At 38.6% G+C, this 288,358-nt stretch overlaps 4 protein-coding genes and 1 long non-coding RNA gene across 5 annotated transcripts; 2 read left to right on the top strand and 3 right to left on the bottom strand.

The window, feature by feature from the left end:
* Nucleotides 1-11,968: 11,968 nt before the first annotated feature.
* Nucleotides 11,969-23,502, bottom strand: LOC140236207 (uncharacterized). The gene is made up of 3 exons (XM_072316175.1): nucleotides 22,318-23,502; nucleotides 21,211-21,283; nucleotides 11,969-12,028 (listed from the first exon to the last, which is right to left on the bottom strand). Exons 1-2 carry the CDS (start codon nucleotides 23,500-23,502, stop codon nucleotides 21,275-21,277), a joined length of 1,194 nt encoding a protein of 397 aa, XP_072172276.1. The 3' UTR covers nucleotides 11,969-12,028; nucleotides 21,211-21,274.
* Nucleotides 23,503-62,239: 38,737 nt separating this feature from the next.
* LOC140235600 (uncharacterized) lies at nucleotides 62,240-265,970 on the top strand. The gene is made up of 10 exons (XM_072315606.1): nucleotides 62,240-62,312; nucleotides 65,928-66,239; nucleotides 99,908-100,255; nucleotides 100,708-100,833; nucleotides 107,310-107,394; nucleotides 107,669-109,358; nucleotides 111,352-111,513; nucleotides 156,538-156,720; nucleotides 264,599-264,781; nucleotides 265,749-265,970. The coding sequence occupies exons 1-10, from the start codon at nucleotides 62,240-62,242 to the stop codon at nucleotides 265,968-265,970; spliced, it is 3,384 nt and encodes a 1,127-aa protein (XP_072171707.1).
* Nucleotides 90,825-91,817, top strand: LOC140236214 (uncharacterized). Its single transcript, XM_072316180.1, has one exon. The coding sequence runs from the start codon at nucleotides 90,825-90,827 to the stop codon at nucleotides 91,815-91,817; it is 993 nt and encodes a 330-aa protein (XP_072172281.1).
* On the bottom strand, nucleotides 145,014-147,341 carry LOC140235604 (uncharacterized). The gene is made up of 3 exons (XR_011901700.1): nucleotides 147,229-147,341; nucleotides 145,929-146,057; nucleotides 145,014-145,090 (listed from the first exon to the last, which is right to left on the bottom strand). It is a non-coding gene; the product is annotated as an uncharacterized lncRNA (long non-coding RNA).
* LOC140235601 (uncharacterized) lies at nucleotides 205,135-205,701 on the bottom strand. Its single transcript, XM_072315607.1, has one exon. It carries the CDS (start codon nucleotides 205,699-205,701, stop codon nucleotides 205,135-205,137), a length of 567 nt encoding a protein of 188 aa, XP_072171708.1.
* Nucleotides 265,971-288,358: the final 22,388 nt, after the last annotated feature.

The raw sequence follows: 288,358 nt of genomic DNA, 5'->3' as shown, positions 1-288,358 counted from the left end.
GCCCGTTAAAGTTGAAATTCCGCGCGCGCGTCAATGGCGATATACAGTGCAACAATGCAAAAAAACCGCCAATTTTGAATCCGATTTTACTCGTCAGGATGGACGGTGACCCCCCATTTTCTTTACATATTCTGAAAGCTGATGAGTTGTACATGTCATTTCATGGGTTGGCGATGCTGAAAAAATGATAAAAAGATATCAAATTTCTTAATGAATTTTAAAAAGTAAATTTTCAAAATGACGTCATCAAATTTCAAGTTCATTCAAGCATATTTCACTTATTCTTTAGTTGATTTTCGTCCAAATTTCAATATGTTGTAGCTTATTAAATGGTCTTTCAGATATATATAACAACAATTTGATTGGATGACGGCATCACCTCGTAAAAAGGGATGAAAAGTAACATTGTTAAATTTGACCAGTTTACGTGTTATCTCTATGGGAGTGCAGGTTTTCTGGAAATGAAAACTGACATGACTATCTTTATCGAGCACTAGCTCACTTATGCTTCGGTGAATTTCTTTCATATTTTAGTATGTTGTAGCTGAGACTTTGGGCTATCGTGAATGTGCCCTTCGTTTTTTCATACGGAGTCGGCATCATGCCCAAAAACTTGGTTGAAATTAAAGCTTATCTTCCATGTATTTTCATATTCCTTTCTTTCTGCAACTTTCTTTGCAATAACTCAAGAAAAACAAGCTCTATCAGCCCAATATTTTGCACATGTTTAGTTTATGTCACGTACATTATTTTATAAAATAACAACTACTTGATCGGGCACCTTCTTGGGTATGTAAATTAGGGTCAAAGGTCAAAAATGTTTCATCCTGTATCTTGGTGAATACATGTCTTATCTTTCCCATATTTTGCATACGTAAAGACCATGTTACAAGAATCATTTCACAAAATAACCACTTTTTGCTCAGACGCCATCTTGTCTGTTCAAAGTAGGGTCAAAGGTCATATGTACTTCTTTCTTTATCTTCATTATGACGTGTTATCTCTATGGGAGGGAATTTTTCTAGATGTGAAAATTGACATGATTGTCTTTATCGACGACTAGCTCAATTACCCTTCGGTGAATTTCTTCCAGATTTTAGTATGTTGTAGCCAATGTGATACTCTTTAAGTTTTCTTCAATCAAAGTTTTAATCGGATGATGTCTTCACCTCGTGAAAATAGATATAATGTAACCTTGTCAAATTTAACCAGTTTACGTGTTATCTCTATGGGAGGGAATTTTTCTGGAAATGAAAATTGACATGACGGTCTTTATCGAACACTAGCTCACTTACTCTTCTGTGAATTTCTCCCAGATTTTAATATGTTGTAGCTGAGACTTTGCGCTATCGTTTCTTTGCCCACTCTTTTTCATGCGACATCGAAATCACGTCGAAAAACTTCGCAAAAATTAAAGCTTAGCTTCGATGTATTTTCATGTTACTTTCTTTCTGCAACTTTCTTTGCAATAACTCAAGAAAAACAGCCCCTATCACGCCCATATTTTGCACATGTTTAGTTCATGTCACGTACATTATTTCATAAAATAACAACTACTTGATCAGACACCATCTTGGGTAAGTAAATTAGGGTCAAAGGTCATAAATTTTTCAACCTGTATCTTGGTGAATACATGTCCTATCTTTCCCATATTTTGCACACGAAAGACCATGTTACAAGGATCATTTCACAAGATAACCACTTTTTGGTCAGATGCCATCTTGTCTGTGCAAAGTGAGGTCAAAGGTCATGTGTACTTTTTTCTCTATCTTCGTTATGACGTGTTAACTCTATGGGAGGAAATTTGTCTAGATGTGAAAATTGACATGATTGTCTTTATCGAGCACTATCTCACTTACCTTTCGGTGAATTTCTCCCAGATTTTAATATGTTGTAGCTGAGACTTTAGGCTATCGTAGTGTGCCCTTCGTTGTTTCATACGATGTCGGGATCATGTTAAAAAACTTGGTTGAAATTAAAGCTGCGCTATCGTTTCTTTGCCCACTCTTTTTCATACGACATCGAAATCACGTCGAAAAACTTCGCTAAAATTAAAGCTTAGCTTCGATGTATTTTCATGTTTCTTTCTTTCTGCAACTTTCTTTGCAATAACTCAAGAAAGATATTCCCTATTACCCCCATATTTTGCACATGTTTAGTTCATGTCACGTACATTATTATAAGATAACAACTACTTGATCGAACACCATCTTGGGTAGGTAAATTAGGGTCAAAGGTCATAAATGTTTCATTCTGTATCTTCGTTGTAGTGTATACCGAATTTGGTACCAAAGATGGCAGACCTGACTCTCTTTTCTAAATGAGAATTAAAACATCACACGGTCAATGTCATTAAACACAGATGAAGCCTGTATGGTCATGCCTATTGCGATCAGCACTCGAATCATCGATTAAAAAAAAATCGGATCACCTAATTTGTCAGTGTTGACAAATTCCAAGTCTAGTTAGGTGATCCGAGTATCCTCTCGGATCACCTTCTGTATCTGTACGGATTCTTTGTTCTTCTTCTTCTTCTTCTTTCTTTATTTCTGGACAAAAGTTGTGTATCTACGTACTCAGAAAGTACCCAGAGTATCAACTTCAAACTCATACCATATATGTATCATGTCCCAAAGACGACAAATCTATTGTATCATTGTGTTTGGTCGATAGTGACGTCACTATGACGTCATTATATGAAAACACATTTTCATTCATATCTCATTAATGGAATAGAATTTTGCAATGAAATTTACGTCACATACATTTCAAGTTATGCGCATTTTACTCATATTCTCAAAATTCATATTTTCTCTTAAAACGTGCGCGTACGCGCGCGTTGAAATATTTGTATGCTCAAATCGAGCTCAAATTTTTTTTGCACACGTTTCAGACCATTTGAAGCATTTTTTGAAAAATTGAAAAAATTGGACGGACGCGTACGCGCGCGCACATATTCGCACACACAGCTCATATGGAATAGAAATTTCCCGTTTTTTTACACTTATCGGATGCCTAAAATGTCAAGGAATATTTCTACCAAGTTTCAAGTCAATCCGACTCTAAATGACGTCATACGGGCCCATCAAAGTTGAAATTCCGCGCGCGCGTCAATGGCGATAGACAGTACAACGATGCCAAAAAAACGCCAATTTTAAATCCGATTTTACTCGTCAGGATGGACGGTAACCCCCTAGTTTCTTTACATATTCTGAAAGCTGATGAGTTGGACATGTTATTTTATAGGTTGGCGATGCTGGAAAAATGATTAAAAGATATCAAATTTCTTAATAAAGTAAAAAAAGTAAATTTTCAAAATGACGTCATCAAATTTTAAGTTCACTCGAGCGTATCTAACTTATCCTTTGCCAATTTACACCCAGATTTCAGTATGTTGTAGCTTTTTAAAAGGTCTTTCATTACTATATTTACAACATTTTGATTGGATGACGGCATCACCTCGTAAAAATGGATTGAAAGTAATGTTGACAAATTTGACCAGTTTACGTGTTATCTCTATGGGAGAGCAGTTTTTCTGGCAGTGAAAATTGACATGACTCTCTTTTTCGAGCACTAGCTCACTTATGCTTCGGTGAATTTCTCCCAGATTTTAATATGTTGTAGCTGAGACTTTGGGCTATCGTAAGTGTGCCCTCCATTTTTTCATACGATGTCGGCATCACGTCGAAAAACTTGGTTGAAAATGGCACGAGGCTTCGATGCAGCGTCATTTTGCTTAATACACAGGGCCTATGGAGAATGAAATAGGTCATTGGGTAGCGCATCCGACTCGTAATCCTAAGGTCCCGGGTTCGAGGCTCACCCCTGCCAATATCTTTTTTTAATTTTTGTAAACACTTTTTTTCTTCTTTTCCTGTAGTTAATCTTAATCTCCCTTTCCTTACTTTATCTTTTTCTGATTTTTTTATGCTTCTCCTTCAAATTTCTATACAATAACATAATTTTTTCTTTATTTTTCTCTCTTTCTACTACTTTTTGTGCAATAGATGAACAACAACAATGGCTATCAATCCCATATTTTGCACATGTTTAGTACATGTCACGTACATTATTTCATAGAATAACAACTATTTGATCGGACACCATCTTGGGTATGTAAATTAGGGTCAAAGGTCATAAATGTTTCATCCTGTATCTTGGTGAATACATGTCCTATCTTTCCCATATTTTGCACACGCAAAGACCATGTTACAAGAATAATTTCATAAAATAATCACTTTTTGCTTAGACGCCATTTTGTCTGTGCAAAGTGGGGTCAAAGGTCATATATACTTCTTTCTTTATCTTCGTTATGACGTGTTATCTCTATGGGAGGAAATTTTTCTAGATGTGAAATTAACATGACTATCTTTATCGTGTATTAGCTAACTTATGCTTCGGTGAATTTCTCCCAGATTTAAATATGTTGTAGCTGAGTCTTTGGGCTATCGTGATATGCCCTTCGTTACATACGATGTCGGAATTACGTAAAAAAAAACTTGGTTGAAATTAAAGCTTATCTGCGATGTACTGAAATATTTCTTTCTTTCTGCAATTTTCTTTGCAAAAACTCAAGAAAAACATACCCTGTCACCACCATATTTTGCACATGTTTAGTTCATGTTACGTACATTATTTCATAAAATAACAACTACTTGATCGGACACCATCTTGGGTATGTAAATTAGGGTCAAAGGTCATAAATGTTTTATCCTGTATCTTGGTGAATACATGTCCTATCTTTCCCATATTTTGTACACGCCAAGACCATGTTACAAGAATCATTTAACAAAATAACCACTTTTTGCTCAGATGCCATCTTGTCTGTGCAAAGTGGGGTCAAAGGTCACCTGTGCTTCTTTCTGTATCTTCGCTATGACGTGTATATCTCTGTGGGAGGGAATTTTTCTAGATGTGAAAATTGACATGATTATCTTTATCGAGTAGTAGCTCACTTACCCTTTTGTGAATTTTCGCCAGATTTCAATATGTTGTAGCCGAGACTTTGCGCTATCGCTTACGTGCCGCCGTTTTTTCATACGACGTCAAATTCATGTCGAAAAACTTGGCTAAAATTAAAGCTTACCTTTGACTCCCTTTTCTAAATGAGAATCCAAACATGAAAAGCCCAATGTCCCCTCAACTGAACCCTTTAACATTACTAACATCTTAATTCGTAGATTCTTTACCCAGTATATTTCATTCTATGCAAGTCTACTTTTTTTTTTTGGTCTTAAAGGACAAGTTCACCTTCATAAACATAAGGATTGAGAGAATGTAGCAATATTAGTAGAACACATCATTGAAAGTTTGAGGAAAATCAGACAATCCGTTCAAAAGTTATGAATTTTTGAAGTTTTTGTGCAGTACCCGCTGGATGAGAAGACTACTGCAGTGTATGAATAACTTAGATGTCACATGCGTACAACAATATAAGGAAAATATAAAGAGAATTTCATAAAATTCCGTCTTTTGAAAAAAGTACACATTCCCCTGACTCGTTACCGATAAATGTTATGGGTAATATTATTCCCCCTACCTTTAGAAAGAGGCAAGTCAATTGCTCTTTTATTATGCGAAAAAAGTGAAAATATGTTGAATTTTCTTTTATATTTCCTTTACACTGTTGTACGCATATGACTCACAAGCTGTAGTAGTCTCCTCATCCAGCGGTTCCAACACAAAAATTTAAAAAATTCATAACTTTTGCATCGATTGTCCAATTTTCCTCAAACTTTCACTGATGTGTTCTACTAATATTGTTGCATTCTCTATCCTTATGTTTATGAAGGTGAACTTGTCCTTTAATTAAAATCATGTTTAGCTGTGGATGGTGCATGCAACACACACACACACACACACATACACACACACTGTTTGAAAAACATAACAGCTTTATCCACAAGTATTTAAAACCCTTCATACTGGTGGGGTTTTTTTTTCATTGTTCTTCATCTCATCCAGTGTTGACATAGGTAAAGTGAGAGCTGACGTGTGCAGCATATCGATGTCAGAAGGTAATCTATTCACTGCACACAGAACTACAATTATGATCAGAGACTGCTTCTTACTCCTACTCATTTGGTGTCACCAGACAAAGCAAAATGCATGTACATGTATAGCAATGTGTTCCATTTGCGTGTTGTTTTGAGTATATTTTGTTAATAAAGGTTCACCTCTTTGTGTAGCCAACATTTGATAATCATTAGGTATTGTACTTGCTGTCACAAAAATGAGGCAAAAGCAGTCATTTCTTTTAGAGCTATGACTCCACTCGATTTTACTAATAATAGTCGTTGACAACTGAATATTATGTTCAATTATGAAAATTCACATTTTATTGTCGTGTACATTATCTATCACACGCAGGTGATAATTATAGGGTGCTTTCAGCAGAATTATTGATTAATCAGTGAGATGATTATATAACTTTCAATGAGAATATAACAGCATCACCTGTATCTGCTCAAACAAAGGTTTAAGCTTGAGGGGACATAATAGTGAAGGTGCGGCAATTACAAATAGGTGTACAAGGTACGAGCCATTACAGTCCGAATGGAATCCCAGGTCGCTTTGGTGAAATACATTGGCCAGGTCACTCTCCAAAGAGGCCTCGATCATGATCGTGAACTGCGGTTAATGATGGGAAAAGGGGACTACGTAGCAACTATTATGGGATAAGCGTACGTGTACCTTTTTAGATAACCTTTGTCAAAGAACTGGTCGACAAAAATTATCTTTTTTGTTTCTTTTTGCCATCGGGGGAGCATCCAGAGAGAGTAATACCAATTGAAATAGCTCCCTCTCTCAGCCGGGTCTTATTGTCAGACTAACAGGGTACGTGCAGCTACAAGGCATCCTCCTTCCCCCCCCCCCCCCCATGTAAGTCCTGACTAGCACTGATGTACGACAAAAGAAGGAAAAATAACTGTATGTACACCCTCTTACTACCTGCCAAAAAACAATATCACGGCATGAACATAATTGAGTATGCAGGTCGTAAAAAGCAAATAAAACTGATTGTAAAATACACTTTAGGTTGATCTGACTGAACTTTGTGTTGGTTCAATGGCTTCAAGCAAAAACCATGCATTATAGCATAGACTTGATATAACACAGACAAATAAACATCTGTAATGAAAGGTACAAACAAAGCATATCTGCAAAGTATGACACAAAAATTGCATGTCCTGTTGCTTATGTGGTTCTGCAATGGCAGCCTTTAAGTGTTATACTACATTTAGAGTAAGCTGTATTGCATAAAGCATATAAAGTCATATTCAATAGAAATATGAAAACTTAACTTATCTGGTTGCTGTGAATACCCCGTGGTAAGTTTTCTTCTACAGAGGTAACGTCATGACAATGCAGAAGAAATTAAGATTATAACAAATTATCACACACACACACACACACACAAAAAAAATGTACAAACTGCATACAGCCAAGGCACATACATAATAACAATACATTCTGAATACCTATGACAATCATATACTACATACATTAATTAACTTGTCGTTGTGTTGAAATCTACATCAAAGCCTTAACATTGTCAAGAGAAAAAGGAGACGCCTTGTAACTTAATGAAATAATGTTTTCTTAAATAACGATACCATGTAATGCGCTGGCCATCTGAAGTGGCACCACAATCTAGATTGTCGGACCGGTGGATCCAACTTTGCAGCGAGCGGATTAGTATGTGCTCCTACACTCCCCCTACGCCCCCCCCCCCCCCCCCCTTCCTTCTGGACCTGTCACTGTACAGGTGTCTGACATAATCTATGGCATTTGCACAAGCACACCTGTCATTTTTTTACAATATAAGTCACTGCTAAAAATAATACCCCTGCATTTTTTTTCATCAAAGCACAAAGAATTACAGGCCTCACTTGCCGCACTGAACCAACTGACTTAACTATCTCTGAGGTTCAATGAGGGTGGTCAATATCTACCATACTCTTGGTATCCTTCATACATTTTACATGACATAGTTAAGTTAGTAACAACTCCTTATTTTATATAAAACATGTATACACATGTGAGTATCTCTTAAGGCTATCAAACCTTTCTTTGCTTGATTCAGTTCTCAGTATACAATGCACCTCTATTATAAATACATATGTATATCAAACTACAAATGAGTACCACTCTTAGAGCAAACTGACTCTTTCCTGTTATTCAACTACTCTGATAAAATCAGCAAACTACCATGTATTATGCTCTTATATGTATGCTTTTATGATCCTTAGAACTGTGCATACACTTACTGTAAAAGTGGAAATTTTCGCGGTGTTGAGATTTTCGCGCATTCGCGCAATCAGAAACTAGCGCGAAAATAAAAGCACGCTAATATCTTTGCTTGCCATATGTTCTCGTAATTTCTATCTTGATTTTGCGGAATTAAAAACATGTGAAACTCTTCTTACTGGGCCAGGCGCGAAAAACTAGTCGCGCAAAAATATCCACTTTTACACTAGTGCACATTCTCAGAATTTCCATTATATATCCAAAAAGGTACGTCATGCTCAGGCAAAACAAAAAACAAAACAAAAAACAAAAAAAAATACAGACTCCATACACATGATAATCTTACCGCAATACCTATGACATTCATATAGTACATACATTAATTAACTTGTCGTTGTGTTGAAATCTACATCAAAGCCTTGACATTGTCAAGAGTAATAGGAGACGTCTTGTAACTTAATGAAATAATGTTTTCTTCAATAACGATACCACGTAACACGCTGGCCATCTGAAGTGGCACCACAATCTAGATTGTCGGACCGGTGGATCCAACTTTGCAGCGGGCTGATTAGTCGCTATTTCAAACTAACAAAGTATGTGCTCCTACACTCCCCCCCCCCCCCCCCCCTTCCTTCTGGACCTGTCACTGTACAGGTGTCTGACATAATCTATGGCATTTGCACAAGCACACCTGTCATTTTTTACAATATAAGTCACTCCTAAAAATAATACCCCTGCATTTTTTTTTCATCAAAGCACAAAGAATTACAGGCCTCACTTGTCGCACTGAACCAACTGACTTAACTATCTCTGAGGTTCAATGAGGGTGGTCAATATCTACCATACTCTTGGTATCCTTCATACATTTTACATGACATAGTTAAGTCAGTAACAACTCGTTAATATAAAACATGTATACTCATGTGAGTATCTCTTATGGCTATCAAACCTTTCTTTGCTTGATTCAGTTCTCAGTATACAATGCACCTCTATTATAAATACATATGTATATCAAACTACAGATGAGTACCACTCTTAGAGCAATCTAACTCTTTCCTGTTATTCAACTACTCTGATAAAATCAGCAAACTACCATGTATTATGCTCTTATATGTATGCTTTTATGATCATGAAATACTTCTTAGAACTGTGCATACATTTACTGTAAAAGTGGAAATTTTCGCGATGTTGAGATTTTTGCGCATTTCGCCAAATCAGAAACTAGCGCGAAAATAAAAGCACGCTAATATTTTTGCTTACCATATGTTCCCGTAATTACTATCTTGATTCCGCAGGATTAAAAACACGTGAAACTCTTCTTACCGGGCCAGGCGCAAAAAAATTAGTCGCGCAAAAATATCCACTTTTACACTAGTGCGCATTCTCAGAATTTCCATATATCCAAAAAGGTACGTCATGCGCAGGCAAAACAAAAAACAAAACAAAAAAACAATACAGACTCCATACACATGATAATGTTACTGCAATACCTATGACATTCATAGAGTACATACATTAATTAACTTGTCGTTGTGTTGCAATCTACATCAAAGCCTTGACATTGTCAAGAGTAATAGGAGACGCCTTGTAACTTAATGAAATAATGTTTTCTTCAATAACGATACCACGTAACGCGCTGGCCATCTGAAGTGGCACCACAATCTAGATTGTCGAACCGGTGGATCCAACTTTGCAGCGAGCGGATTAGTATGTGCTCCTACACTCCCCCTACGCCCCCCCCCCCCCTTCCTTCTGAACCTGCCACTGAACAGGTGTCTGACATAATCTATGGCATTTGCACAAGCACACCTGTCAATTTTTTACAATATAAGTCACTGCTAAAAATAATACCCCTGCATTTTTTTTTTTTCATCAAAGCACAAAGAATTACAGGCCTTTTACACTAGTGCACATTCTCAGAATTTCCATATATCCAAAAAGGTACGTCATGCCCAGGCAAAACACAAAACAAAACAAAAGACAAAAAACAATACAGACTCCATACACATGATAATTTCACTGCATGTTGCATGTAAACCTAGCAAATATTTGCATGTATATATACGGGTGATAGTATGTGTAATTTAGCAAAATGAGAATCTTCGCTAAAATCCTCCATATAGACAAACTATTTTATTCTCTACAAATTCACTAATGTCACAAACAGTGTCAGTCATTATCCCTTTGAAAAATAATTCTTTGTTCTGCAATACTTCTCAGATCACCACATGGCTGTTGGCAGTAACATCTACATCACCAGTTTTTGTACCAGAATTCAATTTACCAGTCCAAGTTCTGATCAATAAGTTATACACCAAATATCCAGGTCAATAGTATTGTTTTCAGGGAAACATGTTTCTGTTGTCAACCATTTCAAGTTTGAAAATGGAATATCATTGAGTGAGTGTTTTGTGTTTACGACATACAATGTGTTGATGAAATTATGAGCTAATAAAAGGTTCCTTGCTTTTTAAGACTCTGTCTAAGGAAGACAGCATGCATCTTGCTATGGAAGGGGTGGTATTCTTCGTGGCAGCCTTCAGTGCTCTCTGTCTTCTAGCATCTTCTCTTCTATGGTGATAAGGTGGAATGCCTACTAGCACAGGGAGCTGTTGGGTAGGGGTTAATTTCAGGCAGCCTGTGATGGTGGAGAGAGCAGAGTTGAGTTGGGCGTCCACTTTCTTAGTATGGCACCTATGCCCCCAGGCAGAGACACAGTATTCAGCTGAAGCGTACACAACGGCAAGAGTGGTGGAGCGGAAAGTGGTAAAATCGGCTCCCCAGTCATGGCCGAATAGTCTGCTTAGAAGGCACACTCTGGCAGATGCTTTCCCAGCTACATTCAGGGCATGGTGACGGAGAGTGAGTGAGAGTGTCTTGCATGCCATGCAGTTTGATGTAGGGTTGACAGTCATCTACACAGTAGAAAAAGATGTGATCCACAGATGGTCCGATCATTTGGGCTTTCAATAGTAGACTCCTAGTCTCGGTATCACATCAAGAGAATACTGCAAAGCTAGCATGTTCTCTCTATTGAGCAAGGCCTGGCAAAGGACATGAAAAACTTACTGTTACCCATGCAAGAAATTCCTCTTTCAATATCGTTGAAATATTAGCATAAATATGATATCTGCTATGTACTGGGAGAAAAGTTAACTGTGATAACTGTTAATGATATGGACCTTAACTTCAAAAGGCTTTCTTGTGTTGTCAGACATATTGGCTCGAATTCACAAAGGTGGTGCAATTGAAATCATGCTTTAAACTATGGAGAATTTGTATGGAGCGCCAAGTGTCACATGGTCTACTGTAAAATGAGGAATGTTCACGTGCATCTTACTTTCACAAACATTAATTTTTTATATGAATTAAACGCCACTGGCAATTAGCGAAAATTTCATGCCACAAAAAACGCTATCAGTTCCAATTTGTGAAAACATTGTGCTGTGAATATGTCATGTTTTACAGTATTTTGTTACAAATTAAGCTATATGACACTCGATGCTCCATATAAATTGTCTATGGTTTAAAGCATGGTTTGAGCCAAGTTCGGTGAAAATTATTCATGGTATTTTCAAGAAGATGAAAATGTAAAAAGTTTATGCATGACATACGATGGACAATATAATGCATGACAAGTGTCAGATGAAGCGTGATTGCAATAGCTCACTTGAGCCTTTGGCTCGAGTGTGATGAAAAGGAGAGGATACTAAACTTACCTCTGCAACACTTGGATGAAAGGATGGAGATGTCAGGCACAAACACAGGCCACTTCAACCTTCAACAGGCAAAAGAAAAGCCATTGGATATTGATCATATGGATATACCCGGTAATCCAAGACTGATGTGTTATTCCGCCAGTTCTTTGCTTGCTCAGTGTCTGCAAAACACTAATAGATGATAGCAATCAATCAATACGAACTGTCGAGGAAACAGGGGTTTGAGCACTAGTTAAAATGATTTGGGTGAAAGGATTCAAAACTTGTGGTATATACCACATACATGACCGAGTCGAATCTAGTGTTAACAACATGATGAGTCATAGTCGTCACTCTGTGTTTTATTATGAAGTATTGATTGATATGAATTACAACACATGAATGTAAATTAGAATCTTGAATACATACAACTCTTACTTGGTTCAGCGTCATTTAAACATTTTTATTACCTGCTTTCCCTTGTTCCATAAAGGGGCGAGAGCCTTGTGCCCCCCTGTCTGGCTTTGCTACTGCTCTTGACACTTATCACACGATCAAAGAAACATTTCCTTAGCATTCAAATATACACTACATTTCCTCAAATGATCAGTTTGCAAAATCTAGTTCCTATAGTAAACACAATAATTTTCTAGGCTATGTTATATTGCTGTTCTATGTCTGTCTCATGTCTGTATTTTGTTTTACTTCATTTCTATACAATAATTCTGTTCTATTTCATTTCAATTCTGTTCTACATTGTATTGATTGTATGCTGTAATGATCACATTTCTGAGCTTTAATGGATCTGTCATTAACAATTACTTTGAAACAAAACTGTTAAATCTCATCTCATATCTACACCAACTGCCACATAATATCTTATTGATAGCACTATTGCCAAAATACACTTTTAGCCAGGATTAGTCTTTCACTAAGTAATTTCTGAATGATACAGTACTCATCTTTTCATTTCACATTGTCATGGATCACAATATTTCTTTCAACGAACAAAGATCATTACTTTTGTCATATGTTTTTGTCTATTCCGATGTCTTAATATTAGTCGTGTTGTCACTTTTTGTCTTGTAATGTCAGTTTTTTCTGTAGTAATCTTACTTTTGTTGAAGTTTTGTTTAATATTCACAAGCATGATCTTTTCAGTGGATCCCTCCATGCTTTGCATGTTTTGCTCATTGCATATTTTTTTTTCTTTTAACTTCAATCACTTCAGTATTAAATATAATGTATCACTACTACTGAGTCTTTTTTTTTTATTGTTGTATACTCCCTCCTACATTTGTAATGATATATTCTGTTTACCTAATTCTGCATTACAAAAGGAAATATGACAAATGAAAATAAATCTTTATTGATTTGAGAATATACCACATTACTTTGCATAAACTCACGATACCACACATCAAAACTGTATTCTAATAGCTTCATGGTAACTGTAATAAACAGGAATAACGTCAGCATGAACTGTATCGATACCTGTGCTATATACATGATCAATCAATGTATCACCTTCTGTTGTAGCATCACGTACATGCTGTTGATATCCATAAGAACACATCAATCTATGCACCCATGAATCACTTGAATTTTGTCTGAGATTTTCATTAAAGTCACCGATAACTATGCATTTTGTACTTCTTTGCTGTAATTCTATAAGTAGCCTCTTTAGTTTCTTACAGAATTGTTTCTTGTCATATTTAGGAGGTCTATATATCACTGAGATGAGACATGAAGAACAAGTTACTGCAAATGTAATATACTCTAGATTATTGACATGTAAATCCAGCCTACTAATAGATTTGACTTTACTATACACTGCAACTCCACCATGTGCTTGACTTTTCAGTGCAGAAAATAAGGGACTTTCATCAGAATAAGACTTTGACCGCGGCTGATTGTACATTTTAAACTGATCTAAATTCACATCAAAGATGTCATCATTAAGCCAAGTTTCAGTTAAACAAATAATATCAGAATTTTTTAATAGGAAACTTGATTGGATATCTTTGAAATGTGCTTTAAGACCTTGAATATTATGTAACATTATACTCATAGTTGCAATGGAGACATCATTACCAATGTTTGTGTCATCAATAAATGTTGGCATGTTCTCTAAACTTTCTTGAACAGCTGGATTGCAATAAATAACATTTGGATCAAAATCTTCAATCGTTAGTCCACCTAATGATCTAACACGGCTCAAAGCTACATATGCTTGCCCAGGCAAAAATATATTTTTCAGAGAAACAACAGCTTTTTCCACTGTCATGCCTTGTACTTTATGTATTGTGCATGCGTATGCTAATTTCAAGGGAAATTGTTTCCTAGTATATTTTTTTCCAATTGATTCCTGTTGCATTTCTATTGACTGAATTCCTACCTTTTCATTGTCAAATTTTACCACCACATTTGTAGGTCTTGCATTTTCATTTACTCTTACTATGTCAGTTACAGTGCCAATGCAGCCATTTGATAAGCCTTTGGTCACATTCACATTTTTGATAAGCATCACTCTAGAGTTTTCAGCAATCCAAAGATACGCTAGCAAGGAAGCTTTTGTACATCTCCGTGGCTTGTCACATCTTTTGTTTTTACCCTCATTATCAACTTCATAATCTTCTGCATCAATACATATGATATTTGTGCATTTCTTGTGAAGCATTATTTTATTCCAGTCATTTACTTGTCTGTTTGAAGAATATATATGCAATCCATCCTCACATTGTTCTCCAGTTTCGCATGATTGAAGAACTGCTATATCATCACTAGATAATTCATCTTTCTTTCCTTTTATCCTTAATTTGTTCAAAAGAACAGCAAATTTTGCATCATCCTTTTGTCTCATTATTTCATCCAAGTTAATTATAGAGAAGTTGTCTGTCCATAAAGAACTTTGCAGTGTATCTTTATACAAAGGAGTACCTTTTACTGGAGGTAACTGATAGAAATCTCCAACTGCAATAACTGAAACCTTTCCAAATGGAGCATCATCACGTGTCTGCTTTATTTGCCTTAAACGTCCATGTATATACCACAACAGCTTCTGATCAACCATTGATATTTCATCGATTATTAGTATCTGTAGTTGACCCAGCTGATTACGTAAATGACTTATCTTTTCTTCTCCAAGGGGTTGGTAAGGTAGTGTAGCAGAAATGGGTATGGACAGAGCATTATGAATAGTACTACCACCAATGTTGTAAGCTGCAATTCCAGTTGGAGCTACTTTCATAATTGAAATATCATCTGGATTATGCATCATTTTGCTAAGAATTCTTGTCCCTTCATTACATATGCATTTCACTAGATGACTTTTTCCTGTTCCAGCACCACCTGTCACAAATATCTGAAATGTTGTTGGTTCTTTTCCGTTAACTTTGTCAAGACACCATTGACGTATTTTGTAGAACACCTTTTGCTGCTTGCTATTTAAAGTTCTTAATAAGACATTACTGTCTTCTCTAGAAATGCTACATGATCGAAATTCTATGCCATATGACTCTTTCTCCTGAGATTTGGACTCAAGATCTGGGATTCTAAATTCATTGTCAGCATCTTCAACTTCTTCATGGATTTTAACTGTTTCATCTCTTTCAATTTCTGTTTCTGGGCAGAGTAATCCCCATGCATCTTCTTGTGGACCAAATTTCTCAAGATATTCTTGTGCTTGATCAATTATATCAGCATTTTTTTCAAACTGCCTGAGATTTTCATTGACAATACTTTTGACACTTTCCAGGTTCTTATTACACATTCGTACAGATCCGGTTCGGTAAAATTCTTGATATGTCAGAAATTGTTTAGGTTTTAAGTGTTTATCAATGCGGAATGGCAAATACAGTTGCAGTATACTCTGATAATATTTTTCTGGGGTTACGGTCGGTGAAAAACGAGGATATCTTACTACAGCATCATTGGTTCTTGATCGTTTTTGTACATAGCCCAGCTGATCTCTCAGTTTGAACACTTTCTGTTTCGGTTTCCTACCCTTTATATCAGATTCACTGAGTAGTCTATACTTTGAACAAAATGTGGCTAAACACATATTTTCAAATTCAAAACCATCAGGTCGGGCTTTATATTTATCAATTCTGCTTGGCATCCATGGACTCCTATCATCATCGTCTCGTCTGCTTTGAATAACACTCAATGGTAAACTCATTCTCACAGGGTTTGGTCCAACAGGTATAAACTCTACTTTTCTTGAGCACTCTTTCAGTCTCAGGCTACAAACACGATACACACTTTCTTGCGCTGAAACTTCACGGTTTTGCATATACACATGTCCTATTTCTTTCATACTTTTCCGAGCATCTTCATTGCCCTCTTTCATTTCACTTTCTGCATTTTTCAAGAGCAGACCCATCTCTCTTTCTGCTTTTGACATGTATGACACAACATAAACAATGCAGGCATACTCATTTGTTATATACTGCAAATCCATATTGGCATTCCAAGCTCTGAGTAAGAATGGATTGTATTGATTCACCCATATATCTTTAGGATCTCTTCTCATGACTATATCTTCTTTTGTAGCTACAGCATTAAAGGCATCTTCAAATTCCTTTTGACACATCCCAAGAACTTCAAAGAGCTGTCTAGCATTATCATATATCCGTTCCATACATGATGAATTCTTTACTGTAGACAGAATATCTTGAGCTTCATCTGTAACTTCTGGATTATCATTAGGCTTCACAACAAATGTTTTCTCAGAAGGTGGTCTGGGAAAATTAAATCTACAGGTTGTTCCCTTTTTCTTGCATGATTTTGAATGTTTCTTTGAATGAAGTTGAACATTCTTCACTATTTCATATAGTTCTTCATCTTCATCCTCACATGGAATGTTGCATGAAATGTACTTATCAACAAAATCTGTGACAATTTCATCTTTGTCAATACCCAACTTAGGTGCGTTTTCAACCCAGAATAAACAGTGCGTGTGCGGAGATCCCCTCTGTTGAAATTCAATTCTGTAGAAGTAGTCAATTATTTTGCCAATAGGTTCTGCCGGAGAAAGAATCACTTTGTTCAAAAATGCATGAAAGCGTTTGTCAAACATACGAGCTACTGTCACTGGATTTGACTTTAATAAATTACACTTATCTGTCCAATCTAGATCATTTGCTTTTCTTCTATCACCTTGTTGATTTAGCAATGTATTAATAATTTCAGGCCATCTCATCTCAGCTGAAGAAAATGATGCAAACCATGTAGGCTTTCCAAGTTGTCTAACCATTGCTAATACATCTTTCTGCGTAGATTGCCAGTATGGAGGTGTTCCCCGTATTTGTTTCAGAAATTTGTATCCTTTATTCGAATCCAGTATCTCACGAAGTTTTCTTGTATCTTTTAGATCTGAACATTGCATCGATATGGGATTCTCTATTTCCTCTGAGCTTTTTCTGAGAGCTATAGAAACATTAGAAAGTATTTGTTGCAGTTCATATATACACTGAGCATAAAATATATATTCTGTATTTTTTGCAAATCTGTTGTCTACATGCATCAGGCGATTATGTAAATAACGACCAAGTGTTACATTAGTGTACCTGGTATCATGAAATGTTGGCTGGCCAGTTGGAAATAGAGCAGGAAAACATTTTGCCTCATTACTCTTATCCATCAACAGCGATACAGGACTATTCTTTTCACAAGGTGCACAACATATAATATCATCGAAAAACTGATCAAGCACTTCCTGCCTCATATCAACCTTCTGTAAACATGTGTCCAACTGAATGCCTTGTAATCGTCCATCTTGATCATCCTCTATATCATCGTCATCGTCATCATCATTAGTTTCATTTGAATTCAATGGTTTAACACAAGCTGCTTGACTACTTCTCTCTGATAAATCAGAGCTCCATTCATTATCTATAGCAATATCAGAATACCACTTATTATTTTTACTCAAATATTTCAATGCAGCTAGCACATTCTTTTTCTTGACAAATTGATATTCATAATATCCTTTATATGACAGTTTCCTCTTCAATTTTACACGAATAAATTGATCATCAGTCTCTGGTCGAGGTAATATCTTTACAGTTTCATCTGTGCGTGAAGGTACACAAACTGTTGGGCCATGTACTCCATATTGTCCTCCTTTAGGCAGGTTCAAAATTTTCATAAATGGAATGTTTAGTGCAATCAAATGCATTTCCAACTGATTCAGATTTCCAAGTTCTGCAGGAATAGCATGTAATTCTAAATTATTTTTGCTAGCTTCAGCAGGCATATTACCGGCTAATAATTTCCTGTGGCAAGTGTAACAAATCCATAAAGAATTTCTTGGTGACTTTACTATTTGACAGTCAACATCACAGTCATCATTGCATGTATGCAAGTACTCCTCTTTTAAGCATTTCGTATCATTATATTTTGCTTTTGTGCACTTCAATACTTGATTTTTGAATAATAATTTCAAACATGCACAACATACATACTCAGGGCCATGTGAAACAATTTCCCTAAATTTTTTCAAAACATGATCACAATTTCTCATATTAATTTTCTCTTGCTTTTTTTGTTTCATGTTTCTCATTGCAACTTGTTGTCTGTACACAGATTTTGTCTTATACTTAATGTTAGCAACTTTTCTCATAATTCTCTTATATCTTTCCCTGAATATAATATTGTTTTGATAATTAGCTTTCTTAATTTTCTTTAGCCTCTCTCTGAATGAAGCATTGCTGTGATATCTACCTTTCCTCAGTTTCTTAAGCCTTTCTCTGAATGAAGCGTCGTTTTGATATCTAGCTTTCCTCAGTTTCTTAAGCCTCTCTCTGAATAAAGCATTGCTGTGATATCTACCTTTCCTCAGTTTCTTAAGCCTCTCTCTATATAAAACATTGCTTCCATAGTTAAGTTTTCTCATTTTCTTCAGCATTTCCCTGAATGAAACATTGTTTTGATATTTGGCTTTCATCTTTTTCCTCATCCTTTTCTTGATCTTTTCTCTTAAGAGAGCATTGTATTGATATCTAGCTTTCATCTTTGTGCTCATCACTTTCTTCACATTTTCTCTGTAAGTGGGATCCAAGGTGTACTTGTCTTTTTGTCTCTTCTTAACTTTGTTTTTCTTTTTTACCCTGTAAAGTTCATCTGTTTGATATTTTACTTTCTCTGCAACTGCTTTTTTAAGTTTGCGGAATGGAAAAGACTGATCACTTGAAAAAATTTCTGTTTCGAACTGCTTTTCCTCTTTTTTTTTCTTCTCTCTTTGTGCTCTCATTTGATCTCTATTTTTTCGTCTGGTAATATTAGCATTACCTTTTTTTCTTCGTTTTTTCCTTTCTGTAGTTTGCATAGTAGTATTAACTTCTTCAGATTCTTTGGGGTGCCTACTCATTTTAACTGCACGTTCCATGTCATCCTCTAATTCTTCATCATTCAATACATTGATTTGACAATCATCAACTTGTTTTGTAACCTCTCTCTTTGCTGTGAGTTTTCTCTTTCTTGTCACAGGAGTTTCCATATCAGTTATATTTTGTGATCTTGACATTTGACATGAACTTGATGTTTGGATCCTTGGACATACAGATTCTACAACATCATAGTGATTGCCATTTGTGTGTTGCAAATAAATACATCTCTGTGATGTAGCAATTCCAAACTGAAGTTTGCTTGCACCAAATAATTTCCATTTTGAACAGTTTTCTTCATATATATAAATATCAGTATCTAGTAGATTTGATAAGGCCATTATTTCCAATTCTGTAGCCCATGTGCCATTGTTGAATACTCTTTCCTTTGCAATGTACTTTACAATATCTGTGTACCCTGATCTTAAAAGGCTTACATAATCTCCCTTGTTTTGTAAAATATGCTTAACTATTGCTTTTCGAACATAACGATGTGAATCTTCCTTGCCACATGTAACATATGATATAGCTCTGTAAAAGCAATTTCCATCACCAGTAATTCTATAGATAGTCAATGGTTGTGAGAGGATAGTAAAATCATCGATTTCTGCCATATCTTTTTGCATATCATTACTGCTACATTTGTCATTAACCTTTATACCGAATTTGCAACAAAACTTCTCTCTATCAGATTTATTTACAGGTCTGTACGTGAGACTAATTTTTTTTATTTCTCCCACTTGTTTCACCTCGGATGCATCAATGTTGGCATTTACTGTCAGTTCACATGTGTTTTGTAATGGAATTTGTGTCTCTTGCAGGTTTGATACCATTATTTGTTTTGATGTCATTTTCTTCACTCTAACACTGCATTTCTTTAATGTCAGCTTTTTAGTAATCTTAGATGATTCATCATGACTTTCCCTCTTGTTTTCTACACTTGTATCTGAATTCACATGTAATACAGATAATTTCTCATCCAAAGTACTAGATGTAGTTACACTTTCCACTGCGTCAAAATGATTGCCTCCAGTGAACAGAATATATATGCCTCTCTCGGTTGTTACTTTGTTGTAGTATCCAGGTTTCTTTGCAGACAGTATTTGCCAATTTTCTGTTCGATCATCATACACATATATATCACGTTCTAGCATATGTGCCATTGAACTAATATCAGTGTGACCAGCCCATGTTCCTAAATCCATCAATTTCTCTTGAAGTACAAAGTCCCTGACACTCTGATATTTCACTGTGTCTATTACATTTTTAAATAAATCATCCGTTTCCAGTAAATGTGACACATTGAATTTCCTGAGCATGAAATGGTTTCTTTCGCTGCCAGTAACAACATGAGCAATACTTCTGTAAAAACAGTTGCCATCACCTATAACTCTCTTGATATTTACAGGTTTCCCAATACACAAACTTTCATTTCTATCCTCCATTGATTCATTGGCAGTACCACTGTAACTGAAATTCAACTTATTGCACAAAGACTGTTTGTCTACATATGTAATCGGCACAAATTTGAAATTTCGATCTCTTTTTTCTGTAATCTTCTCAACTGAAACAAATTCAACTTCATTCTCATTTCCATAGTCATCACTGTTTACATTTACTCTGTTTTTCTTTATTTCATTTTGAGTCTTACAGCTATCACTGTTAATTCCTTTAACATGATCACAATGTTTTGAAATACTGCTACTTTGATCATTTGTATTCCTACATGCAGTATTTACTGAGTTTGATCTCTTGGAGCCACTAGTTGTCAATGCATTTTTCTTAGAATTGGATTCTAATGCCAGACCGGTTAGTTCAAACTGAGTAGTATGTAAATCACATGCCATTGATTTTGCCAAATTCAAACAGTGTACCTGTATACCTTGCCATGATGAAATGCTAAGCAAGACACTGCATCCATCTTGTACCAAGTATCCATCATGACTTCTGGAATGAGAATCAAATACATAATAACCGTTGTCATGTGTAATGATTGCAAATGTACTCTCAGCAAAATTCATAAGACATGCATCATATCTGCACAGTTCTTGTTCTAAGGCTTGGCTCAATGACAAAGCACCAAAATTTGACAAATTGTTTTGATTTCCATCCAACACTCCATATTTTGATTCAGCATATGTTATTTGAAAGTTTTCATCCAGAATATGAAGTTCCTTGGGTAATTCATCTATCATTACAAGCTCTTCATTCAATGGTGAATCCCTCTTTATGTAATAATACAACTCATTCCCAAGTGTCAGAATCTGATCAAGATCACGAGGTCTCATTTCGATTCCATTCTTTGTTTGGGTGAAGAGAACAGCCACAAGGGAATTACATGCACATTGTTTGCCAGCAGTGTAACCAAATCGTTGATCACCTTGATTAAAATTTCCTTGTGCAATTGTTTTGGTCATAGGGTATAATTGCCTTTTACCACATTCAGAACTTGAGAGTGAAACAGGCTTACAGACACGTTCTTCATTCTCTAAATCACTTGCAGCTGGTTCATCATCTAATACATGTACTGTCGATTCCTGTACATCATATGAATTATGGTGGTCAGCACTTTTTGCAGAATCATCATTCATTACTATGCAGTCAGATGGATTAGTAATTTTTTCACGTTCAGGCAAGAATATTGAATCATTACAAACTTCAGCACACTGTGTAGCTGAAACAGGCCTGTGACATGGAGAGTGAACACTTCCATCTGTACAAGAATTCACAGAGAACAATTCCTCCACTGATATTTGTCTGTCACTTCCAACATCTTTTCTTCCACTGTAACATGAGTTCAGTTCATGCACATTGTGCATTCTGTCACATTTCACTTTGGATGTATCATTCGAGCTTGTGTTGTCTCTACTTGTGGAATCACTGTCCTCGTGGTCAAATGCTTCATTCTTACACAACTTTTCATTATTTGCTACATGTTCTCCTTCAGGAATGTCAGGTTTAACCTTTCCATTATCACGCACCTGTGACTCAGCATTTTGTACCGGTAGCACACTTTGTCTGTTGATCTTCGTGAAACGACCTTTCTTTCTTGGTTGCCGTGCATTTCCACCTCCATACAGCCTGTTCACATTCCAAATTTCTTTTTCAATGTCTGTGGAAGGGACAGAGGCACATGTAGTCTGATCACCATTCGGTACACAACATTCATTACTCATATTCGAAGTGCTTTTAGCCACATCAGCCCAACTTCTCTGTGTTTTTGCATAGATTTGCTCAGTGTATTTTGCCATAACATGAGGTGACTGAACACACTTCGAATATACATTCAATATAGATTCAGTATATACCTGCAGACTATCGTTTCGTTCTGTGTCCAAGTTTGCATTCACATTTCGCTTCACGAGTTTACCAGGTTCTTTTTGCCTTCTTTCTACTTTTGATTTCTTGCCCTTGCTGGTCTTGGCTCTTTTCTGTATTTCAAGATAGTAGGCTTTCATTGCTTTGCCAATGTAGGTCACACCAGGTTGGAGAGGCACACCATTTACTGATCTCACTGAGCTGTTGTTAAAGGTCTTGGTCTTGGGATTGTCAGTCATTCTTTGGGATGTTGTCACTTTTGTCTTCCTTGATTTCACAGTTGTCCAACCATCACCAATTGCAGTTTCTAATGGCTGAAATTGGCTCTTGGTCAGATTTGTCCTGAATGTCGAATCCAATTCATTTCTCTCACAATCTGCTCTTTTCTGCACACACACATTTGTCATTTCTGTAATTCCAAGTTTGTCCTTTCTTTTCACATACCTTTTTTTCAGTCTCTTGGTAGGTTTCTTTCTCTGGTTGCTCTTGCATGATGAATGTGAAGCATCAATACCAAAATCTTCATCACCAAGGTCTTCGAGAAGCTCGTATCTATTGAAATGATAGGGAATGCCAATTTTGTCAAAGATGCGATGGGCAATATTATTGCTTCCACATGCTGAGCATATCCAAATCAGCCTTGCATCACACAGTTTAGCCTCAGAAATGGTTCCTGTACACATCACATGAAACTGCTTGCCACAATCCTCACATGGTACTCTGCTTTCATTTTCATTGATCACATTACAACATGCATCACATTCACTGACCTCTAGATTTCTCAAATCACAACTATGAAGGATATCTAGGATAACACCAATAACATCCTTGAATTCACTTGCTTCCATTGTCAAACTATATGGCCTTAAATCTTTAAACATATGCTACAATATATCAATCAACTATTCAATTAATATACTTCTTGAATCCGTATACCTGTATGAATCACGTCTACTCCACTAGTATTATTTTATTTTAGCAATATTGCATTTACTGTAGTGTCTTGAAACTTGCATGTACTAATATATGTGTACTGTACTTAACTGTACAATGTGATTGTCCTTTTTTACCAACAGATGCCGTTTTTTGTCTACCAAGCAAAATGTGTGTGCTAGTGCTATGTACTCAAAATTTCTTTTGTACTTCACTGTATAAGTCAATCAATAACACTGAAGAGATTTGTTTCTACTAACATGTAACGCTCTTTGTCTGTTACGTGCTGGTAATTGTTACTGTGGCAATTGCAACAATGTGATTACTACACTCACACTTGTTTGTCTATTCTTGTGTTTACTGAGTTTGCTACAAGAATAACAGGTGTGATTTTTTTTTTTTAATGTTTATATAAAAATAGCTTCAATAACAATACACAATTTGTATCAGTCAGGTCGCTTTAATATGAAAGTGAATATGAACTACACGCAATATTTTTCTTTCCCCACAAGGTAAATCTCTTTATAAGCACATGTACATGTACAATGCCAAAATCAATCAATTCTCCTACAAAATCAAGACGTCTTTAATACTTAATCCTAAATGTTGTGTCTAATATACTTTCTCCAAACTCTTTTTTGTTTAGCTTTTGAAGTTTCTCTGTCTTTCCTTCAGGTATCTTTGTTTTTTCTCAAGAGTCTAATAGTTACACTTTGGCTGTCAACCACAACTCTGTGACTCAAAAACTTTTTGCAATAAAAATGAAGTATACAATATCTGATGAAAAATAAAGACAATTTAACTATTAAATACGAACCAATTGTATTCAGATAATAGCAAAAAATATACAGATGAGATCCAGATATGATTCAAGACAAGTTTCAGATACCACTGAAAATGATATTCAGAAACGACTGGAGGTATGATTCAGATATGATTCCAAATGAGATTCAAATAAAATTTGAGATGAGATTCAGATACAACTAAATAAGATTCAGTGCCAAAGGAAATTTGCACAATCACACTGTCCACAGACTATTTTTCTAATGATATCTATCATTTCAAATTACTTTCCCAAAGCTTGTACTGTCAAAAATGCAAGTATATGTATTGGTTTTAGTGAATGGAAATACCCTCCTACTAAATTACTTTTTATTTTGCTTCAACCAGTTGATAGCTTTCTGAATTATTTTTGACTTCAAAATTCAGTTGAGAATTTACAAAATTGCACAAGTGTTTCCCTTGCAAAGAGCTTCTTTAATGCAGTCACCCAAAAACTTCAATTATATTTCCTGATTCATGTTTTCACATGCACTTTCAAAAATCAATCAGTCAAACGAATTCCCTCCACACATAATCAATCTTCACCTGTATGTACTACAGTTTGTCCCTAAATACTCAATGTGTATTCAAAACTAAAACTCTTATAATAACTGAAGATACACAACTTCAATTTCAGAGTTTTGAAATTTGTTGCTTTTTCTCTCTGGTTTACAATTCAGTTGAATTTTCAGTTGAAGTTTATTTCTCGGGCCTGGTAACCCGGATTCTGATTTTATATCTCGGGCCTGGTAACCTGGATTTTGAGTTTAGTTCTCAGGCCTTGTAACCTGGATTTTGAGTTTCCTTCTCAGGCCTGGTAACCTGGATTTTGAGTTTATTACTTGGGACTGGTAATCTGGATTTTGAGTTTATTTCTTAGGCCTGGTAACCTGGATTTTGAGTTTATTTCTCAGGCCTGGTAACTTGGATTTTGAGTTTATTTCTCAGGCCTGGTAACCTGGATTTTGAGTTTATTTCTCGGGCCTGGTAACTTGGATTTTGAGTATTATCTCAGGCCTGGTAACTTGGATTTTGAGTTTATTTCTCAGGCCTGGTAACCTGGATTCTGAGTTTATTTCTCAGGCCTGGTAACTTGGATTTTGAGTATAAATCTCTGGCCTGGTAACCTGGATTTTGAGTTTATTTCTCAGGCTTGGTAACCTGGATTTTGAGTTTATATCTCAGGCCTGGTAACCTGGATTTTGAGTTTATTTCTCAGACCTGGTAACCTGGATTTTGAGTTTATTTCTCAGGCCTGGTAACCTGGATTTTTAGTTTATTTCTCAGGCCTGGTAACCTGGATTTTGAGTTTATTTCTCAGGCCTGGTAACCTGGATTTTGAGTTTATTTCTCAGGCCTGGTAACCTGGATTTTGAATTTATATCTCAGGCCTGGTAACCTGGATTTTGAGTTTATTTCTCAGGCCTGGTAACCTGGATTTTGAGTTTATATCTCAGGCCTGGTAACCTGGATTTTGAATTTATATCTCAGGTATGGTAACCTGGAATGAAGGGCTTGGATGATTTTTCAGATGAAGTTTCAATGGAATTCACTGGATGAAGATGTAATGGTATGAGATAAAAGTGTGGGTGAATAAAGTTTCAAATGAAAGCTTTTCTCAAAGACTCGAGATCTTGAGTTTTGAGGGTGATGGTGAAATGGTATGAGATGGTATGGAAAATGAAAATGATTGAACAGATGACACGTACTGAAAACGACAAACACGTGTACAAACACACCTTAACAATAACAAACACAAACAGGAATCTCCTTCCACAGCAACCGGTACCTGAGAAAATAAATCACAAAAGAAAATGGTATTCGCAAACAAAATTTTACAAAATGTTCCCAAAAAAAAATGGAAATTTGTAAAGCATTTGCTTTCTTACAAGACCACTAACTATATCTTTCTAAACTTGCATGTTTAAAGGAGATGCTAGTAACTGATCAGTGGAATTCTGAAACAAAAAAAGTATCATTTCTAAAATTTGAAATATGCAATATGCATATATAATGTGCAAACACTATTGTTTCAAAAATATAAGAATAATCAATACATACATGGAACATTGCAGTATGTTTGGTTCTGACACAGACTATCTGTAACAACTAACTTGACCAGCAAGGTTTCATAACACAAGACTTATGGATTAGAAATTAAGAGCCATTATACAAACACGCTGTAGTAACATAACATTGGGCCCTAAAAATTTGCTGACCCACGTCTGTAACTTTTAACCTTGTATAATGAGCTTTAACTCTGCAAAAGGACACATACCAGTAAGGTAATCCGGGAGCGCTCCTCGTTGTAAACACTGTCTACAGCGACTACAGTTTATACTGCGGCGTGAGTGTTGTTCACAGTTGCCACTCACAAGTAGGAAGAACTGAAAATATAAGAGAGATGAACAATACAATCCGAAAATTTAATGAATATTAATAGAACATGTAACATGCTAGACTGTTCTACAATGTAAATACCCAACAGTCCTACAACTCCTAGATGTGCAAGGGACTGCATATTGCATTGCCATTAGAAAATAAATTACATATCTTCAATTGCATTTCATGGTTAAACAGGAATGACACTTCTGACACTCTGTAGGTATCTATGACAAAATAAGTCCCAAAACAAGTACATCGCCTTCCCTGTATGCCCCCTAGAAAAGAGAAAAATGAAATAAAAGAAAAACAGAAATCACTGCTATTTCAATACTACTACTAACATTATTTAGCAATAAAACCATACTAGTAATACTATAGCATAACTATTAACTGATTCTGTGACGCGCTATGTGTATTTTTGGCATGGGTGCAGCCATAGTGGGTGTATCAGCCGACCCCCCCCCCCCCCCCCCGCACTCCCCCACCCCTCTCCCTACATTAGCACGCGCGCAGAATGAAAAACTGCTTTAGCCAATGGGCGTCTTGTACTGAGTGCGCGAATGCTTGCTTAGTGCACGAACATTTGTTACAAGTGCGTGATAAACATGTTGCCCCGGGGTGGGGGAGAGCAGGGGGGTCAGGTGATACCACAGATATAAATAGGTAGATTGATCAAGCCCATTCACAACCCATGCGTAGCTTTATAGCCAGTTGCGCGCACATTACATGCCGCCATTTTGTTAGTCTTCTGTTACGTCACGGCTTGCGCGATGAACATGGGGAGGTAAAAAAGAAGAAAAAAAAAGTCAGCGTAGGCCTGCGCTATGCTGTAACTCTGCAAACCCTGTTCTGCGCACGCAAGCCGTGACGTAACAAAAGACTAACCAAAATGGCGGAGATCGCGTGCGCTGGCTATGCTTTCAGACCCCACTTGATCATTCTACCTATATAGTTCTGTGGGTGATACACACACTATGGCTGCACCCTGTGACGTAAAATGTCTGCTACCCTCAACGAACCCAAATCGGTCAATACACAGCCCAGTCACTGTACACAGGCACGTATTTGCACAGCGTACTTACAGTGTCTGTTCGATCGAGTTGTTCCATAGTGATGATCACGTAATATACGCCCTCTATCGGTCTCTTAGTTACCTAAGATGGCTTCCATATCTATTTTACTGGTAGCCCGACCAGACGCTGTTAATACGCTACGCGAATACAGCGTCTGACCAACGAGCGGGCACCTACAAAGTGGGGAACCACAACACAACTACAAAACTTATGAATATTTATACGTTCTTTATAAACAATGTACACGTTACCAAACGTTACTCACCTTAAGTGCATGCTTGTATTACAGAAGGTTCGTAAGTCCATTGAGAGCCCTCGTGATAAGTCCGTGGAACCAAAAAATGATACTTTCTGGCGGATTCCCTAACACCGTCAGGGTTCATCGTTGCAGAATTCAAAATGGCGCCTTGATCTCTGCGGAAATCTTTTGCGTGCGTGCGATGCGCTGCTTGAGTGTTGGTGTAGCAGCACGGTCGACAGCGCGACCTTTTGAAAGGGCATTCAGATCATGTGACCTCCCGGATATTGGAAATGGCCTGGCGTGAAAGACGATGTACCGTTCGTGAACCGTTCACACATGCTGCATATAACCATCATTTTAGGTAAGTTATTAAATCTAAATTTCAATATTCATAGCATAGATATGAAGTCTCATTATCATTTTGTTCGTCAGATGAGTTTGAAGTGACAAAAAAATGATCTAAAGTATCAAAATTCAATCCGATCGCATGCGATCGTTGGACCCTCTTCGTGTTTGGAGCTTCGTTGGTACAGCCCTGTCGCGCTACGTATGTACAGCGGCGACTGGGCTGTGTATAGTTATTTTACTGGGAGCCTACCGAGTACTGTAACATTAGATCTACACGCAATCGCGAGAGTACAAAGCCCTCTTTAGTCTTAGATTACCCTAATGTCAACTCTTACCGTAGCTTATTAGAACTTAAGCTTCCTAATAATTCTGTAACAAATCATGATATGGCTCTCACCTTGCACATTCAGGTAACACGGTCTCACGTTACATGCTACGAAGCCTGGCCGCGTATTTTTTATTTACACGCAAGCCTGTGGCTTTTCGCAATTTAATTCAATGAAACCGCTTGTGATGCGTCTATGCTTACTCCGCTCAGGTTGCGAAGAGTTCTGTGGGTTACTTATGTCTTGTACAGTGCCTCCGCTCGCGCCGATTCGATTCGTACACGTGCATCAGTGAGTGTGTGAAAGTTTTGCTTGCCGTGGTAGACCTGCATCCAACAAGTCCATGTACGTACATTGTACTATGTAAACGAGTGAGAGTGCGAAAAACAAGACAATACAAAACAAAAAATTTGAAAGTTATGGAATAGGCTGGTACATGTGCATGTACATGTATCAGAGAGTTCTGAAATAACATGATCGCATAATCTAATGACACCTGAATGGAATGAAATACATTGGAAAATCATGCTTGCCATTTTTCTCATTTTAAAATCAATACATTGTATCAAAAGTAATGTATTTGTCTTTCAGACCCCCCCCCCTCACTCTCTTATTTCCAAAACGTCTCTCATCTCCCGTCTCTCCATACATCATAGTATTTGTTCCAAATACAAGCTCTCTCCTATATCTCTCTTGACTCCCTCTCATATCACATGATTTCTGTTTCTAAGACCCCTTCTATATATAAATATACATTGTATGTACATGTATTAATGTTATTTCTCAGACCCCAACCCCCCCCCCCCTCTGTTATATCTGTTGCTATAATAAAGGCTCTACATCTATCTTCATACTGATGGTATATTATTTTGTTTCTCAAACCTGCCCCGCTCTTTTCTTCATACTAGTTTCAAAGACTCACTCTGCATATTCATTTTTCCGACCTCTCTCGACCCCTTCCTTTTTCAAATTCATGACTCGTGTATTCCTTCCTCGATCACTGCTTGAATTAGCCTATATATATCATACAATTTATTTGTTTCTCATACTCCCTCTGTCCCTCCCCCTTCTCTCTTTCTGATTCTTAAACTTTACAATGTTTGTTTACAAGACCACTTTCTACTCTTGTCTAGAAACATGTACAGTCACATGTATGAAGGAAAATTACACCACTATTGCATGAAGTCATTATGCACTTTATTCACTTCTTTATATTCAAGCACTTTTTTTTTTCATGAAGGTACAGATGTAATCTGATCCTCCAATATCCAAGAAGTACTGTAATACAAACTAGAAGTATCACCTAATGTGATTGATATATACCCCCAACTAGACACTGAGGCAGTTAGCTCAACTAGCAATGATTACTTTGTATGCTTTTCCTGGAAAAAAAATACCATGACAATGTATTATTGAATAAAATTAACAGTAGAGTAATGTGTTATTTTGCTCACTCACAATAATGTGCCATATCTCAAGTCATGTGCTCAAAACCTGAGTGAGTAAAGTAAATAAATCAGCAATTTCTATGATTTTCATGAAAATAATGTTACCATGGCAACACAATGTTTGACATTAAGAAAAAATGAAGTTTGCAAAACTATAGCTGTCATATGTGCCGAATTTCAAGTCAGATGCTCATAAGCTGAGGGAGTTAGGTGAATTCACAATATCATTATATGATTTTCTTTCAAAATATGCTGTCACCATGTTAGAGCTCACTAATGTCAACAATAATCGACCGCTAATGTCATAACAACCACTAATGTGGTTGTCGCATCTTCAAGCTATATGCTTATTTGACGACAGTCTTCTGAATTTACACTCCCAATACATGTGCCATATATTCAGTCAGACCATTTGATTTTCTTTATTCCGAGTGGTTCCCAATCGATGTGTTCTCTTAGTCTTTTCTTTGATCTGTACACGTATATCTCAGTTTAATATTCGGATGTACACACTGCATGTTCCATTGTCTCGTAAACAAAAAGAAATGACTGTATTTCATTTTTATAATATCATGATCGATGCAGAACATTCTTCATAAATTCATTTGAATTTGGATCGTGCAATATCATAACAACCTCTAATGTCATAACACGTCGACGACAAAATGTCGTAATGACCACTAATGTCATAACATGTCGACGACAAATGTCAAAATCGGATTAACAACAAAAATGTCATAACACGTCGACGACTAATGTCAAAATTCCCATTTTTGCTGCAAATGTCACAACACGTCGACCACAAATGCCAACATTTCAAAAATTTTTCTTTTAAACAAAAGAAATAAAACGAAAAAAAAAATAAGGGGGACGGGGTTGCGCCAGCCTTTTATTTTGAAAGGTGTCTCCCCTTTACGGAATTCCTGGATCCGCCCCTGAAATGCAAGCAATATGAGTTTTGACAATTGTGGATGATGCAATCGCGAATCGAGAGGGAGCGCATCCCCCTCTGGTGCCCCTTTCTATTCTTGTTAAAACAACAGAAGTAAAAACAAAAACAAAAAATGGGGGCGGGGGAGGGGGGGGGGGGTGCGCCAGCTTGTACTTTTGTAGAGGGGCGGCGCGGCGCCCCCTCCGTCTCCTATATTTTTGTTATAACAAAAAGAAATAAAATGAAATAAAATGAAATAAAATGAAATAAAATGAAATAAAATGAAATAAAATGAAGCTGGTTGCGCCAGCTTTTGATTTTGTATAAGGCGCCTCCCCTTTATGGAATTCCTGGATCTTCCCCTGTGACACGTTTTGACATATGCAGTAAATTTGGAAATTTTGATATTTCTGGTCGAGGTGTTATGACATTTGTGGTTAACCCGATTTTGACATTTGTGGTTAACGCAATCGCGGATCGAGAGGGGGAGCTTCCCTCTCTTGTGCCCCCTCTCTATATTTGTTAAAACAACAGAAATAAAAAGAAGAAAAGGGGGGGGGGTTCACGCCAGTCTTTGATTTTGTAAAGGCGGTACGCCGCCTTTACGGAATTCCTGGATCCTCCCCTATGACGCGTTATGACATTTGCAGTAAATTTGAAAAATTTGACATTTGTGGTTGACGAGTTATGACATTTTGTGATTAATTCGATTTTAAATTTTGTCGTCGACGTGTTATGACATTAGTGTTATGGCCATTATGACATTTGTCGTCGACGTGTTATGATGATATTATAGTGGTTGTTATGACATTACACGATCCAGATTCAAATGAATTTATTAAGAATTTTTTGCATCGATCATGATATTACAAAAATGAAATACAGTCATTTCTTTTTGTTTACAAGAGAATGAAACATGCAGTGTGTACATCCGAATCTAGTCTTGAAGTTATTAAATATGGCGTCCCTCAGGGTAGTATATTAGGACCTTTACTTTTCATCATATTACATAAATGATTTTTGTAGATCATCCGACATACTTTCTTTTATACGTTTTGCCGATGATTCAAATATTTTCTTCTCCCACCAAAATCCAATCACTCTACTGTTAATTCCGAATTAAAGAAAGTGACTCAATGGATAAGAGCCAACAAATTATTACTGAATCTTCAGAAAACTAACTGTATGTTATTCAGTAAGTCTATAGAAGTTTTACCCAGAGATATCATCTTTGATGACGTTCACTTAGAGCGTGTATCTCATATAAAGTTTCTCGGTATTATACAGTGGACGATAAACTTTCGTTGAAGCCTCATATTACTAATATTAGTAAAATAATTTCGCGTAATATTGGTATTATTAATAGACTTAAATCTCATATCCCGTTACGTCTTCTTTGCTGACGTTGTATTTTTCATTAATATTACCTTATTTAAATTATGGAATCTTAGCATGGGGTATAGTGCCATCAAACTTTATTAGATAGATTATTGTTATTACAAAAAAAAAAGGCACTTCGTATTATTTGTGGCGTTTCTCCACGTTCCCATGCAGATCCATTATTTGTTAGATATAAGATTTAAAAAATCAAAGATTTGTTTTTCTTACAGCTGGGTCAGTTTACGTTTAATTATAACACAAATGCACTTTCCAGCATTTTTGATTCAATGTTTCCCCGAAATCAATATTTTCATAATTATCCCACCAGGCGATCAATGAGTTTCATTTACCCCTTCTGAGAACATTATTGGCTCAAAATACATTTATATACACTGGCCCTAGATTTTGGAATTCTTTAAGTTGTGATATAAAAAATTCTTTATCTTTGAATTCGTTTCAGCGTAAGTTAAACTATTTTTTGTTGAACTCATATTAAGATATATACGATTCATTACTTAGCTGGTCTTTACAGCCTAAGGGTTCATCGTCAATCATTGATTTCATCATTGTGTATTTTTTACATTATCTTATTTGTATACACTTGTGTTTCTATTGTCTCGGTTGACTGAGCTGAAACACCTCAATTCCCTCTTACGATCCCGATGTTCAGGGTGTTGGCTTTTCCTTTCATTTCCTTTTTCTTTCTCTCCTTCCTTTCCATTATTCTTTTGTGTTTTATTACTGTCATGGTATACCCTACTGTAAAGTCATGTAATGTCGTTGTGTTTCTATTGTCTTGTCTATTGTCCTGTCTTGTTCTCTCCTGTCTTTGTAAAAAAAAAAAAAAAAAAAAAAAAAGTTTAATGTATTCACAAGAATCCTTTGAGTGGTTCATAATTTACAAGCATGCTTTTCAGTGAACCTCTCAGTTCTTTCTTTTTTTTCCCCTCCAAACATAACTTTGTATTCTGCCGGTGTGCATGTATTTTGTTAACCATTATCTACCATGTAAAGTCGAATACATGCCTATGTTATATCTTCTGATTCATTTCGTGTTATGTTTGACGAAAAAGAAAGAAGGAATGAAATAAATGAAATGAAATGAAAATGAAATGAAATGAATATAAAATTGAGATATACGTGTATCGACAGATTAAAGAAAAGAGTATGAGAGAACGCGTCGATAGGGAACCACTCGGAATAAAGAAAATCACTGACTGAATTAACGGAGCGTATAAATGCAGAAGACTGTCGTCAAGTAAGCATATAGCTTGAAGATACGGCAGTCACATTAGTGGTTGCTATGACTCTACTGGTCGATTATTGTTGACATTAGTGGGCTCTACACATGGTGACAGCATATTTTGGATGAAAATCTTATGCAATGATATTGTGAATTCACCTAACTCCCTCGGATTTTGAGCATTTGACGTGAAATTTGGCACATGTGACAGCTATGACATAATAGTTGTGCAAACTTCATTTTTTTCTTAATGTCAGACATTGTGTTGACATGGTAACGGTATTCTTAATGAAAATCATAGAAATTGCTGATTTACTGACTTTACTCACTCAAGTTTTGAGCACTTGACTTGAGATATGGAACATGTGACTTTCAGTGAGCATAGTAACACATTATTGTTAATTTTATTCAATGTTGAATAATATATTGTCATAGTATTTTTTTTAAAAGAAAAGCATATATACAAAGTGATCATTGCCTGTTGAGCTAACTGCCTCAGTGTTTAGTTTTGGGGATATTAATCACATTGAGTGATAGTTCTAGTTTGTATCACAACACTTCTTGGATATTGGAGGATCTGATTACATCTGTACCTTCATGAAAAAAAGTGCTTGAACATAAAGAAGTGAATAAAGTGCATAATGACTTCATGCAACAGTGGTGTAATTTTCCTAGATAACATGTGACTGTACATGTTTCTAGACAAACTGATCAATGTAGAGAGTAATAAGTGGTCTTGTAAACAAACATTGTAAAGTTTAAGAATCAGAAAGAGAGAATGGGAGAGACAGAGAGAGTATGAAAAACAAATAAATTGTATGATATATATAGGCTAATTCAAGCAGTGATCGAGGAAGGAATACACGAGTCATGCATTTGAAAAAGGAGGGGGTCCGAGAGAGGTCGGAAAATGAATATGCAGAGTGAGTCTTTGAAACTAGTATGAAGAAAAGAGGGACAGGTTTGAGAAACAAAATAATATACCATCAGTATGAAGATAGATTTGGGGGCCTTTAATAGCAACAGATATAACAGGGGGTTGGGGTCTGAGAAATAAAGTTAATACATGTACATACAATGTATAGAGGGGGTCTTAGAAACAGAAATCATGTGATATGAGAGGGAGTCAAGAGAGATGGAGAGAGCTTGTATTTGGAACAAATACTATGATGTATGGAGAGACGGGAGATGAGAGACGTTTTGGAAAGAAGAGAGTGAGGGGGGTCTGAAAGACAAATACAGTACTTTTGATACAATGTATTTATTTTAAAATGAGAAAAAAGGCAAACATTTTCCAATGTATATATGATGTTTGTTCCATTCAGGTGTCATTAGATTTAAGCGATCATGTTATTTCACAACTCTCTGATACATGTACATGCATATGTACCAGCTGTAGCCTATTCCATAACTTTCAACTACTCAAGTCTCCCTTCAAGCTTTCCATCCATGCTCTTCTTCTCCACTCCTTTTCCCTTCAATCTTTCCTGTCAATATCTAAATTATCAATCAACGGAGATGGAAAAGTGTTGCATTATATACTTACATTCTGTTAGATTACTCGTCATGTGTAGGCCTATTGTGTCGTTATACGTTTCAATATCGGGGGGGGGGGGGGTAGGATTGGCTTCACCTTCAAGTCCCCCCCCCCCCCACATATCTGTAAACGCAAACGTGTATGCCTACAATTTACAAAGGCGAATAATGACCATCTAAATGTAATTCTTTGGGAGTATGCTCAGCGCCCCTACCATCCCTTTAAAAATCACTCCAACCTGTTTATATATATATAAATATAAATGAATATATATATATATATATATATATATATATATATATAATATTCGGTCAGTGTAGCCCATTATATACACCCCCATCATACACCAATAATTGGTCTTCCATGGAATGTACCCTCATTTGATGAGATATCACAGAATATTCATTGCTTTTTTTTTTTCTCTTTCCTTATGATTCTCTCTCTCTCCCCCTCTCCTCCTGGTCTGATTTTTTGTTTTGTATTGTTTTCTTTTTCGCACTCTCACTCGTTTACATACGTACATGTACTACTTGGATGCAGGTCTACCACGGCGAGCAAAACTTTCACAGCGCGTACACACACTCACTGATGAACGTGTACGAATCGCGAGCGGAGGGTTCAGTGCTCACAGAGCTCTTCGCAACCAACAACCCCAGTGGAGTAAGCATAGACGCATCACGAGCGGTTTCATTGAATTAGATTGCGAAAAGCCACAGGCTTGCGTGTAAATAAAAAATACGCAGCCTGGCCTTGCTCATGCTCTACTAAAGGTGAGGTTAGATACTACATCACGACTATACACATGAAATGTAATTCTACAGGTCATCGCCATGTCTTTGTTTAGGCATGCCTGTGTCTACATACCTACCTGGTATTGTTGAACCAAATTGTCAGTGTCAGGGAAAGGTCGTGAACAGACCACCCTTCAATTAGGAAATCAGACGTAGTGTGGTCATGTAGAGCTTGAATATCAGAGACGTCGAGAAAGACAGATCGAACAGTACTAGTGACATGTGTATACAAGCGCACCACGCAACGTGCGCTTCTATACTCTGCTGCTATGCGTCATCGGTAGGCCAGAGAGGTTAAGTAGGCATGCATGCACTAGGTAGGCGGTTCGCGCGCTGCTAACGACCTAGTACCTTGCCATGGAATGCCCGAGAATTCATTGCCTCGCTTGTTCATAAAATTGTTCGTAAAGTTACGCACAACTTTACGAACGCCCATACTATGGCAAGCCGAGTGTATTTCCTAACCATTGTTAGTTTCAATTACGTTCAAATTTACACTTGCTAATATTACATGTAGGCCTACAAAGTGGTACAGTACCGGTAATCATTCTTTTGAACATGTATGTTAATACACGTTTTCACCTAAGGTATATTTCTGCATCTACGATGATAAGATATTGAAATACCAGTCTAACTTTGTTAAAACGTTCACACACACACGCACACACACACACACACACAAAATACATTAGCACTAATTTATGTTCTTGGCGATCATAAAGATATACGAAATGTTGCCCGAAATGTCATGTTGTTTTGCTTTTAGTGGTGTCGCAGTCACGGTCACAGTAAGACAATTGTTCAACAAAGATCGATCCCTAATTATGCGCAGGCAGCTACTAGAGCAAAGGATCGAAACATAACATTTTGTCAAGGCCAGTGGCACGTTGCATAAAACATACCAATGAATTTCAATGGTAACTACCGTCAAAATTAGGCGTCACAGCCAATCTCACAGTATGATTAATGTTCGTGACTAACACTGCACTACCCCTATTTTCCTACGTACAGCACCGTCATATCTTACACATGTTTAGTTCATGTCACGTACACTAGTATTTCATAAATAACAACTACTTGATTTCGGCACACCATCTTGGGTATGAAAATTAGGGTCAAAGGTCATAAACGTTTCATCCCGTATCTTGATGAAAACATATCCTATCTCTCCATATTTTGCACAAGCAAAGACCATGTTACAAGAATCATTAAACAAAACAACCACTTTTTGCTCAGATGCCATCTTGGGTGTAGGCCTACAAATTACCCAGTGGGATCAAAGGTCAAATATACTTCATTCTGTATCTTCGTTATAGTGTATACGGAATTTGGCACGAAATATGCTGGTCTGACTCGCTTTTCTAAATCAGATTCCAAACATCACACGGCGAATGTCCCTAAACACAGATGAAACCTGTATGGTCATGCGTTTACCGTATTTGTTGCTGTATCTTCGTTATTTAGTGTACACAGAATTTGGTACCGGTACTAAAGATGGCAGATATGACTCCCTTTTCTAAATGAGAATCCAAACATCACACGGCCAATGTCCCTATTAACACTGATGAAACCTGTTTGGTCATGCCTATTAGGATCAGGACAAATACTAGGTGTTTCAAAAAACATTTCCCACTTTTGATCATAAATATTTCAAAAACTATTCATTCGATAAAACTGTCATTGACATGAGTAATAGCTGGATAGTGTACAATTTGGTTGGAGGTAATTTGCACGTGAAAGCATAAATCAGTTTCATTAAATCTAAGATTGATTTTGAAATAAGTTTTCAGATTTTGGTCAAATTTTAACCCTCTGTACAAAAATTGAACTTCGCACAGGAACCAATGATGTGTATGTGAGTGTGTGCTGACAATGGCCCTGAACAATGGACATGCCTGAACCACCTGTTGACTAGGCGTCAGTCTGGCGCTCCCTGGCACATGAATGCTTATTACAATAATTCATGTGGATTGCCCTGGGCACTGCTAGTCTGAATTCATGCACGGTAAAGTGCTTGCAAACACCATATTTCATTCCAGCTGGCAATCCTTTTCAAATTTTGCTTCTGGCATGTCACTAAATTTGGGATATAAATAAGCATAAATGATCTAAAGTTCCTCATTTCAATACAACTGTCTACTAATTAAATAGTCTGACAAATTTTTCGCTTTTTCAATAGACAGGTGTTTGACTTTACACAGATACTGCCAGAGGCTAAATAAAGACTAGCTGTGATAGTGGAATTTCTCATGAATGAATAATGAAGCATTCAAACCCTGGCCATTGTTCAGGACCATTGTCAGGGTGTTAACCACACGTACACTCCCATACACACCCATTGACCCCTGTGCAAAGCGAAATTTTGTACAGAGGGTTGAAAATAGAGCAAAGTCTGGAACCTAACTGTGAAATTAATCATGGATTTCATGAAACTTATTTATGCTTTCATATTTAAACCACCTTTAACCAAATTGTACACTATTCAGCTCTCACTCATATCAATGACAGTGTTATCTGATATATAGTTTTTGAATTATTAAGAATCAAAAGTGGGAAATGTTTTTTGAAACACCTAGTATCATTGATTTCCAAAGAGATCGGATCACCTAATTTGTCAGTGTTGACAAATTCCGGTTCTAGTTAGGTGATCCGAGTATCCTCTCGGATCACCTTCTGTATCTGTACGGATTCTTTCTTTTTTTTCTTTATTTCTCCCCAAAAGTTGTGTAGAGGTTAGCTCAGAAAGTGCATTGCCTATGAATGTCAAACTTATACCATATATGTATCGTGTCTTAAAGACGGCAATCGAACTAAAATCAAAGTGATCAGTCGACCGTGACGTCACCATGACGTCATTATATGAAAACACATTTTCATTCATATCTCATTATTGGAATGGATTTTTTCAATGAAATTTACGTCACATAAAGTTCAATTAAAGGGAATTCTACTCATGTTTTCGAAATTCATCCCATCGTTAAAAACGTGCGCGTACGCGCGCGTTGAAACATTTGTATGCTCCAATCGAGCTCAAAATTTTTTTGCACACGTTTCAGACCATTTGGAGCATTTTTTGAAAAATTGAAAAAATCGGACGGACGCGTACGCGCGCGCGCATATACGCACGCACAGCTCATATGCAATTGAAATTTCCAGTTTTTTCACTTTGATCGGATGTCTGAAATGTCAAGAAATATTTATACCAAGTTTCAAGTCAATCCGACTCAATATAACGTCATACGGGCCCGTCAAAGTTGAAATTCCGCGCGCGCGTCAATGGCGATATACAGTGCAACAATGCCAAAAAACTGCCAATTTTAAATCCGATTTTACTCGTCAGGATGGACGGTGACCCCCCATTTTCTTTACATATTCTGAAAGCTGATGAGTTGTACATGTCATTTCATGGGTTGGCAATGCTGGAAAAATGATTAAAATATATGAAATTTCTTAATAAAGTTAAAAAAGTAAATTTTCAAAATGACGTCATCAAATTTCAAGTTCATTCAAGCATATCTCACTTATTTTTTAGTTGATTTTCGTCCAAATTTCAATATGTTGTAGCTTATTAAATGGGCTTTCAGATATATAATAACAACAATTTGATTGGATGACGGCATCACCTCGTAACAAGGGATTAAAAGTAACATTGTTAAATTTGACCAGTTTACGTGTTATCTCTATGGGAGTGCAGTTTTTCTGGAAATGAAAACTGACATGACTATCTTTATCGAGCACTAGCTCACTTATGCTTCGGTGAATTTCTCCCATATTTTAGTATGTTGTAGCTGAGACTTTGGGCTATCCTGAATGTGACCTTCGTTTTTTCATACGGAGTCGGCATCATGCCCAAAAACTTGGTTGAAATTAAAGCTTATCTTCCATGTATTTTCATATTCCTTTCTTTCTGCAACTTTCTTTGCAATAACTCAAGAAAAACAAGCTCTATCAGCCCAATATTTTGCACATGTTTAGTTTATGTCACGTACATTATTTCATAAAATAACAACTACTTGATCGGGCACCTTCTTGGGTATGTAAATTAGGGTCAAAGGTCAAAAATGTTTCATCCTGTATCTTGGTGAATACATGTCTTATCTTTCCCGTATTTTGCATACGTAAAGACCATGTTACAAGAATCATTTCACAAAATAACCACTTTTTGCTCAGACGCCATCTTGTCTGTGCAAAGTAGGGTCAAAGGTCATATGTACTTCTTTCTTTATCTTCATTATGACGTGTTATCTCTATGGGAGGGAATTTTTCTAGATGTGAAAATTGACATGATTGTCTTTATCTACGACTAGCTCACTTACCCTTCGGTGAATTTCTTCCAGATTTTAGTATGTTGTAGCCAATTTAATACTCTTTAAGTTCCATTTATCAAAAATTTAATCGGATGATGTCTTCACCTCGTGAAAATGGATATAATGTAACCTTGTCAAATTTAACCAGTTTACTTGTTATCTCTATGGGAGGGAATTTTTCTGGAAATGAAAATTGACATGACGGTCTTTATCGAGCACTAGCTCACTTACTCTTCGGTGAATTTCTCCCAGATTTTAGTATGTTGTAGCTGAGACTTTGAGCTGTCGTCAAGGTTCGCTCTATTTTTTCATACGACGCCGAGATCACGTCAAAAAACTTGGTTGAAATCAAACTTATCTTCGATGTATTGAGATATTTCTTTCTTTCTGCAACTTTCTCTGCAATAACTCAAGAAAAACACCCCCTATCATCCCCACATTTTGCACATGTTTAGTTCATGTCACGTACATTATTTCATAAAATAACAACTACTTGATCAGACGTCATCTTGGGTATGTAAATTAGGGTCAAAAGTCATAAATGTATCATCTTGTATCTTGGTGAATACATGTCTTATCTTTTCCATATTTTGCACACGTAAAGACCATGTTACAAGGATCATTTCACAAAATAACCACTTTTTGCTCAGATGCCATCTTGGCTGTGCAAAGTGGGGTCAAAGGTCATATGTACTTCTTTCTTTATCTTCGTTATGACGTGTTATCTCTATGGGAGGGAATTTTTGTAGATGTGAAAATTGACATGATTGTCTTTATGGAGCACTAGCTCACTTATGCTTCGGTGAATTTCTCCCAGATTTTAATATGTTGTAGCTGAGACTTTGGGCTATCGAAAATGTGCCCTTCATTTTTCATACGATGTCGGGATCACGTCAAAAAACGTGGTTGAAATTAAAGCTTATCTTCGATGTATTGAGATACTTCTTTCTTTCTGCAACTTTCTTTGCAATAACTGAAGAAAAACAGACCTTCTCACCCCCATATTTTGCACATGTTTAGTTCATGTCACGTACATTATTTCATAAAATAACAACTACTTGCTCAGACGTCATCTTGGGTATGTAAATTAGGGTCAAAGGTCATAAATGTATCATCCTGTATCTTGGTGAATACATGTCCTACCTTTCCCATATTTTGCACACGTAAAGACCATGTTACAAGGATCATTTCAAAAAATAACCACTTTTTGCTCAGATGCCATCTTGTCTGTGCAAATTGGGTTCAAAGGTCAAATATACTTCATTCTGTATTTTCGTTAGTGTATACGGAATTGTGTACCATAGATGTCAGGTCTGACTACCTTTTCTAAATGAGAATCCAAACATCACACGGCCAATGTCCACTAAACACAGATGAAACTGGTATGGTCATGCCTATTGGGATCAGGAAACTCAAATCGTTGATTTACGAACAGATCGGATCACCTAATTTGTCAGTGTTGACAAATTCCAAGTCTAGTTCTTCTTCTTCTTCTTCTTCTTCTTCTTTCTTTATTTCTGGACAAAAGTTGTGTATCTACTTACTCAGAAAGTTTTCAGAGTATCAATTTCAAACTCATACCATATATGTATCATGTCCCAAAGACGACAAATCTAATGTATCATAGTGATCAGTCGACCGTGACGTCACTATGACGTCATTATATGAAAACACATTCTCAATCATATCTCATTAATGGAATAGAATTTTTCAATGAAATTTACGTCACATGTATTTCAAGTTATGCGCATTCTACTCATATTCTCAAATTTCATATTTTCTCTTAATACGTGCGCGTACGCGCGCGTTGAAAAATTTGTATGCTCAAATCGAGCTCAAATTTTTTTTGCACACGTTTCAGACCATTTGGAGCATTTTTTGAAAAATTGAAAAAATTGGACGGACGCGTACGCGCGCGCACATATACGCACGCACAGCTCATATGCAATAGAAATTTCCCATTTTTTCACACTTATCGGATGACTGAAATGTCAAGGAATATTTATACCAAGTTTCAAGTCAATCCGACTCAATATGACGTCATACGGACCCGTCAAAGTTGAAATTCCGCGCGCGCGTCAATGGCGATATACAGTCTAACAATGCCAAAAAAACGCCAATTTTGAATCCGATTTTTTTCGTCAGGATGGACGGTGACCCCCCATTTTCTTTACATATTCTGAAAGCTGATGAGTTGTACATGTCAGTTCATGGGTTGGCGATTCTGGAAAAATGATTAAAAGATATCAAATTTCTTAATGAAATTAAAAAAGTAAATTTTCAAAATGACGTCATCAAATTTCAAGTTCACTCGAGCCTATCTCACTTATCCTTTGCCAATTTTCACCCAGATTTCAGTATGTTGTAGCTTATTAAATGCTCTTTCATAAATGTAATAACAACATCTTGATTGGATGACGGCATCACCTCGTTAAAATGGATTGAATGTAATCTTGTCAAACTTGACCAGTTTACGTGTTATCTCTATGGGAGTGCAGTTTTTCTGGAAATGAAAATTGACATGACTGTCTTTTTCGAACACTAGCTCACTTATGCTTCGGTGAATTTCTCCCAGATTTTGATATGTTGTAGCTGAGACTTTGCGCTATCGTAAGTGTGCCCTTCGTTTTTTTATACGGTGTCGGGATCACGTCCAAAAACTTGGTTGAAATTAAAGCTTATCTTCGATGTATTGAGATATTCCTTTCTGTTTGCAACTTTCTTTACAATAACTCAAGAAAAACAAGCCCTATCAGCCCAATATTTTGCACATGTTTAGTTCATGTCACGTACATTATTTCATAAAATAACAACTACTTGATCAGACGTCATCTCGGGTATGTAAATTAGGGTCAAAGGTCATTAATGTATCATCTTGTATCTTGGTGAATACATGTCCTATCTTTCCCATATTTTGCACACGCAAAGACAATGTTACAAGAATCATTTCACAAAATAACCACTTTTTGCTCAGATGCCATCTTGGCTGTGCAAAGTTGGGTCAATGGTCAAATATACTTCATTCTGTATCTTCGTTATAGTGTATACCGAATTTGGTACCAAAGATGGCAGATCTGACTCTCTTTTCTAAATGAGAATCCAAATATCACACGGCCAATGTCTCTAGACACAGATGAAACCTATATGGTCATGCCTATTGCGATCAGGACTCGAATCATTGATTAAAAAAAAAATCGGATCACCTAATTTGTCAGTCTTGACAAATTCCAAGTCTAGTTCATTATTGACTCTATATTCTTTGTTGTGATGTTGTTGTTGGTTTTGTACAGTATTGTGACTTCAACTGAAAAGAGATATTCGAATTATTGTTGAAGATAGGAATTTTGTGTTAAAATTGAAAGAAAAAAGAGAGTAATACTTGCTGGCGACGTTGAATAACGAGGGTAGAACATAACGATTATATACTAGTATCACACTGCACATAGGATCTTCGGAACAGCATTTGTTTGGCACATAGGACCGGGAATATTTTCATAACTGACTAAAGTCCTCGAATGACACCCGGACAAATATTCGTATAAAAGTAATAAAAATAAATCTGGAACAAATAATTGTTTTAAGTGTGGTATGATTCATTTCGTTGCAAGATAGAGCCGTATATGCATGAAACAAAAATATGATAACATTATTGCTGCTTCAGATTGTCTTTCGACATGAATGGCTGCCGTGTGTTCAGAAAATGAACATTGTTGTGGTGAGGCAAATATGCTTTAAAATGTGCCAGTTTTAACTCACAGTTATAGATACCGCATTGACACGGTCTTATTGTCGCCTACAGTGTATTATACTTCATATTGTAATGATATTTGAACATCTTATCTATGCCGTCTTATCTATTAGCATGCACTAATGAGCCAGGAGAGTGGACACTCTTTCTGTTTCTTGAAGGTCACATGGATGCCTTCCATTTTGATAGTTTCGGATCCAGCTTCGGGGATGGGCTCACTCCTTTGAAAGTGGAATAACATCCCTATAGAACACTATAGCACTTCTATAAGAAACAGTATAACTGTACAAAGTTGTACAATGATTGTGGGAGATTCTTGATGCATTTAAGTAAAAAGAGCTTGGCTATGAAACAAAAAGACGAACCAGTGATTTATGATACTTGTGAGGACTGTAGGAAATTGATATAAATTTTATTTGACAATCACGTTATTTTTACTACTGTGTCAAGTGATATGTTTCTAGTATATTGATTGTACACTTTTACATGCATAGTCTTTGAAATTTGAGTGAATATTTCATATAATCAAAATAAAAACAAAATATATCTATGTCAAAATCTAGGTCATGCTGATTCGATTTTCTATGTATGTTGCTGAAATATGAAAAAGTAGTGCAGCAGACATGTATGGTATGTATGATGTGTCTTTATGTGTGCATGTGTGTGTGCGTGTATGCCTTTGTAAATGCCATTTATGACTGATGCTTTTTTTAGGTCTTATACAATGTATAGACTAGTGATTTTTGATGCCTGAATACTCTGTATCGTATACACACATATCTTTACACAGCACACACAAACATGAAGATATACATGTACAAAGTACTTCAACATTTTTTTTTAATGTCAGGAAACAATGTAACATGCAACTCCAAGGCTGTCCCCTGGAATAAGGAGACACAAATTACAGACAAAATATGTAACAGACTTGTGTCACACTATCATGAAATTATGTCACAAAATAAATGATCTAAACATACTGTTTGTGTACAAAATATAATACTCATAAATTAATGACATAACCGTGGAATATAAATATTGGGTTTTGAAGTTTCGTCACCCAGGGTCCTCTGTCTTTTAAAGGAATTTATTGCTTTCAAAATTGAAATTGTATAATTGTACATGAACAGGTTTACTAGTAATCACTAAAATGTCTTTATTCCAAAGCATATAATTCCTATTGAAAGGGACTTTACAGTACTGGCTGAGATAGGGATTCATGTTTGGAACATTCCTAAGTGAGATAATTAGAAACATCTAATGAAATATGAAAGAGCATGTGATCTTAAAAAAGGATTTATTCGATGAAAATTGCTTTTTTAATCGCTGATATATCAAAAGAAATTAATAATAATAAAAGACGACAGGAAATGCTTATATTAGGATTTCTTTTATACCCCTTGTTTTGGGATATCTCAGCCAATGGAAATCCGACTTTCATCAAATAAATTTACCTCTTTGACGATAATTTCATAGCTTAGTTTCTGAATATCTCGCAAAACGTGAAAGGCTAAATCCTCACCTCAACCAGAAGTGTACACACCCTTTAGTTTGTGCAAATTTCTCTCATTCTTCTGTTCTCTTCTTTTCTCTCCTTCTAATAATACTCTTTTATTCTTTAATTATCCCTCCATTCAATTCCGATTTTCGTCTGTTTCCTTCTTCTTGGCTGTCTGCCACAGAGCCTCCCATTCTGTCTCTGTTTCTTATCTCTTTCTTCTCCTCTCTTCTATACTCCCTTCCTCTTTATCCCACCTCATTTTGCTCTTTCCCTGTCTTTCTATTCTCTGTCTTCCTTTTACAAATATATTTCATTCAAACATTGTTCATAGCTTTTATAAACTACATTTCATCTTTCTTTTCATGATTTCTTTGTTATAGCTATGACCTCAAACCGTAACACCTTTAATGCAATATATCCTTACTGGAGCCTGCAAACCAGAAAAGAAGCTTATCATTTTTTCACTCTTTCCAAGGAAAAAAAAAGTTGGGAAATCTATGTGCATGCATATTGTTGGATATCGAAACAATGCCAATCTCGCGCATTGTTTTCTAAGTTCATGGTGTAGCAGGTTGCAGCTTCTGATCGGACACTTTACCGGTATGAAGCGATAGATGGCGCTATCCAGTTCCTGCAGTGAATTTCCCGTCAGGGCATGTAGCACGTCGTCGAAATTGTCTAATTGTTGACTTGTGTCAATCCCTTCTGAAAGTGTTGCAGGAAAAACAACAGCAACAGCAGCAACAACAACCACAACAAAAGAACACAGAATAAGTAATCCAAGTAAACTCCTAGTAAGTTAGTAAACAAACAAAGAAACCAAGAAGTGAGAAGAGACACTATTATTTCTTTGTTTGGGTTTATTTTGTTTGCTAGTTACTAATGATTTAAATGACTTGACAGATGGTCACGATTATGATTTGGAAAAAATAGAATAAACAAATAATGTGGAAATCCGCTACAAACAACCCGATTGACATCCCGGTGGGGCATGCCATGTGCAGAGAGGGCTAACCCTGAATTGTTGATGGAGGTGTCATCAAATTCAACAATTATTTCCCAGTCAAACTTTGAGAAGCTTCGTTAAGGACCTTGCATCATAATTGTCGTCAGAGGACGGTCGTTGCTAATGGCTGTACTGCTATAAAGTTTCCGTAAACATGACACTGGGTTGGATGGCTTGGGGTTGTCAACATCCTGACTTTATGCAAATGGAAATGGATATAACTTGTAACTATACTCGAAATTAATGACAACTTTTCCCGATCATTTTCTTCTTCCTCCAGTAGACCTCCTCATGACAATCATTATCGACAACCTTCTCATTATCATCCCCGTTCCCCCCCCCCCCTCTCTCTCTCTTTCTGTGACCTTACTTGAAGCAAAATGCTTAGTTTTCTATCCTTCTTTTTAAAGCCGTCGATTTTTTCCACATCCCAATTGATAATAATATTATCAATTGGGATGTGGAAAAAATCGACGGCTTTGTAATTGTAATGAGTTTGCAATCTTAATGACTTTTTTTTTTTTTGCCAATGTGTTTGTGTATGCATATGCGTATATACAAGCTATTTTCCCTTTGTTATTCGTAGTTGTTATACTTAATCTCTTGTACAGATATAAGTCATGGGAGTGGAATTCATAATCATACCCCTAATCACCTGTGTCATATCTGACATGTGCATTACCCTCCAGTGTAGAAAAAACGCCTGGTGTAATACCGACTCTAAATGTAACAACTCTAAACCGTACAAAATGTAAGAATTGTAACCCTAAAGGCCCGAATTCACGAAGGTGGTACAAATGAAACCATGGTTTAAAACCATGGACAAAAATCATGAAGCGCCAAGTGTGGCACGGAATATTTCGTTACGAAATTGGTCTTTTCGTCGACAAAATTACCGTTTCGTTAACGAAATTATCATTTTGTGGCCGAAATCTTCATTTAGTTACAAAATGTTGTCATTTCGTTACAAAATAATCATTTCATCGACGAAATGACTGATTTTGTAACGAAATATGCCATGCGACACTTGGTGCTCCATGGTTTTTGTCCATAATTTAAACCATGGTTTCATTTGTACCACCTCAGTGAATTCGGGCGATAATGTGATAAACGAAGCAAATACAATAACTAAAGTCAACGCTGCAGTAGGTTTAATAGCTTTGAACCATAGATATGATATCGATCATAGATATACTTACGGTAAACGCGTAATGTAACATCGACCCTGAAAGAAACTATTGACCCAAATTGTTTATCTGATTCTGATTCTGATATGTCAACCCTAAGTGTACTAGCGTCAACAACCCTAATAGCATTAACAACCCTAAGTGTAATAGCGTAACCCGTGAATGAAGGCCATATAACTTTTAACTCTAGTGGTTATGCTAAATGTGACATCCATACTGAACGTGACAGTTCTTAAACCCAAAATGTAGATTTGAACCAAAATGATACTTTTAATTGCACATAATGTCGCCCCTGCATGCGGGATGAAAGGTTATTACATTTGGGGTAAATATTACATTTAATCTTCAAATTCATGAAATTCTTCCGTCGAGAGGTTTTCTTATGCGACTGATTGACAAATATTGCCCTACGTCGAGGTAAATAAGCTCAGTTGTCTAGTGGAGAATGACGCATGTCCGGGGAGATCAGGAGGTCGTAGGTTCGAATCCTGCTCGAGTACGTACGTCCATGATTTTTTTTTTTTCATGGCTACTTCTAAAACACTGATCAATCCAGTGCTTATCTTACGTGAATGTAGGGCAATTTGCACATTTAGTCTTGTTTTTACATTTAGAGGTGATAAAGCTTATCCTGTGGAGTCAAATTGACATGTCCTCTTATGGACAAAGTTTTCCGTATGTATCTAAAATACACTATGTTATATATTTCGTTTATATACCTGTTCCTGTTTTCCAAACACCACAATTGAGACTGTTGTAATGTTTCATGAACACTTTTTAGTCTAATTCATTTTAGATTTTTGTCATGTTGTATTTCTTTATCACATAAGATCTCCCTCTGTCTGTCTGTTCTCTCAGTTAGGCATCAATATTTTTTTTTCTAAATACGTCATATTGAACGAAAATGGAATGAAGAAATAAACCCATTAATAACTTCGTGCTTGTTGTGTGATCACATGACCACAGACAGGCGCTATTCCATAAAGGTCAGTTGTAAGCAAAGGTTATATGTGACCGTGCACCTCAAAACGAACATAAAGTCGCACACACTGATTTTGTGTGAGGACTGAAAATAAGTGAAATGGGTCAACCTAGCCGAACTTGACTTTTTCATATTTTCTGAATGAACGGGTCTTGTTTTACTTTATGCTAAAATTTGGTATCATAAAACGGGCAGGAAAGTGTGTGTGTTTTTTTTTTAGCAGTTTATCTCGAACATTTTTTTGGTAGAATAGTGTGATTAGGTGCTTCTCTAGAATCCCTTTTTCATTTCTGAAAATCCTTGCCCACACTCTTCACTTTCAACTCTAATAACTTTTGAAAGGATAATGCTACTGCTTTGAAAGTTTAAATTAATTATGGTCAGATTCTGTTAATGAGGCATGCTTAATTTCAGTTTAATCTAATAATCCCTTCATTGTTGTTACTCTGGTGGTTTACTTCCTGTTTTTTGTCCCATTCATCGCACAGCCAGCACGGTTTGGTAAGATTAAGCGCTTGAATAGACACTGTACTTCAGAGCCTCTTTTCTCAGTTCACACTTTTCCTGAGTTTGTGCTTTCTTTCCAATATTTAGATAGGTTAGGAGAGTCCATTTGATTTGAATTTTACTTCATTTTAAAGCTTAAAGTCTGCTCTTTCAGAATATGGTCTTAACTAAAAATTCATGTCTGGCGACTTTTTGTTTGTTTTGAGGTGCAGGGTCACATATTGTGATTGATGCTGACTGGTTAGGATGTATGATTGATTAAGTCTCTTCAAAGTCTGCATGTAAACACAGTCCACATTATGTAAAATATCATTGTGTAAAGAAAATATTATTATGTATGTTATCATCGCGCTACTTATACAAAGGCCAAGACTTTACTTTCGTGCCTTATAATTTCACACAATTTTCGCTTGGAAACTTCCACACTATAAGTATTGGACACCTATAAAGTTAGAGGGAGGGCGTATCACCTACCTATAGACATGCTCAGCTGCAAACACTTTTTTTTTTCAGGATTTTTGTTTTGATTTATGATCAATCAATGCAATCTTACTTGGGAAAGTTACAGATAATCATCCACGAAACATTTTCACACACTCTGTCTAATGAAAAAGATTTTTTTTTTATTACATAACGATTTTCAAATGTCTTGTAAAAAAAAACCCAAAAAACATAGCCACATAAACATAATCTGTCTAAGCGTTTGTAAATTGATTTCGACAACCATTTGTATTTCCCCTTCTTGACGCAAGGCTAAAGAACAATCTAAAACAATCGATGTCGTAATAAACAACTGCATCGATCATTATTATGTGGAACCTTTTTGATTTTCTGTTTTTGTAACATCGTATACTCATCGGGAGATTTCAAGTTTGATGCCAGTGCTAGTGTCAGTTACATCGACACTTGCACCAGCCATAATCCAAAACTTGAAATCAGTTGGTGCTAAATTACACACAAAAAAAAGTTTGAAATAAGGACAACGGAGATAGCTTATTATATACACACATACACCACACACACACACACACACACACACACACACACACACATAATATATATATATATATATATATATATATATATATATATATATATATGTTGTATGACGTGACAATATTTCCCGGATTATTTCAGATAACGCACATAAAAATTGCTGTGTTTCTATCGTGATGATCCGTGTAAAAAATGGTAGTTAACTATCCATGCACGTGCTGTAAAAAATCTGTGAAGAAAAATCAATCAGCTTTATGCTGTACCCTGTGCAACCAGTGGACGCACATTATATGTGCGAGAGTTACTAAGAAACTGTATAACTCTAATGAAAAGTTTACGAATTGGCAATGCCCCAACTATTTAATGCGAGAACTCCCATTCTATGACGACTCAAATATATGTGAAAATAATGCTGATACTTACCTTTCTTTGAGATCTTCTGATGTCAATAATGAAGATACATTTACTTTCCCGACTAGTAAGGGACTTAAATTGAGTCATCTTAACATCAGAAGCTTAAATAATAAAAAGGAAGCAGTAGAAGTGTTTTTAAAAATGTACCCATATGACATGCTCTCACTGTCTGAAACATGGCTCGACGATAGATCATCTGCTTCATTGTTCGAAATACCAAATTATAATCTTGAAAGAAGCGATAGAAAATCTGCTGGTGGTGGAGTGGCTTGCTACATCAAAGAGGGTATCAAATATATTAGGCGATTTGATCTGGAAAATGACCTCATAGAATGTCTATGGATGGTATTAATACAACCAAACCATTCACCATATCTTATTGGAATATTTTACAGAAGACCAAATGATAGTTCAGATGTTTTGAATGTATTAGAAGAAAGGTTAGAACAAGTGTTCTCTATATCGAATAATGTTATTGTTATGGGAGACTTCAATTGTAATATGTTAACCCACAATATACATTCAAAAAGGATCAATGAACTCTGTAGTCTGTTTCAGATGTCTCAAGTAATAACGTCTCCCACCCGTGTGACTCCGCACAGCAGTACACTTATTGATTTGATTTTAGTTTCTGATTCATGTGGCGACCTACCCTCCGGTGTACAATCAGTGGGACTCAGTGACCATTCTTTGATTTATCTTATTCTTAAAGCCATTACAGCAAAATCATGTCCGAAAGCATGCACATATAGATCATTTAAGACTTTCCAAGAGGAAAGATTTCTTGAAGACCTAAATAGCATTGAATGGAGTGTGTTGTATTCAAAAGATGTTGACCAAATGTGGAATGAATTTAAAAAGATATTCTTAGATACATCGTCGGCGTTTTCACGAACTGACGCTATTTCGATTTTGGTCAAAATTTTCAAAATCGAGATATTGGTACCAAATGAAAGTGCTTTCAAAACTCTACCAAATCCCAAAATTTTAGATCACAAAATTAATTATTCTTAATTTTATCAAAGAAAGAAAAAAACGACGGTACTCGAAATATCGAGAAATTGAGAAAAAGGAGTTTCACGAACCGACGCACGAAAGATACGCCGGTTCGTGAAACCCGAATTGCTACGGTGAAGAGCAATGCGGGTTTTACGAACCGTCGCAGTTGCATTACTTTGAGCTTTGTTCAACTTACTGGCCTAGAATTAGGTTTTGGCCCTAATCCAGATCTCAGAGTGAGAACCAAACCTTCTGAAAGATGAATGACGGCCTAAGCCAGCCCACTGTCCACGAGTGAAGTGAATGGTAAGCTATAATCCTATTAAAATCATGCTCAAAATAACAGTTTCAGTTGGACTACCATAACCATTAATTGCGGTAGTGTGTAGTCCCATGTATTCAATCGCGTGATGCTTATGAAGCCTAGTCTGTAAACGCCATCCAATTTCAAATTAGATCCCAAATCATATTATTTATTGTTTCTTTTCAACTTATGTCGTTACTTCTGAGACTACTGAGTACTGTAGTCGTAACGTCTGTGTGCAAGACATGCAGATTGCAAGATTTCAAAGTCTCGAAGACACTAAAAGCCTTGACTTTTGAGTTGAAAATGAAATCATGAGATTGACAAAGTAGGCGTACTAAACAAAAAAATAAATAAAAAGTCTAACAGTAAAACTCAAAGGAAGAGTAAAGAATAAAGTTAGACATGTTAGACTTTTACTTTCAAGTCTAACTATTAAGTCTAAGTTAAGACTTGTAATACCAGTTACTAAAACTAAGATCAGCTGAAGTCTAAGTAGGCCTAGTCTAAGACCAAGTCAAATTAACACAGTTCAGAGCCATACCGGTAGTCTAGCTCTAGATCTACATCTAGACTAGTGGTAATAGTAGGTAGAGTCCACCCATTTTTTCCCCCAATCTTTACTGGTCCATTCCTGAAAAAGTTACTGGTCAGTGTCCAACAGTGATTTTTCCTGGTCAGGGACCGTCGGACCAGTGCCAGTGTGCAGCGTTGGTGTAGATGTCATCTATGACAGTATGTGGTCTAGTGATACTACCTAAACACTACGAGTACTCTACAGGTTAGGTGGCTTTCCTGTACAGTGCAGTGTTAAAGTATACTTGTGAATTCAGCCCTAGTACCGTACTGTGTGTAGTGTATGTCTAACGTTAGTTCGAGTGGAGTACCTAAGCACAGCGGTGGGGCTTTTTTTCCCCTAAAACTTGTGAATGTGGCCCAACCAAATGGCGTTTATATATTTACGCTTGATTGATAGTGATACAGTGGCGCTGTCGATTTCCACAGCAGCCAAACATAATCTTTTGTCCTTTCTTCTTTCCTTTTTTCCCTTTGTTCTTTCACTCTTTTTATTCTTGGAATCGAAGGACTTCCTAAGAAATGTCCCTCGACTGATTTAACCAGGACTCTTGAGTCCTGGTAAACCTAACCTTACCGAGTAACCGTTAACGTTTGTTAGGCCTAACATAACAGTAACACTGACTTAGCCCTGTATTGACTTTGTCTTTGGCCGACTTACTGAGATGGCGAGTCTCACTCTTTAACGTTAGTCTAAACGTAGTCGCTAGATCTGTCAGTGTCAGTGTCACCGGTTATTGTATATGGTGCCATCTCTAACGTACTTTAACAAGTTGATGTTAGTTATCTATGTCAACTTACTGATTTAGTAATAGTGGTACTGTCATCCTGTTGGACATCGCCGAAATATCATCCGTGACGTGTTAATTTCGTGTCACAAAGACAAAAGTTGCCAAGATCTAATAGTATTAGATGTCTAGATTTAGATGTAGTCTAGATCTAAGTAATATGAAATCTGTGTAACTTAAAAGTGAAAGGTCTAGACTTCACTTAGTCTATAATTAGACCAGACATTCATGAGGCAAAGGCCTATTTAGTAGATCTATTCTTATTCTATTTTAATGTCAATTCCTGCTAACTCGCCACGTGTTATTCCTAAGGCCAAGGACTTCGGGTTAGTGATTTTTTTTTTTGATAAATACCAAATAGCAGACGTGTTTCATTTGCATTCTTGCACAGACTTCATGAAAATATGTGCAGTATCAAAGAAATATGATGCACATGACAATGCCACTGTTTTATAGGTGAATGGTTAATACCTTTAAAAGCTGAATGATAATGTAGAGTCTAGGTCTAATTAAGATGATACAGTCTCTGATAAGAAACAGGTTTGATTGTCGTAGACTGTTTCCCAAATGCAGGTAGTAATATTCAGCTACTTCAATGCAATGCCTTGTTTACAAGTACATGTAGATTTATATTCATGTGAATGATAATTCAATTTCTACATGAGACTTACTAAGTGCTAGACATAAGATCTTGCATCATTAAAATGTGTAAATGACGAGACAATTTGAATATGGATCAAAGACGAACAGCAGTATATTTTGACATTCTTTGATCCTGCATAGGCCTACCATTTTGTTTTATGTTTAATATAAATAGAGCAAAATAATTTCAACTTCAGTTTTGTTGGCTGATTTTTTTTCTTCTCAAAATTAAAGTTGTATCTTTTACCATGATGTTTGATTTTAATCAAAAGTTCTTAATTTCTTTCTTTTCTTTCAGATGACTGGTGCCATGTAGTTGCGAAGAACTGGACTGTCTCAGAAAAGAAAAGAAAAAGTACAGGGTCGTGTACATCATCAACGGATGTGAATACAATGGTAATTAGAGTCTAGGTCTAATCAAGATGTTAAAGTCTCTGATAATAAAGAAGTTTGATTGTCGTAGACTGTTTCCCAAATGCAGTTAGTAATATTCAGCTTTTTCAAAGCAATGCCTTATTTACAAGGACATGTAGATTAATTCATGTGAATGATAATTTAATTTCTACATGAGACTTACTAAGTGCTAGACATAAGATCTTGCATCATTAAAATATGTAAAAGGCGAGACAATTTGAATATGCATCAAAGACGAACAGCAGTATTTTTTGACATTCTTTGATCCTGTATACCATTTTGTTTTATGTTTAATATAAATAGAGCAAAATGATTTCAACTACAGCTTAGTTGGCTGATTTCTTTTTCTCAAAATGAAAGTTGTATCTTGTATCATGATGTTTGATTTTAATCGAAAGTTCTTAATTTCTGTCTTTTCTTTCACATGACTGATGCCATGCAGTAGCGAAGAGCTGGACTGTTTCAGAGAAGAAAAAAAGTACAGCATCGTGCTTATCATCAAGGAATGTGAATACAATGGCTTAGGAAAGAAGACAATCTACAGATAGGATAGAAGGGAGAACTTGGGATGAAGGGCGACAACATAAGGACGGTATATCTACATTAAAATGTGATTGTAAAGTGGAAACATGAAAGAAGATTCTAAGATTGAAGGTGAAAACATGCATTCCATTCTGTGATGTCGTAATTACAATTTTGCTACACCTTAATAACACTACTGAGAGACATTTATATCAAGGCAAGCTTCATGTGGATATGGAATGTTAGATTTTCTTTAAGTGTTCATTGGTATGTATTTCATGATAATAAATCTTGAAGGTTTTGTGTGGTAATCATAACCTTGTGATACATCTTGATAAATTTCTAAGTGCACATTGGCAATATTCAGATGATGCTGTAATCAGATGAAGTTAGATGGTTGAATAATCATTGCATAGTTGTAATAGTTATCGACTGAGGATTAACATGCCCTTCACTGATTTATTTTTCGTAAACGGTGATAATTGCGAGAGTCAATCTAAATTGTCGGGGGCATAACCAAATGTGTCACACTGTCAAAATGTGTATATCAGAAACTTTTCGCTCGCTGTACGAATTTTCACAGAAAACAGATTTATGAGAATCACAAATGGTAGCTTAGACCCATTAACAAAAAGTCCCAGCTTCATCTTCAACCATGTTCATGATACATGTTCATCTACATTTTGCAAACATTCTGAATGTTGATTGAGACATGTTATACATGTATGTATTTTAATGAAATTAATGCAACAAATAATCAAATATGCATCTCTGCTAGATGATAATATTAATCCAGTTAATGACATGCCAAACTCACCTCAAACTGTAATTCATTCTATTCTCCTTTATTCTTTTATTTATTATTTTGTTGTCTTCAACCCACTTTGAATGTGTTACGTATGATTCTTATAAACATGGGAAATGCACTCCATATAAATGATAGGACTTATAACAAATTGACATAATCATTCAACCATCACTAGACAGTTCTGTTATGAGATGTTCTTTATTTAACTAAAATTGTAAATTATGATACGTGTATGCTCCCATGCAAACTCACAACAAAATACAGAAATATGATTTCTTTTAATAATAATTCATTATGTCTCTAAATGTACAATTAAAGAAAGTGATTACAAAAAGGATGTCAAACATTGTATATTAAAATAATAGATTATTCATTTGTCTCCATCCGTAGTAACACATGCAACTGCAGTGTGCAGTTTGTGGGCTGCTGTGAAAAAAAAAAAAAAATCACAGGCAGCCCAAGCGGGATTCGTACCCACGACCTCCGGATTACTAGACCAGCGCCATAACCACTAGACCACCGGGATGCCCTAGCACTACCTTTAGACATGAATGATTAAATATAGAAGGGCTTGGGGGCGCTTCGAAGTTAACTGCTCTTATTAAATATGCACATGTCATTTGCAACTCGACTAAAGATGATTAAACGCACTGAAATTCTTACTTTAAATAATATTCATAATCTGTTTTTTTTTCTTTAATAGCTTGGGATGTACACTTCATACACTGTATCGGTCTACATTTCGCCTACAATATGGAATTCTTTACTTCGAGACGTTCGTTTTTTACAAAAGAAAATTAAGAGTCCTTTAAAGGTGCTGTAAAACAGTGGCGTGTTTTTTTTTTTTTTTTTTTTTTTTTTTTTTTGGGGGGGGGGGGAGGGGAGTCAAATTAGCCTTGGCCCCTCTCCACCGTCCTTTCCCCCCCCCCCCCCTTTGGCTGCATTTTTTTTTTTTTTAGTCATCACATGAAAATTCGTCTGCATCCACCCCGTAGTTTTGCCGATGACCTTTCTTTTTAATTATCTTAACCACACACAATTTTGGCCGAATTTCCCCACCCCTCTTGTGAATTTGCTAGCACATGTGTTTATAGTACTGGTGGATTAAGGATTCGGAGGGGGGGGGGGTCGGCCAAAATTTCTCTTTTCTCATATGTAACAAGCCTACGGGGCGAAAGGCTGATATTATGGGCTTTCTACACACATTTTTAGATGCTAATTATTGGTTAATATGAGCACGATCATTTATGTTGTGATTAATTTGTTTCCTTTTCATATATGTATAACTATTAGAGACTTAATCGGCTTGGCACTCCTTACATCGACCTATTTTAGACACCCATTTCCTTCTCTCTCTCTTGCTTTTTCTCTACTGTCCTGTGAATAGTGTAACTACATGTACATGCAGTACCTCTTCTCTTTTGTATGATATACATCAAGTTTCCATCTGAGCATAATGTGTGTTGCAGCACTCACAAGCTTCATGCATATGCAGCAACATCTTTTTATGTTCATATACATAATTATGCTTGATATATTAATTTGAGAATGTTATTCTTTCTTTTGTATATGTTCCGTCCGCAATCTATAGATGTAAATGTAAATTGTAAGATTTGGTGCGCATGTTCGAACTGTGTTTCTCTTTTTGTGAACACACAAGAACTGATGTCATAATGAACTTGAATTACGCATATTCTTTAATATTGATTCCATCTCCATTTGCCATTAGATATTTATTGATTTATGGAGCTCTTCCACAATTGTTATCCTTCCCATTGTCATTACTCATCTCTGAATAATTCAAATTTGATACTTTATTGAGAACCTATGTTTCTTCGATTACATAATGTACCTCTTCAATATATTGCTGCAAAAAGCATAATAAAACATGACCATTGTTATATATTTAAAATGAAGCTTGAAATTCTGATAATTTTGATATTTATGTATTTTTAGGAGTTTATCAGTTTCGAAGAGTGCATGCAGGATGAGTTTTATGTTTTTATATGATCAAGTGCAGCTATCAAAGAATCTGTTGAGCAGGAAAGAGAAAGATGGAAAATGAGGAATTATGAGTGAATTCGCATGCAAGCCAAATGACAATAATGACACCGATAAAAATTGTGACAAAGTAAAAGTCACAAATAATGTGGAATAATAAGAAATAAAGAAATTAATAGATTATTTCAGAGAAAGAAATAACAGAGTGCATGAGTATGAAAGATGAGTAAATGCAAGTAATCATTACTGACTGGCACATCTTTTTCCCTATATTTAGCGGTATCCTTCATCTTAGAACAAACATTCATAATTATTATGAAAGAAGTGAACTGAATTTGAATTAAAAATTATGTGAAAAATAAAGAAAGTAAGTTAAAAAAGTAAAAAAATAAAACAGTAAAAAGTAAAAAAAAATATGAAACACAGTATACCGAGTACATATTAATTACCAAATGATAAATGTCCACATGCAAAAGTGTTGAATAATATATCCACACAAAAAAGGAGGGGGGAGGGCAAAGAAATCTTTGGAGCGATCAACGACAGCTCTAATAACAATGCTAAATGAAGATGAAAACAAGGACAACACGCTTTTTAGAACAATTAAGAGAAACTGGCTTATATTATCATCTTAATTATCACCTAATGTATTATAATCATCACAATAATCATTACATGACAATTAATTTCAATTAATAAGGTTATTGTTGATAAGCAGGTATAGCCCTAATAGTATTTGTATGTAAACACATACGAAAATGAAATAGCGACGGTTCGTAAATACACGCGTATTGCACGTTACCTATTGTGCAGGCCCTACAGCGCGGGTCTCACGAACCGGCGTAATACAACTTACGTCGGTTCGTGAGACCCGCGCTTAAGTACATAACCTATGGTGCGCGCAAGAAACGATGGATTTACGAACCGACGCAGTGAGTTTGAAGACAGAAATATCGTAATTCTTTTGAATTCACACTAAAATTACGCTATGGATAGGAAGAACAACTTCCACTCTCATCACCCTGTCAAAATTTTCACACACAAGACAGGAAAAGTCATTGAAAACGTTGTCTAAAACTTGTGAGATCTTTAAACGCGATTTTCTCAGAATTGCATTTTCGCTCAAAAACGAAATAGCGTCGGTTCGTGGTAACACCGACGACATGTGATAACCATGCTCCTTTTGTGAAAGTCAGAAGGAAAGTTAAAGGTGCACCCTGGATTACAAAAGAATATCTACAATTGGCAAAGGAACGTGATTTCCACAAAAAACAGTTTGATAAGCTTTCAACTGCAAAGCGGAAAACCACTCAGTATTATGAGACTGATGATTCCGAGAGAAACACTGGAATTTATTTAAACATTATAGAAATCAAGCTAATAATTTGAATAAGAAATTGAAGAAAAAGCATTATAATAACGTTTTAAATGTATGTAATAATGATATGAGGAAAACTTGGAAAGTGCTGAAGGAATTATTGCCTAACAATAAAAAAGGAAATCAGTTTAGCAATCTCATTGATGGTGAGTTACTGAAAAATGAAAAAGATTTGGCAGATACATTCAATGAAATTTTCAATGAAGTGTGTAATATGAATGATGATGTAGATATTCGTACTGATGAAATGACTCACTGTTCATATATTGATGATGTAACGCATACATGTTTTGAATTTTCTGAAATAGATTCTGAATATGTTAGAAAGGAATTGAAAAATATAGATTCTAGTAAATCCATGGGAATTCTAGGTATGCATCCAAGACTACTGAAATTAGCAGCTGATCACATTTGTGAACCACTGTCTGTTCTTTTTAACAAATCTCTCGCCACAGCGATAATACCAGCTGATTTCAAAACTGCTAAAATTGTTCCTATTTATAAAAGTAAATGTAAAACTGATTTGAATAATTACAGACCAATATCGCTATTGCCTGTTGTAGCCAAGATATTCGAAAAAGCTATCCATAATCAATTGTATACATATTTCATAGATCACTCACTCTTAAATCAATTCCAATTTGGTTTCAGAAAATTCCATTCAACTTCAACAACATTATGTGACATCAACGAATACCTATTAGAAAATCGATGTACTGGTTACTGCACTGGAAGTCTATTTTTGGATTTACGAAAAGCCTTTGACCTGGTCCCACATGATTTTTTTTTTATTCATAAACTTGAAAAATATGGCGTATTTTCCAAAGAACTACAGTGGTTCACAAATTATCTAAACAATAGACAACAGTGTGTTTCTATAAATGGTGTTCTCAGTGAATGCCTAACGGTCAAATCTGGAGTACCCCAGGGTTCAACACTGGGTCCATTGTTGTTTTGTATTTATATAAATGACCTGTGTAATATAGATGTATCATTGAATGTTAAACTGTCTCTTTATGCAGATGATAACAGTGATATTTTGTAGAAATAAGAATATCCAGTTATTACAAGAGGAAATGCAACTACAGCTTGATAAAATTTCTCAGTGGATGAAAGTAAACAAGATGATGTTAAATGCAAAGAAGACCAAAGTAATGGTGTTTGGTTCAAGAAAGAAATTGCAAAATTGTAAAATTTCTGTAATGTACGATGGTCAGTATATTGAACAGGTAAATGAATTTAAGTATTTAGGAGTTATTCTGGAACCTACTTTAAACTGGTCGAAACATGTTGATGATATTTGCATAAAAATTGTGCAATTGGAAGTGTACGAAGAGTGAAATGTTTTCTATTAGGTAATACGATTATCAATTTGTATTACTCATTAGTTTTACCCCACATAGATTATTGTTCCACCAGCTGGGGTTCATGTTCCAAATCACATATTAAGAAATTACAAATAATGCAAAATAAATATATTCGTATAATTTTTAATATAAAGCAACATGAATCTGTATCACTGTATATTCCAACACTACATTGGCAAAATATTGCAGACAGGATAAAATACCAGCATTGTCTCATGGTCTTTAAAATTTTGAACAGGTTTGCACCGCCTTACTTGAATCGCCTGATCACACAGCGACCCGTTTATTATGTAACACGGTATGCTACCAACAGTCCACTGTTTGTTCCTCAGGTTAACACTGAGTACAAAAAACGTAGCTTTTCTTATTATGGTCCAATGCTCTTTAATAAGTTACCCCTTCCCGTCCAGACGCTGAGTTCATTGCCTCTTTTCAAGAAACACTGCCGACCATTGCTACATACTATATGATCTTAGGTTGTGAAGCATGGTAGAAAATAATGTTTGTTTGTCTTTTGCTCATTTGATTATACATTGAGTTGAGTTGATATATGTAACCACATGTTATTGTAATACACTGGTACCCCTCTGTACCATTTGTGAATGTACTTGTAAATACTGTATATAATTCGTTTGTTTGTTTGTTTTTGTGTAGGTCACCTACTGTTTGTTTTTACCTGAAAGTTTACGTATGCATTTGTATCATTGTATACAGGGTTTCCTTGAAAAGCAGGTCTGCTGGCTGTCAGCAGAACTGAACGGAATGTCCCTGTTAAAAGATGTTGTGAATAAATAAATAAATAAATAAATTGAAAGTTATCATGGCTGTTCCTCCCATTTTGCAGGTCTTCATACGAGAACACGCAGAAAACGCGTTGCCTCGCGCTGTAGCAGTTATCTCAACTGACAATTAAAAGCCATTTGAATTGGGGAGCAAAATTAAAAATCATGTGATATCATTATTCCCATAAAATGTATCAGTTAATTAGTGGGACTGGTGAGGATGGTGACACATTGCGTGTCGTACAGCGCGAATTAATGATTTGCATGTAGACGAGTTATTTTTATATCACTAGGTATGTGAAGCCGTACACAGTGCGAGTAGGCCAACATAGGCGAATATTCATGACAATTCCACTGTTAGTGTTTGAACCGGCATCCCTCTATTCATCATAACCAGCTTTGATAACTGAAATGGCTCTGAATGCCGTGCGCTAAATTGAAGACTGTGTGTACGGGTCTAGCACCCATGTATGTACGTTACGTCTGCCTTTGGGGGTGGGAAAAAGAATGTGCATGCATTGAATAAAGTCATTGTCATGCACGGGTAAATCTATACAAATGTACCTCGTTGAACTTGGATTGTATGTCTCCTATGAACTGTGTCAACCATAATTGCTGTATGCTAGATAATCGCCGAAAAGTACAGACTTTAACATACAATATAATATCAGCAAGGAAACGCCATGCGCCCTGTGTAGAAGCGTCAGGTGTACTTCCACGCACTCATTTCATTGCAGAATTTGGTCTTATCTGAAGCGTAGGATGTGTTCAAATATCGTTGTTTTTTTCGTAAAGTAATGGTCATTGTGATTACTTGACAGTCTCTTCGGATTTTAGGATCAAAGCAGCTTTATTCAACTTATTCTTGATGGAATATCTCAGTCTCTGACTACCTGTGATGGATAGAAGATACGACCTCGTTCTCCTATTAACATTGGCTGCTACTGTGCTCCGTGGCCACAGTGGAAAAGGTACGTGTATACCTTTATTTCTAACGCCCTGCGCTCATTTGAGCGTGGTATTGGGCCTACCAATAAAAAGTGTGTATAGAAACTGATACAGCCAACAAGAGACGTAACAAAATCAGACAATGCCTGGTATGTAACCACGGTGTATGGTCTGTCGTGACTGTGAAAAGTAATCAATAGGCGTTTTCACATCAGCCCGATGTTTCGAAATAGCGCGCTATTTTGCTGACTATTTTCTGCGAAAAATATCTCGAGCTTGGATTTTTATCGGACTGATGTGAAAACGCCTAATCACGACGTATGAATATCTGTTTATAGTCACCACTCCAACGTAAACTTCAAGGAGAAAAGGAAGAGTTCATCACAAGAGCTAGACATCCACAAGTCATATTTATAAAGCCCGCGAGCTATACTTTGAAAAAAATGTCCATAAGTCTTAAAGTTTACACTGTAACGAACCTTGCAACCCACGAGCCATAGAGTCTGCACATCAAAACGGTAAACATTATTTCCCGAAGGTTCGTTGACCCGAAAATGAAATAAGGGTCGCTACTCCGAAGGTTCCTTTAACTGAAACAAAAACAAGGTTCATTATTCCAAAGGTTTGTATATCCGAAATTGAAACAAGGCTTGCTGTTTCGAACGTGCTTTAACCCGAAAATGAAAAAAGAAAAAAGAAAAAAAAGGACTGGTTATCCGGAGGTTGATAGATCCTTTATCCGAAAACAAAATAGGGTTCGTAACGCCAACAGTTCCTGGTAGTACGCTTATTCTTTTTAGGTTATCAAAAATAGCCAACCTGATGTCACTTTTGAAACTTTTTGATAACAAACATTCCTTCATTTCTTGATTAGCTAAAATGTACAATAACGTATTTGGTTTCAGAACCTTTGGAACCTTAAGAAAACGAACAACGGTGTAAAATGTTTGGATTGACTAATTAGCCTATTTCACTTTCGACAATGTTCGAATTAATTAACGTTTAGGTAAAGGGAATTTCTGTATTTTGGAATGACGAGCATCCCGTCAGTAAAACAGACCGATATATGAGCTTGAAACTCAGAAAATAAAGCCTGTAAGCTTGACACTAGGCTTATGAGCTCGATTTTTTTTTTAGATTGAAAAAAAAGGTGCATGATCTCGACACTACGTAAATTATGCCGCATGATATCATTTTAACCTCGTGTATTTCTTCTTCTTCTTCTTCTGCTTCTGCTTCTTCTTCTTTTGTAGTGTCAAGCTTATGACCTTTATTTTGGTTTGTACTTAGCCAGTGGGCCTTATTTGCCTATGTAGCTTGTAGACCGCACAGCTGCAGGATCTTTGTTTATCTTTTGATTTCATTTTGTATTTGAAAAGTTACATGTAATTGATAAATTCACTATAAAATGAAGACCATTATAATATTACATGACACCAAATAATTGTGAAACACCCTAAAATGAGTTACATTCATATTATTAGATGGGTAAGGTTATGTGAGGGGAACCTAATGGAAGCAAAACAAAAATGCTTTTTGGGGTAGATGGATAGGGGAAAAAAACACATACAATCAGTTACACTCGCACCTCTAGCGGGGAGATGACACCTGCTCGCACAAACACACACACACACAAACACACACACTGCATACACTTTTTTGCTTCTTTATTCGAATTTCCTTCAATTTCATATCGCAAAATTTATTTTTACAGGAACAAAAACAAAACATCATGCAAAGTCAAACTGCATTATACACAACATTGTACAAAATAATGTCAATCTTACACTACAATAGTATATAAAGAAAAAATGCAGTGATATAGACATTGTGCAAAATAATTTCAAACTTACATTGTAACTGTTTTCACCAAAGAAACGAAATAAGCTTTTTGATATTTATTTTTAACAGACATATATATATCCCCGCAAAACGGGGACATGATAGATAGTTTTCTTAAAACGAACGGGGCATATTTCATTTCATCAAAAGAAAAAAAAATCGAGGCCATTTGCGGGAAACACATTCACACACACACACACAACACACACACCACAACACATCCTAATCATAATGTGGAAGTGATGTGGTAATAATAGAAGCAATAAAGAGAGAAAAAAAACCGACAATCTGCAAAATCAAGACAGAAAAAGAAAATCACATCTCATCCTCGGCATGCATCATATTCCAACTTAAACAAATGTATTCCAACTGTTCCTCTTTTAATCGCTATATATATTGTTTTCTTCTTCTTTATACATCCTAAAATACTTCACAACATCATTAAACTTTGCTACGTCCCCTACTGAGCTTGCTAAATATAAAGTATATCTAATCATATTGTATTCCATCCTTTCATTTTACCGAGTTTCCGGAGGTAGAGGTCCTGTATGAACAACATCCCAATTCATATTTTCCCGTTCTTCTAATTTCTAAATTCAATTCACACTGGGAATGATAATTTGCCACAATTCCTTCACTTTGATGCACTTCCAAAATAAATGTAAATGATATGATACCTCAGTGCTTTTACTGAAGAAAGGACACACACTGCACACACTGCATGCACACAAACACACACACACACACACACACACACACACACATACACACACTAGCCGCATGATTGTGTATGTGATTTCGCGCTCGTGAACTGTATGACTCGTGGATGTCGACCTCGTGACGTGCACCCCTGAACGTAGGCCCATGTATACCAGAGTATCGTATTTAAACTCTTTCCTATGTTTGTGCGCACAAAATCAACTTGGCCAATAAAGGTGTTCCTTGAATGCTTTACAAGGGATCATCTTTACGAGTGGGACGACAAACTTATGTACATCTACATGCTCAATACATTTTAAATATCGCAAATCCCTGAGGAATCAGATCTACATTTGTATTTTGATCTGTGAATATAGACCTGTACGAAGGGACTGAAGAGGATCATATCAATGAACTTCCATGGCAGCACTCGTTGTTGTTCTTCAAAGGAGAATAACGACGTTGATGATTTCAGTTTGAATTCACCTCCCATTACCATTTTGCTCAAGTCGGAACATTTCTGGTCGACATTCTTAATTCCCATTCAGGACATCATTGGCTTAATTCACATTATGGAAAGAGCATAAGATCATATTGTAAATGTTTTCTGAATAATCGTCGATTCGAGATAAGGAGGGAGAAACACAGTTTATCGAAAGTTTAAAGGTCAGCATATTGGTTGTTTTGATGGTATTAGAATTGCCTGTTATTGTCTCTTCTCTCACATTACTAAAAATGGCATTGTTTGTTAAAATAGCTTAATCACGGCTTTACATTACAAACACGTATGTGAAAAAGAAATCTTTCATCTGCGGATAATTTTATACTTCAGCGGAAGAACTAAAAAACTTTATCGAAAGCGTAAAACGCAGATTGAGTGAAATGATTTTTCCACGTTATGCTGAAAAGAATGGCGCATCATTAACATAAATCATACTGCGATCTCTTTGGTGGCGAAAATGGGTCATGAAGACAGGTATATTTTGTATAAGGATGCATGCGACGAGAGCACACTGGGATGTGCATTATGTGTGTATGTAGCTTCATGCAGGCATAAACTGACACGGGTTGACTTTGCTCAAATTTCCGTTGTGTAGCGTCAGTGGTAAGCACTGCCCCCAACGTTCAAGGATGGAGAGGAGACGACATCCGATTGAGGTGTGTTATCCAGGAGGAGCCTCTTGTCGTGCAGTGGGCAAAGGAGATAATCTCAGGTCAGCAGCAGAGGGCGATCAAGGCTGGATTCGCTGATGGGGAATTTCAGAGCTTGGAGGAACGGTTCGACATCGACAAGAACTTCAGCCTCGTCATCAGCGACTTGGAGGTGGCAGATGAGGGTCGTTACTATTGTCAGGTTGAGCTGAAGAATCACGAGAATTTTGACAATTCCACCTTCCTGACGATTAGTTGTAAGTAATACTATAATATTATTATAATATCTTTTATTCTCATCATGTCATGAATAAGTACGAGACAACCTTAGAGGAGAAAATGTCACCTCTATAAATTTTACGGCATGGGGGGGGGGAGGGAGATAAGGAACACAACAATTTAAATGAATGGAGAAAAAGCAACGAAAGTTTCCCTTGTCAATGAAAATCATTTGTCATAGCATCACATTAACTGGTTAGCATACAGCCCGACCTCGCCATGATTTTAACAAGTAGAACAAAAAATACCCGCAGAATCTTGATTCTGGTATTATTCCCTACTTTAGGTTGAGGGTGCCAAACACGAAACGGCTCGGTGCCGCATTCAGTACAGAAAATACATTTGTATTGTGTGTGTGTGATGTATATATATAGGTTAATTCTACGGTGCTGATTGGCGAGTGTCATATCAGGCATACTGGTATGAGTATTATGGTATTTGACGTTTCCAACATTGTCTATGAACCATGGTTAAAGTCGATATTACAATATTTCCGAAGCGGAGCGAGCAAGCGTTTGATAAAATTATTAATACACAAATCATAAAAGATAGAATACTGTTAAGCTCTCCTCAGTTCTCACAAGGAAGTTGTGGGTTTGCATGTCATGCAATATGCCGATATTAATGCAATGATATATATATATTTTTTTTTTGGTTTGTTTTCAAATGGGATAATCCCACGTCAGAAGTTAAAGGGAAGGTAAACCCAAAAAGCAATGTGGATTAAGTGAAAGCAGCAACATTAGTAGAACACATCAGTGAAAGTTTGAGGAAAATCGGGCAATCGATGCAAAAGTTATGAATTTTTAAAGTTTTGGTGTTGAAACCGCTGGATGAGGAGACTACCAGAGGATATGACGTATGAGTGGACAACAATACAAAGAAAATATAAAGGAAATTCAACAAAAATTAACTTTTTTAGAATTATGAAAGAGCAATGGACCAACCTCTTTCAGAAAGCAGGGGGAATAATTGCTACCCCTAACATATGTCAATATCAAGTTGATGGAATTTGTAATTTTCATGAAAAATGGATTTTTGTAGAATTTTCTTTATATTTTCTTGGTATTGTTGTCCACTCATACGTCATAACCTCTAGTAGTCTCCTCGTCCAGCGGTTCCAACACCAAAACTTTAAAAATTCATAACTTTTGCATCGATTGTCCGATTTTCTTCAAACTTTCACTGATGTGTTCTACTAATGTTGCTGCTTTCACTCAATCCACATTGCTCTTGGGGTTTATCTTCCCTTTAAAGTTCGGCCCACGGCACTATATTTATTAACAAATGGTCTGGCAGAAATCAATCATTGTTCAGGACGACACACCACTATAATGCAATTCAGTCCACCTGTGTGCTGCCAAACCCGGTCTTTCCCCACCAACGTTCAAAAAGAAATTTATGCCAACGGGCTACATCTTCAATTCTGCTACTCTGCGGACTTCATCTTCGCTAAAATTTAAACTATCTGACAAAGTTCTCTCCCGAACCGGCAAAAGTTCTTGCGAAGAATGCTCGCAGAAGTTCTCTCCAAATTGTGTGCAGAAATCTCTCGGAGTGTGCAAGAAATTCTCCTGAAAAATCTGTCTTCTCCCTACAATGCATGCCCTTTTAAACTAACCCTTAAATCCCTCCTACAATTCCATTATCCAATCATTTTAATTAATTTCCCCCACCTGAATTATTGACAACCCTCTTTCGACCAATCCGCTTACCTGTCCCCAACTTGACCCTCTCCTCTCACCTGCGTAACCTACCTGCGTCTCGAACCCAACCTGACACTGTCCCTTCCTCCTAATATTTATAAAACAAAACCCAGCTTCGCTACGAGCCCTTTAACTTACTCCTCCAGCAGGATTCCCGATTTAACTCACACTACCACAATATTCTCGTTAAACACCTCAACTCCTTGTCAAACATATCAAGAGTTTGTTCGCAAAAACCGATAAGTCCATTTTTGAAGATTTTGAAGTACGGTCTCTGTCATAAAGTACAAAATAATACCTTTTAAATGATATATTGGTCACTACATATTATAAAGGTACATTATTGAAGTTATGGTCAAAAGAAGCAAAAATTTTCTTATTATTCTCTTTATTTTTCTTGACCTTTAATCGCAAATATCTCCATTTGGCAAATATGGACTTATCGGTTTTTGCAAACAAACTCTTCATTTTATACTCCTAACATCCTGTCAGTCCTATCTATTTCTTTGTCCTTTAGAAAATCACCTGATGTCTATTAAATGTCCTTCCTCTTTATTCCCTTTGTCTGATTCCCTACACTGTCCTACCATGCCCTAAGCCCGCTGTCTGAACCTTATTCCTTCCCTTTTATTCCCTTTATTCATTCAGCCCGGTTTGTTTTCCCTACCCTTTAACCAGGAATGCTTGTAGTGAACCAACACTGTCATATCGCCAGCCACTGTCCGCGAAAATAGTTACAATATATATGCATAACATCAAACCCTAATCACATTACCACGTAAATTTCAAACAACACCATAACTGCTAAGCTGAATACTCATGACATTATACACTATACAAACGGAGGCACAACGTTCTGACTACGAAGCCTCCCACAAAGAGGCAACCACATGATAAACCAAAGCGTTTTCCGAATCTCTTACCGCTACGACTATTTACATGCACTGGTTGATGCTCGTGAATACAATCAAATAAGCACATATCATTCGTAATATCACTCACAATATCAAATAACGTCGACTGAAAATGATGACTTGGTGGGCTAAATTCTGACCATCCTTCCTACATAATAACATCACATTGATTTGCCGAAGCACATCTCATTAATCGTTGCTTCATTACAAAAAGAATACTATCCTCCTTCACTACACCGTCAACTCGATGACCAATCGATTATGTGATGTGGAACATCAGTGACCGCCCCTAAGGCACATATCCATGAACAAATTAACAATATTCCCTATGCGAACGTAAGGGCAGCAAAACTGGTAGGCTAAAATTGGCCAATTTCCTATTCAGAATTGTCACATTGACTTGTCAGTACAAATCTCCTTAGTCCTTGCAAAGGTACAAAAAAAAATATATGCTAATTCCAACTCCGTCAGCTTAATGACCAAGTCGATTTAAAAGAGATAGCACATCAACCGACCACTCCGTAGCACAAAACACAACACTATCCAAACATTACATTATAAAACACAAAACATAAAGCAGCAGAGCCAGCAGGCTGAATTTTGGCCATTCGCCTATCTTGGAATTACTGTATTGATTTATGGAAATCACAAATCTGCTTATTCTCTAGGGCGTCCCCTCTGTGGAGACTCCGCATCTTCCTCCAATTGGAGCATAATGAAACGTAAACACTCCACAATATAGTGCTTTGCAACTCTTCTCACATTATCATTACAAAGCAACACTAAAATTAATACAACAATACTTTCTGTTACAGACAAGAAAGCAAAAATACACTTCACTAACAAAACTATACACAAAACATGAACAATAGTGGACCTACTTAAGGTCTCCACAAATGGCTGTACAATACCTCTCTGTACTTGGGAATACGCCAACCTCTCGGTAGTCTGGCTTCCAGACCCTCTGCCCATACTATTTCGCTATCCATGATATTGACGCCCTCAACGTCGAAAAGTAGTATAGTTTAAGTTGATTTGCCTTCGGCAAAGGCGGTGACTTCGTCGCGGGGCGGCGACTTCGTCGCCGCGGAGTCCAGTTGGCAAAGGGTCTGGAAACCAGACTAACCTCTCGGGAGCGCGGGAGCACCTTTGTGATCTCCTCAAAGGAGGATCTTCCTCTAACGAGGCGGCTTCTGGCTCGTCCCGAGGGGCAGGTACGTCCCCTGGGGCTTCGACTTGTTCCTCAACTTCTTCGTTACACGGTTTGGTATCTAATACCTCTTCAAATTCAATACATTCTTCCCTATCATTACTATCTCCTTCCCTAGCCTCTGTTGTTGCATTATCCATGGATGGGTCCAATTCCCTAACATTATCCTGCGACTCATTATCAATTGTTCGATTAATTTCACCGGTTACATTCGGCTCTACACGCCAAGCGACGGCCTCACCCAGCCCTACATCCTGGGGTTCATCATCTACTACTTCAATTTCACTTGGGGGAGGGGAGCTGACATTTTGTTTTCGCTTGGGGCCGACGGCCCGGGTCACCTTAGGAATAAAATTACAAAGCATTAATAAATTTCTATGGAGCATTTGCATCCTCTTTCCCCCCGTTTCTGATCTTACTTGATACACCGGTATATCTACGTTGGGCTGCCCCACTACAACATAAACATCCCTACCCCACCTATCGGCTATCTTCTGTTTTCCCATTAACCCTACGTTACGCAAGTAGATTGGGGTGGTAGTAAGTCGAGAAAAATTGCGCAATTGATTGCACCATCAGTTGTATTACGTAACAGGGGCTATATTAGGTAAATGATGACATCATTTCTTGTGTAACAGATGACCTCATCGATTGCACCATACAGGGTGACATCATGGCCGCGTTTATATCATGAACTCATCGATTGCAACGCATGGCGCAAGAAAATATTAATGATAGATATCCGCACATGTCGCAACATGTCGTGACATAGTATGAGATCATAATGATCAATTACGTGGGTGTTTTGGGGGATGAGATAATCGATAAGTGCAACGTGGCTGGAATGACGCTGCATCACCACATGGCGCAACATAGCGTGACGGGCGTGGGCATACATAGTGACAACATGAGGACCAACAATTCGGGGTGATAGGGTAGCTCTCAGCAGCGCCGTTTGATGATATGATGAGGATATAGCAGCATCCTTATAGCCGGTGCATTGAAGAGAGTGAGCGATGTGAGTGAGAGTGAGAGAGAAAGAGGTCAAAAGCCATTAAAGATAATAAAAAGTTTTGGTACCTCAAAAGTGTCCTTGAATTTCCTTGTCTTAGTTTGTGTCTCAGGTTAAAGTACCTTTCATATAACTAACACTGTGAGACTTACTCGCCCCAAAGTGCTCTCATGTCTTAGTAATCATGCAATTAACTGCGATCAGCAGCCCCTTACGCATAGCGACCAGCACTGCCCCCCCCCCCCCCCCCCACGGAAGAAAGCAGTAACTGCATAGCTGCTGAGCTGAGATAAATGCGATTTTGTGTTTTTTGCAGATTCTTTAAAAACACAGGAACATTCAAAAATAATTTTGTGGTATGATTATGCACCATACCTAGTTGTCTAACAATACCTAGGAAAAAAATATGTTTGCGTTATTTTTTAAATGTTATTTAGGAAAATGCAGTTACTGCGGTGGCTCACCCTTGATTCTGGGTAGTTTCCCCACGGAAAAAAGCAGTAACTGCAGACGGCCAGGAGTCTGCTGTTCTCCCCATGGAAAAAAGCAGTAACTGCACATGCCACATGACCATAGGAGACCATAGGAGGAGAATTGTTACCACCACCAGATATAAAGTTCTTCTACTTTCTGGTTAGTCTAGATCTATAAGATCTAGGACCTAACGCTAGACCTAGACTAGGTCTTGTCGATTGAATGGCATTCTGTGTAAAAATAAGGTAATTGAAGTTGAACTTTGAAGTGCCCGGCCTGGCCCCTAACACATGACCTTGACTAGACAATAACCGTTAAACTCAAGTCTCTTCGTCTTAGATCCTAGTCGAACTCTGACGTTACACTTAAGCTAGACTACAGATCTATGCCCAATGTTAGTGCTAGACCTAGATCTATTACGTTAGATTAGGCCTACTGACATTTTGTCTAACACTAAGCAGTTAACAATAGATTAGACTCTAGATCTACTCTGTAACGTTAGATCTGGTAGACCTAACTTTAAGGCCTACATCTAACGTTAGACTAACGTTAGTGTATTGATACTAGTGCTCATCTCTCTTCATATTTTCAGCTCACCTAGATTTTCTGGTTCTGGCCAAAGCCATGGCTACCATGACTTTTCCTCTGCAATTCATGATAGATTTACAGGCATGCCTGGACCGCAGAAACTGTGTGACAGCATGGTTAGCACTGGCATGATCACTCAGACTGTACCAGATCTGCAATACTGTGCAAGTGATGACTGAGTGTGATGTGATGCAATGTTTAGCTAGTTACGGTATGCTGCAGAATTTATGCGCATGCAGCTAGCTGCACGCGTATTCTGCACTCTGAGCGCGCCGAGTCTGCCAGGTTTGCTAGTCTCCAGAAAGAAGCTTTTTCTACAACTTGTCATATGATTCCCTGCGGGCAGAGTCAAGTTACTGGTGAAACAATCTTTTTATATCTACTCCCCTAAATTATGGAAGAAACTGCTGTTTACATTGTTTAAAAAAAAAATTAGTAGAAAAAAATAAATGGTATTACGGAAAAAAATATACAGGAAGGACTATACAGAGTCTGAATGATGAGACTAAATTGTTAGTTACTGCTTTCTTCCGTGGGCTTTGTTAGTTACTGCTTTCTTCCGTGGGGAAACTTGCAAAGTTGAATCAACTGGATGCAGTTACTGCTTTTTGCAAAAGTGAAAAATTGCATTTTTGGTCACTTTCATTTTTGTTTTTGCAAAACTGACCTATTAACATTGGAGAGCATTGGGTAAACTATCCATTTTTGCAAAAAAGTAAACATTCATAAAAATGTCAGTTATTGCTTTTTTCCGTGGGGGGGGGGGGGGGGCAGAGCAGTCCCATACGCATAGCGTAATCGGGCTTCGCATTGTAGCATTGAGGATCATGACAGATTTAGTATCGCAGGGTAAATGTCAACTTAAAATCCCATAAATTCTTCAATTTGAAGACTTACCAATTAACTTGAAGTATTGAAAACAGGCTTCGGGCAACGTTTGGTTCTGCCTATAGTCCCTTTCTGTTCGAATTGATGACTGAATGTGACTCGGTCGACAGGACCTTAGGAGAGCTACATACAGTACACTGAATACTACAGCCAGTGCATGCGAACACATCGCATGCACACAAATTTCAAATCCATGAACGGATAAGATGTGTGTGTGCGCATGCGCTGGCCATGGTATCCAGTGTATGTAGCTCTCCCAAGGTCCTCTCGACCGAGTCACATTCAGTCATCAATTCGAACAGAAAGGGACTATTGGCAGAACCAAACGTTGTTCGAAGCCTGTTTTCAATACTTCAACTTAATTGGTAAGTCTTCAAATCAAAGAAATTTTTGGATTTTAAGTTGACATTTACCCGCGATACTACTTAGTAATTCTGTCATGATCCTGAATGCTACAATGCGAAGCCCCATTACGCTGTGCGTATGGGGCTGCTGGTCGCAGTTAGCTATGCGTACAATGGGCTGCACGCTGCTGGTCGCAGTCAGTGGTTTCGTACAATATTTATCGACGCTGGACAGCGTCGGCTCTGGTACAAAACCATTATTGCATGATTACAAGACATGAGAGCACTTTGGGGCGAGTAATTCTCACAGACAACGTACTTTAACCTGAAACACAAACCAAGACAAGGAAATTCAGGGAAGCTTTTGAGGTACCAAAACTTTTTTTTAACGAGGTTGGCTGGGTCTGCTTCGGTCTCGGTGCGAGGGGAGAGGGAGAGAGAGAAGGAGAGAGGATTGGTAACGAGGTCAGCTGTGCCTGCTACGGAACTGGGACGGTCGCGTGTCGTCTATGTCAAGAGTCAAGAGGTCAATCGTTGCACCGTCTGAACTTAGACCGTGAGTCATCGGGAGTAACTGAGGTCATGGTGGAAAATACCGGTTTGTTTACTTCTGGGAAGATTGAAGTCGCGTTGCGTACTGGTGGCGCAATGGCGAGTATCGCGAAGCGCTTAGAAATATATTTTTATTGTTTTTTATGTAAGTATAAGCGATTATCAAAAGGGAGTATAACGGTCAATACCATTGAGGTCCAATCGTCGGTCAATCGCTGCTGCGGACGCGTGTAGTAGGATCTAACCTATAACAGAATAGCGAGTACGATGATGGTGTGCGTAAGATGGCGATGGTATCAATAAATATAGGCCCTAGATAGATGTGTGAGTGTGATCATGAGCACGAACGCTTACGACAGTTCTACAACGACTACCGGGAAATTTCTGTCGGTGTATTCCCTGCTGGAATTTTATATAATTTCATACATACCATGAGAGCGTATCGACCCATTATTCGGTTTGTTTGTCTGTTTGTGTTTATGTCTAGTGGCTCTCAAAAGAGCCTTTGGCTTACCAAAGCCCGAGAGAGTTAGGCGTTGAGTTTCCGACGGTCCTCGTCGCGAAGGTAGTCCACTAGGTCCGGGAAGAAGAGTATTACCCCTTTCCCGCTGCCCGTCTCGGTGAACCACCGAGAGGTTCCCCGGTGAATTCACCGGGGAACCTCTCGGTGAAAGTTTCAGTGCCGTCATTTCACGCTGCTCTCGGTGAAACTTTCCCCTAGACGGGTTTTCTGCTCGCAACGTGGGTGATCTTATGTACTTGAGTTTGTTGTGCATCTGCGATTTGGTTTTTTTCGATTCCATGTTCAGCAAGTTATCGGAGGAGGGACTCGTACGCGGTGCCAGCGTCAGCCGACGTCCCGCTCAGTTCTTCGTTCACTGCTGCCTCGCTCACTACGTAATTGAAGTAACAATCTCTCTTCGTCTTTGGTCCACGCTCCAGCCATTTGCAAAATTCCCTCAAATTTCAACAATACAAAACGTCAACGGATTTCTCCTGCACATTGTAAACCCAGCACTTGACGAGAAAAGCAAAAAATACGAAAAAATCAAGCAAGAGGCGGACTGTATCACTATCGGACTTTACTGGAAGAGTTAAGAGCTAGACATTAGAGGAAGACGAAGAAGGAGGAAGCATCAAAGCGATCAAGTACATTGTAAACCTATATCAGCTTTGTATACACGGCTTGCTAATGAAACAATACAATGCACAGCACGATGGAAAACAATGCTGTCACACTGTAAACGCCACATTGAACACGAAACGACATACTATGTAGTGTCGTGTGTATGTTCACAAACACGAATTACTAGTACCCTAATGTACGTGTGGATTTGGGAGGTCGAGTGCGCGCTAGCTAGCTGAAAATGTGTGCATGACCAGAAACAAGACATGACCTTTGACATAATCTGCATAATCTGAACGATTCCAAGACATAACGTAGAATAAAAGGACATCATCCACACATGGCGCAACATAATGCCATCACTTAGTTTGATCGTGGATAGTGTCGTGGCTCGCAGAAACGCCCTTACATACTGCCTGATGGGAAAGTGAATTGAAGAGAGCGAGCAATAAGTGAACGAGAGAGGGGACATTTTTTTTTTTTTTTTCAATGAGGATATGAAGCTACAACGGAAGCTCCATAATACGGAAACCTCTGCCCCCAAGTCGCGTGCCGCTGAGGTCAAATGGCAACCGAGAAATGAGGGAGAGGAGGTGGGTCAACAGGTCAATCGTTACACCGGTCGCGTGCCGCTGCTATTATGAGCTTTGACCGTGAGCCAATGGGGAAACTGATGTCATGGCAATGTTTGATAGGGAAAATTACCCGTTTGTTCACTTCCTGGGGACATTTTGCAGGTGTTGCGTTGCGTACAGATGGTGCAATCACAAATATTAAGAGGCACGGAGAAATAGCTCAGAGAGAGCAAGGCTTTATTATTTCATCGATGTGACTGTGTTGTCGGCTGCATTGGCCACTTTCTAGCTATATCAGTCAATTTACTGGACAAGTAAGCGTCGTATGTACAAGTGAGATGATCGATAGGGGAGCCCACAAGCTGCCGATGATGGTATCAATAAATAGATATAGACGCATGTATATCCCAATGACGAGTTGATAGTGAACACGAGCCTACAACCTTTATACAATGACTACCGGGGAATTTCTTACAGGATTATTTAAACATAGAACTTACCATTTGTCTTGCCCTGCAATAATAGCATGCCACGATAGTTCATCGTTATTCGTTCTTTCTTGGTGGCTCTTCAAAGAATCTTTGGTTTACCAAGAGGGAAGTTTGGGCAGATGATGGTATCAATATGCAAATACAGATAAGTGTCGGGATGACTAGTTGATGAAGAGCACAAGCCCACCCCATTTTCATCCGACACATGCCACAACTTTTAAAAATGACGTCATTCATTTCAATATGTGGTGCAATGTCATAGCGATGTCAAGGTTGAGTCAAGCGCTCTGCAATATGAAGAGGATGCCATTGTTTTCCTAAACGCTGTGCAATATGCACGTACTTAGGTCTTGAGGTCGCCAAGAAATAAAGGGTATCATATCGTGGTAGACGCGTGTCGCTGACTTTAGAATAGTGAGCAAAAAGTGATCGTTGAGCCATTTTTGGCTAGGTTAACCACTGGCTAGTACGATTCGACGGGGAAACGAGAGTCACTTCGAGGGCGGATAGTTGTTTTTTCTCTGCATGTGTGTATAGTGTGTGTGACAACATCGTTACTTCTACGTATAACAGAACAAGTAATTCAAATCGTACAGTTAATATTACAAAACCTAACGTTTGGTCCGAATTAATAGCAACTCTCGCTGATGCTAAATCCAATATCCCATTGGATGAAGAAAACGCGATGAAGTCTCAGCGACCAATAATAGCTTGATATTATAGACTCAACCTTACGCACTGGTCTATCAACGTTGTCACATACCAACCATCATCACCAGTTCCTTGGGTGTCGATATAGAATAATTTCAAAAGGATGATATTCGCCCATAAGTTTGCTGTTAACACGCCTTTACAAGTCCATTTTTTTCTTGCCGGCCACAGGCACTTTTCAGAATGCTGCGATGGATGAAACAAAACGTGTATGGTACGTGTACATAGTAAAGTTACATGCCTAAATGGGCCGGGTGAAACTATTGGTACAAGAACAGGGGCGTATGATAGAAACATATTGTAAGAATCGGTCTAATGAGAATTGCCAACCGAAAACCCTGTTGTTCACGTCACAGAGGTTGTTTATAAAACTATTTGAGCGGAATATTTGAATACTGCATTGACTCACGAGGCGAATGAGTTGTAACGTATAGCCATGTATATAGTGATTACGATGGCGCCATGATTTTATGCACAAGTTATACACGAAGAAAAAGTTTATATGTATGGGATATTACGTGATTGTGTATGCCTTGTTTTCAATGGGAGGTAGATTCAATATACAGTATGCATGAGAGTCGTTTTGTGGCATGCAGAGTTTGTGATTATACGACAAGGACGCCTACTAAATCGTGTGTCCTGTGGTGACTGTATATTACATTGGAAAGAAACATAAGTGTCGAATTATAATACACGAATAGTCAGAACACCAAAACATATTACATTCAAACATACATTTTCAACTGTAGCTTCTGGTAAGAATAAAGATCTTTTCAGAGAACTTTAACCCTTCCTTTTTGTCTCACAATTCACTTTAAGACTTTGAATGAACAGAATTTTAACCCCGAGATGCGTTCATTTTCAAGCTGTCATTAAAGACTCAGAGTAGGAATCAATCATGAAGGGCTTCGTCCTCTTTCGGGGAACGTTGGGTCAGTGGGATCATCATTTTCAAAACGGCGGACTGGAACCTCAAGGAAATAGTAGTGAGTTTTCAGCACATCAGCTTGTTTACAGCCAGGCATGTCCACTGCGAAGAACAGACGCGTCATTGCAAAATACTGTTAGAGAATGGATAGGAAACTATTTTTTTTTTCTGACATGGACATACTAAGTATCAAATAATGTTCCAATAAAGGGGAAAAATGTAAATCGTTGACATGGGTGTATGATCTCAGGTCTTTGGCAGGAAGAGCAACCGTCACGAGCGATGAAGATGTTCTTGACTTGCCCGGCAAATGCATCACACTCCCCTGGCATGAATGCGGCAATTCGAAACAACAGTTCCAGTCATTTACCTGCGTTGTCACTGGTGGGCATGTTCGCAGTTAGAACGATTATACCTGTAAAAGATATATAGTAGGTTAGGACGTTTCACTCTTCAAGTTGAAGTAAAACGTTTTTGTTTTGTTTTTCATAGTACAGTTATCATTACGGATAGAGTATCGCTAAGCAATCACCTTAAACTGTAGGAGAGGCATTTCAAAAATTGTTACAGAACAATATTGCATTGCAGAAATGTAGGCGTATGAGAGGTTTCAAAGGTGAAAAGGCGATGTGGAAATCAAGGTTCTGAAAATCCTGCGTGATACACATTGCAAAACACGACTTGAAGTGGTAGGAATCTTGACCAACATAACGACGGAATAGCACAGTTATCGTTCGAGTATATGCACACGTATTATTCCGAGCTTAGTTCACGTTTGATCAATGACAATTGTGAGCGACACAATCATTTAATTTAAGAGTGTTTTCATTAACCGCAAAAAGTAGAAGTCGTAGAGATTGTGTTGAATGTCCCTTATCGAAACGCATGCACTTTACAATAACTCAGCATATTTCCAGTCATTCGTAAAGCTTGGCAAGGTTGGTTTTGCGACTGATGCGTTAAACTTTCTAAATGGCATGGTATCAGAATGAGTATAGCTTTGTGCAACTTTATTGGACATATTTCTACGCAGTCTTTGATGTGTCTATCTGTTAAAACAAAAAGAATTCATATGATTCGCCAGAGTTCTTTGCTTATCTGAAAACAAGAATGTAACCGAGCATTGTGTTTCTCTGGTTTGTTTTCTGAATGCAACAATAGTTGCGAAGTCAGCCTGACGGGGCAAAAGGTTTCATTTACGTATAAAAAAAAATCAATAGAAGGAAACAAACGTAGCCTACCTTATGATTAGACTGGCATGACCAGTTAAATAATAGTAACAGTAGAAACACGGAAGGCAAAAGTTGCATTGGGTTTTGTTTTTTTTGCGTTTATTTGATTAATATTTCTCCCGAAGTCAGGTAGCAACAGATTTAACGTCCTTGCAATTAAATGAAATGATTTATGTATTACTGTGACACGGCGTGTAAAGATTTGACTTATATCAAAGTTATTTCATGTTAGCCAACAGAAGTAGAAATCCTGTTGTAGTTGCAAACGTAATCTTGCATTTAGCCGCGGCAATAGCTGATGACAAAGATTCGATCGAAAGTATTACCTTGTACGAGATTTAGACACGCATTGCACTATATAGTATGCTCGTCGGTGGTTCATGTTTATTACGTTTGAAATGATGATTAAACCACGCATACTTTGATCTTCAGTCACCTTTTGCAAATATGCGTTTCTGCTTTTGTGCTTAAAAATACTCATAATGAAACTTGTGATAGAAAATCCAGTTTGTTATACTGCCATAAGAAGAATGCAAATACAAATTGACAGCATTCAGATTAGTAACAACACCCACTTCTTTTTTTTTTTTTTTTGCATTAGTAGTTCACAGTTTGTTTGTTTGTTTGTTTGTTTGTTTTTGGTGTTGTTGTTCTTTTGAAAGCAACTCCACACCGTCTCACATGAAATTATGTTATACACAATGAATTCGAACGTTAAAACCAGTGGTAACTTCATCGATTACTCAGTTTCATACGTTTAGCTATCATTAATTGTTCACTCCTTTTCATAGAGATGTATTGATAATCATTATGGGCTGTTTGGGTCAAATGAAAGTACATCTTTTGTTAGACATTTTGACGTATATACTCATTAGAAGAAGAGGTAGCCATGAAGATATTCCTGACAACGATCGATTTATCAGTCGAAAGGTATGATTAGTGTATAAGAAACTCTGCTTATGATGCCGCTTGCGTGCATTGCCTGATACGGTTTTGACGTCCCCTTCAAAAGTACAGATGTTTGATAATACTGGTTAACATGTGGAAAGTACGGGAGACCGGGGGTCAATCGACACATAGGCTTCGTTGGAACGTTTTTCTGCTCCAGCTATATCAGCCACTTCGATACCGTCATTATTTGCAGCTCTCCCGCGGATGAATGACCGAGTTCTTTTTAATCCTACGAAAACATTCTTTTCACAAGATGTCTGAAATCATTCTCTCGCTACCCTAACTTGTTCTGACACTGCAACGTGGCATGATTGTGGGTATCCCCTAACCTTAAATCACTCGTTACCATTACACCATTATGCTATAAGTATTTACGTTTACACACCGGCTCTTCTACTTATAAACTATAAAAAACTGAAGAACGAACTCACCTAATCATATAGATATCATGTCTTCAAATGCGTGATTATTAAATCTTTGGATGCCAACCCATCGATGTGAACACTATTTAGTCAAGTCAGACCTGGAATCTGTGTTTATAACTATGCGTGCATTGCATGTTGATAACTGAACCATAGCTATACTTGTCTTTTCTTTCAGCAGCATGCAGTAAAAATGCGCTCACTTTAATGATCTGACTCGTTGCAAAGGCGTTTCATGGTTCATTGCTGTATGGGAACAATGACAAGCGATTTGTTCATTTCTTCAAAATCTTCAATATCGAATACTTCAAGCAGAATGATGTTTGCTTTACAGAGCTAGCAGGGTGCACCGTGGTGAACGTTTATTTGACACTGACCGTTTGCATTTGTTAAAGACTAATACCAATTGTCAGGATGCATTTTTTACGTTTTCAGTAATGTTCAATGGATAATTCACTTAGAAAAATACATCCGCAATTATTATTTTCAGATTTTTCCTCTTATAATGATGTCAGTTGTGAATTACTATAGGTCTTGTGAACTGCAACAAAGTTGTACTTTAGCGCGATTTGTGATTTGGAAATCTTCAGCAACTACTATAAGTTTGACCAATGCTGTTTTTGTGTGTGTGTGTGTGTGTGTGTGTGTGTGTTGACGAATGTCTTTGCACGTGCTAAAGCTTCACTAAAATAAAATTCGATGGACGCGTATATATCTTATTCAAACGAGCGAGGAAATTGAAATACAGTTATTCCATCTGTATAATAGGAGTGAACAATTAATGATAGCTAAACGTATGAAACTGAGTAATCGATGAAGTTACCACTGGTTTTAACGTTCGAATTCATTGTGTATAACATAATTTCATGTGAGACGGTGTGGAGTTGCTTTCAAAAGAACAACAACACCAAAAACAAACAAACAAACAAACAAACAAACTGTGAACTACTAATGCAAAAAAAAAAAAAAAAAAAAGAAGTGGGTGTTGTTACTAATCTGAATGCTGTCAATTTGTATTTGCATTCTTCTTATGGCAGTATAACAAACTGGATTTTCTATCACAAGTTTCATTATCAGTATTTTTAAGCACAAAAGCAGAAACGCATATTTGCAAAAGGTGACTGAAGATCAAAGTATGCGTGGTTTAATCATCATTTCAAACGTAATAAACATGAACCACCGACGAGCATACTATATAGTGCAATGCGTGTCTAAATCTCGTACAAGGTAATACTTTCGATCGAATCTTTGTCATCAGCTATTGCCGCGGCTAAATGCAAGATTACGTTTGCAACTATAACAGGATTTCTACTTCTGTTGGCTAACATGAAATAACTTTGATATAAGTCAAATCTTTACACGCCGTGTCACAGTAATACATAAATCATTTCATTTAATTGCAAGGACGTTAAATCTGTTGCTACCTGACTTCGGGAGAAATATTAATCAAATAAACGCAAAAAAACAAAACCCAATGCAACTTTTGCCTTCCGTGTTTCTACTGTTACTATTATTTAAGTGGTCATGCCAGTCTAATCATAAGGTAGGCTACGTTTGTTTCCTTCTATTGATTTTTTTTTTTATACGTAAATGAAACCTTTTGCCCCGTCAGGCTGACTTCGCAACTATTGTTGCATTCAGAAAACAAACCAGAGAAATACAATGCTCGGTTACATTCTTGTTTTCAGATAAGCAAAGAACTCTGGCGAATTATATGAATTCTTTTTGTTTTAACAGATAGACACATCAAAGACTGCGTAGAAATATGTCCAATAAAGTTGCACAAAGCTATACTCATTCTGATACCATGCCATTTAGAAAGTTTAACGCATCAGTCGCAAAACCAACCTTGCCAAGCTTTACGAATGACTGGAAATACACATGTTATGCTGAGTTATTGTAAAGTGCATGCGTTTCGATAAGGGACATTCAACACAATCTCTGCCACTTCTACTTTTTGCGGTTAATGAAAACACTCTTAAATTAAATGATTGTGTCGCTCACAATTGTCATTAGGGACTTTTCGATTTGCATGTTGAGCCAGGCGTCACCTTGTTATGACGTAGTATTTACGTACTGCGCATGCGCGAGTGTCGACCCTCGGCTCATCGCACAAATTTCGAACGCGTTAACCCCGGTTATCACCGTCCACCCAAATCGGTTGCGCCGCGCTCAACCCACCTTGCTATGACGTCACACTCCTCTCGGGTATCGTGCGAAAGAGCACGATGACTCTCGGGAAATCCATGCTCAGTTCACCTGTTTTCCTTTTTCTTTCGAGAGAATATTTATATTCTAATTACATGATAGCTTATGATCTTGATACGTCACAGCAGCAGCGCTGACATACAAACTACAGCCTCTGGTACCTACTTTATTTGCCCGTTTTCACTGTTTCGCACTTTGCAACTGCCTACCTTAGTCCCACACATGCATTTACACGTAATGCTGTACGCAAACAGATCTTGGTGCTTTTGGCCTAGCTAGTGCAGCAGTGCATTTGCCTAGTACAGTAGTCTTACCATGGAGCTACTTTTTTGGTAGCTCCATGGTCTTACCATGCATCATGTTTTTCCCAGGATACGCATCTAGTCAAAGTCAAAATGAATATTACAAGTACAGAAACGAGTCACAAATTCCGCATACATGCACGCAAGGCACAGGTTGCCTCCTGCACACGCCACGAGACGTGACGCCGGCGCCCGAAATCGAAATGTGCTTTAGCAGCGGGTCAACGTACAGACGTGACGCCTTGACGTACGGTTGCGCTCGGCGGCACGTCCTTCTCGTTCACCCAATCGAAAACTCCCTAGTGATCAAACGTGAACTAAGCTCGGAATAATACGTGTGCATATACTCGAACGATAACTGTGCTATTCCGTCGTTATGTTGGTCAAGATTCCTACCACTTCAAGTCGTGTTTTGCAATGTGTATCACGCAGGATTTTCAGAACCTTGATTTCCACATCGCCTTTTCACCTTTGAAACCTCTCATACGCCTACATTTCTGCAATGCAATATTGTTCTGTAACAATTTTTGAAATGCCTCTCCTACAGTTTAAGGTGATTGCTTAGCGATACTCTATCCGTAATGATAACTGTACTATGAAAAACAAAACAAAAACGTTTTACTTCAACTTGAAGAGTGAAACGTCCTAACCTACTATATATCTTTTACAGGTATAATCGTTCTAACTGCGAACATGCCCACCAGTGACAACGCAGGTAAATGACTGGAACTGTTGTTTCGAATTGCCGCATTCATGCCAGGGGAGTGTGATGTATTTGCCGGGCAAGTCAAGAACATCTTCATCGCTCGTGACGGTTGCTCTTCCTGCCAAAGACCTGAGATCATACACCCATGTCAACGATTTACATTTTTCCCCTTTATTGGAACATTATTGGATACCTAGTATGTCCATGTCAGAAAAAAAAAATAGTTTCCTATCCATTCTCTAACAGTATTTTGCAATGACGCGTCTGTTCTTCGCAGTGGACATGCCTGGCTGTAAACAAGCTGATGTGCTGAAAACTCACTACTATTTCCTTGAGGTTCCAGTCCGCCGTTTTGAAAATGATGATCCCACTGACCCAACGTTCCCCGAAAGAGGACGAAGCCCTTCATGATTGATTCCTACTCTGAGTCTTTAATGACAGCTTGAAAATGAACGCATCTCGGGGTTAAAATTCTGTTCATTCAAAGTCTTAAAGTGAATTGTGAGACAAAAAGGAAGGATTAAAGTTCTCTGAAAAGATCTTTATTCTTACCAGAAGCTACAGTTGAAAATGTATGTTTGAATGTAATATGTTTTGGTGTTCTGACTATTCGTGTATTATAATTCGACACTTATGTTTCTTTCCAATGTAATATACAGTCACCACAGGACACACGATTTAGTAGGCGTCTTTGTCGTATAATCACAAACTCTGCATGCCACAAAACGACTCTCATGCATACTGTATATTGAATCTACCTCCCATTGAAAACAAGGCATACACAATCACGTAATATCCCATACATATAAACTTTTTCTTCGTGTATAACTTGTGCATAAAATCATGGCGCCATCGTAATCACTATATACATGGCTATACGTTACAACTCAATTGCCTCGTGAGTCAATGCAGTATTCAAATATTCCGCTCAAATAGTTTTACAAACAACCTCTGTGACGTGAACAACAGGGTTTTCGGTTGGCAATTCTCATTAGACCGATTCTTACAATATGTTTCTATCATACGCCCCTGTTCTTGTACCAATAGTTTCACCCGGCCCATTTAGGCATGTAACTTTACTATGTACACGTACCATACACGTTTTGTTTCATCCATCGCAGCATTCTGAAAAGTGCCTGTGGCCGGCAAGAAAAAAATGGACTTGTAAAGGCGTGTTAACAGCAAACTTATGGGCGAATATCATCCTTTTGAAATTATTCTATATCGACACCCAAGGAACTGGTGATGATGGTTGGTATGTGACAACGTTGATAGACCAGTGCGTAAGGTTGAGTCTATAATATCAAGCTATTATTGGTCGCTGAGACTTCATCGCGTTTTCTTCATCCAATGGGATATTGGATTTAGCATCAGCGAGAGTTGCTATTAATTCGGACCAAACGTTAGGTTTTGTAATATTAACTGTACGATTTGAATTACTTGTTCTGTTATACGTAGAAGTAACGATGTTGTCACACACACTATACACACATGCAGAGAAAAAACAACTATCCGCCCTCGAAGTGACTCTCGTTTCCCCGTCGAATCGTACTAGCCAGTGGTTAACCTAGCCAAAAATGGCTCAACGATCACTTTTTGCTCACTATTCTAAAGTCAGCGACACGCGTCTACCACGATATGATACCCTTTATTTCTTGGCGACCTCAAGACCTAAGTACGTGCATATTGCACAGCGTTTAGGAAAACAATGGCATCCTCTTCATATTGCAGAGCGTTTGACTTAACCTTGACATCGCTATGACATTGACCACATATTGAAATGAATGACGTCATTTTTAAAAGTTGTGGCATGTGTCGGATGAAAATGGGGTGGGCTTGTGCTCTTCATCAACTAGTCATCCCGACACTTATCTGTATTTGCATATTGATACCATCATCTGCCCAAACTTCCCTCTTGGTAAACCAAAGATTCTTTGAAGAGCCACCAAGAAAGAACGAATAACGATGAACTATCGTGGCATGCTATTATGGCAGGGCAAGACAAATGGTAAGTTCTATGTTTAAATAATCCTGTAAGAAATTCCCCGGTAGTCATTGTATGAAGGTTGTAGGCTCGTGTTCACTATCAACTCGTCATTGGGATATACATGCGTCTATATCTATTTATTGATACCATCATCGGCAGCTTGTGGGCTCCCCTATCGATCATCTCACTTGTACATACGACGCTTACTTGTCCAGTAAATTGACTGATATAGCTAGAAAGTGGCCAATGCAGCCGACAACACAGTCACATCGATGAAATAATAAAGCCTTGCTCTCTCTGAGCTATTTCTCCGTGCCTCTTAATATTTGTGATTGCACCATCTGTACGCAACGCAACACCTGCAAAATGTCCCCAGGAAGTAAACAAACGGGTAATTTTCCCTATCAAACATTGCCATGACATCAGTTTCCCCCATTGGCTCACGGTCAAAGCTCATAATAGCAGCGGCACGCGACCGGTGTAACGATTGACCTGTTGACCCACCTCCTCTCCCTCATTTCTCGGTTGCCATTTGACCTCAGCGGCACGCGACTTGGGGGCAGAGGTTTCCGTATTATGGAGCTTCCGTTGTAGCTTCATATCCTCATTGAAAAAAAAAAAAATGTCCCCTCTCTCGTTCACTTATTGCTCGCTCTCTTCAATTCACTTTCCCATCAGGCAGTATGTAAGGGCGTTTCTGCGAGCCACGACACTATCCACGATCAAACTAAGTGATGGCATTATGTTGCGCCATGTGTGGATGATGTCCTTTTATTCTACGTTATGTCTTGGAATCGTTCATCTCACGATGTGCCTCGGCATAGTCTCCCGTGTCTTGTGCGCGACGAGCAAGACTTTGTTTCCTAGGCAGGGTGGTCTCATACTCTTCTTCCCGGACCTAGTGGACTACCTTCGCGACGAGGACCGTCGGAAACTCAACGCCTAACTCTCTCGGGCTTTGGTAAGCCAAAGGCTCTTTTGAGAGCCACTAGACATAAACACAAACAAACAAACAAACAAACAAACAAACAAACAAACAAACCGAATAATGGGTCGATACGCTCTCATGGTATGTATGAAATTATATAAAATTCCAGCAGGGAATACACTGACAGAAATTTCCCGGTAGTCGTTGTAGAACTGTCGTAAACGTTCGTGCTCATGATCACACTCACACATCTATCTAGGGCCTATATTTATTGATACCATCGCCATCTTACGCACACCATCATCGTACTCGCTATTCTGTTATAGGTTAGATCCTACTACACGCGTCCGCAGCAGCGATTGACCGACGATTGGACCTCAATGGTATTGACCGTTATACTCCCTTTTGATAATCGCTTATACTTACATAAAAACAATAAAAATATATTTCTAAGCGCTTCGCGATACTCACCATTGCGCCACCAGTACGCAACGCGACTTCAATCTTCCCAGAAGTAAGCAAACTGGTATTTTCCACCATGACCTCAGTTACTCCCGATGACTCACGGTCTAAGTTCAGACGGTGCAACGATTGACCTCTTGACATAGACGACACGCGACTGTCCCAGTTCCGTAGCAGGCACAGTTGACCTCGTTACCAATCCTCTCTCCCTCTCTCTCTCCCTCTCCCCTCGCACCGAGACCGAAGCAGACCCAGCCAACCTCGTTAATGGCTTTTGACCTCTTTCTCTCTCACTCTCACTCACATCGCTCACTCTCTTCAATGCACCGGCTATAAGGATGCTGCTATATCCTCATCATATCATCAAACGGCGCTGCTGAGAGCTACCCTATCACCCCGAATTGTTGGTCCTCATGTTGTCACTATGTATGCCCACGCCCGTCACGCTATGTTGCGCCATGTGGTGATGCAGCGTCATTCCAGCCACGTTGCACTTATCGATTATCTCATCCCCCAAAACACCCACGTAATTGATCATTATGATCTCATACTATGTCACGACATGTTGCGACATGTGCGGATATCTATCATTAATATTTTCTTGCGCCATGCGTTGCAATCGATGAGTTCATGATATAAACGCGGCCATGATGTCACCCTGTATGGTGCAATCGATGAGGTCATCTGTTACACAAGAAATGATGTCATCATTTACCTAATATAGCCCCTGTTACGTAATACAACTGATGGTGCAATCAATTGCGCAATTTTTCTCGACTTACTACCACCCCAATCTACTTACGCACTAATACCCTATCCCCAACTTCAAGTTTATTCTCCCTAGTATTGGCGTCGTACCTTTTCTTATTCTTATCTTGGGCTAACTGATCGGTTTCCGCCGCGAGTTTGTAGGCGTGTTCCAGCCTTTCTCGGAGGCACGCCACGTACTCATCTGAGGAGATAAACTCCTCTCCTTCCCTAGCTCCTAACAAAACATCTACCGGTAGTCTTGGATGGCGTCCAAACATTAAAAAAAAAAAAAAAAATGGGGAGTGTCCAGTGGACCCGTGCTTGGTAGATTATATGCATGGACGAGAGTTGACACGTGCGCTTTCCAATTCCGTTTCTGCTCTTCTGGCAAGGTGCCGAGCATTCCCAACAGCGTTCTGTTCATGCGCTCGCAGGCGCCATTACCCTGGGGGTGGTAGGGGGTTGTCCTAGTTTTCTTTACTCCGACCAAATTACATTATTCATTTATTGTCTGGGATTCAAAATTTCGACCTTGGTCAGAATGTAACCGCTCGGGGAAATCGTAAGGGAGAAAAAAATGCTCATACAGTGCCTTTGCTGTAGTGATAGCTGTTTGGTTCTTAGTCGGGACGGCTACGGCATACCGTGTGAAATGATCGGTGATTACTAAAATATTTCCGCAGCCGCCCTGACCCTCTTCTACTGTGAGAAAATCTATACAAACTAATTCCATCGGGCGTGTGGTTCTAATGTTCACCAAAGGGGCTGTGTTTTGCGCTGCCGGCGCGCCCTTCCTACGCACGCACCGCTCACATGTTCCTACAAAGTGCTTCACATCCTGTCCCATGTGGATCCAATAAAATCTACTTCGGACTAAGTCTTCTCAACACCGAAATGACCATGCTTGGAATGTAATAGTTCTAAAACAAACTCCCGTCGACTTGCAGGCAACACTAGCTGATATTGGGTCCTTCCATCTACCAGTCTTCTCGTATAGAGTACTCCCTCCCGTAATTCTAATTCATCCCATTCTCTCAATAAACATTGTACCTCTGGACTTTCCCGCTTTAATTCTGTCCTTGGGGGTAACTTATCACTCGATTTCAAATCAACTACCCTACTTATGTGGGGGTCGGTCTGTTGTTCCTCGCACCAATCGAGGGGGCCACCTAACGGGTCAGCGTCATTCGTATCTGGGGAGGGGGTGGGGCGTGTACCTGTCCGTCATGTCCTACTACTTCTACTAAGGGGGTACCTGTTTCCCGGGCTTCTCCTAGCCCCTGGGCCACGGCGGTGATTACCGAGTGAACTACTGTGGGTCCTACATCACCCTCTGTTTCCTTACTCTGGGACTCTGTCTGGGGGTGGGGGTTCCTCGACAGAATGTCAGCGTCGATGTTATTCCTACCTGTCCTGTAAGTCAAGGTCAGCTGATAATTTGCCAAAGCGGCCAACCATCGGTGTCCGGTCGCGTCCAACTTCGCAGTGGTCAACACAAAGGTCAAGGGGTTGTTGTCGGTGTACACGTGGGTCTCATTACCATAGAGAAAATCGTGGAACTTCTCCGTAACGGCCCACTTAAGGGCTAAAAACTGTAGCTAACTATAGCGCGGCACCTAGGCCTGTCCTACTCGCGTCTGTGTGCAAAATAAAAGGCTGGGAAAATCCGGGTACTGTAACACTGGGGCAGAAGTTAATTTGGCCTTTAAAGGGAAGGTAAACCCAAAGAGCAATGTGGATTGAGTGAAAGCAGCAACATTAGTAGAACACATCAGTGAAAGTTTGAGAAAAATCGGACAATCGATGCAAAAGTTATGAATTTTTAAAGTTTTGGTGTTGGAACCGCTGGATGAGGAGACTACCAGAGGATATGACGTATGAGTGGACAACAATACAAAGAAAATATAAAGGATATTCAACAAAAATTCACTTTTCTAGAATTATGAAAGAGCAGTGGACCAACCGCTTTCAGAAAGCAGGGGGAATAATTGCTACCCTTAACATATGTCAATATCAAGTTGATGGAATTTGTAATTTTCATGAAAAATGGATTTTTGTAGTATTTTCTTTATATTTTCTTGATATTGTAGTCCACTCATACGTCATAACCTCTAGTAGTCTCCTCATCCAGCGGTTCCAACATCAAAACTTTAAAAATTCATAACTTTTGCATCGATTGTCCGATTTTCTTCAAACTTTCACTGATGTGTTCTACTAATGTTGCTGCTTTCACTCAATCCACATTGTTCTTGGGGTTTATCTTCCCTTTAATGTTTGAAACGCTTCCGCTTGCCGTGCTCCCCAGGTCCATGGTGGGGGTGGTTTCATGCTCTTCTTTCCCTTTCTCCCCCTGTCCCCCCCCCCCCCCTAATAACTCGTACAATGGGCGCGCTACGCGGGCAAAATTCGGCACGAACTTCCGGTAATAGCCAGCCAAACCTAAAAAAGCTCGCAGCTCGCGTTCATTTGTTGGGGTAGGCCATTGATCGATGGCGGCCGTTTTCCCAGGGTCCGTTGCTATGCCCTCCTCCGATATCACGTGGCCCAAATAGCTGACCTTTGACTGTAGTAAGTGACACTTGGAGGGCTTCAGCTTGAACTCATGGGTGGCCAATCAGTCAATGACCTTCCCCAAGCGCTCAGTGTGTTCTTCTAAGGTGCTGCCAAAAACTATGATGTCGTCTAGGTATACGATGCAGCACGTGTGATGTAATTCACCTAGACACCTCTCCATAGCCCTTTGGAAGGTGGACGGGGCATTGCAGAGTCCGAAGGGCATCCGGTTACACTCCCAATGACCAAAAGGGGGTGGCAGAACGAAGGCAGTCTTGGATTTATCCTCCTCCGCTATTTTGATCTGCCAATATCCCGCCTTCAGGTCAAGGGAGCTAAGCCACCGGGCACCCCCATCATCCGCAGCACCTCGTCCACCCGCGGCAGGGCATAGGAGTCCCTAACTGTGCGTTGGTTAAGTTTCCTAAAATCGGGGGAATCCAAGATGGCGCTGTGCGGTTAGGACGTGCCTGAGTGGTACGGAGGCATTAGGAGGAAATAAAATTGCAGCTCATTTCGCCTATTACAGTTTGAAAAGTCAAAATGACATCGAGAAAAAGGATCTTAGACCAAGGAGTCGTTACAATCTCCCATTATTTCAAGGAAAAGGAGGACTCTGACTCTAAGATGGATTTTAGCGACGCTACTACGGAGAAGGCTACGCAAGAGCACAGTGACAGTGATAATGCACACGGCTTAACTGACTCTGCAGTGCACACGGTAGTGAATCCACTTCACCGAGATCTGGAGGGAACCAGCCCGGGCGCGTCGGCGGAATCACCTCCACGCTCCTCGCTTGAGAAAAAACGACGAGTAGACGGGGAGAAGTCAACCACAGATGAACTACTCGCGACCCTTATCCACAAGATAGACGAAATGAACTCCAATCTCACATCCAGGTTGGACACAGCTCTTGGTAAGATTGAAACAAATGAGAAAGAAATCAGTAACTTGAAAGAGGAGCAAGAGTCGTGCCGTTTTGATATCAGACAGTTACAGGACCAAGTAAACAGGCAAGAAAAGGAGAATATGAAATTGAGAGAGCGTCTTGTTGACCTCACTGCGAGAGAGATGAGGAATACGGCTGTGTTTTACGGATTTCCCGAAGGTGCTGAAAACGCTGGGAAGTGTGAGCAATTGATCAAAGAATTTGCCAAGTCAAATATGCAAATGGAAGGTGAAGTGAGCATTGAAAGAGCTCATCGCACAGGCCGCATCAGGCCAAAACCCGGTCCTCCTCGCCCAGTTGTGGTAGCTTTCAGTAGATACACAACCAGACAAACAGTGATCAGCAGTGCCCGCAGATATTTGAAGGAGAGGCCTTTTCAGCACAACGGAAAGGATCACCAGATATTTGTCGATGAGATGCTGCCGGTGGAAGTGCGAGAAAGCAGGAGGAAATTGCTGCCACTGAAACGAAAGCTGAAAGAGGAGGACCCAAAGCGAAAGGTGTACTTCAAATATCCGGCGCGATTGTTTTACAGGGAGACTGAGAGCGGAAAAGAAGTGGAGTACAAGCAGCACACCACAAGATAGAATGGATATTGGCAGTTTGCTTTTGCACAGTAGACAATGGTCTAACAAAATACGACATACTTTGAAAAGCTCTTGACACGACTGCCATAGCTCAGCAGTCAGCACCCTGTCATGCCAGCAGTATATTAACAGTTGGTATCTCCGAAGACAAGATACACTATTCATGTGATTAAGTGGTAGGGAAAATTATTTGTTTTTGCCAACCTGAGGAAAAAATAACTGTGAAGATGCCCAGGGGCACTTGGATTCCTTGTGATCATGTTTTACTCGATTTCATGCAAATTGTATGTGTGTTTTTTTCATTGTCAATGTTTTGTTGTCTGTTTTGTCCTGATCATGGTGGGTCATAAGAATTTTCAAGGTTACCTACTTGTGAAATATGTATATGGATCTGAAGTTAATGACCCATAATGTTAATGGGTTAGGGGACTTTAAAGCCAGGAAAAAATACTTTTGTTTTTTATCCAAATTAAAAAAGGATATTATTTTATTACAGGAAACCCATTCAACTGATAAGGATGAAAATTTATGGAAGAACCAATTAAGAGCCGATATTGTATTCAGTCATGGAACCTCCTCTAGTAGGGGAGTGTGTATCATATTTCGGAAAACCCCACATATAAAATTGACAGAGACAGTGAAAGATTCTAACGGGAGATTTTTGCTGGTTAAAATGGAAATATATGGAAAAAAATTTATGATATGTAATGTATATGCACCAAATAATGAAAAAGACCACATGCATTTTTTTTAAAGCTGTAGACTTGACTATACAAGAATATTATGATGCGGAACAGACAATATTAATAGGGGGAGATTTTAATTTTATTCAAAATTTGGCATTGGACCGAGAGGGCGGTAATATGAAGTCCACTTGGAAGCACTCTTGTGAAATAATAGAAAATATTAAAAACGTTTATCATGTAATAGATATCTGGAGAGACAAGAACCCGTTATTAAGACGATTTACTTGGAGACGCTCCAATCCTTGTGTTCAGTCAAGACTGGATTTCTGGTTAATCCATGAGTCTGTACAAAATATGGTGACAGATTGTGATATGGTCCCCTGTGTTTTGTCAGATCATGATTTTGTGAATTTACATCTGAGAATTAAAGAGTACACTGTGGGCCCATCTTATTGGAAGTTTAATAACAGCTTACTTAATGATGTCGAGTATGTTGAAAATTTAAAGGGACATTATGAGATGTGGGTAAATGAATGGGAAGATAAAAATGATAAAGGAAAATTATGGGATTGGTTAAAATTCAAAATACGAGAATTTACAATCACATTTTCTAAAAGGATGAAAAATATAAAAGAAATTAGAAGAAAAGAATTAGAACAAGAATTGAAAATAATAAATGACATGGACCCGACAGAAATGAATGAGCAAAAATGGGAAAAGAAAGAGAAAATTGAACAGGAACTTAACTGCATGTACAACTATTTAGCAGAGGGGGCCATATTACGTTCAAGATGTACCTGGTACGAGAAAGGAGAGAAGAGTACAAAATATTTTTTATCATTGGAAAAGACACAAGCACAGAGTACAAACATAGATGTATTAGATACAGGTGAGGAACTTCTTGAACATCCCCATCATATACGAAATTTTGTGATGAAATCTTTTGGTAAACAGTTTGAAAATAGGGATACAGTGTCTGACAAAGTGAGTTATGATTACATAAAAAGTTCCTGCTTAAAACACCTCACGGAAGATGAAAAGGCCTCTTGTGAAGGTCTGATAACACATGAAGAGGCAAGGGAAGTCCTCCTTGGGATGTCAAAAAATAAAACACCTGGTAATGATGGCTTATCGGTGGAATTTTATGAGACATTTTGGTCTTTGATTTCTAAAGAACTAATAGGATCATTTAACCATGCTTTTGAAAAAGGAAGTATGTCAGTGTCACAGAGGCAAGGAATAATTAAATTGATTCCTAAATCCAATAAAGATAAGAGATTATTGGGTAATTGGCGACCAATCACCTTAATAAATGTGGATGCAAAGATACTTTCTAAATGTCTAGCGAAACGTATGTCCAAAATCATTGGTAATTTGATAAATCATCAGCAAACAGCATTTATTAAAGGCAGATATATAGGTGAAGGTATAAGACTGATTTCAGACTTAATGTTTTATGCAGATGCCAACAATGTATCTGGAATTGTGTTAGCATTAGATCTTACCAAAGCATTTGATTCACTCAGTCATAGGTATTTACTACAGTGTTTAGAATGTCTTAATTTTGGTCCGTCAATGATACAATGGGTGAGAACATTGCATGCAGGTATAAATAGCTGTGTATTGATAAATGGCTTTACCACTGGTTATTTTGAAATTGGAAGGGGTGTTCGCCAAGGCGACCCCCTTGCCCCCCTTTTATTCATATTAGGGCTCGAGATATATTTAATGAGAATGTTAAATAATCCAAAAATCATTGGAATGGAGATGCTCGGAAAACAGATTAAATATACAGCTTACGCTGATGATATAACATGTTTTTGTAAGGATACAGAATCATTATCAGTATTATTAGAAAGCTTTCAAGAATTTTCTGATATATCAGGCCTTTGCCTCAACCGAAGCAAATCAGAAGGAATGTGGATAGGAAATGATAGACTATCGAAAGAAAAGCCACAGATGATAAAGTGGTCAGACAATGGTCTTAGAATTCTTGGAATTTGGTTTTCATATGACAAAAAAGAAGCAATCCGAAGAAACTTTGAAGATCGATTGGGTGAGATTAAGAGAACATTTTCTATATGGAAAAATCGTAATTTAACGTTAATTGGTAAAATTCAAATTATGAAAACATTTATTATGTCTAAGATAATTTATTTGATGTCAAACGTTGAAATTCCTCAAGATTTTGTGAAAGAAGTAGAGAAGTTAATGTTTTCCTTTTTATGGAATGGCCCAGATAAGATTTCAAGGTCAACTATGTATGCACAATATGCTGAGGGTGGTCTCAAATTCCCCAATTTACAATGTATGATTGATACGCAGTTAATTAAGTGGGTTAAAAGATATTATGGAAATCGTAACCATCAATGAGTGCTATTGGGAGATTATTTCTTAAAAAGGCTTGGTGGAATTCTAGTGTTCCAAAGTAATTATTCCCTTGAAACTATTGATAAGAGGGGTATCCCTCCATTTTATGAGAATATTCTACGAATATGGTTAAAGACAAACATACATGAGGATTTTATTGGTGATGAAAATAGCCAAGCAGACATCCTACAACAACCAGTATGGAATAACCAGAATATTTTGATTGATAAGCACTCAATATTCTGCAGACCGTTTTTTTGAAGCAGGTTTATGTTATATATATCAAATATTTAGTATTGATGGACGGCTCATTGATTTTGAATTTTGGTTAAGGAAAGGAGTGCCAAGCAAATATAATATGATGTATATGGCAATTGTATACTCTGTTAAAAAATACTCGAAATGTTCCTTCAATACACTCCTATTGGAGATGTTTTGGAAAGAAGAAGTGGCGCAAAAACAAAAGGATCTTATTATCTCACAGTTACAAGATGTGAAATCAAAACCAATATATGAGGAATTTTTAAAAGAGATTAAATCAAGACCTGTTTGCGAAACAGTTTTTGCTGGCAAGTATGGAATTCAACCAGAAGATTGGACACAAATATATATGTTGCCATTTACATGTACAATTGAAGTAAAATTGAGAGAATTTCAGTTCAAGTTGTCGCATAATATACTTTACACAAATGAAAGATTGTTTAAGATGAAAATATCAGAATCAGAGTTGTGTACGCTTTGTAAGTCATGTGCTGAGACCCCTGTACATTTGTTTTTTGATTGTAAAGCTGCCAAAGAATTACTTCAAAAATTTGTGGATGAAATTGGTACGATCTTTCATGTCAAATTAGAGGATTGTACAAGAATTAGAGTAATGTTTGGATTCATCAAAGACTGGAAAGGACCCCACAGGAATTTATTGAATCACTTAATATTGTTATACAAAAGGTACATATATATTCAGAGATGCAAAGATACAGGTGTGAAATTTCATGGATTGACAGCATTTATTGTAAACATCCGACATATAGAATCCAACATTGCAAAACGAACAAACAAACTAAATTTTCATTATAAGAAATGGTCCCCTGTAGAACATATTTTTTAGGTCATTGTAGAAGAACATACAGTCGACTCTCGCTATAAAGAATATCCATATGGTAGAACCCCGACGTGATGGGGTAGTTTTTTTGGGGGGCCCAGGGTCTGAAAATTTTCCTATTCAGAGGTATTTGTGCCCTGGATATGGCAAGATTTCAAAAGTGACAAGATCACGATGGTTTCGCTGGGCCCAAGGAGTTTATTGTAACGAAAGCTGACTGTATCTTTAGGATATTGTTCAATTGTTGAAGAGTTTGATACCCATCTTTTGTTGTTGTTGTTGTTGTTGGTAATTTGTTAAACAAAACATGATTTGTAATATGATTTTGTATGTTATGTTGCATAATGAAGAGGAAATAAATAAATTTGTAAAAAAAAAAAAAAAAAAAAAAAAAAGTTTCCTAAAATCTATATAAAAGCGCATGGACCCGTCTCTCTTACGTACTAAGACTACTGGGCTTGCGTATAGGGAATAGGATTCGCGAATTACGCCTGCGTCCTGCATTTCTTGTAAATGCTTAATACGCACCTCCTCGTACTGACCGGGGGGGGGGGGGATTCGCCTATATCTCTCGTTTACGGGGGTGGGGTCTTCCAAAGGGATTTTGTGTTCCACGATTTTGCTATGGCCAATGTCAGTCTCTGAGGTGCTAAACGCACCACTATATTGCCCTACTAGCTGTTTAACGCGTCGATAGCTGCTTTCGGGGCGCCAGACTCCGACAAATCTAGCTGGGAGGCAACTACCTCTGCCTGGGATGGGGGAATCTCAATTAACTACTCTTGTGACTGTACAGTAGTGAGTTCTTCACACAAATATACCTCCCCCAATTTGGCGTGTCGGGGAATCCACAATGTGCCGTCTGTCGGGTTTTGAACTACAACTGGGATACTCTGCTCATTTTGCACCTCTTCACTAACTGTCACTAAGCCTGATTCGACAACTAACCCCAACGGGAGGTTGTGAAATTTTGGCTCAAATACCACGTCATACTGGACTGGGGATGGACGTAACTTAATCTTAGCTGACACGACAATGGCCTTTTGGGCCGGGACGGGGACCGCTTTCCGGCTGGCATTTCGAGCTACACCTAATTTGCCCTTAGCGTTCGGGGAGTTTGGGCCGCTGACGGCCGCGTAGACTAGCTTCCAGGCGGCAGTCACGCCCTCCATAGTCCCAGACTCTTCGAGAAAACGGGGTCTTACGGTCTCCCTCCCTAATCTAACACATTCTCGTATTACATTGACACCTACACACATGGGGACGGTTTTGTTGTACGGGGTCTCGGGTACAATTGAAATCAAACTACTTACTGGGGTTTTCCCTGCCTGGGGGAGGGCCCCGTCAAATGAAATGTCTACTTCATTATAGCCAAAATAAGGGACGGCATTCCCATTTGCCGCCTCGACCCTTATCAGATTGTCTATCTCGTGTAGTGGGAACCTCGATAAATAACGTCTGTAAAACCCCTCTGACAAAGTACTGACCTGTGAGCCCGTATCTAGTAGGCATCGACACGCCTTCCCCCTATTCTCGCAATGCCCTCATTCGCCCCTCCTACTAATCTATCAACAACCGTGGCTTCTTTGCTCCTTAGTTTACGTTGCTCATATTTTCTCGTCGAGACGTATGGCCGAGTGGTTAAAGGCGACGTTTCAGAGACGTGAGGTTGCACACGTGCGGGTTCGAACCCCACAAGATCACGAAAGAAAATACTTAGCTATTTTACCTTTTTTTTTTTTCTTCAACGGTGTATTACATATTCGTCCATGTAGAAATCACGTTCGTATATAAACGCACCTATCAACACACACACACACACACACACACACACACAATATCCCTCTTTTTTGTGTTGGAGACCACATTGCTTCTACTGCTGCAAAATTTTGCAGGCTGACTTTGTCAAACCGATCATAGTATGTAATGACGACAACGGAGGTATTGTACTTTGAAAAAATTGTCTTTCAAGACCATGTCATTGTTTCGTACTTTGATGACGTCATCACACTGAAAATTGTGATTAAAGGCAAGGTATCAAAACCAGCCGATTATAGGTTTTATGTCTACGGGACGTATTTTTCCCAAGTTGCCAGAAATGGCATAGCGACATCAGTCGTTACAAGGCCGCATTTCCGTCTAGCAATGCAATACATGTTCACGCGGCCACGTTTGTTGAGTGGGCATTGACTTTTTCCCCCTGTAATATCTATACATTTTTTTTTTGCCTTACCATTTCCGTGGATGTCCCGTGGCCGAGTGGTTAGAGAAACGGTTTTGCATGCACGCTCAATATAACTTCAAGGTGCCTATATCCCATTCTTTTCTTTGTCGATCACAGATGACAGACATCTGATGACCCCAAGCGTATCACCTAACTCGTCCTCAGTGTGACGAGTTTCATATCTCGTTTTAATATATTTCGCACACTTTCATCATGTCATAAATTACTCGGAGAAAACCTTAGAGGAGATAAGTCACCTTTTTGAGTTTGACGGAATGTGCGTGTTTGTGTGTGTGTGTGTGGGGGGGGGGGGGGAGTAAGGTAGACAGCAAGTTAAATGAATGGAAAGGAGAGATGAAAGGCCCACATGTCAATAAAAAGCATGGACATCACACTGACTTGAAATCATACGACCCAGCCTCGACATGATATCAACCGGCAGGGAAAAACTGTTATCTGTAGAATCTGACTTTTGGCGCTGTCCCTCTCTTAAGGAGGCAAAACACGAAACGGCTCAATGCCTTATTCATAAATGTGACCGTGCACCTCAAAACGAACATAAAGTCGCACACACTGATTTTGCGTGAGGACTGAAAATAAGTGAAATGGGTCAATCTAGCCGAACTTGACCTTTTCATATTTTCTGAAAAAGTGGGTCTTCTTTTACAATATGCTAAAATTTGGTATCATAAAAGGGTGTTTTTTAGCAGTTTATCTCGAACATTTTTGGTAGAATAGTGTGATTAGGTGTGTCTTTAGAATCCCTTTTTCATTTTTGAAAAACCTTGTCTGCACTCTTCACTTTCAACTCTAATAACTTTTGAAAGGATAGTGCTACTGCTTTGAAAGTTGGCATTAATTATGGACAGAATGTCTTAATGAGGCATGTTTAATTTCAGTTTAATCTGATAATCCATTCATTGTTGTTACTCTGGTGGTTTACTTCCTGTTTTTGTCCCATTCATCGCACAGCCAGCACCGTTTGGTAAAGATTAAGCGCTTGAATAGACACTGTACTTCAGAGCCTCTTTTCTCAGTTCACACTTTTCCTGAGTTTGTGCTTTCTTTCCAATATTTAGATAGGTTAGGAGAGTACATCTGATTTGAGTTATACATCATTTTAAAGCTTAAAGTCTGCTCTTTCAGAATATGGTCCTAACTAAAAATTCATGTCTGGCGACTTTTTTTTTTTTTTTTTTTTTGAGGTGCAGGGTCACAAATGGTATCTTCGGCCGTTACCTTGGTAACAATATCTTAATTTTTATTTGTACTGTGCAATCAAAATCGGTGATATTGTTTTTAGTACAGAAAAAGGTTTGATTTTTTTTTTTGTTTCTTTCGTATAGGTTAATGTGCGCGTCATAGCAGGTATGCTGGCATGGTATTTGATGATTTCATCATTAGATGAACCATGCTTAAGTCGATTATCATTATAGGTAATCCTCCTACTCCAAGAGGGAGGGGGGGGGGGAGTTACATCTCCCCCCTGGATTTATGCCCATGGATCCTGAGCATTCTTCAGGCAGTTTCTACAAATGTAGTCTCATTTGTGTTCCATAGTAGATCATTTATTTCCAAAAAACAACTGTCTTTAGATGAAAGTAGGATAAAGTCAGAAGATTATTGTAGTTATTTTCCTAAGGAAAGATTGGGATTCCAATGTAACATATGTGTCATACCAAAAATGATTCATCTTTTTTTTTTTCAGCGATGGCATCAAGACATACGATTGATGAATGCAATGATAAGAGTGGATCTTATCATAGCCGGTGTACATACCAGTCTCCCTCCAACAACCCTTCTTTTACGCTTACCTGTGTCGTGAGTGGATTCAAACTCAACGTTTCCATGCTATGGACCGAGGAGTCGGGAAAGAGACTGGATTCCGTGATTTCTCAACAGAAGACACTTTCTGATGGCACATACGAGAGGTTCGAGACAATCACAGTATCAGCCAAACATGGGAGAGAGCAAACGTTCATGTGCATGGCTACCGGTGACTCGCTGAATGGAACTTCAACCAGAGAAATCACCGTTCTGTCTGTACATGTATCAGGTTCCGTGAAACGTTCCAAATTCTTTGTTTCTAAGTCAAATCAGGTTAACACGTTCTGGTATCTTAACAAATGTTTGGATTTAACTTTGTCATGGATTAATATAATATGACCCTTTGAGTATAGTAACATTTTCAAGCACGATTATCAAGTCTACTAATGAAAAAAACAAAAACAAAGTGTTTATCAATTATTACAAGTGGACACAGAAAAAAACAAAATAGAAAAAAAAAAACCACCAACGATAAAGCAACTTTTCTCAGCGTGTCCTCTGAATTGTCACACTTTGTGTAATGTACTCTGCGTATTCCATCTATTTTTTTTTCTGGTACTGGGGTAAAGCGTAGAACATGATGTAAGTCTTTTAATATAGACCCATTTATTCATTGTCTTCTACACCCGGTGATGAATGAAAACTTGCATTTTCTTTGTTTATATTTGATTCAATTTTCAGGAAAACGTTCTTATTTGGCTCTTATCATTGGACTTGCCATTGGCCTGCCTGCTGCCCTTATCATCGTATTTTTCCTTGTTGGAAAGTATCTTCAAAACAAGCATCCGGGCTACCTACCAAGAAAAGGTGTAGATCTTCAATACTTTTTGTTTGAATGTGTTTTCATTCTTGTGTGTATGTTTGTGTGTGTGTGGGAGGGGGATGGGGACAATACACACAGAGAAATTAGGGTTCTATTAGGGTTCTTATTTTCACCCTACGAGCAAATCTAACTAAGTGGCACCTTATAGGGTTCGGGATGGATGTAGGGGTGCAAATCCGAACCCTAAAGGGAGCCAAGTCTTAAGGGTTCGAATTTGGAACCATTCCATAGTCTTTCCCGAAAGCTGACATGTGGGTGTGGAACCATTCCATAGTCTTTCCCGAAAGCTGACATGTGGGTGTTGAATGGTATTTGCTTAAAATGCCACACTATTTTTGGATATTATCGTATATTTTTATTTGAAAATATAACTACACGTTGTTAAAGAGTAACAGTGTCATCAGTAATACTGTACTAAAAAAATTACTACTTGAATTAAACATTTGTTTTTTCTTCTCGCACCGGGATCAAGAATATCATTTCAATGACGTTTCACAGAGAGAAAGCAAACGAGTACAAGTACACGTACAGCGTGTATTATGCGTGCACGCGCGGACCGTTGAGCATTTGGTCAATGGCAAAGCTAAAATCGCATGCGCACGCCACGCCGTAGGTCGCGCGGTATACGTACGTGCATACTACTGACGTTCCTCGTTTGAAATGGACAGACGACCGTGAGGTTGGGATGATGAATTAATCTTTGTGATGAGCCAAACGTTGTGAGTAGATAATTGTACTGTAATTCCGTTGAAAATATTTCACAGTATTCGATGATGATATGTGTGAATTATGCTCATAGAATGCTGAGTGGTGAAAACTGATGCGAAAGAGTTGTATCGAGGTACATGTGTACTAACGTGTCAGAAGTGCGATCATACATACAGTAAAGCATAGCGAATAAGTCAATGAAAGTGCACGGTAATACGGAAAGCCTCAACCAAGGTACTAACTACGACCAACAGCCCCATACGCATAGCGTAATTACGCTATGCGTATGGGGCTGCTGGACGCAGTTACCAAGGTACGTACGTAAATAGGTGACCGCATATAGTCGCATCATTTTCGTTAATGGGAATTATTACGTTTGAGCCGAGTTGAGGCTCAGTTGGATATTGGTTTCTGTGAAGTTGACAGAAAGAACGATGTAGGCATGTATGCTGTGCCTAATGAAGAAAAATAGTGTTCCTGGTTCATTTAGGAGAATTTAAGACATGTATGAAGATTGAAGTCAGAAAATTTAGGTTGGCCTTGAGTACGGCTTGACTCCTTGTTGTCTATCAATGAAAATAGAATGTGTGTTATAAATTAGCAATGGCATAGTCACAGAGCATAAGCAATGATACACGATATGTGAATTTAGATAATATCCACTGGAGAAGTTGCATGTGCTAGACATGACATAAAATAAGTCACACAAACAAGGTAAATCACTTCAGAAGTACAACTACTTGATCCCATACTTTAGCAGGTAGATATTCCAATATTGATTGTATGTTGAACTTTGTTTTATTCAATTACAGGTTGAACCTTGCTGATCCATGCTGATGCATGGTGTTAGCTTGGTCTCATACTGGGCCAAAGGGACCTGTGTTTGATTGATTATTTATCATCGAGTTCACTATGCATCAAGTTCAATAATGGTCTTCAGGATGAGTGATGCAGGTCAACCTCGAGAGACTGGTGAGCCATATAGGATGCCAGAGCTGGAGATGGAAGATCTTCAGGATGTCAATCCTGGTTAGTCGCTGAGTCAGTGTGGAAGCCATGTCAGTTCTTCTGAGAGTGATGGCCAGAAGGGCATACTATTTGGCAGCTGAAGCAGCTGCTATAGAAACACATCAAAAACTAGAGCTCCAGGAGTTTCGACTTATGCAGCGTAAGATGAGATTAGCTATGAAGACCAAGCTGCAGGTTGCTGAAGCAAAGGAGCAGATATACCTTGACTACGAGAACAAGAAGTTGGGAGTCGGCTTTCCTGTGAAAGCAGAGGATGAAACCTTGCTGTACCCAATTGAATGCGCCAACCAACCAGTACACACGAGTACACCGATTTCCCTGACTAGAGAAGTAGCAAAAAAGTTATTTTCAAATTTTCTTTGACTTTTAGCAGATATAGTCTAAAAGCCAATAAGATCATCAGCATCATGTAGTATCCCTGAACCAGGTTTGATGAAAGCCCATCAATTTTTCCGTAGATACATCCGTACAGACCGGGAGACAGACAGGCCACCTGAAAACATATGCCTCCGGCACCATTCAGGGCGGAGGCATAATGATGAGACTCCTATATGTCATGTATGTTTAAACCATATAAAATTTGAGACGGGTCACATTGAATCCCCCCCCCCCCATTAGAATTGCTAAACACCACGGCTCTAGAAACATCATTCCATTTAAATCCAAAAAGTAACCACCTCCCTGTTTTTAGCCGAGGGTGAGCATGAAGCCACTCCATGAAATGAAGATTGGCATTTTTTTTTTTTGCAAAATATATGTGAAAATGTCTAATTTCATAGATAACGATAACTATTCATTCTGTCTTCTAAACTGTTGTCAGGTTATTCCCTTTCTTAGAATGCACTGGCCTTGAATATTTACAAGAATACTCTAAAGAAATATATAATAGAAAAATACAAGAGAACGAACTTGCAAATTACAAATTTAAACAAAACCTAAAGAGAACTTGACTTTATTTCACTTTTATCTTCCCCCCCCCTTTTTTTGTGGGGGGGGGGGGAGGGTGGATTATTGATGAAAATATGAATCTGCTAATGGATATGAAATACTCAAAGTATGCTTTCCATTATATTTCATGCTAGATTTATGGGGTTAGTTTGTATTGTTCATATTTTAGATATTTCTTCACCATCGATAGCCTCAGTGCTTCAACAACACATGCACACTTTGAATTGATTGTTTAAGTAGGGAACAAAAAAAAAAAAAAGTCGCCTGCTGTTTTTTGTAGTAGACAGCCACACAATGTATGTCAATTTTGGGCAATCTCTGGCAATGCAATGTCATAAGTGGAGTAGCTTTGTGACACTTGGCAAAAACATGATTTTCTCACAAACCCTTTATGTATATAAGGATTGAAAAATAGAGTTTGTTCCAAAACCTAAGAAAACTCAACATATCATATCTACTTTTTTTTTTGCTTATAAAAGAACACTTGACTTCTTTCTTTAAGAAGGCGGAAACTATTATCATTGCCCTTACATACGTCAGTGACTTGTTGAGGAAATGTGCATGTTTTTCCTAAAAGAAAATGTGAAATTCTCTTTAGGTTTTCCTTGAATTGTTCTACGCATGTGACATCATAAACTCTTCTCACTCTGCTGCGACTGCACAAATGATTTAAAGATTATTAACTTCTGAACTGAATGTCTGCTTTTCAATTTTTTTTACTGATGTGTTCTAGAAGTATAAGCCAGTTCGGGGTACCAGTTTGAGCATGTGCAGAAAAAGGTTATTTGTACCGAGAGACAGGTTGGTTTTTTAATTTCACTGAGATGAGCATCTGTAATGCTAGGATTATTCATGGAATCCTTATAAATGGTGCCTGCCAGTACATCCACTTGACAGCAAGCCTGGTATTTGGCAATGTTAACACACACAAAAAAAGTTTGTTAACATATTCAAAACAGCACTTAATAAAATAGATGATTCCCTAAGTGTTGATTGACGAACCATACTGGTCACTTCATCTACACTGGTTAGGTTCATTCTTTGTTTGAATATGAGTTCCATAAATGGCTATGGTGGGCAAGCTGCTGCATTATGTCACTTTGAATTTAGTGAAGTGCCTAACCAACTGAGAAATATGAAAGGTCATTTGTACCTATGTGCACATAAGCTATCTACGGACTGGCTTATTGCTGCGCATTCACTCAATCCACATGTAGGTCTATATGATGGTGGACTTGCCCTCTAACTCTGATTATAATCTTAAGCTTTCTTTAAGTAGGTTGTATAAAGTGCTGATATATTTGTGTAAGGTTTGCTGAAAATTAAGTGTTAAAATGATTGGAAGAGTTGTGAGACTGTAACATCAACACTTATGAGGTATTTCTCATGCATGATCATAAATCTCTGTAAAATATTGATGGTAATAGTAATAATGATAATGATGATGATGATAATAATAATAATAATAATAGTAATAATAATGATGAGAATAGTAATAATGTATTTTGCTCCTGATCATTATGCTTGTGATGGTGCCAATACCAATACCTGCTTTATAGATGTGAAAAATCGACTGCTCTTTACAATATTTTGAATGTTGGGGCTAAACTGCATACATTGTGTAATAATGTTTATGGTCTACTGAGTACAATGTGCTTCTTGTTTCCATCGCTTGAAAAAAGAAAAACCAATGTATCAAAAAAATTTAAAACTTGTCTCTTAAGACATATTCATTCCTCTTTATGTCCAGTTTGTCATACCACTGATTGGTTGACCTTATTTTCCCTTTCTGAGGTAACATTTTCTGAGGAATTGTTAATGTTGATTTGATGCAATGAAAAGTGTTTTCAGATGTGCTATTCTGCCCGAGATTTATAACTGGGACATATCTTTAGCTGTGTGCATAAAAAAAGTAACCAAATTTAGATGTGCATTTTTCATTTTTTGATTCTTTTTTTTCACCTTTCTTATCATTGGTGTAATTGTATATGAAAAACAAAATGTGAAGTATACTAATTGTATAATGGGGCACATTCGCAAGCTCTCAAGCTTGGAATTGGATGGAATATGTCAGTACAAGTAGTGAGTTTCAAATATATATGACAGAACTTTGCCATACCCTTCACTGTTTTGGCAATAACTTGTGTACGAGAAATCAGAGTTGACACATCGCTGTTGAGCGTCATAAAGGTGCTTTTGATTACCGTAAGATGTACCGGTAAATTCAAGGTACATATCTATGATCCATTCTAGAAGTAGAAGGACAATGTGAAAGATATTTGTCACATAGTTTACTATTACTCTGCACAAGCTTCAGGGATTTTTCAAATAAAAAGAATTAGTGCTTTTTGTCAATGTGATAACTTCCATTAAAAGAAGAAAAAGTAATCATTTGATGGAAAGAACGAATATTTCTTTTTCTTATCCAATGTACTGACCAAATTTCATACATTTTTTTTTATTTACATTGCCCTTTTTATGACAAAATATGCATCTCGTATTAGAATTTGTAGAAATACAATGTATATTTGATGTTCACTTTAAAGTAAACCATGAAAAAGAAAATCGCTGTTAACTCGTCCCTCTTCCATGAGACATATATTAAAATGTTAATAATTTATATGTAAGTATGCACTGTATTCATCATGTTTATGTTCTATTTGTTGTTGAATTGAAGTCTCTGACTTCAGTTTTCGAAAGATTGTGGATTTAATTGACTGAGAAACTGTGTGTAAATCTATGCATGCTATTTTGCTTCATGTCTGGAGTGTTACCTTAGGTAATTGTGAAGTCAGTGAAGGCATCCAGTATATAATTATTTTGGTTTAAAAAAAAAAGGTTATAATTTTCACCATATGGGGTGCAGAAAGGTAACCCTATAATAGAGACGTGTGCAAATTGTATTGCATCCTATATTGCCGTGACTTTATCACCCCATAGGGTGCAAAATTACAACAATAATAATATGAACCATAATGGGTGCAGCTATGAGGTGCAGAAGGGGAACCCTGTGTAGAGGTCAATATTTGCACCTTATAGGGTGTTGAATATAGGGTGCTAAATAAGAACCCCCCAAAATAGAACCCTAAATGGAGCCGCTGGTGTTACAACGATATGAACCAGAAAGGGTGCAAATTTGCACCTGAATTTTTGTTCACCCTATGGGGTGCAGAAAGGGAACCCAATGGAGGTGTGCAAACATGCACCATATATGGTGTTAAATATAGGGTGCTAAATAAGCACCCCAAAAAATAGAACCCTAAATGGAGCCGCTGGTGTTACAACGATATGAACCCTATTGGGTGCAGAAAGGGAACCCAATAGAGGGGTGCAAATTTGCACCATATATGGTGTTAAATGTAGGGTGCTAAATAAGCACCCCAAAAAATAGAACCCTAAATGGAGCCGCTGGTGTTACAACGATATGCACCTTCTAGGGTGCGAATTAGAACCGTAATTTCTCTGTGTGTAGGTAGCCACTGATTACAATGTTTAGTTGAATAACAGTCAACCTTCATTAAAAACGTGAAAAGTTGTGCTTATAAACCAGTTCTTCATTATAGTTGTGTGACGTATTCAGCATAGGCTTGTAATTAAACAAAATGCTTGCAGGGGATGATGCAAAGACAGAGTTCAGGATAAACATACAGTTATAGATAAGTGCTTATCAGTCTAAAAATATCATGATTTCTGTGTATTCAGGTAGCATGTGTAAGTGTATATATTTAACAATGATATCAATGATGTTGTTACTAATGTTCATGATATATTTCAGGATGTGACTGGAATCCGTGCTGGCGAAGACCAAACAAACCAGAGCGATTTCACGATGATGAAGAATTAATGCTGAGTATGGAAATATTCATAATTGTATCCGTTCATTCATTCCTTAATTACTTGTTTTACAATCTAAGTGTTGTTAAAAAAACCCAATAAAACAGATTTCTGTGTCAAATAATGAAACGACATATCTTGGAATTCCATGAACGATAATAGAAATAAACGATATACTTGTTCATTTTACTTCTTGTCCCGCACGACTCTATTATATATATATGATACATACATTAGCGTTAAGATATTTTCATATGTAATGAATATAATTTCCCTTTATCTTTATTGATTTATCTTCTAAGGATCATCGTCGCTTACAAAGGAACAAGTACAGCAATGCAAGAAAGAGCTGAAGGCATATTACTGTTTGTCACGACGGAAGGTCACGGTGGATCCACTCAACTTTATGGAACGTGTTGAACTCGATGACATTTATACCAATTTGAGTATAATTGACCGAACAAGCAAGGGTAACACAAAGACACTAATAACGTACGGCGATCTTGTGGCGAACGATGAATATGAAAATCTTTCAAAGCGCCTCCTGATCCAGGGTGAGGGGGGTGTCGGAAAAACAACACTTTGCGCTAAAATTGCCTGGGACTGGTGCCAGGGTAGGATTCTCCAGGATTTGGACATGGTACTTCTAATTCCTCTTCGAGATGTCACTAACAAACGAAGTATTGGTGGTATTCTAAAAACATATCTCTCTGATTCCAATCCAGCAAAAACGTACCAGATCGATGACTACATATCAAGAAATCACAGTAGAATACTCATTATTTTTGATGGTTTTGACGAGTTTAACGAAAAATTAAGTGGAAAAGACAGCAGTGAGGTCATTCACATTCTAAGAATGGAGCAATATAAGTCATGTAAAGTTATTGTGACCACACGACCATGGAGAACAGACGAGTTTATGATGGAAAAGAAACTTGCTGACGCTTACACGTTTCTTAACGTAGAAGGATTTGACACGGATAATTTATCAGATTACATAAGGAGGTACTTTCGGATTAGAGAAAACATTAATCGTGCAGAAAGTTTGATTAGTTTTATGGAGGAAAATGAAGTTATCCGGTCAAACATGGCCCCATTTCCTATCTACTGTGCAATGCTTTGCCTAATGTGGAACGATTGCAGTGAAGAGAAACAAGAGAAAATGCAAGAATTGAAAACTTTTTCAAAAATCTTTGGAGAAATGATCTATTTTCTGAAAGAACACTACGCATCGAAAGTCTGTGAAAGTCTGCACAATCAGAACGCAGTCAAACATTTAAAGAAAGCTGGTAGGGCAGTTCAAGAAATAAGCAAGATAGCGATGAACGGTCTATTGGACAGGACTCTTTCTTTCCCTGAAAAACAATTCAAAAAATGTCGGAAGGCCTTGAAAATATGCTGCAGAGTGGGTGTATTGACAATAGAAAGAGATGTCATCACAAGGGAGAGTCGGCGCGATGTCAACATTTCATCCTTGGTTGCATCAACGGTTTCGTTTCCCCACAAGTTGTTCCAAGAATATATTGCAGCATTGTATATTGAAAATTTATTTGCAAATGATCGCCGCCAGTACGACAAGGTGAAAAGCGAATTTCTTAGTCGACGTCAGGAGTTCCGCTACCTACTCTACTTTACCTCAGCTTTAGGGAATGAACTCGGCCTTGATATCATCCAAGGCTTGTTAGACTCTGTCCCCCATTTCGTGATAGATTTTACACCTGAAGCTAATATTCGACTCTGTAATTTCTGCGTTGACGTTGCGTTTGAATGTCATACTGAAGAAGCCGCCAGAGCAGTGGGAAAACGATGGAAAGAGTACAGACTCTCATCAGATGTGCCAGGATATGAACATACAAACTCTATGTTGGAATATCATACCGAGGAGGGCGCTAGAGCAGTGGGAGAACAATGGAAAAAGTACGAACTGGCATCATATTCACCAGAACATAGAAATGCAGGAGTCGCTTTCATGATGCGCTTTAACCAGGTGGTAAGTGATACATACAGCTTGGCTATCGATTTGAAAAGTGCTGATAGACAACCTAAATGACAACTCATTTCTGAGGGTGAGTGTGTGTGTGCGTGTGTGTGAGCGTGTGTGTAATTCAATACAAACTTCTCAATTTATCATTTGATTTTATGGTTCTTAGATCTGAAGCCCTAAAACGCACAATTGTGAACAAAAGTTGAAAATGAAGTCATCAATGTAATTATAGGAAAATAGGTTTTAATCATAGGAAAATAGATTTCCTTTCATAATGAAGTTGCAATAAAATTCCCTACATAAATTGACATGTGTGAACATTCTACACCACGATGAGACTTTTGTTGATGGTAACCTCTGTGAATGTGTTTGACTGGCCTTTTGAAAAAAGTTTGACTTAGGCAAAAGTAGAAAATGATTTTCTATTTTTTTGTCGTACGCTGCAGCTGTTTCCTAAAAAGCAGTACGGTCCCCTAATAATTCCAGGTTCTTAACTGCTATTGGTAATTTCTTTTTTTTAAAGTGTGACCATGATTTTACTAAAGACATTTTGTATCGAAGAAATATACCATACTATACTTGTTCTGCAGATGATCAGACCGATACAACTGTTACGACCAAAATCACTCTGAGAATGATCGCACAAAAGAAACAATCAACTAATGTTCAGGCGGTTTATTTACAATGATATTGTGGGTACAGACTCGTAATCGGTTTTCACACCAGTTCAATAATGAACAATAGAAACAATTATAAAACAGTAGTGGAATTACTTACACGTATTACAGCTAACTTTTAAATCATGAGGTCCTTATAATTCCCTGGAAGTCCAGATGCGATGTTCGATGCACAAATGAATGAACCTTGACGCACCGATGAATAATTCCTCTGACGTAACTCCACAGGCGCTGGTTACAAAAGTCCGCATTTTAAATCCACGGTATGGGTCCACAGCGAAACGTGTAGAATCAAACATTGTGACGACCGCGTCCAGTTGACGCGTTGAATGATAATTCACTTGATAATATCCAGCTAGGAGTCCAGCCCTTAACAGCTTCACCGTAACAATGTCCGTTGACATTAAAAATAGAGTCTATCTCCAATGTAGGCAAATTAATTATCTGCAGGCAAAATGTCTCCCAGGCCTCATCTCCACAAACATAGCAGGTCAGCAGGTAACACAGGACTGACTACAACAAGTCTCTTCAGAGCCAGAAGTGACGTAACTCCCAGAGCAGTGGTGTTAGGTACTCTGCCTACTGCAGAATTTCTTCGGCTTTTATATCCATTCACCCCCCTTCTAGCACATTCTGTAACTCTCTCCAACCTGGGGCCACACACCTTAACATACTAGAAAGTCCAAGTTCCAGGAATCCTGGATGCCTCACTGCCTAACTATGGGCATAACATCATTGCCAAAAATAACTACCAATCACATTGGGCTATAGGGACAGTGCCTCACTCAGCCAAATATGTAAGCACTTCCTAGAACATTCTAGGTTGGGTGAGATATCATTCTAGATTGAGTGAGCCTATAATGTATTTCCTGTCACATGCATATACTGTAGCTACACTGTATACCAACTAGAAAATTCTCCACTGATCTGGTCAGCCTGTATGTACTACAGTGTATATCTATACCAAATGGAATGTTCTCCATTAATCTGGTCAACCTGTGTACATACATAAACAACCATGCATGCTGTACATCATACATGTACTTATGTACATAACTACTAGTGTGTACATTTGTGACAGTACACAGTAGAGTGTTAATGAAGTCACGTCAGCGTCACTCTTCTGTTCTTTGTCACAATACAAGTGGAACATACATTTTTTCTTCATAGGCTCTGATTAGTGAAATTAAGATATGATTGAGCGTATCAAACTTATCTTAGGTGCTCTGAGTTTCCCATCTCCGAACCAACTGCATGTAGGGGCCTACATTTTCCACCATCACCGTGCGTTATGACTTTTCACTACCTTTCCTTCCAACTAGACATTTTTGGAAATTATCAATGTGAAATGCGGAAGGACGGTGTCACGTGATTTGGCAGAGGGTATGTGTTCCAGGAGTGTACTCAGCAAAGTAAAAATAGTTGACTCACAATTTCACACGGACTTCTACAACATCCTTGGCGCAGAGGCTTCGAACTGCCAGGTAAGAACTTAGCACCATAGTTCCCCGTGTGTTATAATGTACAAACTATAGAATCTGATGGTGTGTTATTTTAGCATTTCTGAGAGTCAATGCATACATTTGATGGTACTCTCACTACTTCTCCTCATCGTTAGTATGCATAGTAAGTCCAGCTGCCAGGGCGTCGTCTGTTGAGTCTTTAATTCCCCCGAGACCACATGGACAGCAGTCTTGCACAAGATGCAGCACACTTTGGTCAGGAAACCCACTTATATACACACTAGCAAGAAACAACAAAATAAATAGACTTCGGTCGAGAATTATTGTGGATGAATAACCTAAAAAATTAAAAATGAAGAAAAAAAGAAAATGGTAAGTAATACATCGAGGATGTACTAACTCGCGTGTTGCACCTCCTTGGCTACATTTTAAAAGGAAATTTTGTATAGAGGTAATGATTATGTACACGTCTTGTGGAGCCGGGAAATGTGCAAACGTCGGGAAATGTGTGACCGTCTTACCTGGAAATGTGCAAATCTCGAAATCGTTTAACGGGAAATATGCCGGGTTCATTAAGTCCAGGCTGCCAAGCCACGCTAGGGTTTGTCGGGAAATGTGCGAACCACTCATTTCACTGATTCTGTGTATGTATGGATCGAAGATAAACTCTCTATCAAAACTACGCATGAGCCATTACCATTTTTTCTTTACAGTTTTCTTGTCTAAGCGACCTCCTGTACATAGCCGCCACTTTTCCACAATGGTATTTTTTTTTTTGGTCATTTCCCTTGATAGGCGGCTAAAGATGGGCTTGACTGTTATACAGTAAAACCTGTCTTCGCGACTACCAGTCTGTAGCGGCCACCTACCATAGCAAGCACTAAAAACAATTCCCTCCAAGAGAAAAAGCATGATAAAGAACCTGTCTATTGTATAGCGGCCACGTGTCTACAACAGCCATTTTCCGTCTCCGTGGTTGGTAGACAGGTCTCTGCTATCGGGCTACAATCAAATCTGTCTTAGCGACCATCTGTCTATAGCGGTCACCTGCCATATACGACCATCAAAAACAATTCCGTCCTAGAGAAAGGCATGTTAAACAACGTATACAGCGGCCTCCTGTTTATTACGACCACTTTTTGTTTCCCTTGGAGTAGCCGCTATAGACAGGTTTGGCTGTATATTAAAACCTTTCTTAATGCCACCACCTGTCTATAGCGCCCACCTGCCGTAAACGACCACTAAAATTAATTCCCTCCATTTTCAACACTGCAAAAAGTCCGGTGTTAAATAGTGAACACCGAGCTGGTGTTAAATTTTCGGTGCTCATTTATGGTGTTAAATTAACACCTCCGGGTGTCATTTCCAAATTTTAAACTGCTTTTTGAAGAGTTTCTTAGTAACTGCACTTCTTGTTGATTTTTAATTTAAAGACGATCAAGACGATCATGAATTTTACATTAGAATACTAGATTTTTGAGAAAAAAATGTGAAAATAAATTTACACCAAAGTAACACCAGCTGGTGTGGTCTCTTATTGAAGCTGGACGGGTGTTTAACCATTGATATTAACACCAACAAATATCAAGTCAACACCATGTGGTGTCATTTTTGAATTAACACCAGTACAGTGTCAAAATAACACCAGCTACAGTATTAAATTAACACCAAGAAGTGTCAGGTGAACACTTTTCAACACCATCACAGTGCATTTTCAACACCTGTGGGTGTGGTCCTCTATTGAAGTTTGATCGGTGTACACCGATGTTTTTGCAGTGAAGAAGTAGCTGAAACTGTGGAAATTCCGTCTTTTCTGCCCCCCCCCCCCGTCCCTGCATTCGCCATACCAAACTTGACATTCATTAATGTGCTAATCACTATAGCGTTTTATTATTCCTATCACTTTTGGTTTCATATAGAAGATTTTCCTTCTCTTTTTTTACAATCTCAAATATTGAGGCCTATAATGTCCCTCCCCTCCACCGGGCTTGTTGGCCCTTAAAACACACACACACACACACAAATACACACACAAAACCACGAAATGACATTCTATTACACTTGAGATGCTTTACCTGCCACGTTTGGTTACAGTCTGTCATAAGAATTTAGAGAGAAGTTTAATACGTTATAAAAAAAATGATCAATTACCCCATGAATCAAGATGTTAACAGAAACAAAAAGTGGCTGTTCTAGGTGAAATTTAACCCTTAAAGGGCCGGCCGGACTTTTTGGCTTTGCTCAGACCGGAGGGGGGGGGGGGGTGGATTCGCCCCCCTCCCCCCCCCCCCCCCCCCCAAAGATCTCGGCCATCAGTGGTGCAATCGCGATGAAATTTCACATGTGTGAGACCCACGTCATAATCTACAAGATTGTGTCATATGATATTTTGAAATAATCAATTTCTAATTTTAATTAATTAATTATGCAAATTAAGCTCAAGATCATATTTTGGCCTAATTAAAAGCATTGAGAGTCTAAATTTTGATCTGTAAATCTGTTTCAGCATATTTAACAATTGTACATCACAAAAACTTCCAAGGCTCATTTCAATTCTTATGTATTCTATTGTTTTCAAAATTTCTTATGTTTTTCTCTGTTTTTCAACTTTTGTCTTTTTCTTTTTTTTCGATTGGAAATTGTCACTGATGACTTTTCTACCATAATTAACACAAAACTAATCAATAAAAGTGATTAATTGTAAATACAATCAGGTTTTTATGACTATCATGACGGAGCACTGTTTTCCATAGGAAATGTACACAAAATTGTGCCCGTTTTGGGGAGACATCCGTTAAAAAAAATGGGCGTGACTTCGCAAAAGTATGCGCGGACGTTGCAAATTTGGTCTCAAAAGTTGCGCGAGACTTGAACAAACAAAGTCAAGAAGCCTCGCGACGAGGCCTTCTTGCGTTACAGAATTATAGCGCAAAACGTCACGACGCAACGAAGTCCAGCCCATGACAAATCTGGCGCAGATGTAATGGATGCTCTTATTGGGCAGTGTAACAAAGATAATCTTCTTTGCTGCTCTACAAGATTCATCTGTTCTCTTGTACTTGAGAGACTATGTTATCTACCAAGAAAAAGTCCGATATGGTGAGCTGGGCAAGACTGCCAATTTCTGGATGATCTACCTAGACCATTCTCGTCTTGTCTTCAGATGCTGATCTATGCCGTGAAGACAAACAACTTCAAGGTGTACCACAAACGCATGGGAGACATGGAAGAGCTTTTCTTCAGCTTTGGAAGCATAACTATGCAAGGTATCTGACTTGGTTTGACGTGTTCGTATCAAACATTGAGACAAATCACCCAGGGGCAATAGAACTACTTGAAAATGGAGCCATCTCTGTTGCTCGCTGTCATCTTCCTGGAAATCGACGTGCTTTGGATAAGACCATGGAAGAGACTTTCATGTAGTTTGCAAAGTCTCGTTGTGGTGCTGGGGCGAGGGACCTACGTGAATCCTGGAGAACTACTGCTTATATCAAAGATGGATTTGCACCACTTTTGAACGGCTCCTTCCGTCATCATGTCATAAGTCAGTTAAACATATCTTCAAGTGATCATAAAGTTATATCAAGTCATATCAAGGTAATCATACCACAAATGGGAGCACATGGTGGACAGTTAGTAAAAGTTAGTGCACTTTAAAGCTTTTTCCTTGAAAACATTTATAAGTGTGTACAGAGTATCCCAGTACAACTTACACAAAGCGCTCTGTATTTGTTATGTGATATTTCATCTTCATATTGCTCAGCATGTTCTCTATATGTGACCGTGCACCTCAAAATGAACATAAAGTCGCACACACTGATTTTGCGTGAGGAGTGAAAATAAGCAAAATGAGTCAACCTAGCCGAACTCGACTATTTCATATTTTCTGAAGGAGCGGGTCTTCTTTTACATTATGCTAAAATTTGGTATCATAAAACGGGCAGGAAAGTGTGTGTGTGTGTGTGTGTGTTTTGCAGTTTATCTCGAACATTTTTGGTAGAATGTTGTGATTAGGTGTGTCTTTAGAATCCCTTTTTCATTTCTGAAAAACCTTGTCTGCACTCTTCACTTTCAACTCTAATAACTTTTGAAAGGATAGTGCTACTGCTTTGAAAGTTGACATTAATTATGGACAGAATGTGTTAATAAGGCATGCTCAATTTCAGTTTAATCTGATAATCTCTTCATTGTTGTTACTCTGGTAGTTTACTTCCTGTTTTTTGTCCCATTCATCGTACAGCCAGCACGGTGTGGTATAGGTAAAGCGCTTGAAAAGAAACTGTACTTCAGAACCTCTTTATTCTCAGTTCACACTTTCCCTGAGTTTGTGCTTTCTTTCCAATAATTAGATAAGTTAGAAGAGTCCATTTGATTTGAGTTACAAATCATTTTAAAGCTTCAAGTCTGCTCTTTCAGAATATGGTCTTAGCTAAAAATTCATGTGTGGCGAATTTTTGTTTGTTTTGAGGTGCAGGGTCACATGTGTTCACAATTTGTAGTAAGGGGACTCCTACTGCACAAGTTATATAACTCATTGCCTACAGTGTGTAGTCAAGGTAGCCTGTGTTTATTACTGTAGCAAACCTGTAGGTCCTACCTGTAAGCATTACGTTTAGTTAGGTATACATTATGGAAGCACCCTGCACATGTCTATGGGGTGTTATAATCCCAAACCAGATGAATTAGACAGGGAAAAATATCCCATGCCACCCCCCTCCCCATCCCCACCCCACCCGACACCCCACTGACAGAGGCAGTTACTGCTATTTCACACAGGGTCACTATCAGAATAACAAACATCAGTAGTTCTGGGTGTGAAAAAAAAAATGTTAATTATGAATATCTTGAAAATGAGATATGTAGAGTGCCATGTATTGATCGACATAGGATTTCCCTCAACTCAGAGGGACTCTTACGAGAAATAATTACAGTCAAGTAACGAATGTATTTCATAATACATCAGCTAATATTATTACTTTTAGTGATAAGATTTTTTTCTTCAAATTTACATCCCAGCATACATCTATGAACAATTTCTTTGTGTGATATCATAATTATATAAAGCTCACAACGCCCCCTTATGACAACCTAAGAAATTGAACATTGATGTTTAAATGTCAATAGCTTTTTTTACATAATAGTATGCAAAGTGTAAGACTGTGACAAAAAATATATATATATATATATATATATATATATATATTTTCTAAATTTCGTAATGATTGGCATAGATATGACCGTAACAGTTAGAGTGATAATGTACACAATTTGGGGCTTATGAGAGCTGATAACCAGCTGAAGTTTCAATGTATATAGATTAAAATAGCCCACCCTGTTGTCGTGGAAACAGAAGAAATATATAGATATTTTTTTTCTTTTTACATTCGAGCTTATTACGGTTTATTTAGATTTTCTGTATGTTTAATGTGTTACGGTCAAGTTCACACAAATGAATGCAAGGCGGTCACAGTGAATTGAAATGAACAAATCTTCCGGAGCTTTATTAGGAATTTGCTTAACAATCAGTTTCCAACCGGAATAATGATAATTGTTCAAAACATTACAGCGAAATTAACCATAACTATTGAATGTTAGATCGGATCGTTTCAACAAAAGATAACTCAAAGACAGATTATGTGATACCTGGCCTAGTTTGCAGGCACAAACCCTTGTTGGTCGTATAGGAGTCTGCATGCTCCAAGACTAATACACGCACCACTACACTGCAGCCTCTCCCAACAAGGGTTTGTACAGACTTCTAAAAACAGTTTCTCACGGTGAAAATCAAACTCCACCCTCTACCCATGTGATTGGTTGCTTTCCAATGTCCATCACCATCTCTGGGGATTTGGCTGGCAGCACCCAATAACTGGATAATTAGGAAGACAGATTAGGCCGATGTCACCAGTCCATGGGTGAAATAAAAACAACACTGGTCAGACAACGCTTCCTCCATGGATACCAGTACACCAGATTCCAAGGGGTGTATCAGGTGTCCGTTTCTCCCTACTTTACACAGTACAGTAATCTTTTCTGGCTCTTCTGTAAACCATGGAGTAACATGCAGACCTATGCTTTGTGGATTCATGTGTAAACCATGAAATGACTAAAATGTAATGAGATATTTTTAGGAGCATCATCTGCTTTTCTGAACAAGATTTCAAGGCATGTTTTAACTTTTTGCAACAATTAACGAGAATCCACTTATATGACTATCAAAAGAGCATAGGCCCCTACATATTATTCTATTTCTAAGAGGAATTAAAATATTGTTTGACGAAAATCAAATTTGAGATGGTTGAGATATCCCAAAACAAATTGGTCCTAATGAAATGTGGGAGCTTTCTTTTATATGGACCACTTTGCTTTACTTTGTTTTTGGATATTTCCAAATCCGACTTTCATCAAATTAAATTTTAACTACTCTTTAATATGTCAAGTAGTTTCTATCATGCAAAAAGTTAAAAGCTGAATCACCATCTCAACCAAATCTACCATCCCTTAAACGCCTTCTTTTTTTCTTTTTCTGGCTGGTATACGGGTTACGCCATTTCCTGACCCACTTTATCTGACACACTCTTTCTGACACACTTTTTTTGCCATTCACTTTGTACACGGGGCAGTTTTCATAAGACGGCATCTGTTATTGGCTACTGTGCTAATGAATATGCAAGACTATGGTATGGCTTGGAAGATCACGTGCACGCGGCAGGTTAAGCAACGCTATACAGCGTAGTACTCGACTCGTAGTCTACGTTCCAAAGAGATTTTTCTCCTCACTACGGAAAATCTCTTTGGTATGTACAAAATCCGCCGCTGTACAGTATCTGCCGTAACTTATCGCGGCAGATTTTAGCCCATGTCGGAACGATAACTGCCGATTGAAACGATAACCGCCGGCGGATACTGTTTTAGAGCAAAAAACTGCCGCTACACCGGTGGCTTGTGTGTGTTTACAACATGTGTGCATATGGAGGAAGCATGGGGTTGAAAAAACAGCACACGTGCAACGTGGTGAGGTAAAAAACAAATCGGACGTAAGAAGTCGTACATTCAAGAGCTAAACAGACAAATAGCGAAATCAAAGTCCACTGAAAAGGTCTTGACACTGTAATGTACTAGTATGTTCCAAATTCATGTCTGGCTTAGTTTCGAGAGAATTTTCTACACTTGTGAAGGTTTTCTTTGCAAGAGATCAGGAGTGAGATCGGTGAAGTAGCTAAATGTGTACTCTATGTGACTTTTGCATGCATGCGTGTACGTACGTGGCTGGGAGAGTGCGGCAAGAACGCTAGGAATGCACCACCAGCAGGTACGGTGGGCTGCAAATTCTTGGAGCAAAATTAGCCTTCATTGTTCAGCCCGTCTAGTATTTATATATTCATAATAATTCTAATTCTTCATGAAATCACAATAAAATACTTCATATATTCATGATACATTTTAGAAGCGTAATATGAAATATTTTGACTTTTTTTTTGCAATCCAAAGAAAAAATATTTTGAATAAAAAATTAATAATAAATAATAGTTCTTGACTCAAGTCTAAACTTCGTGCGTCTTCTTGCAGTCACCCCGCAGTTGCCCATGGATACGACGCATAAATAATCAGCTGTTTGCTGAGTCTTTCCTACCCTACTGCCTCTGTTCAAATTGAGATCGATTGTGATTTTATCGGTGGCATAGTTTCATGACCTAATCCAATAAAACTAGACAAATTTAAACAAAAATCCCTATCAATATCACTTTTTGCCACGATAGTTTTCAGATTTCACTAGCTTCATTATCGAAGCTGTTCTGAGGCTGTTGGACATTTGAAAGAACTGCTTTGTAAGAAATCACCTTTTATTTATTATCTATTTTCACACACAAGAATTTTGATGACTTACATAATCTTTTAAAACTATTCTAATGTCATAATATTTCATGATGGTATGTATTCTGTCTTTACATGGCAAGATGGCATTTTTTTTTTCTTCCATCCAGGGTCAAAGAAGGAAGTGACAGGAAGGAAACCAAAACAATAGGGAGGAAATGAAAAGGATAGAATGAAACACCTGCTCAGCGGGCTCTTTTTCATTGATACATGTATTTACAATGGTGAATGCAGTACATCAGAATTTAAGTACAGTTCTAAATAATTTATTATTTGAAAAATGAGCAAAGAAAATGGGATATCATCGAGTTCTAAATCTAAATGAAAACTAAATTAGCATCACCATTTAGATCTAATATTTACTAAAGAATAGCCCTGATGCAACCTTTTGGTTGAGTTTCTTTAGAGAAACGAATTTTTGGAGCACTAACCCAAGTGAACAACCAAAAGGTTTAAAAAAAATGATGAAATGCAGGTCTCTAGACCACTCCTGTGCATGAGCGAGCAACAGCCCCCGTGGACAGTGTCACTCTCGTCCTTGGCCTAGGGCTAGGCTACTCGTGTCGTTCTCGCCATCATCAACGTCATGGTCACACGAAATAAATTGCATCATCAAAAGGGTTCGTATATCATCACCAGAATCATTGTGATCATCACCACTATCATCTCAACCACAGCAAAACCCTGAATATCATTCCCACCATAGTCACTCCCAGCTCACAAAAACACATCAGCAAACGTACAGACATTGCAGACTTTGTAGCTAACTACGTTAGACCAGGGAGGTGGAAGAACGTTCTTCCCCTCCCTGGTTAGACTTTAGATCAATGTTGGTTGTACACAAAATGAAACGGAGGTGGAAAACTAGTAATGAATACACGGAGATCTCAACGATGGCATTTTACCGTAGAAAAAATACAGTGAATATCTTGCACCGCAAAAAAAAATTGAGGTAAAAAACTACGTTGAGGGAAACCAGGGTGAAAACCCGCTGCTTGGAAGACGAACGATGAAGACACTGTACGGTAAAAATGCACACGGAAACAAACGAGTGGGTACCATACAAAGTTAGCTACACGCAGCCGCTGTAGGGACAGTTCGCGACAGCGGCTGCGTGTCCTACAGCGGCTGCGTGTAGTTACATACAAAGTATGAATGTTCTCTCACACACGTAGATAATCTACATCGTGTTCAATAAAAAAACTCAACAAACACTCGAACAAAAACTCACCTCTAAATTGTTGCAAACGAGATAATCACTTCAAAAAATGGGGGAAAAACACTTGTGGTAGTACGATTGTACTCTAAGAATAACAGAGATGAGATGATACGAAAGCAAAAGAGAGAAAAAGAGAGAGGTCTAAATGGACAGGAAACCTGCAGAAGTTATGCCACACTCACTGGCACCATGGACCTACAAAACGCAATTCGACACATACAGGTAATCAGATATCGTCATGGACCCCCTTCAGGAGATCTATCACGATACCACGCGTAAGTCAATAGCATCAGACCGAGTGACTCATTATGAAAAAAAAAAATCGTAAGGCTGTTGAATATTCATTAGCACAGTAGCCAATAACAGAGGCCGTCTCATGAAAACTGCCCCGTGTACAAAATGAATGGCAAAAAAAGTGTGTCAGAAAGAGTGTGTCAGATGAAGTGGGTCAGGAAATGGCGTAACCCCTGGTATACTGTGTAGCCATGGGCCCACTAATTAAACACAAACCTAGGTTCATTGTAAGTGTACCAACCTACAGCTGTATGTGATAATTTAAAATTAATACCCTTGAATTTCATTATGTATAGGTTCTGAATAAAACCTTAAAGGGAAGGTAAACCCAAAGAACAATGTGGATTGAGTGAAAGCAGCAACATTAGTAGAACACATCAGTGAAAGTTTGAGGAAAATCGGACAATCGATGCAAAAGTTATGAATTTTTAAAGTTTTGATGTTGGAACCGCTGGATGAGGAGACTACTTGAGGATATGACGTATGAGTGGACAACAATACAAAGAAAATATAAAAGGAAATTCAACAAAAATTCACTTTTCTAGAATTATGAAAAAACAATGGACCAACCGCTTTCAGAAAGCAGGGGGAATAATTGCTACCCTTAACATATATCAATATCAAGTTGATGGAATTTGTAATTTTCATGAAAAATGGATTTTTGCAGAATTTTCTTTATATTTTCTTGGTATTGTTGTCCACTCATACGTCATAACCTCTAGTAGTCTCCTCATCCAGCGGTTCCAACATCAAAACTTTAAAAATTCATAACTTTTGCATCGATTGTCCGATTTTCTTCAAACTTTCACTGATGTGTTCTACTAATGTTGCTGCTTTCACTCAATCCACATTGTTCTTGGGGCTTATCTTCCCTTTAACTTTAAGAAAATCAAGGTTGGAAAGCAAAGAACAGTTCTGGTGCCTATGCAGGAACCAGACCCAGAAAAACATTACTTCTAAAAGGTTTTCTACTTCCAAGAGTAATCTTTAATATGTAAAGTCAGAGATGGTCTTCTGTATAGTAACTTCTCTCCCTAGTTTGATCTCTCTCCTATTGCAAGTTCCGACAGTGTTTCAAATTCTCTGTGAATTCCTCTCTATGTACTATTGGTCTGATAAAACAATTCATGCATTTCCTGAGTGAATTTATACATGACCAGTTATACATCTTTTAAAACTTGTGATAGATATCAATGTACAATCTCCTGGATGCTGCAGTTGATCATAACTTGCAATTGATTATAATTCTCTATTCTATACTAGTAAAAGTCAGTTGCTGGTTGCAATCAATTGTTTTCCATCTTTATTGATTGCATATGAAACACTGAAAGAGCTAATACTTGTCATGTGTTCACTCAAAATGAGTTGAATCTGCTGTGTCGTAGCTGTAATAATCTAATGATATGCTTTTTTTTTTTTTAAATGAACCTGCAGTCTGTTGGCAACCATATTTGTCACTGTTGACCAATGTTTTGCCATGATAACAACTTTATTCATATTTTTAAAATCATTTACAATTTTGTGGATCAAGCTTTTTCAGTTTTTTTTTTAACCATTTGAGTTGCAATTTGGGAATCATGACCACTCTATAGTAATGTTATTTTGCACAACACTTAAATAATTCATATATAGAATTTTCAATATCCTCTTTCCATTGAACATTAGTATTTTTATGGATAAATATAAAGTCACATGAATTGACCTAACTCCCTCGCTTTTTGAGCATTAGACTTGAAATTTGGCACATGTGACCACCATTGTAGGCCTATACTGTATACAAATTTTAAATCTTTCGTCATTGTCGACAGTGTTTGCCATGGTAACAGCATTTTTATCAAAAACATTTGTGGAACAAACTGCCCACTTTTTGAACATTTGATTTGCAATTTTAGAGACTAATGATCACTCTTACTTACATGTAGGGCCTATGTCATTTAGCAAGACATTTTGTGTGTGTTTGCGTGGTTTTCAGTCTGTCTGTTGTCATGACATGAATATTTTCTTACAATTACAAAATTATGTGGATTGATCAACTAACTCCCTCAGTTATTGAGCATTATATAGAATTGAAATTTCACATATTTGGCTGCTAAAATGTAAAGTAAAGATATGCAAACTTCATCTCTTGTCATTGCTGACCGATGTATTTACGTGATAACATACAAATCACTAATTGATTTAGCTAACTCCAGCAGTTTGTAGGATTTGGCATGAGATTTGACACATGTGACCAATGCACATTTCAATTGCTCAAAGCGTTTCTTTCCTCAATGTTGAACAATGCATTCCCATGGCAACATTTTTTTTTTTTGATAAAAGGTGCAAACAAATATTGTGGATAATAATATAGAGCTTACTCCCTCAGTCTTCGAACATTTGACTTGATATTTGGTGACCACTATAGCATGCTGTCTCTGGAGTATGGCAAATCTGTGTTGCCATTTTATAGGCATTTTTCATTAAAAAAGATATTCACTTCTTTCATCATGGACGGACAGTATTTGCCACTAAAATTATTAACTTTTTGAATAAAAATAAATCATACAAAAACATTATGGCTTATGCTATTTTCTTCAGTTTTTAGAATGTTGTTATAGCTTTTAATAGATTTCTGGACCCCGGCCGCAGAGAACTTCGCGCGCATCAAGTTGGAGTCTCCCGTTTGCTATAGGGGTTTCAGGCGGGAGAATCTCCAGATCAGAAGGTACTTGGGGTTGAAGTCTCTGAAACTGTAACCATTTCTCTTTAAAAAATGGGCATAAATTCCTTGGTAATGTAGCCCACATTATGTGTGGGACCTTGATATTTTGACCTGGTTATAGAAACTTCAAAAATTCATAACTTTTTCTTTATCTAATTTTCCTCAAACTGTCACTGATACGTTCTAATAATGTTGCTGAACTCTCTCAATCCACATGTATGTCAACGCGAACTTGCACAGTACATACTGTATCACTTTTACGATATCATCAAAATATATATTATCTCTTTTCTTTTACTCCCCGAAAGCATTACAACATTACTTCAGTTATGCGTTCATGGCTTTATGACAATGCAACACTGTTTTATAGAAATATCAAACAATCGCAAGAAATATTTTGATGATATCGTAAAAGACAAATTATGACAATGCAACACTGTTTTATAGAAATATCAAACAATCGCAAGAAATATTTTGATGATATCGTAAAAGACAAATTCACATTGAAATACATGTGGATTGAGAGAATTCAGCGATTAGAACAATATCAGTGACAGTTTGGGGAAAGTTAGATAAAGAAAAAGTTATAACTTTGAAAATTCATAACTTTGTTCTTAAGCTCTATAATATTATCCACAATATTTGTAAGAAATAGTTTGAATACATGACAATTACAAATTTGACTTTGGTGTCAGATTTTTACTTGAATGGATTGATCCAGGTTAGCTAATTTTATATCTCAGCTCCTATGGGTCTATTGGCAAGTATTTCGTTGAGAATTTGAAAACTTGAAATCTGTATATGTTGGTACCTGTACCTCACATTCGCAATAGCACGAGCAAGAAATTACGTAGGCCTGAAGGGAAAGGTCATCAAATCATAAAGTATAGTAATCTATTACTGTAGATGAATAAGCCTTGGTACATTTATTATCAAAGTTCGAGTAGGCAAATTTGACGAAATGCATGATAAGCAGGCACTATGCATAAATAGGTGAATTAAGGTTTTATGTAGACTCGCATTAAATCAGAATGTAACATACAAAGCTACTTATTTCTTTTTTAACAGATAAAGGTTAGGCTCGTAAAGACATATAGTTTGGTATAATCTTGATTACGATTTAGGTATGTTTTTAGCTCTTCACGAAATAATAGAAATATGAAAGAAGGAGTTTAAATATGACAGATTACATAAATATGTACGCCAGAGGCCAAAAAAAAAAAAAAAAAAAAAAACTATACATGTTAGGTAGACTGATATATTAAAAAAAACCCTACAAACTTGCTCAGATATTTCATGCAAATGGGGAATGTGTTTTCAATGTACAAAAACAGAGAATGATTTATTTAGTATTTCTTTCACAAAGAGATTTATTGAGAGAAAGGTGAAAATAGAGGGAAAATCATGTTGGTCTTGACATGATTCGGTAATTATGAAGAGTAGGCAGACAAAGAAAGAGTAAGATCTAGTGAGAAAAGAAGAAACAAGCCGAAAGCAGGGAGGTGAGAAGAGATTCTCACCTCCATGCAGAAAGGGAATGGCTGGGATATGTTCCTTGGTTCCTCATGTGCAAGGAGGTGGTCACGCATTGCAGAAGGCAGCAAATTCTTGCAAGTCTTACATAACAGTTCAAACCACCATCTGGCTTTCTACTCAGGTTGACCTTTATCTCAGTGGGGGTCAGCCAGACAGCCCACCATAGGACATGTCAATCACGGTTACCATGACAATCCTCTCAGAGTGAAGCTCCGCCCAATAAACATGAAAAGGTGTTTATGGACCCAAAGGTTGTACAAACCCTTGTTGGGAGAAGCTTCAACACAGGGCCTATGGGACAGTGCCAAAAGTGGTGCATGTAGTAGTCTTGGCGCAGACTCCTTTACGACCAACAAGGGTTTGTGCCTGCAAACTATACCTGGCCAGGGTTTCACCCTAACAGAACCAACGTCGGGGCCCAACTCATCTGCGACGTGACGGGGAGGCGACGCCAGACGCTATCACGTCGAGAGCGCGTCGATGCACGGGGACGTCGTCGAATCAGCGGGCGACGCTATCTCAGGTCAGCTTGCAGCTCCGCGACTACGCCGGGTAAAAGGGCGTTGGCCGCCAGGTGCGCGTTGCCACTCACACAGTCTCGACGCCCTGGATCGACCTCGGCGTGGCTCCCACAACTTGCCGTGTAGCAATCACAGGTGGGCGTTGGCTCCAGACCGCCTGGTGGTTCGCCTGGCCAAGTCAAAGAAAGCTTATCGACGCTGTCGTCGTCGAAGGGAAACGGGCTAGAAGCAGGTTGGAACCTCCTGGATTATCCTGCTATTTAGCACTTTAACTCAGTCCGCAGGATACTTGTCTCAGGGAGAGCAATTTCTCTCAAGACCACGGACGGGACGTTGAGAAAGTTATAACGGTCCTCTCTAACCGGAGTCTGATTGTCGACTGACTCGAGCAATGAATTTTTAACATTAGCATTCTTACATACATGGAAAATTCCGTCAGGCACGCCCAGCTTAATATATTCATAACATTAAACTCAACCTGGGCGAAGTGTGTAAGGCTGCGGTTCAGAACGAATGACTCAAAAGGAGATTACGTAACTGGTGGTGTTTACAAACATTCGCGATCGTGCACGTGTGATCGCATGCACATGATCATAAAACATGAAGACCACATTGTTAAGTGATTACATGGGCAAATTCGTAACACCCCCACCCCTAAGAGAGAAAATATTGCTCTGAAGTAATATTTTCGTTGCTATGAAATAATATTTTCGTTATATCAAAACACGTTACAAATTTCAACTTCATCGTCCTGCATAATTCGTAACAAATAACAAACATCAGCTGTTTCTGAACTTCTTAGGGTATCCATTCACTATATAAGGCAACTGCTCACAGAATGGTTCAAATGCACACAAAATACACATTATTTAATCAGTTCAGATTATGATAACACGGGAACATTATCGCATGTGTTTCACAACATCATCTCTTCGCTTTGCTATAAGTTTGGCATTCTGTCTGTATCGTGGTAGACCTGTATTATAATCTTCTATTATGTTTGCACATAATGTTTTCATACAAATACCAGCAAAAATTTGGGGGAGCAATTACTGTAAACTTTTCCTGTTAAAAGAAAACATCAAAACATTTCAGAAGGGGCCATTTTATGTCTCACTTGCAAAATACTTTTGTTAATATCATAGCTTTTACAAAAACTAACGTTTGAACATTGTTTGTCCATTCTTTAGCTTAAAATTTGACACAACTACAATACATTTCACATGATTTCAATTATCTCTTCTTCTTTTTGGTCACTCACAAAAATAGAAAATGGCGGGAATGAAACTAGCCATGTGTCCAAAACTTGAGACGTTTACACAAAAAATGAACATTCCCATCCTACTTCGTGCTTTAACGAGAAACTACACTCCTGCTTGAATTTTCCTAATGCCAACGTGACCTCCCATGGGAATTTCCTGAGCAACTCTCTCTATCTCCCCACGATAGTTCACCTGCAACACTATTGGATGTACCACTGACCAACTTTCACTGGCCGACCCATCAGGGAGGCCGCCCCTTCCTCATCAACACACCGGATCTCCAGCGGAAGCATTCCGGCATACTAGCAGTTTCATTTTCGGAAACAGCAGTAAGAAGCAAACGTTTAAGCGTTGGATCGTTTGGCTGCGCTGCAATCAGGGAAGAACGACAACACTTGTCATCACTAGACTGAGCAGAAACATCATCGAAGTTAGCAGAAAACGTGTCTGCCAACCGAACAGAGTCATCTACAGACCCAAAATCATCTGCCTCGTCTTGCTTCGCCTGACCTGACTGTGACCTTGTCACCACACAAACAGGAAATACATCCGGGAATTCTTCAAGCAACTTTTCAGTTTCATGGTCAACTACCGGATCACTTGACACAGTTGGTGAGACTGAGACCTTTCTCCCAGCCAAATCGTTCCCCATCAACAAATCAACCCCATCCATGGGCAGACCGGAAACCACACCAACCATAACTACTCCAGTGACTAAATCACTCTTCAAGTGAATCCTATACAAAGGTACAGAAACGTAGGTTCCATCAATACCCTGTATCAGTGCACTAGCACAAGATGAACCATCAGCAGGCAATTTATTCACATGACCTACAAGGAGAGACTGTGCTGCTCCAGTGTCCCGCAGGATTCTCACCGACTGCACTGCACCGTCATCAGACTGCCAAGAAACCATACCCTTTGACATGAAGCCATGGTAACACTCAGACATGTTATCTACACTTCCAGGGTTAATATTTCTATACACTATTTCAAGACGGTCATGCCCAAAAACAGCAGCACTAGTTCGTTCTCCTAAAACTGCAAGTACGGGTGTAGCACCCTGCTTTTTACTATCCCGTTGTAGCTTCCAACATTGTGTCTTAACATGTCCCTTTTTGGAACAATAGTGACATGCCACCTCTTTCAATTCAGCCTTTCTCAACTGTTAAATCTTAGGCAGAGAGACATCACCGTCCACAAAATCCTGCACTGAAAATTCCCTAGACATTGTTCAGTCTACTCAACAATTAACACAGCAATGAAAGCTTGACTGTAAAGTTTGCAACAGTAGAACAACAGAAGCACAAAAACAAGCTTATTTAGACCTAATTGGACAATGTAATATACTGTATAAGGCTTGCGAAATTCGGCCTCCCGGACAAGCCCCCACTTTGTTACGGTCAAGTTCACACAAATGAATGCAAGGCGGTCACAGTGAATTGAAATGAACAAATCTTCCGGAGCTTTATTAGGAATTTGCTTAACAATCAGTTTCCAACCGGAATAATGATAATTGTTCAAAACATTACAGCGAAATTAACCATAACTATTGAATGTTAGATCGGATCGTTTCAACAAAAGATAACTCAAAGACAGATTATGTGATACCTGGCCAGGGTTTCACCCTAACAGAACCAACGTCGGGGCCCAACTAATCTGCGACGTGACGGGGAGGCGACGCCAGACGCTATCACGTCGAGAGCGCGTCGATGCACGGGGACGTCGTCGAATCAGCGGGCGACGCTATCTCAGGTCAGCTTGCAGCTCCGCGACTACGCCGGGTAAAAGGGCGTTGGCCGCCAGGTGCGCGTTGCCACTCACACAGTCTCGACGCCCTGGATCGACCTCGGCGTGGCTCCCACTACTTGCCGTGTAGCAATCACAGGTGGGCGTTGGCTCCAGACCGCCTGGTGGTTCGCCTGGCCAAGTCAAAGAAAGCTTATCGACGCTGTCGTCGTCGAAGGGAAACGGGCTAGAAGCAGGTTGGAACCTCCTGGATTATCCTGCTATTTAGCACTTTAACTCAGTCCGCAGGATACTTGTCTCAGGGAGAGCAATTTCTCTCAAGACCACGGACGGGACGTTGAGAAAGTTATAACGGTCCTCTCTAACCGGAGTCTGATTGTCGACTGACTCGAGCAATGAATTTTTAACATTAGCATTCTTACATACATGGAAAATTCCGTCAGGCACGCCCAGCTTAATATATTCATAACATTAAACTCAACCTGGGCGAAGTGTGTAAGGCTGCGGTTCAGAACGAATGACTCAAAAGGAGATTACGTAACTGGTGGTGTTTACAAACATTCGCGATCGTGCACGTGTGATCGCATGCACATGATCATAAAACATGAAGACCACATTGTTAAGTGATTACATGGGCAAATTCGTAACAAATGCGTCATGATGTTGCCAAATGTTTGTATGGGAAAGAGTTATGTTAGTACATATTGATTTTTTTTTGTCCAAAAAACAACATTTTCTTTAAAAAATTAAGATTTACAGCGAGATATTGTGCGTTGCCATGACAACATACTTTCTCCTCATAAAATGACTTTCAATATACATGTAGGGCACGGTATTTATACGAAGTTAAATTTATATGAAGTTAGTGACAAAAAGAAAGATATGGAATAAATACTTAGTAAAGCATACCATACCACCTCCTTAAAAATGAACATATGTGAAAATTGATATCTTTTTTTTAATGCAACATTAACCCTAAAAGGACCGTGAGCAGAATCCTCCCCCCCCCCCCAGCGTTTCGCGCTATAATTCTGTAACGCGACCACTAATGTCAAAACAACCACTAATGTCATAACACGTCAACGACTGTCATAACAACCACTAATGTCATAACACGTCGACGACAAATGTCATAACAACAACTAATGTCATAACACGTCGACGACAAATGTCATAACAACCACTAATGTCATAACACGTCGACGACAAATGTGACCGGCGACAACGGTTTCAGGCAAAAGTCGGGAATTTTGAAAATTCATTTTTTCACTGAATCACATTGCCCATTTCCTAAGCTTTGCATTGATATGAAATACTTGTATTCTTCGGCACCATAAGTGGGCATAGAAAGAGAAATAAAATGCACTTTTTAAGTTGTTAGCCTGACAAAATTGCGAGAAAACAGGCTTTGAAGATTCACCTCTTTCTCAAAGACAATGTCCGAGCGGCGATGCGAGGGGAGAATCACCCATCCGTACGATGGTGCCAATCGATGTTAAGCCCCGCCTCTAGCAACCACATCGCCTTCTGATTGGCTCACTGAGAGAGTTAAATTTCCCGGGCACCTTCCTCGCAGCTCAGCGTATGGAGCCGAAAAACAATGCGTTTCGCTCGGGTTTGTATACCAGTACGTCTTTCAAGATGGCGAATACGATAATTGCACGTATGGTGTACATGTACATGACGTGTATGGTGCACGTATTACGCAATAGCATCTACACGCCATGACTGTGTGCATATGTAACAGGAGCGGTGGCGAATCCACACATTTACAAATCGCGTTTTCATTGCAGTTGATTTGTCTTTATCATTGACGACCCTTTTGAAAGCAGAATAGCTAGTGCTGTCAAGGGTCATGCTTAAAAAAAAAAAAGACTCGTTAGTTTGATGCGATTTTGACGTGTAGTATTTGAATATAATTGGTCACATGTGACTGCTCCTTTCCTCTTATCTGCCTTCCATTGAGTCAGTCTGCTATCATAATCTTTACTACATGTACAAGTAGACACATTTTGAGAATATTTAGTTTTCTTTTCATACGATTATGTCATGCTACACGATTTTTGTTTCACTTCCGTTGTCGAACATTGCGGTAGAATAGTTTGGACAGAAAGCTACACGAAGAGCACGCACTACAGAGCGAGCCAGCGTATAAACCACTATAGCAAGAACAATGGAGCATGTAATCGTGCACGCGTGGACAAAGCATTCCCCACACGCTGCAACTGGTGTCTCCGAAAGCCGAATTATGTAAATGTATGCGACGCACCAGCCAATCGCATGCGAGACCGTGCGCCGTAGCAACACTGGGGATATTGGCGCGGCGTTCGAAAGAAGCTCGAAACCGACGAGTGCGATCCAACATAGGGTGCTTAAAATTCCATTTTTGATAGGAAAAACTTAGTCTTATGCTATGAAATTTAGTGTAGATGTAGAAAACATAACAAAGATTCGATTTCTGCAAAAAACCTAAATCGACAAAAATAATGGTCAAAATCTTTGTACCCCGCCTAGGAGGGAATTTGCTCTTGCGACTTTTGCCTGAAACCGTTGTCGCGGGTCACAAATGTCAAAATGACCACTAATGTCATAGCACGTCGACGACAAATGTCAAAATCGGATTAACCACTAATGTCATAACACGTCGACGAATGTCAAAATTTCCATTTTTACTGCAAATGTCATAACACGTCGACGACAAATGTCAAAATCGGATTAACCACTAATGTCATAACACGTCGACGACAAATGTCAAAATTTCCAAATTTTACTGCAAATGTCATAACGCGTCACAGAAGCATATCCAGGGATTCCCCCCTATTTTCTTATTTTTATTTCTGTTAACAAAATAATAGACAGAGGGCAACAGAGGGGGATGCGCCCCCTCTCGATCCGCGATTGCGTCAACCGCAAATATCAAAATTGAGTTAATCACAAATGTCATAACACCTCGATCACAAATGTCATAACGCGTCACAGGGGCGGATCCAGGAATTCCGTAAAGGGGAGGTGCCTTTACAAACTCAAAGGCCAGCAAAACCCCTCCCCTTTCTTTTTCTTTTTTCTTTCTTTTGTTTTAACAAAAACAGAGACGAGGAGGGGCCGCAGCGCCCCCTCTAGATCCGTCACTGCGTCAACCACAAGTCAATGTCAAAACCCATCATTTAAATTACAGAGACGGATCCAGGAATTCCGTAAAGGGAGGCGCCTTTTGCAAAGTCAAAGGCTTCCACACCCCCTCCCCATTTTTTTCTTTTTATTTATGTTGTTAAAAAAATAGAAGGGGGCACCATAAGGGGATGCGTGCCCTCTCCATCCATGATTGCGTTAACCACAAATGTCAAAACTCATTGCTTGCATTACTGGGGCGGATCCAGGAATTCCGTAAAGGGGAGGCGCCTTTACAAAATCAAAGCTGCCGTACCCCTTCCCATTTTCCCCTTTTTAGTTTTATTGTTTTAAATGAAAGAGAGAGAGAGAGAGAGAGAGAGAGAAGGGGGCACCAGAGAGGATGCGCCCCCTTCTCGATCCGCGATTGCGTCAACCGCAGATGTCAAAATTGGGTAAATCACAAATGTCATAACACGTCGACCACAAACGCGTCACAGGGGCGGATCCAGGAATTCCGTAAAGGGGAGGTGCCTTTACAAACTCAAAGGCCAGCAAACCCCCCCCCCCCTTTCTTTTTCTTTTTTCTTTCTTTTGCTTCAACAAAAACAGAGACGAGGAGGGGCCGCAGCGCTCCCTCTAGATCCGCCACTGCGTCAACCACAAGTCAATGTCAAAACCCATCATTTGCATTACAGAGACGGATCCAGGAATTCCGTAAAGGGAGGCGCCTTTACAAAGTCAAAGGCTTCCACACCCCCTCCCCATTTTTTTCTTTTTATTTATGTTGTTAAAAAAAATAGAAGGGGGCACCATAAGGGGATGCATGCCCTCTCCATCCATGATTGCGTTAACCACAAATGTCAAAACTCATTGCTTGCATTACTGGGGCGGATCCAGGAATTCCGTAAAGGGGAGGCGCCTTTACAAAATTAAAGCTGCCGTACCCCCTTCCCATTTTCCCCTTTTTAGTTTTATTGTTTTAAATGAAAGAGAGAGAGAGAGAGAGGGAAGGGGGGCACCAGAGAGGATGCGCCTCCTTCTCGATCCGCGATTGCGTCAACCACACTTTAATGTCAAAACTCATTGCTTGTAATACAGGGGCGGATCCAGGAATTGCGTAAAGGGGAGGCGCCTTTACAAAATTGAAACCTGCCGCACCCCCTATTTTTTTTTTCATTTCATTTGTGTTCATTTTACAACAACAACAACAACAACAACAAAATAGCTACCGCACCCCTATTTTTTCCTTTTATTTCTGTGTTTTAACAACAACAACAAACAAAAATATAGAAAGGGGGCACCAGAGAGGTATGAGTCCCCTCTCGATCCGCAATGAGTTTTGATATTGTGGTTGAGGCAATGGGGGATCGAGACGGGCGTATCCCCCTCTGGTGCCCCCCCCCCTTTTTTTTTTCTTCAAAACAACATAAATAATAACAAAAAGAGGGGGGGGGGTGCGCCAGCTTTTATTATGTAAAGGTGCCCCCACCCCCCCCCCCCCCTTTACGTAATTCCTGGATCCGCCCATGTTTCACAAGCAATAAGTTTTGACATTTGTGGTGGACACAATCGCGGATCGAGAAGGGGGCGCATCCTTTCTGGTGCCCCCCTTCTCTCTCTCTCTCTCTCTCTCTCTCTCTTTCAGTTAAAACAATAAAACTAAAAAGGGGAAAATGGGGAGGGGGTGCGGCAGCTTTAATTTTGTAAAGGCGCCTCCCCTATACGGAATTCCTGGATCCAGGAATTATGACATTTGTGGTTGAGGCAATCATGGATCGTGAGGGGGCGGATCCCTCTCATGTGCCCCCTTTCTTTAAAGAAACCCAACAACCCAACATAAATAAAAAGAAAGAAAAATCTTCAAAACAACATAAATAATAGCAAAAAGATGGGGGATGCGCCAGGCTTTAGTAAAGGTGCCCCCCCCCCTTTACGCAATTCCTGGATCCGCCCCTGTATTACAAGTAGTCAGTTTTGACATTTGTGGTTTGCGCAATCACGGATCGAGAAGGGCCGGGCGCATCCCCCTCTGGTGGCCCCCCCTCTTTCTCTCTCTAGTTAAAGCAATAAAACTAAAAAGTGGAAAAATGAGGGTGGGGTGCGGCAGCTTTAATTTTGTAAAGGCGCCTCCCCTTTACGGAATTCCTGGATCCGCCCCTGTAATGCAAGCAATTTATTAGTTTTGACATTTGTGGTTAACGCAATCGGGGATCGCGACGGGCGCATTCCCCTCTGGTGCCCCCTCTCTTTATTTTCTTCAAAACAACATAGATAATAACAAAAAGATGGGGGATGCGCCAGGCTTTAATTATGTAATGGTGCCCCCCCCCCCCTTTACGTAATTTCTGGATCCGCCCCCGTATTACAAGCAATGAGTTTTGACATTTGTGGTTGACGCAATCGCGGATCAAAAAGGGGGCGCATCCCCTTCTGGTACCCTCCCTCTCTCTCTCTCTCTCTATCTCTCTCTTTAGTTAAAATAATAAAACTAAAAAGGGAAAAATGGGGGGAGGGGTGCGGCAGCTTTGATTTTGTAATAGCGCTTCCCCTTTATGGAATTCCTGGATCCGGCCCTGTAATGCAAGCAATGAGTTTTGACATTTGTGGTTAACGCAATCATGGATGGAGAGGGCACGCATCCCTTTATGGTGCCCCCCTTCTATTTTTTAACCACATAAATAAAAAGAAAAAAAAATGGGGAGGGAATGTGGAAGCCTTTGACTTTGTAAAGGCTCCTCCCTTTTACGGAATTCCTGGATCCGCCTCTGTAATGCAAATGATGGGTTTTGACATTAACTTGTGGTTGACGCAGTGGCGGATCTAGAGGGGGTGCGGAGGCCCCTCCCCGTCTCTGTTTTTGTTAAAACAAAAGAAAGAAAAAAGAAAAAGAAAACGAAAGGGGAGGGGTTTCGCTGGCCTTTGAGTTTGTAAAGGCACCTCCCCTTTACGGAATTCCTGGATCCGCCCCTGTGACGCGTTTTAACATTTGTGGTCGACGTGTTATGACATTTGTGATTAACCCAATTTTGACATTTGCGGTTGACGCAATCGGGGATCGAGAGGGGCGCATCCCCCTCTGGTGCCCCCTGTCTATATTTTGTTAACGCAACATAAATATAAATAAGAAAATGGGGGGGGGGGGGTGGGGAGTCTCGCCAGCCTTTGATTATGTAAAGGCGCCTCCCCTTTACGGAATTCCTGGACATGCCCTGTGACGCGTTATGACATTTGTAGTAAAATTTGGAGATTTTGACATTTGTCGTCGACGTGTTATGACATTAGTGGTTAATCCGATTTTGACATTTGTCGTCGACGTGTTATGACATTAGTGGTCATTATGACATTTGTCGTCGACGTGTTATGACATTAGTGGTTGTTATGACATTTGTCGTCGACGTGTTATGACATTAGTGGTTGTTTTGACATTAGTGGTCGAATTTGACATTAGTGGGCTCTACAAGGCCTCATCGCGAGGCTTCTTGACTTTGTTTGTTAAAGTCTCGCGCAACTTTTGAGACCAAATTTGCAACACCGGCGCATACTTTTGCGAAGTCATGCCCATTTTTTTTTAACGGAATGTCGCCCAAAAACGGGCACAATTTTGTGATTTTGTGTACATTTTCTATGGAAAAAAGGTGCTCTGTCATGAAAGTCATGAAAAGCTGATTATTTTTACAATTAATCACTTTCATTAGTTGGTTTTGTGCTAATAATGGTAAAAGAGTGGTCAGTGACAATTTCCAATCGAAAAAAAGAGACAAAAAAAAAACAAAAGTTGAAAAACAGAAATACAAAAGAAATTTTGAAAACAATAGAATACATAAGAATTGAAATTGAATTTGTGATGTACAATTGTTAAATATGCTGAAACAGATTTACAGATCAAAATTTAGACTCTCAATGCTTTTAATTAGGCCAAAATATGATCTTGAGCTTAATTTGCATAATTAATTAATACAAAATATCTTATGACACAATCTTGTAGATTATGACGTGGGTCTCACACATGTGAAATTTCATCGCGATTGCACCACTGATGGCCGAGATCTTTGGGGGGAGGGGGGGGGGGGGCGAATGCACCCCCCCCCCCCCTCGGTCAGAGCATAGCCATAAAAGTCCGGCCGGCCCTTTAAGGGTTAAATTTCACCTAGAACAGCCACTTTTTGTTCATGTTAACATCTTGATTATGTTCTGGTATGTCATTAGGATCCTGAAAATGTTACCCTTAGGTACCCGACTACATATTCAGATAATACTGTAGAAAATTACACATACCTGTTATGATGAGCTGTATGGGCTACATAGCAATTCCGCAGCGTGTGGTTGGTTTTGGTGAGTGGGTGTTGTTTGTGTAGAGAGCGTGTGTCGATAAGGGGTGTCTGTGTTTAGATGTATGTGTCCATGTGGGGTTGGGGGGTGGGCAAAGCGTTAAGAATAATGATATCATTAGAATATTCATTAATACTTCTCAATTATTTCAGTGAACTTAAATACAGCACAGATGATAACACAAGCGATATACCTCAATGAAAATTACATTACATAAACAACTCAATTTTTCCAATGATTGTTGAGAGGGGAGGGGGCGTCAACCACAAATGTCAAAATCTGATTAACCACATATGTCATAACACGTCGACCACAAATTACAGAATTTCCCAATTTTACGTCACAGGGGAGGATCCAGAAATTTTCGCTATCGCCAATGACGTAAAAGGTACCCGGATGTTGATTTAAGCGTCATTTACGGTGCATTATGGGATAGTCCGGTAGCAAAGTCACTTCCGTTCGTACGCGCGTGATACGTAATTAATGCTATTTACACATACTTTAACAACCGACTGTGTTCTACGTGTAGGGTTGGACCTACTACTAATCGACCGCCTAATGTTTATTTGCTTGATAAGAATATTTAACACTGAAATTCACGTAAAAAACTTGACCTACGTGATTGAGAAAATCCAGCTCTATCAAATGCCGTTGTTCCCTTTTCGATTCGAAGTTTCAGTGCAAAAATATCCCCGACGAACTTGCGTTGCCTCGTTTCAGCTCCCCGCGGTAAATCGCGTTTTTAGGATCGACCGCTGATTTTGCATTGACAATGCACGTAAACCGAGTTGTATTGAACACCGTGTTGTACGAAGCTTTTTAGAAGCCTTTTAGAAACTTCCATAGACATTACATTGTGCTGTCATTACGATTCGGTGAAAATATTCATTCGAAATTTTGTCCTTGATTAAAACCATTAATGAACAGTGAATTACCGCGTTTTCCCACACCATCCTAATCTACATTCAAAGCCAATCCATTTTTATGTGCTTTGCGCGCAGAGAAGTGCGTACTAAGTGTTCAGTGCGCGAATTATACGCGGTCGGTTTCAATAAGGGTGGTCGATCATTATGTAGTAGGGCTACCATACTTCCTGTTTTCTCGACTTGAATTACAGCTTTAGTATGATTTGAAATTTCTCCATTCTTAAGAAATTGCTGTGCTTAATACGATTATTGGTTGTTGCTGCGAAGTTGCCATGTGTTGTTCGCACGACAATTAATGAAAAAAAAAAATCTGCAGAAATAGGACCCTATGCGATACGTGACGTGGCGGCGTGGGTGAAGTTTGCGGGCGACTCCACAGCGCAGTACGTGCACGCGCGACTTACTAGTAGTGGTAGTAGGCCTATTAACGCACGTTAGTGTCTACGTGTACTTACTTTAACTTGGAAGAAGTTGCTTCGGAGACAGGATAAGTTCGAGATCATGTTCGCGATTGTGTTCGCGACATTTCGACAAAGAACAAATAAAAAAAAAAAGATGGGCATTCCATGACGATATCCAGGTGGGTGAATATTTTCCAGCATTTTTTTCAGCGTATGCAGAGATGACTGATCTGTGATGTGCACATGCATCGATCGCATGATCAAGCAGTACGCTGTACCGGGGTCCGTTTCATGAAAGCCTTAAGAGAGACTTTCTCTCTCCTAAGTCATACTTAGGAGAGACTTTGCTAAAAACCGTTTCATGAAAAAGCTATCGCATAAAGCTATCACATAAACTCAGACTTAGGAGAGACTTTTTCTAGAAACCATTTCATGAACAAAGCTAGCACATAAAGTCTCTCCTAACTTGGCAAAGCTATCACATAAATCTAGGAGTGGTCAGGAGCACTCCTAAGTTTATGTGATAGCTTTTTGAGAGAGCCATTTTATCAAACTGTTTTCTCATTTTGAAGTAATTGACCCTAAATTTGGCATGTGTGACCACTGTCAAAGGTATGCAAGATATCTTTTTCGTTGATGTCGCATAATACGTTGTCATGAATGGCAATGGCAAATTTTCACAAAAACATACAAATTGTTGTGGATTGAACTACTGCCCTCAGTTTTAAAGCAATGCAGTTGAAATTCTGCATAGAATCAGATAAATGTAATATGTAGTTGTGCAAAACACTTTTTTCATGTGTGGTGTGAAAAAATCTGTTGCCATGGCAACAAGTTTTTCTATACCAATCACACAAAGAAATATGTGAATTGACCTAACTTCATTAAAATTCTTTTAACATTTGACCAAAAATTTGGCACATGACCATTACAGTATGTAGATGTGCAAAACTAATCTTTGGTTGATGTTGAACAATCTGTTGCCATGGTAACAACATTTTTTCACTTAAAAGCATACAAAAATTGTGAATTCGCTAAATTTGTCAATCTTTGTGCATATGACATGAAATTTGGCACACATGTGACCGGCATAGTGCGTAGATGTGCAAACTTCATCTTTCGCCATTGTTGAACAATGCGTTGCCATGGTAACAGCAGACTTTGAATGAAAATCATACAAAAATATTGTGGATTCTGCTATCTCTCAGCTTTTGAGCATTTTGCTTGAAATTTGGTACATGTGACCACCATGATATGTATAATTGTGCAAACTTCATCTTTCACAGATATAGAACATTGTGTTGCTATGGTAACAGCATTTTCAATGAATATAATAAAAAAGGTGTAGATTCGGTTTACTCCTTCAATATTTGAGCATTTTACTTGAAATCTGGCACATGAGACTGCTAAAGTACATAGGCTGATGTGCAAATTTCTTCTTTGTTCTTTTTCACACAATGTGTTGCCATGGTAACAGATTATTTTGAATGAAAATCATTCAAAAATATTGTGGATTCAGCTAACTTCCTAAGCTTTTGAGCATTTGACTTGAAATTTGAAACATGTGAAAGTTATACTATGTACTTGTGTATATTCATCTTCCGTTAATACTGAACAGTGTGTTGCCATGGTAACATCATTTGTGAAAATCATAGGACTTTCCAGTTTATTCATTTAATTTACTCAGTTTTTGAGCACTTGACTTGCAATACATATATGACACATGTGACAAACAGATTTTTTGAATTAACAAAACACTTTATTCAATGTTGAACAATGCATTGCCATGGTACAGATTTTTTCTTTTTTTTGATAAAACCATATAAAGTTAGCGCTGGTTGAACGAACTCCCTCAGTTGGAGGTGGGAGTAAAAATCACAATGATACTTCTAATTTCAGCAGGTATTCTTTGTTTCGTACTTGGATTTGATTTCACTCATCAATTGCCACAATTGGAAAACATTTCATTGAAAGAGGCAGTGTAGGCCGACAATGATTCAATTACACTGTATTCAATTCATTCACTACTATCAATTTCATACTCATTAATATCAATTCCTCACAATTTAACTACATGTCATGTGACAAATTATGTAACTGCACAAACTGTTTCATGTATTTCATTCTAGTTGCCTGATTCATTAGAAAATCTGATCTTGAAAACATTATTTCATTATTCAATGTCATCATAATCACAGCACAATTATCACAACCACATTGGTGATACTGGTAAGAGTCCTTGTGAAATTATTATCACTCACAGTATTTTCTGGTATTACATTCTACTTGATTTCTACATTATAAGCTATGCTTGATTTTATCTTTCTAATCAAATAATAATTGCCCGCATAGACATAATTTCTAACTGGGTTACATAACTATTGCCTTCACATGCCTGGAAATAATAACGACTAGAAATGTCGCTATGGCGACTGGTATGCCTCCGCCATGATGCGTGATTCTCCTAGTAGGTCTAGATAGTGCATGTGGACAATGTGTGATTACATTTTCACAAAAATGGCTAAATATTAAAATGACAAGTTTGTCACAAATGTGTTGAATGTTCACCTTCCTTGACCTAGGTTTAATTGGATGAATAGGAGAGCATGTATTTGGGGTTTAAGGACTTTAACTTGACTTTGACCAATTCATACGTTTATGCATTGAGTAATTTCCAAGGTATGGAGAAAAAGTTCAATTTCTGTATTGAATAGTAAATTGTTACCATTTTCATCTGGCCTTTGACCCTAAAATTCATAAGATAATCCCTGTCAGGCAGAACATGCATAAATATGTAGAAAGTTTAAAAATAACTTGAGCCATTTCCGAGACATGGAGGAAAAACTTAGTTCAGCAGTTTCACTTGATCTTTGACCTTTTGACCTTTGAGGCAAAAAAAAAAAAAAAAGATCTTTCCAGAGAAGCTCTATTAGGTTATACATGCATACACCAAGTGTAAAAAATAATCCTGCTGGCATTGCCTAAACATGAGGGAAATAGTAAAATTTTGAAGTGTTGCCCTTGACCTTTTGACTCCTGACCTTTGACCCCATGAACCCAAACTTGTCTAGACAATCACTGCCAGTCAGTACATGTATGTTCCATGAAGATACCTCAAACAATTTCCAAGGTACGGAGAAAAAAGTGAAGTTTTGATATTTTTGATTGACCTTTGACCTCATGACCACAAACTTTCACCAGAGAATCTTAATTGGGTAATACATGAATACACTAAGTTTCCAGAAAATACTGTATCTTCAGGCATTGCAGAAATATGGTGGAAATTGTTAAATTTTATGTATTTGACCTTGACCTTTTGACCTTTGACCTTGAGCATGTGCACCCAAAAGTTGATAGGCACAACTTCACCCCGTAATACACGTACATGCCAAGTTTCATTAGGATACCTCAAAATGTTTTTTAGTTACGCTTGCCACAAAATTCATTACGGACGGACAGAAGGACGGACAGACGGACAGAAGAACGGACGGACGGACAGAAGGACAGACGGACGGACAACCCGAAAACATAATGCCTCCAGCACCACTTCGTGGCGGAGGCATAAAAACAATGCACTGCAATGTTCACTGATGTATTTATGTTTGGATCACTTATACATCGACAGATCTTTCATAATCATTTGTATTATTTTCATGGTTTATTAATCAAATTATGAAAGCAGCTGAACTTCACACAATGCTATCATTGCAAATATTTTGTAAGCATAAAATAATGTGTTGCAATCCACCTTCTTTGCACTCTAAGGTTCCCTATAGCAGAATATTAATTATGATATTAATACTAATAATAATGACCTTGTCTACTGCACAATAGCTTTTAATCATCAAAGATCAGAAATCAGTCTCTTATGTGCTGACTGATACAGAATTTGCATTTATCCATTTTAAAATGCTTTCTTACACTTTACAAGGCCTATAAATATTTCGTTTTTTTCAGAGTGCTTCAATTCACCCATATGCTTTTCACTGAATCGTTTGCACGCTTAATTGTTCTGTTCTGTTTTGTATTGTAATGTTTTTGCTTTTTCTTTTGAAGGGGGATTTTTCTCATTTCTGGTTTGGTTAATACATGTACCTGGCAAAGCACTTATGCAATCACCTATGGACTCGTCTATGACAAAACTCAGTGAAGTTCAGCAGTCAGACTGCAATAGTCTGATTGCAGCTTCATATTTAACACTGCAATTGTGACTCTGTATCACAATATCAACAGAAAGTCACCAAACATGGATTTCTGGTTAAAGGGCTGGTGTTGCGACACGGATTGTCGCCCCTACACGGATTGTCGCCAGGCGACAATCCGTGTAGGGGGCTGGCGGCACAGATTGTCGCCCGCCCTTGAAGCACATTTTGCTGGGTAATATCGTTCTGGACATAATCATTGAAATACTACCACATAATTTACATGGCTACATCCATGCAAACATGCCATGTAAAAAGTCATGGTGAGGTTTCAAGGAAGTGTGTATGTGCGCGTGCACATGATAATTTAGTGTCCGTTTGTGCGTGTGTGTGTGTGTGTGTGTGTGTGTGATATGGAAGAATGTGTTTATTATGTCAGTTTTTTGCGTATGTGTTTTTTAGCTGCGCGTGGGGAGGGATAACTAGTAGGCCTAAGCTGTTGCTGGCATAAACGTTGATATTGATTTTATCAGCAGCTTTGAATTTGATGAGTTTGTTTGGCAGATTTGTATAATTATGAATTCGGAGTGGAGCTTGCGTGCGGGCAGATGCTGCTTTTCTGCATACGGTCCATTATGTCTTATTTATCAACATTGGGAAATCGTTTCATCAGGAAGGAATGTGGTATCGGTTCGGGTGCGCGTCGGTATGTGGGAAGGGGGTTACATTTCGTTATTGCAAAAGTTTGTTACTCTGAAGGCTCATTCGTCCGAAGGCTCATTATTCCGAAGGTTCGTTATTCCGAATTTCATTTTTGGATCAACGAACCTCTAGGTATAGGGAATTGAAGCCTCGGAAAAAATGAAACTTCGGAATAACGGAACCTTGTGTGTGTGTGTGTGTGTGTGTGTGCGTGTATTTGGGTTGGTGAATGTGGGTGTGGGATGATTTAGGTTTTGTTTAATCAGGGGTTGGTGGGTTGGGGATTGGATTTGAAGAAGGATAGTTATAAATGGTATGACAGATGTTGGTAGGATTTAATATTTAGGATAGATGTACACGTAGGCCCTAGATTTGTTTCGGATGGGGAGGGGAGGGGGTGGTCGGGTTTTTTATGACTGATTTCATTCTAGATTCGTGTAATGTATTTGTGTTTTTTTTTATGTATATGCCCTTATAAGTAAGAAGGTGTTACATGATCCAAACCAATGTATTCAAGGAATATAGGTTTGGTAGGGCCCTACATGTCAAAACTTTCTCGTGAAGAAATTGTTAGTAGGGTTGGTCTATAATCGAGTTATCTATGTTGAAGTGAGATTATTTGTGGTATAAATTGACAAATGGATTTGTTTCTGTTTCGAATTGCCATTTGTAACTTTTTTTTTCATGTTACACCCAGAATGAGTCGATTTATGAATGATTTGAATGAAATCAATGAATATCAAGGAAAAAGTGTTGGTTTATTTGCATTATGAGGATTTGTTTGAGTGTTTGTTAGTGTTTGTTTGTATTACGTATATATGTATTAGCGGTGTGCAATGGCAGTTCGTTTGTGCTAAAATCAACTAACGATTGACAATTTTTTTTTACGGCGTGTGGAAATTATTCGCTCATGCATAAAGCATGCCAAACCTATTCTGGGACAAAGAATAGTGGTATGGACGTTCTAGTTTATAAGACTGATGGAAGAAAATGACTGCAGTAAAAATGAACAAAGACAAATAACATTTGGGGAGGGTACCTCCCTCGTATGTATTTTTTCTCGGTCTCTCTCTCGCCTAGCCTGCCTCACCACTGATATTGGTTCACACACCCATACTATTTTTAGATCAACGCTTGTGTGAATTTTTTAAACACGTGCTCATACACTCTGAAGACGTTTGTATTGCCACAGTAGCGCCGCTATATTCCACATACACACTTAAGCATACAGGCACACGTATACACACAGACAAACAAACCACTACCACTATGACCACCACACATGCACAGTTTCTACATACCGTATTGTATTATTATACTCCAAACACACACACATACACACACTTACACACACACACACACACACACACAACAAATCATACACATCACATATCATGCAGCTCACAATACACACACACACACGCACACACACCCACCCACACACACACACACACACACACACACGCATAACTTACCAGTCATACCCATCCCACCAAAGCTTAACATCGGAGGAACCACCCCGAGCCCGGGGCGACAATCTGTGACGGGGCGACAATCCGTGTCGCAACAATTTTTTTTTGCCAACACGGACTGTCGCCTTCGAGGTCAAAAACTGGGAACTGCACAAGCGTCACGGATTGTCGCCAGGCGACAATCCGTGTAGGGGGCGACAATCCGTGCCGCCAGCGCCCGTCACGGATTGTCGCCCCGAGCAGGAGGCGACAATCCGTGTCGCAACAGCTGGTAAAGTTTTGGTTGAGACCTGGTTTCAGATTGATATCATTTCTTCTCTTTTTTTTTTTTGGGGGGGGGGAGGAGGGGTGATATAATAAGAAACCTCTTATGAAATATGAAAGACCATTAATTCAAAGAAGAATTCAATGTTTATTTGATGAAAATTGGTTTTGAAATGTTTGAGATATCCAAAATAAAGGAATCCTAATAAAAGGTGGAACCAACCTTTTACTGGAATCGCTTTGTTTTACTCTGCTTTTGGATATCTCAACCATTTCAAAACTAATTTTTGTCAAATAAACATTGAATTCTTCTTTGAATTAATGTCTGTAGCACTTCAATAGTGGTTTTTTAGTATCTTGGAAAAAAAAAAAAGGGCCAATCCTGTTTCTGAAAGAGCACACTCTCAGTTTCAAAATGATGTACAACTGAATTCAGATGGACTCTCCTATGTATTTGAATATTAGAAAGAAAGCACACACTCTGCAAAAGCATAGCTAGCAAATAGGTTCTGAAGTATGCGGTCTATCTTACCTAACTATGTTCTGTGCAATAAATGGGACAAAAACCAGGATATAAAACTCTAGAGCAACAATAATGAAGGGATTATCAGATAAAGTTGAAATTGAACATGCCAATTATGTGAACACAAAATAGAAAAGCAGACAGAAAACAACCAAGATGTTGTTAGGTTCTGTAACATTACTCATGTCATTTGCAGCACGTGCATAAAATTTGAAAATCTATCATGTGTGTAGGTCTAGCGACAATAGACCTATTCTTATTTTCTAAATGATGTCCTGACAGACATAATATTCGCACTCCATTTTAGGAATTTTTGTTGTGCAAGAAGCTTTTGTCATAAGGATCTATTACAAAATCACCATGACATTATTTTGCATTCATGACTTTCATTACAGTGCTGCAGGTACATGTCAGATCCTCACATCTAATGCAGCCACCCCCCCCCCCAAAAAAAAATGTATACAATGTATACCATTAATTTTTGAAGGATTGAATCCACAGCGGTCAAAACCAACATATGTTATATTCAACCTGTCTGCATCACCTTTGGCAAGCTCCATGCCTTGAGAATCTATATGAAAGAAAAAAGAAAGAAAGGACAAAAGAAATAGAATATGGACAAATAAACAATACTGGTTACATACTGAAAGTTTGTGACATGCAAATCACATCCCCTCTCCCTGACATTATACAGAGTGGTAACATGTGGGTGTACAGTTGAATGAATACACACACGACTACCACACATATCATTACACAGAGCTGCTTGTCAGCAATTTCATATACAGTATATTAGCAACAGTTTAACAGCATCAAGGAAAAAAAAAACAAAGAAAATCGTCTGGGTTGTCATAAACAAGAATTAGTGTATCGGATTCTTCCTGATGAACAAAAAAGGTGTGACACAGACTCAAAATGAAAATGTGATTGTGACTTAAAACACTCATCTGACATAATGTCATTCATTCATGTCAGTAGAGACTTATTTGACTTTTTTTTTTTTAGAAAGGATTGTAACTTATGTCAGGCAAGCTGGGAGTTCCAAAATAAACAGAAAGATGATTCAATGGGTTATGCAACAAGTCAGCTGCATTGCTATGTCAGTGCATTAATCAACTCTTGTGAGCAGTACTGAATTTCCAATTGTGGCTGATATAGACATAAACATTAAATCAGCTCCCAACTGGACTGTATGAATGCACTAATTTCTTCATTTCTCGTGTGGAACAGTTCACATATAGAGGTGACATTGTTTGTCCACCAAGTCTACAATAATTCCTAAAATAAGAAAGACCGAATTACCTGTAACTGATATGTCATCAACAGAGGTTGCCTTTTTTCAACTGTTATTCAAGTTGTTTATTTTGTAAAATCTTTATACTTTCAAGTTTAATTTGAGAAATACATACCTGTGTTCTGTCGTAGATAAGATGCTGCTATACAGTTCGTAGTCCAATTGCAGTCTGACTCTGACCTGGGTGAAGTTCAGCTGCAGTTGTCAGTCCCAAGGGCTTGGTGAGGTTCAGCTCTCTTCAGGCCTTTGGGTGTGCAAATATAAGAACAGTTAAATACCATACAAACAGAAACATCGGATGCACAAATGGGATAGTTGGAAAATATTTGAGATGAGTGTACATCTTTATTAAAACAAGCAATAACAACAAAATATTCATTAATGAATATCAATTTTGTAAGATATCTTATGTGAACGACAAGATGTAATTGCCAGTTTTCAAAGTTTGAATCACTATGTGATGAGCCCCTGTTAGCAAATTGTTAGAGTATGAAGTAATTTTAGTAATGAATGAGAGGGGAAATTAATAACAAGCATTCACTTTATTCAGTTGGCAGCAGAATTATTAAACCCCCTTGCATTATGGACACTATGGCAAAATAAACAACATTACAATTACTAAATCATATACAAAATGGTGAACAGATAGTTTATGACAAATGCCTACCTGATCAATAATCTTTGATTTGCATATAGTTAGAAACTTTGATCATTCATGCATGAAGAGATAAGGTCAAATGAGTACATTATGGTCATTTCAGACCTCTCTGTGATCACTGAAGCATGACGTGTTATGGTCTGATGATAATGATTAATTTCTTTTGTTTTTATGGAATTTTAAATAGTATCTTGCCATTCTATACATAACTCTTAGCATTTCATTGGGTTATATTCATTTTGACATGACTTAAACTTTGAATTATCAATATCATGGCTAAACCTCTGTACAAACTCTATGGTGGCAGCTTTCACTAGAAATTAGTTCATTTAAATATTTTTGTACAATGAAAAATGCCAATTCAAATATTAATAATCCTACATCAAATTCCATCATATTGTGTCACCTATCAAAACATTGAGTGAAACCATATTCAACGAAGCATTTCAGTGATCACTGAAAGAACTGAAAATGACCATAAATGTGCCCACTGGACCATATCTCTTTATACATGAATGATCAAAGTTTGTAACTATATATGCAAATCAAAGGCTACTGATCTGTTTTTTACTTGTAGCAAACTATCTGATCACCACTTGTATGATTTAGAAATAATCTCAGTTATAATGTAATTCATTATGCCAGAGTGTCCAACATGCAAGAGAGGGGTTGACTAATTTTGCTGCCAACTGTAGATGATCAAGATAACATGATTTCTCAACTTGCTTCAATAGCTAAAAATAATAATTTAACACACCAAATGAAGATGGTGGAATATCCATGACACTGTCACTTGACTTTTCCATTTGCATCTTGCCCCCAGTCCTTAACTCTGAAGTGGATGAAGTTCACATGTTGTCTGGTCCTTGGCTGTTTGGAGTTTATTCAATATACAAGAACAGTTATAACATCTTACAAACAAAACAAAAGTGCAGGACATGGGACATTAGAAAGTATGTTAGAGATAATGATTAGCTATGTCGAATATTCTTGCTTCAAACATTGTAAGAGCATGAGGTTGTTTTGATACTAGAAAAGGGAGAGGGTAAATAAACAATCATAGTAGGGCATACAATATTAAGATAACGTGACTGCTAAAGTTTGTTTCAGGAGCTTGATACATGTAGACATGCAGGTACCCCCCCCCCTTCCATGAATTATCTCTTTTCAATTGGATCAGTATGTAATATTCTACAGATAGTGAAATAAAAAAAAAAATGCAAAAAACAGTTGTTTCTAGAAGGGTCACTATTCACTGGATAAGAATGTTTGTTTTCAATTACCAAGATGGACATTACAGCAAACATTGTTTTCAATATTTCCTGTCTAACACTATTCAACTAAAAATCCAGAGACAATTTGATGTCCAAATGTAAATAATGTTGCGATTGTAGTATTTGAAAATATACAGATATGTTGTCTGCTAAAATAGTATTATAAGCTAAAATACTTGCATTCTGTTGAAGGTGATCATGCTGGTAGATAAGTCTCGACGAAGTTCAGTAGCAGTCTAGCTGTGGAGAAGATGGAAGTTCAGCAGTTTGGTTCTGTGTTCAGTGAAGTTCAGCAACTGACTCTGGGCTTTATGAGATGCAGAAGTCTGATTGTAGCAGTCTGACTGATGTTCCATATATCTAACATTATAATTAAAAATGTGAATACAAAATAGAAAGTGTGTTTTCAAACTGTTGTTTGATTATACAAGATTTTACACACAATATCTAGAATCTGCATGAAATTTGAAATCAGTTTGCAGTTTAAATATATAAAGGACCTTATATCATTATTTTTTGGGGATGATTAAAAGACATACTACTAGTATTTGAGTTGTCTCAATTCAACATGTGTAAGCCTATAGTTTGGGGGTATTATGACTTCTTGAGGTTCTAGATCTTGTCGATAGGCATCCACGTTGCAAGGTCTACATCTACCTAAGATCTGGTAGGACCAGCTGTACTGTGGCTTCACATTCGGGTTGATCACAGTTACAGCCTGAGATGCAGCCACAGTCTGACTCTGATCATGAACTGTTGTCATGTCATCATCATCAATTAAATTGCTAAAAGAAGTTGTGTAAGCGGTACTACATGTAGCATCGGAGTATGGACCTATAGAATCCACTAACTGCCTAGATAGATAGCACTATTTAGAAGACCTATTAACTTCCTTACTGATGAGTGATAGGCCTACTTATGATAATGATAATATGTTTAAGAATACCAAGGCTAAGGGTCTAGTCTGGTTATACTTTTGGTATACACTGGTTAAGTAGTATCTAGGTCAGTAGGTGCTACTCAGGATCACTATACCACTGGATTCTAGATCTATAGACACCTGGTAGTATAGCAGTAGAATTCTAGAGGTTCCATGCCAATAAATTTAGGTAAACATCATTCTCTATCTTATTGTGACATATGCATTGCGATTACAGTGCTGTATGCACTTTGACTTGTGGAAGTTAGCTTTCAAGTCTGAACCAAGATCTGAACCATGGTTTCCAATTCATATTCTGTGTAGACCAGGATCTACGTACTACTACTAGGCCCTACTACTGCTACTAGATCTAGTTAGTCTAACCACTGTCGGACTCTCCAGATAGTACTACCTGCCCTAACCCCAGGGCACTCCCTGTTATAATTGTACAAAGTGCTTCGCGTTCGGGCTGGTCGCTGTTATTATAACCCCTAACCCCTAGTATGTTACAAGTCTTTGTTGTAGACCTGTAGCAACGTTAGACAGTAACATTAGGACTTGTAAACTTACAGCTGGTTCTCTGTAGTGTAAATGCTAACGCTATAAGTTCACGTTAGGGCCTACCCTAAAAAACATTAGGCTTAGGCTAGGCCCATAATTCTGTTGGACAAAATAACCTAGATTTTCTAGAATGAATAAAAAAAAAAAAAAAAACAACAACAGATTTTTCCTGTCGATTTGACACAGAACGGAAAATTTGTATCACTTCTGAATAGTATCCACACAGCTAGTGACAGTGTAATTATTCAATGTTAGACACGTCTTCAAAAATATAGGCCTAACATATAATTAATATTAATAATAAAATGCAGACCAATTCTTATGAAATTTCCGGTTTCTTCTTCGATCCCTTCACTATTCAGGCCTTAAGTTACCTGCAATTCACCCATACATGAACAAATCGGGCAATTTCTCTCATGAAATATCTGCACGCTAAATATATCATAAAAATCAACCTACAAACATTTCACTATTACTTGTAACAACGTTAGAAGTTGTAGTAGACCCTACCATGCTAAGTAACAAACTACCTAAACTCAGCTGGCCATTTGGTCATTCAAACAAACGGCGATGTGCCTACGTGGGACTATTGTGATAACGCTACTACCGGTAAGATTATATCTACATCTAGCTAGCCCTTTGGAGAATTGTAGAAGATTCGAACAAAAATATATCCAAATAATATCACATTATGAAACCACATGCATTACTTTTCAATTGTAGACAGCTTTAAATATACTCACTAATAGAAATATGTACTGGTAGCGGTGTAGAATGCAACTTATAGCCTCTAGGATCCTGCCTCCGTCGTAGATCTGTTGCCTCTGCGCTGTATACACTGTGTGTATACGTGCTATGTCTATGTAGCGAGTGCTCAACGCATGTAACACAATGGGAGAAAAAGTTAATGATATGCTAATGATATGTTAATTAGTATTACCCTCGAACATGACGATTGAAAAAATTAAAGTCTCTCATAGCTTAGGAGAGACTTCGTGAAATGGTTTTTACTTCTCTGTGAAAGTCTCTCCTAGCTTAGGAGCGGCTTGGCCATTTTAAGATTTATGTGATAGCTTTTAAGTGATAGCTTCATGAAACGGACCCCCGGTTAATGTAGCTTTATTATGCGCCCTGCATGCAGTGGTGCATGCTCTGCTATTGCAAGGCCTAGGGCAATGCATGCGGGGACTACTAGTGTACGAGTATGACAGGCTTGGCCACTCGCTAGCTCGGGCGGTATACAGCCGCCCATATACTGTATTATATCCCTCATGTAAAGCTTCTTGCCATAGGATTGTACAGAGCACGAACATGGTGTTTTACTAGCTAGCTACAAGCAGCTGGATGCGGTGCAATTGGTTACTAGCCAGGGCTTGACAAGCCCGGCTTGTGCCGAAAGGGTGGGTTGGGTGGTGGCGCGTCGCGTTAATGGGAACACCACCCTTCGTCCAAAGCCCCCCCCCCCCCCGGTTTTGCCGAAAGGGTGCGTTGGGAGCGTTGGGTCGCGTCGCGTTGACTGGAACCCCACCCTTCGTCCAAAGCCCCCCCCCCGGTTTTGCCGAAAGGGTGCGTTATTGGTACTTTTTATCATGTAATATTAAAAGACGAGTTTTGTATTTATATTTAACCTTCAAACAACCATTTCAAAGAGGCTATCGTCCGGATCGGTTTACACTCTATTACCACTTGGTCTACAGTCAGTTGGTCTAATAGACTGTTTAATATCAGTTGGTCTAATAACCAGTTGGTCTAGTCATCATTTCGTCCAATTACTGTTTGGTCTAATTGTTACTTGGTTTAATTACTATTTGGTCTACAGTCAATTCGTCTAATAGTAGCCATTTGGTCTATTTTTGGTCTAACACCAATTTATATCATCAAATACCGATTTGGTCTATTATGAGTTGGTCTAATTCCATTTCGTCTAATCATCAAATGGTCTAAAATAAATTGTCCAATATAAATTTGGTGTACACATCATTAATTTTGGTCCATTGCCCAGTTGGTCTAGCCTCTGTCTATCATCATTTAGTCTACACCCATTTAGTCTAATAACCATTGATCATATTGTCATTTGGTCTAATAGCCAGCCTCCTGGTGTAATCAGGTACCATTTGGTCCAATAATCGTTTCGTCTGTATGACCAACTGGGCTTTTTTTTTCTTTTTTTTTTGGCGGGGGGCCCTTTTTATTGATGTGTACACTAAATTTATATTGGACAAATTTGGTTTTATTTTAGACCATTTGATGATTAGACGAAATGGAATTAGACCAACTCATAATAGACCAAAAATAGACCAAATGGATATTATTAGACGAATTGACTGGAGACCAAATAGTAATTAAACCAAATAACAATTAGACCAAACAGTAATTGGACGAAATGATGACTAGACCAACTGGTTATTAGACCAACTGATATTAAACAGTCTATTAGACCAACTGGCTGTAGACCAAGTGGTAATAGAGTGTAAACCGATCCGGACGATAGCCTCTTTGAAATGATTGTTTGAAGGTAAAATATAAATTCAAAACTCGTCTTTTAATATTACATGAGAAAAAGTACCAACGCACCCTTTCGGCAAAACCGGGGGGGGGGGGGGGGGGGCTTTGGACGAAGGGTGGGGTTCCAGTCAACGCGACGCGACCCAACGCTCCCAACGCACCCTTTCGGCAAAACCGGGGGGCTTTGGACGAAGGGTGGTGTTCCCATTAACGCGACGCGCCACCACCAAACCCACCCTTTCGGCACAAGCCACTAGCCAGCGGGATATAGTACTTTTGGGAATCCACGATCTGCACCCAATCGTGATCGTGTGATCGATATCGACATTTCTCACTTAAGAATGTACGCAGTGCGCGTAGTAGCGATACTTTTGAGCGACAGTCCTGTGCGTGGCTTGTACCTAGCGCTAGCAGCGCTTTGGCATTACAGAAATCTGTGGTGCGATGGCGTGTGTGTGTACACGTGTGTGTATTCGTTAGTGTGATCAATGCAGTTCAGCTCATTATTAACAAAGTGACTGCGCTTCAAGTAACGGAGGAATGATTGCAGCAGAAGGACACCATATCAGATATCAGGTACGAATTAGGAATAAACTAAAAGCGATTTTGAAGCTGATGCGGGTAACCAAGCCGCTTTAGACTTACTGGAACTTCTAACGTAGTCCTGGACCTCCTCGATCTTTCGGAGTTTTGCACCCTGTAGTGTAGCTCGTGTGTAGGAACCAACGGTGTCGTTCGCTACGCGCTGCACGCACTGCTGCTGCACTGCTACGGCCTATTAAACGTTAGATTTAATGTCAGGAAACCTGAACATTTTTCCAAAAGGGAACCATCATCACTCTAGTAAAATGCTCGAGAGGGATATAAAACAAATATCGACTGATTTCTTTCGGGCCATGGTAAAACTATTTGAGTGTGACCTCGGTGATTTCTCAACAGTGCCATGTCCCTCGACTTCGTCTCGGGACATAGCACTGTTGAGAAATCACCTCGGTGCAAATAGTTTTACCATCTCCCTCTGCAGCAGTACAGTCGATATTTGTATACTAGTATCCGTGGTCGGCGCGGCGCTATTGACCGATTCGGGTTCGTTGAGGGCAGCAGACATTTTATGGCACTGGGCGCAGCCATGAGCTCAAATTGCGGTGTCTCAGCCGACCCCCCCCCCCCCTGCTCTCCCCCACCCCCAGGGCAACATGTTTATCGCGCACTTGTAACAAAGGTTCGCGCACTAAGCAAGCATTCGCGCACTCAGTACGAGACGCCTATTGGCTAAAGCAACCATGCATCAGTTTTTCATTCTGCGCGCGTGCTAATGTAGGGAGAGGGGTGGGGAGTGGGAAGGGGGGGTCGGCTGAGACACCGCGTAATGGCGCTGCCCATGCCAAAAATACACATAGCGCGTCACAGAATCGGTCAATAGGTGAGGCACATATACGCGCACGCTAGCGCTGTGCAAATTATGCCCCGTGCCGCCGGAAGAGTGCCCTTGCTACGAAGTGCACTAAATCTTGACGAAAAAGCCACATCCGGGTACTTTTTACGTCATTGGCGATAGCGAGAATTCCGTAAAGGGGAGGCGCCTTTACAAAATTTAAGGCTGGCGCATGCCCCCCCCCCCCTCCCGCACATACACACACACACACTCACGAAGGGGAGATTTTACATTTTTAGAAGTGAAATTCAAGAAGATAACAAATATTCTGAAGTTAACAAAATATCACTGGAGGGAGGAGGAAGGGTCACTTTCTAATACATGGTGATTGTGTGAAAAAAAAAACAAAAACCCGTATTTGATTCACACGAAGCAAGAATTTGGATCGTGTAAGGCAAGCAATATAAAGAAAGTACGAAGAATTTATAATCAAAATAATCAAAATTTACATGCCAATATTGGAAACGAGTTAATGAAATCTAATGTACTCCAGTGTGAAAATATTCAACAACCTCCCCGAAAATGTAAGAACAATAAGTAATTTGAAAACTTTTGAAAGAATGTTAGAGTATGTGTTATAATGTGGATTTCATAGCTATGTTTGAGCTAATTAGTCTGAACTTGTATGTGAACTTGTTTGTGTCACCCTCTTTTGTAACGTTAGATTTAGTGTTTACGTCTATTTTCCTCTTCTTTTTTGTTCTTAGTATTTTGTTTCTATATGTTGTAATGCATTTCATTATGTTATACTTGTTGTTATTTTTTGGTTGTTATTGTTAATTTGCTTTCATTGATTAGTTAACTTTTGTTTTGTTTTGTTGTTGCTGTAACACTCTATTCACGGCCTCTCTGAAAAACAGCCTCACCTTGCTGATCGAGGGCATTTTATCCCGTGATTAAATTAAATAAAACAAACAAACAAACAAACAAACAAACAAACAAACACATGCAGCATTAATGGAAATTATGTACTCCAAAAAGAAGGCCTCATGTAGTCTGGTATGAGAAATGAGAGATAAACACACACTTTTCTTTTCTTTTTCTTTTTTTTAAGTAGAGAAGTGGATATCCATATTATGCCGACATTATATAATCTGAAGGTATTTATGTTACCATGTAGAAATTCTTAAAAAAAAAACCCACATAAGTCTCTATGGCGAAATAAATGATCACATGCCAAGTCGACTTATGTTAGATCGTCGTGGCGACATAATTCTACCTCAGGTTAAACATGAACCTTTATCGAAGCTTTCTGATGAGGAACAGGTAACATAGGTATAGTGCACTGTACAACCAGGGAGGTGGACCTCCCTGGTACAACGTTGTGCAAGAGCGTATGATTGAAGCCACGGACTCTGACGCGTAGGTAATCGGTGTGAACCGTTTGGGCGCCATTTTATGTGGAGGGATGACTCCAGGAAAGAAAAAAACTAGAACATATCTCAGCAGTAGAAGGAGAATGTGAGGTATTAATATGCTCTCTTCCTTGGACACACTTGTTTATCACTTGGAGAATTTCTGCTATGTGGATAGGAAACACGTTATTTTTTTAATGCTGACAACTTTTGATAATATCTGCCCACAAACAATGACAAACTTACAACCAGATGAAATAGTCATATAGAGGAAGATAGAAAGTTACTAACATGATCGTAATTTTGGGTTTCTCCACCAAATTTCAACAGATTAACATTCGAATGTAAATGACTTGGTGTTCTAGTTCAAACAAAATTTTCAAGGTCAATGCTACAATGTTTTATATTCATTTCTCGACGAACATTCAACTTCGTTTTAAAGCACAGCATCATATCATTATTCTATCTATTCCATTTTATTTTCCCGGGGTAACCCCTTCTGCGAAAGAAGTGATTAACAATGGGACTCCATATAGATACGAAATTACACACAATACATACAAACTGCACCAGAATAATTATTTAAGAACAAGTGGATTAAAGAGAAATATCGTTTGTAGAACTCCTCAAATATCAACTTCAACCTCTGAGATCTTGGCTCTAATGCACAGAATCATCATATCCAAATTAGAATGATTTCAAAAGCTGGACTGACTTTCTATTTTCTCCTGTAAAATGCATATTTCAATTTAATATGGAAACACTAACCTTCGCTTAAAATCCGTTCGAATTCATTTTGTTCTTCAAATAGGGACACAGCCTTTCTTGTAATGTTCAAAATCAAAGGACATCAACAATTTCTGTACTTTATTTTGCATTTCATTACGTCGAATTCCCCCTTTTTTATTGTACGATTCTCTTTAATTTTTTTTTCCCAATTCTCTTTGTTCCTTAACAGTATGGATATATCACCACTCCTACGGAATGGTCAGCAGTTATTTCATGTAATAGTTCCCTCTTTTTACGAATCCGCCACGAAGTGTCACCGGAGGCATTGTGTTTTTGGGTTGTCCGTCCGTCCGTCCGTCCTTCCGTCCGTCCGTTTGTCCTTCCGTCCGTCCGTTTGTCCTTCCGTCCGTAATCCATTTGTGATTTGTGATGTTCACATTTATTTTTATATCTTGAACATCACCCCATGGTAGCTTTTGGACAGTCCAGTGTCCACACGTACGTACGCTGCTAAAATCGAACCAGCGGTATAACGTATAGACCTGTATTTTTCCAAGAGCGTCTCGAGTTTTATAGCAACAATCGTCCTGGTAGTCAAATGCTCCAGCATACCTAGCTTTGTGCTCATTCAAAATATGTAATCTCCTCAAGTTGCCACCACAGTTGCGTATTAATAAAGGTGTGTTCATGTATATGTTCAATCGATGACGTTTGATGGTAAAGTCCCATTTCAAGGTTCATGATTTGAGCTTGCATATTTTATTCAGGAGAATAAAGAGTCATGCATACAGGCAGGCATAGGCCTACACACACACACACACACAAACACACACACACACGCTCACAGACACAAAGAATAAGAAGTAACGAAAACCAATGCCAAATTGCTGTATTTGTAAGACTATCTAAATGCTTGCTTATTAATTAGTTTGCAGAAAATTTGGTAAAATCTTGACATATTCAGGCGATAGAAAACCCCCACCAAGATAAACAGTCAGACGTACATATATTTGATTCACAAAGTTATCTAAGTAAAGTAAGTGATTAATGCACAAAGGCAAGACAATCATAAGCCATATTGCTTCACCTTAAAGTTGTCCCAAAGTACAGACGTGTGCAGTGTAGAGGACTCAGAAAACCAATGTCATAATATCTATGATAATGATTTGTCATAATTTTAGTTGAAACTCATTACGATCGTGTTTTGCAAGCAAACTCGTGCTGTATATCAACAATTATTTCTCTTCATGTCTTTTGTTTTCTGTAATATTTTGATTTTTTTTCACAGATTCAAGATTTGATGTTGTATTATGATAGCGATGATCACGATTTATGGCATCAAACCTCTACGGGAGGTGACTTGGCCCGATGTGTGTGTACTATGCCACGTCTTTTGACGTTCAGCCTCAAATGTCCCTACTTGCCTGACAGCTTCCTCTCAACAGCCGCCGCCTCAGCATCATCCTGTCAGGTATGTAAACTGTTAGTTAGGTGCTTTTAGGATCATAGTACACCTCATTTCAAAAATAGGTAATATGTTAATCACAAGTCGGGTATGACTTCTATGATATCATTTTTTTTTCTCGCAGATTGACATTTCAGTGAGGTGCTATACTTAAAATTTTGTGTAACCGTAGTCATCCCTAATGTTTAACCCTCAGTTCATTATGAAAGAAAGAACTGGTAAGGACACTTCTGTTACATTGTTGATTTATTGAAAATAAACATAATTAAGGGATATCAAGAAAACGAGATAATACAACCGATCTCCTTATCTTCCGTGGCAGAGATTTCGACAAGACAAGATCTCAATTACTCCTTTTTGGTCTTCTTGGACAATAAAAAAGTCATTTTTTTATGAAAAGAAATGATCTCTCTGTGGCATTTATTAGTTTCTGGAATGAGGGATAGCCTGTGATGCTACTGTTGCACAAAAATAAAACAAAATAAAATAAATGAACTTAATCCATCTCTCTCTTCCCCGTATAGTCATGAGTATTTAGTGCGGTGTGCGAATTTTGCATGCTTTATACAAGACCTTTTTTTACCCCCAAAGTGGATGACGTCTTATTGGTTCAACCCTCAAAGATGTTATTATATGCATATCGCTCCTTGTATCACAACACAATGGTTATCAAACGCTGACAACAACATTAAGGAAACATAATAAAGGGGAAAATGAAGTTTGAGGATATCTCAGATGGGGAATGAGAGTTGTATAACTAACGTGATTTAACGGCTCAGTCAAGTGTCAGATGGCTGGGTCTGGACACTGTTTTACCCTTTGCTTGTTTTTGAAAACCATGAAAACAGGGCTGGCCTACCTATCATAGTATTCTCGATCCAGTAACAAATAATTAGCTGATCAGAAATGTCCCCATGAGTCCACTGGCCCCGTACCATATCGATAACATGACACAATGTTGATATTCTTATATAAATCAACACGCTTTAAATGCATTAAACCATAAAGTTAGCGATACTCTCCTTGTGAATTATGCCCTTCTTCTGTTCTTTTTGCTAAAATGGTATCCTGGATTACGACAGAGGGGAGATGTTGTTTTCATCAAACCTTAGTAAAAACAAATCACTTGACATCCGTGGCTTGGAATGCAAAAGTTAAACACATGCTCCATTCTTTTCATAAGCACTGTTCTCACATATTTATGTTCCGTCATACATACATTTTTCAATCTTTTCGTCACAAAGTGTAGCCGCGGCCGGAGGCATATGTTTTCGGGTTGTCCGTCCGTCTGTAATATTGTGTTTGGACAGCATAACTTGAGAACCAGAGATATACTAATAAAATTAGGCATATGTAAGCATGACTGGACGAAGTTGTGCCTATTTACTATTTATTGAGTGCCAATGCTCAATGTCAAAGATCAAGTGTTCATGCTCAGAATGTCACTATTTCCTCATATCTGTGCAAGAGCCAAATGTGTTGTCTTCAAACATAGAGTAAACATGTATTACGCCATAAAAAATTATATCTCGGAAATGTTACCAAGTATCTTCTTGATACATATGCATGTGCAACTTGTTTTTGTACAGCGCACGCCAAACTTGTCAACTATCTCAATGCGCTCCTTTGTAAATCAACCTCATTCTGATCTACGATTTGATGTTTTTGAATTGACTGCCAATTCAGTAGACGAGGTCTCCGATAGACAAAATATGATCTCGACCCCATTTATCTACAACCCCGTATGTCAAACCGGGTCTGCACAATAAACGTTAACATTGTTTGATTTATACATTTCTGTTCTCCGTACTATACAGTATAACAAGAACCTGAGTCGAATACAAGTAAGTAGGGTGGAGATTTAGTGCAGTGCAGTGCCAAGTCACACAGCTAGGTGATAATATATTTGTGAGCATCATGACACAATAAAAGCAGAGGTACTAGTATTATGTCCTAATACATGTAGCAAGTATTGGAACAGTGACAATCTTTTGCTGGAGTACATATCCTGTTCATCAAAATAATAGCAGTAATATCAGTAATAGTAATAATAATAATAATAATGAAAATAATAATAATAGAAATAATGAACAACATAAATACATTATATATATCATATTGTGTATCAAAAAGGACGATAACCGCTAGCATGGCTATGTCGGCGATAATTTGGTCACTCCCACAAAGGCTAACCCATTATTCATTTTTTCTCTTCATATACAGGACATGGTTTGTCACTGCGAACTATGTGTTGAATATGAACAAAGAAAATGAACTATGTGGGTTGGCCTTTTTCTTCCTTTATTGCCAATATGATGAGCATCTATTTTTTTTTTTTTTGAGAATCATTCCGTAAACACTGGTTTTAAAGGGTGGGGATCGAAAAAGTCTAAGTAGGTCCTGCCCTGTTAGTATTAATGTGCCATGATATCTTTGAATGATTTTAGTATTTGATCAAAATCTGAGCGCAAATTTAGACAAGCAAGATGAATGACAAAAGTTTATTTGGATCATCGGGTCAGCTGACCTTTTTTTTTTTCGACACTTCTTAGTCTTTATTTGAAAACAGAGTACATCTTACTGTTTTCGACCCAGTAACTGATCACTTGCTTAATCAGGAGAATCCATGACTTCACTGGTTATCATATCTATAACAGATACAATGACAAGTTAAAGCAAATGTACAAATCCAGTCACGTCAAAATGCGTTGGCCTTTTATTTTTTTTTTTTCATTACGCTCCTTATGAATAACGTACAAGCATACTTTTATCTGTACTGGGCCCCGTTTTATCAAAAGATAAAATCGATTCTAAATGTCCTTACCACACAGGTTGCCATAGACTTAGAGTTGAAATCAACTTTATAATCAATTTTAACTCTTCATAAAACAGGGCCCAGGTATCCAGGAATAGGACAGGGAGTACAATTCGTTGTCATCTATCCTTAACCCATAAATAATAATTGGATCTAATGTTTGTGACTTGAAATGCATGCACGTACTGGTGTATTGAAAGGCATATTCGAGTGTTACTCGTTTTAAGTACTCTTTTTCCATCATGCATTCTCGCTAATTTAACTCTATTTTGATTGTTACTGTTTTCATGTTGTTGTTGTTTTTTTTTTTCCACAGATTCATGATCTGGACTTGTGTCTTAGCAGAAATCATGAGCATTTAAAACTTCAGTTTTCTGGAGGAGGTGACTTGGCCCGATGGGTGTGTACCATGCCAAGTCTTCAGAAGTTCGTGCTGTCATGCCTCTACTTGCCTGATGGTTTCCTCTCAACAGCCATTGCCTTAGCATCATCCTGTCAGGTATGTAATTTATGTCCTTTGCTGTTGGGGTCGTAGAAGACCATATGTGAAAACTGATAAGGCAAATCATTATTTTCTTGAAAGATAAAATGATTTATATACATTTCTATTTCTAGCAGATCAACAACATTGTAACAGAACTAAGGTTATTTGTAACTAGTAAGGGTACTTTTTTTTTTTAAAAAATGAATGTTTTACTATAAACATAATACAATAAAAAAGGACCAGATCTGACACCTGGCCTTTTGCCTTCTGGGAACCACTTTTATTGTTTCTCTCTCTCCCTCTCTCCGTCTCTCATACCTCTCTTACGGCCATGATTAACTGCTATCTCATCGTTTACGTACGACCACTCTTGACCCAAATGATATTACTTAAGTTCGTTCGTACTATTTTAACAGATCATATTATTAGTTTATGGAGATAGACTTATACGGACATGGAATAAACAGAATTAACGTACTCTCCTATACTTGAACCACTGGCTGTGCTCACAAACCGTATATTTTTCAATTGATATTTTTAAGTAAAACTTTTTTTTTTTTTTTTTTAGTACGGAAATAAATCAAACAAACAAACAAACAGAAAAACAAACAGTCACTGGCAATATTCCATTCTTAACTCACACGTTTTATGTAAAAATGTATTGAATTATTACATGTAGGAACATTGTCCAGTCACAAACTGCAAGTGGTATCGTGGAATAGGACAGAGAGCAGATTTTGGTGTAATAGACATCGTTTGACCTTCTCACCATGACTAAAATATATGTTAACCATCAGGACATTTCCCAGGCTTCTCTATTTACTAATCAATTAAAGGGACTGTACAGTACTGGTTGAGGTAAGGGATCCATGTTTTGAACATTTTTAAGTGAGATAATGAGAAACCTCTTATGAAATATGAAAGAGCATGTAATTTTAAGAAGGATTCAACGTTTATTTGATGAAAATTGGATTTTGAAATGGCTGGGATATCCAAAAAAGTGATAATAATAAAAGGCGACATGCCACAACTTTATTAGGATCTCTTTGTTTCACCTTGTTTTGGGATATATCAGCCATTTCAAAACCGATTTTCATCAAATAAACTTTTAATACCTTTTAGAATTGCATGCTCTTTGACATCTCATAGAGTGGTTTCTGAATATCTCGCAAAATATTAAAAGCTAAATCCTCACCTCGACCAGAACTGTACACACCCTTTAATGGTCTTATGCACGTACAAATGTATCCAGTCCTTCAGAAGAATTGTTGTTGTTGTTTTTTTTTTGCTCCTTCTTTTCCAACAGATTTGCAATCTGCATTTTTATTTTAGCAGAGTCTTTGGTGATTCAAAATCTCAATCTCATGACGATTATCAATATCATTCATCGCTTGGAGGAGACTTGGGGCGCTGTGTGTGTGCCTTACCAAATCTTCACAAGTTCAGTCTGTGGTGCCCCTACTTGACCGATGATTTCCTCTCAGCAGCAGCCGCCTCAGCATCATCCTGTCAGGTATGTCATCTTTAATTACTGAACCAATTGCTCATGGTGTGTAACAGTGCCCCTCTTTTGTCAAAATGACTGACAATGTATTATTTGTTTTTTCTCTGTTTTTTTCTTTTGTAGTACAATATTGCCCGGGAAATCTGCAATATGCAAGTCCTGGAATCTAATTCATCTTTTGTTGATTGTTTCTGAACAAAGTCTATTCAATCATTCTCGTCATTTCCAACTCGATTTAATAGCGATAATTTTCGTCAAATTTACTTCAATTCATGTCATATATTTCCTGTTGTGATTTCTTTAGTTATTTGATTTTTCAGTTTTTCAACATCAATGAGTTACAACACACACGTGTACTCCACCCACTCATGAAAAACAAACATAGACACACACATATACAAACACACCCTAATCATAGTACATACGGAGACAAACACAATGAACTCTTACATAAGCGAAAACGGTGACCCATGATTTCGAGGCACATAAGTATATCATATTGTAACAAATTTGCCTCTTTGTTATTACTGAGTATTTTCACCAACTCAATCGGGATACTCGCCAAAGTATATGGCTGGCAGGCACCTCAGCTTATCGCTCACTCACTCACGGTCACTTCATACCCTCGCTCATCAGAGCAACCACCAACAATGAGCTCCCACTGCATGCACTTATTATTTAGGCCAAGTCAACAGTCAGGGTACATACCGTTCCGATGTGTTTAATCAAGGAGGATCAACTCCAATACAGCTGCAGTGTATGTCGATTCAAGTACAGAGCATAGCAAGAGAGAAGTACAGTAAACAGTATTGCAGCCAAAACAGCACCGTGGCAGGATCAGGGAGGTGAGACAACTCACCTCCCTGCACCTCCCTGGCAGGATTCAGTCTTCCCCCACTGCAATCCCCGGGCAAACTCATCAACTGTCAAGACAAGTGCACATCACTAAAGTTTATACTGACCTGACACTGGGTCAGGCACACACACACTCATGTCCCGTGTACTTTAACACATGACCTATGCCTACAGTACAGTACACACTCCAGTGCACGCTCCAGTGCACAACCCTGGACTGATCCATTACAGTGAGAGGGGTGCTCTAGGCAATTTTGTGACACAACCCTCTACCAAGATTGAAACGTCCCAGTTTCAAATTATCTGAAAACGCCACAAAATTCACAGAACGTTATTTTTTTTTTTCAAAGAAGACAAAACGAAACTATTTACAAACTCTGAGGTACGACTGACCAACACACGTATGGCAATTAAGGCATCAAGTTTAACATACAAAAATATACTTTTTTCACGTAGTATACATGTATAACATGTAAAAACATTTCTTGTCACACACTAATGTTTGGCAAACAGTTGTTTTAGCACTAAAAAAAGTATCACAACTTTAGAAAACGTATGTCACTTCCATACTTTGCATTTTGAAACACCCTGTATCACTTGGCACAAATAGTAGGAATGTGAATACAAGCATAAAACTTCATAAAAGTCACGTTTACACCTGAGGAACTTGCAGCAATTAAACTCCAGTTGTTATCATACATGTAATACAAAACAAAATCATGTCTCGTTCATGGTAACATCGAATAACTGTCAATCGTTCTGGTAGAGAAAAACAACAGTTAAAGTGAGCAGAAATAGTTGAAGAGAGGGGGAAATGTGAGGCAGAACCTATACGGATAGTCAAAAAGGAAAAAGCAAAAGTGTCAGGCCATAGAGAAGGAAAGTAGAGAATGGTAAGTTAAGACATAACATGAATACTTTCAATCTTCTAATAATCACTAGAAAACAAGATGTTTACACGTTATGTAAACAAATTTTTCCGAAGTCCAAGAACAACAAACTTAAGACAAAAATCACAAAGTACCATAAAATCAAGTACTTGCCCAGGGAGCGGACAAGATTCTCCAACAGTGTTATCAACAAACAGACTTAAAACCATAATAAACATACACCTGGCATGTAAAGAGCTAAGTTTAAATCCGGTTGTGTTTGCTCATCCAAAAACATACAAGTAACATATAAAATATATCTTAAGCACCAGTCCTGTTACCTGTCAGCTACACGGCTGCCCCCCACGGAAAAAAGCAGTAATTGACATTTTTATGAATGTTTACTTTTTTGCAAAAATGAATAGTTTACCCAATGCTCTCCAATGTTAATAGGTCAGTTTTGCAAAAACAAAAATGAAAGTGACCAAAAATGCAATTTTTCACTTTTGCAAAAAGCAGTAACTGCATCCAGTTGATTCAACTTTGCAAGTTTCCCCACGGAAGAAAGCAGTAACTAACAAAGCCCACGGAAGAAAGCAGTAACTAACAATTTAGTCTAATCATTCAGACTCTGTATAGTACTTCCTGTATATTATTTTTCCCTAATACCATTTATTTTTTCTACTATTTTTTTTAAACAATGTAAACAGCAGTTTTTTCCATAATTTAGGCGAGTAGATATAAAAAGATTGTTTCACCAGTAACTTGACTCTGCCCGCAGGGAATCATATGACAAGTTGTAGAAAAAGCTTCTTTCTGGAGACTAGCAAACCTGGCAGACTCGGTGCGCTCAGAGTGCAGAATAAATTCTGCAGCATGCATACAGTAACTAGCTAAACATTGCATCACATCACAGTCATCACTTGCACAGTATTGCAGGTCTGGTACAGTCTGAGTGATCATGCCAGTGCTAACCATGCTGTCACACAGTTTCTGCGGTCCAGGCATGCCTGTAAATGTATCATAAATTGCAGAGGAAAAGTCATGGTAGCCATGGCTTTGGCCAGAACCAGAAAATCTAGGTGAGCTGAAAATTGAATTGAGCTGAAAATTGAATTGAAGGGAGATGAGCACTAGTATTAATACACTAACGTTAGTCTAACGTTAGATGTAGGGCCTAAAGTTAGGTCTACCAGATCTAAATGTTAACTGTTTAGTGTTAGACAAAATGTCAGTAGGCCTAATCTAACGTAATAGATCTAGGTCTAGCACTAACATTGGGCATAGATCTGTAGTCTAGCTTAAGTGTAACGTCAGAGTTCGTCTAGGATCTAAGACGAAGAGACTTGACTTTAACGGTTATTGTCTAGTCCGGACTCCAACAGGGTCATGTGTTAGGGGCCAGGCCGGGCACTTCAAAGTTCAACTTCAATTACCTTATTTTTACACAGAATGCCATTCAATCGACAAGACCTATTCTAGGTCTAGCGTTAGGTCCTAGATCTTATAGATCTAGACTAACCAGAAAGTAGAAGAACTTTATAACCTGGTGGTGGTAACAATTCTCCTCCTATGGTCATGTGGCATGTGCAGTTACTGCTTTTTTCCATGGGGAAAACAGCAGACTCCTGGCCGTGAGCAGTTACTGCTTTTTTCCGTGGGGAAACTACCCAGAATCAAGGGTGAGCCACCGCAGTAACTGCATTTTCCTAAATAACATTTCAAAAATAACGGAAACATATTTTTTTTTCCTAGGTATTGTTAGACAACTAGGTATGGTGCATAATTTAATCATACCACAAAATTATTTTTGAATGTTCCTGTGTTTTTAAAGAATCTGCAAAAAACACAAAATCGCATTTATCTCAGCTCAGCAGCTATGCAGTTACTGCTTTCTTCCGTGGGGGGGGGGGGGGCAGCACTTCTCCTTTGGCAAACCTGCTTTGGCATAAGCCTAATAGACAACCCAACAGCCAAAAAGTGCACCTTTATGTGTACAATAATACATGAACACATAGTTAGTAGAGAATGAAAGTCTGTATAAAAATACATGTATACTTTAGCGTGAACACAAAAATACTATTAAAGGCAGTTATCACTTCCATTCCATCTGTGTGCTTTGTAGATGTAAACACACATTTATATGATCGGTAAAATATTTCTTTGTTACTGCAAAGAGAACTCGTACAAACCGAACTTTTCGTAAAGTATTCCTTTACCATGTATCAAAACAAGGCATAACAACAGCATTACTAAACAAAACAGAAATGTTTTTGAATACTGGTGTACCATATTTACAATATTTACAACATATCAACCTTATCAATGCATATAACCTGTAACAGAAAAGATACAGAGAGGGAGAGAGGAAGAGATGGGGAGAAAGAGAGCAAGCAAGAGAGAGAGAAGAGGAGAATAGGTAAGGTTAGAAACAGGTTCAGAAAAGAAACTAGACTCGGAATTTGTCAACACTGACAAATTAGGTGATCCGATCTTTTCGAAAATCAATGATTTGAGATCCCAATATAGGCATGACCATACAGGTTTCATCTGTGTTAAGGGACATTGGCCGTGTGATGTTTGAGTAGCATACTATGTGCTCCCAGAAGGTGAATTGCGGCTTTTTGTCCCCGCCGAACGAGTTCGAGCAGGGGACTATGAAACGGGCTCCGTACGTGTGTGTGTCCGTGTGTCCGTCCGTGTGTCCGTCCGTCCGTCCGTCCGTGTGTCCGTGTGTGCGTCCGTGTGTGATCAAAATGTTCAAAATGCTACTCCTTCGCCATTTCTAACCCGATTTTGATTCTGTTTGCTTTATATGATAGCACTACATGGGAGCTTTGAAACTTCTATACAGAATTTCAGTTGTGACCTTTGACCTTGACCTTTGACCTATATTGTACATTTTGCTTCAAAATGCTACTCCTTCGCCATTTCTAACCCGATTTTGATTCCGTTTGCCTTATATGATGGCACTAGGTGAGGGCTTCAAAACTTCTACACAGAATTTTGACCTTTGACTTCTTTGACCTTTGACCTTGATTTTTGACCTAAATTATACATTGCCTACAAAATGCTACTCCTTCGCCATTTGTAACCCGATTTTGATTCCGTTTGCTTTATGTGATGGCACTAGGTGAGGGCTTCAAAACTTCTACACAGAATTTTGACCTTTGACTTCTTTGACCTTTGACCTTGATTTTTGACCTGTATTGTACATTTTCCTACCAAATGCTACTCCCTCGCCATTTCTAACCCGATTTCGATTCCGTTTGCTTTATGTGATGGCACTAGGTGAGGGCTTCAAAACTTCTACACAGAATTTTGACCTTTGACTTCTTTGACCTTTGACCTTGATTTTTTTACCTATATTGTACATTGGCTACAAAATGCTACTCCTTCGCCATTTCTAACCCGATTTCGATTCCGTTTGCTTTATGTGATGGCACTAGGTGAGGGCTTCAAAACTTCTACATAGAATTTTGACCTTTGACCTCTTTGACCTTTGACCTTCATCTTTTTACCTATATTGTACATTTTGCTACTGAATGCTACTTCCGGCGGGGACATATATTACGCACCGCGTAATTTCTACTTTTCCTTGTTTTTCCTGTGGTTATACCGCGGAAACAATAGAATAATCCCCCGAGAACAAAAGAATCGGAGGACGAGAACAATAGGTGGCTTCATTTTCAGCGGTTATGTGGAATGAAGAGAACAATAGAAATCGATGAGAGAACAATAGGTGGCTTTCCATTTGGTGGTTATGTCCAGGACCGGCATCCAACCGTATCACGACAAGTCTGGACAGGTGTGCGCGTGACTGCGGAAAAAGTGACGCGTACACAGTTTGAGGGTTGTTAAATACATAATTTTCCATTTGCAGATGACACAAAAACCCAGCTTGTGCTTCAAAATGGTTCTGAGACTTTTCTGAGGCTTTCTCCCATCATGTTCCGAAGTCGTCCTATAAAGGCTTTTTCATATTGCTAGCTACAGGTTATACGCTATGACAAAAAAAAAAATGATAAACCCGCTTGTTGTTGTTGTTTTTAGATATTTGTTGATTGATTCGTATTGCTCTTCTTGAGAAACGATAGAACGAACTCAACGAATGTTGAGTTTGAACGAACGAATGATCACTACAAATTATGATTGTTTCAGGTGTCGTATAGTAATTCTCATGTTATCGTGAAAATGTGTTCATGTTCGACGTAGTGGCCCTTCCAAAGAGTTAGCCATCAAAGCGGCTAAGAGACCTAACGAAGGAAATGAGTGTCAGTCAGTTTTGTCATTCTCGTTAAGGTGACGACAAAGCAGTTCAATCCGAGGAGCGAGGGAGGTGGGAGTTATCGAGAGAAAGTGTTCTACAGATAAATCGATCGGACAGTACCTGTTCATCCTCCATTCTCGGCCATTTTGATGGGCAGTCAAAGTGTCCGAAATAGGACAGTGCGGGTGTGACGTCACAGTAAACCTCTCCTTTTGAGTACCTTTTGTGAATGAGATACGTTGAGACGTGTTCTCGAGGTGTGTAAATAGGGTGTATACAAACCGATCGCCACGATCGCAGACGTCTGAGAAGGTAAGCCATATAGATTATGTCAGCATCTCATTTCATTACGAATATGGGATAATCCAAAATTATCCGCAGCTATCCCGCAAACAGTAGTCATGTAGTGGTGGAAGAACTAACGGGATCCTTACAAACGGTGCTTTCATCCGATGGCCATTATTTTTTAGAATAAAAAATGAGGAACCTACGATCGGTGTATGCATGGACAGTCACATGACACGCTTTAAGTTTATGACTACGAGTGAAAGTGAACTTTGTTGACAGACTGTACCACTCGATTATAGTGAACTTTGTTGACAGACTGTACCACTCGATTGTACTTCACATTATTGTGTTGATATGTTTTATCTGCAATAATCAATGCTTCGTGCACATTTTGAAAGAAGTTATCGTGTATATATTACAGGAATGTTCCGTTTAAGCAGCGATTGACAGCTGTGAGGCCACATTAACAAAATAGAACTCATAATTGTCGATGATTGTAACGCAAATGATGATATTTATAATGAATCTGCTGATAATGCCGGATACGGAGACTGTGAGCCGTTCATTTTTGCAGTACTATACACCGCGTTGTTACGATGTCAATAACATTGTACAACGGTAAATGAGTTATTAACCCGTGATACAAACTTAAATGTCGGGATAGAGGGACCATGTTATTTACTCTGCATATGCATGACTGGGCAACGATTGTACATCACACGCAGACAACAATGTCAATGGTATATACCGACGAGTAAAAGGTAATTATAGCCTTGCCACGGAAGAGGGCTAAAGAAATATACTTATTATTATCATTCATTAATTGATATTTTAGGATAAGACAAGCAATAGTGAAATGAAAACTGTAGATAAACAGTGTTCATACAACTTGAATACAGCTTACAGGACGGTGACGTGTAAAACAACACAACATTCGCGCGTTCGTTTTTGTTTGTTTTTCTTATTTCAAATATAGACCGCATCGTCCATCAAACATCTAAAGTTCAATCAGTCTGTTTCATCTGCGTGCATTCAAACACGGATCTCTATCCCTCTGAGTCAGGATTAAGTTGTAAGTCGAAAACTTTCACTCGTTAAAGTCCCTACAACTTCGTACATCTTTGAAGATTGTGTCAAAAGGAGGCCTCGCATTGGTGTTTTCCTTTGACATTATAAGTTTATATATTTCTTTGTTTCGTGATAATCTGAGAGTGTCTGGCGGCTAGTGCTGTATATTATACCCTACAAACGGCAATACTGAAAGTCTTGCGTGTTCGAACGGATGGAAAGAGTTCAGCATGACGGGTTCATGCCAGGACAGGCATTCAACACTTGTCCATACGAGTGTATTACATCTCTTTTGTTGAGAACAATACAAATTATCGATCGTAGACATTCCTTGTGCTCGTTTCACCACCATCAGCTCAGTCCCCTTGCTGGTCCCTAAACACTTGAATAACCACTGTCGCCCATAGCAACCAGGTACTCATACACTCCCCTCGCTGGTATAGGGCTAGATATGAATAGTAAGTTAAATTGTCATGTACTCGTTGAATGAACAACAGACAACGACCCATCTTTCTTGAAAAGTGAATAATTATGTTCCATTCGTTGCACGATTGGTCTTCCGTTCGAGGTATTCAAAGCTGAAATCTGATAAATATTTAAGATGCAGAGAACTAGTGACAATAATCGTACGTATAGTATGTGTTTGCAGAAGTAGAAGGCGACTACAGGATATGGGGTGGTATATGGTTCTTTTAGGTAAAAAGCCATTCGCACATTTCTTCTAACTGGGAAAGTTCGCTGTAGTTCCTTTCCACCATGACTCGTCCTGAGCTTAATGATTTTAAACCTGTAAGGCTATTCGGGAATATCTTGAGGTATAATGATTGTGTATACATTCTGCTGATGTGCGTGCCATTTAGACACAATAACCTAAACTCTGAAATTGCTCCGACAGAGATTTTTAGACTCGTGTAAACGAGTACACAACATATTTGTCGATATTTTGTATGCTTCTCCGCGTATAACACACGGTAGACTGTATTACTATGTTCGGAACGAAGAGTCGTTCCGTTTCACCTGAAAGCCGTTAGATCTATAGGCCTTCCTGCCGAAAATGATTAACACGAGATTGAAGTATATTCGATTAATACCATAAACGTTGAATTTAGAGCAGACTCATAATAAGGTATTTGTGTGTTTCAGGGCTAAGTGTATTTTGTTGACCAGCTTAGATCAAAGGTGGTATTACACCAGCATCAGGAGTGACCATGTTTGGGTAAAATCAGGAGAAACGGAAGAAGATGAACTGAGAAAGATAACATACTTTTTGACCCGCATTGAACATAAGACTCGGCCTCACCCATGTTGCGTTCTTTTCTTTTTTCGACTACATGCATTAGCGACCCATCAGTAACTGTAAGATCAGATCCATGAACCTGACGTGAAAACAAACGTAATGAAATCATGACATGCAGCTCTCTTGAGTCACCTTATGGTACATTATTTTTCTTTGAGAATTTAAGACTATCGATGTAACTTGTTTGAACTTTCATGGGCGTTACTTGTGTATACGTGATATTGGTTTTAGGTTATGGTTGTGTCGGTCAAAATGATTTTGTTAACTACAATATCGCCATGAAAACATCAAACAGTCGAAGGATGCACGACAGTCCTTTGATTTACACAAGTAGGGTTAAGTCATGTCAAGTCATTTTTTTTTAAATGAACCTGTTGGTTTTCCTTTCAGCAGTGTTTGGTCAGTCGTTTATTTACATTATAGTATCCCAATCTGTAAGATTTCATTTGCGTAACCTCGGCTCAATTCGGAGTTATTTAACTAGATCAGCATGCAGCCGAAAAACTGATGTATGCTCTTATTTCGTCTCGTCTAGATTTCTGCAATTCTCTGTTTTGCAGCCTTCCACAAAAAAGAACTAAGTAAACTGTAACGTCTTCAGAATTGTGCCGCTAGATTACTTACTTTCAAGAAGAAAACTGTGCATACTACCCCAATACTTCGGTCCCTACACTGGCTTCCTGTAAAAAAACGTATTAACTTCAAGATTCTTCTTCTTGTTTACCGTACATTGCACAAATTTGCCCCTGTCTACTTTCAAAATACTCTTCATCTTCACCAACCACCACGTAATCTCCGTTCATCAAACTCGCTAAAATTACAGGTACCTCGAATCAAGTATAATTGGGGGATCGGGCTTTTTCATATATGGGCCCAAAACTATGGAATGGCCTACCAAAATCCCTTAGAGAAACATCTTCCATTGATGGTTTCAAAAAGAATCTCAAGACATATATTTTCAATTTAAATTAACAATATTGTATACCTGTATGTATAGTATGTGTACGTATATAGGCCTTGTTGGTTGTTGGTTTATTGTCTTATTATTTTCTGTGATACTGTTGTAACGTGACACAATTACGTACTCTGTGCTATAGCGCCTTGAGTATCTTTTTTAGGTAGAAATGTGCGCTTTATAAGAGTCTCACTATTATCATTACTATTATTATAGCCATGGCAACAGCAAATACACGCAAAATTGGTCATTCTCGCATTATAAGCGTGATATTATAAATCAGGACAATCATTTTTAGCTGTATGATCGTGTTGTTCGTGACAATCGTTGATTGTGTGGTTTAATCATGTTGTCACTGTGTTAACAAGATATGAACATGTCGATTTCCCTTACTGTCTATGATCAGTCGTTTATTTGTTTACATTATCGCCATGGTAACAGCAAATACACTCAAAATTGGTCACTCTCGCATTATACGCGTGATAATATCGTGACGATTTTAGCTATGATCGTGTGTTATCGATTGTTTTAGTCATGTTGTCACTGTGTTAACAAGATATGAACATGTCGATTTCCCTTCTATGATTAGTCGTTTATTTGTTTACATTATCGCCCTGGCAACGACAAATACACGCAAAAAAAAAAAAAAAATGGTCACTTGCTATCGATACGTGATATCCTGGTGGTTCTATATCGTCGTGCTGTTCGTGACAATCGTTGATCGACACAAGCGCACAAGCATGGTTTAGTTTCACATTATAATCATTTTTAATAATGGTCAGTCGTTTATTTGTTAACATTATCGCCATGGCAACAACAAATACACACAAAAATGATCACTCCTTGTACACGTGTTATTATCGTGATGGTTTAAGACTAATATGATTGTGTTGTTTCTGACGAGCTTGACACAGACTTCATTTAGTTATACGTTGTCATCGTGATAATTATCCTGAGGAACATGGTTTCCCTTGCGGTCATATGGTCAGTTGTTGTTGTTGTTGTTTGCTTACATTATCGCTATGACGACATCATGTACACGCCAAATGGTCACTTGCGCATTGCATACGTGACATTAGTTTAAGGTTTTGGTCGTGTTGTTCATGAAAATCGTTGATCTTCACATGAGTGCTTTATTCATATTGCCGTTTAAAGAACTGAAATTTCCGGGCTTTCTTCTTTGTTTTTTTTTTTCTTATGATAGGGTCTACTGTTAGCCTTTTATTTGTTTACGTTATTGCTATGGCAACAGCAAATACACACCAGTGAATGGTCAAATGCAAAATGGTTTTACGGGATTGTGGAAAAAACACTACAGTGCTTACTTTACAAGCACGCATGCTCCAAGGAGGACGTGTAGTCATTTTTGAGCTGTCGAAGTATGATTTATTTATTTCATCATCGAAGTTAAACACGTAGTTCCTACATGAAAGCACAGTCTTAGACAATTTACTCTTTAAACCTGACTCAAACTACATATGCAACGTCCATTCATATTACGACATTGCTATCATAACTCATTGAGATCAATGCAAGATGAGATGGTTCTGTTACACAGGTAGTCCAATGGGTCATGACCGGAGAAGTTATTCCGAAGCCCTTAGAAAGTGCCAACATACTGTAAGCAAACTTGTAAGCAAACTATTGATCTGTCCTAAAGTCTATTGTTCGATTCTACTCGCTCTCTTTTGTACCTTGTATGAAGTCTTTAAACCAGTGATGATGTATCCAGACAAGTTTTGACAACTTCGATATCATCGTCTTCCAATAAGTGCTTGATGTCCCAACAAGATTCACACACGGTGACGAGACATCGTGACGCACACACAATAACCATGTCATATTGAAGCGCGCACATCAAACTCAAAGTATACGCATTTCCTATACATATATATTTTTCTTACGAGTGACATGTACCTCATGAATGTAAAATGAAATGAGATGTTTGTCGGGGACCTATAAAAAATGAAATGAAACACGTATATGAAAGTTATCTTTATCATTTTTTTCACTGTATTACAGTCAAGCTTACAGTGCGAAGGCTGCGGTTATTATTTCCTGCGCATAATCATTGCAACAATGCTTGATATTTTCGATGCAAGACATCCTCAGGCTTCATGACTTATGTTCAAAATAACTGAGCTGCCAGTTGTATTCTTTTTACAAGTCTTTATAGAATAATTGTTTGATATTGCTCTTCGGAGTCAAATACAATATTTTCATCATTTCTTGCGGTATACAGACTTATAAACGCAGTGTCTGTCCAATCTTTAAGAACGTTGTATTCATGTTTATACACCTGAAAAAAAAAAAAAAAACAACTTTGTATTTAACTCACTTCGCCATGTTCGCATGCATATTAGTGTGACTGGAATATTATATCCAACTTAGGATGTCGCGTATTCAAACAAATGCTATGGTTGTTGTTGTAGTCCTTTCCTTCGCCTCATTGGTCCAATGTTCACGTGACTTGAGTGTCTTTTGTATTGTATGTTACGATTCTTTTCTTTCCCTGACAGTGCCTTCTGAATTTGTCTGATTGTAAAGAAATGGTAAACACGCGACATTATAGTATAGATGCTTTGTTTATGATATCACTTTTTTTGTATATATGGCGATCAGTGTACTTGATGAGTTGACGACCAAGCTAACAGTTCAAACAGGTCAAGATGATTGTGTCACTTTCCAACTTTTCTGTAGGGTTGTAGATGTGAGTTGCTTTGCTTTGTCTTTCCATTGATTTTTCTGTATTAGATTTTTCTGTATACTGTTGCTTTCCAACTTTTCTATAGGGTTGTACATGTGAGTTGCTTTGCTTTTTTCTTTCCATTGATTTGTCTGTATATAGTTTTACAAGTTGTACTAGATCGAGGTGGACAATAATACACCCGCTACTCAAACACATACAAGCAACCGCACATTATTGAACACACTCAGTAAATAGCACGAATACGATTTCAGGCGCTGTATATACGAACATAGCATTTTTGTTGGAAACTCTTGTCTATTAATTTCTTTACGCTGTAGACACTAGTAATACTAATGATCATTTATGATCTATCGAAATGTGGTTTGTTATCAAGGTATCTTCATTCACTTATAGAACGTAATGATTCGAACGAGCGCTCGAATATGATTAAAGCGTTGTTTGTTGATATTTGGATAGCAATGCCAAGACTTACAAGATAACAGACCTATCATCACGCATTGACCACATAGCCGTGCATGACAAAAACTTGTCTGGAACTGTTTACACTTTCACCTGTCTCCAGCGGCCACTGAAAAATCCCCCCGAGAGAAAGGTCCCGTTAAAGACCCTGTGTATAGCAGACAAAAAAGACAGACACGAAGAGAAAGAGAGAGAGAGAGAGAGAGAGAGAGAGCGAGAGAGAGAGAGAGAGAGAGAGGGAGAGAGAGGCGAACCATTATTAAACACTATGTCCATAGAGGCTACACACTATACCAGGGACACCTCACATAGAGAATAAGGAAGTCCAATCGCACCCATTGTTATGCTAATAACGTTACATCATCGCACCCATTGTTCGTGGTCACTCAAGCATTTGGGTCTGATTGGACTTCCTTATTCTCTATGTGAGGTGTCCCTGGTATAGTGTGTAGCCTCTATGGACATAGTGTTTAATAATGGTTCGCCTCTCTCTCCCTCTCTCTCTCTCTCTTTCTCTCTCGCTCTCTCTCTCTCTCTCTCTCTCTTTCTCTTCGTGTCTGTCTTTTTTGTCTGCTATACACAGGGTCTTTAACGGGACCTTTCTCTCGGGGGGGATTTTTCAGTGGCCGCTGGAGACAGGTGAAAGTGTAAACAGTTCCAGACAAGTTTTTGTCATGCACGGCTATGTGGTCAATGCGTGATGATAGGTCTGTTATCTTGTAAGTCTTGGCATTGCTATCCAAATATCAACAAACAACGCTTTAATCATATTCGAGCGCTCGTTCGAATCATTACGTTCTATAAGTGAATGAAGATACCTTGATAACAAACCACATTTCGATAGATCATAAATGATCATTAGTATTACTAGTGTCTACAGCGTAAAGAAATTAATAGACAAGAGTTTCCAACAAAAATGCTATGTTTGTATATACAGCGCCTGAAATCGTATTCGTGCTATTTACTGAGTGTGTTCAATAATGTGCGGTTGCTTGTATGTGTTTGAGTAGCGGGTGTATTATTGTCCACCTCGATCTAGTACAACTTGTAAAACTATATACAGACAAATCAATGGAAAGAAAAAAGCAAAGCAACTCACATCTACAACCCTTCAGAAAAGTTGGAAAGTGACACAATCATCTTGACCTGTTTGAACTGTTAGCTTGGTCGTCAACTCATCAAATACACTGATCGCCATATATACAAAAAACGTGATATCATAAACAAAGCATCTATACTATAATGTCGCGTGTTTACCATTTCTTTACAATCAGACAAATTCAGAAGGCACTGTCAGGGAAAGAAAAGAATCGTAACATACAATACAAAAGACACTCAAGTCACGTGAACATTGGACCAATGAGGCGAAGGAAAGGACTACAACAACAACCATAGCATTTGTTTGAATACGCGACATCCTAAGTTGGATATAATATTCCAGTCACACTAATATGCATGCGAACATGGCGAAGTGAGTTAAATACAAAGTTTTTTTTTTTCAGGTGTATAAACTTGAATACAACGTTCGTAAAGATTGGACAGACACTGCGTTTATAAGTCTGTATACCGCAAGAAATGATGAAAATATTGTATTTGACTCCGAAGAGCAATATCAAACAATTATTCTATAAAGACTTGTAAAAAGAATACAACTGGCAGCTCAGTTATTTTGAACATAAGTCATGAAGCCTGAGGATGTCTTGCATCGAAAATATCAAGCATTGTTGCAATGATTATGCGCAGGAAATAATAACCGCAGCCTTCGCACTGTAAGCTTGACTGTAATACAGTGAAAAAAATGATAAAGATAACTTTCATATACGTGTTTCATTTCATTTTTTATAGGTCCCCGACAAACATCTCATTTCATTTTACATTCAAGAGGTACAATTGTACATGTCACTCGTAAGAAAAATATATATGTATAGAAAATGCGTATACTTTGAGTTTGATGTGCGCGCTTCAATATGACATGGTTATTGTGTGTGCGTCACGATGTCTCGTCACCGTGTGTGAATCTTGTTGGGACATCAAGCACTTATTGGAAGACGATGATATCGAAGTTGTCAAAACTTGTCTGGATACATTATCACTGGTTTAAAGACTTCATACAAGGTACAAAAGAGAGCGAGTAGAATCGAACAATAGACTTTAGGACAGATCAATAGTTTGCTTACAAGTTTGCTTACAGTATGTCGGCACTTTCTAAGGGCTTCGGAATAACTTCTCCGGTCATGACCCATTGGACTACCTGTGTAACAGAACCATCTCATCTTGCATTGATCTCAATGAGTTATGATAGCAATGTCGTAATATGAATGGACGTTGCATATGTAGTTTGAGTCAGGTTTTAAGAGTAAATTGTCTAAGACTGTGCTTTCATGTAGGAACTACGTGTTTAACTTCGATGATGAAATAAATAAATCATACTTCGACAGCTCAAAAATGACTACACGTCCTCCTTGGAGCATGCGTGCTTGTAAAGTAAGCACTGTAGTGTTTTTTCCACAATCCCGTAAAACCATTTTGCATTTGACCATTCACTGGTGTGTATTTGCTGTTGCCATAGCAATAACGTAAACAAATAAAAGACTAACAGTAGACCCTATCATAAGAAAAAAACAAAGAAGAAAGCCCGGAAATTTCAGTTCTTTAAACGGCAATATGAATAAAGCACTCATGTGAAGATCAACGATTTTCATGAACAACACGACCAAAACCTTAAACTAATGTCACGTATGCAATGCGCAAGTGACCATTTGGCGTGTACATGATGTCGTCATAGCGATAATGTAAGCAAACAACAACAACAACAACTGACCATATGACCGCAAGGGAAACCATGTTCCTCAGGATAATTATCACGATGACAACGTATAACTAAATGAAGTCTGTGTCAAGCTCGTCAGAAACAACACAATCATATTAGTCTTAAACCATCACGATAATAACACGTGTACAAGGAGTGATCATTTTTGTGTGTATTTGTTGTTGCCATGGCGATAATGTTAACAAATAAACGACTGACCATTATTAAAAATGATTATAATGTGAAACTAAACCATGCTTGTGCGCTTGTGTCGATCAACGATTGTCACGAACAGCACGACGATATAGAACCACCAGGATATCACGTATCGATAGCAAGTGACCATTTTTTTTTTTTTTGCGTGTATTTGTCGTTGCCAGGGCGATAATGTAAACAAATAAACGACTAATCATAGAAGGGAAATCGACATGTTCATATCTTGTTAACACAGTGACAACATGACTAAAACAATCGATAACACACGATCATAGCTAAAATCGTCACGATATTATCACGCGTATAATGCGAGAGTGACCAATTTTGAGTGTATTTGCTGTTACCATGGCGATAATGTAAACAAATAAACGACTGATCATAGACAGTAAGGGAAATCGACATGTTCATATGTTGTTAACACAGTGACAACATGATTAAACCACACAATCAACGATTGTCACGAACAACACGATCATACAGCTAAAAATGATTGTCCTGATTTATAATATCACGCTTATAATGCGAGAATGACCAATTTTGCGTGTATTTGCTGTTGCCATGGCTATAATAATAGTAATGATAATAGTGAGACTCTTATAAAGCGCACATTTCTACCTAAAAAAGATACTCAAGGCGCTATAGCACAGAGTACGTAATTGTGTCACGTTACAACAGTATCACAGAAAATAATAAGACAATAAACCAACAACCAACAAGGCCTATATACGTACACATACTATACATACAGGTATACAATATTGTTAATTTAAATTGAAAATATATGTCTTGAGATTCTTTTTGAAACCATCAATGGAAGATGTTTCTCTAAGGGATTTTGGTAGGCCATTCCATAGTTTTGGGCCCATATATGAAAAAGCCCGATCCCCCAATTATACTTGATTCGAGGTACCTGTAATTTTAGCGAGTTTGATGAACGGAGATTACGTGGTGGTTGGTGAAGATGAAGAGTATTTTGAAAGTAGACAGGGGCAAATTTGTGCAATGTACGGTAAACAAGAAGAAGAATCTTGAAGTTAATACGTTTTTTTACAGGAAGCCAGTGTAGGGACCGAAGTATTGGGGTAGTATGCACAGTTTTCTTCTTGAAAGTAAGTAATCTAGCGGCACAATTCTGAAGACGTTACAGTTTACTTAGTTCTTTTTTGTGGAAGGCTGCAAAACAGAGAATTGCAGAAATCTAGACGAGACGAAATAAGAGCATACATCAGTTTTTCGGCTGCATGCTGATCTAGTTAAATAACTCCGAATTGAGCCGAGGTTACGCAAATGAAATCTTACAGATTGGGATACTATAATGTAAATAAACGACTGACCAAACACTGCTGAAAGGAAAACCAACAGGTTCATTTAAAAAAAAAAAAAATGACTTGACATGACTTAACCATACTTGTGTAAATCAAAGGACTGTCGTGCATCCTTCGACTGTTTGATGTTTTCATGGCGATATTGTAGTTAACAAAATCATTTTGACCGACACAACCATAACCTAAAACCAATATCACGTATACACAAGTAACGCCCATGAAAGTTCAAACAAGTTACATCGATAGTCTTAAATTCTCAAAGAAAAATAATGTACCATAAGGTGACTCAAGAGAGCTGCATGTCATGATTTCATTACGTTTGTTTTCACGTCAGGTTCATGGATCTGATCTTACAGTTACTGATGGGTCGCTAATGCATGTAGTCGAAAAAAGAAAAGAACGCAACATGGGTGAGGCCGAGTCTTATGTTCAATGCGGGTCAAAAAGTATGTTATCTTTCTCAGTTCATCTTCTTCCGTTTCTCCTGATTTTACCCAAACATGGTCACTCCTGATGCTGGTGTAATACCACCTTTGATCTAAGCTGGTCAACAAAATACACTTAGCCCTGAAACACACAAATACCTTATTATGAGTCTGCTCTAAATTCAACGTTTATGGTATTAATCGAATATACTTCAATCTCGTGTTAATCATTTTCGGCAGGAAGGCCTATAGATCTAACGGCTTTCAGGTGAAACGGAACGACTCTTCGTTCCGAACATAGTAATACAGTCTACCGTGTGTTATACGCGGAGAAGCATACAAAATATCGACAAATATGTTGTGTACTCGTTTACACGAGTCTAAAAATCTCTGTCGGAGCAATTTCAGAGTTTAGGTTATTGTGTCTAAATGGCACGCACATCAGCAGAATGTATACACAATCATTATACCTCAAGATATTCCCGAATAGCCTTACAGGTTTAAAATCATTAAGCTCAGGACGAGTCATGGTGGAAAGGAACTACAGCGAACTTTCCCAGTTAGAAGAAATGTGCGAATGGCTTTTTACCTAAAAGAACCATATACCACCCCATATCCTGTAGTCGCCTTCTACTTCTGCAAACACATACTATACGTACGATTATTGTCACTAGTTCTCTGCATCTTAAATATTTATCAGATTTCAGCTTTGAATACCTCGAACGGAAGACCAATCGTGCAACGAATGGAACATAATTATTCACTTTTCAAGAAAGATGGGTCGTTGTCTGTTGTTCATTCAACGAGTACATGACAATTTAACTTACTATTCATATCTATAGCCCTATATCAGCGAGGGGAGTGTATGAGTACCTGGTTGCTATGGGCGACAGTGGTTATTCAAGTGTTTAGGGACCAGCAAGGGGACTGAGCTGATGGTGGTGAAACGAGCACAAGGAATGTCTACGATCGATAATTTGTATTGTTCTCAACAAAAGAGATGTAATACACTCGTATGGACAGTGTTGAATGCCTGTCCTGGCATGAACCCGTCATGCTGAATACTTTCCATCCGTTCGAACACGCAAGACTTTCAGTATTGCCGTTTGTAGGGTATAATATACAGCACTAGCCGCCAGACACTCTCAGATTATCACGAAACAAAGAAATATATAAACTTATAATGTCAAAGGAAAACACCAATGCGAGGCCTCCTTTTGACACAATCTTCAAAGATGTACGAAGTTGTAGGGACTTTAACGAGTGAAAGTTTTCGACTTACAACTTAATCCTGACTCAGAGGGATAGAGATCCGTGTTTGAATGCACGCAGATGAAACAGACTGATTGAACTTTAGATGTTTGATGGACGATGCGGTCTATATTTGAAATAAGAAAAACAAACAAAAACGAACGCGCGAATGTTGTGTTGTTTTACACGTCACCGTCCTGTAAGCTGTATTCAAGTTGTATGAACACTGTTTATCTACAGTTTTCATTTCACTATTGGTTGTCTTATCCTAAAATATCAATTAATGAATGACAATAATAAGTATATTTCTTTAGCCCTCTTCCGTGTCAAGGCTATAATTACCTTTTACTCGTCGGTATATACCATTGACATTGTTGTCTGCGTGTGATGTACAATCGTTGCCCAGTCATGCATATGCAGAGAAAATAACATGGTCCCTCTATCCCGACATTTAAGTTTGTATCACGGGTTAATAACTCATTTACCGTTGTACAATGTTATTGACATCGTAACAACGCGGTGTATAGTACTGCAAAAATGAACGGCTCACAGTCTCCGTATCCGGCATTATCAGCAGATTCATTATAAATATCATCATTTGCGTTACAATCATCGACAATTATGAGTTCTATTTTGTTAATGTGGCCTTACAGCTGTCAATCGCTGCTTAAACGGAACATTCCTGTAATATATACACGATAACTTCTTTCAAAATGTGCACGAAGCATTGATTATTGCAGATAAAACATATCAACACAATAATGTGAAGTATAATCGAGTGGTACAGTCTGTCAACAAAGTTCACTATAATCGAGTGGTACAGTCTGTCAACAAAGTTCACTTTCACTCGTAGTCATAAACTTAAAGCGTGTCACGTGACTGTCCATGCATACACCGATCGTAGGTTCCTCATTTTTTATTCTAAAAAATAATGGCCATCGGATGAAAGCACCGTTTGTAAGGATCCCGTTAGTTCTTCCACCACTGACTACTGTTTGCGGGATAGCTGCGGATAATTTTGGATTATCCCATATTCGTAATGAAATGAGATGCTGACATAATCTATATGGCTTACCTTCTCAGACGTCTGCGATCGTGGCGATCGGTTTGTATACACCCTATTTACACACCTCGAGAACACGTCTCAACGTATCTCATTCACAAAAGGTACTGAAAGGAGAGGTTTACTGTGACGTCACACCCGCACTGTCCTATTTCGGACACTTTGACTGCCCATCAAAATGGCCGAGAATGGAGGATGAACAGGTACTGTCCGATCGATTTATCTGTAGAACACTTTCTCTCGATAACTCCCACCTCCCTCGCTCCTCGGATTGAACTGCTTTGTCGTCACCTTAACGAGAATGACAAAACTGACTGACACTCATTTCCTTCGTTAGGTCTCTTAGCCGCTTTGATGGCTAACTCTTTGGAAGGGCCACTACGTCGAACATGAACACATTTTCACGATAACATGAGAATTACTATACGACACCTGAAACAATCATAATTTGTAGTGATCATTCGTTCGTTCAAACTCAACATTCGTTGAGTTCGTTCTATCGTTTCTCAAGAAGAGCAATACGAATCAATCAACAAATATCTAAAAACAACAACAACAAGCGGGTTTATCATTTTTTTTTTTGTCATAGCGTATAACCTGTAGCTAGCAATATGAAAAAGCCTTTATAGGACGACTTCGGAACATGATGGGAGAAAGCCTCAGAAAAGTCTCAGAACCATTTTGAAGCACAAGCTGGGTTTTTGTGTCATCTGCAAATGGAAAATTATGTATTTAACAACCCTCAAACTGTGTACGCGTCACTTTTTCCGCAGTCACGCGCACACCTGTCCAGACTTGTCGTGATACGGTTGGATGCCGGTCCTGGACATAACCACCAAATGGAAAGCCACCTATTGTTCTCTCATCGATTTCTATTGTTCTCTTCATTCCACATAACCGCTGAAAATGAAGCCACCTATTGTTCTCGTCCTCCGATTCTTTTGTTCTCGGGGGATTATTCTATTGTTTCCGCGGTATAACCACAGGAAAAAAAAGCCGCAATTCACCTTCTGGGAGCACATAGTATACTACTTGTATGGATTCTCATTTAGAAAAAGAGTCAGGTCTGCCATCCTTGGTACTAAATTCCGTATACACTAGATAACGAAGATGCAGCAAGAAATACATATGACCTTTGACCCACCTTTACACTCCCAAGATGGCACCTCAGGAAAAAGTGGTTATTTGTGAAATGATTTTTGCGACATCGTCTATAAGTGTGCAAAATATGGGAAAGATAGGACAGGTATTCACCAAGATACAAGATAAAACAGTTATGACCTTTGACCCTTATTTACATACCCAAGATGGCTTCTGATCAAGAAGTCGTTATTTTATGAAATGATGTAGGTGACATGATCTAAACATGTGCAAAATATGGTGGTGATAGAGCATGTTTTTCTTGAGTTTTTGCTAAGAAAATTACGCAAAGAAAGAAATATTTCAATACATCGTCGATGAGCTTTAATTTCAACCAAATATTTTGACGTGATACCGACATCGTGTGAAAAAACAAGGGCACTTATATGATAGCACAAAGTTTCAGCTACAACATATTAAAGGGGAAGACTACTAACTGATCAGTGGGAATGCTAGAGGGAAGATTGTTCCAGTCCTTTTGGGATTCATTTAAGAGTACATTATATATCCATTGTTATGTGAAAATTATTGGCTTCAGTATGGTCTCATATTCAAGTAATGTGCAGTTCAATGTTTTTAGGTGAGTGTCCCTGGTCAGCGACGGGATGATTGTTAACGGCCAAAATTTCGAACTGTAATACCTGTCTACCTCCCTCTACGACCTTTACATGCCATTGGATTACACTACCCAGCAGTTATATCAGCTAGCTAGCGAGCAGAAGAACTCATCATCACACACACACCACTACCATAGCTTACCGCACAGCGCGAGTCCACGTAAAACTATTGCGCGTCTTCTGTACCTCACATTTGCTCGACTCGTCCTCGCTCAGTGGTCGCTATTATATCCGCTTCGGCATGTGACAATGCCCGACAATGTGACAATACAGAGCTGTACTATACAGTGTCTTTAGATGGACTGTCGGGCGGCTTATAGCTATACTACTGCAATACTTGCGTGATTTTAATCACGTAGTATATAGCAGATGTCTAAAGTGCAAGTGCCTCGCGAGCGAGCAGTACGAGGGTCTCGGGCGGTCTCGTGTTCCTACGCTCGTACCTGCCGCTGTGCGATGAAAAATCATGTACAAATGCACACCATGCACACCTACCATTTCCTTCCTTAATTTGTCAATGAAAACTTCTTGTGGCTATCAGAAATGTCAAGATGGACCATATCTGACGGTTTCATGAAATTTCATTGCCAATTACAGAAGAAAAGTAGCTAATTGTGACTCAAAAGTACGCCGATCGACGGCAGCTGTGTCAGTGTAGCATGATGGTGATCGATTATGTGGAAGAGCGCTATAACGATGATAATCGATTGTTGTAGTCTGTGATACAGCCGCTTCTTCTACGTCGGCTCGACAGTAAAATGTGGAAGAAAGAAAGTGATCTTGATGCGTCTGCTTTTTATCGTTTTAGTTAATTTCTCCTGCGTGTGACTGTGTATCTGTCAACATTGTTTGCTGACTAAATGATGGACGGATAATATGTGTACAAAACAGTAAAAGATATATGAAAAAATGGGAATTATCCATCATGAATATTGCACAACAAATGGATTTTTACTACAAAACAAAAGCAAATACTGGGGTTGCAGTTTTTGTACATGTATACATACATGATTTAAAAAAATGAAATGGAAAAATAAATACTATCATGAAAACAATTACTTTCTAATATCCCTAAGATGAACTTATCAATTAAAAACATATTACCATTTTAATTTCAATATTCTGTTTCTTTTTAGGTAAAATGAGCACTAAAAAGTTCACAATGTCAATACATGATTGTATAACAATTTTTGTAATAATATTCTCTTTAATTTAGACTACTAGAAACAAATCCCCTTTGAATTCAACTTCCTTCTCATCTTCTTTTCTCTCTCTTTCTCTCTCCCTCCTACTAATAGCCTAACCTTTTTCTTCCACTTTTCCTTCAACCTCATTCTATTCCTTTCAACACTACTCAAATTACATGTATGTGATTGTATCATGACAAAGTTGATAATAATATTATATATCAACTTTGTCATGATAAAATCAATAATTGTCATAATTTTTAAAGAAAGGATCGATGTCTAAATCCTGGTATGAATAATCTGTATCAATAATTTGAAGAGTGATAATCATGATAGTGGCAATGAAGAAATATCACAATAGCTCACTTGAGCCTTCAACTCAGGTGAGCAGTGGCGTATCTAGGGAAAACGGCGCCCGGGGCAGGCGCGAAAATTGCTCCCCTAATTTCTGAAAAAGTGTTCAACCCCAACTCAATCCCGGCAGGGACTTTAAACAAAGTCCACATGATATACTTTTTCAAGCACTTAAAAGGGGTCTTTTTGAGGGTGATTTAAATGTAATGAATTTTGATGAATTGTAGCGAGCGAGCCGATTTTTTTTTTTTTTTTTTTTGTATTTCAGCTTACAAGACATGGAATTCTTGTCTTTTTTTGCCCATCAAATCTTACTTTTTTTCTGGAAAGAGAAATACAGTAACTCGTCTTCAAGCTTGTAAAATGTATTATGGATTTGCATGCATTATAATCAAGATAGTGACTGACAGATAACGATTTATACAGTACCAACAAACTGAGGACTTGAAAAAAAAAATACTCTAAATTAGTACGCGCGAGTGAGCCAAAATTTGTATATTTCCGCATCATCATCACGTTTTGTTCTTATTTTTTTTTTCTTTTTATTTTGGATAAACTTTGGCGAGCGAGCGCAGCGAGCGAGCCGAAATTGTTTGTATTTCAGCTTACAAAACATGGAATTCTTATCATTTTTTGCTTATTAAATCTTACAATTGTAATCAAGATATAGTGACGACCTTATAGATAACAATACTCTAAATTAGTACGAGCGAGTGAGCCGAAATTTGTATATTTCCGCGTCATCATCACGTTTTGTTCTTATCTTTTTTTTTTTCTTTTTTTTTGGATAAACTTTGGCGAGCGAGCCGAAATTGTTTGTATTTCAGCTTACAAGACATGGAATTCTTGTCTTTTTTTGCCCATCAAATCTTACTTTTTTTTTTCTGGAAAGAGAAATACAGTAACTCGTCTTCAAGCCTGTAAAATGTATTATGGATTTGCATGCATTATAATCAAGATAGTGACTGACTGATAGATAACGATTTATACCAACAAACTGAGGACTTGAAAAAAATACTCTAAATTAGTACGAGCGAGTGAGCCGAAATTTGTATTTCCGCGTCATCATCACGTTTTGTTCTTATCTTCTTTTCTTTCCTTTCTTTTTTTGGATAAACTTTGGCGAGCGAGCCGAAATTGTTTGTATTTCAGCTTACAAAGCATGGAATTCTTATCATTTTTTGCTTATTAAATCTTACCATTCTAATCAAGATATAGTGACGACCTTATAGATAACAATACTCTAAATTAGTACGAGAAAGTGAGCCAAAATTTGTGTATTTCCGCGTCATCATTACATTTTGTTCTTATCTTGTTTGATTTTATTTGCGCCCCCCCCCCCCCGTTCGAAGCCGTTGGCGTCCTCTTTTGATCCAATCGGCGATCGCTTCAGAACGAATGAAATTGCAGCCACTGCTCCGTGTAACATCGTGTAACATTTTTCCTGCTGAGTATAAAATAACATGTGTGAACACAAAAGACATTGTCATTTTGTCCGCGTCATCGTCACGTTTTGTTCTAATCTTTTTTCTTTCTTTTTTTTGGGATAAATTTTGGCAAGCGACCGCAGCGAGCGAGCCGAAATTGTTTGTATTTCAGCTTACAAAACATGGAATTCTTGTCATTTTTTTGCTTATTACATCTTACAATTCTAATCAAGATATACTGTAGTTACGGCCTTATCGATAACGATTTATACCAACAAACTGAGGACTTGAAAAAATACTCTAATGTAGTAAGAGCGAGTGAGCAGAAATGTGTATATTTCCGCGTCATCATTACGTTTTGTTCTTAACTTGTTTGATTTTTTTTTGTGCGCCCCCCCCCCCCATGTTCGAAACCGTTGGCGCCTTCTATTGATCCAATTGGCCATCGCTTCAGAACGAAATAAATTGCAGCCGCTGCTCTGTGAAACACTTTGCCTGCTAAATATAAAATGACATGTGTGAACACAATAGACATTGTCATTTTGTCCGCGTCATCATCATGTTTTGTGTTTGATTTGGTTTTCTACCCCGCCCCCACCATTCTCCCTCCTCCCCCCCCCCCCCTTTCCGGGCGAGTTTTTTCTTCTTCTTCTTCTTCTTCTTTTCTTTTTTCTTTTTTTTTCTTCTTCTTCTTCGTTTTTTTTCTGTTTTTTTTTTCTTCTTCTTCTTCGTTTTTTTTTTCTTTTTTTTTTCTTCTTCTTCGTTTTTTTTTTCGTTTTTTGCGCCCCCAAGGAGTGGCGCCCAGGGCACGTGCCCCCCTTGCCTCCCCCCCCCCCCCAGATACGCCACTGCAGGTGAGCTAACTAGAAAAAAAATATGAAAAAGAAAGTAGGAGCTACACGTATTGCACGAGTCAAGTTCAATATTGTAGTAAGCGGCTAATTAGAGACAACCAGAATTGACAGTAGTTGACATCGTTCTCTGCGAAATCGGTGCACTACTTTCCGACGTAACTTTCAACTCCGATTTCTCATTTTTCTTACCTTTTCGGCTTTCTAATTCCATGAAAACTCTCTGATGTGGTTCAATTTAGCATCTCCAATAGCTGCACAAAATTTGATTGACAAACGGCGAAGCGAAGCGAACGGTAGGTGTGCATTTCTACATAATTACCTAACGATTTAGCCTTACTCAGTACATCATGTACAGTGTACAATGTATTTGAATTACATTGTACAAGTAACTTTAGTTGGCTCATAAGGGGTCTCACTCTCGTGATGGACTGTCCCCCCACATGGGAATCTGGCGGTTAGAATGTTACTCTTCAATTCCCATCAATCTCACGCCTGCATGGCTTATACATTTTCATACTAAGCGACAGCTAAGGCACACATTCACCTGATCAGACCCGCCTCGAAATTGTTGGTGTGTGTATGTGTGTGTGTGTGTGTGTGTGTGTTTGTTTGTTTTAGCGGCTATGCAGAAATTAAAAAAAAAATCATGCCCTCATCTTGGGCACTTATAGTTTTCCAACCTACTCTAGTACCTTATCTCATTACTCGCCCAACGTACTTGAATGGTCAGTTGAAATGTACTGTATTGTTATCACGCCACTATAACAAAAAAAAAAAAAAAAATACAGGTTGGACGAACAAAAAAACGTAACAAAACCCTTTTGGGCTCCTCTATGATGATGATCTATTTGTGATGTTTGGTTTTATTTTCTCTCCATGTGCTTATTGTTATTATTATTATTATTATTATTATTATCATTATTATTATTATTTTGCAGAAAACATCCCTCTGAGTTTACCGATTGAATTCATCCTTTTCATACATGTACCGTGAAACGGGGTGAAAAGGGACGGCGAGGTGAATAGGGACAAAACCGAGAAAAGTTTTTTGAATGTGCATGTTTCCAATTTGCTTGATTTTTTTTTTCTTATTTTTATCACAGGATGGAAGGACCGTCCAGCAGTGTCCAGAAAGTGGTCCTCCTGCAATATGATGTGAAAAAAAAAATTTTAAGGGTACAGGAGGTCCAAATAAAAAGTCTTCAAAAAATCAGGGCGGTCAAATCTTTTCTGTTCCTGTGGCCATTGATTAATGAATTCGCTAATAAAAGGTTCATGAATCTAGCCTATTAGGTCTTTCAATACACCTTTAAATTTGAAATAATTATTTCAACAGGAATTTGTGACAGCATATTTTTTCTTTTTTTTTTGTGTGTTCACATTATCAAATAGCGCGCTATTTCGCTATCGGGAAAATTTCCCAAGTCAGAAAATAGCGCGCTATCTCGAAACATCGGGCTGATGTGAAAACGCCTATTTGAAACCCGATCATCAAAGTCACAAATGCACATGAGTATGTGGAATTCTTTTATACATCAAAAGAAAACTGACAGCGGTTTGAATGTTTATACACCAGTTGGAACTCCAACCTCATTGGGCCGACACCTTTTCTTTCCTTCCTATCTCATTATTGTTTTCTATAAATCGGATATAATTTTCTCGCGTACTTGCTTCGATAATGTTTCACATTGATTGATTAAGGGCTATACTTCATCCACAACACAAATATGAAAGATTTTTGTCTGTCCTTCTCGCCAGACACATCAATGACCTTGGATGTCTCATCAAAATATCAGTCAACTGAATATTTCTTCCTAAATTCGTCGATAATCGTAAATTGCAGTATTGCAGTATATACCTTTCCTACTACGCAACAAAATATTTCTGTCTGGTCATTTTCTCTCTAAACATAATTTTCATGACATCTTTCAATATTGTAAACTTAATGATTTGAATTACTAAAACCGCAGTCTTATCAACCGTTGAGACTCTGGCCTGTGTAGACACGCAGTTTCAGCACATTCAATTTACGTCACACTGATGTAATATATATTTTTCATATAGTACACAGAAGAAGGAAAAAATGCTAGAATACACATGCAATTACGATACATTGATCATTAATGTAGAAAGTGCGTCAGCGTATACGAGATGTTTTATATGTATTATAATATGAAAAAAACCTATCCTGAATAAGAGGTGAAAGATGTATAGGATGAACCGCAAAAGTATACATAACTTGCACATTATTATATACCGCGAAGTATACGAAAAAAAGAAAGAAAAGGACAAATAAGAAGAAGAAAAAATAAACAAAGAATGGACAAAGGAATCATTTTCAATGGATAACATGCAATTTTGAAATAAAAATAGAAGAACATGAGTTTATATTAAGTTTCTGGAGAGATCATTCAGGATAAGTTCCGATGAAGACAATAATTTTTTGAGCTAAAAGAATGTAATATAATATACGCGCCCGGACAATAAAGTGGTTTCGTCTTCTGATTATGATGGGTTCACAAGACTGGAGAGTTTTTCTTTAACTTTTATACACAAATATGTTATATAGGCAAATCGTTGGCAAATAATTGTGCATTACTCCCATGTTCATTGACCCGCTATAATATCCTTGCCAAAATATCGAAAATTCGTCATAAAATCTGTAAAATTGTGTCACTCTCAACCTTTCCTGTAAATTTCATTCAAATCCGTTCGCAACTTTATGACTTACTTTGCACACAGACAAACCAACAAACAAACCAACGAATGCCGAAGAAAACATGAATATATAACCTCCTTCCTTTGACGGAGGTATATGACAAGTCAATAACTTACATTCGAGGAAGTTTATCACGGAAGAAATTGAGTGAGAATTAAAACACACACTCTCACACACACACACACACCGCTATTGGTTGACTAAAGCAGTAACCCGGGGCTTTATTATTATTTTTATCATTTATACTTTTGTACGTGTGATTTTGCACGATTCCCCTCCCCCCGCCAAGTATATATCGAAGTCCTATTTATTTTAATATGCCTATAATTCAGAAGCGGTTAAATCAGCGTGAAAAAAAAAAACAACAAATACATCGTGGTCTACGTTTTATTTCAACTGTCAAGCAGAGCATGGTTATTTTAGCAGTGTATGTTTTGATTATTATTTTGCTACTGTTTTGTTCTTTTTAATGTTTTTTTTCGTTATCCAAATTAAGAATCACGCAACTCGATAGCTCATCCGAAATATCTTTCAATTAAGTATTGGACATAATTATCTTGCATTTGGTTTTGATATTTTCTTGTACATCACAACGCATTGACATGACATATAGACAGACTTGTCTGCGCCGTTTCTCCCCAGACATGATTTTTTATTATTCTGTTATATTGGGAAATCTGGCAACTTTCAGCACACAATGCAGTAATACGTATGGGTGGAAATCACTGATATTTCTACGGAAGAACAAGATCAGTGGTGAAAATGATTTGCATGCTTGGCGGAGGTCTGCGCTCTCAGAGTGCTTCTCTAGTTGTAATTATAATCATCATCACTATCATAGAAGCGAAGTATAATCTGAAAATAAAAAAGAAAATAATTTGTAAACTAAAAAAAAAAAATTATTCCAAACGTTTGTCATTAATTATTATATTTTTCATTTGTTAATTTTTTTTTTTAACTTTCGGATTAACTTAGGAATAACGAATTTCAGAGGAGGTAGGTCATTACATTGGCATATTACATTGTACACTACACTCTAAGAAAAAAAGGTTCTCAAATGGTTCTCGTCGGCTCCAAAATGGTTCTCATCAGATGGTTCTCGCAAAATGGTTCCGATGAGCACCTATAAATGGTTCCCAATCGAAATGGTTCCGTTCGTCACCATTTGCTAGTATGCGACCCAGTCCCCGAGTGTTATTTGTGGTACTCCTGCAGGTCAAACAATATCTTCAGGTCCACTTTCATTTTTCCCCTTGCTATATATTCGAATGCCAGATGTAAGAATCACCAAAAATGTGGTATTGGTCCAAAAATATTGCATTTGTTTCTACTGCTGTGATAATAAAAAGTACATATTGTTTTTATCGTAGACTAATGACTTCTCTTGGCTGCGTGCCAACTGATAGCTGCCACCATCCAATTTTAGCGCTCGATCAGATATGCGTACGCGTAAACGCACACATACTAGTACTGCACTGTTGCACCACCGCAAATGGGAATCTTGTGTATGTAACCGCCGCGGCACGCACCGCGGCTATGTAGCCCTGTGCTGTGGCTGCCTGCGCGCCTGCCTATGCAAACCTACCACCACAGCGGGCAGCTAGATCCGATAGAGTGCCAATGCAATACCGTGCATGCTGCAGCAGACGGCTAGTAGACGCAACTACACAGTAGGTCTATGCATCACACCCATAACGAACGGCACCCGGTAACTTTAACAATGGGCTAGACATTAATTTTGTCAAAGTGGACTGGAAACGTGTCACTGATGCCAATTCCATTTTCGCCATGGCAGTCATCACAATTTAGCAGAATAGGTAAGATTTTTAGTTTTAATGTGGTTTTATCTCATTTTTAGATGACATTCGTTGGTACAAAATCAAGTTAGATTCATCACTCAGTTTTCGTTTTCAGTCAGTACAGTGATAACCTTTAACGGTTAGATCCTAATGTAAGATCTAATTTGATCGTAGCTGCTATCTTGTGTAATGTTTACCAGGTGCAGTAAATCCAGATCTAACAATTAATAACATGTTAGGCCGAACGTTAACACTTTACAATGAGAAATTTGGCATAGCAATGGGCTAGCCCGAACAGACGCCGTGCGGAGATGGCTGTCACGTTTTTACAGCGACTGGGCCGGGCTAAGTTACTTTAGTTAGGCCTGCATGTAACGTTTATGCCTATTAAAAGTAGAGTCTACTAACTCCGAAAAACAGCCAGGACGCCGAACGCAAAGATATAACTGTGTACAAGGAGCGCCCCGGGGTAAGGCCTATACCGGTACATGCAATAAGGAAATTTGTTCTATATAAGTTATAGGCCTAACTGTTGTTAGTGTTAACGTTTGATAGAGCCAATAGAGGTCTGTCTACAGCCCAGTAGGCCTAGGTCAAAATCTCTTCAGTATGTTTTTAGGCTTATTCTAAGTAAGGAGTCACGTCATGTAATGCCGTGTTCTGTTTATCGAATTATAGCAATGACTTTGTTTTATTAACGCGGTGTAGGTCTATTGTATCTTTCAATTCATATGTCAGGGAAGTGGACGCAACATGCACAGAAACCAGGGAACAAGTAACTCCGGCCGGGACGATAACCAAGCAGTACGGACGTGTTTGGGTCGCTGGTGCGGTTAGGGAACAAGGTAGACTCTACATTGATCAGAGAGACAGCCCGTGCGAGACAGACCGTTGACAACATCGGCCAGAACCGTAAGCTTAACACAAGAATTCATCGATGAGAATAAGAGCCCTGGATAGCCCATCCACAGCATCAGCCAGAACCCTGGGCTAGTCGAGAATGAGCTGTGTTCCTAAGACAATACATCGATCAGAATGACAGCCTGTGATAGCCCGTTGACAGCATCAGACAGAACCCTGGGATAGTCAAGAATGAGCTGGGTGCCCAAAAGAATACATCGATCAGAATGACAATTTTAGCCCGGATAGCCCGTTGCCAGCATCGACCAGAAACCTACGCTAGCCAAGAATGAGCTGAGTTAAAGAGAAAACACTGATGCTGCCAGAGAAAACCTTTTAGAAATATGTAGATAGGGTAGGTAAGTCCGTTTGCATTGACTTGTAGTGTATTTTATAGCTGCTCTTTCAGAATCTGCCGTCAGCCAAAAATCCATGTCTGGCGACTTTTTGTTGGTTTGTGTGATGGAGGGTCACATATGTTTTGTTATGATCCCAATACAGTATTTGCAACTTACAATGTACCAGTGATAATGTTTCAGTATAATTTGCATTTAACAACTTTAAATCAACTGTATGGGGGGGGGACGTAATGAGATCAGACCAGATGCCAATCTGAGAAGTGGAGTCATTCATAGTTTTAAACTTTAAAAGCACAAACGGAAAATGCTCTTTATACTTCTCCAGTTATTGTGTGGTCAATTTCTGCACACTTTCTAAAGTTTGCACCTAGACTGGTAAAACTTATTGCATTTATACCCACGCAGGAATTACGTGTTGTTTACTCTAATGAATTTAAGGTTCTGCTTTTAAAAAAGTGTAAATTTTTATTGATTCCCAATGTTATTTTAGATCATGGTTGAGGAATTTTGTTCATTCATTCTTGTGAAACTGTGTGGGTGTGGTATCCTAGCTCTTTTCCCCTTGGGATTCTTATTATCCTTCACATTATAAAACAATGTGTTCTTTTGTGTGTGTGTGTGTGTGTGTGTGTGTGTGTGTGTGTGTTTTCGTAGGACATACTGTAAATTGTCAGAGGTCATGATTAACCTGAATTGATACTCTTCTTGTATTTGCAGTTGTATAGAATTGTCTATGGTGCTTTCAAATTGCAGAAGAAAAAAAAAAGTCACTCGGATACAAACAAAGATAAGTTAATTCAAGAACTCGACGTTCTAAATGTGAAGTGAAGTGAAGCGGAGGAGTGTAAAGCTTATCCTCTCCCAAGTATCATACCACAAATATAATGTATGTTTTCTGTGACAATACCAAAGGTCCTGTTTAATGGAATTGTTTTCGTGCCCTTTGTAGTTGCTTTTAGGACAAATATGCTTTAAAAGAAAAAAAAAACAACACCAAACAAACTAGCAAATATGTGGAAAAAGTTCCTCATACTATACTTACAATAACTGTAAGTAATGTATACTTGACTTCTGCCTATCTTAAGACTGACACAATTACTGTATCTCATCCATGCAGGAATTATTTCACAGAGAATTAGAAATTTTGTTATGTATTTCAAAAGCCTGATGTACCTCTTGCTATTTCATATCATTTGTACAGAGATGTATGATGGTGTTTCAAGAACTGCTCGGTACACAAATGACAAATATTGTGGAAAAAAAAAATTAGTGAACAAATGAAAATATTTTGTTAAGAATATTTGACAGATTATAACATGGCAAATACAAACCTCACCTTTAGATTGTAAAAGTTAAGGTGAATAAATACATTTCTGCGAATTTGTGAAAGAGCAAATTTCTATGGTTTTCAGTTATTGTGTGATGTTTCATGAAAAAATAATGGTGAATTTCATGTACATCTGAAAGTTTGTTTGCAAAATCCGATAAGTCCATTTTTGAAGATTTTGAAGTATGGTCTCTGTCATAGAGTACAAAATAATACATTTTAAATTACATATTGGTCACTGCATATAAAGGTACATTTTTTAAGTTATCGTCAAAAGAAGCAAAAATTTTCTTATTATTCTCTTTATTTTTCTTGACCTTTAATCGCAAATATCTCCATTTGGCAAATATGGACTTATTGGTTTTTTTGCGAACAAAATCTTCATGTACACGTTTGTATTCATGCTTGTGAAACTGTGTGTGCATGGGTGTGTTATCCTTGGTTTTTTTCCAGTGTCAACGATAATGTATGACATGCCTATGTATTGCTAATATGTATGTTTTGTACGTATGTTTGACTGATGAGATGAAATTCAGTTCAATTCATTTCATTTCAAATGAGTTTGTGATGCACATTTTCAATACAGATATGTACAAATGTACCTTTAAGAATGGTGCCAGTGAAGCAACTTACCAGCACTGCGTGTGAAACACACCAAAAATAAACAGACATCAATTCACATACTACATTCAAAGGAAAAAAAAAAAGGTTCTTTTGAGCACCATTAAATGGTTCTCAGCACTGCCACAATAGCAACACCTTTTTTTGGAGCCTGTGAGAACCTTTTTAAATGGTGCCTGTCAGCACCTTTTAACATTGGTGCCCATTAGAACCTTTTCCAATGAAATGGTTCTCATGAGCACCTTTTGAAAAGAGTCAAAAAGGTGCCCATCATTAGTAAAAAAGGTGCCCATGGGCACCTTTCAAATGGTACTCACGAGCGCCATTTCATCGGGAAAAAGGTTCTAATGGGCACCTTTTGCAAAAGGTGCCGACAAGCACCATTTAAAAAAGGTTCTCACGAGCACCAAAAAGGGTGTCGCTATTGTGGCAATGCTGAGAACCATTTAATGGTGCTCAAAAGAACCTTTTTTTCTATGAGTGTATACTCACTACGTTGAAGGTTATTACGAGTACTTTCATGGATTGATCGAGGCGACCTGTTCCTCTAATAGATTTTCGTCCAGTAGTATACACACAGTATGATTGTCACAATGAGAGAGTCAGTTTATTAGTATTTACTAGACTTGCCAGTGACTCCAACCTCAAGCACGCTTCTGATCTAGAGATTCTCCCGCCTGAAACCCCTAGCAAACGGGACACTCCAACTCGATGTGCGCGAAGCGCGATGAGTTCCTTGTGGCCGGGGTCCAGCTCTATAGGGTTCTTAGATGTTATCTCATGCTATCTAAGGCTTATTTTTCAACAGACGATGACAGTCAAGTTAGAAACTAAAATCTCAAGCAGGAGAACAGCTAGGAGATTTAGGAAAATTGTATACCTCTGTATTGCTAGGCTCCATACATGTAACAGTATTTCAAGGTAACCATTGTACATGTAGTGCAACGTAGTACAATGTACTAGGGGCTCGCAAACAACCCAAACAAACAAACAAAAGCAAAACCAAACAAAACCTGAAACCTTTAGTGCCACGGGTTACGGGCACTGTCAGCTCCAGCATGCTGCCAGAATGCTGCTACAATATGTATTACAAGGCATGACGTTTCAGTGTGGATTCTGAAAGATTATTCCCTGACGGAGCACATGTATAGTACCGGTGAACTGTCTACTAAGTCACTCACTGGTGCGATGGTACAAGTACTTTTGCGGCAATTTATCTGTGTTGTATTGATTTGCAGTCTTGAGCGAGAGGGCAGCCCTCCCGTAACTGTTCCTCGTCAGCTCAGGGGCATGTCTTACAAAGACTTGTGATAGAAATCAATCACAAGTTTTGTGTGTGCTGCAATGCAAGTTGCGATTGATTTGGGGACTTGTGATTGATTTGAAGGCTTTATAAGACGGGGCCCAGGGCGTATCGTCACAAGGCAATGAATGTTCGTGGCCTGTTCGGTAAGGACTTGGGGTGTACATAGCGCGACAATAAATACCCACAATACTATACTAGAGACAGACACGAAGCAAAATTTTGCTTGGAGCGGGGATGTGGGAAGAGACTCTCACCTCCCTTCGTGGAGTTAAAAAAAAAAAAAAAAAAGGTCTATGGCTCTGTTACTCGTGAAAATCTGTACGCGAAAATAACAGCGTATACAGTCAACTTTTGCTCTGCTAGCTAGGTCCGGGGAGGTGGAAGAAAGAAATCCACCTCCCTGCTCATACACAGGTGTAGGTCCAAGACTCCAACTTCCCGCCAATCTCGAGCTCGCTGATTGTACTACTACATGTAGCTAGTACACACTGTACAAAATAATGTATCGCATGCAGTCGGCAACGCAACCTGAGTGCAGTGCAGTATCAATCACTGAGATGAGTACCACGAAGAGATCGAGGAGAAAAATCTCTTCGGTGTATGTACCGGCCAGCTAGCTAACCAGCAGCGCTGTATGGAGTGTTGGTTGTCTATATACTAGTGTGTGTGTGTGTGTGTGTGTGTGTGTGTGTGTTGTGTGGAAACACGATAGTATATTGGAGCTGGTCCTGTGGTATCAGGTTGCATACAGTACACGGACACTCCGACCATGGAGCTACTGACCCTTCCTGCCTGCCTACTTATTGCCTAGCTGCTGATCATTGTTCGATGTCAGCCCTGCCTGGCCTTCGCGTCTGGGGCATGCCAATGCATATAACCGCATGGCATGACAGCAGTGCAAAGGAGCTTCAGACGTACAGTATGCAGCGCTGGTTGGTTGTGTGGTGGATCATTGGTTTTTCGCACGGCGGCCACCACACAGCAACGGCTCGGTATAGTATTTCGCCTCGCCACCGCACGGTGGCGCTATTACAATAACGGTCAATCGTTGCCTTAGTACAGCGGGTTGCTCTAAAAATCGAAGAATTTAGCCGAACGGAAGGCCTCACATTTTCTTCCCCAGAATTAATAATAAGCAGTTTTTCTGGTCAAAATTTTCAGGAGAGTTAGCTTACAATACCTCTAACATAATTACAGTCCTAGGCATGGTTTTCAAGATGATTTGAGACAACCTGATGCACCTTTCCACTTGGTATTTTTCCCCTTTAAAATCTAGGAGAAATTCACTGAATCATAAGTGAGAGAGTGCTTGATAAAGATAGTCATGTCAATTTTCACATCAAGAAAAACTCCCTCCCATAGAGATAACACGTAATAGCGAAGATTGAGAAAGAAGTACATATGACATTTGACCCCACTTTGCACACCCAAGATGGCATCTGAGCAATTAGTGGTTATTTTGTGAAATGATCCTTCTAACATGGTCTTTACGTGTGCAAAATATGAGAAAGATAGGACATATATTTACCAAGATACAAGATGAAACATTTATGACCTTTGACCCTAATTTACATACCCAAGACGGCGTCTGATCAAGTAGTTGTAATTTTGTGAAATAATGTTCGTGACATGAACTAAATATATGCAAAATTTGGTGGTGATATGGTATGTTTTTCTTGAGTTATTACACAGAAAGTTGCAGAAAGAAAGAAATATTTCAATACATCGAAGATAAGCTTTAATTTCAACCAAGTTTTTTCACGTGATCCCGACAACATATGAAAAAATGAATGGCACAATAAAGATAGCCCTACGTCTCAGCTACAACATACTAAAATCTTAGAGAAATTCACCGAAGCATAAGTGAGCTAGTGGTCGATAAAGATAGTCATGTCAATTTTCATTTCAAGAAAAACTACACTCCCATAGAGATAACACGTAAACTGGTTAAGTTTGACAAGATTACTTTCAATCCATTTTTACGAGGTGATACCGTCATCTAATCAAAATGTTGTTTCACATTAATGAAAGAACATTTAATATACCTGAGCTACAACATACTGAAATCTGGGTATAAATTGACAAAGGATAAGTGAGATACGCTCGAGTGAACTTGAAATTTGATGACGTAATTTTGAAAATTTACTTCTTTTATTTTAATAAGAAATTTGATATCTTTTAATCACTTTTCCAGCATCGCCAACCCATGACATGATATGTACAACTCATCAGCTTTCAGAATATGTAACGAAAATGGTGGGTAACCGTCCATCCTGACGAGTAAAATCGGATTCAAAATTGGCGGTTTTTTGGCATAGTTGCACTGTATATCGCCATTGACGCGCGCGCGGAATTTCAACTTTGACGGGCCCGTATGACGTCATATTGTGTCGGATTGACTTGAAACTTGGTAGAAATATTCCTTGACATTTCAGGCATCCGATAAGAGTAAAAAAACGGGAAATTTCCATTGCATAAGAGCTGTGCGTGCGTATATGTGCGCGCGCGTACGCGCCCGTCCAAATTTTTAAATTTTTCAAAAAATGCTCCAAATTGTCTGAAACGTATGCAAAAAAAAGTTGAGCTCGATTTGAGCATACAAATATTTCAACGCGCGCGTACGCGCACGCTGTAAGGATAAATAAGAATTTTGAGAATATGAGTAGAATGCGCTTAACTTGAAATATATATGACGTAAATTTCATTGAAAAATTCCATTCCATTGATGAGATATGATTGAGAATATGTTTTCATATAATGACGTCATAGTGACGTCACGGTCGACTGATCACTATGATTTTATTAGGCCCGTCGTCTTTGGGACATGATACATATATAGTATAAGTTTGAAATTGATAGAAAGAACACTTTCTGAGCCAACCGATACAAAACTTTTGCGGAGAAAGAAGAAGAACTAGACTCGGAATTTGTCAAGACTGACAAATTAGGTGATCCGATCTGTTCGTAAATCAACGATTTGAGTCTCCTGATCCCAATAGGCATGACCATACCAGTTTCATCTGTGTTTAGTGGACATTGGCCGTGTGATGTTTGGATTCTCATTTAGAAAAGGGAGTCAGACCTGCCATCTATGGTACACAATTCCGTATACACTAACGAAGATACAGAATGAAGTATATTTGACCTTTCACCCCACTTTGCACAGACAAGATGGCATCTGAGCAAAAAGTGGTTATTTTGTGAAATGATCCTTGTAACATGGTCTTTACGTGTGCAAAATATGGGAAAGATAGGACATGTATTCACCAAGATACAGGATGAAACATTTATGATCATTTACCCTAATTTACATGCCCAAGATGGTGTCTGATCAAGTAGTTGTAATTTTATGAAATAATGTACGTGACATGAACTAAACATGTGCAAAATATGGGGATGATAGGGGCAAAGAAAATTGGAAAAAGAAAGAAAAATGGAAATACATCGAAGATAACCTTTAATTTCAACCACGTTTTTGGACGTGATCCCGACACCATATGAAAAGCAAAGGGTCACGTACGATCGCGCAAAGTCTCAGCTACAACATATTAAAATCTGGGAGAAATTCACCGAAGGGTAAGTGAGCTAGTGCTCGATAAAGACAATCATGTCAATTTTCACATCTAGAAAAATTCCCTCCCATAGAGATAACACGTCATAACGAAGATAAAGAAAGAAGTACATATGACCTTTGACCCCGATCTGCACAGACAAGATGGCATCTGAGCAAAAAGTGATTATTTTGTGAAATGATCCTTGTAACACGGTCTTTACGTGTGCAAAATATGGGGAAGATAGAACATGTATTCACCAAGATACAGGATGAAACATTTATGACTTTTGACCCTAATTTACATACCCAAGATGGCGTCTGATGAAGTAGTTGTTATTTTATGAAATAATGTACGTGGCATGAACTAAACATGTGCAAAATATGGTGGTGATAGGGTATGTTTTTCTTGAGTTATTGCAAAGAAAGTTGGAAAAAGAAAGAAATATGAAAATACATCGAAGATAGGCTTTGATTTCAACCAAGTTTTTGGACGTGATCCCGATACCGTATGAAAAAATGAAGGGCACATTAACGATAGCCCAAAGTCTCAGCTACAACATATTAAAATCTAAGAGAAATTCACCGAAGCATAGGTGAGCTAGTGCTCGAAAAAGATAGTCATGTCAGTTTTCATTTCCAGAAAAACTGCACTCCCATTAAGATAACACGTAAACTGGTCAAATTTGACAAGATTACTCTCAATCCAATATTACGAGGTGATGCTGTCATCTAATCAAAATGTTGTTATTGTATTAATGAAAGAACATTTAGGAAGCTACAACATACTGAAATCTGGGTGAAAATGGGCAAAGGATAAGTGAGATACGCTCGAGTGAACTTGTAATTTGATGACGTCATTTTGAAAATTTACTCTTTTTATTTTATTAAGAAATTTGATATCTTTTAATCATTTTTCCAGCATCTCCAACCCATGAAATGACATGTACAACTCATCAGCTTTCAGAATATGTAAAAAAAAAATGGGGGGTCACCGTCCATCCTGACGAGTAATATCGGATTTAAAATTGGCGTTTTTTTTGGCATTGTTGCACTGTATATCGCCATTGACGCGCGCGCGGAATTTCAACTTTGACGGGCCCGTATGACGTCATATTGAGTCGGATTGACTTGAAACTTGGTAGACATATTCCCTGACATTTCAGGCAGGTGATAAGTGTGAAAAAACGGGAAATTTCTATTGCATATGAGCTGTGCGTGCGTATATGCGCGCGCGCGTACGCGTGCGTAAAATTTTTTCAATTTTTCAAAAAATGCTCCAAATGGTCTGAAACGTGTGCAAAAAAACATTTGAGCTCGATTCGAGCATACAAATATTTCAACGCACGTTTTAAAGTATAGATGAATTTTGAGAATATGAGTAGAATTCGCTTGACTTGAAATATATGTGACGTAAATTTCATTGAAAAATTCCATTCCGTTAATGAGATATGATTGAGAATGTGTTTTCATATAATGACGTCATAGTGACGTCACGGTCGACTGATAACTTTGATTTTAGTTCGATTGCCGTCTTTGGGAGACGATACATATATGGTATAAGTTTGAAATTGATAGGAAGAGGACTTTCTGAGCTAATCGATGCACAACTTTTGGGGAGAAAGAAGAAAAAGAAGAAATTTGATATCTTTTAATCATTTTTTCAGTATCGCCAACCCATGAAATGATATGTACAACTCATCAGCTTTCAAAATATGTAAAGAAAATGGGGGGTCACCGCCCATCCTGACGAGTAAAATCGGATTTAAAATTGGCGGTTTTTTGGCATTGTTGCACTGTATATCGCCATTGACGCGCGCGCGGAATTTCAACTTTGACGGGCCCGTATGACGTCATATTGAGTCGGATTGACTTGAAACTTGGTAGAAACATTCCTTGACATTTCAGGCATCCGATCCGTGTGAAAAAATGGGAAATTTCTATTGCATATGAGCTGTGCGTGCGTATATGTGCGCGCGCGTACGCGTCCGTCCAATTTTTTCAATTTTTCAAAAAATGCTCCAAATGGTCTGAAACGTGTGCAAAAAAAAATTGAGCTCGATTTGCGTATACAAATATTTCAACGCGCGCGTACGCGCACTTTTTGATAATAAATGTGAATTTTGATATGAGTAGAATGCGCTTGACTTGAAATATATGTGACGTAAATTTCATTGAAAAATTCCATTCCAATAATGAGATATGAATGAAAATGTGTTTTCATATAATGACGTCATAGTGACGTCACGGTCGACTGATCACTATTATTTTACTTGCGCTGTCGTCTTTGCGACATGATACATATATGGTATAAGTTTGACATTGAGAGGCAGTGCACTTTCTGAGCTAACCTCTGCACAAATTTTGTCCAGAAATAAAGAAGACTAGACTCGGAATTTGTCAACACTGACAAATTAGGTGATCCGATCTATTGGGAAATCAATGATTTGAGTCCTGATCCCAATAGGCATGACCATACAGGTTTCATCTGTGTTGAGGGGACATTGGCCATGTGATGTTTGAAGTCTCATTTAGAAAAGGGAGTCAGACCTGCCATCTTTGGTACCGAATTCCGTATGCACTAACGAAGATACAGAATGAAGTATATTTTGACCTTTGACCCCATTTTGCACACCAAAGATGGCATCTGAGCAAAAAGTGGTTATTTTGTGAAATGATTCTTGTAACATGGTCTTTGCGTGTGCAAAATATGGGAAAGATAGGACAATTATTCACCAAGATACAGGATGAAACATTTATGACCTTTGACCCTAATTTACATACCCAAGATGGTGTCCGATCAAGTTAGTTGTTATATTATGAAATAATGTACGTGACATGAACTAAACATGTGCAAAATATGGGGGTGATAGAGGCTGTTTTTCTTGAGTTATTGCAAAGAAAGTTGCAAAAAGAAAGAAATATCTCAATACATCGAAGATAAGCTTTAATTTCAACCAAGTTTTTTAGCATGATCCCGACATCGTATTAAAAAACAAAAGGCACACGGACGATAGCGCAAAGTCTCAGCTACAACATATTAAAATCTGGGAGAATTTCACAGAAGGGTAAGTGAGCTAGTGCTCGATAAGGACAATCATGTCAACTTTCACATCTAGAAAAATTCCCTCCCATAGAGATAACACGTCATAACGAAGATACAAAAAGAAGTACATATGACCTTTGACCCCACTTTGCACAGACAAGATGGCATCTGAGCAAAAAGTGGTTATTTTGTGAAATGATCCTTGTAACATGGTCTTTACGTGTGCAAAATATGGAAAAGATAGGACATGTATTTACTAAGATACAGGATGAAATATTTATGACCTTTGACCCTAATTTACATACCCAAGATGGTGTCCGATCAAGTAGTTGTTATTTTATGAAATAATGTACGTGACATGAACTAAACATGTGCAGAATATGGGGGTGATAGGGGTTGTCTTTCTTGAGTTATTGCAAAGAAAGTTGCAGAAAGGAAGAAATATCTCAATACATCGAAGATAAGCTTTAATTTCAACCAAATTTTTTGACGTGATGCCGACGTCGTATGAAAAAATGAAGGGCACATTCACGATAGCCCAAAGTCTCAGCTACAACATACTAAAATTTGGGAGGAATTCACCGAAGCATAAGTGAGATAGGGCTCGAGAAAGATAGTCATGTCAATTTTCATTTCCAGAAAAACTGCACTCCCATAGAGATAACACGTAAAATGGTCAAATTTGACAAGATTACTTTGAATCCATTTTTACGAGGTGATGCCGTCATCCAATCAAAATGCTGTTATTATATTAATGAGAAAGCATTTAATAAGCTACAACATACTGAAATTTGTGTAAAAATTGGCAAAGGATAAGTGAGATACGCTCGAGTGAACTTGAAATTTGATGACGTCATTTTGAAAATGTACTTTTTTTACTTTATTAAGAAATTTGATATCTTTTAATCATTTTTTCAGTATCGCCAACCCATGAAATGATATGTACAACTCATCAGCTTTCAAAATATGTAAAGAAAATGGAGGGACACCGTCCATCCTAACGAGTTAACTCGGATTTAAAATTGGCGGTTTTTTGGCATTGTTGCACTGTATATCGCCATTGACGCGCGCGCGGAATTTCAACTTTGACGGGCCCGTATGACGTCATATTGAGTCGGATTGACGTGAAACTTGGTAGAAACATTCCTTAATATGTCAGACATCCGATACGTGTAAAAAAACGGGAAATTTCTGTTGCATATGAGCTGTGCGTGCGTATATGTGCGCGCGCGTACGCGTCCGTCCAATTTTTTCAATTTTTCAAAAAATGCTCGAAATGGTCTGAAACGTGTGCAAAAAAAATTTGAGCTCGATTTGAGCATACAAATATTTCAACGCGCGCGTACGCGCACTTTTTAATAATAAATGTGAATTTTGATAATATGAGTAGAATGCGCTTGACTTGAAATATATGTGACGTAAATTTAATTGAAAAATTTCTGTCCATTAATGAGATATGCATGAAAATGTGTTTTCATATAATGACGTCATAGTGACGTCACGGGTGACTGATCACTATGATTTTATAAAATTTGTCGACTTTGGGACATGATACATATATGGTATAGTTTTGAAATTGATAGGAGGAACACTTTCTGAGCTAATCGAAACACAACTTTTGAGGAGAAATAAAGAAGAAGAAAAAGAAGAACTAGACTCGGAATTTGTCAAGACTGACAAATTAGGTGATCCGATTTTTTTTAAATCAATGAATCGAGTTTTCACCTGAGATTAGGGACATTTGTCGTGTGATGCTTGGATTCTCATTTTGAAAAGGGAGTCAGACCTACCATCTTGGGTACTGAATTCCGTATACACTATCAAAGATGCAGAATGAAGTATATTTGACCTTTGACCCCACTTTGCACCCCCAAGATGGCATCTGAGCAAAAAGTGGTTATTTTGTGAAATGATTCTTGTAACATGGTCTTTGCATGTGCAAAATATGGGAAAGATAAGACATGTATTCACCAAGATACAGGATGAAACGATTATGACCTTTGACCCTAATTTACATACCCAAGACTGTGTCTGATCAAGTAGTTGTTATTTTATGAAATAATGTATGTAACATTAAAATGTAACATACTAAAATTATCTGTTAACATTAATGAACTGTTACATCAAACTCGTTAGCCAGATAATACTTGACTACACTTGAGTGAGTTTCTTCATTTTCAACAACATTTTCATTTTGTTCACTACAGAAATTGGAAGATGTAGTTGATTCTTCCTGAAAAACAGATGTTAAGGGAGAAACCCTCACATCATCATGCACTATTAATGGAGTATCTGTATATAAAGTATCTGAGGTTCCATTGTCTTCGACCACTTGAGTAATCAAACTATTACGAGGCTCAAACATTTGGGAAAAAAAAAAGAAAAAAGAAAAGAAGTGCAAAAGTTATACAGAAAATCAGCGATATACAAGTGTGTACATATAATTCACAAAGAAAAAAAAAATATACAAAATTCAACAAGTTACCCAATATCTGAGTGCCTATTTGGGATCAATTTAGGCCCATGTCAAAGCTTTTCCAAGTCACATTTACTACGGATGGTCTTCTTTATTGTCTTTCTGTTTGTTGCTGGCAACAAAGTTTGACGGCTGGGATGTCGCGATGTCGTTGCGGGGGGCAACAAGATGCGATCTGTCAAGATCATTGAGAGTAATGGGCACATCGAGCTGGTCGGAACAGAGGTGGCGGATGAGTTGGTCTGTGTCTTCTACATGTAGTCTGCTCTCTTTGACACCATGGAACTTCAGGGAGTTGAGGCGGGAATATTGCTCTGCTTCATTCATCGTCAGTTTGAGATTGTTGACAGCTGTTGCTTGATCATCAAGAGCGGTGGTGAGACGTTTTATTTCAGCATCTTTTGCTTTGAGGGATGCTTCCAGGTCAAAGATGCAGCCATCATGTTGATCGGACTTCTCCTTGAGACTGGTGCACTTTTGCTCAATTAGGTCAAGGCGCTGGACAAACTTTGTCATTTGTTTATTCATGGCTTTCTCAACAGCTTCTTCGATGGCTTTAAGGAAATCAGGACTCTGGATATACTCTCCAAAAGCCTGAATGATTTCTTCAGTACTTGTGGCTTTCCCTTTGCGGGTCGCCATATTGGGGTATCAGGTGCGACAGACAGTGTGACAGTAGTACTGAAATCTGGAGTGATGACTATTACGGTGCTATACTCAGTGATGAACAGAAATGGCGAGGTCAGGCATACTGACTGCAGAGAAGCAGCCAGTGGACTGTAGCTGTAATCCACATTAGCACTCTGAGACTATGATCGTAGCATAAGTCAATTCATCTTCACTTTGAGGGAGGTCTAATAGTAATAGGAGTACTCTTATATACCGTCACGTGAAGAACACTTGTGATAGTCATTTGGTGATAATCACGGGAGGTTTTGAGTTCTGAGAAGATGAGGCTTTACACTTCAGATGTCACATGAGATACTCAGTAGTCTACAAGCAGTACACTGTGTAGCTAGGCGACTGAAGTACGTACAACTTGCTTGCACATAGCATTCCATTCAGCACCGCTACAGATACACGTATGCACAGTACACAGTTGACATGTATAACTAACACTCAGTATCATCAGTTTATCCAAGCACACTGTGCATTGACATTGATTAAGTTCAGGGTTTCCACAAATATAAGGCTGAGAGACACAGGTCACTGTAGCAAGAGGGCATGTAATATTGGTCCTGTGGAGTATGCAATATCAGAAAAAAAACTTACAGCAGATCGTCATTGTCACTGCAATTTCTGCATGAAGAACTGGTGGTCCATGACACGAAGATGAATGTGTGGGACTATAGCGCGAAAGACTGTTGTTTGCAGCGGTGTTTGCAGCAGGGACAGAACCACAAAATTCATGTTCAGCAGGTCCAGATGCATGAAATCACAGATAAATCAGTTGCATTATGTCTTTAGCTCTCAGAGGCGGAGGCACAGCGATGGCATGTCCATCCTTGTGATTTCTTGTGATTTTCTAGCATACATAGGCATACACAGGCATACATAGGCCCACATACCCAAGTACGGTTAATATGGTGAAATATGGTGAAATTCACCGAAGGGCACGGTGAGCTATAACTGCGTGTGGCGGCTGTCGCAGTTATACCCCGTTCCCACTGCCGATCAGATCAACTCGATCAAGCGAGATCAATCCCGATCACCTATTTTTACCAGAGCAATCCCGACCAAATGCTCGATCGTCCTTCAACACGATCCCTTTCCGACCGCTATTCGATCTTGTACGATCCACACCCGACCATTCTCGACATCTCCAGTATCTCTCCTCGACAACCACATAGATCTCTACTCGAACATCCCGATCTGCACACAATCAATACACGATCGCTACACGGTCAATACTCGATTTCTACTAGACTTCTTAGACCAGCTCGACATGACACGATCTGTGTAAGATCTTGCATCGAACGGGTCGGCAGGTTCGTACAGTGATCGAGTGAAAGAAGAATTGGTTACAGTTATTCGTTTGGTTATATGAGACAATTCAGTATTTATACTTGAATACGGCATGGCCCAAAAGAGTGCTATAAAACTGACTATTAATTGCAAAAGCATGAATGAACGAAAGAAATGATTATCTTTGGTATAGGTTTTCCCGGCCAATTTCGCACTTTTGTCAGTCCATTTGATAAAAGGTTCATTCAATTTAGCGAAATCCTCGTCACTGCACATTCTTTCATTCAAAATTGCAAGTTGTTCGTTCAATTAGCATTCCGATCCATGAGATTTGCACATGTGCCTTTCGAATTCGTAAAACGGGCATTCAAATTGGCACGTGCTCTTCAGTCATTCAAATTCGCCATGACTGGCGAAAGGGGTACTTCAGTCATCAATTTCGCGTATGGGCAGTCAAATTCCTAACATGTTCATTCAAATTAATGCCATGTTATTTCTTTTTTGAAAAGTTGATAACATTTAGACGCGTATTTGTATGTGACTTATTGTTTAATCCACGCACTGTTAAGCAGTAAAAGTATCGTATTTTTGACCATTACTCGAATCTGCTGTTCTGCAACGCCCCTTTTCTTTCTTACATGCCATTTTAGGTCTGCATGTACCAATACTATTATATAGTTTAATTTCATCTTATTCCAGTCATGACGGCACAAGTTAAAAACAGACGTATTACAATTTTCTCAAGAAAATAGAAAAAGAATTATAGGAATATTTGATGATCATAACCTTGACTTCCTAGAACTGGCTGACACATGGAATAAAGCGCTCAACGGCGAGATAAGTTGTGGCCATGCACATGTTGCATTATCTTCGGACTTGAAGAGTCACTAAGCACATTAAAGAAAAAAAAATGTTGCCAAAATGTCTAAAATGAGTACGAAAATATGAAACGTAATGACGCTTGGAGAACAGTAACTAAGTTATAAAAAAGAAAGAACCAAACCATAAACATGCATGCTAAATTGACTGCAAAAGATGTTAAATTGATTGCCAAAATGAATTTGAATGAACGAGAGCAGCATGTCCGTGATCACATGACTATAATCAAAATAATTCTAAACTGAATGAACGAATAACGAAATGGTGCTTGTTTTACGAATTTCAATTGAAAAAGTGTTAATTAGAATGAGGCTAAAGGTAATTTGAATGCTCCAAAATGAATTTGAATGAAGAGATCATAAAATTGAACTGCCGAACATGTCATCTATGCTATATTTTGCTAAATTGAATGCGGCAATTAGGAATTGGACTGACAAAAGAGCGAAATTGGCCGGGAAAACCTATAGGCCTAGTTGATAGAAGAACACTTCCTATTTTGAAACCACAATTATCAATTCTCGCGCAGGCGTTTCGATTATATAGTCATTTTTCCTGAAAAAAAAAAAACGATGATAAAGACTGATCACTCTGTTTGTGAGCCACTCAAAAAGGTACCCCCCCCCAAAAAAAAAATGCATTCACTTGTATTTATTCATTTTATCCGTTTTTAGTAGTTACTTTTTGACGCATTCGTTATCAGTTTTTACGGCTGCACTATCGCTCAGTCAAGTAGGATATCAGTGCCCAAAGTTACAGATTTTGTAAATCACAAATTTTCATGGAGATCAAAGGGCCTGCATAAAGATTGATTATCATTGTGTCAAACAGAATTTGAGGTGTTTTTTCCTATTGAACAATGTAACGATTTCATTCAGTCGCTCATATCTTTTTAAATAAGAGACAGTTTTGTACCATTCTGTCTGCCGGGACACCATGTATAATATAATAGGTTCGTTCATATTATGCATTCAATATTTGCATTGGATGTGAAGAATAGCAAATCAAAGTTTGATCTCTCGTGAAAAAAAAAAAAAAAAAATTACACCGCCACGCTTCGTACGTGCATTACATATAGGTGGGCTGAAATTAACTTGGTCTAAAATGAAACATAGGCCTATATGCCCATAAATGCACCATTATATAGAGTTAAAAAAAATGACTGTCCTACAGCCCTATTGAGTCGTGTTATCTTTGTCATTATTGTTCTCATTATTTAAGAATGAAAAAGTGAATGCAAAATATGTATGTATTCATTGATAAAGTATAAGCCCAAGAGTGTGTAAAAGGAAATACATGTATCACATTAATTTCTAAATTCATGAAGTGTGCTGATATGTGGAACAGAGTACATTATTATGAAAATTAAAACAATACTACATTTTACATTAGCAAAAATGATGAAAATCTTGGTTTTTATTTTTTTGTCAACTCATCCCATAACCAATCGATATCAAGGTGGACTTCAAGCAATGTACATACAACTCTCAATGAAAAAAAAAAAGAAATATTATTAAGCGAAGCAAAAGTGTAACATCTACGTAAATAAAAGTAAAGTAAGTCACTGAGCATTTATGAATCTAAGTTACAACTGCCGTTTTAACACGTCAGCGTAAGAAATAGATTTTATATCAACGTAATCAACTTCAACTTTGAAACAGACAAGCTAGCAATAGAATTCAAGAAACATTTCTCAGTTTATAACTAAAGTAAATAATCTAAAATATTTCCTTTCACGTTACAGTCGTATTGCCAGAATACCGAATTTTTCTCAGTTAGAGTCGTGTTTCCTTTCTTTCTTCTGAAATTTTTGTCTGGAAAGTCCAATTCTACCATGTCTGCTGTTTAGGATTTATTGTCTTTTCTCTCTTCGTGGCCCTTTTCTTTTCTTCAGTGGGCCAGGAGTGGCTGAAGATACTGACGACATTTAACTTTTTAACGTGATCAAGGACTGCATATATTTTCATGAACAATAAATGAGTGCTAAGAAAGTACGTCTGCACCTGCTGCAACCACTATCAAAAAGTGCTCGATATTTGATCGAGTGCCGGTAGAAGCATGATCGAGTTTAGTCGAGTATCAATCGACAGCAGTCCTGTAGCGGTCGTGCAGCGGTCGAGTTATTCATGAAACTGATGAATCCTCGATCGAGATGATCTGAAATCGATCGTGTCGCATTCGAGTATAACTCGAGATGATCGGGAACTGAGCTCGGGGAAAAATCCGTCCCGACCACACTAGATTTCTATACGACCGATTCCCGATAAGCTCGATCTCTTCTCGATCACTACCCGAGCTGTTGGTGTTCGGGCTTCCTACTCGAATATTTTGGACATGTCCAAAATTATCGTGAAGGAAGCAGGAGCGATGCCGATCAAGGTAGATCGACCCCGAATACCAATGCCGAGCGAGCCCGACCAGGCCAAAAAAGCTTGATCGGGATTGATCGAGTTGATCTGATCGGCAGTGGGAACGTACCATTAGGTGAGCTACTGCTCGATAAAGACAATCTGTCCTCCGTAGACAGACGGAAGGTACCAGTACCCATTGCTGTGTGGATATTCTTAACCACTGTCTCTATGGAAAATTGGGTGAGGTACCTCACCCTTCTCGATTGCGTCTAATTCACGGCCCTAGGTCGGCAAATTTAAGCTTGTACAGTTAAATCAACTATTCAAGAATAGACTTCACACACCACATTAATGAATAATCCAACATTTCGGTCGAATTTTCAACGTAAAACACACATCAACCAGCCTGTTGCGTCGTCACGTTCAAACTTGTTTGAATGTAAAAAAGCTGTCAGAAATTTGGTGTACAACGACGTTTGATCTGTGCGCGATGCTCCACACAGGAGCCGGGATCATTGGGATCCGTGAAGCCAGACGTAGTGTGCGGGGAATGCCCTGACGGACAGATACAGACCGATCTTTCGGTCAAGTATTCAGCAAGATACAGGATGAAACACTAATTTACATACCCAAGACGGTGTCCGATCAAGTAGTTGTTTTTTTATGAAATAATGTACGTGACATAAACTAAACATGTGCAAAATATGGGGGCGATAGGGGCTGTTGTTTTTTAGTTATTGCAAAGAAAGTTGCAGAAAGAAAGAAATATCTCAATACATCGAAGATAAGGTTTAATTTCAACCAAGTTTATTGACGTGATCCCGACATCGTATGAAAAATAGAGGGCACAGTTACGATAGCCCAAAGTCTCAGCTACAACATACTAAAATCTGGGAGAAATTCACCGAAGCATAAGTGAGCTAGTGCTCGAAAAAGAGAGTCATGTCAATTTTCACTGCCAGAAAAACTGCTCTCCCATAGAGATAACACGTAAACTGGTCAAATTTGACAATATTACTTTCAATCCATTTTTACGAGGTGATGCCGTCATCCAATCAAATAGTTGTAATTATATTAATGAAAGATCATTTAACAAGCTACAACATACTGAAATCTCGGTGTAAATTGGCAAAGGATAAGTGAGATACGCTCGAGTGAACTTGAAATTTGATGACGTCATTTTGAAAATTTACTTTTTTTACTTTATTAAGAAATTTGATATCTTTTAATCATTTTGCCAGCATCGCCAACCCATGAAATAACATGTCCAACTCATCAGCTTTCAGAATATGTAAAGAAAATGGGGGGTTACCGTCCATCCTGACGAGTAAATTCGGATTTAAGATTGGCGTTTTTTTGGCATCGTTGCACTGTATATCGCCATTGACGCGCGCGCGAAATTTCAACTTTGACGGGCCCGTATGACGTCATATTGAGTCGGATTGACTTGAAACTTGGTAGAAATATTCCTTGACATTTAAGGCATCCGATAAGTGTAAAAAAACGGGAAATTTCCATTGCATATGAGCTGTGTGTGCGAATATGTGCGCGCGCGTACGCGTCCGTCCGATTTTTTCAATTTTTCAAAAAATGCTCTAAATGGTCTGAAACGTGTGCAAAAAAATTTTGAGCTCGATTTGAGCATACAAATATTTCAACGCGCGCGTACGCGCACGTTTTAAGAGTATAGATGAATTTTGAAAACACAAGTAGAATCACCTTGATTTGAACTATATGTGACGTAAATTTCATTGAAAAATTATATTCCATTAATGAGATATGATTGAGAATGTGTTTTCATATAATGACGTCATAGTGACGTCACGGTCGACTGATCACTTTGATTTTATAAAATCTGTCGTCTTTGGGACATGATACATATATGGTATGATTTTGAAATTGATAGGAAGAGCACTTTCTGAGCTAATCGATGCACAACTTTTGAGGAGAAATAAAGAAGAAGAAGAAGAAGAACCAAAGAATCCGTACAGATACAGAAGGTGATCCGAGAGGATACTCGGATCACCTAACTAGAACCGGAATTTGTCAACACTGACAAATTAGGTGATCCGATCTCTTCGAAAATCAATGATTTGAGTCCTGATCCAAATATTCATGGCCATACAGGTTTCATCTGTGTTGACGGGACATTGGCCGTGTGATGTTTGGATTCTCTTTTAGAAAAGGGAGTGAGACCTGCCATCTTTGGTACCGAATTCCGTATACACTAACGGAAATACAGAATGAAGTATATTTGACCTTTGACCTAACTTTGCACACCCAAGATGGCGTCTAAGCAAAAAGTGATGATTTTATGAAATGATTCTTGTAACATGGTCTTTGCGTGTGCAAAATATGGGAAAGATAGGACATGTATTCACCAAGATACAGGATGAAACATTTATGACCTTTGACCCTAATTTACATACCCAAGATGGTGTCCGATCAAGTAGTTGTTATTTTATGAAATAATGTACGTGACATGTACTAAGCATGTGCAAAATATGGGATTGATAGCCGTTGTTGTTGTTCATCTATTGCACAGAAAGTAGTAGAAAGAAAGAAAAATAAAGAAAAACTATGTTATTTTATAGAAATTTCAAGGAGAAGCATAAAAAAATCAGGAAAAGATAAAGTAAGGAAAGGGAGATTAAGATTAAAGAAAAAGAAGGAAAAAAGTGTTTTAAAAAATTTAAAAAAAATATTGGCAGGGGTGAGCCTCGAACCAGGGACCTTAGGGTTACGAGTCGGATGCGCTACGCAATGACCTATTTCATTCTCCATAGGCCCTGTGTATTAAGCAAAATGACGCTGCATCAAAGCCTCGTGCCATTTTCAACCAAGTTTTTCGACGTGATGCCGACATCGTATGAAAAAATGGAGAGCACATTCACGATAGCCCAAAGTCTCAGCTACAACATACTAAAATCTGGGAGAAATTCACCGAAGTGTAAGTGAGCTAGTGCTCGAAAAAGAGAGTCATGTCAATTTTCACTGCCAGGAAAACTGCTCTCCCATAGAGATAACACGTAAACTGGTCAAATTTGACAATGTTACTTTCAATCCATTTTTACGAGGTGATGCCGTCATCCAATCAAAATGTTGTAATTACATTAATGAAAGATCATTTAATAAGCTACAACATACTGAAATCTGGGTGTAAATTGGCAAAGGATAAGTGAGATACGCTCGAGTGAACTTGAAATTTGATGACGTCATTTTGAAAATTTACTTTTTTTACTTTATTAAGAAATTTGATATCTTTTAATTATTTTGCCAGCATCGCCAACCCATGAAATAACATGTCCAACTCATCAGCTTTCAGAATATGTAAAGAAAATGGGGGGTCACCGTCCATCCTGACGAGTAAAATCGGATTTAAAATTGGCGTTTTTTTGGCATCGTTGCACTGTATATCGCCATTGACGCGCGCGCGGAATTTCAACTTTGATTGGCCCGTATGACGTCATATTGAGTCGGATTGACTTGAAACTTGGTAGAAATATTCATTGACATTTTAGGCATCCGATAAGTCTAAAAAAACGGGAAATTTTCATTGCTTATGAGCTGTGTGTGCGAATATGTGCGCGCGCGTACGCGTCCGTCCAATTTTTTCAATTTTTCAAAAAATGCTCCAAATGGTCTGAAACGTGTGCAAAAAAAACTTGAGCTCGATTTGAGCATACAAATATTTCAACGCGCGCGTACGCGCACGTTTTAAGAGAAAATATGAATTTTGAGAATATGAGTAGAATGCGCATAACTTGAAATATATGTGACGTAAATTTCATTTAAAAATTCCATTCCATTAATGAGATATGATTGAGAATGTGTTTTCATATAATGACGTCATAGTGACGTCACGGTCGACTGATCACTTTGATTTTAGTTCGATTGCCGTCTTTGGGAGACGATACATATATGGTATAATTTTGAAATTGATAGGAGGAGCACTTTCTGAGCTAATCGATACACAACTTTTGAGGAGAAATAAAGAAGAAGAAAAACAAAGAATCCGTACAGATACAGAAGGTGATCCGAGAGGATACTCGGATCACCTAACAAAGAATCCGTACAGATACAGAAGGTGATCCGAGAGGATACTCGGATCACCTAACTAGAGATTGTAATTTGTCATCACTGACAAATTAAGGTGATCCGATTTCTTTTTTAATCAATGATTCGAGTCGTGATAGTGCAAAGTCTCAGCTACAACATACTAAAATCTGAGAGAAATTCACCGAAGCATAAGTAAGATAGTGCTCGATAAAGAGAGTCATGTCAATTTTCACGTCTAAAAAATTCCCTCCCATAGAGATAACACGTCATAGCGAAAATAGAAAAAGAAGTACATATGACCTTTGACCCCACTTTGCACAGACAAGATGGCATCTGAGCAAAAAGTGGTTATTTCATGAAATGATCCCTGTAACATGGTCTTTACGTGTGCAAAATATGGGAAAGATAGGACATGTATTCACCAAGATACAGGATGAAACATCTATGACGTTTGACCCTAATTTACATACCCAAGATGGCGTCTGATCAAGTCGTTGTTATTTTATGAAATAATGTTCGTGACATGAACTAAACATGTGCAAAATATGGTGGTGATAGGGTATGTTTTTCTTGAGTTATTGCACATAACGTTGCAAAAAGAAAGAAATATTTCAATACATCGAAGATAAACTTTAATTTCAAGTAAGTTTTTTGACGTGATCCCGACATCACATGAAAGAACGAAGGGCACACTTACGATAGCCCAAGGTCTCAGCTACAACATATTAAAATCTGGTAAAAATTCACCGAAGCATAAGTGAGCTAGCGCTCGAAAAAGATAGTCATGTCAATTTTCACTTCCAGAAAAACTGCTCTCCCGTAGAAATAACACGTAAACTGGTCAAATTTTACAAGGATACTTTCAATCCATTTTTACGAGGTGATGACGTCATCCAATCAAAACTTTGTAATTATAAATATGAAAGAACATTAAATAAGTTACAACATACTGAAAGTTAGGTGAAAATTGGCAAAGGATAAGTGAGATACGCTCGAGTGAACTTGAATTTTGATGACGTCATTTTGAAAATTTACTTTTTTTACTTTAAGAAATTTGATATCTTTTAATCATTTTTTTAGTATCGCCAACCCATGAAATGATATGTACAGCTCATCAGCTTTCAAAATATGTAAAGAAAATGGGGGGTCACCGTCCATCCTGACGAGTAAAATCGGATTTAAATTTGGCGGTTTTTTGGCATTGTTGCACTGTATATCGCCATTGACGCGCGCGCGGAATTTCAACTTTGACGGGCCCGTATGACGTCATATTGACTCGGATTGACTTGAAACTTGGTAGAAACATTCCTTGACATTTCAGACATGCGATACGTGTGAAAAAACGGGAAATTTCTATTGCATATGAGCTGTGCGTGCGTATATGCGCGCGCGCGTACGCGTCCGTCGATTTTTTCTGAAATACTCCAAATGACCTGAAACGTGTGCAAAACAATTTTGAGCTCGATTGGAGCATTTTAAAATTTCAACGCGCGCGTACGCGCTCGTTTACTATGAATGTGACTAAATTTTATGAAATATATCAATAGAACTTGACTTGAACTATATGATATGTAAATTTCATTGAGAAAATCCATTCCATTAATGAGATACGAATGTGAACGTGTTTTCAGATAATGACGTCATAGTGACGTCATGGTTGACTGATCACAGTGATACATTAGATCTGTCGTCCTTATGACGTGATACATATATGGTATCAGTTTAGAAGTGATAGGTGAATTACTTTTTGAGTTAACCGCTGCACAACATTTGAGGAGAAAGAAATAAAGAAGAAGAAGAAGAAAGAATCCGTACAGATACAATAGGTGATCCGAGAGGATACTCGGATCACCTAACTAGACTTGGAATTTATCAACACTGACAAATTAGGTGATCCGATTTTTTTTAATCGATGATTCGAGTCCTGATCGCAATAGGCATGACCATACAGGTTTCATCTGTGTTTAATGACATTGACCGTGTGATGTTTTAATTCTCATTTAGAAAAGAGAGTCAGGTCTGCCATCTTTGGTACCAAATTCAGTATAGACTATAACGAAGATACAGAATGAAACATTTATGACCTTTGACCCTAATTTACCTACCCAAGATGGTGTTCGATCAAGTAGTTGTTATCTTATAATAATGTACGTGACATGAACTAAACATGTGCAAAATATGGGGGTAATAGGGAATGTCTTTCTTGAGTTATTGCAAAGAAAGTTGCAGAAAGAAAGAAATATCTCAATACATCGAAGATAAGTTTGATTTCAACCAAGTTTTTTGACGTGATCTCGGCGTCGTATGAAAAAATGGAGAGAAAATGACGATAGCCCATAGTCTCAGCTACAACATATTAAAATCTGGGAGAAATTCATCGAAGAGTAAGTGAACTAGTGCTCGATAAAGACCGCCATGTCAATTTTCATTTCCAGAAAAATTCCCTCCCATAGAGATAACACGTAAACTGGTTAAATTTGACATGGTTACATTATATCCATTTTCACGAGGTGAAGACATCATCCGATTAAAACTTTGATTAACAAAACTTAAAGAGTATTACATTGGCTACAACATACTAAAATCTGGAAGAAATTCACCGAAGGGTAATTGAGCTAGTCGTCGATAAAGACAATCATGTCAATTTTCACATCTAGAAAAATTCCCTCCCATAGAGATAACACGTCATAATGAAGATAAAGAAAGAAGTACATATGACCTTTGACCCTATTTTGCACAGACAAGATGGCGTCTGAGCAAAAAGTGGTTATTTTGTGAAATGATTCTTGTAACATGGTCTTTACGTATGCAAAATATGGGAAAGATAAGACATGTATTCACCAAGATACAGGATGAAACATTTTTGACCTTTGACCCTAATTTACATACCCAAGAAGGTGCCCGATCAAGCAGTTGTTATTTTATGAAATAATGTACGTGACATAAACTAAACATGTGCAAAATATTGGGCTGATAGAGCTTGTTTTTCTTGAGTTATTGCAAAGAAAGTTGCTGAAAGAAAGGAATATGAAAATACATGGAAAATAAGCTTTAATTGCAACCAAGCTTTTGGGCATGATGCCGACTCCGTATGAAAAAACGAAGGGTACACTTGCGATAGCCAAAAGTCTCAGCTACAACATACTAAAATCTGGGAGAAATTCACCGAAGCATAAGTGAGCTAGTGCTCGATAAAGATAGTCATGTCAGTTTTCATTTCCAGAAAAACTGCACTCCCATAGAGATAACACGTAAACTGGTCAAATTTAACAATGTTACTTTTAATCCCTTTTTACGAGGTGATGCCGTCATCCAATCAAATTGTTGTTATTATATATCTGAAAGACCATTTAATAAGCTACAACATATTGAAATTTGGACGAAAATCAACTGAAGAATAAGTGAGATATGTTTGAATGAACTTGAAATTTGATGACGTCATTTTGAAAATTTACTTTTTTTACTTTATTAAGAAATTTGATATATTTTAATCATTTTTTCAGCATTGCCAACCCATGAAATGGCATCTACAACTCATCAGCTTTCAGAATATGTAAAGAAAATGGGGGGTCACCGTCCATCCTTACGAGTAAAATCGGATTTAAAATTAGTAGTTTTTTGGCATTGTTGCACTGTATATCGCCATTGACGCGCGCGCGGAATTTCAACTTTGACCGGCCCGTATGACGTCATTTTGAGTCGGATTGACTTGAAACTTGGTAGAAATATTCCTTGACATTTCAGACATCCGATCAAAGTGAAAAAACGGGAAATTGTTATTGCATATGAGCTGTGCGTGCGTATATGCGCGCGCGCGTACGCGTCCGTCCGATTTTTTCAATTTTTCAAAAAATGCTCCAAATTGTCTGAAACGTGTGCAAAAAAAAATTTGAGTTCGATTGGAGCATACAAATATTTCAACGCGCGCGTACGCGCACGTTTTAAGAGAAAATATGAATTTTGAGAACATGAGTAGAATGCGCATAATTTGAAATATAGGTGACGTAAATTTCATTAAAAAATTTCATTCCATTAATGAGATATGATTGAGAATGTGTTTTCATATAATGACGTCATAGCGACGTCACGGTCGACTGATCACTATGATACATTAGATCTGTCGTCTTTGGGACATGATACATATATGGTATAATTTTGAAATTGATAGCAAGAGGACTTTCTGAGCTAACCTCTACACAACTTTTGTCCAGAAATAAAGAAGAACAACCAACAAAGAATCCGTACAGATACAGAAGATGATCCGAGAGGATACTCGGATCACCTAACTAGACTTGGAATTTGTCAAGACTGACAAATTAGGTGATCCGATTTTTTTTTTTTTAATCAATGATTCGAGTCCTGATCGCAATAGACATGACCATATACGTTTCATCTGTGTTTAGAGACATTGGCCGTGTGATGTTTGGATTCTCATTTAGAAAAGAGAGTCAGGTCTGCCATCTTTGGTACCAAATTCTGTATACACTATAACGAAGATACAGAATGAAGTATTTTGACCATTGACCCAACTTTGCACAGCCAAGATGGCATCTGAGCAAAAAGTGGTTATTTTGTGAAATGATTCTTGTAACATGGTCTTTACGTGTGCAAAATATGGGAAAGATAGGACATGTATTCACCAAGATACAGGTTGAAACATTTATGACCTTTGACCCTAATTTACATACCCAAGATGGTGTCTGATCAAGTAGTTGTTATTTTATGAAATAATGTACGTGACATGAACTAAACATGTGCAAAATATGGGGATGAAAGGGGCTGTTTTTCTCGAGTTATTGCAAAGAAAGTTGCAGAAAGAAAGAAATATCTCAATACATCGAAGATAAGTTTGATTTCAACCAAGTTTTTTGACGTGATCTCGGCGTCGTATGAAAAATTGGAGAGAAAATGACGATAGCCCATAGTCTCAGCTACAACATATTAAAATCTGGGAGAAATTCATCGAAGAGTAAGTGAACTAGTGCTCGATAAAGACCGCCATGTCAATTTTCATTTCCAGAAAAATTCCCTCCCATAGAGATAACACGTAAACTGGTTAAATTTGACATGGTTACATTATATCCATTTTCACGAGGTGAAGACATCATCCGATTAAAACTTTGATTAACAAAACTTAAAGAGTATTACATTGGCTACAACATACTAAAATCTGGAAGAAATTCACCGAAGGGTAATTGAGCTAGTCGTCGATAAAGACAATCATGTCAATTTTCACATCTAGAAAAATTCCCTCCCATAGAGATAACACGTCATAATGAAGATAAAGAAAGAAGTACATATGACCTTTGACCCTATTTTGCACAGACAAGATGGCGTCTGAGCAAAAAGTGGTTATTTTGTGAAATGATTCTTGTAACATGGTCTTTACGTATGCAAAATATGGGAAAGATAAGACATGTATTCACCAAGATACAGGATGAAACATTTTTGACCTTTGACCCTAATTTACATACCCAAGAAGGTGCCCGATCAAGCAGTTGTTATTTTATGAAATAATGTACGTGACATAAACTAAACATGTGCAAAATATTGGGCTGATAGAGCTTGTTTTTCTTGAGTTATTGCAAAGAAAGTTGCTGAAAGAAAGGAATATGAAAATACATGGAAAATAAGCTTTAATTGCAACCAAGCTTTTGGGCATGATGCCGACTCCGTATGAAAAAACGAAGGGTACATTAGCCAAAAGTCTCAGCTACAACATACTAAAATCTGGGAGAAATTCACCGAAGCATAAGTGAGCTAGTGCTCGATAAAGATAGTCATGTCAGTTTTCATTTCCAGAAAAACTGCACTCCCATAGAGATAACACGTAAACTGGTCAAATTTAACAATGTTACTTTTAATCCCTTTTTACGAGGTGATGCCGTCATCCAATCAAATTGTTGTTATTATATATCTGAAAGACCATTTAATAAGCTACAACATATTGAAATTTGGACGAAAATCAACTGAAGAATAAGTGAGATATGTTTGAATGAACTTGAAATTTGATGACGTCATTTTGAAAATTTACTTTTTTTACTTTATTAAGAAATTTGATATATTTTAATCATTTTTTCAGCATTGCCAACCCATGAAGTGGCATCTACAACTCATCAGCTTTCAGAATATGTAAAGAAAATGGGGGGTCACCGTCCATCCTTACGAGTAAAATCGGATTTAAAATTAGTAGTTTTTTGGCATTGTTGCACTGTATATCGCCATTGACGCGCGCGCGGAATTTCAACTTTGACCGGCCCGTATGACGTCATTTTGAGTCGGATTGACTTGAAACTTGGTAGAAATATTCCTTGACATTTCAGACATCCGATCAAAGTGAAAAAACGGGAAATTGTTATTGCATATGAGCTGTGCGTGCGTATATGCGCGCGCGCGTACGCGTCCGTCCGATTTTTTCAATTTTTCAAAAAATGCTCCAAATTGTCTGAAACGTGTGCAAAAAAAAATTTGAGCTCGATTGGAGCATACAAATATTTCAACGCGCGCGTACGCGCACGTTTTAAGAGAAAATATGAATTTTGAGAACATGAGTAGAATGCGCATAATTTGAAATATATGTGACGTAAATTTCATTGAAAAATTTCATTCCATTAATGAGATATGATTGAGAATGTGTTTTCATATAATGACGTCATAGCGACGTCACGGTCGACTGATCACTATGATACATTAGATCTGTCGTCTTTGGGACATGATACATATATGGTATAATTTTGAAATTGATAGCAAGAGGACTTTCTGAGCTAACCTCTACACAACTTTTGTCCAGAAACTAGAGATTGTAATTTGTCATTACTGACAAATTAAGGTGATCCGATTTTTTTTTTTTTTATCAATGATTCGAGTCCTGATCGCAATACGCATGACCATACAGGTTTCATCTGTGTTTAGAGACATTGGCCGTGTGATGTTTGGATTCTCATTTAGAAAAGAGAGTCATATCTGCCATCCTTGGTACTAAATTCTGTATACACTAGATAACGAAGACACAGCAACAAATACATACGACCTTTGACCCACCTTTACACTCCCAAGATGGCACCTGAGGAAAAAGTGGTTAATTTGTGAAATGATTCTTGCGACATCATCTATAAGTGTGCAAAATATGGGAAAGATAGGACAGGTATTCACCAAGATACAAGATGAAACAGTTATGACCTTTGACCCTTATTTACATACCCAAGATGGCGTCTGATCAAGAAGTCGTTATTTTATGAAATAATGTAGGTGACATGAACTAAACATGTGCAAAATATGGTGGTGATAGAGCATGTTTTTCTTGAGTTTTTGCAAAGAAAGTTGCGCAAAGAAAGAAATATTTCAATACATCGTTGATGAGCTTTAATTTCAACCAAGTATTTTGACGTGATATCGACATCGTGTGAAAAAAACAAAGGGCACTTATATGATAGCACGAAGTTTCAGCTACAACATATTAAAATCTCGGAGAAATTCACTGAAGCATGAGATAGTGCTTGATAAAGATAGTCATGTCAATTTTCACATCTAGAAAAACTCCCTCCCATAGAGATAACACGTAATAGCGAAGATTGAGAAAGAAGTACATATGACCTTTGACCCCATTTTGCACACCCAAGATGGCATCTGAGCAATTAGTGGTTATTTTGTGAAATGATCCTTGTAACATGTTCTTTACGTGTGCAAAATATGAGAAAGATAGGACATATATTTACCAAGATACAGGATGAAACATTTATGACCTTTGACCCTAATTTACATACCAAAGATGGCGTCTGATCAAGTAGTTGTTATTATGTGAAGTAATGTTCGTGACATGAACTAAACATATGCAAAATATGGTGGTGATAGGGTATGTTTTTCTTGAGTTAGTGCACAGAAAGTTGGAGAAAGAAAGAAATATTTCAATACATTGAAGATAAGCTTTAATTTCAACCAAGTTTTTTCACGTGATCCCGACAGCGTATGAAAAAAACGAAGGGCACATTCACGATAACCCTACGTCTCAGCTACAACATATTAAAATCTTAGAGAAATTCACCGAAGCATAAGTGAGCTAGTGCTCGATAAAGATAGTCATGTCAATTTTCATTTCCATAAAAATTGCACTCCCATAGAGATTACACGTAAACTGGTCAATTTTGACAAGGTTTCTTTCAATCCATTTTTTCGAGGTGATGTCGTCATCTAATCAAAATTGTGTAATAACAATTATGAAAGAGCAGTTCATAAGCTACAACATATTGAAATTTGGGTGAAAATTGGCAAAGGACAAGTGAGATACGCTCGAGTAAACTTGAAATATGATGACGTCATTTTGAAAATTTACTTTTTTTACTTTATTAAGAAATTTGATATCTTTTAATCATTTTGTCAGCATTGCCGCCCCATGAAATGACATGTACAACTCATCAGCTTTCAGAATATGTAAAGAAAATGGGGGGTCACCGTCCATCCTGACGAGTAAAATCGGATTTCAAATTGGCGGTTTTTTGGCATAGTTGCACTGTATATCGCCATTGACGCGCGCGCGAAATTTCAAATTTGACGGGCCCGTATGACGTCATATTGAGTCGGATTGACTTGAAATTTGGTCAAAATATTCCTTGATATTTCAGGCATCTGATCCGTGTCAAAAAACGGGAAATTTGTATTGCATATGAGCTGTGCGTGCGTATATGTGCGCGCGCGTACGCGTCCGTCCGATTTTTTCAATTTTTCAAAAAACGCTCCAAATGGTCTGAAACGTGTGCAAAAAGATTTTGAGCTCGATTGGAGCATACAAATATTTCAACGCGCGCGTACGCGCACGTTTTAATAATAAATATGAATTTTGATAATATGAGTAGAATGCGCTTGACTTGAAATATACGTGACGTAAATTTCATTGAAAATTTGCATTCCATTAATGAGATATGAATGAAAATGTGTTTTCATATAATGACGTCATCGTGACGTCACGGTCGACTGATCACTGTGATACATTAGATCTGTCATCTTTGTGACATGATACATACATGGTATGATTTTGAAATTGATAGGCAGAGGACTTTCTGAGCTAACCTCTGCACAACTTTTGAGGAGAAATAAAGAAACAAAGAAGAAAGAATCAGTACAGATACAGAAGGTGATCCGAGAGGATACTCGGATCACCTAATAAAGAAGAACAACCAACAAAGAATCCGTACAGATACAGAAGATGATCCGAGAGGATACTCGGATCACCTAACTAGACTTGGAATTTGTCAAGACTGACAAATTAGGTGATCCGATTTTTTTTTTTTTAATCAATGATTCGAGTCCTGATCGCAATAGACATGACCATATACGTTTCATCTGTGTTTAGAGACATTGGCCGTGTGATGTTTGGATTCTCATTTAGAAAAGAGAGTCAGGTCTGCCATCTTTGGTACCAAATTCTGTATACACTATAACGAAGATACAGAATGAAGTATTTTGACCATTGACCCAACTTTGCACAGCCAAGATGGCATCTGAGCAAAAAGTGGTTATTTTGTGAAATGATTCTTGTAACATGGTCTTTACGTGTGCAAAATATGGGAAAGATAGGACATGTATTCACCAAGATACAGGTTGAAACATTTATGACCTTTGACCCTAATTTACATACCCAAGATGGTGTCTGATCAAGTAGTTGTTATTTTATGAAATAATGTACGTGACATGAACTAAACATGTGCAAAATATGGGGATGAAAGGGGCTGTTTTTCTCGAGTTATTGCAAAGAAAGTTGCAGAAAGAAAGAAATATCTCAATACATCGAAGATAAGTTTGATTTCAACCAAGTTTTTTGACGTGATCTCGGCGTCGTATGAAAAAATGGAGAGAAAATGACGATAGCCCATAGTCTCAGCTACAACATATTAAAATCTGGGAGAAATTCATCGAAGAGTAAGTGAACTAGTGCTCGATAAAGACCGCCATGTCAATTTTCATTTCCAGAAAAATTCCCTCCCATAGAGATAACACGTAAACTGGTTAAATTTGACATGGTTACATTATATCCATTTTCACGAGGTGAAGACATCATCCGATTAAAACTTTGATTAACAAAACTTAAAGAGTATTACATTGGCTACAACATACTAAAATCTGGAAGAAATTCACCGAAGGGTAATTGAGCTAGTCGTCGATAAAGACAATCATGTCAATTTTCACATCTAGAAAAATTCCCTCCCATAGAGATAACACGTCATAATGAAGATAAAGAAAGAAGTACATATGACCTTTGACCCTATTTTGCACAGACAAGATGGCGTCTGAGCAAAAAGTGGTTATTTTGTGAAATGATTCTTGTAACATGGTCTTTACGTATGCAAAATATGGGAAAGATAAGACATGTATTCACCAAGATACAGGATGAAACATTTTTGACCTTTGACCCTAATTTACATACCCAAGAAGGTGCCCGATCAAGCAGTTGTTATTTTATGAAATAATGTACGTGACATAAACTAAACATGTGCAAAATATTGGGCTGATAGAGCTTGTTTTTCTTGAGTTATTGCAAAGAAAGTTGCTGAAAGAAAGGAATATGAAAATACATGGAAAATAAGCTTTAATTGCAACCAAGCTTTTGGGCATGATGCCGACTCCGTATGAAAAAACGAAGGGTACACTTGCGATAGCCAAAAAGTCTCAGCTACAACATACTAAAATCTGGGAGAAATTCACCGAAGCATAAGTGAGCTAGTGCTCGATAAAGATAGTCATGTCAGTTTTCATTTCCAGAAAAACTGCACTCCCATAGAGATAACACGTAAACTGGTCAAATTTAACAATGTTACTTTTAATCCCTTTTTACGAGGTGATGCCGTCATCCAATCAAATTGTTGTTATTATATATCTGAAAGACCATTTAATAAGCTACAACATATTGAAATTTGGGCGAAAATCAACTGAAGAATAAGTGAGATATGTTTGAATGAACTTGAAATTTGATGACGTCATTTTGAAAATTTACTTTTTTTACTTTATTAAGAAATTTGATATATTTTAATCATTTTTTCAGCATTGCCAACCCATGAAATGGCATCTACAACTCATCAGCTTTCAGAATATGTAAAGAAAATGGGGGGTCACCGTCCATCCTTACGAGTAAAATCGGATTTAAAATTAGTAGTTTTTTGGCATTGTTGCACTGTATATCGCCATTGACGCGCGCGCGGAATTTCAACTTTGACCGGCCCGTATGACGTCATTTTGAGTCGGATTGACTTGAAACTTGGTAGAAATATTCCTTGACATTTCAGACATCCGATCAAAGTGAAAAAACGGGAAATTGTTATTGCATATGAGCTGTGCGTGCGTATATGCGCGCGCGCGTACGCGTCCGTCCGATTTTTTCAATTTTTCAAAAAATGCTCCAAATTGTCTGAAACGTGTGCAAAAAAAAATTTGAGCTCGATTGGAGCATACAAATATTTCAACGCGCGCGTACGCGCACGTTTTAAGAGAAAATATGAATTTTGAGAACATGAGTAGAATGCGCATAATTTGAAATATAGGTGACGTAAATTTCATTAAAAAATTTCATTCCATTAATGAGATATGATTGAGAATGTGTTTTCATATAATGACGTCATAGCGACGTCACGGTCGACTGATCACTATGATACATTAGATCTGTCGTCTTTGGGACATGATACATATATGGTATAATTTTGAAATTGATAGCAAGAGGACTTTCTGAGCTAACCTCTACACAACTTTTGTCCAGAAATAAAGAAGAACAACCAACAAAGAATCCGTACAGATACAGAAGATGATCCGAGAGGATACTCGGATCACCTAACTAGACTTGGAATTTGTCAAGACTGACAAATTAGGTGATCCGATTTTTTTTTTTTTAATCAATGATTCGAGTCCTGATCGCAATAGACATGACCATATACGTTTCATCTGTGTTTAGAGACATTGGCCGTGTGATGTTTGGATTCTCATTTAGAAAAGAGAGTCAGGTCTGCCATCTTTGGTACCAAATTCTGTATACACTATAACGAAGATACAGAATGAAGTATTTTGACCATTGACCCAACTTTGCACAGCCAAGATGGCATCTGAGCAAAAAGTGGTTATTTTGTGAAATGATTCTTGTAACATGGTCTTTACGTGTGCAAAATATGGGAAAGATAGGACATGTATTCACCAAGATACAGGTTGAAACATTTATGACCTTTGACCCTAATTTACATACCCAAGATGGTGTCTGATCAAGTAGTTGTTATTTTATGAAATAATGTACGTGACATGAACTAAACATGTGCAAAATATGGGGATGAAAGGGGCTGTTTTTCTCGAGTTATTGCAAAGAAAGTTGCAGAAAGAAAGAAATATCTCAATACATCGAAGATAAGTTTGATTTCAACCAAGTTTTTTGACGTGATCTCGGCGTCGTATGAAAAATTGGAGAGAAAATGACGATAGCCCATAGTCTCAGCTACAACATATTAAAATCTGGGAGAAATTCATCGAAGAGTAAGTGAACTAGTGCTCGATAAAGACCGCCATGTCAATTTTCATTTCCAGAAAAATTCCCTCCCATAGAGATAACACGTAAACTGGTTAAATTTGACATGGTTACATTATATCCATTTTCACGAGGTGAAGACATCATCCGATTAAATCTTTGATAGAATAGAACTTAAAGAGTATTAAATTGGCTACAACATACTAAAATCTGGAAGAAATTCACCGAAGGGTAAGTGAGCTAGTCGTAGATAAAGACAATCATGTCAATTTTCACATCTAGAAAAATTCCCTCCCATAGAGATAACACGTCATAATGAAGATAAAGAAAGAAGTACATATGACCTTTGACCCTACTTTGCACAGACAAGATGGTGTCTGAGCAAAAAGTGGTTATTTTGTGAAATGATTCTTGTAACATCGTCTTTACGTATGCAAAATATGGGAAAGATAAGACATGTATTCACCAAGATACAGGATGAAACATTTTTGACCTTTGACCCTAATTTACATACCCAAGAAGGTGCCCGATCAAGTAGTTGTTATTTTATGAAATAATGTACGTGACATAAACTAAACATGTGCAAAATATTGGGCTGATAGAGCTTGTTTTTCTTGAGTTATTGCAAAGAAAGTTGCAGAAAGAAAGGAATACGAAAAAAAATGGAAGATAAGCTTTAATTTCAACCAGGTTTTTGGGCATGATGCCGACTCTGTATGAAAAAACGAAGGGCATCTGACGATAGCCCAAAGTCTCAGCTACAACATACTAAAATATGGGAGAACTTCACCGAAGCATAAGTGAGCTAGTGCTCGATAAAGATAGTCATGTCAATTTTCATTTCCACAAAAACTGCACTCCCATAGAGATAACACGTAAACTGGTCAAATTTAACAATGTTACATTTAATCCCTTTTTACGAGGTGATGCCGTCATCCAATCAAGTTGTTGTTATAATATATCTGAAAGACCATTAAATAAGCTACAACATATCGAAATTTGGACCAAAATCAACTAAAGAATAAGTGAGATATGCTTGAATGAACTTGAAATTTGATGACGTCATTTTGAAAATTTACTTTTTTTACTTTATTAAGAAATTTGATACCTTTTAATCATTTTTTCAGCATTGCCAACCCATGAAATGACATGTACAACTCATCAGCTTTCAGAATATGTAAAGAAAATGGGGGGTCACCGTCCATCCTGACGAGTAAAATCGGATTTAAAATTGGAAGTTTTTTGGCATTGTTGCACTGTATATCGCCATTGACGCGCGCGCGGAATTTCAACTTTGACGGACCCGTATGACGTCATTTTAGGTGGGATTGACTTGAAACTTGGTAGAAATATTCCTTGACATTTCAGACATCCGATCAAAGTGAAAAAACGGGAAATTTTCATTGCATATGAGCTGTGCGTGCGTATATGTGCGCGCGCGTACGCGTCCGTCCGATTTTTTCAATTTTTCAAAAAATGCTCCAAATGGTCTGAAACGTGTGCAAAAAGATTTTGAGCTCGATTGGAGCATACAAATATTTCAACGCGCGCGTACGCGTACGTTTTAATATCAAATATGAATTTTGATAATATGAGTAGAATGCGCTTGACTTGAAATATATGTGACGTAAATTTCATTGAAAATTTCCATTCCATTAATGAGATATGAATGAAAATGTGTTTTCATATAATGACGTCATCGTGACGTCACGGTCGACTGATCACTATGATACATTAGATCAGTCATCTTTGAGGCATGATACATACATGGTATGATTTTGAAATTGATAGGCAGAGGACTTTCTGAGCTAACCTCTGCACAACTTTTGAGGAGAAATAAAGAAACAAAGAAGAAGAAGAAGAAGACTAGAGATTGTAATTTGTCATCACTGACAAATTAAGGTGATCCGATTTTTTTCTTTTTTAATCAATGATTCAAGTCCTGATCGCAATAGGCATGGCCATGCAGGTTTCATCTGTGTTCGAGACATTGGCCGTGTGATGTTTGGATTCTCATTTAGAAAAGGGAGTCATATCTGCCATCTTTGGTACCAAATCTGTATACACTATAACGAAGATACAGCAACAAGTACATATGACCTTTGACCCCACTTTGCACAACCTAGATGGCATCTGAGCAAAAAGTGGTTATTTTGTGAAATGATTCTTGTAACATGATCTTTGCGTGTGCAAAATATGGGAAAGATATGACATGTATTCACCAAGATACAGGATGAAACATTTGTGACCTTTGACCCTAATTTACATACCCAAGATATTGTCCGATCAAGTATTTGTTATTTTATGAAATAATGTGCGTGACATGAACTAAACATGTGCAAAATATGGGGGTGATAGGGGCTGTTTTTCTTGAGTTATTGCAAAGAAAGTTGCAGAAACATAGAAATAGCTCAATACATCGAAGATAAGCTTTAATTTCAACCAAGTATTGTAACATGATCCCGACATCATATGAAAAAACAAAGGGCACGGAACGATAGCGCAAAATCTCAGTTACAACATATTAAAATCTGAGGAAAAATTCACCGAAGGGTAAGTGAGCTAGTGCTCGATAAAGACAATCATGTCAATTTTCACATCTAGAAAAATTCCCCCCCATAGAGATAACACGTCATAACGAAGAAACTGAAAGAAGTACATATGACCTTTTGACACCACTTTGCACAGACAAGATGGCATCTGAGCAAAGAGTGGTTATTTTGTGAAATGATTCTTGTAACATGATCTTTGCGTGCAAAATATGGGAAAGACAGGACATGTATTCACCAAGATACAGGATAAAACATTTATGACCTTTGACCCTAATTTACATACCCAAGATAGCGTCTGATCAAGTAGTTGTTTTTTTATGAAATAATGTTCGTGACATGAACTAAATATGTGCAAAATATGGTGGTGATAGGGTATGTTTTTCTTGAGTTATTGCACATAAAGTTGTAAAAAGAAAGAAATATTACAATACATCGAAGATAAGCTTTAATTTCAACCAAGTTTTTTTCACGTGATCCCGACAACGTATGAAAAAACAAATGGCACACTCACGATAGCCCTACGTCTCAGCTACAACATATTAAAATCTTAGAGAAATTCACCGAAGCATAAGTGAGCTAGTGCTCGATAAAGATAGTCATGTCAATTTTCATTTCCATAAAAATTGCACTCCCATAGAGATTACACGTAAACTGGTCAAATTTGACAAGGTTACCTTCAATCCATTTTTTCGAGGTGATGTCGTCATCTAATCAAATTTGTGAAAGAGCATTTCATAAGCTACAACACATTGAAATTTAGGTGAAAATTAGCAAAGGATAAGTGAGATACGCTCGAGCAAACTTGAAATTTGATGACGTCATTTTGAAAATTTACTTTTTTTAATTTATTCAGAAATTTGATATCTTTCAATCATTTTGTCAGCATAGCCAGCCCATGAAATGACATGTACAACTCATCAGCTTTCAGAATATGTCAAGAAAATGGGGGGTCACCGTCCATCCTGACGAGTAAAATCCGATTTAAAATTGGCGGTTTTTTGGCATAGTTGCACTGTGTATCCCCATTGACGCACGCGCGGAATTTTGAATTTGACGGGTCCGTATGACGTCATATTGAATCGGATCGACTTGAAACTTGGTATAAATATTCCTTGACATTTCGGACATCCGATCCGTGTGAAAAAATTGAAAATTTCTATTTCATATGAGCTGTGCGTGCGAATATGTGCGCGCGCGTACGCGTCCGTCCAATTTTTTCAATTTTTCAAAAAAATGCTCCAAATGGTCTGAAACGTGTGCAAAAAAGTTTTGAGCTCGATTTGAGCATACAAATATTTTAACGCGCGCGTACGCGCGCGTTTTGAGATAAAAACGAATTTTGAGAATATGAGTAGAATTCGCATGACTTGAAATATATGTGACGTAAATTTCATTGAAATATTCTATTCCATTAATGAGATATGCATGAAAATGTGTTTTCATATAATGACGTCATAGTGACGTCACGGTCGACTGATCACTATGTTTTTACTTGCGCTGTCGTCTTTGCGACATGATACATATATGGTATGAGTTTGACATTGAGAGGCAATGCACTTTCTGAGCTAACCTCTGCACAACTTTTTGAGGAGAAATAAAGAAAGAAACAAAGAAAGAAGAAAGATTCAGTACAGATACAGAAGGTGATCCGAGAGGATACTCTTATCACCTAATTAAAGAATCAGTACAGATACAGAAGGTGATCCGAGAGGATACTCGGATCACCTAAAAACAAAGAATCAGTACAGATACAGAAGGTGATCCGAGAGGATACTCGGATCACCTAATAAAAAAAACAAAGAATCAGTACAGATACAGAAGGTGATCCGAGAGGATACTCGGATCACCTAAGAATCAGTACAGATACAGAAGGTGATCCGAGAGGATACTCGGATCACCTAATAAAAACTAGAGATTGTAATTTGTCATTACTGACAAATTAAGGTGATCCGATTTTTTTTTTTAATCAATAATTCGAGTCCTGATCGCAATAGACATGACCATACAGGTTTCATCTGTCGGTCGTGATTTGGCAAAAAGGTGTATGTCTGAAAAATATCATGTTTTTGGTTTTTACCATTTGGGGGGTTTTCGATGCCGAAATTTTCATGTGACCAACTTTCGTAAGTCATTGATCCTTTGTTTCCGAGATACTTGGGGCTATCTCTGTATTATTTTATCAATTTTCCTGCTTTTGATTAGGCAAAAGGGTGTATCTTTACATACACCCTTGACGTACAATGACGTACCAGGATAGAGAACTACATGATTTGGCAAAAGGGTGTATCTCTAGATACACCTCTAACCGTGCACGCTGGGGAGAGCTTAAAGATTTGGCAGATAGGTGTATCTTTAGACACATCCATCTGCCGAATGAATCATGAATTATAGTTGCGAAGTATGATAAGGCAGAAAGGTGTATCTTTTATACTCTGTGTATATTATATACTCTGTTATACGTGCTGCTGGCATATATGTGTACCGTTTCACCGGTCGGTGCGGTGGCGGGCCATGCTCCTGACTCAAACTGGCAGCCCGTTGCACTGCAGAAGTTTCTCCTTGTTGCTAGTCGGTGAGTAGATAGAACCTAATATCTAGAAGTTCAGATCTAACGTTTGTCCTAGACTTCTATGGCCACTTCTATGCCATTAGATGCGCAGATTCGTAAAATCTAGCATTTCTGTTGAAATGACAGCTTTTCCGGCAAGTGTGGCTGTGGGATGAGAGTTCTCTACGCTTCAAAATGACAGTGATCCCTGCACTGTCAGTGCTGTGCAGTGCATGTAGAAGCCTGTGCATAGTGTAATGGTGTGCTGTGTGACTGTAAGATCGGCTACCCATTACGCTATGCGTATGGGGCTGTTACCTAACAGACATTTATTGGCAGTTACACACAAAGGTCTAGAGAAAGATGTGTCCCTGTCTTTGGAAATGATACTTGGATGTACTGCTCAAAGTGCTCAGTGGATGCAAACAGTTAAATGATCCTACCTGAATTTTCACATTTATTGAATTTATTGCAAAAATTGGGAGCAGCATGATAACTGCGTTTTTAAGCACAGATACATGATGTGCAAACAACTGCCTTTTTGTTTGCTAAAGCATTCAGTAGAGAAAACAAACGAACCTTTTGTCGAAAAAAGGGGCACAAAGCTAAAAATATAATGAATCATCTCATTGGAAGTAGAAGTTTTTGAAAAGAGGGAGGAGAAGGAAGAAGAAAAATTCTTCAGCTGTAATCCTTAACCATGCATATCCATGAGACCATGTTTTGTTAATATTCAGACTCTAGGGTGAGTTGTAATTTGCGCACATTTTTCTATGTTTGATGAACAAGTTGTGCATCCTGATATTTTTCTTTATTGTTTTTTTTTAATCTTTTTGTAATAATGAAGTAAAGATTGTCAAGAGTTAACATTTGATTAGAAATGGTCTCACATACACCCTTCTCCCTACAAAATCTCTGGTATATTTTGTTATCGTTTAATTTGGCAAAAAGGTGTATCTCTATACATACTCCTTTTTGCCAACTTAAATGCACGATTTCTCACGGTGCATGAGAAGATACACCTTTTTGCCAAAATAGCGTGGGTTGCAGTCCCTGTAAACGTGATTTGGCAAAAAGGTGTATCTCTATGCATACACCTTTTTGCCAAGTTAAATGCATGATTTCTTACGGTGTATGTGAAGATACACCTTTTTGCCAAAATAGCGTGGGTCGCAGTCCCTGTAAACGTGATTTGGCAAAAAGGTGTATCTCTATACATACACCTTTTTGCCAAGTTAAATGCATGATTTCTTACGGTGTATGTGAAGATACACCTTTTTGCCAAAATAGCGTGGGTCGCAGTCCCTGTAAGCGTGATTTGGCAAAAAGGTGTATGTCTCTAAACATGCTAAAAGTGCTAATTCTGAAGTATTCTTTAAAGTTAGATGCAAGAAAATTATCAGGAAATGAAATTTGAAGTGTATACTAAATCATGGAATTGAATCCCTGAGCGTTGCACAGTTTAGGTGGCTTCTACGGTCAAGGAAACTGCCAAAACTTTAAAGTCGATTTTCTCGGCTTTGTAGTCGCTGTAAAACGGCAGACATACACCTTTTTGCCAAATCACGACCGCTGTGTTTAGAGACATTGGCCGTGTGATGGTTGGATTGTCATTTAGAAAAAAGAGAGTCAGGTCTCCCATCTTTGGTGCCATATTCCGTACACACTATAACGAAGATACAGAATGAAGTGTATCGTTTGATTATTGACCCCACTTTGCACAGCCAAGATGGCATCTGAGAAAAAAGTGGTTACTTTGTGAAATGATCCTGGTAACGTGGTCTTTGTGTGTGCAAAATATTAGAAAGATAGGACATGTATTCACCAAGATACAGGATGATACATTTATGACCTTTGACCTTAATTTACCTCCCCAAGATAGTGTTCGATCAAGTAGTTGTTACCTTATGAAATAATGTGCGTCACATGAACTAAACATGTGCTAAATATGGGGGTACTAGGGAATGTCTTTCATGTGTTATTGCAAAGAAATTGGCAAAAAGAAAGAAATATGAAAATACATCGAAGCTAAGCTTTAATTTAAGCGAAGTTTTTCGACGTGATTTCGACGTCGTATGAAAAAATGGAGGCGATATTACCAATAACGCAAAGTCTCAGCTACAACATATCAAAATCTGGGAGAAATTCACCGTAGGATAAGTGAGATAGTGCTCGATAAAGACAGTCACGTTAATTTTCATTTCAAGAAAAACTGCACTCCTATAGAGATAACTCGCAAATGGGTCAAATTTGACAAGGTTACCTTCCATCTATTTTTACCAGGTGAAGACTTCATCCAGCGAAATATTTGATTGATTAAAACTGATAGAGTATTAAATTAGGTACAGCATACTGAAATCTGGGTGAAAATTGGGCAAGGATAAGTGAGATACAGTCGAGTAAACTTGAAATTTGATGACGTCATTTTGAAAATTTACTTTTTTTACTTTATTAAGAAATTCGATATCTTTTAATCATTTTGTCAGCATAGCCAACCCATGAAATGACATGTACAACTCATCAGCTTTCAGAATATGTCAAGAAAATGGAGGGTCACCGTCCATCCTGACGAGTAAAACCCGATCTAAAATTGGCGGTTTTTTGGCATAGTTGCACTGTGTATCCCCATTGACGCACGCGCGGAATTTTGAATTTGACGGGCCCGTATGACGTCATATTGAGTCGGATCGACTTGAAACTTGGTACAAATATTCCTTGACATTTTGGACATCCGATCCGTGTGAAAAAACTGAAAATTTCTATTGCATATGAGCTGTGTGTGCAAATATGTGCGCGCGCGTACGCGTCCGTCCAATTTCTTCAATTTTTCAAAAAATGCTCCAAATGGTCTGAAACGTGTGCAAAAAAATTTTGAGCTCGATTTGAGCATACAAATATTTCAACGCACGCGTACGCGCGCGTTTTGAGATAAAAATGAGTTCTGAGAATATGAGTAGGATCCACTTGACTTAAAATATATGTGACGTAAATTTCATTGAAGAATTCCATTTTATTAATGAGATATGCATGAAAATGTGTTTTCATGTAATGACGTCATAGTGACGTCACGGTCGACTGATCACTATGATTTTACTTGCGCTGTCGTCTTTGCGACATGATACATATATGGTATAAGTTTGACAATGATAGGCAATGCACTTTCTGAGCTAACCTCTGCACAACTTTTGCGGAGAAATAACAAAGAATCAGTACAGATACAGAAGGTGATCCGAAGGATACTCGGATCACCTAAAAACAAAGAATCCGTACAGATACAGAAGGTGATCCGAGAGGATACTCGGATCACCTAACTAGACTTGGAATTTGTCAAGACTGACAAATTAGGTGATCCGATTTTTTTTTTTCATCAATGATTCGAGTCCTGATCGCAATAGGTATGACCATGTATTTTTCATCTGTGTTTAGAGACATTGGCCGTGTGATATTTGGATTCTCATTTAGAAGAGTCAGGTCTGCCATCTTTGGTACCAAATTCGGCGTACTCTATAACGAAGATACAGAATGAAGTATATTTGACCATTGTCCCAACTTTGCACAGCCAAGATGGCATCTGAGCAAAAAGTGGTTATTTTGTGAAATGATTCTTGTAACATGGTCTTTGCGTGTGCAAAATATGGGAAAGATAGGACATGTATTTACCAAGATACAGGTTGAAACATTTATGACCTTTGACCCTAATTTACATACCCAAGATGGTGTCTGATCAAGTAATTGTTATTTTATGAAATAATGTACGTAACATGAACTAAACATGTGCAAAATATGGGGGTGATAGGGGCTGTTTTTCTTGAGTTATTGCAAAGAAAGTTGCAGAAAGAAAGAAATATCTCAATACATCGAAGATAAGTTTGATTTCAACCAAGATTTTTGATATGATTTCGGCATCGTTTGAAAAAAAAAATGGAGGGTACATAACGATAGCCCAAAGTCTAAGCTACAACATATTAAAATCTGGGAGAAATTCACCGAAGAGTAAGTGAGCTGGTGCTCGATAAAGACCGTCATGTCAATTTTTCATTTCCAGAAAAATTCCCTCCCATAGAGATAACACGTAAACTGGTTAAATTTGACAAGGTCACATTATATCCATTTTCACGAGGTGAAGACATCATCCGACTAAAAATTTGATTAACAAAACTTAAAGAGTATTAAATTGGCTACAACATACCAAAATCTGGAAGAAATTCACCGAAGGGTAAGTGAGCTAGTCGTCGATAAAGACAATCATGTCAATTTTCACATCTAGAAAAATTCCCTCCCATAGAGATAACACGTCATAACGAAGATACAGGAAGAAGTACATATGACATTTGACCCCACTTTGCACAAACAGGATGGCCTCTGAGCCAAAAATGGTTATCTTGTGAAATCATCCTTGTAACATGGTCTTTACATGTGCAAGATATGGGAAAGATAGGACTGGTATTCACCAAGATACAGGATAAAACATTTATGACATTTGACCCTAATTTACATACCCAAGATGGTGTCTGATCAAGTAGTTGTTATTTTGTGAAATAATGTACGTGACATGAACTAAACATGTGCAAAATATGGGGGTGATAAGGCCTGTTTTTCTTGAGTTATTGTAAAGAAAGTTGCAGAAAGAAAGAAATATCTCAATACATCGAAGATAAGCTTTAATTTCAACCACGTTTTTCGACGTGATTTCGACATCGTATGAAAAATAAAGGGCACATTTTCGATAGCCCAAAGTCTCAGCTACAACATATTAAAATCTGGGAGAAATTCACCGAAGCATAAGTGAGCTAGTGCTCGATAAAGACAATCATGTCAATTTTCACATCTACAAAAATTCCCTCCCATAGAGATAACACGTCATAACGAAGATAAAGAAAGAAGTACATATGACCTTTGACCCCACTTTGCACAGCCAAGATGGCATCTGAGCAAAAAGTGGTTATTTTGTAAAATGATTCTTGTAACATGGTCTTTACGTGTGCAAAATATGGAAAAGATAGGACATGTATTCACCAATATACAAGATGATACATTTATGACCTTTGACCCTAATTTACATACCCAAGATGACGTCTGATCAAGTAGTTGTTATTTTATGAAATAATGTACGTGACATGAACTAAACATGTGCAAAGTATTGGGCTGATAGGGCTTGTTTTTCTTGAGTTATTGTAAAGAAAGTTGCAAAAAGAAAGGAATATCTCAATACATCGAAGATAAGCTTTAATTTCAACCAAGTTTTTGGACGTGATCCCGACACCGTACGAAAAAACGAAGGGCACATTACCGATAGTGCAAAGTCTCAGCTAACACATATCAAAATCTGGGAGAAATTCACCGAAGCATAAGTGAGCTAGTGCTCGAAAAAGACAGTCATGTCAATTTTCATTTCCAGAAAAACTGCACTCCCATAGAGATAACACGTAAACTGGTCAAATTTGACAAGATTACTTTCAATCCATTTTTACGAGGTGATGCCGTCATCCAATCAAAATGTTGTTACAACATTTATGAAAGAGCATTTAATAAGCTACAAGATACTGAAATCTGGGTGAAAATTGGCAAAGGATAAGTGAGATACGCTCGAGTGAACTTGAAATTTGATGACGTCATTTTGAGAATTTACTCTTTTTACTTTATAAAGAAATTTTATATCTGTTAATCATTTTTCCAGCATTGCAAACCCATGAAATGACATGTACAACTCATCAGCTTTCAGAATATGTAAAGAAAATTGGGGGTCACCGTCCATCCTGACGAGTAAAATTGGATTTAAAATTGGCGGTTTTTTGGCATTGTTGCACTGTATATCGCCATTGACGCGCGCGCGGAATTTCAACTTTGACGGGCCCGTATGACGTCATATTGAGTCGGATTGACTTGAAACTTGGTAGAAATATTCCTTGACATTTTAGGCAGCCGATAAGTGTAAAAAAACTGGAAATTTCTATTGCATATGAGCTGTGCGAGCGTATATGCGCGCGCGCGTACGCGTCCGTCCAATTTTTTCAATTTTTCAAAAAATGCTCTAAATGGTCTGAAACGTGTGCAAAAAAAAATTTGAGCTCGATTTGAGCATACAAATATTTCAACGCGCGCGTACGCGCACGTTTTAAGAAAAAGTATGAATTTTGAAAATATGAGTAAAATGCGCATAACTTGAAATGTATGCGACGTAAATTTCATTGAAAAATTCCATTCCAGTAATGAGATATGAATGAAAATGTGTTTTCATATAATGACGTCATAGGGACGTCACGGTCGACTGATCACAATGATACATTAGATTTGTCGTCTTTGGGACATGATACATATATGGTATGAGTTTGAAATTGATACTCTGAGAACTTTTTGAGTAAGTAGATAGACAACTTTTGTCCAGAAATAAGAAGAACCCAACAAAGAATCCGTACAGATACAGAAGGTGATCCGAGGTACAGATACAGAAGGTGATCCGAGAGGATACTCGGATCACCTAAAGAACAAAGAATCCGTACAGATACAGAAGGTGATCCGAGAGGATACTCGGATCACCTAAAAAGAAGAAGAAGAAGAACAAAGAATCAGTACAGATACAGAAGGTGATCCGAGAGGATACTCGGATCACCTAATAAACGGTCATAAAACATAGATACATGCATACATACGAACAAAGCCATGCATTAACCATTACTTTTTCGACAAAGCGTGATTACACTCCACACTGTTATCCCAGTCCTTAGGGACCTTTACAGTGTAAGTTATTGTCGTATCGAACTGTCGGATGATGCCTCCGTCGTAATAGTAGCGGATAATCTTCTTCTCAACCGCACACTTTGCAAGAAGGGTGGTAGGCGCAATCGGGGTGGGGGGGGGGTGTATCTTCCTCATCTGTGTCGCTGCCGCTAGCCGACTGGTTATTCAAGCTTTGTAGTAGGAAAGCCAAAGGCTTTCCACTGGGGCGAGATGTGGGCGTAGTCGTCTGCGACATTTTCTTCATCGTCTAGTGATGAAGTTGTCAGGTCAATAGCCATCCTCATCTCTCTCCCGAGGATCATCCATCTGAAGTCTTCATCTGCTAGTTGGGCGTCTCGTATGTCTGACAGTGTCAAGGCAGGTTGTGAAGTAATACCTCTGACGTTTCCATCTATGTCATCTTTTGGAGAGGTGACTTGGGACGTAGTCAGGACTTCAGTATCTACCTCTTCTACCTTTCTTCCACACTGTTTACACTGCATGCGTGATAGCCCATCTGCATTTGCATGTTTTCGACCTGGTCATGCTGGCTCAGATCATGTTCTTTTTTTTTCTTTTTTTTTATTGATTTTCAAAAACAAATCATACATAACATTAAAACAATCAAAGCAAAAAATAAAAATAAAAATAGAAATAAAACAAAACAAAACAAAACAAAACAAAAAAAGCAGCCATACCAAGTATTTCACAAATAGCAGTTGTCACCCATTTTCACAAATCATCTTAAAGCAAAATAATGTAGGATTACGAGAGATGTCCCAAGCAAACCGCCGACAAGCCCGCGAACATGCCAGGCGGACCGCCGCTCAATCCACCAGCACCAATTCGGGCCCCTGGCAGACTCCATTCTTTATTCGAGTGTTACATTTTTAGTTAAACATGACAAATCATCCACCCACAGTTACGATACTCTTTACTCGACCAGATCATGTTCTTGATCTCCTCTGTCATGACCATGTAGCAGATGTGCCTTGCCCTCTTGCCCGGTGGAAATCTGTTTGGCTTGATGGGAAGAATGAGGCTTTGGATTAATCATCACCTTTGGCCTTCTTGCTGAAAGTAGAAGAGGCGTAATTATCTGCAGACAACTGTGACTTAAACTTGGTCCCTTGATCAGAGTGTAGCTTGTGAGATACAGTATGTATACCCCAAAGGTACCAATTCCTTCTTTGGGGGAGACTTGCTCCGCTCACATCTTCTGATGCTCGTACGCACCTCATCAGCTGCATTCCTGGCTAGTAAAACCTAGCCTAATAAATATACTCAGCTAACATCTTTTTCAGCCCATATTGTTATCCATCCCTTGGACCAGCATGCACCTCGGCTACACGTAGGCATTGTTCTGGAGTTTCAATGGCAATACAACATGCCTCCACAGAGATTTCCGTTACTCTGCCTCCCGAAGTCTACTCATGCAATACGCCCTTATGCGCTTCCAGCTGTTCCCGCCGGGACCAATATGTCTTGGCTGACATCAACACGAGCGAAATGCCTGACCACTCCGGTCACATCTGATTGTCTTCCTTGGCTTCTACAAGCCACCCCACCATGTCATCTTCTACCTGAACATCTCTTTAGCACTTGTATCCGGCAACCACAGAGAAAATTTGGCTGCTATACCCCTGACCATCTACCTCCTCACATTTACCTGGTGATATAAGACTGTCAGTATCTCTAGTATGCTTTACCATTAATACTCTTGGCCGCTCTGTCTCTGGTGTTACTTGGATAGCCCATCCAAATTGCCATGTTCTTCCCAGGTCAAAATTGCATTCTAATGTTATACTCAGCTATGTTGCATTTATTTCAGGATTCTTGTCGTTTTCTTGTAAGGTCTTTCCTCAAATCGTCCATAATAAGAAGTGATTACTCGGCAGTCTTACCAACTCACTATATGAGTCATGCTGCACACGAAGGGTGTCATATACTACATGCTGGCTCTTAGTACCCTTCCTTGAAGACTTGCTGTCAAAAATGTTGCTGCTTGGAAGTCATTCCAGCCGTTAACTTCAATACAAGCCTCAAAGTGCTGCTTGTATTCGTTCCAAGATGATTCGCCATTGTATCTATCTGGTACTAGTGTAAGAGTGCTGATTTTATGATGTTGGTAGCGTGGTGTGCACTCTCAACTATAGTATACGATGTCAAGCCACAGTCGAACATTAGTTAATGCAGGAGACAAGGTGATGGTTCCAAGATATACAGTTTAGTTTATTAGATATAATAATCAGGAATTCCAGAATGGTGCATAATACTGACGAGGGAATATTGTTGGTAGTATATATAAAGAATACTGTTCCACTCCTTCTTGGCACATGACCGAACAGAGTCGGGGCCGGAGTAAGATTGATTCCTCAACTCCAGAAGCATAAGATATATAGGGACATGAATAGAAGTTAAGAGATTAGTAGGGGAGGGTCTATGATGTGGGGATTATAGGTTCATTGAACAGTACTGTATAAGGGACTGGTGGTGGGAATTGTAAACACAGTTGGTCTGAATTTACTTAAACTTGATTGAGGACAAAGGGAAGGATTAACTATTGAGTAGAGATTAACCAAAGTAATAACAAAGATGGTTGGGTTCTGAATGGAAGTTTCATTGGAGGTTTGATGGTCTTGTTAATAAAAGGATATGAGACCATAAAGCTGGGAAGTGTTCATAGGATTTGGATTGGACTGGTCGTATATCTAGACAGTATAATTGGGGCAGGAAATGAGGATAAATTCTTAACTTGGTCAATCAAGAGACACTTATAAATTACATGAGGTTTGTTCTGTTTTAAGGTATAAACTCCCTATTTCTCCATCTTACATTCGTCCAATCTTTCAAAAAGAAACGTCCTCGTTTCATAATTATATACTGCAATATTTAAAGAGTTCAAACGATTGACAAATGAAGAAATTCTAATACATTTATGGAGAGAAAAAAAACTATAAAAAACACTGTTGACATGTAAACACAATAGAAATGATTGCTACACAAAACATAATCAAATTGAGTAGCATATTAATAACTAACAAATTAGTGAAAAAAATAAAAAGAAGATTGATGTGTACAGAAATCTTGCAGATGAGGTATTAAAAAAAAATCACCAAAAAAACCTATTTTCCAGGGGACATATCATTGTCTTGAGAGGTGTAGGAAAAACAGCATGGCCTACACATAGCATAGTGACCAATACATACCAAGGTAACAATATACATTAAATCTAGAATGGAAATAGAAGGGATAGGAAAATAAGAAATCATCATAGTAATACACAAACTGTATGTGAAACTCAAAGAACAATCAGAGATCCAAGAATTGACAAAAATTATATTACCATATGTTAAAAAACACTTAACATAAATGACAAAACTACAAACTAGAAGAATACACTGATTGCATACATCTAGTCTTGTGCACAGCAAATATGTTGAAAAATGAACAGTATAATAAAAAGAAAACACTTAAGAAGAGGAACAGACAGAGGAGAAAGGAGAATGAAGCAATTAGATTAAATGACCTAAATTATACAGAGTTGGTGTCTTTGAAATGCACCATGAAAGAAACTTGTAAATAATGATGTTGATGAACAACATGTAAAAAGATATCTGGCATCAAGAGTAATTCAAATTGTGTAGATAATAATATTATGTATAAGAAAAAGTTGGGCAAACAACAGGAAATTTATATGTGGTGAAAATGTGCATATATATCTAGACTGCAACAAGTTTACTAATGGTACAATTTTTTTCTTTTTTTTTCCATACAAAAGCAATTGATCAGAAAAACAACATTTCTCACAAAAAAATCAAAAGTTACAACCATACTTAACTAAGAAATTTATGTCAAAAAGTAAAAACACTTATTAATCATATTAAAAAGAATTCTTTCAGAAATAAAACACAATACACATGCTAACAATGAAAAATCTAAATACCAAATAATGCTACAAATTTACATCAGAAGTTAAACCGACATTATTGTTGAGCAAGAAGCAGAAATCAGGTTATAAAACGGTCAAGAAAGGGGCAATTGAATGTGACAGAGTGTGAGAAGGAAAAAAAAAGGGAAAATATGGACAATGCAGAAAAATGAATGAACAGCCATGTGGGACGGGGATGAGTGAGCAAAATATCATTGGGATGAGTGAGCAAAATATCATTGGGATGAGTGAGCAAAATATCATTGAAAGTACAGAAAGAAGGTATAAAATAGAGATGACATTAAAAACAAAGTTTCACTACTAAAAAATAGGAATTTAAGTGCCCAGGAAGGGGAAGGGATAAAGAGACTTGCCATAAATGCTCGATTATGCGTAAATAATTAATGAGAATTCTGAAATTTGAAATTTGGAAGTAAAGGAAAAAAAAAATTTCATTACATCCTGTCGCAAAAAAAAAATGAGATCATAAATTATGATGGATCATAATCATTTGGGGGATTAGGAAGCTGACTGCCGTGTGTCCGAAACACTATCGGCATGGATCACAGCGTGTGGATCGTAAAAGAGGTGTGATGAGGTAATGGACATGTGAGAGGGGACCACAAAGTCCAAATTCGTGAAGTGGCTGGGAGAGGGCCGAGGAGAGTGAGAATGGGGCAGAGATGGGGGAAGGGGCTGAAATATGTGGGTTTGCAAGGAAACAGTACAGTGAGTTCGAAGAGGGGGTTGGTAGTCGGGCAAATCAGGAGGAGAAGAGGTGGAGAAAGGGGTGGAACTGTCCGAATCAGTCCCAGTGGAAGATGATGTAGGGGCGTCGGAGTCAGAGTCAAGGGGAGGAATGTCGCAGTCAATAGAAAGAGGGGAAAGTGGGCTAGAGATGGGAAGGGTGCACTTTAGAGATCGGATTGGAGTTGGGGGAGATGGGGATGAGGGGTGGGAAATCACTGCACATGTCTGTGGTAGTGAGGGAGGCGGGAAAACTGAGGTGCGATATGAAGTACAGGCCTCACAGTGAGAGCAGAGGTCTGCAATGTCTTTGCACATCCCATGCCAGTAGCAGAGCCCTTCGATAAGCTCAATTGTCTTGTCTGTACCGAAGTGAAGAGCTGACATGGAAGTATGCATGACAGACAGGACAGTAGGGATCACAGAATAGGGAATGACAACCTGTTCTATCATTATTCCAGAGGGATGTCTCTTCCGCCGACATAACAATCCATCGCGAATTACGAAACGCTCAAACTGATGCCGGAACTTGAACAAGCATTCCTCGTAATGAGGGATGGCCGATTTTGGGGGTACATATCCAGAACGGATCCAGGCAGTGACCTGCCGGATGATTGGATTCTGGTGCTGAGCCTGATGAAGGCGTACACCATGTTTTAACAGAACACTAAAAAAGGAGGGAACGTTAGTAGGAGGAGCGGGAGGAGAGGGAGGAGATGAAATTGACGATGAATCAGCACATGTTGATGCCGATGACGGAAGTGAAGCTACTTCAATTGGTACAGCTGGTGATGGAGATGAGGGAGGGGATGGATTATGACCTCTGTCTATTGTTATGGGGAAAGATGAAGATACAGGTAAATCGTCATGGCCACCTTTGTAATGACCACCAGGAGAAGGAGGCGGGGGTGGAGAAGAAAGCTTTCTCACACCGGGGGTATCATGTGGAGGTGGGGGTGGAGAATGAAGTCTGGTGGAGGTTGGTTGGGGTGGCCGAGGAGGGGAGGAGTCATCCCGAGAATATGATTTGTCATGAAATGATGGGGTACGAGGGCGATAGGAATGCTCACGATCTCGGGGATATGCATGCGACTGAGAGTCAGTGGTTCCAGATAAAACCCCAGGAGAGAGTGTATTAGGGCCATATCGATAATGACTTGAATCATCATAACGATGATCGTGACCATACCGACTGGTTGAAGAGATGGAGTGGTTAGAGTAGTTAGAGTAATGATCAGGGGAAGGAGAACGCGAGTGATAGCGATGATGTCGGGAATAGGAAGAATTATAGTCATGAGAAGGAGAACGAGGGCGAAAATGTGAACGGGAATGGGAGTAGGATGAATGGCGCTCCGGGGAGGGAGAACGGGAGTGACAGGGGGAGCGATAGGAATGATAGGAGGGTGAATGGGGTCGAAAACTGTGAGATCGATCTCGAGAGTAATTATGATCCCGGGAAGAATACATTGTGTTGAAAAAATAAGTATGGGGAATAGAAGGAATATCAATGTACAAAATCAATATAACCAAATGTTTACAGCAACAATGAGGGGGGAAAATAGCAAAGAAGAAAGAAGCGCCATGAGATATAAGACTGAGAGAATGAAACAGGACACTGAAGGGAAATGAGGGGCACTACTACGCAGTGAAAAGTATGAGCTATAAGATAATAATGTAATTCGCTTGGTAAAGCGTCAGCCGATAGCACACAATAAAAAACAATAGCTACAAAGAGAGGTAGCAAAGAAAGCAACTATATGATATAGGCCTACTACTAAAAGCTATCACAATACCTATACCTATATATGTATAAATCATGAAATGCAGTGATAATGACAGCTAATATAAAATAGAGCATAAGGTCTTATACACACACAAAAAAATGCATTATAATTCATACAATAGAAATAATATAGAAAGAGGGGAAATAAAGTTCGAAAGTAGACTTAACAATCTGGAGAGAAGTGACAGATGAACAGGCGAGGTGTGCCGGGAAGACTGTGTTGAGGAGCCCACGAAGGCAGCTTCCTTGCAGGTGCAGCTTCAGGTAGCACAAGTCCAGAGACAGGATGAGGAAGATGACCACAGTAGAGGGAAGATGATGGGTTGACAGAAGATCGTCAGGTACAGAAGATCGTCAGGTAGAAGCCGAAGGTAGACAGGAAGAAGATGAACAGGATCCCAGAAAGTCGATGAGAAGAGATGACCAGGGGGAGTTGAACAGGAAACACAGACAGAGTAGACGGGAACACTGACTAACCTGAGTTAGTCAACAGCAGCAGAACGTTCAAAAATTATTGTACAATTGTACAATATGCAGGAAACATACCAGGCTCATATAAGTTGACATCAGGATGATCAGCACGAGACGAGACGAGTAGTCAATCACGCCAACGGGTAGCAGGTCACCGTTTTGCTGCTGCCACCAAGAGTAACGTCGAGTGGGTAGATGGCTCCGCTTTACCGCTGCCACCACTGTAAGAGTGCTGGTTTTATGGTGTTGGTAGCGTGGTGTGCACTCTCAACTATAGTATACGATGTCAAGCCACAGTCGAACATTAGTTAATGCAGGAGACAAGGTGATGGTTCCAAGATATACAGTTTAGTTTATTAGATATAATAATCAGGAATTCCAGAATGGTGCGTAATACTGACGAGGGAATATTGTTGGTAGTATATATAAAGAATACTGTTCCACTCCTTCTTGGCACATGACCGAACAGAGTCGGGGCCGGAGTAAGATTGATTCCTCAACTCCAGAAGCATAAGATATATAGGGACATGAATAGAAGTTAAGAGATTAGTAGGGGAGGGTCTATGATGTGGGGATTATAGGTTCATTGAACAGTACTGTATAAGGGACTGGTGGTGGGAATTGTAAACACAGTTGGTCTGAATTTACTTAAACTTGATTGAGGACAAAGGGAAGGATTAACTATTGAGTAGAGATTAACCAAAGTAATAACAAAGATGGTTGGGTTCTGAATGGAAGTTTCATTGGAGGTTTGATGGTCTTGTTAATAAAAGGATATGAGACCATAAAGCTGGGAAGTGTTCATAGGGTTTGGATTGGACTGGTTGTATATCTAGACAGTATAATTGGGGCAGGAAATGAGGATAAATTCTTAACTTGGTCAATCAAGAGACACTTATAAATTACATGAGGTTTGTTCTGTTTTAAGGTATAAACTCCCTATTTCTCCATCTTACACTAGTAATGGTCTCTGATGCACTCCTGGGTATGTTGTGTGGGGTAGAGGTACGCCGACATCACTGACATGGTATCTATGTGCTTGCCCATAACCCACTGGAGATGATCGGTTGCTCTGTCTCTGCATTGGGGTGTGTTCTGCTGTATTGTTAGCTGGCATGTTGCTGTTTCCTGGAATCAGGGGCCCTGCATTCACTGTGTTTGCCACTATCGGTGTTGACATGCCAAATGTCATGCTCGGCCTTGGGTGTGTCGCAAAATTTGGTCCCTGATATATTGGTGTCTGGGTTGGTGGTTCCATCGACATGTAACCTGTCTCATTCACCTGCTTACGCTGAGGCAACTTGAATCTAATTTCAGAATCGACTTCACGATATTTCTGTGGAAATTCCTTTGCTCGAGTTGGAGTTTCCTTTGTGCCGAGATTTGCCTCAGAGTTGCTAGCATCCTCCTGTTGTTCCATTTTTGGATCTTCTACTTGAGCCATTTCCCACTCGAGTAGTTCCTTGTCCATCCTAGAACGGTTAAGTGCCTCCCTCAGTTTCGCAATCTCTCTCTCTCTCTCTACCTCCAGTACCCTTTCTTCAGGACTTTCCATTTTCGTTGTCTCCAGAGTCAGTCTTTATTTCAACCCAAAACCAGCAGACCATCAGAATTTTGAAATAATTGGTCAGAAACTATTACATGCGGAAACAGCCATAAATCATGATGAAATGCATCATTGTCTGAGCTTATCACAGTTCTCTGAATTTGTTATGGTCTTATTTCCAGACTCGACACGAACAAGTTTCTCATGTGTTCATCCTCATGGAACCATTTTTTTTTAACTGTGTAGGCCTATCAGTAAACTGATCTGATATCTTTGCAGATATAACCCAATACAGGCTGCCGTTCCCTTTAAATTACTCAGTACCACCTGAAGTACTAGGGAGTTTTCGATTGGGTGAACGAGAAGGACGTGCCGCCGAGCGCAACCGTACGTCAAGGCGTCACGTCTGTACGTTGACCCGCTGTTAAAACACGTTTCGATTTCGGGCGCCGGCGTCACGTCTCGTGGCGTGTGCTGGCCCCGTGCCTTGCGTGCATATAAGCGGAATTTGTGACTCGTTCCTGTACTTGTCATATTTATTTTGTCTTTGACTAGATGCGTATCCTGGGAGGAATTATGTGGATTTTAAAACATGATGCATGGTAAGACTACTAGGCAAATGCACTGCCGCACTAGCTAGGCCAAGCACCAAAGTCTGTTTGCGTACAGCATTATGTGTAAATGCATGTGTGGGACTACGGTAGGCAGTTGCACAGTGCGAAACAGTGAAAACGGGCAAATAAAGTAGGTACCAGAGGCTGTAGTTTGTATGTCAGCGCTGCTGCTGTGACGTATCAAGATCATAAGCTTTCATGCAATTAGAATATAAATATTCTCTCGAAAGAAAAAGGAAAACAGGTGAACTGAGCACGGATTTCCCGAGAGTCATCGTGCTCTTTCGCACGATACCCGAGAGGAGTGTGACGTCATAGCAAGGGTGGGTTGAGCGCGGCGCAACCGATTTGGGTGGACGGTGATAACCGGGGTTAACGCGTTCGAAATTTGTGCGATGAGCCGAGGGTCGACACTCGCACATGCGCAGTACGTAAAAACTACGTCATAACAGGGTGACGCCTGGCTCAACGTGCAAATCGAAAAGTCCCTACTACAACATATTCAGTGCATGCTTACGACTCACATAGGCCTACGAGCATGGTGCACTCATGAGCCAACTTGCGAGCACGTCCAACTCACGAGCAGGGCATACTCACGAGCACACTATCAACTTATAACTCATGAGCAACACTAACTCATGAGCAACACTATTACTATTGTAATGAAATGAGGTTAGAGCACGGAAGTTGGTGTCTCTGGTACGTCTGGTTAAGACGTAGGGGGCGTGCGGTGACCCCATGACCGTATGAGTTTCGATGGGGGTCACGGGTCGCACGTGGTTATACTCTCGCTCGGGCAGAAGGAGCGAGGAGTGGTGAGCTGACGCTCGTCGGGGGCGGACGTGTCCGCGGAGTCCCCCCGTGGTTTTGTAGTGTATTGTACACTAAAGTCTTGTAACGCTGTGTGTATCAGCCATTCGTGCGGCGATACAGTGGTGCATCGTGTCAGGCGACTGGTCCTGACGGGTAGCCGGATTGGCGAGTACGGTAATAAAGTTCTTCTTCGCACGCACTTCGATTGTCATCTCGGTGAATTATTGATGCTTTCTCTACGTGATGATGCGATATGATGTGATCCTTGTGAGTCTGCATGAGGTGTCCGCGAACTTACCCAAAAAAGATCCCACACAATAACTGGAGAAATCCGGTTATATTACATTGGTGGCAGCGGTGGGATGGGTTTCGCGGACGAGGTGACTGCTAAATCATGTTAATGTAAAATTGTTTTTGCATTAATAAATCAGAGGAGAGAGGATTTATCCTGCAGTGCTATAGTAGTGCCCTCGTTACGAATGCCTACTATACTTTTCATTGCCTGCAGGGTGAGGCTGGATCTGTAAATACATCTTGCGTATATTTCGTCCTGCAGGGAAGGGCGCCTGCAGGGAAGGGCACCTGCAGGGAAGGGCGCCTGCAGGGAAGGGCGCCTGCAGTGAAGGGCGCCTGCAGGGAAGGGCGCCTGCAGTGAAGAGCGCCTGCAGGCGAAAGGCGCCTGCAGGCCGAAGGCGCCTGCATTATTTTAATAGACTCTGCGCCTGAAGAAAATGAAGAAATAGTATCGCCTGCCAAGAGAAGTAGTAGCGCCTTGCTAAGAGAAATAGTAGCGCCTGCAGTGCCAGCGGTGCCTTCACATTGAATGCCTGCTATGCCTGCAGTGCCATTAGAAGTGCCGTCAGATCGAATGCCTGCTATGCCTTCACAGGCATGACTAAAGTTCACGATCAGACTGAAATTCTGTTCGCTGGTGCATTTTAATGCAATTCTGCGTTGCTACACATCATGACAACGGAAATGACAAGGTCCGTTCCTGGTTGTAGGAAGGTTGTCGGACGTGACCTGCCGAACACAAGAGAAAACATCGGAAAGAAAAGCGGTGTGCACGTGGATCGAATGAAACAGTGCTTTGGCGAGCCGTTGTTGCAGTCGTGGATCGAGGCTGGTGGAGGTATTGATGCTCCTTTGCAGGAGCCGGATCGTCATGTCCTCCTGGCACCATGCACCTCGGAAGTTCCTCAACGAAGCTGCAGACGTTCGACCAGAGTCTGACCCTATCGATTCGCACACCGGCAAAGATGAATCCATTTCTCAGACGTTTTCCATACTGATCTCCGACGCAATCAACCAAGGAAGCGAAACTCTCCTCAGCGATACGATGACTCGTATCAGGGATGCTGGGTAGAGCGCCAGATGATTGTAGTGACTCGTGTACAGCCGCAACTTAATGTATATAATGTAGGAAACTGCGGGATCCCTGCAATAGGTGCACCATACCTGCAACGCCATTTGCTACCTCGACAGGTTGACACCAGCAGTGACATATTGTCATATCTGTCATGTGGTCTGCGAGATGACTTACGATAAGGATATCTGGTACACCAAGTGGGACGGCGCAAGGAGTTCTCCGGAGACGCTATGGTTGGAGTGCAGGACGGGAACCCCTAGCGGAAGGCGCAACGACTTATGACGTTACAGTGTTCTAATTGTCTTTAAAATATGGACTGCTATTAAGAGAGCTTTGTTTATTTTTTTTGTGTGTAAATACGTGTAAATACAATGTAAACTATCGGAAAAGCTATACTTTTGGAAGTTAACTTCTGCGTTCGTTGTTTAAGCTAGGCGGGAGACCATGATGCATAGGCCTAGTGATGAATACCTCGCTTGTTCAGTAATGATGCGGTTTTCACATCTTTTTTGTAAGTGTGTTTATTAAGTTATGTAAATACATGTAAATGCAAAGTTGCGAACCAGTGTTTCGCGTATGTACGTCATACACTTGGTTGTTTTAGCGTGTAAGAATAGGTAAATGTGCTTTATACGCTTAAGTAATTTGTGAAGTTTATGTAAAAATGTTGTTCTCGCGTTATTGTTTATGTTTCTGTTTGTGTGGGATACGGGATTGTAGTATCCGGTTTTGGTCATTTCATTGTTTATGTAAAGCCCGAGTTGCCCTAGTCAAGGGACTGACTAGTCTTAGGGAGGGGCTGTGTAATGAAATGAGGTTAGAGCACGGAAGTTGGTGTCTCTGGTACGTCTGGTTAAGACGTAGGGGGCGTGCGGTGACCCCATGACCGTATGAGTTTCGATGGGGGTCACGGGTCGCACGTGGTTATACTCTCGCTCGGGCAGAAGGAGCGAGGAGTGGTGAGCTGACGCTCGTCGGGGGCGGACGTGTCCGCGGAGTCCCCCCGTGGTTTTGTAGTGTATTGTACACTAAAGTCTTGTAACGCTGTGTGTATCAGCCATTCGTGCGGCGATACAGTGGTGCATCGTGTCAGGCGACTGGTCCTGACGGGTAGCCGGATTGGCGAGTACGGTAATAAAGTTCTTCTTCGCACGCACTTCGATTGTCATCTCGGTGAATTATTGATGCTTTCTCTACGTGATGATGCGATATGATGTGATCCTTGTGAGTCTGCATGAGGTGTCCGCGAACTTACCCAAAAAAGATCCCACACAATAACTGGAGAAATCCGGTTATATTACACTATTAAACTCATAAGCAACACTAACTCACCGACACGAGCATATACATGCTATGCTTTACATGTACTAGTGAGGTACATGCTTACGGGTCACACTTGCTTGTGAATTTTTGTATAGCATTCAGTGTCTGAGCTATTTCTGGGTGCATCAGTTCTGAACATCAATGCTTTTCACTGTACCGTAGTTCAACTCATTGTTATACAGATACAACCTGTATCACATCATGACATGCATTGATTGAAGGCTTTCAATTACGTTTCAACTTCACTTCTGAGCAACTAGTTCTAGTGCTTCATATCTGAGTTGAAAATTATATTTCAACATCACCTCTGAGCAACTATTGCTTCATATCTGAGTTGAAATATACCCGCTCTTATTGCAAGGATAGACTCATGAGTGAGAGCGACTCAAATGCCGGCCATATAGTCCAGATACTGGACGATTTTAATTGTCCGCATTCCCAACACTTTAATACACACACATACACCTGCATGCACCCACACAATGCGCCCAACCGCTGACTGCGACACTCCACCAATTGGTACTCCCGAAAAAAAATCAGGAGGAGAGTGTACATACAGAAACCATCAACGTACGTCCGTACGTCCGCGGGTACACTGCTTACGAATACAGTCCAGGAAGTGGACTAACCTGACACTGGGTCAGGCACACACACACTCATGACCCGTGTACTTTAACACATGACCTATGCCTACAGTACAGTACACACTCCAGTGCACACTCCAGTGCACAACCCTGGACTGATCCATTACAGTGAGAGGGGTGCTCTAGGCAATTTTGTGACAATATTAAGATAAAAGACAATTCACATGTGTAGAGTTTAAGCCACTTTGATTGATATTGAATATAGTATTGTGGCGAAAATGCGATAGAGCACCTTTAAAATATACGGCTCATGCCCTTAATTTCTGAACATGTGCAAAAATCCCATAGAATTTGCCCCTGTGCTTTTCCAATGGAGAAATTGTATAGAAGATTTTGAAACACCCTATAGTCTTATGATACACCCTGTGCAGAAACCAGGGTTAACGAGGTCCAGAGTAGGAAAAAAGGCCAGAAGCACCAGGGAAAAGGGCCGTGAAAATATTAAGCCATAGAAGTAGAGTTGTATAGAACCCCAATTCATTTTGATACATGATGGGTTAATAAGAGAGGAGTAGTCATGTGACCCTGGCTCGAGAGGGTATAAATACCGCGAGCTAACTGCACAACTTGTCAGTTGGGTTGGGGGTAAGTGCGGATCCACAGCACTCTCTCTCTCTTTAGGAATAACTATACAATTAATGGGGAACCACTAGGCCAGTGTAACAGAGCTTAGCAGAGAGAAAACCATCGGTTGTAACAGCAGGAACTACAACATAGCAATGCTGCACTGAACCGTATTTCGGACTGTCGTTTCCACACCAGCCTCCTTCTTGCAACTGGTAGTCTGTGGTACTAGACCCTGTGAATTGGTTACTGTATGGTTGATTGGGAGAATGATATGCCTGGTTTCTAATGCGCCGAGTGAGTCCTAATGCCCGTATATATACATGGGGTATGACTGTGTGCGAGCTATCTGAATAAGGTGCTGACCAAATGATGTGCTGCTACACATATAGTACACATTATACCTGTAGACACAAGAATTAAGGCTCTCGGACCGCTCCCCGGCTACGCTACAAAAATTGTTAGCAGCGGTGGGATTTTGGGAAGATTGATTTTGGGAAGATTTTGAAACAGGCAATTGTAGTATACAGGGATATACGTTGAGAACAGCGTTTTGAAGTCCCAAGATCCAGTGATACGAGCCCATACTATCACAATGGAGAATGTAGTTGCCAGTCCAGGCATAGAAAGCGATGAAATTATTTTTCAACCAGAAGGCAGGCAAGATGAGGGTAATGAAGCCAGAGACTCATCGGAAACAGATGTATCTGACAGGGAGGAAAATGAGGATTTGGCAACAATGCTTGGCAGGCGTTTTAAAGCAGAACAAAGCTCCCCAAAACAAACGCAGTAACACAGCTAAGGCTCCAAACTATGACGGATCGTCAGCTTGGGATGATTTTGCAGTCCAGTTTGATGTTATTGCAGAACTGAATGGATGGGGTTACACGACAAAATCAATGCAGCTGGCAGCCAGTTTGAGGGGAAATGCTCGAGCCGTCTTGAGCGATCTCGAACCAGATAAAAGGCACGATATCAAGTCATTGGAGGCTGCACTAAAGGCTAGATTTCAACACGAAAATCAAACCGAGATGCATCGTGTAGAATTAAGAAACAGGAGGTGGGGGAAGAATGAATCCTTACCAGAGCTAGGGCAAGCGGTGCGGCGCCTTACTAGGAGGGCGTATCCTTCAGCAAAGGCGGAGCTGCAAGATGTTCTAGCTAGAGACCATTTCATAGATGCGATTCAGGACCGTGATATCCGATTTGGAGTGCATAACGCTCATCCTACTTCACTTACGGAGGCTATCGGGGCTGCTGTAGAAGTTGAGGCTTTCCAAATAGCAGAGCGTAGGCGAAATTTCCCAGAAAGGAACGTTGGGAATAAGATGGGCAATGTAAAAGATGATGGAGCAGTCATTTCTTCAGATGCAGTGGAGAAAATTGTAGCTGCAGTTATGGCAGAGCTGTCAAAGGCAGGCCTGGCGAAAAAGACTGGCTTCCACAGAGATTCTGAGCCCATACAAATGGGCGGGCGTTCATCTGGTTCGCCGAGATGCTGGAAATGTGGAAGACTTGGGCATTTGCAGAAAGACTGTAAGAGCCAGAGCCCTGGAGGTAGAATGCATGCACAACACGGTGGAACTGCAGAAAGTAGGCAGGGAAACTCAGCCCAGCCGAGTCCAGGGGTCGGGGACCGGCAGTAGATAGCTCACGGCCCCATTCAGTGTTTACATGCTTCAGTGGAGAAACAGACGGCATCCTTATACCTGTAGAATTCAATGGGCAAGAAATTCACTCTTTGGTAGATACAGGAGCGAATGCAACAATACTAAATACAAGGGCGTTTGAGAAATTCGAACCAAACCAAAAGCCTGAATTACAGTGGACTGATGTAGACATGACCATGGCAGATGGGGAAACCAAACCTATACAAGGGAAGGGCAAAATGAGCATCAAAATTGGAAATGTCACCCTGCGTCATGACATTTGGATAGCTGACATAGAGCCACAAGCAATAATCGGGATGGATCTGTTAAAGCTTTGCAAATGTACGATTGAACCAAGTCAGAATATGGTTCGGATTGGAGATGAAATTATTGATGCAGAGCAGCATGACTACCCAACCGTCTACACAGTGCGTTTAACAGAGACAATTATGCATTAAGGCAGGAGAAGAGATCGTTGTTCCAGTGAGACTAGATGGGGTACCAACCACATTACCGAATGGTATGATTATGGAGCCGAATGAGAAATTCGTGGAGAAATACCCACTACTAGTGGCTACAGTACTAATAGGCACAGGCAGAGACACAGTCCCAATAAGGATAGCAAACGTCGCTGAAGAGACACAGAAGATATACAAGAACACTAGGGTAGCAACATGTCAGGAAGTAGATGAGGTGCTAGCCAATGACGAGACTACAGAAGAGTCTATCAGAACAAGCAAAGACAACTCAGGCGAGCATGTCCCCGAATATCTGAAGGAATTGCTGGAAGCAAGTACAGAAACACTCAATGCTAGTCAACGGGATGTAGTGGCCTCATTACTACACAATTACCAAGACATCTTCTCCACTGGCAAAAACGACATAGGCAGAACTGGAATTGTGAAACACACAATGAACACGGAAAAATCGGAACCTATCCGACAACACGCTAGGCGCCTGCCCATTCACAAAAGGGAGGATGCAAAAGAACAAGTCTCCGCAATGCTGAAAGAAGAAATAATAGAACCTTCTTCTAGCCCATGGTCGTCGCCAGTGGTGCTCGTCAAAAAGAAAGATGGATCAACTAGATTCTGTGTAGACTATCGCAAACTCAACGACATAACCAAGAAAGATAGCTACCCGCTTCCACGAATAGATGACTCGCTCGATAGGCTCGGAGGAACAAAATGGTTCTCGACTTTAGATCTGTCTAGTGGCTATTGGCAAATTGAAAAGGATGAACATGACAAGGAAAAGACCGCATTCGTAACTGAGGGAGGGCTATTCCAATTCAAAGTAATGCCTTTCGGACTCTGCAATGCACCAGCAACGTTCGAACGATTGATGGAGCAAGTACTGCATGGTCTACAGTGGCAGACATGTTTGGTGTACTTAGACGATATCATTGTGTTCGGACAGACATTTGAACAAGAGCTAGAGCGACTCACAGAGGTATTTCAACGACTGCGTGATGCTCATTTGAAACTATACCCCTCGAAATGTGTTCTCTTCAGGCACCAAGTCCCATTCCTCGGGCATATCATTTCTGAACATGGCATAGCAACGGACCCAAGCAAGATTACTGCAGTGAATGAGTGGCCGAGACCAAAAACAGTGAAGGAAGTCTGAAGTTTCCTCGGTTTTTGTTCTTACTACCGGCGCTTTGTGAAAGACTTTGCACGCATTGCAAGACCCCTGCACAAGTTAACGGAGAAAGGCGCTCCGTTCAGATGGACGCAAGACTGCGAGCAAGCTTTCGAGACACTCAGGCGCGCCCTAACATCGTCACCTATCCTCCCATTTCCACATGATGATGATCCCTTCATCATTGACACAAACGCCAGCAATGACGGAATCGGCGCAGTACTCTCATAGGTACAAGATTGCCAGGAACGTGTTGTAGCTTACTTCAGCCGTGCCTTGAATAAAGCAGAAAGGCAGTATTGTGTGACCAGGAAGGAGTTGTTGGCACTCGTTCAGGGAGTGAAACACTTTCACCCTTACATCTATGGAGCAGAATTCCTGATACGTACTGATCATGGGGCACTGCGGTGGTTGATGGGGTTTAAAAACCCGGAGGGGCAAGTAGCACGATGGCTTGAACTCCTTGGTACTTATAACTTTCGGATCCAGCATAGAGCAGGGAATTCGCATGGGAACGCTGATGAACTTTCACGTAGACCATGCGTGGACTGTAAGCATTGTGAGCAGAAAGAGGCAAAGGGCTTTGCTTCGGATGATGAGCAGGAAGCTCATAGGACTAATGTCCGGGTTCACAGTGTGGGGATACAGTCGGGTCAGCCTGAGGACGCTCAGGACAGACCGAATAATTGCTCTGGTATAGGGAGCTGGAGAGTTGGGCATGTGGCCGATGCTCAACAAGAAGACAGGTGTCTTCGGAAGGTTATGGCTTGGAAACAGACAGATTATCGACCACTGTGGGAAGAAGTGTCACTGGAAGGACCAGAACTCAAAGCATATTGGATGTAATAGGACAGGTTGCATCTGAGGAATGGTCTTCTCTACCTAGATGGGAGAGTGAAGATGGCAGTCAAATAATCTGGCAGCTCGTTGTACCTGAAAATCTAAAGGCAGAAGCATTAAAACAGCTTCACGATCACAACATGACAGGTCATACTGGAATCACACGAACAGGGCAGAGAGTAAAAGAGAGATTCTACTGGTACGGTTACCAGAGAGATGTGGAGGAGTGGTGTAACTTATGCCAAATCTGCGGAGGAGCAAGGAAGGTATCTCAACGCAGACAAGCCAAAATGAGACAGTACAATGTCGGAAAGCCAATGGAGAAAATAGCTATCGACATCGTGGGACCATTTCCTACGTCAAGAACGGGAACAAATACATTATGGTTGTAGCTGACTACTTCACAAAGTGGACAGAAGCTTTCCCAATCCCTAATCAAACAGCAGAGACAGTAGCAAAAGCGCTGGTAGAAGAGTTCGTTTGTACGTTTGGTATACCAGTGGAAATCCACACCGACCAGGGAAGAAATTTCGAATCAAACCTCTTCAAAGAAGTTTGTCAACTGCTGGATATAGACAAGACACGCATCACGCCCTTTCATCCCCAATCAGATGGGATGGTCGAGCGATTTAACAGGACCCTCCAGGCGATGCTTTCAAAAGTCGTAGCGCCTGACCAAAGAGACTGGGACGAATGGCTCCCATACGTGATGATGGCTTACCGGACATCAATTCATGACACTACTAAATTCTCACCATGTGAAATGATGCTGGGAAGAAGTGTGAAACTCCCAATTGATGTTCTACTACCCAATGCAAGCACAGACACTGAAGAAGAAACCAACTACGCATACACGCTGGAAACGAAATGAGGAAAGTACACGACCTGGCGAGAAAAAACATACGAGGGAGCAGCACTCGCCAGAAAGCAACGTATGACAGAAGGGCGGTATCCAGTCCATTGGAAAGGGGTGATGCAGTTTGGCTAATCAATACAGCAACAAAGAAGGGACTTTCCCCAAAACTGAGACAAAATTGGCTTGGCCCGTACAAACAGTACTCGATAAGTTGAGCGATGTAACCTATCGAGTGAAGAAGGAGCCAGCAGGGAAGCCAAAAATTGTACATTGGGACAGACTGCGACTTTTCAGGGAAAGAATCCCGGCAAAACCGGCCAGAAAGCAAACACACGAGAAACAAACTCCTACAAGCGAAAGTGAATATCGACTATTTCTCCGCCCGAGAAGGAAACCAAAGCGGTACGGGTCTGATGGACTAGACTAATGTGCGAGTGGCAGTGATCGTCCTCCGTCGTTAATACCAGGGAGGTGAGAGGAAATACGTAGTGGTATTATGTCCAAATTCGGATGAGGAGTGGTAGCACCTTTCACTGTGTGTGGTTTAACATACAGACACTGGTCAATACTCTTCCAACCGCAAATTGTATCCTGACTTATTTTGGCAAATTTTTGGTTTGAATAAGAATGAAGAGAAAAAAGAGGAAAAAAATAACATTTTGGACTGTTTTATAAAACGAAGCTAGCCCCACGTCCTGGCTAGCTGCTGAGAACCAACGACACAAATCTGGGAAGTGCAGCAGAGGATGATCAACGACACACACACTTGTTTTGCAGCTGAGGAAGATCGACCACACAAACCCCGGTGACTACCGTGCCCGTTTGAGAAGAAGAATCAATTAAGAAAATCTAAGACCGTTCCAGATAATGCCTTGTAGTGAGATATAGAAGAAATTGAAGTTCTCGAAGAAATTCCAAGCAGAAGAAGAAGAAAAGAAGAGAAGAAGACGAAGAAAGTATAGACATAAGTCTAACTTTTGAATTAGATTGTTTTGAACCTAAAAGCCCGAATCATGGAGCTCCCAAAATTATGCTGTTTGGAAATGTTTGATTTTGTTCCCGGTTTACATAAATGAGAAATTGGTAGAAGAAGCAAATTACAGGAAAACCCAACTATGTCCTAACATTTCGGCCTGGGAATGGGGAGAAATATCCCACCAAAATTCAAACTCCTTCATTCAGGATGTATATATGTACACTTTGTAAATACATTTCCAAGTTTGTAATTTGCAAGGTCTGTTGACACCCAAAGCTCATAGGGGAAGTACGAGATAATAGTGGGAATATAATTTTTAATACAGTTGATAATGAGGGAGAGTAATGGCAAAACATTCCACACCAACCTCCACGAGTAGGTTTCACGGGGGTAGTGTGGCGAAAAGAGCACCTCTAAAATATGCGGCTCATGCCCTTAATTTCTGAACATGTGTAAAAATCCCAAAGAGTTTGCCCCTGTGCTTTTCCAATGGAGAATAGGAATAGAAGATTTTGGAACACCCTATAGTCTTATGATACACCCTGTGCAGAAACCAGGGTTAACGAGGTCCAGAGTAGGGAAAAGGCCAGAAGCCCTAGGGAAAAGGGCCTTGAAAATATTAAGCCATAGAAGTAGAGTTGTATAGAACCCCAATTCATTTTGATACATGATGGGTTAATAAGAGAGGAGTAGTCATGTGACCCTGGCTCAAGAGGATATAAATAGGGACTTTTCGATTTGCACGTTGAGCCAGGCGTCACCCTGTTATGACGTAGTTTTTACGTACTGCGCATGCGCGAGTGTCGACCCTCGGCTCATCGCACAAATTTCGAACGCGTTAACCCCGGTTATCACCGTCCACCCAAATCGGTTGCGCCGCGCTCAACCCACCTTGTCTATGACGTCACACTCCTCTCGCGATAGACGAAAATCATACGAAAGATCACGATGACTCTCGGGAAATCCGTGCTCAGTTCGCCTGTTTTCCTTTTTCTTTCGAGAGAATATGGATATTCTAATTACATGAAAGCTTATGATCTTGATACGTCACATCAGCAAGGCTGACATACAAACTACAGCCTCTGTTACCCAATTTATTTGCCCGCTTTCACTGTTTCGCACTTTGCAACTGCATACCGTAGTCCCACACATGCATTTACACGTAATGCTGTACGCAATCACATCTCGGTGCTTATAGGCTGGTGCAGTGCATTTACCTTGTAGTCTTACCATGCATCATGTTTTAAAATCCACAAAATCCATCCCAAGATGCTTATTCGGCATCTAGTCAAAGACAAAATAAATATTACAAGTACAGAAACAAGTCACAAATTCCGCGTATATGCACCCAAGGCACAGGTTGCCTCCTGCACACGCTACGAGACGTGACGCCCGAAATCGAAATGTGTTTTAGCAGCGGGTCAACGTACAGACGTGCCGCCTTGACGTACGGTTGCGCTCGGCGGCACGTCCTTCTCGTTCACCTAATCGAAAACTCCCTACTACCGCGAGCTCACTGCACAACTTTTCAGTTGGGTTGGGGGGGGGGGGGGCGGTAAGTGCGGGTCCACAGCACTCTCTCTCTCTCTCTCTCTTTAGGAATAACTATAACATTAATGGGGAACCACTAGGCCAGTGTAACAGAGCTTAGCAGAGAGAAAACCATCGGTTGTAACAGCAGGAACTACAATATAGCAATGCTGCACTGAACCGTATTTCGGACTGTCGTTTCCACACCAGCCTCCTTCTTGCAACTGGTAGTCTCTGGTACTAGACCCTGTGAATTGGTTACTGTATGGTTGATTGGGAGAATGACATGCCTGGTTTCTAATGCGCCTAGTGAGTCCTAATGCCTGTATATATACGTGGGGTATGACTTTGTGCGAGCTTTCTGAATAAGGTGCTGACCACATGATGTGCTGCTACACATATAGTACACATTATACCTGTAGACACAAGAATTAAGGCTCTTGGACCGCTCCCCGGCTACGCTACAGTATATTGAAAAACACTGCGCTTTTCTGCTGTTTTCTATGTATAAACGAAAATAAATGTGAGATTTTGACAGTTTCCAGGAAAAGAAAAACAGTGCAACTCGTTTATCATCTAAACAACGCCCGTCTTGAATCTGTTGAATTCGTGAAGTGCTTGGATGTAACCATCACTTCTGATTTGAAGTGGACCAAACACATTAACAATACTGTCAATAAAGCCAATAACGTCCTTGTATTTCTAAGACGCAATTTTCTCTTAACATCCGCTGATGTCAAAGCCACATCTTACAAAACATTGGTTCGACCAATTGAAGAGTGTGCTTCCTCTGTTTGGGATCCATTTTCCGAAAACCTCATCCACAAAGTGGAGATGGTCCCTAGAAGAGCTGACAGATTCACTTTGAAACGCTACCAAAATACCTCAAGTGTCACTATAATGCTGCAAAGGCCTAATTGGACCACTCTGGAACAGATGTCACAAATGTACACACTAGTAGTTATGTACATATGTATGATGTACTGTATGCATGGCTGTTTTAATGTGTATGTACACAGGTTGACTAGATTCATGGAGAACATTCTTTATGGTATAGATATAGTACATACAGGCTGACCAGATCAGAGGAGAATTTTCTAGGTGGTATACAATGTAGCTATACAGTACATGCATGTAACAGGAAATATATTATAGCTCACTCAATCTAGATTGATTTCACCCATTCCAGAATGTTCTGTTAAGTGCTAACATATTTGACTGAGTGAGGCACTGTCCCTGTAGCCCAATGTGATTGGTAGTTATTCTTGCCAATGATGTTTTGTACATAGATAGGCAGTGAATCATCCAGGATTCCTGGAACTTGGACTAGCTAGAATGTGTGGCCCCAGGTACTGGAGAGAGTTACAGAATGTGCTAGAAGGGGGTGAATGGATAGTATAAAAGCCAGAGAAATTCTGCAGTAGGCAGAGTACCTAACACCTCTGCTCTGAGAGTTACGTCACATCTGGCTCTGAAGCGACTTGTTATAGTCAGTCCTGTGTTACCTGCTGACCTGGTATGTTTTTGGAGATACTTGGCCTGGGAAACATTTTGCCTGCAGATTAATTTGCCTTCATTGGAGATAGACTCCATGTTTTTATGTCAATGGACATTGCTACGGCAAAGCTGTGACGGGCTGGAGTCCTAGCTGGACAATATAAAGTGAATCATTATTCAACGCATCGACTGGACGTGGTCGTTTGATCTGCACATTTCACTGTGAACATTATACCGTGGATCTATTGTGGACATATATCCTGGATTTATAACGCGGACTATTGTAACCTGTGCCTCTGGATTTACGTCGCAGGAATCATTCATCGGTGCATCGCGGATCATTCATTTGTGCATCGAACATCGTATCTGGATACTACCAGGGAACTGTAGCGACTTTGTGATAGTTTGGATGCATGTAAGTGATTCCATTACCGATTTGTAATTGTTTCTATTGATCATTGTTGTACTGATATGACGCCGATTACCAGTCTGTACCCACAATATCACTATTAATAAACCGCCTGAACATCAGTTGATTGTTTCTTTTGTGCGATCATTCTCAGAGTGATTTTGGTCGTAACACAGACTAACAATTACGTACAAAATACACAATAAGCTTACTCATCTTCCGGCACAGGACTATATTATCACAAGGTTACCCAGTTGACAAGAGACACCCAACCACATTCCTATCATATACCACACTCGAAAGCTGAATCGCATCGCCAGAGGTCCAGAGGAGAGCTGAGAGATTCACTATGAATCGCTACCATTATATAAGTGTCACTATGTTGCTGCAAAAACTTAATTGGACTACTCTGGAACAGGTTGACCATTATTATGTACAAAATACATGATAATCTGACTCATCTTTCGGCACACGACTATAATATCAAACAGATTACTCAGTTGACGAGAGCCACCCAACCACATTCCTATCAAATACCATACTCGAGAACTGATTTCCGTCGCCATTCGTTCTTTCCGAAAGCAGTAAGGAGCTGGAATTCCCTGTCCTTAAAAATTGCTGCAGCGCCATCTGTGGGAGCATTCCGTAACCGGCTACGGTTCATCACACTGGCTAGTCTGTCTTTGTTCTCCATAATGTGTGCTTGTAAAAGTCTTTAAATAAACAGTAATATAATGTGAATAACACAGTCTGCAAGAATCTTCTTCTTATTGAAAGAGGCAGACTTAACCAAGAGAAGAAGAAGGAGAAGACATGATTAAAATTTGTCTGTAAACTGTTTTCAATGGTTTGATCTTGTGTCTTAGGATTCGGATCTATACACACGTATACATACATGTAGATGATGATGAAAACAAATATATATATATTTTTTTTTTGGACAACATCCATAGCAGCCCGCAGGCTGAATTACAAACATTTTACTTGAATAAGTGTGAGAAAATTGAAATATAATATAGAAAAAAAGCATAAAAAGAAAAAAACAAACAAAAATATCAGGGTTAAACATTTCACAATGAAATCTTTCATCATCATTAATGGTCATGTCATTTACCTCCAAACGTGTGTCTATTCCAAAGTATACTTGATTACGAACACCAAACAAATCAAATAAAACCAAATCCAGTACCTAAATCAGATGATTAACATATTTTGCTCGTTGTACATAATGCCCATGAAAGCTGCAGGACCTAATGTGAAGTTGTAAAGAAGAGAAAGAGAGAGAGAGAGGGAAAGAGGGGGAGAGAGAGAGGAGGACGTTTCACTGGACAGCGTGTTTGAGAGAGGGATAGAGAGAGGTTTAAGAAGTTGCAAAAAGGAGATTTAATCAGGATGTTCAAAATCATATTAAGAACCGAAACAAACAAGCTTTAGCTTAATTCTAATTCAAAGATTGTAACCATCAGAAAATGTCACACAGACTGGTAAGTAATTACCGAAAAATATCTTACATAATAATACCGATATTCAGTCTTCATATTGTGTTGTATTGAAAATATATTACATTGCGATATCCTATGTAAAATAATAATTAAGTAAAATCTTTTAATATTCAACCTTATCAACCTGCAACTGATCAATCTACAAACATATTCAATCTGAATTATACCTTAGGTGTGAGCTATAATGTGAACAAAGAGCAATAATAAAATTACCTGGAGTTCATATCCTGTTCATCAAAATAATGTTATTAGTAGTGTCAGCAATAATTACAATAATAATAATGATGATGATGATGATAATAATAATGATAACAATAGATATTATGAAAAACATACATACATTATATATATACATATCAAAAAGGTATGTATCAGAAAGGTCCATAGCCTCTAACATGGCCATGTCGGCGATAGGTTACTCCCACAAAGGCCAACCCATTATTCAATTCTCTCTCTTCATATTCATGGTTTGTCACTGCGAATTGTGTGTTGAATATGAACAAAGAAAATGGACTGTGTGGGTTGGCTTTTTTCTCCCTTTATAGCCAATATGATGAGCATATATATATATATATATATATGTATATATATATATGTTTTTTTGTTTTTTTTTGAGAATCCTTCCGTACACACTGGTTTTAAAAGGTGGGGATCGAAAAAGTCCAACTAGGTCCTGCCCTGTTAGTATAAATGTGCCATGATATCTTTGAATGATTTTAGAATTTGATAAAAAACCTGGCCACAAACTTAAACAAGCAGGATGAATGACAAAAGTTTATTTGGATCACCGGTTCAGCTGACTTTTCTTTTCGACACTTCTTAGTCTTCATTTAAAAACAGATTACATCTTACTGTTTTCGACCCAGTAACTGATCACTTGCTTGATCAGGAGAATCCATGATTTCACTGGTTGTCATATCGATAACAGATAACAATGACAAATTAAAGCAAATGTACAAATCCAGTCACCTCAAAATGCGTTGGCCTTTTATTTATTTATTTGTTTATCACGCTCCTTATGAATAATGTACAAACATACTTTTATCTGTACTTGTATCCAGGAATAGTACAGGGAGTACATTTCGTTTTCTTCAATCCTTAATTCGTGAATAATATTATTGGATCTAATGTTTGTCCCTTCAAATGCGTGCACGTACTTGTGTAAGGCACATTCCAGCGTTATTCGTATCATGTACTCTTTTTCGTCGTGCATTCTTGCTAATTAAGCTCTATTTTGATTGTTGTTATTTCTTTTCTTTTTTGTCCTCCACAGGTTCAAGATCTGGAGTTGTATCTCAGCAAAGAGCAAGAGAATATAAAACATCAGTCCTCAGGAGGAGGCGACTTGGCCCGATGGGTGTGTACTATGCCAAGTCTACGGGAGTTCGAGCTGTCGTGCCTCTACTTGCCCGATGGTTTCCTCTCAACAGCCAGTGCTTTAGCATCATCATGTCAGGTATGTAATCTTCGTCCTTTGCTGTTTGGATCATAGAAGACCATGCGTGAAAACTGATTAGGCAAATCATGATTTTCTTGAAAGATAAAATGATTTATATATATTTCAATTTCTAGCAGTTTGACAACATTGTGACATAACTAATTTCATTTGTAACTAGTCTTCCTCATCTGTATACGCTTGGTAAGGGTACTTCTGTTAAAATGAATGCTTTACTCTGAACTGAATACAATAAAAAAGAACGATATCTGACACCTGGCCTTTTGCCTTCTTGAAAGTCGAGACGACGATATTTCTTATCTTCCGGGTTTTTTTTTTTTTCTTTCTGGAAACCACTTTTATTTTTGTCTCTCTCTCCCTCTCTCCGTCTCTCATACCTCTCTTACCGCCATGATTAACTGCTATCTCATCGTTTACGTGCGAATATTCTTGACCCAAATAATATTAAATGGAACGTTCGTACTAATGTTTCAGATCACATTATTAGTTTGAGGAGATATACGAACATGGAATAAACAGAATAAACGTACTCTCCTATACTTGAACCACTGGCTGTGCTTACCCTCCGTATATTTTTTTAATTGATATTTTTATGTTAAACATATTTTTTTTTTAGTACGCAACTAAACCAAACAAACATTGGCAATATTCCATTCTTAAATCACACGTTTTATGTAAAAGTGTATTGAATTATTACATTTGTGGTCGATTTCTTTGTATATTACATTGTATTAGTAGGAACATTGTCTAGTCACAAACTGCAAGTGGTATCGTGAAATAGGACAGGGAGTAGATTTTGGTATAATATGCATCGTTTGACCTTCTTTCCATGACTAACATAAATGTAACCATCAGGACATTTCCCTGGCTTCTCTATTTACAAATCAATTATTGGTCTTATGCACGTACAAATGTATCCAGTCCTTCAGAAGAATTGCTTTTTTTTTTGCTCATTGTTTTTCAACAGATTCGCAATCTGGTGTTTGATTTTCGCAGAGGCTTTGGTGATTCTAAATCTCGATCTCATGTCGATTCTCAATATCAATCATCGCTTGGAGGAGACCTGGTGCGCTGTGTGTGTGCCTTGCCAAGTCTTCACAAGTTCAGTCTGTGGTGCCCCTACTTGACCGATGATTTCCTCTCAGCAGCAGCCGCTTCAGCATCATCCTGTCAGGTATGTCATCTTTAATTATTGAACCAATTCCTTATGGTGTGTAACAGTGCCCCTCTTTTGTCAAAATGACTGACAATGTATTATTTGTTATTCCTTTCGGTTTTTTTTTTTTTTTTTTTTTTTTTTAGTTCAGTATTGCCCGGGAAATCTACAATATGCCAGTAATAGATTCTACTTCATTTTTTGTTGATTGTTTGTGAACAAAGTCTATTTACTCATTGCTAATTCGAATTGTAGCGATCATTTTCGTCAAATTTCCTTCAAATTCTTATCATATCTTTCCTGTTGTGATTTCTTTGGTTATTCGATTTTTCACTTTTTCCACATCAATGAGTAACAGCACACACGTGTACTCCACCCATTCACACACAAAAAAAACCCAACAACAACACACACACACAACATAGACACACACATTATACAAACACACCCTCATCATAGTACATACGGAGACAGCATATGAACTCATACATAAGCGAAAACAGTGACCCATGATTTCGAGGCACATATGATAAAAGACAATTCACATGTGAAGAGTTTAAGACCCTTTGATTGATAAGGAATTTAGTATATTGAAAGACACTGTGGTTTTCTGCTGTTTTCTATGTATGAACGAAAATAAATGCGAGATTTTGAAAGATTCCAGGAAAAGAAAAACAGTGCAACTCGTTTATCATCTGAACAACGCCCGTCTTGAATCTGTTGAATCGTGAAGTACTTGGATGTAACCATCACTTATGATTTGAAGTGGACCAAACACATCAACTATACTGTCAATAAAGCCAATAACGTCCTTGTATTTCTAAGACGCAATTTTCTCTTAAAATCCGCTGATGTCAAAGCAATAGCTTACAAAACATTGGTTGGGCCAATTGAAGAGTGTGCTTCCGTTGTTTGGGATCCTTTTTCCGAGAACCTAATCCACAAAGTGGAGATGGTCCCTAGAAGAGCTGCGAGATTCACTTTGAATCGCTGCCATTATACCTCAAGTGTCACTACAATGCTGCAAAAGCTTGATTGGACCACTCTGGAACAGACTTACCATTATGTACAAAATGCACAATAATCTTACTCATCTTTCGGCACAGGACTATAATATCAAGCAGGTTACTCAGTTGACGAGAGCCACGCAACCACATTCCTATCAGATACACCATACTCGAGAACTGAATCGCGTCGCAATTCGTTCTTTACGATAACTGCAAGGAACTGAAATCCCTGTCCTCTAAAACTGTTGCAGCGCCATCTGTGGGATCATTCCTTAACCGACTAACCGTTGATCACAACGGCTAGTCTGTCTTTGTTCGACATTTGTTATGTGCTTGTAAATATCTATAAATAAACAACATTACAATGTAAATAACACAGTCTGCAATAATCTTCAGCCTATTAAAGGAGGCAAAACTTACCAAGAGAAGAAGAAAAAGAAGAAGAAGGGGAAATGAAGAAAAAGAAGTAGAAGAAGAAGAGGACATGATTAAAATTGTCTGTATACTGTTTTCAATATTTGATCTTGTGTCTTCAGATTGGAATCCATACACATGTATAATGATGAAAAGGTATTTTTTATTGGGAAACATGCATAGCAGCCCGTTACATGACTAAGTGTGAGAAAATTGAAATATAATATAGAAAAAAGGCATAAAAAGGACAAAACAAACAAACAAAAATAGAAGGGTTAAACATTTCACAGTGAATTTTTTCATCATCATTAATGGTTATGTCATGTTCCTCCAAACATGTAGCTATTTCAAAGTATACTTGATTACAAACACTAAACAAATCAAATAAAACCAAAGCCAGTACCCAAATCAGATGATTAACATATTTTGCTCGTTGTACATAATGCCCATGAAAGCTGCAGAACCTAATGTGAAGTTGTGGTGTTATGCCCCTTAGTTAAGTTCACATATAAAATTTTATGTGTCTTTCTCTTGATTTGATCACTACCCCATATTTGCTGTAGAATATGTCCACCCTATCAGTCAGAATTTTAAATTTTGTCAAGAAGGAACTATAATTGACATGAGGCAGTACAGTTTGATGCTCTTATGAGACATTTTGTTCAGTTACCAGGAATTGAGAATATTTGCACCTCTGAAAAATGAAAGCAACCCACCCCATTTAAAAAATGGAGTGGGCCAAGAGATAAGAGGAGAGATGAATTGGGTGGTAGTGGCCACGTTATCATTACACCGTTTGCCACCATCATCTCAACTAAACAACTCTTGTGTCTGTCCTCATCATTTGTATCAGGTAAGCAAATTTCTCATTATATGACATATTCATTGTTGTTTGACATTAATTGAATGTCTCACTTTGTATGAAAGGACAGAAGAACCGGCAATGACCAAGCATTGTTGCATTTAATTGTCTAGATTTAATGGAAAGTGAGTTTTGTGATTTGATATTGCATCGAAAGAGGTTCAATGAAGACTTGGCGGTTACTAAACTGATAATCTGTGCAAAAGTAATTCTGTCAGGAAAATACACAATGTCATCACTTGTTGAGGAACTTAAAAGAAGGATATTCTGTAGTGTATATAATATAAGTATAGATAGATGTAGTCCAACAGATTATCTCTCTCATGTGAAAGTGTACATCAGGCGTATTATTGTGTAGCTAACTGAGTAGTAGCCCTGTTCAGTCTGACACTCGGGTGAACACAGTCTAGGATAGCCCCTACTGTAGAAAGTGATGACCCAAAGAGGCACTGTAACATACATGTATATAGCCAAGATGTGAACATGGTCTTTCTTATCGGTTCACAAATAGAGAGTAACTCCTGACCACTAGGCTGAGGGCGATGGCCAGCCCAGGGGACATCTCCAAGCTGTTGGGTTACGATTAGTCTCATCATGCAGACTCTTAGTCTCTTTGAGGGGGTCTGCTTATGTCTTGTAAATGTACTATTTTGTATAGGAACAAGTGGTGTATCCTAGCCCGAGCTTAATGATTAATAAGAGAATATAGATGAATAATGAAACTGTGTATTAATCTTTGATAAGAAATAGAAAATAATCTGTGACAGTGATGATAGCATAGATTCGAGTGTGAGTATGCCTACATGTATGTCCATGCTTGGATAATGTTACCTATAGTGGGTCTAGGTGATGTAGACTACAAAGACCGGTGATGAGATACCGCATCCAGGCAGGAGGGAGAGGCTTGTCCCTTTATGTTTAGATAACAGGGCTGGTAGTAACCTCAATCAAGATAACATTGGCAGTACATTGTACCACTGCTTGCAGTTTGATTATGCTGTTGGAAAGAGGAGTTTTCTCTTCTCCCTTGGAAAAGGCAGTTCCTTGTGTGAGCTTCATGATTTAGCTCCAATGTAGGTAAAAGAGAGAGCAGTTGTGTTATGGACAGCCTCGGCGGGAATACCTGGTTCATCCAAGTAAATGAAGAGGTACCATGGAATGTGGCCCTACAGGGGCCAAGAGCCCTAACTGTCCAGGTGGCCGATGCCCACATTTCTTCTGCACTCCCTCAACTGACCTTCGGTGAGATCAGAGCTGCCCAGGAGGAAGATCAAACTATATCCGTCATCCTTGGTTTGAAAGAAAGGAAGAAGCACCTAACCATGTCCGAAAGGAAGAAACAGCCTCGAGACATCGCCAAGATGCTTCGTGAATCAAAGAGGCTCGAACTGGACGAACACGGGGTTCTCAGAAGGAAAACCACCACACGTACTCAGCTGGTCCTCCCTGCAAAGTACAAGCCTCTAGTGTATGAGGAGCTACACGTCAAGATGGGCCATCTGGGACCAGATAGGGTGGTACAGCTGGCAAGGGAACGGTTCTATTGGCCAGGTATGGAAAGTGATATACACCACTTCATCACTGCAACTTGTACCTGCCTCAAGGACAAGAGGCCAGTTAGACCCTCCAGAGCCCCATTGACGAGCATCCAAACAACACAACCCCTGGAGCTTGTCTCGATAGACTTCCTCCATCTGGAAGAGCAAGGGCGGCTATGAATATATCTTAGTTGTGGTCGAGCATTTTACAAGACTGGCTCAGGCATACCCAACGAAAGACAAATCAGCAAAGACGGTGGCTGACAAGATGTTTAACAACTTCATCTTACAGTTTGGTTTTCCCCATCGTATTCACCACGATCAGGGAGGCGAATTCGAGAACCGTCTGTTGCGCCGTCTTGAAACACTGACAAACATCAAACACTCTAGAACGACTCCGTACCACCCAGAGGGGAATGGTCAAGTGGAAAGGTTTAACCGTACCCTCTTGGCCATGCTTCGTACCCTCACGTCTAGCGAGAAAGCCTGTTGGAAGGATCACCTCCCCAAGGTGATTCACGCCTACAATTGCACAAGGTCAGAGGCAACAGGATTCTCCCCGTTCTTCCTGATGTATGGTCGGGAACCTAGACTGCCCATTGACTTGGTGTTCCAACTGAAGAGAGGCGGGCAGGAGGAAGGGGTCAAGTACTCTGATTTTTGTGGAAAGTGGAAGCAGCAGATGCAGGTGGCATACGACCTGGCTCGGAAGAATGCCGACATGAACAATTCCAGGGGAAAGCTGAACCATGACAAGAAGAGACCAAGTTTGCCACTGGACTGTGGTGATCGGGTGCTTGTCAGGAACTATAAACGGCATCCTGGTCCAAACAAGCTACAGTCATACTGGGAGGAAGGAATTTACAAGGTTGTCAAAAGGGTAGCTGATGACTTACCAGTGTACGAGGTAACCCCAGAGGACGAATCGGGTCATATACGAGTCCTGCACCGAAACATGTTGATGCCCTGTGAGAGCCTTCCAACTGCAGGAGATTGTCAAGTTCAAGGGAATGGTAAGGACACGAGGGCACCCTCTCATCGAAGGACAAGAACAAATAGGAAAACACCTCACCGCTTGTCTCTTTCTTCAGATGATTCCTCAGGTGAAGAATTGTATTTCCTTGAAGCAGCAAGGAGACGGGACCCCAATCATCAGTCATCAGATAGTGAAAGTGTGGTAGAGAGTGTTCCCTCTGACAAGGAAGTCCTCTCAGATGAACCCCAACAACCCCCTTCGACAGAACCAGATCTGGCAACAGGGGATGGAACTCAATTGGTGCCAAATAGAGAGAGGAGGAACTTGACACCACCACTTCCAGATGACCATGAACCAGAGTTACCTGATGATCAGCAAAGACACAACACTCCCCCGCTACAACCACCCGATCCTGTAGTGAATGTCACCTCGCAACCACGACGTCGTCAGCCCCCTTCGAGACTGACATATGACAACTTAGGTGCCCCAACCTACCAAACAACTCAAACAAACCTCATGCAGATACCAGCTGCAACCCGCAACCCGCAACATGTAACCAACTCCCACCCCTTCCAGCCTCATGTCCCCCCTTTCATACCTCAGGCCTATCTAATGTCTCATCCTCCTCTCTATCCTTCATATCCTGAGTATTATCCAGTTGCTACCAGGCCGAGTCAACCCCAGTTGATGTCACTACCGACGCAGGGAGTACAGCAACTAGCAGAAACAACAATACAGCCCCATGATGTTCGCCAGGTCCCACCTTGGAAGGAGCCTGCTGTGGTGCCTAGAATGAGCTGGCTGACTGGAGGGACGGGTTCTCGCGCATTTGGCCCGACGTGTTAGCCGGCTAGACGAATTGGAGAAGAATACAAGCATATCTTCGGACTCTAAGCATAAAAGTTGAGAAATTGACCCTTTTCCCTTATAATGCACTAGTGAGAACACATATCGAAAAGCATCGAAAAGCAGGAAAAACGTCATTATGATTAAGGATGGAGACTGATTTGATTACAGAGTGAGATGAGCATTGTTGATAGTACTGCGCAGTGCTAAGTAGTAAGAAAGAAGCCTTAATTCATAGTTCATGACGAAGTGTCAGTGAATGCTATGGATGAAGAGGGCAAGATTGTAGTGTTGGCTCATCCATTCTTTTAACATTGTTCTGTAATATGAGGTATACGTGCCTATCTCGGTCGGTGTAATATGGGAGATCCAGTGGATCTGAGTTGGGACCCGTCGACACCCTAACTCAATTATTATTAACGATCGGAGCAAAGTACAGGATAGTTGCCATGAATCTGTCATGCCAGTGTTAAGTCTAAGGTAATCAGAATCAGAGGACGTTGATTTAATTTTAAAACCACACTGTCAAAGGCAAGAGTTACTGTTTGTGTCGATGTGGTGCGATGGTGGACATTTTTGTTGGTGGGGGAAGGTGTTATGTCCCTTAGTTAAGTTCACATATAAAAGTTTATGTGTCTTTCTCTTGATTTGATCACTACCCCATATTTGCTGTAGAAAATGTCCACCCTATCAGTCAGAATTTTAAATTTTGTCAAGAAGGAACTATAATTGACATGAGGCAGTACAGTTTGATGCTCTTATGAGACATTTTGTTCAGTTACCAGGAATTGAGAATATTTGCACCTCTGAAAAGTGAAAGGAACCCACCCCATTTAAAAAATGGAGTGGTCCAAGAGATAAGACAAGAGATGGATTGGGTGGTAGTGGCCACGTTATCATTACACCGTTTGACCGAGCATTGTTGCATTTAATTGTCTAGATTTAATGGAAAGTGAGTTTTGTGATTTGATATTGCATCGAAAGAGGCTCAATGAAGACTTGGCGGTTACTAAACTGATAATCTGTGCAAAAGTGATTCTGTCAGGAAAGTACACAATGTCATCACTTGTTGAGGAAACTAAAAGAAGGATATTCTGTAGTGTATATAATATAAGTATAGATAGATGTAGTCCAACAGATTATCTCCCTCATGTGAAAGTGTACATCAGGCGTATTATTGTGTAGCTAACTGAGTAGTAGGCCTGTTCAGTCTGACACTCGGGCGAACACAGTCTAGGATAGCCCCTACTGTAGAAAGTGATGACCCAAAGAGGCACTGTAACATACATGTATATAGCCAAGATGTGAACATGGTCTTTCAAATCAGTTCACAAATAGAGAGTAACTCCTGACCACTAGGCTGAGGGCGATGGCCAGCCCAGGGGACATCTCCAAGCTGTTGGGTTACGATTAGTCTCATCATGCAGACTCTTAGACTCTTAGAGGGGGTCTGCTTATGTCTTGTAAATGTACTATTTTGTATAGGAACAAGTGATGTATCCTAGCCTGAGCTTAATGATCAAGAAGAGAATATAGATGAATAATGAAACTGTGTATTAATCTTTGTTACGAAATAGAAAATAATCTGTGACAGTGATGATAGCATAGATTCGAGTGTGAGTATGCCTACATGTATGTCCGTGCTTGGATAATGTTACCTATAGTGGGTCTAGGTGATGTAGACTACAAAGACCGGTGATGAGATACCGCATCCAGGCAGGAGGGAGACGCTTGTCCCTTTATGTTTAGATAACAGGGCTGGTAGTAACCTCAATCAAGATAACATTGGCAGTACATTGTACCACTGCTTGCAGTTTGATTATGCTGTTGAAAAGAGGAGTTTTCTCTTCTCCCTTGGAAAAGGCAGTTCCTTGTGTGAGCTTCATGATTTAGCTCCAATGTAGGTAAAAGAGAGAGCAGTTGTGTTATTTAAAGGCAACCTCCCCCCCCCCTTTGCCTAGTGTGTGAGATCTGAGATAGTTTTAAAGGACCAGTACTTTGACGCAAGACATAACCAGTAAGACGATGGGGTTGGATAGTAGTCGAATACAAAACACTAAAACATTACTCAATTCAGTGATGTCATATTCCAGTGAGATAAAGCATGGATAGATAATTTGTGTTATTATCTAACTTAATTTTAGATAATTGTTCACTTTGATAATTGATATTTTTTAGTATTGTTCATTACACTTTTGTTATATTATGTGAGTTAAGAGGAGTTTATAGCTAGCTCATAATTGATTAATCAATAAGATACATATCTTATTTTTAGGGAGATATTTTGGCATATACAGATGTGTCAATTCCAGTACTCCTTTAACAAACCAGACTACCATCAGCTCAGATATCTTAATCGAAGCATGAAGCGCAATATATGCTACATCATTCTCACATTAGAAATGATGTTTGATATGGAAGGTAAATCATCAATATAAACGTGATTCATGATGGTGATTGTTAGTGTTACAAATATTAGGGCACAATCATGGTAGTCGTGTTTATACAATGAATGAATGTTTTGAAACAGGATTAGCTGGAAGCGATCAAACTTAACTCTGATATACTGTGGATAAGTGAGTTGTATTTCAAGGTTCTGTATCCTAGTGTATCTAGACAGTGATCGTTCATGTAATTTTTAAGTGTTGTGATTCAAAGGAAAGACCAAGGTACAAATTCATTGTTGAATTGTGATCTTCACAAATGCTTTGTCATGTGGATTATTCTTGTTACGATTAATAACATTGTGATAAACAATGAAAAGAGATATAAGGATCATTACACCGTTTGCCACCATCATCTCAACTATACAACTCTTGTATCTCTCCTCATCATTTGTATCAGTTGTATCCATGGTAACGGTCTGAAACACCTGCACGACCACGGGTGTAACAGTAGAGAAGAGAGAGAGAGAGAGAGGGGGGGGGGGGGAGAGGGGGAGAGGAAGAGGGAGGGAGGGAGAGAGGAGGACGTTTCCCAGCGTGTTTCAGAGAGGGATAGAGAGAGAGGTTTAAGAAGTTGCAAAAAGGAGATGTAATTAGGATGTTCAAAACCATATTAAGAACTGAAACAAACAAGCTTTAGCTTAATTTTAATTCAAAGATTGTAACCATCAGAAATTGTCACACAGACTGGTAAATAATTACCGAAAAATATCTTACATAATAATACCGATATTCAGTCTTCATATTGTGTTACATTGAAAATATATTACATTGCGGTATCCTATGTGAACAAAGAGCAATAATACCATTACCTGGAGTACATATCCTGTTCATCAAAATAATATTAGTAGTAGAATCAGTAATAATAATAATAATAGCAATAATAATAATAATAATAATGATAATAGAAATAATGAACAACATACATACATTAAATAAATGCATATTATATTGTGTATCAAAAAGGTCCATAAGCTCCAATATGGCCATGTCGTCGATAATTTGGGCACTCCCACAAAGGCTAACCAATTGTTCATTTTTCTCTCTTCATATTCAAGACATGGTTGTCACTGCGAACTGTGTGTTGAGTATGAACAAAGAAAATGGACTGTGTGGGTTTGGCCTTTTTCTCACTTTATTGCCAATATGATGAGCATCTATTTTTTTTTTTTTTTTATTTTGAGAATCCTTCCGTACACATTGGTTTTAAAGGGCGGGGATCGAAAAAGTCTAAGTAGGTCCTGCCCTGTTAGTATTAATGTGCCACTGATATCTTTGAAAGATTTTAGTATTTGATCAAAATCTGAGCACACATTTTGACAAGCAGGATGAATGACAAAAGTTTATTTAGATCACCGGGTCAGCAGACCTTTTTTTCGACACTTCTTAGTATTCATTTGAAAACAGAGTACATCTTACTGTTTCCGACTCAGTAACTGATCACTTGCTTAATCAGGAGAATCCATGATTTCACCGGTTATCGTATCGACAAACAGATAACAATGAAAAAAAAAATAAAGCAAATGTTCAAATCCAGTCACTTCAAAATGCGTTGGCCTTTTATTCATTTTTTTTTTTCATTACGCTCCTTATGATTAATGTACAAGCATACTTTTATCTGTACTGGTGTCCAGGAATAAGACAGGGACCGCAATTCGTTCTCATCAATCTTTAACCCATAAATAATAATTGGATCTAATGTTTGTGGCTTGAAACGCGTGCACATACTGGTGTATTGAAAGGTATATTCGAGTGTTATTCGTTTTATGTACTCTTTTTCGTTATACATAAGTGCCAATTTAACTATTTTGACTGTTGTTATTTTCTCTCTTTTTTTCTCCACAGATTCAAGATCTGCAGTTGCGTCTCAGCAAAGAGCAAGAGGATATAAAACATCAGTCCTCAGGAGGAGGCGACTTGGCCCGATGGGTGTGTACTATGCCAAGTCTACGGGAGTTCGAGCTGTCGTGCCTCTACTTGCCCGATGGTTTTCTCTCAACAGCCATTGCTTTAGCATCACCCTGTCGGGTATGTAATCTACGTCCTTTGCTGTTGGGGTCGTAGAAGACCATACTTCGAAACTGATTAGGCAAATCTTGATTTCCTTGAAAGATAAAATGATTTATATATAATATTATTTCTAGCAGATCGACAACATTGTGACAGAACTATACACGTTATTTGTAATTAGTCTGCTTCATCTGTAAACCCTTAATTGGCAAGGGTACTTCTGTTGAAATGAATGTTTTACTATGAACTGAATTCAATAAAAAAAGACGAAATCTGACACCTGGCCTTTTGCCTTTTCGGAAGTGGAGACGATGAAATTTCATATCTTCCGTTTTTTTTTTTTTTTCTGGGAACCACTTTCATTGTTTCTTTCTTTCCCCCTCTCCGTCTCTCATACCTCTCTTACGGCCATGATTAACTGCTATCTCATCGTTTACGTACGACCACTCTTAACCCAAATAATATCAACTTAAGTACGTTCGTACTATTGCATCAGATCACATTATTAGTTTGAGGAGATAGACTATACAGACATGGAAAAAACAGAATAAACGTACTCTCCTATACTTGAACCACTGACTGTGCTCACAATCCGTATATTTTTTAATTGATATTTTTAAGTGAAACATATTCTTTTTTTAAGCACGGAAATAAAAAAAAAAAAAATCAGGGTTAGACATTGCACAATGAAATTTTTCATCATCATTAATGGTCATGTCATTTACCTCCAAACGTGTGTCTATTCCAAAGTATTGTAGCGAACAACGGGGCCTTGGCACTTATGCAGACCAAGCCGACCGTCCGTTTGATCGAAATATACGATCACTCTATGAAGAGGATAAAACCTTAAGTTTCCCACCACTTGTACGTCACCAGTCTACACCTTGCACTTCACACTATCTGATTCAAAGGCACATTCTCACTTCTCACATCTAATTCACCCAACACACTGACCAGTGAATTTTCACTCTCACTCCCGACGTCGTTTCTAGAGTACGTCGTTCTCCGACGTTCGCCCTGGAAGTACGTCGTTTGTACTTTTCATTTCCAAAGTACTGTACTTCGTTCTCCGACGTCAGTTCTGGAAGTACGTCGGACGTACTTGTTTCTTCCAAAGTACTGAACTTCGTTCTCCGACGTCTGTTCTAAAAGTACGTCGGACGTACTTGTTCCTTCCAAAGTTCTGAACTTCGTTCTCCGACGTCTGTTCTGGAAGTACGTGGGACGTACTTGTTCCTTCCAAAGTTCTGAACTTCGTTCTCCGACGTCCATCCAGATACTCAGTTATCCCACGGTGCAGCAAAGCCCGCTCGAGAATGCTCGCAAAGGCTGCTGGATGAGTGGTCATCTGCTGCAGAACCATCGGATGCCATCCTAGTCTCACCAGCATTCATTCCAACCAGTACTTATGTTATACTGAACACGAATGCATCACAATTTCAGAGGCGATGTACCGGAACACCTACTTGTTTATTTACAGGTATAGTGTGTACATACTCACGTTCACAACTCGTACCGAGCACAAGACAGAAAGACAATGCTATCCCGAGGATCAGCCTCTCTTCTTCACTGCCGAACACTGAGAATATGAGCAGAGTAGCGTGCAAATGTGATACATGCACATAACTTCCTGAACGAAAAATGAGGTAGCTAATAGTACCTGTGCTGAATTGTTATAGGCATGGTTATCAATTTCTCCTAAAATTTCCTTTATTCTTACTTTATTTTACACAGAGTTAAGCTATCCCTTTAAACTCTTCACAGTTTGATTGAAATCATTTTAATCAAACATCAACACCATATTCAGTCCCATAACTGATCATGTTTACTAATTAATCGACGTTAATTGTCTAAAATGTGTCATATGGCCAACCTGTATACACACGTATACACACACAATGCTAAATGTATGTATCAAACCTCTGTAACACAACTTTGAACTAACTGTAGGAATTATCGCTGCACTTATCATCCATACTTTTTATCACTATCTGAATCTCCACAAAAACCACTAATTGACAAATAATCATCAATACAGAAAACTGACTTAAAGGAACAAATCAAACACTCTTTTAGAATGCATAGCTTGTTACATGTATAAATCAGCACAAAGTAACCACGACTACATTGTGTTACTGAATATGTATGAACAAATATCGCTCCAACAATAGTTTCGCACAAATTCCAAAGGAAATGCACTACACTCTACACAAAATAAATATCATTTTGTTACACAACTCCCCCCTCTAATAAGCTTGGTCCCCAAGCTTAACAAATCAAGCTTAATTTATCTTTTGCATAATACAAGTTCAACAAACACTCTTCTCGAGGCTTCAAATCGATTAAACCAAACTACAAAGAACACTTTAAACATATTTGAAACAAATCAAAGTAACTTAAACTAAAGTGAACTGGCAAGAGCAAACAAAACAAAGAAAATACGCAGTGAGGAACGAATGTTTTTCACAGAGTCCGTTTTAGTGTCCATTCGACCTATCCCTTATAGTCCATGTTCACTACACTCTAATTCATTCCATCGCCACTCGTTTCATCTCCTCTGTGACAATCTCGATGCATTCTCCAATGTTGCTGATGTATCGTTCCGTGCGTCGGATGACAACGACGTTGTTGGGAATTACGAATTCCTTCATGTTGTCTTCAAGCACCGTGGACGCAGACGTCGATGTCCACGCCCCCTCACCCGGTAGACTGCTTCTCTGACTCTGTGCCTGCCATCCAGCACAGTCTGGGTTCCTGCGTCGCAGACTTCCGGTGAGGGACTCTTTCTTCCTGACGAGGTGGACTCGGCTGGTGAAGCCTCCCTGTAGATACTCCTTGCTGGCGACGCAGCCCTCTCTGCAGATGCCTCAGGGGACGGAGACCTTCCACCTGTAGAGGCCATTTTCGCTGGCGAAGCTGCTCGAGAGGGCGTCTTCCCTCCCGATGACACCGACAACGGGGATGCTTCTCGTGGCGGTCTCAGTTCCTCACGAACTGGGCTCGAAGATGGCACTTCTACGGGAACGCTGTCCGGGGGGTTGCTGTCTTCTCGACGGCTCCGTCGAGAACGATGCTTCCCACCCCTCGACCTTCGTCGGGTGGACCCCTTCCTCTCAGGGGCCACTGTCTCGTGAGGTTGCTCCACCAGTCCTGTCCTGAAGGCTGTTTCTGACTGCTTTACTGCCCCAAGAAGAATGACTTCGGGCCCCGCAGGCACTCTCGTCTTCTCCGCGGCTACCATCCGGTTACAGAACGCTCGCCCATGCGGGTCTCTGCATGGGATATTCCCACAAGGAGTTCGTAACTCTAGTTTACGACAGTCTAGTACGGCATTCGTCTTGATGAAGAAGTCGAGACCTAGAATGCCATCATTCTGTAGGTCTGCCACCGTTGCCTCGGTTACGAATTGAGTATTTCCCACCTCAATCTCCACTGTTGCTTTTCCCACAATTTTCAGTGGGGAGCCGTCAGCCAGTTGAACAATCTCTGTGGAAGTTCGAAGAGAAGGCTTCTTCGCCTCCATGATCTTACTGAATGCTCTCTCTGAGATGAGGGTGTTAGATGATCCCGTGTCGAGAAGAAAAGTGATGGACTGACCATTTGCTTTCCCTTCTACAAATAGTCCATGTCGTCTCACATCTTGTGACGTCCTCGCACTTTCTCCTTTTGTTTTGTCTTCGGGCTGTTTCACCTCATTCTTCTTCTCATTCGTCTTGTCGACTTCATCTCTCTGTTCAGCTAGCATGCGAGTGGTTTCTCCATGAGATTGTTCCATCGCGGCCCGCGAAGAATCTGATGCCTCTTTGAGTTGCGGGCAATCTCTCTTCAGATGTCCACTTTCCTTGCAGTTGTAACATCGTCGAGTTTCACTTGTAGTTGAAGAGAGCGGCTTTGGCTGTGGACAATTCTTCGCAACGTGGCCTTCTCTTCCACACGTGTGACACTTGATGTTTGGCCTACTTAGCTTATTCATTCGTTCTTGCGCTTGGCTGGTAATTTGCTGGATGCGCTGTTCTGTTTTGGCGATCAAATTTTCGAGCAGTTTCTCAACTTTGTCGTGAGTCGGTGCTGCAACATTTCCTTGCGTCTCCTCCAGTGCTGCGCGACTATAACCAGACGCTCTGTGGTCCCTTCGTCCGCCTTCCATCTTGAGGAACGCCTCCACATTCAGTGCTGCCTCCACCGCCGCGTCGAGAGTACGAGGCTGCGCTCGAAATAGACCCTCTCTGATTCTTGGATCCAGAATGGCATCCATAAAATGCCCCCTTGCAAGTCTATCATGGCCGTCCTGATCAAAGTCAGGGTACGCAAGTGCTGTTAAGTCGCGGATGTGTTGCCCTAGCTCTTGCAGAGTTTCCTTTGGGCCCCGGCGTCGATGCCGCAACTCGGCCAAGAACACGTCTGCCTTACCGCCTGGACCATACCGCTTATTCATTCGGTCAACCAATTCATGGTAAGTTAAGCGGCGTCCCGTCTGTTGTGACAACAACTTCACGGCTGGACCTCGTAGACTTGCTGCCAAATATTCCGTGGCTTCCTCCTCCGACCACTTGTTAATTCTGCAACATGCTTCAAAATGGCAGAGATAGTCTGATACTGGAGTTCTTCCATCAAACCTATCGGGAGTCATTTTAGGTTTCGACAAACTTCTTGTGTCAAACGTCGAGCCAGGGTATGCCAATGTTTCTCTGTTGAATGCCGGCTGTGAAAACGGAGCTTGTCGTCCAGGTAAGCCTCCCGCTTCTTCTGGCAATCGCTGTCCTCTGGGCTGGTCATAACCAACTTGACTGTCAAACTGCCCCATAGGTGAAGAGTGCAATGGTGACATCTCCGGTGCCCGTACTTGTGAATTTCTTGATTCTGCTTTTGGCTGCATCGACGTTTGCAGATCTGCCATCATCTGGTCGATTTCAGCCAAACTATTCTCCAACCGCTGCATTACATCCCGCGGCGTTGGTCGTCGAATTTCAGAATTCATTTTGACTTTCTCCGAGTCAAAACTTTCTCACTAAATCCTCTTCCAGAGTATCCCACTCCTGACACCAATTTGTAACGAACAACGGGGCCTTGGCACTTATGCAGACCGAGCCGACCGTCCGTTTGATCGAAATATACGATCACTCTATGAAGAGGATAAAACCTTAAGTTTCCCACCACTTGTACGTCACCAGTCTACACCTTGCACTTCACACTATCTGATTCAAAGGCACATTCTCACTTCTCACATCTAATTCACCCAACACACTGACCAGTGAATTTTCACTCTCACTCCCGACGTCGTTTCTAGAGTACGTCGTTCTCCGACGTTCGCCCTGGAAGTACGTCGTTTGTACTTTTCATTTCCAAAGTACTGTACTTCGTTCTCCGACGTCAGTTCTGGAAGTACGTCGGACGTACTTGTTTCTTCCAAAGTACTGAACTTCGTTCTCCGACGTCTGTTCTAAAAGTACGTCGGACGTACTTGTTCCTTCCAAAGTTCTGAACTTCGTTCTCCGACGTCTGTTCTGGAAGTACGTGGGACGTACTTGTTCCTTCCAAAGTTCTGAACTTCGTTCTCCGACGTCCGTCCAGATACTCAGTTATCCCACGGTGCAACAAAGCCCGATCGAGAATGCTCGCAAAGGCTGCTGGATGAGTGGTCATCTGCTGCAGAACCATCGGATGCCATCCTAGTCTCACCAGCATTCATTCCAACCAGTACTTATGTTATACTGAACACGAATGCATCACAATTTCAGAGGCGATGTACCGGAACACCTACTTGTTTATTTACAGGTATAGTGTGTACATACTCACGTTCACAACTCGTACCGAGCACAAGACAGAAAGACAATGCTATCCCGAGGATCAGCCTCTCTTCTTCACTGCCGAACACTGAGAATATGAGCAGAGTAGCGTGCAAATGTGATACATGCACATAACTTCCTGAACGAAAAATGAGGTAGCTAATAGTACCTGTGCTGAATTGTTATAGGCATGGTTATCAATTTCTCCTAAAATTTCCTTTATTCTTACTTTATTTTACACAGAGTTAAGCTATCCCTTTAAACTCTTCACAGTTTGATTGAAATCATTTTAATCAAACATCAACACCATATTCAGTCCCATAACTGATCATGTTTACTAATTAATCGACGTTAATTGTCTAAAATGTGTCATATGGCCAACCTGTATACACACGTATACACACACAATGCTAAATGTATGTATCAAACCTCTGTAACACAACTTTGAACTAACTGTAGGAATTATCGCTGCACTTATCATCCATACTTTTTATCACTATCTGAATCTCCACAAAAACCACTAATTGACAAATAATCATCAATACAGAAAACTGACTTAAAGGAACAAATCAAACACTCTTTTAGAATGCATAGCTTGTTACATGTATAAATCAGCACAAAGTAACCACGACTACATTGTGTTACTGAATATGTATGAACAAATATCGCTCCAATAATAGTTTCGCACAAATTCCAAAGGAAATGCACTACACTCTACACAAAATAAATATCATTTTGTTACAGTATACTTGATTACAAACACTAAACAAATCAAATAAAACCAAAGCCAGTACCTAAATCAGATGATTAACATATTTTGCTCGTTGTACATAATGCACACATAATGCCCATGGAAGCTGCAGGACCTAGTGTGAAGTTGGAGAGAAGAGAAAGAGAGAGAGAGAGAGAGAGAGAGAGAAGAGAGAGAGAGAGAGAGAAGGAAAGAGGGGGAGGGGAAGAGGGAGTGAGGGAGAGAGGAGGACGTTTCACTGGACAGCGTGTTTCAGAGAGGGATAGAGAGAGCTTTAAGAAGTTGCCAAAAGGAGATGTAATCAGGATGTTCAAAATCATATCAAGAACTGAAACAAACAAGCTTTCGCTTAATTTTAAATCAAAGATTGTAACTATCAGAAATTGTCACACAGACTGGTAAATAATTACCGAAAGATATGAAGAGTTTGTTTGCAAAAACCGATAAGTCCATATTTGCCAAATGGAGATATTTGCGATTAAAGGTAAAAAGAAAATAAAATAAAGAGAATAATAAGAAAATTTTTGCTTCTTTTGACCATAACTTACAAGAAATGTACCTTTATATGTAGTGACCAATATATAATTTAAAAGGAATTATTTTGTACTTTATGACAGAGATCGTGCTTCAAAATCTTAAAAAATGGACATATCGGTTTTTGCAAACAAACCCTTCATATATTACATAATGATAATGATATTCAGTCTTCACATTGTGTTATATTGAAAATGTATTACATTACGGTATCCTATGGAAAATAATAATCAAATAAAACATTTTAATATTCCACCTTATCAACCTGCAACTGATCAATCTGCAAACATATTCAATCTGAATTATACCTTTGTTGTGAGCTATAATGTGAACAAAGAGCAGTAATAAAATTGCCTGGAGTACATACCATGTTCATCAAAATAATATTAGTAGTAGTATCAGTAATAATAACAATAATAATAATAATGATAATAATAATAACAGTGATAATAATAATATGATAATAGAAAAAATGAACAACATACATACATTATATAGATGCATATTATAAAATTGTGTATCAAAAAGGTCCATAACCTCTAACATAGCCACGTCATCGATAATTTGGTCACACCCACAAAGGCTAACCCATTATTCATTTTTTTTCTCTTCATATTCAAGACATGGTTGTCACTGCGAATTGTGTGTTGAGTATGAACAAAGAAAATGGACTGTGTGGGTTTGGCCTTTTTCTCCCTTTATTGCCAATATGATGAGCATCTATTTTTCTAATTTTGAGAATCCTTCCGTACACACTGGTTTTAAAGGGCGGGGATCGAAAAAGTCTAAGTAGGTCCTGCCCTGTTAGTATTAATGTGCCATGATATCTTTGAAAGATTTTAGTATTTGATCAAAATCTGAGCACACATTTTGACAAGCAGGATGAATGACAAAAGTTTATTTAGATCACCGGGTCAGCAGACCTTTTTTTTCGACACTTCTTAGTATTCATTTGAAAACAGAGTACATCTTACTGTTTCCGATTCAGTTACTGATCACTTGCTTATCAGGAGAATCCATGATTTCACTGGTTATCATATCGATAACAGATAACAATGACAAATTAAAGCAAATGTTCAAATCCAGTTACTTCAAAATGCGTTGGCCTTTTATTCATTTTTTTTTTCATTACGCTCCTTATGAATAATGTACAAGCATACTTTTATCTGTACTGGTGTGCAGGAATAAGACAGGGACCGCAATTCGTTCTCATCAATCTTTAACCCATAAATAATAATTGGATCTAATGTTTGTGTTTTAAACGCGTGCACATACTGGTGTATTGAAAGGTATATTCGAGTGTTATTCGTTTTATGTACTCTTTTTCGTTATACATACTTGCCAATTTAACTATTTTGATTGTTGTTATTTTCTCTCTTTTTCTCTCCACAGATTCAAGATCTGCAGTTGTATCTCAGCAAAGAGCAAGAGGATATAAAACATCAGTTTTCAGGAGGAGGCGACTTGGCCCGATGGGTGTGTACCATGCCAAGTCTTCAGAAGTTCGTGCTGTCGGGCCTCTACTTGCCCGATGGTTTCCCCTCAACAGCCACTGCCTTAGCATCATCCTGTCAGGTATGTAATCTACGTCCTTTGCTGTTGGGGTCGTAGAAGACCATACTTGGAAACTGATTAGGCAAATCTTGATTTCCTTGAAAGATAAAATGATTTATATATAATATTATTTCTAGCAGATCGACAACATTGTGACAGAACTATAAACGTTATTTGTAACTAGTCTCCTTCATCTGTAAACCCTTGGCAAGGGTACTTCTGTTGAAATGAATGTTTTACTATGAACTGAATTCAATAAAAAAGGACGAGATCTGACACCTGGCCTTTTGCCTTTTCGGAAGTGGAGACGATGAAATTTCATATCTTCCGTTTTTTTTTTTTCTGGGAACCACTTTCATTGTTTCTTTCTTTCCCCCTCTCCGTCTCTCATACCTCTCTTACGGCCATGATTAACTGCTATCTCATCGTTTACGTACGACCACTCTTAACCCAAATAATATCAACTTAAGTACGTTCGTACTATTGCATCAGATCACATTATTAGTTTGAGGAGATAGACTATACAGACATAGAAAAAACAGAATAAACGTATTCTCCTATACTTGAACCACTGACTGTGCTCACAATCCGTATATTTTTTAATTGATATTTTTAAGTGAAACATATATATATATTTTTTTTTCAAGCACGGAAATCAAACAAAAAAAAATATCAGGGTTAGACATTGCACAATGAAATTTTTCATCATCATTAATGGTCATGTCATTTACCTCCAAACGTGTGTCTATTCCAAAGTATACTTGATTACAAACACTAAACAAATTAAATAAAACCAAAGCCAGTACCTAAATCAGATGATTAACATATTTTGCTCGTTGTACATAATGCACACATAATGCCCATGGAAGCTGCAGGACCTAGTGTGAAGTTGGAGAGAAGAGAAAGAGAGAGATAGAGAGAGAGAGGGAGAGAGAGAGAGAAGAGAGAGAGAGAAGGAAAGAGGGGGAGGGGAAGAGGGAGTGAGGGAGAGAGGAGGACGTTTCACTGGACAGCGTGTTTCAGAGAGGGATAGAGAGAGCTTTAAGAAGTTGCAAAAAGGAGATGTAATCAGGATGTTCAAAATCATATCAAGAACTGAAACAAACAAGCTTTAACTTAATTTTAATTCAAAAATTGTAACTATCAGAAATTGTCACACAGAATGGTAAATAATCACCGAAAGATATGAAGAGTTTATTTGCAAAAACCAATAAGTCCATATTTGCCAAATGGAGATATTTGCGATTAAAGGTAAGAAAAAAATAAAGAGAATGATAAGAAACTTTTTGCTTCTTTTGACCATAACTTCAAAAATATACCTTTATATGTAGTGACCAATATATAATCTAAAAGGTATGTTTATGACAGAGATCGTACTTCAAAGTCTTCAAAAATGGACATCGGTTTTTTCAAACAAACCCTTCATATATTACATAATGATAATGATATTCAGTCTTCACATTTTGTTATATTGAAAATGTATTACATTACGGTATCCTATGGAAAATAATAATCAAATATAATATTTCAATATTCAACCTTATCAACCTGCAACTGATCAATCTACAAACATATTCAATCTGAATTATACCTTTGTTGTGAGCTATAATGTGAACACAGAGCAATAATAAAATTACCTGGAGTACATATCGTGTTCATCAAAATAATATTAGTAATAGTATCAGTAATAATAACAATAATAATAATAATGATAATAATAACAAAAGCAATACTAATAATAATAATAATAATAATAATAATAATAATGATAATAGAAATAATGAACAACATACCGTTTATACGGGTGAACTCGGCCCCTTAAGGACAAATGATAGATCTTATGTAATTATTTTACAATTTCAATGAAAGTTTTACCCTTGAAAGGCCAGTGATAATAGTGCCGCTCATTGTCGTACGATGCTCGCCCTGTAGCGAAGCCTGCGTGCCGCCATTATACGCGAAGTGCCGTAGGCTTTTCGTATTGCGACAATACTGCACAATACGGGTAAACTCGGCCACTAGCTGGCGCTATGCAACTTGAGTGGAACAGTAGGTTGAGTGAGTGTTGCTTTTGCAATCTGTACGGTTCCGAGACCGCACGTGTTATTTTCATCGTACTAAGGTTTTCATGTTTTTATTCCCGTAGTTATATTTCTCGTTTATTTCTTCTTTGTTCGTGGATTTTTTTCTTCTGATTTTACATTTGAATAGAAGAAATTGATACACCAAACTTAGTTTTTTTTTAATTGCATTAGATCACCATGAATGTGCTTTTCTAATTGAACCTTCTGTTTCGTACTTCAGAGTTAAATGTATTTTAAGATTATTGTACTCGTGACAAGAATGAATTTGTACTCCTATTGTGTGCTGTTGTCTCAATTTTATTTCGATGACTACCGTTGTATTTTAACTGTTGTTGAAATTTCTGAGACTTAAGCATTACAGTTTTTTTTATGTAAATTTTGTCAGTTATATCTTTCTTACTCTTTGGTTGGGAACAGTACAAAATAATCAACAAACAACTCACGTTCGAGTTCACACATGAAATACGTTAAAACTATCACTGCTCCAGCATACCTTAAATAATTTGTTTTCTGTATAATATTAGCATTTTGAGGAATCATTTAATTCGATCTCAAAAAACAACCGCGAACACTATCACCGTTTGTCTTGCTCACAAACTGCACTGACATACATTTGTACAAGACAAAACAATTGGCAAAATTGTTTCGGAGGTAAAATTGTCTGTTAGATCAGTTCCTTTAATTGATGATAATTGAATACAATCAAGCAGAGAAAACACATATTCACTTTCCAGTTACACACGTCATTGCGGCAGCGATGTAAACGGTATAAAAAGGTACTGATGTAATCAAATGACAATTTATACAATGCGATGTAATGACAGCTCGGTGGGACACAAAGCAAAACTCATCATTAGTAACGTATGAATATATGGTTCAGTTTTGAAGTTGATTTGGATAAATTCTGGGACAATGAACCCATCAAATTTAAATTTGACGCCACTCCACCTGGCCATGACCCAGCTCATCTCAAGGACCAAACCTGGATCTGAATACTTAGTAATATAGAGGCTCAGCCTGCGTTCAGAATCATTCATAGGTATCCATAGGTATAAAGGTATCTTCGAAACAAATGTGTCACCTTGTAGTGATGAATTAATGAAAGGAAACTTTATGGAAGTATACTTGATTAGAATGACTAGTAACCACGCAGTGACTGTTATGTAATGACAGCTCAGTGGGGCACAAAGCAAACTCATCTTTAGTAACGTAACAGCAAGGAGAACGCGAGAATGTGCATGTTTCCAAGTTGATACTGTATGGACTATCAACTTGTCGATCACAGACAAGTAATCACATATAATGATGTACAAGTGCTTGTAGATTATGATATAAGCAAAATCATACAATAGATTCAGGCGCACCCATAATGATACATTAAATAATCCTTGAGTTGATATACAACGCACGAGTCATATTTTTTTATACTGTTCTATTTTTTTTAAGTTGCATAATCACTCTATTCATTTAAATGTAAAATGATAAGCACACTATGCAACAACTACTTGGTACTGTACGGATAGCCATGTATATTTGTATCGGCTTTCTACAATCATAGTCGCACCATGCTACCAAACATGCAACCTGTGACTGATTATCAATAACAAGCAATAAC

Source organism: Diadema setosum, chromosome 12 (assembly GCF_964275005.1).
Source record: "Diadema setosum chromosome 12, eeDiaSeto1, whole genome shotgun sequence".
Lineage (NCBI taxonomy): Eukaryota > Metazoa > Echinodermata > Echinoidea > Diadematoida > Diadematidae > Diadema > Diadema setosum.
This window is presented reverse-complemented; position numbering and strand designations above follow the sequence as displayed.

Bases quoted from the DNA above. Each gene is read 5' to 3' on its own strand.
- LOC140236207 (XM_072316175.1), bottom strand. From the start codon at position 23,502: ATGGAAGCAAGTGAATTCAAGGATGTTATTGGTGTTATCCTAGATATC.
- LOC140235600 (XM_072315606.1), top strand. From the start codon at position 62,240: ATGGATAGAAGATACGACCTCGTTCTCCTATTAACATTGGCTGCTACT. The intron at 100,834-107,309 runs GTGTAGATCTTC...GATATATTTCAG, and splicing joins GGGCTACCTACCAAGAAAAG to GATGTGACTGGAATCCGTGC. The intron at 156,721-264,598 runs GTATGTAAACTG...TGTCCTCCACAG, and splicing joins CCTCAGCATCATCCTGTCAG to GTTCAAGATCTGGAGTTGTA.
- LOC140236214 (XM_072316180.1), top strand. From the start codon at position 90,825: ATGACATCGAGAAAAAGGATCTTAGACCAAGGAGTCGTTACAATCTCC.
- LOC140235601 (XM_072315607.1), bottom strand. From the start codon at position 205,701: ATGGCGACCCGCAAAGGGAAAGCCACAAGTACTGAAGAAATCATTCAG.